General features: G+C 33.8%; 36 protein-coding genes, 1 long non-coding RNA gene, 4 other non-coding genes and 1 pseudogene across 69 annotated transcripts; 17 read left to right on the top strand and 25 right to left on the bottom strand.

Annotated features, from left to right (window-relative positions):
- Positions 1 to 2,373: 2,373 nt before the first annotated feature.
- Positions 2,374 to 4,022, top strand: LOC8287093 (translationally-controlled tumor protein homolog). The gene is made up of 5 exons (XM_048370255.1): positions 2,374 to 2,562; positions 3,019 to 3,092; positions 3,208 to 3,336; positions 3,430 to 3,587; positions 3,669 to 4,022. The coding sequence occupies exons 1-5, from the start codon at positions 2,535 to 2,537 to the stop codon at positions 3,784 to 3,786; spliced, it is 507 nt and encodes a 168-aa protein (XP_048226212.1). The 5' UTR covers positions 2,374 to 2,534; the 3' UTR covers positions 3,787 to 4,022.
- Positions 4,023 to 5,443: 1,421 nt separating this feature from the next.
- On the top strand, positions 5,444 to 11,647 carry LOC8287091 (pentatricopeptide repeat-containing protein At1g09820). Of its 3 annotated transcripts, XR_007217655.1 has the most exons (4): positions 5,444 to 5,726; positions 7,750 to 9,934; positions 11,272 to 11,360; positions 11,462 to 11,647. XR_007217655.1 is itself a non-coding variant. In XM_048380098.1 (3 exons), the coding sequence occupies exon 3, from the start codon at positions 7,894 to 7,896 to the stop codon at positions 9,697 to 9,699; it is 1,806 nt and encodes a 601-aa protein (XP_048236055.1). In that variant the 5' UTR covers positions 5,444 to 5,726; positions 5,993 to 6,066; positions 7,750 to 7,893; the 3' UTR covers positions 9,700 to 10,157. The 3 variants fall into 3 exon arrangements, 1 of the variants encoding a protein (XP_048236055.1); XR_001534764.3 differs by lacking the exon at positions 11,272 to 11,360 and having other exon boundaries at positions 11,462 to 11,643; XM_048380098.1 differs by lacking the exons at positions 11,272 to 11,360; positions 11,462 to 11,647 and adding an exon at positions 5,993 to 6,066 and having other exon boundaries at positions 7,750 to 10,157.
- A 708-nt stretch (positions 11,648 to 12,355) lies between these two features.
- Positions 12,356 to 15,998, bottom strand: LOC8280230 (26S proteasome regulatory subunit 6A homolog). Its single transcript, XM_015715173.3, has 10 exons — positions 15,724 to 15,998; positions 15,505 to 15,621; positions 15,028 to 15,135; positions 14,722 to 14,913; positions 14,443 to 14,634; positions 14,223 to 14,341; positions 13,991 to 14,078; positions 13,678 to 13,797; positions 13,454 to 13,594; positions 12,356 to 12,656 (listed from the first exon to the last, which is right to left on the bottom strand). Exons 1-10 carry the CDS (start codon positions 15,838 to 15,840, stop codon positions 12,579 to 12,581), a joined length of 1,272 nt encoding a protein of 423 aa, XP_015570659.1. The 5' UTR covers positions 15,841 to 15,998; the 3' UTR covers positions 12,356 to 12,578.
- A 925-nt stretch (positions 15,999 to 16,923) lies between these two features.
- Positions 16,924 to 20,596, bottom strand: LOC107260760 (heparan-alpha-glucosaminide N-acetyltransferase). Of its 2 annotated transcripts, none has more exons than XM_015714932.3 (13): positions 20,323 to 20,596; positions 19,710 to 19,847; positions 19,518 to 19,599; positions 19,187 to 19,263; positions 18,999 to 19,096; positions 18,783 to 18,900; positions 18,406 to 18,522; positions 18,197 to 18,288; positions 17,983 to 18,049; positions 17,823 to 17,904; positions 17,640 to 17,731; positions 17,380 to 17,523; positions 16,924 to 17,245 (listed from the first exon to the last, which is right to left on the bottom strand). In XM_015714932.3, the coding sequence occupies exons 1-13, from the start codon at positions 20,455 to 20,457 to the stop codon at positions 17,099 to 17,101; spliced, it is 1,389 nt and encodes a 462-aa protein (XP_015570418.1). In that variant the 5' UTR covers positions 20,458 to 20,596; the 3' UTR covers positions 16,924 to 17,098. The 2 variants fall into 2 exon arrangements, with proteins under 2 accessions (XP_015570418.1, XP_015570417.1); XM_015714931.3 differs by having other exon boundaries at positions 18,981 to 19,096; positions 20,323 to 20,594.
- Positions 20,107 to 20,178, bottom strand: TRNAC-GCA. Its single transcript has one exon. It is a non-coding gene; the product is annotated as a tRNA-Cys (tRNA).
- Positions 20,597 to 21,533: 937 nt separating the features above from the next.
- On the bottom strand, positions 21,534 to 24,314 carry LOC8280231 (probable U6 snRNA-associated Sm-like protein LSm4). The gene is given in 6 exon segments (XM_015714872.3): positions 21,534 to 21,945; positions 22,233 to 22,393; positions 22,396 to 22,467; positions 22,850 to 22,889; positions 24,101 to 24,178; positions 24,294 to 24,314. Coding segments are annotated over 6 exon segments (408 nt in total). The 3' UTR covers positions 21,534 to 21,909.
- On the bottom strand, positions 23,901 to 23,986 carry LOC112533772. Its single transcript, XR_003078135.1, has one exon. It is a non-coding gene; the product is annotated as a small nucleolar RNA snoR127 (small nucleolar RNA).
- Positions 24,315 to 25,231: 917 nt separating the features above from the next.
- TRNAE-UUC lies at positions 25,232 to 25,303 on the top strand. Its single transcript has one exon. It is a non-coding gene; the product is annotated as a tRNA-Glu (tRNA).
- A 425-nt stretch (positions 25,304 to 25,728) lies between these two features.
- LOC8287088 (F-actin-capping protein subunit alpha) lies at positions 25,729 to 29,286 on the bottom strand. Of its 3 annotated transcripts, XM_002512386.4 has the most exons (10): positions 29,034 to 29,284; positions 28,826 to 28,941; positions 28,622 to 28,711; positions 28,450 to 28,514; positions 27,897 to 28,058; positions 27,632 to 27,710; positions 27,436 to 27,513; positions 26,731 to 26,805; positions 26,620 to 26,655; positions 25,729 to 26,337 (listed from the first exon to the last, which is right to left on the bottom strand). In XM_002512386.4, the coding sequence occupies exons 1-10, from the start codon at positions 29,149 to 29,151 to the stop codon at positions 26,230 to 26,232; spliced, it is 927 nt and encodes a 308-aa protein (XP_002512432.1). In that variant the 5' UTR covers positions 29,152 to 29,284; the 3' UTR covers positions 25,729 to 26,229. The 3 variants fall into 3 exon arrangements, with proteins under 3 accessions (XP_002512432.1, XP_048236045.1, XP_015570673.1); XM_048380088.1 differs by lacking the exon at positions 26,731 to 26,805 and having other exon boundaries at positions 29,034 to 29,286; XM_015715187.3 differs by lacking the exons at positions 25,729 to 26,337; positions 26,620 to 26,655 and having other exon boundaries at positions 26,744 to 26,876; positions 29,034 to 29,286.
- Positions 29,287 to 29,429: 143 nt separating this feature from the next.
- On the top strand, positions 29,430 to 30,607 carry LOC112533761. 3 transcript variants are annotated; one of them, XR_003078124.2, is made up of 3 exons: positions 29,439 to 30,182; positions 30,293 to 30,351; positions 30,489 to 30,607. It is a non-coding gene; the product is annotated as an uncharacterized LOC112533761 (long non-coding RNA). The 3 variants fall into 3 exon arrangements; XR_007217653.1 differs by having other exon boundaries at positions 29,442 to 29,694; positions 29,817 to 30,182; positions 30,293 to 30,607; XR_007217652.1 differs by having other exon boundaries at positions 29,430 to 30,182; positions 30,293 to 30,607.
- A 511-nt stretch (positions 30,608 to 31,118) lies between these two features.
- Positions 31,119 to 34,504, bottom strand: LOC8287087. The gene is made up of 7 exons (XM_002512385.4): positions 34,089 to 34,504; positions 33,721 to 33,839; positions 33,572 to 33,637; positions 33,172 to 33,369; positions 32,408 to 32,526; positions 32,073 to 32,178; positions 31,119 to 31,741 (listed from the first exon to the last, which is right to left on the bottom strand). The coding sequence occupies exons 1-7, from the start codon at positions 34,462 to 34,464 to the stop codon at positions 31,193 to 31,195; spliced, it is 1,533 nt and encodes a 510-aa protein (XP_002512431.2). The 5' UTR covers positions 34,465 to 34,504; the 3' UTR covers positions 31,119 to 31,192.
- An 8,233-nt stretch (positions 34,505 to 42,737) lies between these two features.
- LOC8287086 lies at positions 42,738 to 47,258 on the bottom strand. Of its 6 annotated transcripts, XR_007217705.1 has the most exons (9): positions 46,226 to 47,258; positions 46,064 to 46,141; positions 45,832 to 45,974; positions 44,552 to 44,622; positions 44,312 to 44,407; positions 43,538 to 43,636; positions 43,355 to 43,455; positions 43,081 to 43,199; positions 42,738 to 42,915 (listed from the first exon to the last, which is right to left on the bottom strand). XR_007217705.1 is itself a non-coding variant. In XM_048380294.1 (8 exons), exons 1-7 carry the CDS (start codon positions 46,676 to 46,678, stop codon positions 43,373 to 43,375), a joined length of 1,023 nt encoding a protein of 340 aa, XP_048236251.1. In that variant the 5' UTR covers positions 46,679 to 47,258; the 3' UTR covers positions 42,738 to 43,237; positions 43,355 to 43,372. The 6 variants fall into 6 exon arrangements, 5 of the variants coding, with proteins under 5 accessions (XP_048236251.1, XP_048236253.1, XP_048236256.1 ...); XM_048380294.1 differs by having other exon boundaries at positions 42,738 to 43,237; XM_048380296.1 differs by having other exon boundaries at positions 42,738 to 43,199.
- Positions 47,259 to 48,096: 838 nt separating this feature from the next.
- On the bottom strand, positions 48,097 to 49,558 carry LOC8287085 (cytochrome c). Its single transcript, XM_002512383.4, has 3 exons — positions 49,285 to 49,558; positions 49,059 to 49,192; positions 48,097 to 48,449 (listed from the first exon to the last, which is right to left on the bottom strand). The coding sequence occupies exons 1-3, from the start codon at positions 49,394 to 49,396 to the stop codon at positions 48,357 to 48,359; spliced, it is 339 nt and encodes a 112-aa protein (XP_002512429.1). The 5' UTR covers positions 49,397 to 49,558; the 3' UTR covers positions 48,097 to 48,356.
- Positions 49,559 to 50,250: 692 nt separating this feature from the next.
- On the bottom strand, positions 50,251 to 54,111 carry LOC8287084 (ATP-dependent Clp protease proteolytic subunit-related protein 3, chloroplastic). The gene is made up of 9 exons (XM_002512382.4): positions 53,709 to 54,111; positions 53,536 to 53,637; positions 53,115 to 53,237; positions 51,958 to 52,017; positions 51,546 to 51,642; positions 51,375 to 51,448; positions 50,972 to 51,025; positions 50,804 to 50,887; positions 50,251 to 50,691 (listed from the first exon to the last, which is right to left on the bottom strand). Exons 1-9 carry the CDS (start codon positions 53,994 to 53,996, stop codon positions 50,596 to 50,598), a joined length of 978 nt encoding a protein of 325 aa, XP_002512428.1. The 5' UTR covers positions 53,997 to 54,111; the 3' UTR covers positions 50,251 to 50,595.
- A 344-nt stretch (positions 54,112 to 54,455) lies between these two features.
- LOC8287083 (REF/SRPP-like protein At3g05500) lies at positions 54,456 to 56,563 on the bottom strand. Its single transcript, XM_002512381.4, has 3 exons — positions 56,370 to 56,563; positions 55,762 to 55,986; positions 54,456 to 55,159 (listed from the first exon to the last, which is right to left on the bottom strand). The coding sequence occupies exons 1-3, from the start codon at positions 56,403 to 56,405 to the stop codon at positions 54,695 to 54,697; spliced, it is 726 nt and encodes a 241-aa protein (XP_002512427.1). The 5' UTR covers positions 56,406 to 56,563; the 3' UTR covers positions 54,456 to 54,694.
- A 3,705-nt stretch (positions 56,564 to 60,268) lies between these two features.
- On the bottom strand, positions 60,269 to 61,139 carry LOC8287082 (rapid alkalinization factor). Its single transcript, XM_002512380.4, has one exon. It carries the CDS (start codon positions 60,870 to 60,872, stop codon positions 60,507 to 60,509), a length of 366 nt encoding a protein of 121 aa, XP_002512426.1. The 5' UTR covers positions 60,873 to 61,139; the 3' UTR covers positions 60,269 to 60,506.
- Positions 61,140 to 62,035: 896 nt separating this feature from the next.
- Positions 62,036 to 71,068, bottom strand: LOC8287081 (cell cycle checkpoint control protein RAD9A). 3 transcript variants are annotated; one of them, XR_007217600.1, is made up of 11 exons: positions 70,824 to 71,068; positions 70,166 to 70,285; positions 69,982 to 70,090; positions 69,159 to 69,410; positions 68,974 to 69,086; positions 68,663 to 68,727; positions 67,943 to 68,190; positions 67,728 to 67,875; positions 66,683 to 66,750; positions 66,393 to 66,592; positions 62,036 to 62,415 (listed from the first exon to the last, which is right to left on the bottom strand). XR_007217600.1 is itself a non-coding variant. In XM_048379908.1 (10 exons), the coding sequence occupies exons 1-10, from the start codon at positions 70,926 to 70,928 to the stop codon at positions 66,453 to 66,455; spliced, it is 1,368 nt and encodes a 455-aa protein (XP_048235865.1). In that variant the 5' UTR covers positions 70,929 to 71,068; the 3' UTR covers positions 66,208 to 66,452. The 3 variants fall into 3 exon arrangements, 2 of the variants coding, with proteins under 2 accessions (XP_048235865.1, XP_015570356.1); XM_048379908.1 differs by lacking the exon at positions 62,036 to 62,415 and having other exon boundaries at positions 66,208 to 66,592; XM_015714870.3 differs by lacking the exon at positions 62,036 to 62,415 and having other exon boundaries at positions 66,208 to 66,592; positions 66,683 to 66,723; positions 70,824 to 71,066.
- Positions 71,069 to 73,871: 2,803 nt separating this feature from the next.
- LOC8287080 (40S ribosomal protein S21-2) lies at positions 73,872 to 75,216 on the top strand. Its single transcript, XM_002512378.3, has 3 exons — positions 73,872 to 74,035; positions 74,128 to 74,260; positions 74,915 to 75,216. Exons 1-3 carry the CDS (start codon positions 73,986 to 73,988, stop codon positions 74,978 to 74,980), a joined length of 249 nt encoding a protein of 82 aa, XP_002512424.1. The 5' UTR covers positions 73,872 to 73,985; the 3' UTR covers positions 74,981 to 75,216.
- A 4,928-nt stretch (positions 75,217 to 80,144) lies between these two features.
- Positions 80,145 to 82,300, bottom strand: LOC8287079 (heavy metal-associated isoprenylated plant protein 35). The gene is made up of 3 exons (XM_002512377.4): positions 82,018 to 82,300; positions 81,828 to 81,903; positions 80,145 to 81,457 (listed from the first exon to the last, which is right to left on the bottom strand). The coding sequence occupies exons 1-3, from the start codon at positions 82,123 to 82,125 to the stop codon at positions 80,487 to 80,489; spliced, it is 1,155 nt and encodes a 384-aa protein (XP_002512423.1). The 5' UTR covers positions 82,126 to 82,300; the 3' UTR covers positions 80,145 to 80,486.
- Positions 82,301 to 84,763: 2,463 nt separating this feature from the next.
- Positions 84,764 to 90,536, bottom strand: LOC8287078 (respiratory burst oxidase homolog protein B). Of its 2 annotated transcripts, none has more exons than XM_025156114.2 (13): positions 90,191 to 90,536; positions 89,105 to 89,687; positions 88,856 to 89,015; positions 88,076 to 88,124; positions 87,833 to 87,946; positions 87,229 to 87,657; positions 86,743 to 87,129; positions 86,566 to 86,661; positions 86,362 to 86,477; positions 86,148 to 86,250; positions 85,945 to 86,018; positions 85,279 to 85,792; positions 84,764 to 85,138 (listed from the first exon to the last, which is right to left on the bottom strand). In XM_025156114.2, exons 2-13 carry the CDS (start codon positions 89,613 to 89,615, stop codon positions 85,109 to 85,111), a joined length of 2,583 nt encoding a protein of 860 aa, XP_025011882.1. In that variant the 5' UTR covers positions 89,616 to 89,687; positions 90,191 to 90,536; the 3' UTR covers positions 84,764 to 85,108. The 2 variants fall into 2 exon arrangements, with proteins under 2 accessions (XP_025011882.1, XP_015570415.1); XM_015714929.3 differs by having other exon boundaries at positions 85,275 to 85,792; positions 90,191 to 90,533.
- A 4,346-nt stretch (positions 90,537 to 94,882) lies between these two features.
- On the top strand, positions 94,883 to 98,725 carry LOC8287077 (formin-like protein 11). The gene is made up of 4 exons (XM_002512375.4): positions 94,883 to 97,215; positions 97,298 to 97,488; positions 97,598 to 97,833; positions 97,930 to 98,725. The coding sequence occupies exons 1-4, from the start codon at positions 95,405 to 95,407 to the stop codon at positions 98,653 to 98,655; spliced, it is 2,964 nt and encodes a 987-aa protein (XP_002512421.2). The 5' UTR covers positions 94,883 to 95,404; the 3' UTR covers positions 98,656 to 98,725.
- Positions 98,726 to 100,345: 1,620 nt separating this feature from the next.
- Positions 100,346 to 106,563, top strand: LOC8280233 (ATP-dependent DNA helicase Q-like SIM). Of its 4 annotated transcripts, none has more exons than XM_048370225.1 (16): positions 100,346 to 100,489; positions 100,947 to 101,153; positions 101,233 to 101,452; positions 101,537 to 101,647; positions 101,838 to 102,027; positions 102,322 to 102,664; positions 102,861 to 103,087; positions 103,551 to 103,607; positions 104,022 to 104,102; positions 104,216 to 104,279; positions 104,554 to 104,653; positions 104,732 to 104,815; positions 105,068 to 105,155; positions 105,294 to 105,407; positions 105,488 to 105,619; positions 105,907 to 106,563. In XM_048370225.1, the coding sequence occupies exons 1-16, from the start codon at positions 100,453 to 100,455 to the stop codon at positions 106,225 to 106,227; spliced, it is 2,376 nt and encodes a 791-aa protein (XP_048226182.1). In that variant the 5' UTR covers positions 100,346 to 100,452; the 3' UTR covers positions 106,228 to 106,563. The 4 variants fall into 4 exon arrangements, with proteins under 4 accessions (XP_048226182.1, XP_048226181.1, XP_048226180.1 ...); XM_048370224.1 differs by having other exon boundaries at positions 100,887 to 101,153; XM_048370223.1 differs by having other exon boundaries at positions 100,665 to 101,153; positions 105,527 to 105,619.
- A 158-nt stretch (positions 106,564 to 106,721) lies between these two features.
- On the top strand, positions 106,722 to 106,792 carry TRNAG-CCC. Its single transcript has one exon. It is a non-coding gene; the product is annotated as a tRNA-Gly (tRNA).
- A 2,179-nt stretch (positions 106,793 to 108,971) lies between these two features.
- On the top strand, positions 108,972 to 109,765 carry LOC8287073 (histone H2A.1). Its single transcript, XM_002512371.4, has 2 exons — positions 108,972 to 109,284; positions 109,377 to 109,765. The coding sequence occupies exons 1-2, from the start codon at positions 109,081 to 109,083 to the stop codon at positions 109,611 to 109,613; spliced, it is 441 nt and encodes a 146-aa protein (XP_002512417.1). The 5' UTR covers positions 108,972 to 109,080; the 3' UTR covers positions 109,614 to 109,765.
- Positions 109,766 to 109,969: 204 nt separating this feature from the next.
- LOC8287072 (putative protease Do-like 14) lies at positions 109,970 to 113,320 on the top strand. Of its 2 annotated transcripts, none has more exons than XM_015715144.3 (11): positions 109,970 to 110,196; positions 110,277 to 110,370; positions 110,514 to 110,618; positions 110,708 to 110,887; positions 110,969 to 111,096; positions 111,366 to 111,577; positions 111,672 to 111,753; positions 111,931 to 112,073; positions 112,249 to 112,369; positions 112,577 to 112,669; positions 112,861 to 113,320. In XM_015715144.3, exons 1-11 carry the CDS (start codon positions 110,182 to 110,184, stop codon positions 112,975 to 112,977), a joined length of 1,290 nt encoding a protein of 429 aa, XP_015570630.1. In that variant the 5' UTR covers positions 109,970 to 110,181; the 3' UTR covers positions 112,978 to 113,320. The 2 variants fall into 2 exon arrangements, with proteins under 2 accessions (XP_015570630.1, XP_048225911.1); XM_048369954.1 differs by having other exon boundaries at positions 110,481 to 110,618.
- A 1,810-nt stretch (positions 113,321 to 115,130) lies between these two features.
- On the bottom strand, positions 115,131 to 117,215 carry LOC8287071 (autophagy-related protein 18a). Its single transcript, XM_015714868.3, has 4 exons — positions 116,503 to 117,215; positions 116,130 to 116,349; positions 115,732 to 115,858; positions 115,131 to 115,328 (listed from the first exon to the last, which is right to left on the bottom strand). The coding sequence occupies exons 1-4, from the start codon at positions 117,172 to 117,174 to the stop codon at positions 115,214 to 115,216; spliced, it is 1,134 nt and encodes a 377-aa protein (XP_015570354.2). The 5' UTR covers positions 117,175 to 117,215; the 3' UTR covers positions 115,131 to 115,213.
- A 3,544-nt stretch (positions 117,216 to 120,759) lies between these two features.
- LOC8287070 (protein SRC2) lies at positions 120,760 to 121,980 on the bottom strand. Its single transcript, XM_002512368.4, has one exon. The coding sequence runs from the start codon at positions 121,742 to 121,744 to the stop codon at positions 120,905 to 120,907; it is 840 nt and encodes a 279-aa protein (XP_002512414.1). The 5' UTR covers positions 121,745 to 121,980; the 3' UTR covers positions 120,760 to 120,904.
- Positions 121,981 to 123,246: 1,266 nt separating this feature from the next.
- Positions 123,247 to 127,832, bottom strand: LOC8287069 (PWWP domain-containing protein 1). The gene is made up of 2 exons (XM_048380192.1): positions 126,380 to 127,832; positions 123,247 to 126,145 (listed from the first exon to the last, which is right to left on the bottom strand). The coding sequence occupies exons 1-2, from the start codon at positions 127,503 to 127,505 to the stop codon at positions 123,786 to 123,788; spliced, it is 3,486 nt and encodes a 1,161-aa protein (XP_048236149.1). The 5' UTR covers positions 127,506 to 127,832; the 3' UTR covers positions 123,247 to 123,785.
- Positions 127,833 to 129,389: 1,557 nt separating this feature from the next.
- LOC8287068 (acyl-CoA-binding domain-containing protein 4) lies at positions 129,390 to 137,073 on the bottom strand. Its single transcript, XM_002512366.3, has 18 exons — positions 136,561 to 137,073; positions 135,994 to 136,064; positions 135,448 to 135,511; positions 135,292 to 135,363; positions 134,935 to 135,129; positions 134,751 to 134,828; positions 134,286 to 134,396; positions 134,077 to 134,143; positions 133,935 to 133,996; positions 133,354 to 133,493; positions 132,719 to 132,845; positions 132,529 to 132,643; positions 132,031 to 132,119; positions 131,375 to 131,458; positions 131,107 to 131,295; positions 130,830 to 130,985; positions 130,548 to 130,607; positions 129,390 to 129,970 (listed from the first exon to the last, which is right to left on the bottom strand). The coding sequence occupies exons 1-18, from the start codon at positions 136,720 to 136,722 to the stop codon at positions 129,785 to 129,787; spliced, it is 2,028 nt and encodes a 675-aa protein (XP_002512412.1). The 5' UTR covers positions 136,723 to 137,073; the 3' UTR covers positions 129,390 to 129,784.
- A 1,649-nt stretch (positions 137,074 to 138,722) lies between these two features.
- LOC8287067 (lysine-specific demethylase JMJ25) lies at positions 138,723 to 145,605 on the top strand. 3 transcript variants are annotated; one of them, XM_015715102.3, is made up of 14 exons: positions 138,723 to 138,998; positions 139,844 to 140,440; positions 140,577 to 140,719; positions 140,797 to 140,896; positions 141,021 to 141,153; positions 141,250 to 141,304; positions 141,605 to 142,283; positions 142,413 to 142,742; positions 143,176 to 143,610; positions 143,712 to 143,784; positions 144,002 to 144,087; positions 144,653 to 144,772; positions 144,924 to 144,994; positions 145,276 to 145,605. In XM_015715102.3, exons 2-14 carry the CDS (start codon positions 139,910 to 139,912, stop codon positions 145,373 to 145,375), a joined length of 2,856 nt encoding a protein of 951 aa, XP_015570588.2. In that variant the 5' UTR covers positions 138,723 to 138,998; positions 139,844 to 139,909; the 3' UTR covers positions 145,376 to 145,605. The 3 variants fall into 3 exon arrangements, with proteins under 3 accessions (XP_015570588.2, XP_025011911.2, XP_025011912.2); XM_025156143.2 differs by having other exon boundaries at positions 144,653 to 144,799; XM_025156144.2 differs by lacking the exon at positions 138,723 to 138,998 and adding an exon at positions 139,098 to 139,645 and having other exon boundaries at positions 144,653 to 144,799.
- A 197-nt stretch (positions 145,606 to 145,802) lies between these two features.
- LOC8287066 (psbP domain-containing protein 7, chloroplastic) lies at positions 145,803 to 147,178 on the bottom strand. Its single transcript, XM_002512364.4, has 3 exons — positions 146,682 to 147,178; positions 146,319 to 146,544; positions 145,803 to 146,238 (listed from the first exon to the last, which is right to left on the bottom strand). Exons 1-3 carry the CDS (start codon positions 146,986 to 146,988, stop codon positions 145,926 to 145,928), a joined length of 846 nt encoding a protein of 281 aa, XP_002512410.2. The 5' UTR covers positions 146,989 to 147,178; the 3' UTR covers positions 145,803 to 145,925.
- A 1,326-nt stretch (positions 147,179 to 148,504) lies between these two features.
- Positions 148,505 to 152,767, bottom strand: LOC8287065 (zinc finger protein GAI-ASSOCIATED FACTOR 1). The gene is made up of 3 exons (XM_002512363.4): positions 152,157 to 152,767; positions 150,654 to 151,050; positions 148,505 to 149,632 (listed from the first exon to the last, which is right to left on the bottom strand). The coding sequence occupies exons 1-3, from the start codon at positions 152,389 to 152,391 to the stop codon at positions 148,723 to 148,725; spliced, it is 1,542 nt and encodes a 513-aa protein (XP_002512409.1). The 5' UTR covers positions 152,392 to 152,767; the 3' UTR covers positions 148,505 to 148,722.
- A 10,130-nt stretch (positions 152,768 to 162,897) lies between these two features.
- LOC8287064 (potassium transporter 5) lies at positions 162,898 to 166,826 on the top strand. The gene is made up of 9 exons (XM_002512362.3): positions 162,898 to 163,114; positions 163,232 to 163,454; positions 163,542 to 163,790; positions 163,875 to 163,913; positions 163,995 to 164,255; positions 164,347 to 164,399; positions 164,557 to 164,671; positions 164,783 to 165,037; positions 165,310 to 166,826. Exons 1-9 carry the CDS (start codon positions 162,959 to 162,961, stop codon positions 166,227 to 166,229), a joined length of 2,271 nt encoding a protein of 756 aa, XP_002512408.1. The 5' UTR covers positions 162,898 to 162,958; the 3' UTR covers positions 166,230 to 166,826.
- Positions 166,827 to 169,726: 2,900 nt separating this feature from the next.
- On the bottom strand, positions 169,727 to 176,120 carry LOC8287063. 2 transcript variants are annotated; one of them, XM_015715169.3, is made up of 5 exons: positions 175,775 to 176,120; positions 175,609 to 175,656; positions 174,518 to 174,564; positions 173,191 to 174,012; positions 169,727 to 171,937 (listed from the first exon to the last, which is right to left on the bottom strand). In XM_015715169.3, the coding sequence occupies exons 3-5, from the start codon at positions 174,518 to 174,520 to the stop codon at positions 169,898 to 169,900; spliced, it is 2,865 nt and encodes a 954-aa protein (XP_015570655.2). In that variant the 5' UTR covers positions 174,521 to 174,564; positions 175,609 to 175,656; positions 175,775 to 176,120; the 3' UTR covers positions 169,727 to 169,897. The 2 variants fall into 2 exon arrangements, with proteins under 2 accessions (XP_015570655.2, XP_015570656.2); XM_015715170.3 differs by lacking the exon at positions 174,518 to 174,564 and having other exon boundaries at positions 175,775 to 176,119.
- A 1,197-nt stretch (positions 176,121 to 177,317) lies between these two features.
- LOC107260761 (probable methyltransferase At1g29790) lies at positions 177,318 to 179,543 on the top strand. The gene is made up of 2 exons (XM_015714968.3): positions 177,318 to 177,560; positions 177,929 to 179,543. The coding sequence occupies exon 2, from the start codon at positions 177,993 to 177,995 to the stop codon at positions 179,391 to 179,393; it is 1,401 nt and encodes a 466-aa protein (XP_015570454.2). The 5' UTR covers positions 177,318 to 177,560; positions 177,929 to 177,992; the 3' UTR covers positions 179,394 to 179,543.
- Positions 179,544 to 184,514: 4,971 nt separating this feature from the next.
- Positions 184,515 to 185,610, top strand: LOC8287061 (nuclear transcription factor Y subunit B-4). The gene has a single exon (XM_002512359.3). The coding sequence runs from the start codon at positions 184,664 to 184,666 to the stop codon at positions 185,138 to 185,140; it is 477 nt and encodes a 158-aa protein (XP_002512405.1). The 5' UTR covers positions 184,515 to 184,663; the 3' UTR covers positions 185,141 to 185,610.
- Positions 185,611 to 187,743: 2,133 nt separating this feature from the next.
- On the bottom strand, positions 187,744 to 189,189 carry LOC8287060. The gene is made up of 3 exons (XM_002512358.4): positions 188,736 to 189,189; positions 188,318 to 188,384; positions 187,744 to 188,008 (listed from the first exon to the last, which is right to left on the bottom strand). The coding sequence occupies exons 1-3, from the start codon at positions 188,796 to 188,798 to the stop codon at positions 187,782 to 187,784; spliced, it is 357 nt and encodes a 118-aa protein (XP_002512404.1). The 5' UTR covers positions 188,799 to 189,189; the 3' UTR covers positions 187,744 to 187,781.
- A 463-nt stretch (positions 189,190 to 189,652) lies between these two features.
- On the bottom strand, positions 189,653 to 193,283 carry LOC8287059 (cyclin-H1-1). Of its 6 annotated transcripts, XM_015714845.3 has the most exons (14): positions 193,091 to 193,281; positions 192,797 to 192,847; positions 192,609 to 192,687; positions 192,368 to 192,486; positions 192,180 to 192,253; positions 191,918 to 192,038; positions 191,768 to 191,836; positions 191,560 to 191,601; positions 191,220 to 191,297; positions 190,872 to 190,930; positions 190,606 to 190,690; positions 190,354 to 190,442; positions 190,175 to 190,252; positions 189,653 to 189,862 (listed from the first exon to the last, which is right to left on the bottom strand). In XM_015714845.3, exons 1-13 carry the CDS (start codon positions 193,148 to 193,150, stop codon positions 190,177 to 190,179), a joined length of 1,002 nt encoding a protein of 333 aa, XP_015570331.1. In that variant the 5' UTR covers positions 193,151 to 193,281; the 3' UTR covers positions 189,653 to 189,862; positions 190,175 to 190,176. The 6 variants fall into 6 exon arrangements, 4 of the variants coding, with proteins under 4 accessions (XP_015570331.1, XP_015570330.1, XP_015570329.1 ...); XM_015714844.3 differs by having other exon boundaries at positions 190,175 to 190,442; positions 191,289 to 191,297; positions 193,091 to 193,283; XM_015714843.3 differs by having other exon boundaries at positions 190,175 to 190,442; positions 193,091 to 193,282.
- A 1,127-nt stretch (positions 193,284 to 194,410) lies between these two features.
- Positions 194,411 to 197,737, top strand: LOC8285586 (annotated as a pseudogene).
- Positions 197,738 to 198,648: 911 nt separating this feature from the next.
- On the top strand, positions 198,649 to 202,758 carry LOC8285585 (non-functional pseudokinase ZED1). 2 transcript variants are annotated; one of them, XM_025156116.2, is made up of 3 exons: positions 198,649 to 198,854; positions 199,206 to 201,221; positions 201,336 to 202,758. In XM_025156116.2, exon 2 carries the CDS (start codon positions 199,212 to 199,214, stop codon positions 200,352 to 200,354), a length of 1,143 nt encoding a protein of 380 aa, XP_025011884.1. In that variant the 5' UTR covers positions 198,649 to 198,854; positions 199,206 to 199,211; the 3' UTR covers positions 200,355 to 201,221; positions 201,336 to 202,758. The 2 variants fall into 2 exon arrangements, with proteins under 2 accessions (XP_025011884.1, XP_025011883.1); XM_025156115.2 differs by having other exon boundaries at positions 199,201 to 201,221.
- LOC8285583 (non-functional pseudokinase ZRK2) lies at positions 201,659 to 202,519 on the top strand. The gene is made up of 2 exons (XM_015714866.1): positions 201,659 to 201,947; positions 202,035 to 202,519. Exons 1-2 carry the CDS (start codon positions 201,659 to 201,661, stop codon positions 202,517 to 202,519), a joined length of 774 nt encoding a protein of 257 aa, XP_015570352.1.
- Positions 202,759 to 211,549: 8,791 nt separating the features above from the next.
- Positions 211,550 to 211,984, bottom strand: LOC107260754 (uncharacterized mitochondrial protein AtMg00810-like). Its single transcript, XM_015714865.2, has one exon. The coding sequence runs from the start codon at positions 211,982 to 211,984 to the stop codon at positions 211,550 to 211,552; it is 435 nt and encodes a 144-aa protein (XP_015570351.2).
- Positions 211,985 to 213,686: the final 1,702 nt, after the last annotated feature.

The raw sequence follows: 213,686 nt of genomic DNA, 5'->3' as shown, positions 1-213,686 counted from the left end.
ATTTCTTATCCAGACTTTCAAAACCACAAAATCAACCTATAGTTCTTCTTACCTCGACAGTAAATCTTCCCATAATCTTTATGGCTTCTTCATCTTCAAGAACCACGCTACAACCTCCCTCACCACCAGATCTTCCCACCAACCTCACAACCAAATAAGTCACTAATTTTGCCCGAAACATGATGTTCCACTATCTGGCAACTTTTCAACAAACCTTCTCACTACCAATGCAACCCAACTTCTTCTTCCCAGACTACCCTTAGTGTCTGATTTATCACCTATCTCCTACTTATCCGCAGATTGAAAGTGAGTTATGGTTCCTATGGTGTCTTTCTACCATTTGTCATCATGCTATTGAAGTCCCCATCATGAATCTCTTATATTTTTTCAATAATGAGACAAACTCGGGATCATATCCATGGAGATGCCTTACTTGGTTCAAAACTCCATACCAATGGACACAAGAGCTCCTTAAGCTTATTCATGACAACAGATTATTCACAGTTAATAATCCTAGAGCTTCGGAGTACCATGCCATTTTCATCTTGTACAGGCCTTATCTCCAATTCTCGGAAAACACTTATGCAACTCAAAATATCTGCCATTATTAGAGAACACTTGATAGTCCTCTGCATCTGGCTTCTCCAACGATCACAGAAAATCTAAAGCGGGCCTTGCAACTAAGAAATGAATTAAGGACGACTGATGTCTCTGCACCATTAGTCTGCACCTTCAACGGACGTCTATGGACTGGACAACTCAATGAACATTTCACCTTTCCTATACTTCCGACCCCACTGGATGATCCAAGCCTGACCAATGAACAGAAAGAGGCCATCATGCAAGACTCTCAGCCTATGGATGATGATGACAATATTTTCTAACTACTGATGGACGTATCCTCCTCAATAATCCAAAAAAAAAATAGTGGTTGTGTATGCTAGACATCAAGACAAAGAAAGATGAGATATCAATTCCATCTTTCGGTGAATTATTCTCACATGGGTATAGTAGCAGCATTATTGAGTCTTTTGTCTTAAGGAGCATATGAAGCTGTCGGCCATTATTGTGAAGCGGTTGGCCATTATTGTTCTTTACTTTTACTTTATAAGTGGAGCATTATTAAGACTTTGTCTTAATATGCATGTGAAACTGTCGGTTCATGTATTATTAGCTATCAGTTAGTATTATGGGTCTTACTTTTGTAAGTGGAAAATCGAGATAAGATTCCCACGATCTCTCTTTGTCATTTTGCATGAACACTTCTCCCTATATAAGGAGAAGTCTATTGAATAAAAGGGCAAGTAAGTTTTCCTTTCATCGATGTCTATCATACTCTCTCTTATAGCTTTTTAAATCTCTTCTTTCTCTCCTTCTCGATCCATTGGCAATGAATTAATTGTTGCTACGATCTGTTTCTTTTATGATCCAAAAAGGCTAACTCGGCTATCGAGGTTGAAAAGAGCAGAAAGACCCCCATGGCGAGGTGCCTCTTTGTGGTCTTAGCTTGAGGATACTCATCTGCATTTAATTTACAGCATGATTATAGAATGAACAGCTCTCGGCCCCACTTGGTATATATATATATATATCATTATAGTTCTTACTACTTATAATTTATATAAAAACGGTTAGTCAAAGTGATTAATTTGAATGAAATTTGACTTTTTAGTTCTATATATATATATATATAAATATTTTAATAAAAAATAAATATATAATAAAAAGAAAGTACAACTTTTTAAATTAAACTAAAATTTTCTATTATTACACATTTAAATAAATATTCCAATGAGAATAAAGTAGTAAATTAAAGTTAGGAATATTATCATTATGGGCCCATAAATTATTACTTTCCTTATTTATTTTTCCTGTTGCTACTATTCTCTATTTATTTCCCAAACAAGTTAAAGAGGAAATAATTATATTGCTGTTTCCCTCCTTTAATTTCGTCCCTCTCTCGCACGCTTTCTGTTTCCCAAACAGAGGATAAATGATGCAAACAAACTGTGGGAACTCTGATACACCGAATCTAACAGAGATCAATCATCACGCCTATCTCTTTCTTTTTTGTGGTTCCCAATTTTTAATTTTACTGATAAAACCATCTGTTCTTTTCTTTTTTAATTATTCTTTTTACCTTAAATTAAAACCCACGTCATCATGCCATAAAAAAATTAACCCAGCCTTTTAGGCCATCTTACCTACGAAATTTACCTTAGATTTTTCTTTTACCACAGCCGTAAACTGTTTTCACCCATTGAGTCCGAATCATACCCAAATTAGGAAAAGGACAACATCGTAATTTTATTATTAGTTTCTCCGTTCACCGCCTGGAAATAGGATTTAAAGGCTTTTCTTTATTATTATTCTTCTATAAATACTCGGTGCCTCTAGCACCTCGACATTACCTCACGCTCTCTCAATTTCAGTTTCGTAAATTCAATTGCGGTTCTTGTTTCGTTGATTTAAAAGAAACAGAGAGTTAATTTTGGGATTCTTTTTTCTTTTTCCTCTCTGTATAAGCTGTAATCATGCTCGTTTATCAGGATCTTCTCACAGGTAAAGAAAACTTTTCTTTTTTAATGATTTTTTTTTATGTTTGATTTTGTTGTTTTTTTAACTTTTTGTTTTGATTGTTGGGTACTTGTTTTTTCAGACTTCAAAATTCGATTGAGAAGTTTCTTTTTTCTTTTATAAAAAAGAAATTGATAAATAGTGTTTCTTTTAGCTGATTTGGTTCATATTATAAATAATTTATTTATAGGATGATTAGTGTAATACTTTAATGTAATTGGTTTTAATATAATTTTGAATTTTGGTATGTTGATTCTTGGGATTTATTTTAATAAGTAAACGTTGTTGTTAGCTTAAACTATAATGTTCTCATAAGCGATTTATTTTTGAAACTCTGAGAAACTAATGGACATGAAGCCTATGCAATGATTTTTTTTTCTTTCTGTAGAATAAAGTCGTTAGATTTATGCTTGGAAACTTAATTTGATTGTTGAATTTCAGGCGATGAGCTTCTATCTGACTCATTCCCTTACAAGGAAATCCAGAATGGCATGTTGTGGGAAGTTGAGGGAAAGGTTGGTTGGTGCTTTCTTTTTCTTTCTTGATGCTATAATGTTTCTGACGCCTGACATATGCAATTTTTGAAAAGCAAAGTAACTTTTTTTTTTTTCTACCTCATGGTTTATGTAGTGGGTTGTTCAAGGTGCAATTGATGTAGACATTGGTGCCAACCCTTCTGCAGAAGGAGGAGGAGAAGACGAAGGTGTTGATGATCAGGCTGTCAAGGTTGTTGATATTGTTGACACATTCAGGCTTCAGGTTAGTGAGTTATGTTAGCTATTTGACAGTTTTGTTACTGTATTTTTTTCTCCAGCGGTGTTTGTAACAGTAGTTTTATGTTATTATTTACAGGAGCAACCTTCTTTTGACAAGAAGCAGTTTGTCACTTACATGAAGAGGTACATCAAGTTGCTGACAGCTAAACTGGAGCCAGAAAAGCAGGAATTGTTCAAGAAGAACATTGAAGCAGCTACCAAGTTCTTGCTTTCGAAACTCAGCGACCTCCAATTGTATGTGCACCTTTACAACTTAAATTTAATATAATATTTGATTAGTTAAGAAAACAGCTAGTCTGATAATGAACTATGCAGCTTTGTGGGTGAGAGCATGCATGATGATGGCAGCTTGGTATTTGCATACTACAAGGAAGGTGCTACTGATCCAACCTTTCTGTATTTTGCCTATGGGCTGAAGGAAGTCAAGTGTTAAAGGGGTCTCAGCATTGTGGCGGCCTGCTCCTCGCATGCAGCGGATACTCTTAATATCTGTACCATCAGCAGAGTTTTAGCATAAGTTATTTAGATATATGGTATTTCTTTTTGGTTAAGGAGTTAATAGTAATAGTTAGTGTGTTTTCTTTAAGGAAAGTTTTGGATGATTCTTATATTAGTGAGCTTAATATGCTCTGAGTCGATCTAGAAATAAAGTTATTGTCTTTGCATATATATATATATATATATATATAATATTTTCTTTTCAAATTTTAGTGATGGATTAACTGCTCAAAGTAGAAATAGGAGGATGATGAAGTAAACTAAAGTTGTTAGTATGCAAAGACTAATTTAAATCCTTGAAGATTGAGTTGCTATTAAGGAGATGTTGAACATACTATAAGTTTAAACCTAAAAAGTACAGTTCATGATAACTACACATGGAAATATAGAAGGGGAGAAAGTTGAATATTCAACTTTATTTGGATGAGTGGGAATTGAAGAGAATAATAAATTATATAACAAGGTTAAGACTATGTAATTAAACTTCTATGTTTAGATTTTTTGCATCACAGTTAGGATGGACAAGACTATTCGGTTAAATTTTTATTAATTAAAAGTTTTTATACCTCAAATCAATTTTTTCTGGATGTAATTAATTTTACCTTCTATAATAGGAATCAATCAATTTTACTTTCCACAGTAGAAACAATGGAGAATTTCTTTTCATTTCTTTTTCCGTCAAAATTTTAGTACCCAAAGGGCATAGCATTAAGCTAATCATAATCGTCATAAGTTGAAAATATATTATTAGCTTTCTAGGTTTCTGGCAATATTTTTATGTATTTGATTGGATCGAATTTTATTGAGATAGATTTAAATGGTAATTAAGATTTAATTTTATTATGAGTATCGAGTTCGGGTCTAAATATATAAATATTTATTATGTAAATAAATCTGATTATATAAGCGAATATAAATACAAGATATCCGAATCGAACATATTTATTTGAACAGGTTTTTTGTAGGATACCTTATTCTATTACACCCATTAAGATTAATCTTTTATCATTTTATTCTATGTGAATATTGAATCCTAAATCTTTTATAAAAAAGAAGGTTATTTTACCACTAAGCCATCTAATAATTTTTTATTAAATGACACATAAATGTATACATATATACATACACACATTATACAATACCAAGTATACAATATATATATATATATATGAAATAAAATAATAAAATATTAAAAAATTAAGATTATTTCTTTTATTAATTTTATTGTTAAGGAAAATTTAATTTATTGACAAAAGAACATATCATTCAAAAATATTATTATTAGTATCCGATATTACTCACTGAAAAAAAAAAAACTCTAAATCACGTTAAAAATTTATTATAATGCCCAAACTAATATATTAATATTATTAACTTCTAATTATATAATGCTAATACGATATTAATTATATTTACTAAATAATTTTATATTTTTAACTAATTATTATAAAATAAATAAATTAATACTGTATATTAATAATATAGTATAATTTAAATTTAAATTTTAAATTTTAGTTAATAAATCTCATTTTACTATTATAATAAAATATTAATAAATATATATATTGTGTTATTATATAGAAATATAAAATATATTTTTTAAATTTAAATCTATTATAATTTTATTTTTATTTTTATAATATCAAAATTTAATCTCACAGATCCTCATCTCATCGCCAACCTTGCTGTCGTTCCCGTCACTGATGCCTTCCCTTCGCTGATGCTACCTTTCCCGTTGTTGCCCTTACCGTCGCCCTTGCTGCAGCCGTCTTCGCCCTAGATGCAGTCGCCTCCACTCTTGCTGTCGTATTGTCGCTGCTGCCGTCTTCTCAGCCGTTGCTGCCGTCTTCTCAGCCGTTGCTGCCGTCTTCTCAGGTATTGCTGTTTTTTTCCTACATTCTATGATCTTTTCTACTATTTCGTACACTTCCATGGTGTTTTACTACACTTGCTAGACAGAAGAGCAGTTGTATTCCCTAACAACATTTTGGTTCCTTGCTTAACAATAGCCTGATAGTAGTTTTCTAGACTGTATAATTTTGAATTGAAATTTTGCTCAAAACTCTTTTGAATCGTTAATAAAAATTATCTGTGTAAATTTCAAATGGTTTGTTAAACAAGTTCTAAATTTACTTCTGCAGGCCACCATTGTTTAATAAAGAATCTTAATATTTCTGCTAGTCCTCTTATTTTCCTTTCGATATCCATATGGTAGGTGAGTGTTGATTTTGAGTATAGTTAAATTTAATGTTGTTGAATGTAACTCCTCTAGAAAAGAAAGCTAAAAAAACCGACCTTGAGAAAGTGTGTGGTTTTCCATGAACTTTCTGTAACTCCTCTGTTTCCTTAGTCTGAGGCAAGAGAAATGTGTCAATTATAATCCTCGCGTTATTTCTGGGAGTTTCTTTTGTGTAGTTTATTGTAAGTATTTGATGTTGTTGCATGTGATTTACTTTGGCATTCTTTTCATGCTATATGTCCTTTCTACCCTACAAATCTCGTTTTGTTTTTCTTTTCCCTACAATACTTATTTCTATGTCAATGCCTTTTAAATTCTGGCAAAGGGTGGGTTATCTATTGACTACTAGAGTATGTTTGTGCATCTCAGTTCTTGCAGATTTCTTATTCTATGTTATATCTAGAGAACACGATTGTTATTTACTTATTAATTAATCAGTTATAGCCAGAAAGTTGTAGCAAAAAGATGATAAAAGAATTATAGATCATTGAGAGAAAGGTAACAACGAATTGGATTCTTAAGAGACAGTGGACCAAAGAATTTTATGTATCTTGTGGGGATAAATAAACAGAAAGAGACAGTAGACCAAAGTGTCCGGAAAGAGAATAAACTTAGAGGAATTGCTGCTGTAGGAAAGAGGAAATGCAAGAGAGAGAGTGGAGGCAAAATGAGTGAGAAGTATGTTTCCCGAAAGAGGTCACTTTCTCTCAGGCCATCAGTCAGTCTTCTACTTCTAGTCGACTGCTCTATGGGGATAAGGCTTTCTGGTCGATAAGTCAACAGATGTTCCCCTGAGCTAGATTCAAGAAAGTTATGGACTGGAATCAGAGATTGGATGGACATCTGAAACAGAGAGGAAAAGAGGAAGGCGACAAGGCTAGCTCACCAAAGAAAGCTTTGCAACTACGCTTAAGATCAAGTTGGTGAGCCGTGTGATGGGAGACCTTAAATCCAATAGTAGGTAAAACCGGCCGAAACCCTCCCTTGAGCCGCTTCAGCAGTGGATAGCAGCCATCAATGACCAACTTCAAAGGTCCCTGAGCCTGAGGCCAGAGCAAACCACCACAAGATCTTCTTGGTATTGACCATTCCAAAGATTAAGAGACTACGCAAGTGTATTAGATTGAGAAGACAATATCCTCGAGAAATAAATATTACCCATGTCTGCTTGTATGGGTCGCCACTTGCTATCCACTTCCTTCCTTTTTTCTCTTTTGTTGTAGTAAATTTTAGTTCTTTTTAATTTCTTTTTTCATGGGGATCGGCCCAGCTGTTTAAGATTTTCTTGAATAGTGCTTTGAGGATGAATACAAGGACGTCTTGCTCTGTGTGCAGGTTCTGAAACAGGTTCAAACAACAATAAGGTTAATGCGGATAAGGAACACAGCATATATTGAAAGATGAACCAAGAAATATTTTTTTTCTCTTTCGTACTTTTAGGCTGCATTTAGAAATCTCATGCGATTGGCTTAGAATCATTTATTGTTTTTGAAATTCAAAAGTATAATGATATATATAGTTACATTGGTTGTGAATGCTATCTGTATAATTTACTTCTAGATAATAAATGATGTGTTTGTAATGTGCCTTTTTGAAAATATAATGCACTTTTTTAACTCATTTATAGCTCAAATAACTTGATGTTCTTCTGAGATACAGGTAAATCCAACCTGCCGCTACGTTTCAGAACAATGACTGCAGAACCAAAAACGAAGAGAGGGGAACAAAAATAATTGCAAATATAGAAGTCATCCTTTTTATGTGAAGAAACTAATACAAATTAAACATATTTGAGAGGAAACTATGCTTATGTATATGAAACTCCATAATTTCCAGGGTAAACTATTTTACACATTCATTTTCCCGAGAAACAAACAACCCTTTAGCAGATTCAGTTCATCATGTGTAAATATCCCAAACGTTGTAGACCTCATCGCGAAGCAACATTGGTCAGAGCTCAAAACCCATCTCAAGAGTACAAACCCCATTGCTCTCCTTCATCAATTACTCAACTCAGGAGCAAACTCAGATCTTACTCTCAGGTACTTTACTTGGTCCCAAAAGGAGCTTAAACTTTCACACTCTTTAGAACTTACTTTCAGAATGTTGCACTTGCTTGCATATGCTAAAAAGTATTCAAAGATCAGATCTTTTTTGGATAATTTTGTTCAGAATGATAAGAATTATCCAGTTTCTTCTATTTTTCATGCAATTTCAGTTAGTGGGGATTCCTTTTGTGCTAATTCTATTATTGTTGATATATTGGTATGGGCTTATGCAAAGAATTTAAGAACCCGTTTAGGATTTGAGGCATTTAAGAGAGCTAGTGATTATGGGCTTAAGTTGTCTGTTACTTCTTGTAATCCATTGATGAGTGGTTTGGTTAAGGTGGGTGAAATTGGGGATATGGAATTTGTGTATAAGGAGATGATTAGAAGAAGGATTGAACCTACTTTGATTAGTTTTAATATTGTGATTAATGGGTTGTGTAAAGTAGGGAAATTGAATAAGGCTGGTGATATTATTGAGGACATGAAAGTGCGAGGGGTATCAGCAAATGTGATTACTTATAATACTCTTATTGATGGCTATTGCAAAATGGGTAAAATTGGGAAGATGTATAAAGCTGATGCCATTTTGAAGGAGATGAGGGCAGATGGGATCTGCCCGAATGAGGTCACATTTAATATTTTGATTGATGGATTTTGTAAGGATAAAAATGTATCAGCTGCAATGAAGGTGTTTGCAGAAATGAATAGGCAAGGTGTAAAACCTAATGTGGTTACATACAATTCATTAATTAATGGGTTATGTAATAATGGGAAGGTTAACGAGGCTACTGCTTTGCGGGATCAAATGGTTAATTCGTGCTTGAAGCCAAATATCATTACTCATAATGCTCTTCTAAATGGGTTTTGCAAGAATAAGATGGTGAAGCAAGCGGGTGAATTATTTGATGATATGCCAAAACAAGGAATAACTCCTAATGTTACTACCTACAATATATTGATTGATGCTTACTGTAAGGATGAAAATATGGAGGATGCGTTTGCATTATATAGAATAATGTTAGGCAAGGGGGTATGCCCTGATGTTTCAACATACAACTGCTTAATTGCTGGTTTATGTAGAAAGGGAGATTTGGAAGCAGCTAGGAATCTTGTAAGTGAAATGGATACTAAGCATTTGAAAGCTGATCTCATTACATATAATATATTGATCGATTCATTATGCAACAAAGGGGAAATGAAAAAGGCCTTAAGACTCTTGGATGAGATGTGCAGAAAAGGATTGAAACCGAGTCAGTTGACATACAATACCATGATAGATGGCTATTGCAAGGAAGGAAATCTCAGGGCAGCGTTAAATTTAAGGTCACAAATGGAGAAAGTAGGGAGACTAGCAAATGTTGCCACATATAATGTGCTGATAAAGGGGTTCTGTAAGAAAGATAAACTTGAAGATGCAAATGGGCTTCTTAATGAGATGTTGGAGAAGGGCTTGATTCCAAACCGAATGACGTATGAGATCGTTACAGAGGAAATGATGGAGAAAGGCTTTGTTCCAGACATAGAAGGACATCTATATAAGGTTGCAGTCAGCTCTTAAACTTTGTAACTGAACAAGGGGCGGTTATCATTGTTAGATATTGAAATGATGGCACTGAAGAAGCTAAATGGGCTTTCACATGGAAACTTGTACCTGACTGCTTAACCCGTGCAGATATGGAACTGATGTGTGTGGATCATCTTGGATCCTGCTGACTGCTGTAGGATGGTACTTGTTAAAAGGAACTGCTGGTGCTTAGCAAGTTGTTGGATTTTGTCAACCTTTGCCTATACAGGTAGATATATCTAACTTTTGGTTGAGTATTCTGATTTTGTGAAGGTCACAATGCAGAATTGCATGTCAAATTCTTGATTATGGCAAACTATTGGTTCTCCCAAATGTAGCATTGTCAAATTGAAATCAAAGTATGTATTTGCACTTGCATTGCAAAGAAGTCGAATGATGTAATTACCTGAAGTTTCTTCTTTATTTCATTAGTAGTTACTTATTTGACTGAATATGAAATGCACTTGCATTGCAAAGAAGTCGAATGATGTGATTACCTGAAGTTTCTTCTTTATTTCATTAGTAGTTACTTATTTGACTGGATATGATTGACATTTGAAAAGGAAAAGGAATTATCCACCAAATTGCTGTGTTTTCTCTATAATTGTTTCTGTTTCAAACTTACAGTTAAGGTGTTATAATATTTGGAATTCTCTTTTAGAAAGAAAAATGGTTTACTACTAATCATCATGGCTATATATGACAACACATTTATGTTTACTTGTATATTAGCTATTGTTTTCTCTTTCCTAGTTTTTCAATCTCAATGCATAGGAAATAAAGTACATTTGCTGTTTCCTTGCCATTTTAAGTTGGGTTTCTCTTGTTATATTTTTTCTCAGGAGGCCATCTGTCAATATTGCTTTCATGAATGTGATGGTAGATGATGGCATAAAAGTGTGAACTTTAAATTTTCCAAGTGCGAACTCTAAAACTTACAATAATGATATTAAATGAATGTGGAATTAACAATGGATGGCATATATTTAATAGTTAAATTTATTATAAACAATTGTAAGATGAAAATATCATGATTAAATTTGAGGATATGAGAAAGAATAATTATGTAATCACATTAACAAAAATTATTAAATGGCCTACTGGTAGAATGAATTAGTGTTTTATGCTAGTCCTTTTATTTTCCTTTCAATATCCTTGCGGTGGGTGAATGTTGATTTGAGCCAGTTTTGAAATTACTATCCACAGTTCTTGAAGAGGAGTTGGATTATTATCTTGATGAGCCAGTTTTATCTTGGACTCAAGATTTTGACATTTTTAATTGGTGGAAAACAAATGGAATAAAGTATCTAGCATTGCAAATGGTTGCTAGAGATTTTTTAGCAATTCCAATAATTACTATGGCATCTGAGTCTGCATCTAGCACTGGTTGAAGAGTTGTTGGCATTCATTTCAGTAGGCTTCATTCAGATACTTTGAAAGCATTAATATGTTCACAAAATTGGCTATGGGCGTGTTGAAGATAATAAAAGAACTCATTTCATATTATTTCTTTAAACTAAGTTTTATAAAGTATTTTATATACTCATCTTTATTTTTTATTTTTAGGATCTTGTTTAACTAAAGAAGCATGTTGTTTATGTTCAATTGAAAAGGATGTCGAATTATGATGTGTATTTTCATGAAGTTGTTATTGAGTAAGTGTTATTTAAATATTTCTTATAATAATAGAATGATGCAGAGATATGTAATTTAATATTTAAAATATTAATTGTTTTTTTTTTTTTAAATTTGGTAGATAAGCACTCTTAAATATGGAGCTGGAAGATGTACAAATTGTAATAGATATTACATTATATTTAATTGTTATTATTTATAATATTATTTTAAATTTTATTGAATTAATGTTTAGATTGTATTAATATGAAATATTATTGTTGAATATGTAAATTTTTAATTAGTTTATATTTTATATTTTTTTTTACTTTTATTAATTCAAGTTGTTATAAATGAGTTCGGTAAATGGATATTCATTTGATTATTCAAATATTTATATAAACGGATTTTTAATGGATAAAATATTCGCTATTCATTTAAATAATTATAAAATTTATTTAATAATTATTTAATTTTAACGAATTTGGATAGTCTGTAAATATTTCCATTCGAATTTGGGACGAATTTAAATAATAAGAATAATTTCCATTCGAATTTGCCATCCCTAATTATTAGAGTAGCCATTTAAAAGTGACTTGAAATGGGATAAGCGAAATTGCCAAGTCAACAATAACCACTCTTAATTGCCGTCTGCTGCTATGTCGATAGCGAAAGCCTAACAGCAGCCACGAAGGACACCACCTTATTACGATATTATTGTCATCGCTTGCTGGCTTGGGTTTTAGACAAAGGTTGAACCGATTGTGGACCAGGCCGAAAAAAGCCTGCTTCGAGCCTAAGAATTAGCTCTAGACTCTAGTTGGGGTGTTCTTCTCCAATCATACAGCACCTAGCAGTTTTTGCACATCAAGTGTATTTGCAAAACTGAGCTACAAAACTGTCGCAGTAAATGGAGCATCTTGTCTTGTTATTGATGCAAGCAGTAAAAGATCCATACAAGGCATGCGAAGAGTACCAAAAACGTCAGGGCTTAGCAATTAGATTACCAAAATATTTGTTGCAAATACTGTGAAGATATCGATAATTCTTTGTTGGAAATCATTCATTTCAATAAAATTGTAGTAACAACGCAGGTACAGCATAACTTCTCACATCTTCAACTTTTACAACAAGTTCAGCAAAAGATCCATACAAGGCATACGAAGAGAACCAAAAGTCCAATTCTCACGTGAAAGATTCTGATTTGAAGTCTGCTTTATACTTGGCTTGAGATTGAATAGAAGAAGTGCCATTTGAATTTATGCATAATAGTTTAAGCTTGCTTTCTTCTTTGCTTGGACTTGAATTATACCCTCATTGAAATCCTCATGGTTCACCTGATTTTGGATCCATCCAGTGCATAGATTCAGTCTCATATTCTTTGCTAAGTTAAATAATCCACCTTAACGTGACACAAACTTATATACCAAAGTTCAACATAAGCCTATAATCTCAATGATAAATGATGCCAATGTCATCCACAAAAACTGAGGTTAATCATGCAGATATGTCATTAAGAAGATGAAGCAACTACCTAAAGCACCATAATCTTAATCCCTAGCGTGATTTCCGCAAAGAAGAAACAAATACAATCAGAATTTAGAGAATGTGTGTCTCATGGCTAGTCCCAATAGGTAATGGCAGCATTGCTGCTCCCAAAGGCGATGGAATATGAACCACCCATTGATGGAGGAACTTCCAACAGGAAGGACAATCAACATCAACGAGCATTTATATGTGACATTTACTTTGAGATTTACAGACATCAATACGTTTGCCCCCCCCAAAAAGTAAGAGATCTCAAAGAGATCACGTCACGTTAAACGACAAAGATAACATGCAAAGATGCATTTCTAATCTTCCACTGTATGCATAAACTTTCATGCAAGAGAAAAAAATGCTTCCAGAAGCTCTATATTAGTGCATCTCTAGAGGCTTGTTCCAATAGGTAAAGACAGCTTCGCTACTTCCAAAAAATAATGGAATACGACTTTTTAGGCATTTGATAACATCAATTAGATGGCCCAAACAAGAAAGAGAATCAAATGCATGCATGTGCATCTGTCTGTGGGTGTGGGTGGGTGGGTGTGTGTGTGTGTGTGTGTGTGTGAGAGAGAGAGAGAGAGAAGAGCACCTCAGTTGCATCTCGGCGAAGTGCAAGCATCCCAGCCTCTACACAAACAGCTTTTAATTGAGCCCCATTGAAATCATCAGTAGACCGAGCCAATTCTTCAAAATTGACATCAGGATGAACATTCATCTTCCTTGAGTGGATCTACAACATTTACACAAACAGATAACTAAGAAATACTGTATGTATATTGTGTCAGGGAAGAAAGCAATACTGATTTGGCAAACCTGCAAAATGCGAGCTCTTGCTTCTTCACTTGGATGAGGAAACTCAATTTTGCGATCCAATCGACCAGAACGCATGAGAGCAGGGTCCAAGATATCAGCACGATTTGTTGCTGCAATCACCTAAATTTTATACGACAGATTTATGAAATCATTCTAGAAAAACATGAGAGTAACGATTTTTGTTAAAAAACATAATAACCATCTCAAAGTCCAACAAGCAACCAGGCCAAATGTCTCCAAGGTGACACATTGATCCAAAGACATTGAGATCCCATTTATAAACATTGAGCACTTTAATGTAATAAATAATTACCTTTATCCTCTCATCACTACTAAAACCATCAAGCTGATTAAGCAACTCTAACATGGTCCTCTGTACTTCCCTATCTCCACTCACTTCACTATAACAAACAACAAATATTTAACTATTAGATAGAATATTTCAATTTGTCACTCAATAACATGAAAAACCTACCCAAATGTTGATCTGCTTTGCCAGAAAAAACCCACATCTAGGTATACTCAAGAGCAAAGATGCGCTATACCTGTCAAATCTCTTTGTACCAATGGCATCAATTTCATCTATGAATATGATGCAGGGTGATTTCTCTTTTGCAAGCTGAAACGCATCACGGACGAGTTTGGCACCATCTCCAATGAACATCTGCGTAATACACAAGTTTAGTTACTCTCTAATGGCCTGTAGCTAATTAGAATAACATTGCACAAAGTAACTGCTTTATGGCATTAAGACAAATATGTTACCTGGACAAGTTGTGGGCCTGCCAACTTTAGAAAAGTAGCATTGGTTTGTGCAGCACAAGCACGAGCCATTAATGTCTTCCCTGTCCCAGGAGGTCCATACAAAAGAACACCTTTAGGAGGACGAATACCTAACTTCTGAAATCGCTCCTTGTGGGTCATGGGCAACACAATTGCCTCTACTAGCTCTTGGATCTATTGCAGAAACAAGAAAATCAGATTTTTCATCTAACAATCCCAACAGAACTGGCACATAAAGCATCCTTAAGATTTAATAGCTACCTGTTTCTCCAAACCCCCAATATCATTATAGTCCTCCGTTGGTTTCTCATCAACCTCCATGGCTTTCACTCTTGAATCATACTCAGATGGAAGAGTATCCAAGATCAAGTAACTATCTTTGTTAACTCCAACCAAGTCACCAGGCTTCAACTTGTCAGGGTCAACAAGACCAACCACAGGAAGAAAAATAGTCTGCAATAAACATACAAATAGTACCAAATAAAAAGACGATCTCATAGTATCACAGAAGGTAGAACAGCATTACAGTTGCAAGAATTACTCGATTGTTTAGAATAGACGGCTCACCTGACGAGTAGATGTTTTCAGCACTACACATTTACCCTTCCTTTGAGAATCAAGGTCAATGTTTGCACCATCTTCCTCAGCTTCATCTTCAGGGTTCATTTCCAAAATCTACACATACAGACCAAATAATAAAAATGCTGCTATAACTGCTCGTGTTTAGAACACCAACTGTGTGAAACTGAGGCATAAATGAATTAAAAAAGTATGTACACTATCTATTGTACGATTCCTCGCATTTGATCAGCAAAGTAGCAGAACCATAACAAAGAGATCCATGACTATAAGTTGTACTCAACATTCAATTAATTTGAACTATTAAGTCCACGCCTTTCCATTTTCACCATTAGCAAGTTCAACTAAAACTATTTTCAAACACCACAATGCAAAAACAGAAGTTTAAGAACATAAATATCAATTAATTAACAGCTATCACATTAGAAACTCCATTCGAATACCAAAGCACTAAAAAAAAATTACCTCAACAATGTTGCCGACAAGGTATGGTAATTGCTTATTAAGCTTAATCTTCTCTTGATTTTCTTTTATCTTCTCCTTGTACGAATCCAACTCCAAATTCGTTCTTTGCAACTCTTCCTGAATTTTAAAAACAAAAACAATTACAAACCCTAAACCCTAAACACAAACATGTTCAGTGAAAAGACAAACAAGATAGGGATTTGCGGGGATCTGGGGGACCTTGAGGATGCGAATCTCATTATCGAGAAGACGAGATGCTCTAACTATGTCCTCTGTCGTCATTGAAGCCAGCTGATCATCCTCAAAGTTTGTGTCCTCCACCATCGGCGTTGCCATCGTGTTACTGATTTATTCTTGATTTACGATACAAAACAGAGAAAGAGAAGAGAGAATTGAAATGGAGACTTCACTGATTTATTATAATTTTTGAATTTTAGGAAATTTGTATAGAAAAAGGGTTTTTATTCGACCCGACTTGTTGGAGAAGACAGTCTAGCGTAGAGATAATCGTGAATTTTTATTTGTTTCTGGATCGGCCCATTTTTGAGCCCGATTGCTTCATCCAAATGGGCTCAACTCCTTTAGATTTTATAAAGGAAAAACAATAAAAGTACCTTTTTTTTTCATTTTTTATTAAACTTGCGTGTTAAAATTTGTTTTACTGGTATTAAAAATATCAAAATTATAATTTTTAATTTTTTAAGAATTATGATTTTAGTTGTTTTTGGATAAAAAAATTTAAAAATAATTACATATTCTTTAAAAGAAAAATCTAAAAAGTAGTATTTTTAAAAAAAATTTACACAATAAAAATGATATTTTTTGTTAGTTTTAAAATATTTTTAAGAAATTTCCTTTTATAAACCCGGTTTAGTCATATTAGTGGTGGAATATATTTGTATATTCGATAATTGCAAATTATTTTAAATACACATTTAGGGTTATAATTTTGTTGATAATGTTTGTAATTATTTTGGCTTTTGTTGATTTTTAATTATGTTACAACTCAGTGTTTTATTTATAGATTTAGACTTAATTTTGTAATGAATTCAAGGTGCTGGAAACAATTTTTATATTATAAAAGATAACTATAGATTAAAAATAACAAAGCATAGGAAGCTTAAATAGAGAATAAATATTATCAAAATTTTATAAAGGGGTTTACATTTATTTTTGTAAGAGCTTTTATGGAGTTCTAGTTTGTAATATGAGCAGTGGACTCATTTTATTTCCTTGATACAATATGTTAATTTTCGTTTAATTAATTAGTAAACCATTTAAAAAATTAAATAAAATTCAAGTTGTTTTATTTCTCTATTTTCTTTCTTCTTTTAGTTTGTAGCAGTAGAATCTCAAATGAAGTGCATAGATTATTAAATATCTTTTCACTATTCTCACTTGATCAAAAGTTGCTCAGTATTGAGAGGTTGAAGATGCTACAGAGCATAGCATTAGATTAGGATGGAATTTCTTTTTAACTTTTTGCCAGTAATACTGCAATGGAAGGTACATAATAGATGAACAGCTAGACCATACAAAGCTCACAGAAAGACGTTACAACTTTAGCAAAATACACATTTGATTGATGAGTGGTTTAAAGCTTCCAATAAATTCCTTGGCTATGCAAGATTCCAGCGACAATGCCCCAGAAGAGAATCTCCACAAAGATTACATAGAGAAGAATGCCTACTCTTTGAGAATGCCATACGCCAATGAAAATGTGCTTTTTTATCCAATATATCTGCCAATGGAATGGAGATTCAGGTTATCAGAGATCATTACATGCATTTGTGCATTAAGCAACATTTTGAAACTCCTTGTGGAGACAGGAAAATAGAGGTTAAAAAGGCATGTCGAGATTGTTCTGAAACTTACCAGTGAATTATGGGGATCATCATAGTACCAGCCGTTCATAAAACCAGCAAAAATGCCTTCAGCAGCCATAACATAAACCAGCATGGCATTCATCCCAATCCATTCCAACGGTAGAAACAGCCATTTCAAACCCCAAATATCAACCTGGAATTGCAACTAGTTGCATGAAATTCTATATATATATTAAAAAAAATCTGAATTACTGTGCTTGGAAGTGTCTGTACAATCAGGCCCATTATGGTTTCGCAGCAACAGCGTACCAGAATATAGATGGCAGAAAACACCAATGCTGCAGCACCAGATGTTACACAAACGTAACTAAAAGTGTAGAGCTGCTTATTTAAGGGAACAACTGCAAATCAAAAAATGACATCAGAATTCAAGAAAGATGTAATAGATATAATGCAACAGAACTTGGAAATGTTGCTCTCTTCAGTCCTGACCATGAGTGAAATGCAGAATGAATCCCAAAATAAGAAGGCCAAGTCCCATCAAAATCCAGTGCTTCAGCCTACTTGCATGATCCTGGAGTTCAGTAATTCATTAATTTGAAGCAAGACATGGATCTAAATGAAGTCTTATACATGTAATCACAATTCTAACCTTCAAGTGCACAAGCACATGTCCAAAATGAAGTCCAATGATAGTGGAGAGAATAGCAGATATCGAGCTGGGATGACACGGTATCACCTTTGGAGTTAGACATTATCTCAAGTTACATATACAATGCAAAAGGTCGAATGACCTGTAAAAGCTTTCCTATAACATGTTGCTGCTTCATCAGTATATGCTATGAATAATGGTTATGTTATCTTACCTCAGGATTCCCTCAGGTTCAAAAGGTGCATGGCACCATGATGGAGCATTGATTAGAAAAGGTCCATCATATGGGGAATTCTCTGTGCAAGCCTGCAGCACTTTGGAGAAACTTATTAAATTATCATCTGCTATTGATTATAACTCATCATCTCAAATTAAAAATATGAGAAGCAGAAGAGTAAAAGAGAGAAAAAAAAAATTATGCACCTTAGATCTCCTCCAAGCTGGATGCTGATACATATGGGCAAGTCCTAGAATTTTCCTGTCAATATAGCCAGCTGCATTACATGGAGGATCCATTTGTCCTCTGACATTGCAGTCTACCTGAAATCAGCAGTGCATATTACTGCGTGTATAGAAGAAAGCCTAAAATCTTAACCTTATAAGAGCCTGTTACTCTTCTATAAAGAACAATGACATGGAATCTAAAATAACAGTGAGAAAATAGGTAGGGGGTACGATTTCAGTTCTTGTGATGCTACCCATCACTCTTGTCACTATTAAACAAAATGAAAGATGTATATTTAACAAATTCTTTTCCTTCAATAAGGCCTAAATGATGTGGAATCAACAGGCAACCATACATTGAAAACTTTCCCATAATCAGGACTGTCTCTATCAAGGATGGTGAAGTGCCAATCAGGGACAAATGTGCCATGAATCGCAGCCAAGTAAGTAACTAGAACGCATGCTCCCACCAGCCTGCAAAATTTAAGATAGAAGAATCACTGTAGAACTGTAACGAGTTATCATTAAAATTCTTATTACAAACATAAACTTACCAATGCCAGCAATATAACCTGAATATGGAGAAGCGGCCAGGCGGGAGATCCTTAGGTTTTTCATCTTTTGTCAAGATTTCTACCAGTGCCACTACTATATAAGCAAAAGCAATTCTCTAGACAGAATAAAAGCATATTACCACATTAAGACTTTTTTCTACCAAACGAATATTGTGAACACTCCGAAATACCAAAAACGACATTACCTGGAGAATGCCACACCACCTTATCTCCTTCATATCAACACCATAAGTCAGTTCATCAGGGGCATGAGAGAAGCCTCCTACATAACACATTGAGATCAAATCACTGTCAAAGCATGACAGAAATATCCAGACCTTGTGCGCTCTCTTTCATTTTTTTTTTTTCTTAGTTAAATAAATAATCCGTCACTACCAAGATGTGTATTCCAGGTAGCTTAGCTAAAGAAACTCTCAAGTCTCTTGTGGATTTTATATATAGATACAAAATACTACATGACTTAACTGTAACAATTGTATGTTACTTCAAGAAGAGTAAAAGCAGAATAAAACTAACCTTGTAACAGGATACCCCAGAAGAGGAGTTTCAGAGTTCTGAAAATCACTCTCTTGACAGCTTGACCCCTGCTTATAAATCTCTACATTGAAAGAAGACTAATATTATCAGAAAAGATCGAGTTTAAGAGTTGGAAAAACCCTATTCTTCTTTTTTTCGAACTGAATCTACAAGGAATACAAATAAATACACCTTCAGTGAAAGAGGAATGGCCACCCCAACAATAAACAGAAAGAATGGCATAACAAAATCAGCTAGATTGCAACCGTTCCATGGTGCATGTCCAATCACTGGCCATTCTCCTCCAGCATCATCAACCAAAATCATTAACTGCAAGCAACCCACAAGACATACATCATTAACTATATATTCCGTATGAACTGAAATTGTTGTGCACAGTGATTAAAAGTTTAGAAATAATACCATTAGAAAAAAATAAGATTTTAAATACACCTTCATCCACTATATATTCCATATGAAATTGTTGTGCAAAATAATTGAAACTTTATAAATAAAATCACTTAAAAAAAAATTCAAGTATATGCAATATCTTTGGAAAAATAGTTCGCTTCCTCAGAGGTTAAAAAAAAGGGCCCAACCGGGTTCGAACCGGTGACCTCTTGATCTGCAGTCAAATGCTCTACCACTGAGCTATGGACCCATTTGCTGTAATTGATACCAATATCCATTTATAATCTAGCAAATTGTATTTTTGTTGATGATAATATTGAAATTATAGTAGCAGAGGCTATTAAACAGAAAAGGAGAGGGAGAGAGAGAGAGAGAGAGAGAGATGTATATATACCGCGACAGTGAGGCCCCTGAAAATATCAAGTGAAGCGAGACGGGCAGTCCTGAGGGGCTTTTGGTCCGAAATATCGGCTTCAGCTATAGTAAGATGGTGCTCATGAGTAGTAATATCGGCCTTAATTTCGGTCATCTTTAATAACCAAGTGCAAGAAGAAAAAGAAAGTCAGTTCACTTGTTTCGGACACTCGATTGTCTGATGATGATGATGATAATTCCATTTATATGAAGCTCAGAGGATAAGCATGGAATCTCTGCAATTATTTGAAATAATATAAATATTTTTTTGACCTTTGTGTCTCTTTCAACCATGACAAATATCATAGTGTAATGATATGCCAACTTAAAACAATAGTAGTCTAGTGACAAAACAGCACATTAGGATCAATGTCTCCCGCTCGGAATTACGGTTACGCTAGGTCGCACTGTTTGTATTATTGTTTTAATTACAAAATTAAATTAATATAAAATCTTTAATCTTTAATATTAATTTATAGTATTTTAAATAATAATAATAAATTAAATTTTTTTTATTAATATAATAATATAAAAATTATCTTACAAATATTTATTAATTAGTTTTAGTATTGTAAAAATTAATTTATAATTAAATATAATACTAAAGATATATTTTTAGAATTTAAATTATTATTTAATTAAAAATTTATTTATTAATAAATATAATATTAAAATATAATTAATACACTAATTTTAAAATTTATAAATAAATATCCTTATCTTGTTAGGAAAAAATTGATTAATTAATATAATATTATAAAATTACACATAAATAATAAATATACATGTCATATCAAAAAAAATTTAAATATATTGTAATTTCATTTTCTTAAAATTCTAATTATCAATTAAATCATCACATTTAATTGTTTTAAAATCTAAATATAAGTATTTATGTTTTTTAGAAAAATAAAATATATATAATATATTTTTAAAATTTTTTTAGTAATGATAACAATGTAAAAAAACTATGGAATAAGTCAAGAAGAAAAATTTACGAGTATATTCTTTTAAAAATATCTTCTTAAGAACTTGAAAGTATATTCTTTTAATTTTGAAATAATAAGATAAAAGTTGCTAAGAAAATGTAAAATACAAGATTTAATTGATGATTTTTTTTCTTCTCTAATTTAAATATGAAATTATAATAGTCGACGGCAACACATAAAACAGTACCATTTACACAGAATAGAAATCCAATTTTGCAAGTATTATTTATTTATACAAGAATTTTAAGCTGCGTGAACTCAATATTTTAACTTTTCTAATTAAATAATTACAAAAACTGTAACGCTTTATCTATTTGTCATTTGTTGGGTTACATCTTCAAATATGCAATGAATCTCTTAAATAATAATAAGGATTCAAGACTTCACCATATACTTGAAACTTGACATATAAATGTTTAGGTTGAAATTATGATCTTTGGAGCAAACCATTTCCTTCACAATCCTCGTCTATTGACTATGGTACAGGCGCGCAGCAAATATAAAATAGTCCCTCCAGCTTTGGTTCTTGATATTATTATGCACCTTGTGTACATCAAACAACAATTACCTCAAAACTGCTATAGATTTTGATTAACCACGACCACGTCCTGCACCTGTTAGACACAAACAAAAAGTATGAAACTTCCTACACAACTGATATTGCTAAAGGTGCATGTGCGCTTGCCCAGTTTGTTCAGAAGGGACAAAGGCTTATTACAATTGAAGATCTTTCTAGGAAACTGCAAAGGAAACAAAGAGCAGCATCCATTATATAAAGCCAGCAAGAAACCAGCTTTTTTGTCGGCACATGTATGAGGTGACGACTGTCTCTTGTGAAGTACGATTTAAGCAGTCTTGTGATTGAATTCACAAGGCAACCAAGATATTTCTAATGACATACCTCACATGCCAAGGAATGCAACTCTGTTGTGTTCCATTCCTCATCCACAATAGAAATGACAAGTAAGCATGCCGAGCAATGACCTCTATTGGCAACAGTCTTGCCCGCAGATACTCCTTTGCCCCGGCCACCACCTGTGCCCTTGGCAACTCCATCATCTATACCACACGCCCAATGCCTTTTGGCTGCCTTCCACCTCTTCCCCTTGCACAGCCCACTCCAGGTGGCTTTCTATCTGAAAAGCATAAGAGATATCAGTTTACAAGATAGGTCATCCAAAGGCATGCACCCAACTTGCCAATGAATCTGTACAAATTGTAGCTTAATATAAGCAGATTTTTTGAAGTGTTCTCACAGAACCAAAAGTTTTTGTGGTGAGTGTACTATTACACACATATCATGAGCAGCATTGTGGGTTTCCAGACAAATTAAATAAGAAATCAGGATAATTTAAATGAAGTGAAGATCAAAAGGCCACAAGACTTGTACTTCAATGCCATTTTCACCCCATACATTTTGAGCCCAGGTGGAGGGGGGCCATCAGTGTACTCAAAGCAAATATACCATTATATCACATCGACACATCTACCTCAAGCTGTAATGACTCAGTTCTATACCTGACCGGCTCTTGGTCTACCCCTGAACTTTATCGATTACCTGGAACACAAAACTTATATCACAATAGTGATTTCAAAAGTTCGAACGTAGGAAATTTTTTTTTTTTAAATAATTTATTAAATCAAAATGCTTGCATTTTGAAGTAAGATTTCGAGGTCAACACTTGTCAGAGAAGGAGGATCATCGAATTGTCAAGATGCAAATAAACTCCCTAGAAGATGTAACAGCAAACAAATTGTTAGAAAGACAGGAGCACTTAAACTTATATTTTTAATTACTTTCAACCAGAGCAGAAAAAAAGCAACGACTTGCTTGTTATTAAATACTAGTAGTTCTCAGCACAAGCTATACAGAAAGATTTAACAAGAAGTGAATCTGCAAAATGCCATTAAAATTGCCACTGGTAAACTACAAATGAACTTGCAAAGGCCCAATTAGATCCTCTTATATTTTCCTTTTCTACTCCATTTGCTTTTTCTCTTTCTTTTTCTTTTCCTTGGGATAAATAAGCCTAATAAGATGATTGATAACTATACAAATATCAAAGTACACAAAGAATATTAAATATCAAAGTACACAAAGAATATTTGTTAGCAATTTGAAAACAAGCTAAGGCAGCCAGACAAAGATGGAAGTAGAGCAAGATGACAAAATTGAAAATGAAGAAGCAACATTGTCTAGGAATACATGTTCCCATGTACTCTCTACTAAACCTCAATCCTAAAAGGCTAAGGTGAATACATGGGATAATTTTTCTCCATTTATCTCAGCTCAGGGCTATATACTTTTTTGTTAATACAAGTCCACAATAAACTCCCCCAAATGAGACTGCCAATCTACTTTTCAGCAACTGCTTCCCATTTCTTTTTGAACAAGTAGCTTTCAACTTTGTGGACCATAGCACTTTATGGAGGAAGCATACCTTGAGATAATTAATAGCTCTGGTCAGTCAGCACCCAATCTCTAAGTTATCAACAAAAGAATGCACTTCTACACAAGGCGCCAGTTCTAATGCTTGGTCTAGATTATACAAGAGGCAATCAATGTGCCTCTAGAAGAACAATCAACACAAGCATCGAAGACATTGCCTTATGGAGCATATCCATGTCTGATTTGGCTAAGCAACATCATTCCAGAGAGGGAGAGAAAGATTTCAACAATATGAAGATTAAAGTTCAAACAGATGCAACATGAGCAGGAGATTTAATACAGATATAATCTAATTACAAAGGAAAATAAATGAAAATGACCTCATCCGGTACATGAAGATACTTGATTGTGTTTCCACGGATGTAACATTCAGGCATTCTCCAAAATCTATCTCCATCCTACAATATGGCATTTTAACTCTTAGACAGGGACCATGAAGCCAAAGGATTACACTTCATCACAAAAGGAAATCTTTATAAACCCAGTAATATTACCTTGTGAGGTACAGATTACTTCACGAGGATGAATGTTCATCCTAGTATCACAGTTTACCAAATGCCCATAGTAAGTTTCTCCATTCTTAATCTCTACCAACTAAATAAATATTCAATAACAAAGGTTAGCGCTTCAATCAACTAAAAGGAAGAGCTTAGAAACTAATAATCAACGAACTTCCAAGCTTCAAAATTCCATTATTTGTTATGTTTAGGTTTCAGAACCATCAGTAACACCGGTTAATGGATAGGATAGCCTTTTCTTAGTTTATTGTTATTATTTTTTAAAATTCATAGGTTAATTACAAATTCTTTCCACATTTACTTTGAAATATTCCAAATATATATATATATATTTTAGAAAAATCTTCAAATGTAAAGTAAAGATAATCTACCTAAAGTGAAGTGGTTTATTTATTTATTTTCATTTTACCATGGATGCCCTGAGCAGTCTTTAGCAACGAAATAGGAAGCTGAAACATAAAAATAAAAAATAAAAAACATAACGCCAGAATCAAAAAATGCAAAACCCTAATTAGTAAAAAGAGTTTTGAGCGAGTAAAATGCACCATTTTTCTTAGAAATGCAAATAAAGCAATGACCTGAAATAATAAAAATAATAATAATAAAACAATCGTTTTCAGAAGAAGGAAAATAATAATAATAATAAGCACATAGTAAAATCAGTTGTTTGGACACTGAGAAAGTAGGAGAAAAGAATATAGACCATTGTACCTTAGAAGCTTTAGAAGAATGAAATAACCTATATAAAACAATTATTAAGCATTTCCTCAGATCGATTATTGACCAATCAGTTTTCAATTTTGACAAAATAAATCAGAAGCTCTATAGTTTTGTATGGGAGAGTGAAGGATAAGAGGCCCGACAGAACAATTTTATAAGAAAACGTATGGAATTTTTTTATAGGAATTATATTCACAGAAAATAACAATAAGTTCCGTTGTCGTCCAGCGGTTAGGATATCTGGCTTTCACCCAGGAGACCCGGGTTCGATTCCCGGCAACGGAATTTTTCTTTTTCTTTTGCTGTGATTGACCGGCCAAATTTAATTTCTTGTTTTGGTTAAATCCATAATAACCACATTTAGCTTGTATTAATTTAATACTATTAAAGCTTTGAGTAATCAAAGAGCTGGAGGGAAAAGATCTTCATCTTGCTGTCTTTATCTTAGGATTAGAACTTTTTTATATTTAAGTTGAACATTATAAATGATATTTATATAATTTTAACTTTTAATTCAAAATAAATTGTTGAGATTTATTATTTAATAAAAGAATAATCTATTATTTAAATTCTAAATTTAAATTTTTAATATAACCGTTTTATTTTAAAAAATATAGATGCCCTATCATATTTACGACGAGAAGATCCCAATCCTTGTTTTTACTGTTACTAATTTTTGCATGGAACAGTATTAAGAATGGAAGAAGATGTTCATAAATGATCATATCCATGCAGTTCGATAACAAACATAACTTAATCCAGGTAATTGTGTTCGATCTCCTCTTTCCATCACTTGTACAGTTTCAAAGCTCATATGATATTACAAATTTGAAAAGATTTCTCATATAACAAAAAGAAAATAATTATCATTAACAACACGGCTATACATAATGATAGTACAGAGCTACACGCCAAAACTGAGAGGAATTCTGACGGGAGAGAACAATTGGAAGAACAAACTGCAGAACCACTAAACACGAAAGGGAGAGAAGGAAAGCAAAGAACTCTGAAATCAGATCCAAAGACAGGATTGACCAGTATTTCCAGGTCTCACCACCTCTTTTTTTTTACACAATACTTCCAGCATGGCGTTACTCAGACACTCACTTTCCACTTCCAAGTTGCTTCTCAACGACCGAACAAAGTAATCTGTTGGAATCTCACCACAATTTTACAAGGTCACGAGGTGTATACATTTAGTGTGGCAGTCGTCATTTTCCAATTCCAAGTTCCTTCTGAATATCTCTTGTCAGGCTAAATTGTAAGGTGTTGTGCCACGGGAAAAGGGTACGAGTAACTGGAAGCTTCCTCCTCAGATCCTGCATCGTACCATAACCACTTAAGAGCTAGTAAAATAGCTTATCATCCAAACTAAACACTAATGTGATCAAGGATTTATGCCTCCTGCCAAAGATTTCTTCCATACTAAATGATTATGTTTCCTTCCTCAACATAATTATGTAACATAAAGCACAAAAACATAAGTTCGATCTTTGGGAAAATGGAAACAATGTAAGAGTAGGAGAAGGAGAATTTTCTCCACTGATACAAAATGATCTATTCACAAACTTTTAGAAAAATTATCACCTAACTAGACTTACCTTGAAAGTTGTATCTGGCAGATGTGAATAGGATGCCTGTCAAGCATAATTGTTAGTGTAAGAACCCTAAAGTTTGAAGTATTAGAATGTATAAGGAGACACATCGAGAACCTCAAGAGATGCTAAATATTCTGTTTCATGGTGGCGAATGATGTTGGCTATGGAAATTGCACAATCATCAGGGGCCTGAATACCAATATAACAAAATATCAACCAACTTTTCGATTTTGCCCTCCTTCACCAAAAAAAGCAATGATCTGAAAAAGAAGTAAAAAAGGAAAGAAAATACAACAATGAAGAGACATGGAAAAACTTCTCACCCTGATCCTGAAATTGATAGAGAGCATGCTTCTTAATGACAAAGTCACGGGTGTAAGAGAAGTAGCATATATTGACTGGTCAATGTATTTCATTTGGGAACTAATTGAAACACTACATATGAAACTTCAAAAATATAAGATGACACTGATATATACACTATGCATTAGACTCTGGACTTCTGAAACCAAATGTTGAACTCATGCAGTGCAATATTGGATTATGACAAGTGCTGCTTCAAAGTTGAAATCTAAGAATTAAATGAGTTGGATGAACTAGGACACACACATAAGTATGAACTTTCATCATTAGCAACTATAAAACTCCAACCATCTCTTAATAATAGCCATGGTGTCAAACCTTACAGGCCTTCTCATTAAAATAAAGTCACTGGCCTGACAAAAGATAAAGAGTAATGCACTCTATTTTTCAATACCTAATTAATGCATGATAAGGAAGAGAGAAGGGGAAGGACGTGGAGGCTCCATGAATACCAACCTGAAATATGGTTTCATCATTACAATCATATTTCGCATCCAACTGAACATTTCCCTCTTCAAAATAATGGGCACCCACCTAAAAGAAGCAGAGGAAAAACAAATAGACTCTAGTTATAAGGTAACTCAAAATTATAAAAGCCAAAGCAAAGAAGTCAAATTTTTTTGTCTTGCATAGTGATAGGTTTCTAAAGAACCTCTATTTTGCCTGTTATTCTCAGCATTTGTTCATCATCCTTGAACTCAATGTTCCAAACTGAGCGCCAACTTCCATTACTATTCAACATCCAACAGAATATTGTTAGAAGATGCATGCTCATGAACATACAAGTTTCTAAGCATAAAACGAGAAGTATGCAATGATACAGTATGAATATGTCCCAACTGAAAATAAAACGAACTGGAGTATACAAATAGAAAAAGCCGTTATTAATGAATGGATATTTGACTGATTCTACACACCAGAAATTCTGTGGGCTATTTCTAACAGCAGAAATCACCACAACAAGCTCAAAATTAGATCCCGGTCCCTCCACATCTTTTCCTTTAAGACAATACACAGAACAAAGTCCTTTTGGATAAGCTTCACCAACATATTTAAGTATTTCTGCATCTAGAGAACAACTGCCACATATAGAAATGGCATTAGTAACACAAGGATGAGTATGAAAATAAATAAATGTAACAGCTACAAAATCAATAGGTTTTTTGCAGAAACTATCATATTACTGCTGAATTCTCTTGACATAGCTATATGTTTAGACAAATTACAAATAATTATACAATTCCTAGTCCCAAACATGCACGGAGATAAAATGAATTACCAGAGACCTAACCACAATGTTTTTGTTTCATCTTTACAATCATGTTTTGGAATTATGAGAAAAGGGGGGAAATTTCTATAATTGCACCTCACAATTAAAAGCAACATTTAAATATCATAGTTGAGCAATTATGACTGAGTGAGTTAAAAAAGGGGAAAAAAAAAAAAAGAAGAAAAAGAAAGAGAGCATACCGGAATTCCTCGATATAAGGCGATGGAAGTTCCTCATCAGTTGCAGGTCTTACCACTGTACAAACCTGAATCAATTTAGCACATAAATTTACAAAAGATGTAAAACAATTAATTAAGTATCTAACTAAATGTAGTTAACCATATAGATTATAATCAATCTAGAATAACTTACTTGCTTAACATGGTTAACAATAGCCACCTGTGCAGTTCTAGGATCAAGATACTCATTCTTATTGAGCTCATTATAAGAAGTAACTAGCACCTACAATAGTAAAGGATTCAAACATAACAAAGCAAAAAAAATTAGTTATTACTCATATTAAGCCAGGATTTCAAAATCAACAGATCTATAATTCAAAAAGACAAGAGAGGTTACATCTCCGCTTCTATCGGGAAATTCAAGGCAAACCATGTGAGATTTATTGTAAAGAGGAAATGCATCTCCTGCGGCTTCATTATAAACTCTCTCGTCATTTAAAACCGATCTCAAATCTGAAACAAACGCCAAAAAAAATTAATAAAAAAATTGCAACAAGAAGAAGAAAAAAGAGAACGAAGAGTTAAAAGAATGGAAATAGGAACACCTTTAGCGACGAATTGGATTTCACCAGCGGGTGAGTTGAGAAGGAACCATTTAGCGATCTCTTTTTTCTGCTTGTCGCTTAGTTCCACGTCACCGTATTCTTCTTCTTCTTCTGCCATTGTTGTTTCCGCTCTATCTCTCAATGTTCAATACATTGAAATGCAGAGAATTGTTATTATATGGATTTATTTTTGAAAAGGAATTTGCAGAGAGGGAGGTGTCTCTCTGTGTGTGTGATCTGTAAAGGTATTTTTAAGGTGTGAGATTTCCAAGTGTTGGATAGGTGGGGTCGTTTCTTTAGGTGATCGTGACCGTTCAATTGTTAAACCGGATGGGACTATGACTCCTTTTTACGTTGTCGTTTTACGTAAAATGAAAGCAATGCAAGACTTGAGCTTTTTAAATGACGAAATCACCGCTTTAATACGGCGATTCTATAAGTTCGTTTATTCCTTTTGCAATTCCCTTTTGCCCCTTCAACGAAGTGAGACTATCACTAACCCATAAAACTTGTGTGTTTCTTTTATATGTTCTTTCTCGTTCAATCTGTATGTCTTTTTGTGTTTCTCTGCTCAGTGGCTTCTCATTTACTCCTTTGATCAGTAATTTTTTAAATTCTGCACCGTTGAGTTGTTTACAATTATCTAATATACAGTAACAAAGTATGTCTGATTCTTTTTTTTTTTTTTTTTTTTTTTTTGTGTTCTAGAACTTAGTTTTCTTGGTTCTCACTCTGCTACATTGTGGTTTTTCTTTTTCTGCCTTTGTTATTGCTTGTGATTAGAAACTAAGGCAGCAGCTATTATACCTGAATCTGTGTTAAAGAAAAGAAAGAGAAGTGAGGACTGGGCTTTATCAAAGAGCAATGCTGAAAATAGAAAGAGTTGAGCAATATGCTGCTGAAGAATACAGAGTACGGGTAAAGAACAAAACTCTGTTGCTTGATTGAAGTGATTTACTTTGTCTCTGTCTTTTGATTGAAAACTCATCCGTCGTCTTATTATCTTCAATTCATATATAATGTGTTTTGTAATTGCTTAATAATACAATGGGAAAATGAGTTGATATTATTGAGAAGGGAGGCCAAACTGAAAGGAGATTTTTATGTTGGACCAGAGGCCAAGTTGCTATTCATTGTCTGAATCCGTGGGTAAGCTTAGAAATCAAGCTATTACATCTGAAATGGATGCCTCTATTGTCATTTAATTCATTATCATATATATGCTGAGTTGGGTTTTTTTTCTATTTTATCCTTGACAGTATCAATGCAATGAACGTGATGACTAGGAAAGTTTCTGCAACATTTGCGTTTGAGACAGGTATTGTTCCCTTCATTGTGACATTACTAAATAAGAAGGTCCTTTACCCTGTCATTTTCCGATTGAGGAGTGGGCCTGATATTCTATTAAGTTAATTAATTTTTTCTGGCACATACTCAATGGTGTATTTCTCAAAGTGAACAAAGCCACAATGAACGATAGGGTTGAGCCATATGTGACTTACGGGTAAGGCAACTTGATCCATTACAATTTGTAATGTTAACTATCTGCAACATGAAAGACAAGTTTTGAATAATTCCCTTCTCAAGAACTAGTTGATATGGCTTGTGATCATGGAGCATGTATATATCACTCTAATTCATTTTGTAGATATCCTAATCTTAAAAGTTGATCCATAAAAGGGGTTGTGGGAAGCTGAGCAAGCGAAGAATTGCTCTGACTAATAATTCAGTTTCATTAGTTGATTCACATCTCCCTCTAATGTATTAATTCACATTAATGTACTTTTACTCAGGCTCTGTGGATCTACTATTTAGTACTTTTATGAACTATGACACTCTGGATTTGGCATACACGCCAAGGCCTTTCGGCCGTCACTTTAATTGAAAAATAATATATGAAGGGAGGGCAGCATTGAGCAGAGGAAACAGCTCAATTGGTTACAGGAAAACAGTAAATTATAAAACCATATGTGCTTCAGGTCCCGCTCACTTTGTCAAGCTGGATCAATTTAACAATGGCAGATTCAACCAATCTGGCTTAACAACAGAACTTGCCGGTGACAATAGAAATTCACTAAATTCGTCTCAGATCAAAAAATTTCTTTTATTTACGACATCAAAATTTTCAACTATAACAATCCCCTATCCAGGTACTTTGGTTAGCAGGTATTCTGTTGTAGCAAATTAGCTAACAAATAATGTCTCCATGCCCTCACTGGGCTTACATCCCCAAAGCTAGATCTATTTTCCTTTCTCCTAAGGTTCATAAATAAACCCTTGGCAGCGAAACTAAGTAGTTCAGTCGAGTCCATAAAACTATGCATCCTTGAAATGATTCCAACTTCAGGGGAGGATCTCGTTCTGAAATACCCATCAGAAGAAATGGGCTCCTGGTGAGAGGTAAAGTTTGGCTTTGGCAGGATTTCAGAGTCTGAAGTATCATCTTTACGAATTACATGGCTTCCCATACCAAATGAATCCCAATCAACCTGATGTAGGATATCAGCTGCTCTCTCTGTGGCACTAGGATGTTGATGCTTGATGGACTGTTGAAATGCTAAGTTTTCAACTTGAACTTTAAGTTCGAGTAGTTGACTACCAATTCTTGAAGCTACAGCATCATATAGTTTCCCTCTTGATACTTGTTCTCTTTCTTCAGCGTTAAACAAGTCATCGAAAATAATGGGATCGCCAACAAGCACTGTAACCTGCATGACTCATGCATAATGATTAATAAGTAACAGCAGCGTGAACAATGAAAAATAAATAAATTAATCACATTAATAAAAAATAAAATAAAAAGATCGGAAGGGACCCAGAAGTCATGCAATAGAGATTGTATGAGCATGTTACTTCCTGCAAGTAAACGTAATGCAAGCATGTCTGAAAATGAACAAGAAAGAAGAAAGTGAACAAATAGGGAGCTGCACTTTCACGGGATGTTCAGTTCAGATGATTGTAGACCCTTAACTGAACAAATGACTATATGTGCAAATAAATAACATTCTATATTGCAAGAACAGTAAAAAGACTACATACCGTCTTACCAATCCTTGGGAATTTGGCTCCTATAGGCATGATTTCCTGCATCCCCGTGTGTACAAATGGGATGACCATAGGGACAGTATCAGCATCAAGGATCAACCTATGAAAGTAAGAAATAAAACAGTCAAATTTACAGCATTTCGAAAACAGAAAATTGTTATTTCAAACAATATATAATCAGAAATCCATTCTCCAATCAAAGGACACATATGAGATTAGCTATTTCTCAAAATTTTCATGATAATCAAAGTATTGCATGTCAATATCCCCCTCTATCACCGTACAATTCCATTAACAATGATTTGAAATCCTTCAAACTAGATCCTTACCTTCCAACCCCTCTCTTTGAAGACCCCATAGTTTTTCCACCATCACGAGAACGACTGCCTTCTGGAAAGATATGAACCCATCCACCACTATTGAGCTTTGCAATAGCCATATCCATACCCTGCAGCAAGCCACGAGATGAAAATTGAATATCATTAAAATGAAAACGAATTAAAGATCAAGATGAAAAGTTACAAAAATAAACTATTGGGGTTGGTGATTGACGACTCAAAAAAGAGAGTAATGCAAACTGTTCAATTAATCATAATGACCATTTTAGGAGAAGAAAACTCACAATGTATCCAAAGCTGAATTCTAAGAAAAAATTAAATTTTGAATATATGCATAAACCTCGCTACAAGGATATGAGAGAGAAGTAAAAGAGCCAGCCAGAGGTTATGTTTGAAAACATAACCATGTGAATTTAACAGGTGATCAAGAATAGGGAGCGTTTCTGTGTCTATGTTTGTATTTGTGCTTGTATGTCTATAAAAGAGAGAGAGAGAAAGAGAGATGCAATAAATGAGATATTATTTTAACGACACCACTTTATAACCAGCAAATTTTACAATTTGTAAAATCTTCCAAATACCATTCATAACATCGTTACACAGATAACCTAATGCAGGTTAGCTAGCTCCAAGGAGTCAAAAAATACAATGTATAACGCTTTGTATCTCAAGCATACATAAAGTAGTTCAGAAACAATACAGCATTCAAGGATGCATGCACGTTAATAAATGGAAATACAAATTTGAGATGGTACCTTCTGATAAATTCCATCACCACGAGAAACAGGCAATACTTTAACAGATCGGAAAAATGCAGAAGTCACAGGATTGCGAAAACAACGGTCAGTAGCACAAAGTGTCCATCTTAAGTTCTGAGCATCCATAAGTACTCCTGGAGGAAGCAATGAAGCAATGACAAATGGATCGTCCACAGAAGCAACATGATTGCTCACCTAAGAAAGGGCAAAAATTAGCATCATAATTATCTTCAAAATAACCTTATCAATGATCTAATAATGAAAATATAAATAGATAAATGAAAAGAATGCGGAGATGTCAATTTCACTATCAGCTTGCGTGACCATAAAATGCAAAAAAATAGATAAAAACACTAGGTAAAAGAGCATGATAAGATAGTTTAAGAATGATTTATACCGTCAAAAGAGGCTTATTTCTTGGCCTATGAAGCAACGCGTCGTGTAATTTCTCTAGCCCATAGACCTGTGAATGTGATACCAGAGATCACATGTTGAAGTCATGAAAAATAAAAGACCAATTATTGTAGCAGCAGCGATTCCACATACCTGAACACGATTAAGGCCATTCATGAAAACATAACACATATTTCCAATGAGAGGAACTGCAACAGATTGAAGCATGCGAATAATAACTGATTCTTCTTCAGCATTGAATTCTCTACTGACTGCACACAAAAATTGTATCCAAACAATATCCAATAGTCAGAAATTTTAACATATATACAGCTCTTTGCACCATTCACAAATAGCGTCAATAGATAAAATCACATTCACTATTAAATCACCAAAAGTTATCAAATCCCAGCCAAAACAATGCAAAAAAAAAATCTCAAAGACTACGATTAAAGCCTCCCAGAAACTTATAAATGGATAATGAATAAATGATCAGACGACAAAATCACTTGCTGACTAACCTCTTTTGCGATAAAAAGCTGAACGAGAGTGGAGAGAGCCTTCGCGAAAGTCGCGGAAGCGAGTGATCCACCGTTGGACCTTCGACAAGAAATAATCATCATCCAAATATATCGGAGGTCGTCGGCGATGACGGTCAACCGCTACCCGGAACCGGTCTCTGAGGCGGAGCTGCAATATGCGGGCCTTACTCTTCCATAGATCCGCTCGTTCGATCCTGTGTACGGCCATAATGGTCTGTTTGGTTTTGTAATTAGAGGGGAAAGTGGGAAGCGAGTGTTGAGAAAGAGAAGGAGGTGGAAAGGTGAAGGCGGCGAGGTGTTGTCCTGTGCGAGGAAAGGAGGCCCAAATCCAATTCAATAATGCGCATGTAAGCATAAGCAACTGTGACACCTTCGGATAAAATGGAAAATATCGGATTGACCGAAAACGATAAAAATAGTTTAAGGTTCATACAGGTCCCACGTTACACGTGGCATTTAATGAAGGGTTTCCTGACAACTCGCAAATTTCTTCAAAACTTTTTACATTTGATATATTTAATGTATTGATTTAAATATCAATAGAAATAAATTGATATAATACTCATTAATTATTAGTAAAATTATAATAATTATTTAGTAATTTTAATTTTAATATTTGTAATTATCTGATAATACAAATAATCATAATTGTATAAATAATTGTATAGATGAAGCACCGTTACCATTTATGTTGCCATTTAACATTCCGCAACAAAATATAGAAATAGGCAAATAATAATATAAACAATATTTTTGTGAAGATACCATTGGGAGCCGAGAGCTGTTCATTCTATAATCCTCATGCTGTAAACTCAAGGCAGGAGAATGTCCTCAAGCTAAGACCATAAAGAGGCACCTCGCCATGGGAGGTCTTTCTGCTCTTTTGGACTTCGATAGCCGAGTTAGCCCTTTTGGATCATAGAAGAAACAGATCGTGCAACAATTAGTTCATTGTCAATGGATCGAGAAGAAGAGAAGGAAGAACATTTTAGAAAGTCATAAGAGAGAGTATGATAGTCATAGATGAAAGGGAAAACTTGCTTGATTTTATTCTCAATCGACCTCTCCTTATATAGAGAAGTGATAATACAAAATGACAGAGAGAGACAAGGTGGGAATCTTATCTTGATTTACCACTTACAAAAGTGAAAACCCATAATACCCTGACTGACAGCTCAAAGACTAATAATACACGGACCGACAGCTTCACATGCATCTTAAGACAAAAATCTTAATAATGCAGCTACTATACACATGTGGAAAATAATACACCGAAAGATGAAATTGACATCTCATCTTCTTTATTATATTATTATGGAAGAGAAAAACTTATCTTGATCTCCAGCACACACAACCACTATCTTTTGAATTATTGAGTAGAGTGCTTGTCTTGATGTCCAGCACACACCGCGTATTTAAAAAATACTGTCATAGTGATCATCATCCATTGGCTGAGAATCTTGCATGATGGCATCCTTCTGTTCATTGTTCAGGCTTGGATCATCCAGTAGGGTCGGAAGTATGGAAAAGTTGAAATGTCCAATGGGGTGTTCAGACCACAGATGTCCATTGAAAGTGCAGACTAATGGTGTAGAGACATCAGTCGTTCCTAATTCATTTCTTAGTTGGAGGGCCTGCTTCAGATCTTTTGTGATTGGTGGAGGAGCAAGATGCAAAGGTACATCAAGTGTTCTCCAATAATGGCAGATATTTTGAGTTGCATAAGTGTCTTCCGAGAACTGAAGGTAAGGCTTGTGGAAGATGAAAATGGCATGGTATTCTGAAGCTCTGGGATTATTGTCTGTAAATAATCTGTTCTCATGCATAAGTTTAAGGAGTTCCCTTGTCCATTGGTATGGAGTTTTGAACCAAGTGAGGTATCTCCATGGATATGATCCCGAATTTGTTTCATTATTGAAGAAATGTAAGAGATCCATGATGGAAATTTCAATAGCATGATGACAAACTGTAGAGAGACACCATAAGAACCATAATTCACTTTCAATCTGCGGATGGGTAGGAGACAGGTGATAAATCAGACACCAAGGGTAATCTGGGAAAAAGAAGTTGGGTTAGATGGATAGTGAGAAAGTTTGTTGAAAGGTTGCCAAATAATGGAACATCATATTTCTGGCAAAATCAGTGACCTGTTTGGTTGTGAGGTTGGTAGGAAGATCTGGTGGTGAGGGAGGTTGCAGAGTGGTTTTTGAAGATGAAAAAGCCATAAAAATTATAGAAAGATTTACTGTCGAGGTAAGGAGGACTATAGGTTGATTTTGTGGTTTTGAAAGTCTGGATAAGAAATCTAGAATTAGATTTCTCGCCCCTTTTATATGCTGAACTTCAAAATCATACCTACTGAACCATGATTTTAACCGCAATAATTGAGGTTCTGGTAAGGCTTTCTAGTTGGATTCAAGGATTTTTGGAAAAGATGAATTATCCATCCGAACTAGGAAGTGTTGTCCAATAAAAAAGAATTCGAATTTCTTTATCCCATATTTGACTGCCAAAATCTCCTTGTAGATTGTGTGGTAATGTCTTTCTGAGGAAGAAAACTGTCCAGATGCATAACCACACAGTTGTTCTTTGCCATTGAGGTTTTCAAGGAGGATGGCCCCCCATGCATAATCAGACGCATCTGTCTGGAGAATGAGCTTTCCTGTGGATGGGATAGTAAGAGGTGGAGGATTGCAGCTCTTTTAGTTTTCTTGACACCGTAGTCCGCCTCTGTTCCCAAGGAGGAGGGTCCTCTTTTAGCATCTTTGAGAGATGGCACGTGTAACTGGACAGGTGTGGTATGGCTTCTCTGACATAATTCAGAATCCCAAGGAACTGTTGAATTTGTTTTACTAAGAGATTTTCTTCTGGAAAGTGATCAAGTTCCTTTGTCAGATGGGGACCATACGTGTATTGCCATTTTTGAATTGCATGCCAAGGAATTCTATCTTTTGTCGGCCAATAAGACTCTTCTTTTCTGACAGCATGATGCCATATTTTTGAATAATGGCGAGGAATTGTTTTAGGAGTTGATGATGTTCCTCAGCTATTTCTGAGAATATGATAATGTCATCAATGTAGATCAAAGAGGAGTAAATGATAGGCCCAAAGATCCCAATCATGGTCTTTTGAAATTGTGAAGGGGCCGTTTTGAGCCCAAAAGGCATGACTGTCCATTGATACTGGGCATTAGGGATACAAAAGGCTGTTTTGTATCTCTCTGAGGGCTGGATACCCAGCTGCCAAAATCCCGCTTTCAGGTCAAATTTGGAATAGACTTGGGCCTTCTGGATATGGACCTTGAGGTTTGAGATTCGAGGGAGAGGGAATTTGTTGTCTTGTAAGAAATGGTTTAGGGGCTTGTAGTCTATGACAAGTCTCTTTTTCCCTCGTATCTTTTCAAACCGTTTTTCCACATAAAAGGCTTGACAAGCCCATTGTGAGGTTGTGGGCTCAATGAGACCTTGCTGTAACAGGGTTAGGCACTCTGATATGGCAAGGGCTAGATCTGTAGGAGACATTTCCAAATGTGTGGCCTTTGTGGGGTTGATATCCTCATTGAGCTTGAAAGGGAGACTGATATAGAACTGGGGATTTTTCCATAGTGGAAGAGGGTGTTGGAAGTGTGAATGAAATTCTGGACAAAAGAGAAGGAATTTTTCTGTGTCTTGCAAGAATGGTGGACCGGTATCTGCTATAGTGAACAGATTTGAGGTCTCTGTGTATTGCCGAAATTGTCTTTTGAATTTTATGCCAGTGGGAAGAATCTGGAGCTTCTGAGCTTGATGATAAACATCAAACCCTATTAGGATGTCCTTGCTTGGAAGATCCGAACCAATTATATGCGTCCATACTACGCAATCAGGGAAAAACTGTATCCCGATTTTCTGTTTTGTGATCAGAGTAGTTTTGAAGGTTTGACCATTGGCTACCCTGAAAAACTGATCATGGGGCTTCCAGTATTCAGATGGAAGGACCTCTGGATTCATCATGCTTCTTTGAGCTCCAGTAAAGAAAGCTATAACTGGAATAGGTTTTTCATATTTTGAGGGTAGGATTTGTATAGGAACATAGGGTACTGAAGGGATTTTGGTCACAGGCTAAGAGAATTCAGGAGTAGCGAACTGAGCTAACTGAGGGAGTGGATGTGGAGAGAACGGGTACTGCATTACATCTCTCAGAATGTCTTCTTCTTTTTCCTCTCTCAAAGAGAGACTGATCATCAAGATTGGGATCTCACTATCATCCGAGTCTGAAGAGGACCCTTCTGAGGATTCCGTGGAATCTGAATATTCCGCCTCAATCCCAAAAAGACTTTCTGGAGTAAGATTATCTTATTCTAAGAGGAGAGATTTTATATCCTCTTCAAATGAGTCTGGAATGGACATAGTCATACTGACTTATTGAATCATTTTTGCTGATTTCTCCGGATTCTGGGGACAGTTCTTAGCATAGTGTCCCTTTTTTCTGCAGATGTAGCATCTGTCAGATTTGTGACCTTAATTCCGTTTCTTCTGGAAATATCTGAACCCTTTTGAGCGCGTCTTTCTTTGTCTGAACTCCTTATTCCTGCGCGGGTATTTTTGGAAATGATACCCAGTCTTCTTTTTATGATTGGAACAGACGCAGGTTGAGGCCTTGCACTTGATCTTGAGATGATTTTTATTACAGGCTTTTTGAACTATTAAATCTCGTTGAGATAGCCCTCTGAACAAATCCTGTTGGTCACAGAGTCTCTTGATGGAAGAGAGAGTGAATTGCCAAATTTCTTCAAGAGTGATGGAGGTGACCGGTTTCTTTGTTGCTGCAATTATGTTGTTGACCTCTGGTTGTATTTCATCTGGTAATGAGGCGATGAAAGTATACTTCAGTGTATCATCACCATCATGTCCTCCGATGACATAATAAAGTTTAGACATAGCAGAATAATGTCTTTCCAAATCTTTCATTTTTAACGAACAACATTTTCGATCAAAGAATTCTTGTTTTTGTTGTCGTATGACAAGATCATAACTTCCAAGGAACTGGTTATGGAGGATCAGAATCACGATGGAGTTGGCAGTGTCACAAATTGAAGCCTGGTATACTCAGGCTGTGACTGAAACCAATCTCTCAAACTTCCTGTGAACCTTGTGACAAATTCGGCAATAACTTTTTTTAGTGTGGCCCCTTCAAGGGTCATTTGGAGATCGATCCATGCCAAGAATTCAGAAAGCTTGTCTTTCCATTTTGATGGAGGCAGGTCATCAAAGGAGAACCAAGGTCCCGTACCAGTTGTCGGTTTTGACCTTGGGTATGGAGCTCCAGTAGGGGCAAAGAATGATTGTGCATCCTCATCCTCAGGTTCCACTACTTCTGGGCTGAGATCAGTAGTAGAAGTATTCATCAGAATTTCAGTGATATCCGCCATTTCTGAGGTGTTTAAGGAGAAATCAGAATCATAGGAACTGATGAGAGATTGTTCTGGTAATTTTTCTTTAGAGGCTAAAGAATGGGAGATTTTCTTTGGCTGGGTTCTTGAGTCTCTTGGGTAAAGATGAGAGAAAGTGCCAAAGGGCTAGTAGAGAGTTTCTTGTTGTTGTTCTGGCTGTGGGAGAAAAGGAAATGAAAAATAGTATGAGGGAGCAATAGCAGAAGATGTAAAAGCTGCTGATGTAAAAGATGGGATCGTAGCAGTCTGATCTCTTCGAATATCATGTTCAATCTGGTCAATTTGCCTTTTTAGCCTGGTAATTTCCTTTTCCTTCTGGATGAAGGCTGGAGTGATTGGCTGAGGAACTCGAAGCTCTTTGTCTAGAGCTTGATATTTGGCAGTGAGTGTTGAATAGAGTTGGAGTACTTCCTGAGAGAATGTATCCAACTTGTGATCCAGTTTTCCATATATTTTCTTTAGATAGGAATTCTGGACAATGGAATTTGAAGTTTGCCAGTTCAGAACCTCTTCTGGTAGTGTAAGGGGTTCTATAGATCCGGATGGAGTAATCCTTGAAGGAAGGATTTCCGATCTCTTATTCTCAGTCTTCCCTAAAGGAGGGAAATCTTCTGGCTGGAACATATAACAACTTTGGATTGCATGGGGTGGTTGTACTGCTGGTAGATCAGCCTAGATTTCCTTTCTGCAAGTTGCAGAGGGATTTTTTTCAAATTCAACTCCCAATTGGGCCAAGAGTTCTTTCATTTCATCAAAAGAGATGTCAAGAACAGTCTTTCCTTCTTTTGCAAGAAGGTTTATAGCCTCATTGAACATTGGGAGCGGTGTTTTGCTCTGCTTTTATTTTTGGGGAATGCCCATCCAAGGACCATCTGGATCCCGGTCATCCGGCCTTGGTTCCATGGCTGAGCATGGAGAGTTTGGAATCTTAACTCGTGGATTTTTGTTAGAATGCTGAAAACAAGGTTCAGCAAAATCCAGATCACAGGTGCATCCTGGTTGGCACATTCCTGGGTCAACATCCCATATGAAGTGTCCTTTTACTTTAGCAGCATAGACTTGATGTCCAGAGGACTGGAATGAATGGATAGGGATCTTCTCCCTTGGTTTAGATACAGGCTGTATCATTGATGCCTGGAAGATAGAAGGTGCAGAAGAAGATTCTCCTGTTTTTGTGAAGATCGTTTTTACTGTTCCGTCCTTTTGATTGACAAAAAGAGTGTCAGTGGCTTGAATAGGCTTAGCTTGGGATGCCTGAAGCTTTTCATAGTTGGTTACCCATCCAGTTGGGATCAACTTTTGCAGATCTTCTTTGTCCAGCTGCCTTGGAGCCTGGACAATTGTAGGAATCTGGCCAGAGTCAGCCATAATGAACAAAGCCTCAGAGGAGGCTTGAAAGCCTGGGATTTGGAGATTAAAGGCATGATCCTGTAATCTGTAGACTATCTGATGATGTAGGGTGGCAGAGAGAGCATCAATTACTTGATTTGCTCCCGTGATCTGGACTTGTACTTTGAGTGCAGTAGATAGGTAGGGATCGTTGAGGGATAGATTGAAGTTGGGAAAGAAAGTCAAAACAACACTGCCTGTGTTAAGTGTTGTGACTATCGTGCCAATTATTGCATGTTCGTACTTAAGATATCTGGTGTCCAGCAGCGACATACGGGCTGTAACCGGTAGACCCATCCTTCCATGATAGGATAGGACTAGTCTGACAGCTCCGAGATGGAGATGTGTATAGCCTTGTTTCCTCCATTGTTCTATGAAGGATGTTGGGATCTCAAGGGTGACATACTGCTCCTGTGTTGTAGCAGTAAGAGAACATTGAGAAAGAGAAGAAAATTGTACATATTCTTTAATAGAAAAGGATTGTTTGTGGATAATTTGATTGAGGGTCTTTCTGACAAAATTTTATTTTTTAAAAATATTATGTGGGTTTATAATAGGTACAACGGTGTTTTCAACTTGAACGTTCTCAGGTATGTGAGAAATTTCTACAAGATGGTCTATTTTGTTGGATATGGTTTTTTTGCAAGAAGGGAAGAGTTGCAGGGTAGAAGTGTGAGTAGTAATTTCTGAAGACATAGTGGTTGGGTTTCTCTTTTCTGCCACTATGGCTCTGATACCATTGAGAGTCGAGAGCTGTTCATTCTATAATCCTCAACAAAATTCTATTTCTTTAAAAATTCTTTTTTTTTTCTTTCTAGCACAACTTCATAAATTATTTCAAATCAGTTAGAAATAGTTTGATTAATATTTAACTAAATTGTAAATTACATTTGAAATCTACTTCTATGTAATAAAAACATTTGCTTTTGAGTGAAAGATCTTACATTTATATTCTCTCACGTGCACTAGGGAACTTTCGCTTTTACAACCAATCTCATACTATGTTTGGTATAGCATAATAATGGAATCAAAAAAGTAATGAAATGCGATGTATTTATTATTCTATTTACATGTTTGGTTTTAAAAAAATAAATATAATTATAATTTTTATTTTAATATTTAATATTTAATTTATTTATAATAATTGGTATAGAAATAAAATAGTAAAATAAATTATTTAAAAAATAATAAAATTATTATTTTTTAAAATATTACTAGTTTTGAAATCTGATTGGTAATATTTAATCATCGGCCATCGGTATTTAGTTATCAGTTGCTTGAATCTAATCATACATTAATGAAATTTAATAGTAGGTTATCGGATAATATTAGTTAAAAATATTTAAATTATATTAATAAAAAATAAATTAAGTATAAATCAATTATAAATAATTAATGATATATAAATATATCATAGTCACATAATATTAATTCTCATTGTATTAAAAAATTTTATACAAAATAATAAAATATATAATATAATGGTGATTCCATTACATGCTTTATTACATCATACCAATCATACCAAACATAATCTTAAAGAAAAACTCCATGTTGTGTAATCCACAATCACTCCATAAATAAATAAAAGAGTTTCAAATTGAAATCTTGTTGTCCCGTCCATTGCTATTAGTAAATATTTATTATTTTCTCTATTTTAAAATAAATGTCACCCTAAATTCTAATTAAATTAGATCTCGCGTTGAAAAACTTTAAAAATATAATTATATGAAAAAGAAAAATATAATGGAATAAGAGAAAGAAATTATCTTAATTTTGTTTATAATAATTAAAATACGCATATCAACTTAATAAATTATAAGCGATATTTATTATTATGCAATGCTTATTTTCAAATGAATAAAATACTTTTACAAGGGCGCACCACCGCCTAGTATGAAAGAGCCCTACCGGGCATCTCGGGTGAAGGCCGACGAGCTTTGATCGCCAGGCGCCAGCTTCACTAACAAATACTCAGAGCGGTACCTACAGGACAGGAGATAAGATACTGACAAAAGATGAGATCTCAACCTAAAACAGACAATTTGAACATGGGACCGTCGTAATAGCCAATTTTGAAGTTACAGTGGTAATAGCCACTGATCTTTGATCAATCACCGACTATCTAAGGGCTATGACGATAAGAAGCACCTGATATATGAGGTGAGCTTCTTTCTCGTGCATTACAAGTGTCATCATCCGCATCCCTTCGGCGTGGATTCTGGGATTTTTTCTTATTCGCTCCATTCTTCGCCCCTGGCAGAATGCACCTATACAAATACGCAACTTCTGGAAAAGGAAAAAGAGTCTGCCAAGTTCCCGGCAATTAAAATCTTAATGTTTTTTTTACTAGATAAGCATTCAGCAAAGGGCGGGCGGGTTGTACTGGTAAAGCAAGATTACCGTCCCGCAATCCATTTTATACCTCGACAATGAGAAGGATTCAGCATATGAAGATTTGATAATTAGGAACGGTCTCTCCAACATTTAAGTAATTGACATCAACTGCAACCTCTCCAAAATCATCTGCCAGACCAATAATATCATGCATGTGAAGCCTGGTAAAGCAAATTTAAGCAACAGTAGCTTATGCAATTTGAATAGGAACCTGGACCTTCATATATTGTCCTCACAAATTTCACATACTCAGGTATGAGATCTTGGTATATGATTCCCCCTGGATGGGCATCCAGCACTACTAGGACTCCTGTGTGGGATCAATATCAAACCAAAGAATGGATAAAATGTGCCGGTTGTTCAGCAGTTAACATATATGAACTGTTTGATTTAAGAAATGAAAAGCGAAGGAAAGAAATTTATGGATCACCGACAATTAAAAATCATGCAACACATTCAAGTTCTTGTACGTTCTCCATACTAAAACTTCATACAACTGCAGCAAAGACCAACTTATGTCGGGTTCAGTCTACCATGACCTTTATGTAATTATATACCGTACAAGCACAGCTCAAAACCATAATCATGAACTACTTTTCTCTTGACACAAAGACACATTAAAAATGCGGCTACAACAGTATAAGAAAATCTACACCAAGCAGAAATTAGGCCAACTATTTGATCATTTATGGTAACATTTGTCATCCTTGAAGGATGTTAAGTTCAGGAAGATTTGAATCCTTCGGGATCCACCATCAAAAGATTAGTCAAAAAAGATACTTAAAATTAAAATGTCCTCTCAAAACAGAGAATTCAATTTTCAGGGGCTTCACACCTTTGGATGTGTATCCAAACACAAATTATGATGACGAGAAATAATTGAGACAGAGAGACATCTACAAACTAATCGGCATCTAGACAGAATCATTTTTTATTATCATGAAAAGAACTGCAACTTGATAGAATTCTGGCTTGGGAAGTGTACCTGGAGCCACCCAAGCTTTAGGTGAGTTGCCTGGAAAGGGAGCCAGCCAAAGAATGTTGCGGAAATTCATTGACCTATCATAAGTTACATTAGAACCTGAAGAGGGTATCAAGAGAAGAGTATTAGCACAGGAAAAATGAACAAATATATTATATGCTATAAGAGTAAGACAGAAAGAGATGAATATTAGTTGTACTGACCAAGTAACCGAGACCAAAGGTATTATCATTTGAATTTTACCTATTTGGCAATATCCCATGTTGTAAGGGAATACTTTTCTATCATATGCAGGGTATTCTTTGGCATGGAACCTGAAAAGATTAAAGAAAAATAAGAAACTACATAAATTCTCCCAGTGACCATAGGATTACAAACTACTAACATTGACTTAATGGAATGCTCAATACACACAAAATCTATATAATCAATGATTATTTATAATATATTTATACTTATTTTATTTTTTATTAATATAATTTAAACATTTTCAACCACCACTATCCGACAACCGGCGATCAAATTTCGCCGACTTGTGATCATATTCAGGCAACTGATAATTAAATTTCGATGGCCGACGGTCAAATTCCAGCAACCGGATTCTGGGAACTAGTAATATTTTTAAAAATTAATAATTTTAATATTGTTTTTAGATAATTTATTTTAACATTTTATTTATATACCAATTATTATAAGTAAATTAAATATTAAAATAAAATTATAATTATATTACATTTATTTTTTTGTTATCACCAAACATGGTAATAGAATAATGAAAACATTGCATTTGGTTTCTTAATAATGACACCATGCTTGGAAAATATTTGGAACCAAAATGTTAGTGGAAAAAATATTGAGCGTAAAATGCTAATGAAGAATATCTCTTCCCTTTAATGCACTTCTCACTTCCAAGTTCCAAGGAGATCCGAACCCACAAAAAACCCTTAATCCAAATAGGTCCCCATCTCCTCCTAATTGCTTCAGACAGATCCAACCCCAATCTGAATGCACGTCCATCTTTGCTAATAGATTGACCAACACTGTAGTATCTCAGTTTTGCTCAGCCTGTGTGGTAGCTCTAAACCTTTTATTGGGTTAAGGTTGGGACCAAAAGTGCAGAAATAGAAAGAAAGAGAACCCCATATCTAATTGTTTTAAAAAATTAAACAAATAAATAAATAAAGCTTTGATCTTATTTATTGGTGAAATGGTGTACAATCTTTCTTATTTGTTTTGGTTCAGAAGTCAGCAGTATCAACTTCATAAATGGCCACCAGAGAGGCATCTATATGTAGCAATTCCGAGTAAAAAGACTAAGAATACTATGGACATAGACACAAACATGCTTGTAATGCATTGGTATTCTAGAACATCTGGAGAAGAATGCAGTCCATACTACATGGGCATTAAGTGTAAATTGAGTCTTAGTAACCATTTCCCATAAAAATAAATGCAATGTCAACCGTCAAAACAATAATGCAATAGGAACATAACAAGAAAAGAAAACTTAGTGGTAAACTTACAGAATACCAAGACGTCCAGTTTCTGAGGCAATAAAGAGGTGACCATGAAAAAAATCATAGCGATTCAAAGAAACATGAAGCCCAACAGAGGGACCTCGAGCCACAATCACTTCAAATAAAAACTTGAGATACGAATTCAACTCCTACAATTTGATGCAAAAAGTTTTACCATCCATACATTAACAAACAAAAAGGAAAATAAATAAAAATAAAAGCCTCATCGCAAACAAACCTCATTTATGAAGCGTCTGCCATAGAGTGTTCTAGTAAGCTGACATCGCTCTTCGTTTGATCCTTCAACATCAGGTATCTATATAATCAAAAGTACTACAAGAAAATTTAGAACGTTAAAAAAAGAAAAAACGAGAGAAGAAAAATAGAAAAGAAAACGTACGGGCAAGACAGTAGGATCTAAAGCACGATGGATAGCGTCCGGATCACCGCCGGAGTCAACGGCGAGTCGAGCCAACTCAAGGATAGGTTCAGGAGGCCACCAGACGAGCTCATTCTCTATTTCTCTCTGGCTTCTGTTAAAATGGATAATAGGATGTGAAGAAGTGAGTCTGCGGCTTTTAAAGTAAGAGGGTTGGTGACATTGATATTGAGATTGGCTAGGAGTGAAAGGGACGAGGAATTTGAGGCAGGATTTGAGTTGTTTGGAGAGAAGAGGGTTGATTTTGGAAGATTGAGTGGTGGGACCAAGGACGGATAGCAAATCGGACGGTGTGGCTTTAGGGATTGCTGATGGTGATTGTGGTTTGAGGAAGAATTGAGAGGAGGAGGAGGAGGCTGTAAGAGAAACGGTGAGAAATACGGCGAATTTGAGGGAGAGAGAGGGATTCTCCATTTCCCTCTCTCTCTATCAACTGATTTTCCCTCCCGTTACTTCTCCACAATTTAGAGTATCAAGCTCAAATCAAATTGAAGTTCAAAATCATATGGCTTCATCACTTCAAATTACATTATTGGGAATTTATTTACACCCCTACAAAACATGCACCTTGCTTCCGACCCAAAAAAAACAAACATTGTTTAACTGACCTTAAATCATCCGTCTTCTTTATCCGAACTGGCATTTTCAGATATTATATTACTAGTCAGGATTGTTTTAGAGCAATCTTAAATTTTACATTTCTTGTGAACCAATTTGCAACTCGATCGGCCCTTCGGTGAATGTAAGGTGATGTCACCACAACAAAGTTATCTTTTCGCAGGGGGTTTAAGGATTAGCGTTTAGCAATAGGTCTCTTTAGGGTGCCTCAGGGGGTATTTATAGGTGTTATATCAGTTTCATACGTGTCTGGTAGTGGCCTTAGAAAATAGAAGACGTGGGTTCCAGGTTTCATCCATGACTAGTGTCGCACCGTGCAAATTTCCTCTTTTCGCACAAAGATTTAAAAGTCCATGAAGTCTTTCCTCCTTTTGCACGAAGATTTAGAAGTCCATGAAGTCTCCAAAAATCGCTAGAAAGCAATATTCTAAAATCATCTAGAAACATCTAGAATACGTAGATAAGTATAAAATTATGTAAAACATTATAAATACTTAATCTTAGCCATTATATTAAATGTATCATCACCGTACATTGAGAAAATAGAAGCCTATATATAACTTAAAAATTTCATTTGTAATCATCAAGTAGAATTAAGCAAATCGAACGTAATCAAATAACATAGTAAGAAAGCTCTCTTAACAAAAGCTCTCCAGGTTGTCTTTAACTCTCTTTTGTTCTTTTTGCCATCTTAGCTAGTATTTTGCCTAACATTCGAGAAATAAAGCTGACTAACTTACTTGTCTGCATGGAAAAAATAGCTAGTGTCACACGATTCGTTGGTAGAAAGACTAAACCCGTGACACTAGTGAGACGAGTTAATGGCCAATTACTTTGCGGCAAGTCCACGACTCGCTTGGGGATCTCCTTTAGGCGAGTCACCATCATAAGGAAAAACAGAATTGCTACAATCACAAACTTGAAATGACCTCCTCTACAATTGACAAAATCTCCCAGGGAGTATAGAGATATGGCCTGATACTGCATCAATGACCACAAATGCATCTGATATGGTCCATATGGAGGATATGCACCATAGAGCTTTGGAAGCAGATCCATTTTCTTCTTTCAATATTCTTTCATACGGAGGATAAAAGGCTTGCCTAAAATTTGGAATCTTGTTCCTCGTCATTTGAAGGTGCAGAAACTCCAATTCATTCTACTCTCCAGACTCTTAAACAAAATGTTAAAAATCTTCAATGAAGGACAGGGTATAACGACAAAAGCCACAATTACAAACAGATACTATACATGAGCTTAGCTCTTCGAAAGAAAAAATTATCATTGTTCATGAAATGCCTCATGAAAAAGGGCTCAATACACCAGAAACCAATTTTCCCTACACATCTAAACTCTCAAAATACAGAGCATTTCGAACCCTGACTGGTTTTATTGCAACAAGGCCAGATTCTTCCTTTAAGAGAAGTAACCCAATACTACTAACGAATACAAAAAAAGGGGACAAGGCAGTAGATTAAGCAGTTGCTTCCTTAAGATATGCAATGAGGTCTGCTCGCTCTTGTGGCTTCTTCAATCCAGGGAACACCATCTTCGTTCCAGGAATATACTGCGGAAACCATTTTTAAAGGGATTGTTTAGCTAACAGCACACTCAAATATTACATTCAGAAAACAGAAAACAGAGCATCAAAGTTGATAGTGCCTGGCATAGCAGAACATATCAAATAAGAAAAACTAAACACTATAATAAGGTCTACTAATTAAACATCCCACTAGGTTCATATCAAGAGGTCTAGTGCAGCGCAGCAATGAAAAGTTTAAAGACAAATGATCGCAGCGATTACACTAAAGAGAAAAGTAGCAATACGACCATGTAATTTAGCCACAACTCATACCATGGGATTCTGATCCACAAGCAAAGGTCGGTAAAATTGCACAGCAGGAGAATAATTACCACAGAGGAGACAAATTAGCAACACTTTCATATATTACTTATATACTTAATCAAGCAAATTTTCACTACGCTTGTGAGAAGCACCATAGCTTGAGTTCACAACTTCTAAAATACAAATCAAGTTAAAACATAATGATCATCACCATTTAAGACACAAACAGAGCTTGTAACAAAATAAACCCCATAAAATTTGATTGCAGTTCGATAAAATAATAGTAATCATCTTATAAACGTATAATAGATCTAAGAAGTTGGAAACTACCTTCTTAGGGTTGAGCAAGTAGTCATAAAGAGTATTCTCGCTCCAAATAACAGCCATGTTCTTGTTAGCTGAAGAATAAGAATATCCAGCGGTTGTACCAGATTGCCTTCCAAATAGCCCATTCAAATTAGGTCCTGTCACCTCCATACAAAACTTCAATCATTTTTTTATCAAAAAAAAAAATCAATGAATAAATAGATCAGAAATAAATGAATAAATTAAAAACCTTGTTTATGGCCAGCGCCTTTGTCGACGGTGTGGCATTGAGCGCACTTAGTCTTAAAGATCTTCTCTCCGGCTTTTGATTCGCCTGGTGGTGCTTGCTCAAATGTCGCCATTTTTCTGTTTAGGGTTTGAATTTTCCTCTCGATTAATTCACTATTGCCTAGCTAGGCGTGAAATATAGCTGAGACTTGAAGAGAGGGATCGCGAATTCGTGATTTCTAGAAACAAAGACGAGTGTGGTGTTAGGGTGTTTCTCTGACAGTAGCCACACGTCTTCACTAAAAGGACAGGAATACCCTTCACTTATATAGTAATTCTAAGTCAAAAGTAAGAATAAGCCAATCATCTTTCCGGCAGAGTTCAAGAAATCCAAATTTCAAGATGGCTTAATTACATTCTCAAAAATTTACATTAATAGAATAAATTGAATAATCACTGTTTTTACTTTTTAAAAATAATAATATAATAATTTTATTTTTTTATTATAATAAAGAAAAAATTATTATTTTATTTTACCACTATAATAAAATTAATATTATTATATGCAAAAATATAAACCGAAAAGAATTGAGATGGTATTTTTTAATATTGAAAATTAATTATAGATCTCATATCATTAGACAATGAAATAAATATGATTAGCTTTTACATAATTTTTTGGACCATAATTAAAATTTCTGTATCATATTAACCTTTAATATTTAAAGATTTTATTTTATAATTTTATATTGACTAAATTTAATTTTATATTAGTTGCCTATAATTAGATAGAACCAAACTTTGAATTAATTGAAAAGTCCAAAGAGTATAAGAAAATAATATTTCAAATGGAAATCATGAAGAAAATATAATTTTGTCAAAGAAAATTGTTCATGTTTAATAATACTAACTTACTACCTCTAAAATTTAATGTTCGAATCACAAGAAAAAAATAAAAGAAACAGATTAATGTTAGTACACTGAAACATAAAAGGACAAACTTGCTTGTAATTGGAAAGTAAGGTGACCAGTAAAATCGTACAGAAACTTGCAGTAAATATATATATTATCTTACTACACCATTTTCCAGCCCTCATGCATCACAACTTCCACAGATTCTTTAAGTCATCCACAGTATCTTCGTTTAACAAGATAACTCTCACTGCGCCACTTCCAGCATTGCAACCGGTTCTTCCAATTAAAACACTATACCATCACAGAAAAGGAACAACACTTAATGAGTAATTGTTTGTCCCCCAATGCCAGCCATCCTGTCCTCTATTGTCCTGGGGGCCGAAATCAAGCCTGTATTGCCACTAGTTCTAAATCCTCACTAAAATGGATCTGCAATTTTAATGCCGGCCATCTTGTCCCATTCTTCTGGAGTGACAACGTCTGCCATTATCTTTTCCTGGCCACGCCACAGAATCTGGTTGCAACATTTGCGCATGTTATTAGTAAACATCCACATCATCTTTCAAGATAAGGAGCACCCCAACCAGGATTTAGGAAACAAATATAAGCATTATATATAAACTTACTTTGTCAATGACTCCAAACTCTTTAGCTCTTCTAGAATCCATATAAAATGGTCTTTTCATTGCGTTGGCTACAGTCTCCACTGACTGATAAAAATCAAGTCATTTATTTTGTTTTGAAATCTAGCTCACTGTTTATTAAATAACCAAAGAATAATTAAGCATACTCACATTTTCAGTGTGCTTGGCTAGAAGTTCAACAAGGGTGTCCCTGTTAGTTACTGCCTGCAAACACAGTTATGGCAGTTGGAAATGTGCAGGAGTATAAATTTCGAATCTGCTTACAATTTTTGCAATGCTTCCAAATGAAGCTCCCAGAAAGCAAGGAATTTTTTATGTTGCTATTCACATAGCATATATGGAACAAAAGAAAGCAATTGAAACAAAACATGCTACGACTCTAACCCAGACCACAATTTAAGAAGCATTCATCTTTTGACTGCATTAATCATATGTAGAAGAAGCCTGACATGAATCACTGGGAAACTAAAGAGACAAAATTTGGAATATAATACGTGCAATAATGTGCAGTTTCTTCAAACATTAATCCAAGCCCCAAAATAACTTAGCTAACCTCTTTTGCACGGATAAGAACATCACTTGCAGCCATCAGTCCTGAAGATGGGACTTTCGGTTGCTGGATCATGGCTGAAACAGAATTTAAAGAAAGCTTAACATCAAATAATAAATAGGATGGAAGCATAAGATTCCATAACTGCAAATCTGACATGCAACTGCTTTGCACCTTTTGCGTGTGGCATCATAAACCGTTTGCCTTTTGTTCCTGCAGCTAGTAGTAGACAAGCCTGGCCAATAGCAGCTCCAACAGCAACTGTATGTATCTGTTTAAGAGGAACAACTCAATTACAAAGCAAAAACTAGGACAGAGAGCATACGAACACTTAGAGAAATGTGCAAAAACCACATGAGTCTAATGATACCATAATGCTAGCATTCCTCATCAAATACATTCTAAAGCATCTCCTTCAACAAAATCACAATCAGAACTGAAGCTGAAGAAAAGACATCATTAATAATGACCACAAAACTTAACACCATCACCAAGTCCCTCAATAACTTCAAATGTGATGACTTCACCTCCAATAAAACAATCAAATACAGGAGATTATAACCAATTAGCAAAAATGAAATCTCACCTCATTTTTTAACTGCATCATTGAATCATAGATAGCAAAACCTTCTGTTTCCATTCCCACCTGAAAAATAAATATTTTTTTCAAATTGTTAGTGAAAGCATTGGAATAGAAATTTTCAGATATAATTACATAAAGAATCAATCGATAAGTCAAAAGAGAATTGCAAATCTATATCAACGTATTATCCATATTATTAGGTTAGTTCTAATAGTTTCAAGACATCAAAATTTTCACAGAATCCCAAATCAACAACTATGTCAGAGAATTGAAGTCTCTAAACAAAATTGTATATTGATTTTGTGAGTGCATAAAGCATTTTCACAGTCCAATCAAATTAAAACGGAAAGTCAAGTTCGCGCCCCAGGTACGCAGTAGACCAATATTAACTGGGATACTCCGGTTTCCTGCTATGGTGGCTGAATTGAGGGCTCAACAAGGTACCACTATTCTCTAGTGCCACCATCCCACAAGAAAGTGGAAGGTAGATGTTCCATCTTATGAACGGGTTCCATCACATGCATTTTCCATATGGCATGCTTGAAGAATCACACTGTTCATCGACCTGGAGATACTAACTTCAGCGCTGGAATCAGCACATGCAGCTAGATAGCTGGATACATTTTAAGAGTAATACTCTGCTCCAGAATAAGCAGCAACCCCTACTGTAACCTCAGTATTCACCCAGCATTAGGATTTATCAAACCGAATTAGTCATAGCATGGAATCAAGTAATCCCTTCAAGACCACTCTTCTCAGCTATCTGATAATAGCATTCACAATCTAAATGTTTTCTCTTCCCATTAATGATTAAACTCTTCGTACAATTAACTGTAGATTACAACTTTAGTTTATAGTTAGAAGAACTTTATGGCTTTGAAACTCAAACTGAACCTATTATACTAAAATCTTAAAGTGGTGAAGCCAATACGGCCATGCCCCATAAATTTATACCGTAATGATCAATTAGAAGACTCCACTACTAGAGTCTATTTAAAAAAAAAAAAAAAAAAAACGTAAAGCACTGTTAATGCACCACAAGGCACCGCCACCATGGGTTTTGGGAAATGGGACCAATCTAAGCAAATTTACACCATTGGTGTGACTGTTATAAAACATCCTTCGACAAAATCTATTGCAATATAAAATGCAAATCTTACTGTTTCACCATCATCACGAGTGGTTCCTGTGGAATTAATGTACAAATAAATAGGTTCTTTGGGATCCATCCACTGCAGGTACATCAATTCAGCAACTACAAGCTCTGTGACAGCAGGCACCAACTGGAAGAGACAAATATTAAAATTAAAATTGTATATAGATTTGGCTTAGCATTGAAATTCTTGAAATCTTAAACTGAAAAGTGGAAACTGCATCAACTTGTAAGCAATTAAGTATATTGATTCCAAATTACATAAAGAACTAGATGATACAATTTAGCATAAATAATGCTAAACCTAAAATCCAAAGCCAAAATTAAATAGCTGCTTTCTTTAAGTAAACTTTTGCTTCAAATAAACCAACTTAAATAGTACCCAAAAGAAAATGATTAAAAGAAATGTAAGGATAAAGCGTGCTTACAGGCATGCCAATATAAACAATCCTGCCATGGAGAAGCAAAGAAGGCAAGTCCGGTGGTGGCTTCCTTGGCCTGTGCTCATTATACGATACTGATCTCTCAACCTAAATTGAACCAATAAAAACATTCATTTTCCTAATCAATACAATAAACAAACCAAATAATTTAGTCTTACCTGAGCGGGAGTGGCCATGAGTTTAGGAGAGTCAAACAGGTCAAGAAAGGGAGGCGTATCGGAAGTGATAGGGCGGTCCAGAAGTGAGTCGGGTGAATTGGCAGCTATAGAGGCTAGTTTCGATAGAAATGGGTCTTTAGGGTTGATTGGGGGCATTGGTATTTTGGATGAAGAGCAATTGATTCTTAGGTTTCTTCTTTTGAGTGATTGAGAATTAGAAGAAGCTGAAGATGATGACGATGGTATTGAGCAGGTAGTTATTGGTAGTGCTCGTAAACACGTAGCCATGGCTTCTTCTTCACTTGCGTTTCAGTTACTGCAGTGCTTGGAACTAAAAAAGAGGCCTCCCTCTTCGTGGAATGAAAGATATTTGGGAATACACACAACTGAAGAAACGCTGCCGTGTGACATGCATATGGATGCTAAAATAATTAAAAATTTACGTATTACGTTAAAAAATTTGCAAATTTGGATTGATTTTTCTCATAGATTTGATTTTTCAACGGCAATTTGGATCCGTTGATTTTATTGCAATTTCTCTAACTTTATTGATCTTTATCCCCATCTTATAAAACTAATATTTTATTTTTTATTTTTTTTTATAAAATGTGTTGCATCTTGCACCAATTCTCCCACACATTTGTTGCCAATCAAGTAACAGATACCAATTACCCAACACAGCTTCTCGACATCACTCAAGTGCATAAAACTGTAAATATATATAGTGTACCAAATATACATCTCAACTATAATACATACATGAAAAAATATTATTAATAATAATAATGAACTTGAATAGGATACGAAAATCACTACATTTAGAACTCACATTACAAACTTTAAACTTCAGACCATATCATTAACATGCTGTCCAAACATTTTTTTTTTTCTTTCTGTATATAGGAAGAAAGCCATAAATGAAAGAAAAAAAGCACTCTGCAATTAAACTTTGAACTTTAAAAACACATCATCAGCATGCGTGTCGATCAGCTGGAGGCTATGGGAGCAGATTCAGGCACCTCATTCCTGAACACTTGAGCAATTTTCTGAGTGGGTACCAAAGGCAAATACGAGGACACCCTGTACCCTTTCTCGGCAGTGCTAACTACTGTTTGGTTATACTTTTCAGAACAATAAGCTGCAGTTGGCACAAAAACCTGAGCAACTTGAGGAAAGAGCGGTAGCTGATTCAGCTTGCGCCAGGCTGACACAGCACATTGCTCTGCTTTTGGCTCATATTTAGAGTAGAGCTCCTTGGCCTTGGGTTCATACATAGCGTACAAAGTTTTTGCCAATCCAGACGCAGTTTCCTTCACACCAGTACGCTGCACTTCAGAAGCTACAGCTCGAGCAGCCACCGGGGCCTCTCTAGCTACTGAATATGCTTGGGCAGACACCTGCTTGACAACTGGAGGCACACGGCGATCCAGTTTTGTAACGGATTCGTCAACCTGCAACCAGGTAGAAACATTCAATTCAATTAGCTAGTGCATCATTAGTGAAAGAATGAACAATCCGAATAGAAGCAATCACAATAGTTAGGATCCCCAGTGTGATATAAACAGAAGATCAGATATAAAAACTAATCCTAGCACCTTAGGCCTTTGGTCGCACAAGATCCTTAACAATCTTCACAAGAAAGATTTAGTAATTGAAATATCAAACATGATTATGAAGTCAGACTCCATGTAGGTCCTAATCTCAAACAGTGAAATTTTTGAAAATTCCAAAACGGGAATAGAGCAACAATAATTAAAAAATAATCGAGTTATAAGCAACATGGCTGATGTACAAATTCAGAAAAATTATTCTACATGATCATATCCATTTCCATGACATTGCAATACATATACTGATATAAAACAGAACCCCGTATAATTCAATTGCATTGATTGAAATGAATCATGGAATTTCCAAATAAGAGGAGAATTGACTAAATAGAATTTAATTGCATTTATACACTTTCCAAACAAGGGGGAATGAGTTTGGTACCTAATCGATCTCATATAAATAGAATGTGACTCATAATTAACAAAAATTACAAAGGGCTCACCTTGCGATCAACAAACTTAAGGACCTCAATGGGAACATCATGGAACTTGTCATAAACAGGTCCAACAACACTCTTAACTGTACCCTCAACAGTCTCAACACCAGGCTTCAATGGACCAGCTTTGTCCTTAGCATAAACATAAAGGTTTGCGAAGGTCATCACCGCATGAAGTGCTGCGACTTGCACAAATTCCAAGTACTTTAGCCTCTCTTCATTTTCCTTAGCCTAATCAACGACAATACGTTAAGAAAACAAATCATATTTTAACATTCAATTCTTAACAGACTAACAATTTCATCAAAACAATCCTGAACTTTTGGTGTTCCGCTAATTTCCAAAAAAAATTGTATTGTAATTCAGTCAAGGCCTTGTTTGGAATTTTGATATTATTTCATTTCCTTCGAAATAAAATATCATTTTCAACTTGAAATAATTGATGATATTTCCAAACATGAAATTTGACTAAATAGAAACATTTTTAGATTTTATTAACATCATTTTAGAGTTTTCTACACAACCAAACAACGCCTTTTTATAATTAAAGAAATTAAAAAGATAAATTGAAAATTAATTTCTCAATCACAAAGAAAAATCAACAGAGCACGTACCATCTGTTGCTGCAAATTGACGTTTTGTTCTGCCATAATTCCAAATTTGAAGATACAAGTAATCAAGAAACGCAGTCGTTTGAGATTGGAATTTACAAAAATAGAGAACGAGCGATCGGTGATATGAGAACGATGAAGAAATTGGTTGGAGAAAAGTAAATAGGAAAATGTCTCTATTTATAGGAGCACAGCGAAGAACGGATCTTAAGTTATAATGGACGGCTGTGATGGAAAGGCGTGTGAAAACGTGTTGTTATCTTATTGGTTAATAGCATATGGCGCAACATTGACTCTTTGACTCTTATGGGCTAAGTTTATAGAAATAAATCGGAGGGCTAAGGAATCAGATAATTCTAGAAGACCCGTTTTGTCTAGGCCCTTTTTTTTGGGGAAATTGCGAATTGGTCCTAAATCTTAACATATTTATAATCAGGTTCACTTATTTTGCAACCGGTTTTGACGATAATGTAATTATTCTGGGCCGGCACTCCCTCATTTAAGTAAAATTAAGAAAGTATTTATATATTTAATTATTAAAAAAATAGAAGATTAATTAATTTTTTTATAAATATTTTTAAAATTTACTATATATTTATTTTAACATAGAAAAAAAAGTAAAAAAAGATTAGCATTGCGTCAGATATATAAAAAAATGACATATATATATGTGTATATATAAATAACTTCAGTTCGGATAGCAACTTTAAAATTTATTATTAAAAATAATTTTATATATCGTGTTATTATGTTGGAAAATATGTATTCATCTATTAAACATATACAACGGAATCTACATAAAATATGTTTATATAATAATTTAAAATTGTATAAAAAAAGAAAAGAGCATTGTTTTTGTTGTCGCGAGATAATGTAATCCAAATTAAATTAGCATTCTAAGTAATTACTACAATTTATGAACAACTTGTGTAACTATAATTGAAGGTCAACTTTTTGAGATATTAAACTGAAATGATGCTCTTAATGGAATGAATGGGAGAGCTGGTCTATTGTCTGCTTTTTTTATTTTTTTTGAAAAGACAAAGAAATAAATTTTATTTTTTTTTCTATTTACTACGGCGAGGTGAAATAGAAGAAACTCTTGAGAATATCAAAAAAAGAATCTGTTCTTCCTCCGTAAAAAAATTCTTCTAACAATTCCGAACCTGTGAAATAAACAGTATAAAAAAAAAAAAAGACTTGCTCTTGATTAGGCAGCTTCAACAATTTTGACTCTTTTAAGTTTGGCTGATGCTAATGGATAAAAGAAGAAAAGCAATTCACTATCTCCATTTTGGTTAAAAGAAAAAAAAAAGTCAGACATCCTGCTAAACAAAATTTCTGATAGTGTCTCTTGTAAAAGTGCCAGCATGAGCCCTTTTCTTAGCACCAGTGGCTGTTGTTGGGCCTCCAACGGTTAAATCTAGAGCAGATCTATTCAAGCCATAACCCAAAGAAGCATGTCTAAATAATTGCAATTCTTATAACATGCTTTAAGGCGTACTTTTTAAATATGTATTAATGGATTCAAACCTATTTTATTGGTGGATTTTATATTTCATCTATTCACTTAATTCTCGTTTTAATCAATTAATTCAAAATTTTATTTGTATTAAAGCAGATTTGCCCCAATTTTTTACATTTTTTTTAAACTTTTTAATTTAGATAGTGCAGTTCCAACAGTTTGATTCAATATTGTTGTTGTGTTCTAATTCAATTTAAAATATCAAAGGGAGAATTTTAAATTCAAATAACAACTCAAAATTTTGAATGACAAAATGGATGTCAAAATCAAATCCCAATTCCAATTGAGAAAGAATATTATAAATCTCACATCACTGTAGAATAAATAAATATAAATAATTTATAAAAATTAAAATCCGACCAATAAAATGGCTAATTTTAATTATTTTAATGCTAATTATATCAAAACCCAATTTTATTAATATGCTATACACTTCATTCTTTCCATTCAACTTATATTATAATCTATTAATTCAAATTGTAATAGTGAGTGCCAAAACTCCTATTTGTTTTTGAAGTACATAAAAAATATCTTTGATTATTCGATTCTGCTAGATATTTCAGTTTCATTTATTTATTTATTTATTGATGGGAGCCTGCACCAACCTATTAGATTGCATGATTTAGTTTCAAGAACTCATCACATGGCTGATGATACATAACTGGACCCCTTTGTGTTTCAACCTTTCTTCTTCACTTTTGTTTTCAAGCATATACATACTGAAATCGGTGGATTTTTCGCCCACTTCTATTGTATAATTTTATACCAAGCTACATTCTTTTGATATAATCTAATAAAATCTCAAAAATAGTCTGAGGTTTGTAAAGATAATTATAGGGGAAAATACATGTATGTCAAAATAAAATCAGTGGAAGTGTCGGATCAAGCAATATGTTATAAGCTTATGGGCCACGAAATTAAGCCTTTATAAAGGGAAATGGCCCATACTAGATTTTGGTTTCCCAACAAATGGGGTCCTTTTCAAGAGATGATTTTCATTTTCACAATACGGAATCTAAATTTGTACTTTAACAATGGGTTAGGAATTTAAAGTTTACTTTTTTTTTTTACCCTCTGGTTTCTCTTTCATTCAACTGGTGGCCCACATATTTTTGTCTGATATTAGGACAATAAAAGATGTTTTTGAATGAATTGCAAGTAATCACAAACCTTTTGTAAAAGAAGAAAAAGGTCTCCCATTAGGGATAAAGGAAGATCTTGAGGGGGTCCTCTTTATAAATTTGGTGCTTTTGGTAAAGATGGGGACCGAATTTTGGCTTTTAATTTGTCTTATAAGTTAAAATTTTAGGGTGGGATGGACCCATCATTAACAGCCCAACATGACTATCTAAGGAAATTATAAGAAAGGGAAGTTAATGTCATTGGTCATTGCTCTGAATTATTCAATCAATTCAGTTTCACGTGAAGGACTTCAATACATTCTTTGAATTGTATTCAAATGAATCTCAAAGCTCCTCTTAAATTTAGAGGATTTCCACTTTTGCACTTCCCAAAGTGTGAGAAATGGATCAATGTCCAAAAAAATTGGGGCAACTACTTATATTTGAGTCTCTCAAATTACTAAAGATTATTATGAGATTAACAGAATTAATCATGTTTATGATGAGAGATAATGAATAAAAGGAAATACCCTTTTCCTCAAAAATTCTAATGGTGAAATGACGAATAAAAAGAATAATTCCCCTTATTATCACACAACACAGTTGTTATTATATGTACTTTCCTGGTTTTAAACACCTATCTAGCTTTATGATATGCCATTACTTGCATCTCTTATTTCTTCTTCTGAACAATACTTGTATCTCTTTTTCTGTCACACTCTGTTTCCCCCAGCGATTACATATCACAGACCAAACCTAATTCAGAAAAAGCTACAAAGAATTGAGGAGCCTCCCCTATGGTAAACTCTGGCCTGTAAAAGTGCACTAAATTGCTTCATGTCAATATTGTGTTTGCACCTCATTATGCCCCAGCAATAATGTGTCTCCACCTCATTATGTCCGCTTCCTAATTCTCAATCATTTCATCTAATTTATATTTTGGTCTTCTTAAAATTGCTAAAGGTAATTGGAATTATAATATAAACCAACAAATCAATAATTTGTACCGCCTTTTCTTTTTGGCTTTCCTGTTACTGGTAGATACAAAACCCTTAACACCAGAATTCATAATGCATCACAAGACAGAAGAAACCAATAAGTTGAATTTGAAAGAAAGAGGAGAATTCTCGACAAGATTCACAAAATTGAATCCAATCTGACTAAGCAAGGAATTCTAAAAGAGATCAAACCAAACACCAAACAATCAAGACCTGATAACAAATCTTTCTTCCTAAATTACATTAATCAATGCAAAATATTAAAACAAAAATTCCCATTGCAGAAATTTAATAAAAGAACAGAGAGAAAGTGGGAGAGAAGAATATAACAATAATCTTTTACAAAGAAACTCAGATACAGTTAGGGTAACAGTATTTTCATCAATCACCAACACCCAATATCTATTTTCTCCTTCTGAAATCAACCCGATCTTTTCAATTGAAATAGGTAAAAACAAATAATTAAAAGCCAAAAACTTAAAAAATAAAAATAAAATTAACTCCTGCACCTTGTGATGGTACTACAGCCACGGCTATAAGGGTTGGCCTGGGCTCCAGGCTGGCAATTGTAGTAGGAAGCTCCACGTCTAGAGCAGGGCACGCTGTTCCTCTGCAGTGCACCATAGCTGATGTATTTGGTGGTTGCTAAAATGCGCCTGCTGGTCTCTGAGTCCATCTCAAACTCTTCCCCATTACTGGCCAAGCACTCTGCTATGGAACCTTTGCAGGTCGATGATGATCTGATGGTGGGTATCCATCCCAGGTGGTCCCCACTTGCCTGAACAGCGGGTGATGCAGCAATCAAGATCAAGATGAACGTGGTAGCACACATCAAGAAACAAGAGGTTAACAGGTTGGCCATTCTTTTATTTGACAAGAAACTGAAAAGCAGCAATGCAGCTCTCTCTCCTTCCCCTTGTTAACTTGGTTTCTTGAATGGAGAAGGGTTTTCTTTCTTTCTTGGTTATTCTCTCTCTTCTCTTGGTTTAGTAATAGTATCAGTAGCAGATAGATGGCAGTGGGTGTTTATGTTTGTGTGCTAGGTTTCTTTATTCTTCTCTTGTGCTGGGGACAACAGCTAAGGGCTTGGTTGGAGACTTATAAGTAGTAGCCAACCATGAATTATTGACTTTGACATAGATCTTAATTACCAAAATGCCATTCAGTTGTTAGAAGTTTGAGTTCATGGGCAACCACTAACTACAAGGATTAGGTACACATTACACGCTAAGGCAAAGGGAAAACGAAAGATCAAGGCTACATTTTTGACATATGGAATAAAAAAAAAAAAATATATATATATATATATATTTATCAATCATTTTCGAATCTGTCCTTTTTTACTTTTTCTAATTGATTAAAATTAATAAACCACCTCATCACAACAAAATACTTTATGCTTAAAACTAAAACACAATACTTTAGTAGAATGATTGGAATAAACTTTAATATATAGTAAATTGCTTGACCAAACAGATTTCAAGAGAAAATGAGCTAAAATAATACAATTCTAGAATAATGATTGAAAGATACACACCAGAAGATTGCTTGCAGTTCACCATGAAGATGAAAGTCGCTGTGTCAATATAAAGTATAAGATTGACAAATTTAGTTGTAGAACATAAAGTATCATGTTAAAAATTAATTAATATCAGTTAAGTTAAAACCTTGGGTGCTTAACTTGATGGTAATTTATATATATTAATATGAGTTAGATTTAAATATAAATTTATTAAAAATCCGTTAAAGTACGTACTTCCTCCACTCAGTTGTAAAATAAAAACAATGCTATAATTAATTACATTTATAAAATTTAAAGATATGCTAAGATCAACTAGATTAAATTTTAAAAATTAAAATTTATTAAAGCACCTATTAAATTAAAATTACATTATTTATCAAAAAAATTATGTTTAATTCAAGTATATAATAAAATATAAAATAGTGGAGGACGATTGAATACAATTAGCAAAACAGGATACCCAAATAAAGGACTGTGTTCAATGCATGAATGTTAATTCACTAAATAATGACTACTTTTAAAAAGAAATAAGCCGAAAGAATTCAGACAAATGCCAAACTCTAATAATAAGATGTCAACTTTGTGAATAAAATGAAGGCAAAACGTATATTTGAGTTTTTGAATTTTTAATTTTTATGAAAAACTCTAAAGTGAAAATAAAAATATAATGACTAAATAAGAGAAGTAAAAATATTATAAAAAATTTATAATAAAAATTCAAAAAATAACAAGATAAAATTAAAGAATTTATAAAATTAATAATAAATTTTACCTCAAAGGAAGGAGATGGATGCATACATTCGTTCATCATCAAGAAAGTCCACACCTAAGATCACAGATGCGTTGGTTGACCGCTTGTCTTTTTCCCCTCTCTCTATCTCTCCTGCAGTTTGAGAAAACACTGAATAGATAAATAAATTATAATAAAAAAAATAAAAAATGTGAAAGGACGGCATCTAGAGTTTATTTTGCAGCTATTCCCAAGCAAGAAAGAATCCATTAACCGAAACACGTTTCCTCTTTCCTACATCGCCAAATTCCATTCCTGCTTACCCATCAACAACCGTTACCGTTTATTAATTTCCCCGTTTGTCTTTTTATCTCTCTTCTCCCGAGATATAACTATTATTTTTTATATATTAATAACGGAAACAGGCACTTACTATTATTATTATTATTTTTTTTATTAATAACATGAATGCACAAAGAGTAAGAACAAAACACACTTCTTCATAAAATTATAACTTTTTTATTTATAAATACACGCTTTAATTATATAATTTATTTGCATATACTTTTCCCATTTAATAAAAATCCAATGCTCCTTCATATGTTAATTTATATAAACTACTCACATATGATTTTCACAATAGACATTATGAATTTCACAAATAGGAGGCACTATGCTTCACAGGCTCATATAAATATATATTATTAAATATATATATAATATATATGGATTAGGGATAAAAGACATTCTTTCACAAAATCATTATGCTGACCTATATAATTCATTTACACACTTCCCACAATCCAAATAAAATCCCAAATGACCAGTATAAATACTAGTTTAGTTTAGATGATATCACAGAAATCACCTCAATTAGTGGCAACGTTGAATAATACGAAAATGACAACTTTCAATAGAAGTTTACAGTGTACAAATTATTATTATTGTAATGAAATATATTGTACACCATCTTTAACTCCCTAATAATACGTTTAACCCATTTATAATATGCATATATTAAAATTTATATATTAACATTTGTTTCAATATTAGTACATCCAAAGCTTTTCATATAAGATAGTTACTTTTCATTTTTTATATAAATAGTATATATAAATATATTTTATTTCATATATTTTTATCATTTCATTAAATAATATCAAATATGTTATTATATTGCATTATTCATTTGATAATAATTTATAATTAAAATTATTAACATAATTAATTTATCACATTATATTTAAATTAATTTAAATTATATAAAATATGACCGAACACGATTTTATTAATACAAAATATCGACTCTGAACCCTTTCATATCACACAACTTCAAATCTTTTGAAAGAAATTTCATAAAATGGAACAATTTTACAAATTATTTGGATTTTTTAATAGCAAAGGTGCATCTCCATTTAAAAAATCGCTAGAGTTGCTGTATCACTTTGCTCTCAATAAGGCAAGACACAATTCACTGAGCACCCGCCAGAACATTTGAAATCACAACGGCTAGAACTATTTTCTATCTTTGGAAAACTAACAAGGTATAAACGGCGTTAATTAGAAGAGTCAGAGCCGACGTCAGTTATACGAAGCCGTTAAAGCATGGATGGGACCCATTACAGATCACCGGGACGGTGTTTGCGCGTCCCGGAACTAACCCCGCCAAACACCAGCTGTCTCTTAGCAAATTGTTCCTACAAAATTCTTTTATTTTCACATTTCTTTTTCTTTTTTTCTTCAAAAAATTAATTTTAATTATTAATAAGGTTCACAATTTATCAATTTGGCTAAGGACAGAAATACCCTATTTCCACATTTGGACAACGACTCCATTTGTGTCAAATTTGGATTCACCTTTGCTTAATTCGCAGGATAAAAATAGTCCAAATTGTCAAATGGATAGCAAAGATTCTCGTCTCAGCTCAAAAAGCATGCCAGAAACTACCAAGAATCAGTAAGAAATGATAAAATAGAGGCCCCAAACAACTCTTCAATAGATCCTACAAATAACAAATAAACTAGAGCACGAAAAGGTTCAATAACAACCTGGCATGTAAAGTATCATCCTCAACATGAATACCAGAGTTTTCTACAGAAATCCTCAAAATGGTCAATTCAGATTTTTTTTAAGACACGATTCAACAATATCCAACTATTTAAGGTCCAAACGTATTCAGACTTATCACCAACATTTTTATGCTTTTTTTATCTATCATTACATTCCAACTACTTGCACTTAAGAATAAGCAATCATAGTTAGAAAATCTTCACCTAATTAAATTCTAATGTCTAAATTAAGAAATCTATCAATCACAGCATTTATACATCTTATTTGCAGTAACTCTGAGATTTGCTTAATACATATTACGAACAATATGGCCCTGTAATTAAAATGTAAGAAATTCTTAATTAGTTTAAGCTACTACTGTTTTATATTATGAAAATGAACAGAATAAACATAGTTTAAGGAAATGTGGAGAAGTCCAATCTATGAAATTATGTGTAATGGAGACCATTAAATTCTCTATAAATATGTTAGGTCCCCTCTCCATTCTCTAAAAGAATTTAAGAAAAAGTCTAATCATAATTTTTGATCTATCCCATCAATAGCTGTTTACCTGTATGTAAAAGGAGGATTGGAGTGAAAAAGCTAGCCTTCTTCTTTCATTATTCTAACTTCTTTTCTTATTCAAATTTAAGGTTATAATCATGAATTAGGACATGAGTAAGATTTTTAACTAAAAAATAGGTACGCATTTCACTTCCATAAATATTATCTATTATTTGGTGTATTATATTCTAGATTTATCTTACAATAAATGTATAATTTTGAGAAATCATGAGCCATATGAATTGGTAAACTATCCAATCCGATAACCTAACCTGGGGAAGCTGGCATGTTCCCATCCAAACATCTTTCACATACCATGCCCACTCAAAGTATCATTTAAACCCACCTAAAAAAGAGCAAGACATCATTAATTGAAGCCGACACACTCAAATTCAGGTTGGCTTCCTTAATCATGTTAAGAATAAAGATAAAGTGCAAAAGGAGGGTTGGAAAGATCCCCATTAACTGAAATTCTGAAAAGTTGCACCAACCTTTCAACCTTCTTTATATAGAAGATATGGGAAATTCCTTTTACCTTCTACCAACATGACAAGTAGGAAGATGCCCAAGAGAAATAGTCAACATCAATGGAAGTGGTATAATATATATTTGGTGTACTTAATGAAGGACGACTTTGGATATTTTGCCATATGCCCTGCATAAGTTTGTGCAGTGAATGCTCTAAACAGCTCCGGGCAATGCAAATCAACTGTTAGAGAAACAAGTAACAGCAGTTTGACACCAATAAGGTATTTCCTCCTTAGACTGCAAATTCCTTGTGGAGAACCGCAATTTAAACTCAAGCCCCTTTCAAATAATCCATCAAATCGAGACTTGACTTAAATTCATTTGTTTGAATAAAATGACTTTGGGATTCACTTCTCTAGAGGAACTTATACAGGGTGATTACTCGTAATTAATTTCTTCTAAGTAATGAAGTAAATCATTCTGCTGGATTTGAATGCATCAAATACAGTGACCTTTAACCAATGGAACTTGTATGACCAACATAAGTGGCAAATCGAATTATATTCAAGATGCATCTAACATTACTATATTTGTGGATAATATATTGAGTATTATAATGAAGTTCAAAGAGATAAAGAGAGGAGAGATAAACATGATGATACAAAGGATTAAAGAAGTATTGAAACTGGATTAAGGTCCTAAATCTTTCCGAAATATGGCCCTAAACTAGTGCAATGAAGCAAAAGGATCCATTCCATACAGCCGTTCCCAACTAATTTAAATTAAGATTTGTTTGAACTCATTATATAGTGTGACCCTTTCTTTATCAAATTTAATTCTGTTGAAATGGATACATGATCACCTACAAGTAAATGTATGATATCTTTTTAAAGTTGGTTATAGCTCCATCTAGCAACTACTCACTTAAAAAACATTAATCAAAAAGATTTACTCATTTAATAAGAGGGCAATGGTAAGTAAAGATTACTGAAGCAGAAGAGAAACTATGAAGATCAGGCATGTAATTCGAAGAAAAACATGCACTTACTACAGAAGACATGCAGGAAGCAGCCTCCGCCAACCACTGAGAATAAGAGATCACCCATTGCTACTGTTCTTCATAGTATGGCGGTGTTGACTGAATACACATTTCACTTTCATCAGCATCATCATCGTCATCCTCATTTGCATCTACCCAGTTGCTAGGATGTCGTTGTGAAAAACCATGACCATTAGTTTCTGGCCTCTCTGAGAGCGAAAGATGCAAAACTTTTAGCTTACTGGAAAAGAGAAATATTTGTACCATTAACTTGACCTACTAGCAAGCCCATAACTAACCTCGGGTTTCCTCCTCAGGATGCTTTTCTGTAAAATTGCACCTGATATAAACAGCCAAGAAAATGGGGCTAAATTCAAAGATTATATATCAGAACTAATCCAACAAATGATAATACAAATACTGAAGAATTTGCAATTTGCATATTATGTGCTCATAGTGGCCACGGTTGTGTAGTTGCAATTATAAAGCTGGTAAAGAGTAAGCAAATTTATGCTAATATTTAAATGAGACATGCAACATCCAATACCTCTTTTATTGCATAAAACCATTTTCCATAGGACTGACATGAGTTGTGTTAATGCTATTCTATAACTACTATCGCAAACTCTCAAAAGGATCCGCATGAAATTGTTTCATCGGATTAATCATTCTATTTTCTGGCTCTTTATATGCAAATTTATCCTGCTGATGTCGATAGCTCGTATTTGCTACTGTAAGCCTCTAAGTTTTGACAGTTACATACAGATCCACCTCATAATTGCTTGGTAGCAGAAAGCCAGAAGCAGGTTATGGACTTCTATCTTGTCATTTGCATGTACTTTCTTTTTCCCCCTGGTTTGAGGGAGAACACTGCAAACACTGCCTAGAAACACAAGCATCAAATTCATAACTCAAGCTAGGCTAGAGATAAACTGGGCATAGATTATTTCTATTTCTCTCTTTCCTTCCCACTCTACACCTTCGTCCACCCAGAAATGAGGTCCCTCTTTTCCTTCCTCTTGTTTTCTAATTCTCTCTTTTCCTTCCTACTCTACACCGTGGTCTGCTTAGCTACAGCCACTCAGAACTACAACTGCTCTATCTGAATTACTCACTTAAGAAAACAGCACAAATTCCTACTGAGTCAAAAGTTATAGGCTTAATCCTAAATGTGCATATCTATCAAGTTTTCATACTACTCTGATAATCTGGAGACTATTCCCAAACTCGGGGAACAAACACAAATGCACACATTCAGGCATACCTAGAGAGAGAGAGAGAGAGAGATATCAGTGGAACTATAAGGTTTACTTAAGATTTCTAATGTTTAAAAGGAGATTCGACCTTGGACCTCCAGGAACATTTTCTACAGCAGATGTGTCCTTTGATATTTGTATTGTGCTAATTCTTTGTATTTCCCTTTGTTCAGTAGCATTCAAGTTTCTTTCCCCTTGAGCCTGTCTTTCTTCGGTACCACTTCTTGCTGCACTTCCTGCCAAATCAAAGAATATAAGATTTTCGAGTCATATTATTAAATTCAAGAAACTATGAACAATTACCTGAAAGTTCAGACCAGATTCTGGTGTGATCAGAAGGATGCTCAGAAACATTTGCTCTAGACCTGCATTGTGGTTGCGATCCAGTCACTGGAACAGGCTGACCATGTATTGCGGTAGCCACTTGTGGAGGTTCTGTGGGATTGCCTTCGTGAAGCTGTGATATCAGCATGGTCGCAAGGACAAGTGTAGCATCAAAATTTGAACTGGATCCATCATCTAAACCAAATTTTGGTGCCATTAATATCGGCCTGTTTCAGTTTATGTGTTTTCAAACATCAAATTCATGGTTTAGATAGCGTAATGCTTGAAACCTAAAAGGCAAAAGGAAAACAGATGTTTTATCATGAAAAGTGTAATCAATATACCTTTTTCCATTTAAAATTCAAAATTACCTTTATCTTCAATTAAAAATGTTCTTAAAATATTTTAAGCATAGAAAGATCCTAGTCCCAGTTGTAGACTTTCAACTAAAAAAGGAGGAATATGAAGGCATCATTACAACAGAGACCTCAGTAGCCAGCTTCTGTCAACACCGGGTATCATATTAAGAAGGAAGTCATCAATATGTCATGATTTGATACAAATGTATGAGTTCAGAGACTAAAAACTGAAAGCCAATGACTAACAAGAACGAATGACCAACTCATCAGGGAGAAGAAAAATTGGAACAAGAGTATAATAGAACAGGATATCATAAAATGGGACCAAAAAAAATCATACTCTCCAGTCTTGTCAAAATACAAATGAATGTCCACTTCACAGCCCTCGCAAAAAGCAAGGAATGCCTGCAAATTAAGAAGCATTGTCATAATTTGAAATGGAAAATACATTGACTAGTTGTCTAAAGTACAAATTAAAGCATACAGAAAAAGAAAACTTGTAAAAATGATAACAATGCTTTGATAGATATATTCTCCAGTTAGAAGGAAGCGAGGCTTATGGGTTCAGACAAGGATCTCTACAGATGAGTTTAAAACCAGATTTAATAGAAACCAAAGAAGCTCTTGTTCTAGGGCCTGAATCACTGTTACCTTCAATTCCTTCACACCAAATGTCACATCCACAGGGTCTCCAGTGTGAGTATACTGAACAAATTCTTCTGCAGGATCTATCCACAATTGAGTATGTAGTGAAGAGTCATTATCTGCAGTTAAGAATTGGCGCATGAATATGGCATTTACAATAGATTAGTAACTCTAATTACATGCTTACTAACCTTTGGTTGGGTCTATATAACTTCTAAGTTCAACAGCTTTTCCGCCTATTTCGCTTGCACCATCAGAAGGTAAGGAAGCAGGTTCTGTTGCAATGACAGTAATCTCCTGGAGTGATGATTGAAAATTAGCTAGTAGTCTGTTGAGATCGCGAGGTCTCACCACTAAGCTGCTTGGGAATCTTCTCCTATCAAGGGATAAATTCTGTATTTCGGGCTCAACATTGCAATTAATCCAATAGGCTTTTCTCATGCCTGTATTGTGAATGTATTTAGAACGTCAGAGGAATCAAACAAATGATATAAGCAGAAAGAATAGTGGAACTGGCAACTGAATGATGTAATTACAACTAGCAAAGTGCCCAGTTAGCCATTCACAGTGGCAAATTAATTGTTTAACATACTATGTAATCATAATTGTACAACTGTATTATAATTAATGATTTATTATAACCAAGTCATTCAAGAGAAGTACTCCAAGCAAACAATCAAGGATGACAAAGTAAAAACAATTTATGCAATCATTTTCTCCCTGACATCAATATGTCCCGCAACTATAGGGCATAGAGACCATACTTGTGAAACTTGTCTTTAGAACTTGACCATTAAGGCATCATATTAAATAAATACATATGATTTCAGTACATGCCACCATCTAATTAGCGTTCTCTAACTTTCTTTTTTATAAGTGATAAAGGTACTCACTATCAAACTCTACTTTCTATCCCCACTTAAAGGATCTGCAATCCTACTGATTAGCAAAAGTCAGTGCGCACCTTAAGAAAAATATGGAAAAGTGAAGCATGCAAGCACAAACACATTTTACCACTATAGCATTCCAAAGTCCATTGCACTTTTGAGGCATCCGGATCAGGCAATCGGACAGTCAGGTTATCGATACTTGGAATAGGTGTCCTGAGAACAGAACAGATTGCCTGAATGCAGCAACTCATGAATTAGAAAATCCTGTTAATTCTGTTAATAAATGACAAATAAAACGATGAACTTACCTTTAAAAGCACACTGCACTGGACTTGTGTACCAGAAACTGTATACACATCAAAGAAGCCAGACTTCAATGTAATCGATTGATAGGCAGATCTTGACGAATTAAGCGTGTGAAATACGAGCTGCGGAATTGATAAAATATAACAATGGTTAAAATTTAGTCCAACACTTCTAGACAATAATGTATATTTCTCCTCCAATTTATCAATAATTAAATAAAACCTGATACTTATATTCCCACTTACTGAACTTGACATGGAGAAAATTTAGTTTGAAAATGCAGAATTAGCATTTCTCACTGAAAACCATTTATCTATAAAACCCTAACTGAGAGCAGCTTTGAAGTAATTATACTCTTTGCTGAAATTTTACAAAAAATATATGAAGAATCACAAAGAAATTGATGTACTCAGCCAAAGATAGTTCTCATAGACGAACTATCAACCCCATACGCACTAATCAGAATCAGTTAAATGAAGCCAAAATCAGAGAAGTACATACGTAACGATCGAGTGTATGTGTATGCTAATAAATGATTAGTTTCTTCCATTTGAATACTCATAATGGATATATATGTAAATGCGAAAAACGATAGGCATGTGTTTGGATTGCGAGTAAGTGAGAAAGAAAATTTGAAAGAAAGTAACAAAGAAAGTGTACCTGAGAAGGAGAGGCTTGGATGGCTAGTTCGTTTCCCACGCGTGCAAGGCATGTGATAGACCGGGAGAAGGTCTTGAGAGCGTTTCCGCTGAGACTGAACTCCATTTTTTACTGTTTGTTGCTTTTTACCTCTCTTTGGTGGAACTGGAGACGCAAAGAAAGCGGATGATTTCGATCGGGTTGGCGGGAAAGCTAATAATAGTTTTTTCTCAGGTATTTTACCTCTCGCGCCTTTTCTTTTCTCTTGTTTTATTATTTATGTTTTCAGTCACATTTTTGTGTTATTGGAAACCGGTGCACTTTCCACTTTTGATTTTATTCAAATTAAAACATGCGCTCCGCCTAAATCTGTGGCTATCTTTTTCTAATAACATTTAGGATATTATAAAATTTTAATAAATTTAAGTAATAACAATGAGTGAAATTAGAAAAAAGCTTGGATCTAATGAAAAGGTTCGAAAATAAACGTGACAAATAAAAATTTTAGAGACTTGTTTTCTTTTTTTTAATAATAAAATAATAAAATAATAAAAATAATTTTTTGAATTAAAATTAAACATTCAAGTTTTAGTTAAAAGCTTATAGAAAACTGTAAAACAACATGAGAGTTTTAGTTTTAATTTGTTTCTTTTCATATATATTAGATATGATGATATATAAGTTGATAGTTCCTTTTTTGTACTTTCTTTAGTATATTAAAAGAAAATTAATTATTTGGATATATTAAAAAAATTAAATAAATTTAAAATTATACTAGTCGTTTATGAGTTATATGACTATTATTATTATTTTAATTATAAAATCAAGTTTATAAATACAACTTAATAAATTTTTTGATATTTAATAGTAATTTATAATATTTTATAAAAATAACAACAAATTAACTATTTTAAAATGTCTTTAATTTTTCTTAAATTTAAGATTTTATTAATATAATAATATAAAATTCTAAAAATATTTATTAATTTAGTTATAATATTGTATAAATTAATACTATCAACATAATTGATATTACTATTTTTTAAAATTATAAATTATTATACAACTAAAATATTATTTTATTAGTGAATATAATATTTAAAGATATTATTTTTATAATTAGAATCATTATCTAATTAAAAAACTAATTATTAGTTAATATATTATTAAAATATAATTTAATATATTTTTTAGAATAATTATTATCTAATTAGAAAAATAATCATTATCTAATTAATTACTAATATATTATTTTTATGATTAAAATCAATGTTTAATTATAAATGTAACTTCAATTAATAAAAAAAAAAACTATCAAATTGCACATAAGCTTGAATTTCATATGTCAAAATAAGTATACATGTCAAAATAAAAATTTTATGTATCAAAAATTAAACATACATATAAAAAAAATTAAATTTTTAAAAATTTTATATAAATATTATATTTATTTATTTATTTACCGGAGAAAGGAAAGGTAACATTAAGAATACCCTGATTATAGTGAACAAAACAATATTAAGCAATTTCTAATAATTGATACAACAAACAATTATACTAAAATACATACTATTCAATTTTTTTATCAATATTCAGACTGAAATAACTAAAAGTTTATTAAAGATGCCAAGTGCTATCAAATAAGTATTATCATGTATGATTAAGTTAAAATAGGAGTACTAATTATAACAAAGTCAATTTGTGGAACAAAAATAAATGTCAGTTTAAAAAACTAAATGCTTAAACATCATAACCAAGCAAAAATAAAATAAAATAAGTGTATATATAAATAAAAACATCCATTCACTCAAAATAAACAAATAATAATAATTATTAAAATTTTAAATTTACATGCTATTTTGCTAAATTATTGTTTGAGAAAGAAAAATAGATAGATAAGTGATGACTGCGGAACTACAATTTTTGAGCATGTTAAATTTGGACTAATTAATTAGATTTAACCTTATTCATTATAAATTTGTGATTATAGATTAAGTAATATAGGCCCAATTGGTTATGTAATATTTGTAAATGTCTAAAATTAAATAAAAAATAAAAAATTTATTATATTTTACTTTTTTTTTTATATTGAATATTATGTGAGACAATTTGGTATATGGATAATTTGTAAAATCCATATCTATACTAACAAAATATGTTATATAAATTGATATGTCATTCGATCGTTTAGCTGCTTTTTATAAGAGATAGAAATATAAATAGAAATAACTTATATTAATTTATTTCAATCTTTAAGGAGTGTGGTATTATGTTATTGTAAGTTTTCTCTTCCAAACATTTTTTGAAAGTAGACGATAAATTTCAAATTTTAATGCTGGCAAGGTATATCTCATTTAATTAAATATTTCAATTTCAAATATTTTTAATTCAGTTTAAATATTAGCCCCTAGTTAAAAGAAAAAGAAAACATAAGCTTATTTGTAAGCCATATAAATTGTGTAATGAAATTTAATAGGACAAAAAATTAAATAAGTTTAATTTCAACTGTTTTAATAAATATACTCATTATTTATATTTAAGAACTAACTAAATCTAAATTTTGACTAATACTAATAAAATTAATAATAATAGTGTTAATAATTTACCAAAGTCGACAATAATAGTAAAATATAGACAATAATTATTAATTATTAATTTTTTTGATAAAACATAGAAAAATTAATATATATAATTTTAAATTTAAATTTTATTTTAAATATTAAAAATTAATAATTATTTAATCTTATTTTATTTAACTAATTTAAATTATAAATATAATAGATATGTTCATAATTTTTTAAAATTTAAATTTATTAAAATTTTTAAATAAAAATTATAAATTTATTTTTAAAATAATTAAAATTAAACTTATTTAAAATAAAGTACAAATTGGGAGCTATACGGCCCTTTATCAAAATTTAATACCACGTTTTTGTGATTGTAAAAAGTAATTGGAAAAGATGAATATCACTCTTTACAAAATAAGGGATGTTTTAATAATTTATGACGAAGAGGACATAGAAGTAATTTAAGATTATACAATTAGGGTTTGAGTAGCATATAAAGCTGCAAAGAGAAGTTCCTAATTCTTTTCAGCTCAGCCTCTTGTATTTTGCCGTCGCCACTGTCTTCCGGTTTTGATAAACAAAGTTTTTGGGAAGCGAATCAAACCAAAAATTCAAGATGCAGAACGAAGAGGGACAGAACATGGATCTTTACATCCCAAGAAAATGGTAACAATCCAGTATCTATTGTCTATAATTATGCATCGTTTAGCTCTTATTTAGCTGGAAATCTTATCTATTTTGTTGTTTACATGTTGCAGCTCTGCTACAAACAGGCTTATCACTTCCAAAGATCATGCATCTGTTCAGATTAACATTGGACATTTGGATGCTAATGGTCACTACACTGGTCAATTCACCACTTTTGCTCTCTGTGGCTTCGTCCGTGCTCAGGTTTTTGTTTGATTATTTATGTCGTTCCAACAAATTTAATTTTGGCTGATTTAGGGCTTGGACTTGTCATGGATTAATTGTAATCATTATTTGCAAATATAAACACCATTTTATGTTTTGCCTTGTTTAATCTTTTAGGATTAAATTCTTTGACATTTCATTCTGGTCTGGTACTTATTGATATATGAAAGTGGGTTGTAGTTCTATTGCGAATTATATCTGAAGTATAGAATTGCAAGTGGTTAGTGGTCTTATACGAGAAGTAAAGAAAGAAATGACTTATGTCATTGAAATATGGTGTTGCTGTGTTGGTGTCGTAAAATTGATTGTGTTTGCTTCATATATTTTATATGCTTTTTGGAAGCTGCATTGTAGATTAAGTTTGAGAAGTCATGTTGTATGGGCATTAGCGCTATTGTATATGTCTCCATTTAGTTATAACTGTTTGATTTTTTGTTCTTGAAGCATTACTATCCTTTGAATATTACATTGGCGATACAGATTCCAGTTTTATTTCATATAAGCTTAGTGTGTTTCTTGATTAATTGAGTCACTGCCTCTATTAACTAACTTTTGAATGTGGTCCTCTGAACTTGTTTTTTTAATAGTTTACACTTGCTACATCTGCTGATCATGATGATTTTAATGATGCAGGGCGATGCTGACAGTGCTCTCGACAGGCTTTGGCAAAAGAAGAAGGTCGAACTCCGTCAACAATAAGCGGGGTTGGAGTATGTTCTTCGTTTTAGTTTAATCTTAGTTGAAGAAGACAGTGGGACAGCAGTGACTGCGCTCTTCCATTTTATCACTGTGACTGTTTTTAGCGATTTGTCAACCAAGACAAGATAATTTCTAGTACTTATTTGTTTCATGATCTTTAATTTGGTATTTTAAACTTCGGAAGTTTTGTCTCTTTACTCTCGAGTTGCAATATATTGAAGTGATTTTTGTTTTTACACCAAAGCGGATACCTTTTCCAGCTGCAACTAATTATTTGCCCGGCTTGGCTGGAAGCTGCTTGTCCAAGTAATAGCGAGATGCTTGCTGCAAAAATAAATGGGCATATAATATCCTTTTCTTCTCCCAGGTCTTTATTGCTCTATTCAGTTTTATGGCATGCAGGAGCTGTCTGAGGAGGCAATGCTCATGCCAAAACATCCCACCAGTATTCACATTTCACAAGGACATGCTTCTTCGCATTAAAAAGGATATGCTGATATACGAATTAAGGAGATGAAGTACTCAGTAAATGAGTATTAGTAAACATGACGAGTTGCCTGCCTCTGGTACTCAACTACAATATAACTGGAAAGATATCGTAGAGCCGTTGTCCCAAGCTCTAGTCAGTTTTCTTGGTGTCGAACTACCTGTATTTTATCACTAATGGTCCTTCTGGATTTAAGGGCGCCGGTCCATTGGCGTCCATAGTCCATAATGCAAGAATTGTTGAAAAAACCCATCATTCATGATCCTTCCAAATTTTTGATCTAATGGGCCCATAGTCCATAGCTCTTGAATGTATGAAACAAGCCCATAACTGATGGTCCTGCCAAATTTAAGGGTATCGGTTAATCCTTCCAAATATAGGATCTTATGGGTCCATGCTCCATAGTTCTTGCATGTGTGAAACAAACCCACAATTGATGGTCCTGCCAAATTTAAGGGTAACGGTCCATTGTGCTGCTTATATAAACTGTTTAAATAAAATCTGCATATTATTTAATTAAATAGTTCGAAAAAATTGCAGCTTATACCAATTTAATATGTTTTGCAGCATTTTCTAATATTATTCTTGCTTCTTTGATTATAAGAGATCCCAGCATTTTCTTTATAATTCTTTCTTATACCAACTTTTAGACTCATTTCTTCTTTTTAATATGTGTAGTTCCACTTATAATCTCTCATGATAAATATAATAGATGACCATAATAGATTCAAGATATTTTAATTTTCATAATTAGAAAGAATACTTAAACACAATCAAAGGAGATTACATTTAGACGTTTATTTTTTTTATTAAAAAGAAATAATGAAGAAAAGAAAGGAGTTATGGAAACCTAGTCTTGCAGTGCCCAAAATATCAGTGAGGTGGTCTTAGATTTAGATATCCTTTTGAAAACCTATATTTTCTAATGAATAATTAGCTAAAATCTCCTTTTTCATGTCTTAGATTTAGAAACATATTATAAATGTTACATTCAAACAAGGTTAATAATTTTGTAAGAAAATTTCAAATTTATAGCCGATGTCTAGTTTAAATGGTAAAAAGTATTTACTTTTAGAGTGAAGTTTTAAGTTCAATACTCTCTCCGTATTAGATCAACTTTTGCTTTTATGATGAATATAAAATAATGACTAATTTTATTATATAGTTCACAATTTGTCGGATCCTCTATAAATTAAAAAAAAAAAATCATAAATTGGAAAACCTTGATGTCTTATAGTGCAATTCAATGCAAAATGCAAAACATATGCTATTTGTAGCGACCTGATTAACATCCACACTTGTTAGTTATCACCTTAATTTTTTTTTTTTTAAATCCAGGCCTCTCTTGATGTTTCTGCTTAAATCAAAAACATTCAAATGGGTCCAACTTTCCATGATATCATTTTTAGATTCATACATCAACAGAAACCAAAGCTGTTGTGTTAGCAAGGTGCATCTTTTTGGACAGTAATCAGTGTCGATATTTAACAAGCAATTTTCTTTTTGGATGTGGGCATGTGGCTCAAAACAATTTGCTTTGCAAATTCTAAGTGGGTCTAGAGCTTCCTGTTAGTAAGACATCTTAACTTGTATTGCCTGGACTTTAGTGTAGCAGCTCTTGTTTTCTTTTTCTTTTTTGCTGTACTGTAGCAAGTCTTTTAGGCATAATCTTTTACTTACAACCATAGAAAGATAAAGTTAGGTAGCTATTGCTATTAAGCCAATGGTGAATAAAATCTTTTGTTATTCAAGAATCAAGATGGCTATGTGCTTGCATCATTGTACATGTTATGATTACAGTCATTATCTTCTAAAAATTAATTATAGGACCACCATTCTTAATCATTGCTGTACTAACTGATTCTTATTTCATTTATTTAAAACACCATTGCCTCCTTTTGACAGAAAAAGTTGAAATCTTTATTTTCATTTAAGCTGGTTTTGTAAATAACCCCAAGCTATAGTTCAAAGTTAATACATATATATAATTTCTCTTATTCACAAGTTTTTCTTATTCTGATGTGCATGATTAGCTCTATATCATGGATCATGTAAGAGTATAACAATTATAAACAAGACTTGCCATTGCAGGCCTTGGAAACATCCTTCAAGGCCATTCAATAGTATAAGGCAATAGAATGTTGCTTGGAGAAGAAGATGGATTGGACTTGAGGAATCGGATTCCTCACTGATACAAGGGAAATTTCTCAGGAAATGATGGTCAGGATATAGGAACCCAAGTCTTGGGTGATTGACTAAACAAAACACTAACATGATATTTACTATTTTTGAGTTTTGGATTAAGATTCTCTCCACAGCCATTTTCACATCTATGCCATATCCCAATAGTCCAACAAATTTGTGACTCTGTTTTTCTCCCTCCCCTTCCAAGACTCTTCATCAATCACCAGAATCTATCCAATTTAAAGAAAATAAATTTGCTTTTCAATATATTTATTTGCACAATGACTTGGCCACAACTTTGAACCCATCAAAGAGAGCATTTTAATCATGCAGTACTAATTTTCTTGCTATGATTGTCCTTAAAGAAAAAATCTTTTAATTTGTTCAGAAGGACACCTCCTCAACGAAGAATAAGAATAAAAACAATGGTGATTCTTTTTTGATATATTGCCAAGCTTGGAATGTCAAATGACCTTCTAGTGGCCAAGGAATAAAACCCAAAGAGAGCTTTCTAGATATTGAAAGAGATTATAAAGGAAGGTGTTGGTAGTTTTTGAGTTTTTCTTTTTCCTTTTTTTTTTTTTTTTTAAAGGTTCTTCCCCTTGTGGAGAAAGATGACTCCACAAAAATCGACATTTAAATATTATTGGAATAACACCCCATAAATAATTGAAAGAACCCATTGAATGATAATCCTTGGTTAATAAAAAGCATTGGTTCAGCATCCATTACCCCATTGAAATAGCTCACCTAATGAAATCATGAGCAAGGAAGATGGTCATTTAAGGGTATCATTTAAATGGATTTGGACAAGTGCACAGGCTAGAAACCAAATAGTCCCTTCTTTTTAAAAAAAAAATCTTAGTTATCTATCATTTTTACCTATCCAATGCAGCATTATTTTTTTTATTTTTTATTGCATTATTGTATTGAAATAAATATAATAAATTTTAAAATAATTACATAAAAAAATAGCCTAATTTAGTTATTTTTTTATAATTAATTTTATTAAATATTTTTTTAATTCGGTTAAATTATTAAAAAGCCACAATTAATATGAAATAGAAGGATCCCCAACAGTCTAATTCAAGTAATACAGAAGTGCAAGAAGAAATGCATAAGGTTTGTGACTTCCATAGTGAAATGCAACATGCATGATTTTCTCACCATATAATACAAAGATAAGGAAAGAGAGGTACACAGTAAAGAAATGACCATATGCAACAGACTATTCCCATCACTACAAACTTGTTTAATTTTCTTAAACATCAGGGAAACAAATAAAAGAAAAAGAATAAGAAAAGGTGAAAAGAATAAAAAGAAAAAAAGAAAACAATTAAATAAAGCAACCTCTTTAAAGAAGACACAAACTTCAAAGGTGGTCTTAATGAAAGAAAGAGACAAGCTTTCTAAAAGAAAGAACTTGCCTCACACACACATTTCCCAGAGTGTAGGTTTTTTTTTTTTATTTTCTTTTTATTTTAACAGCTACATAGAGATTTGATGACTTTGACTGGAATATGCATTAAGCAAAACAAAAAATAAATAAATAAATCCATAAAAGCAAAAAAAAAAAAGTCATTTTTTTTATTTTTATCCAATCTTTAATTTAATAATTGATTGTCAAAAATATATTTAATTATCTGATATAAATATTATCACATACAATTAATTTTCACATATTTTAAAATTGTAGTTTTTATACAAGTATTTTAAATAATAATAATAATAATAATAATAGTTAATGACATACAGTTAAAAAATTTGTATTTTTTAATTTGCATGTAAATTAAAAATAGATTATTTCTTAGGACAGATAGAACAACATTCATATTGACTCACATTTTATTAATTGATATGGTATTTTTTTTATTACAATTTTCTGAAAAGCATATTATTTAAACAGTGTTCAAATCTTACCAGGAAAACCAGGAGCTTCCCCACTTTGGCATTCTATTTTCTAGCTTAAATACCATCTCACAAATCATAATTCCCTTCAGTAGTTAGTGTCCCCAATTAATTATCAATCAAGATCTCCTTTACACATAAGAAAGACAGTGTTAGAAAGATTTCAAGGGTCCTACAATCCAACTAAGCATCAACACAAAAATCAGCAAAGCATTATGAACTTAGAAGTGGAGCTTACCTAAAGTCTTCAGGCCTCAACAAGTGTCAAATTAGGTTTGAGTTTGCACTACTTTCTTTTATCACATCTTCCAGCTTCAGCCACCAAAGAAATGCCTTTTCTTTTCTTCTTTTCTTTATCATCCAAGTCCTAAGCACCCAAGCTGCAAACTCTACCAATATGTTTTTTTTTTTTTTTTTTATCAATAGGTATAATTGGCATATTAATTTATTAGATTAGAAGGAGGAAAGGGATTATTTTTATAAAATAGAAAATATATTATTATATTTAAAAAGAAAAAACTCAAAATCCAGTGGTTATCTACCAAAATGCTAATGTCACTAATCACTAATCTAAATAAGCCAAAATCCCAAATCCCAAGATATACTTTACACATAAGAGAAATTAAAAAGAGACAAGAAGGATGGACCTCCTGCTAACAGCTAAGCTATGGCATTACAAAGCTTTTTTCTGAACCAGCCTTAATACAGTAAAAAAGGAAAAAGGAAAGCTAAAACACATAACTCCACTAAAGGGAAAAAGACCCAACACCCAAAACCCTATTGCCTCTTTTATTTTCCCTGCCTATTACAATTTTCTTACCATTCATATAATATCTACATACATTACAAAAATTGTACCATCCAGACTTGCTTATACAAGTAGTACAAGTCCCATTTTGCCAGTGCCATACTTTGGTTACCAAATTTTCACATAATTGAGCATGCATTAGGATTTTCATCACTGAATATCTCGAATGAATCTGACGGTTGTGATGGATACGAGTCCGAATCAGATGGTGGAGGTTCGCTTGCTGCCATCCCCGGATGCATATACACGTACGAAGACGATGGAGGATAAACGGATGCACCGTAGCTTGCACTGGACTGCATTGCATTGTAACTGACTGTGTATACAGGAGGAGGTGCATAGTAATGTGGTGGGTACTGGTACATAGGGTGTGGTGGAGGGCTGTGATTGGCAGGATATGGAGCAGGACCTTGACCATGACCTTGACCAGGACCATGACCATGACTAGGTGATCCGATGCCTGCTGGTGCATCACAAGAATGTTCACCCTCATCGCCATTGTTATTATTATTATTATTATTTCCTTTATGCCCCTTCTTTTTCTTCTTTTTACCTCCACTGGCACTGCCACTGCTACCGCCGCTTCCATTTTTCTCAGGATTACCCTCGCTTTCGCTGCAGCCTTTCTTGTCAGCCACCGGCGACTGGCTACCCGCTGGTGGGTTAACAGGTTGCTTAACCTCAAGCTTCACCTCCTTGAATTGAACACCTGGTTTAGGGGTGGCACCGCCTCCATCTGTTGGCTTGCAAACATGAACGAACTCGGTGTTGTTTTTACTGGTGTTTGCATTCTCACTTGCTACTCTAGATGGGTCTTGAATAATTACTACCTCAGTTTTGACAGTTTCTTTCTCTTTTTTATCACCACCTTCTTCACCGCTTTCTTGGTCGCTTTGTTTATCTTTTTCTTTTTTATCTTTATTTTTGTTCTTTGATTTTCCTTTCTTTTTCTCTTTGCTGTCAGCTTTTTCAGGCCATAGCTCTGCATGTTTCCCTGCCTTTACTAGCTTCTTGATCAAAGTTCCTCCGTCTACATTTCCAATTACTGTCACCTTTTGTTGTCTTAAATCAATTTCTGTAGCGTAAACACCTGAAATCACAATGGAAAAATAACTTAGAATAATAAATAAAAGTATTGTAAAATCAAGAAATGCATTAACAGAGGCAAATAAAGAATTTTTTGCCTGAAAATTAAAGAACCGCAAATGGCAGAGGGAGCGTGAGATTAAAGAAAATGAATAAAACCAAGCTGAGAAACAAGCATGAGAACCGTTTCTTGAGCTAAAACAGTCAACAGAGAATTAGTGTTCCTTTTCAAGTAAGCATGCAAGTTTTTTTTTTTTTTTTTTCTTTGAGAGAGGGAGAGACAGAAACCAGAAATGAATTGTGGCAACTGGCAATAACATAACTGAAGACAAATCAAGAAACAATCAAACGAAGAAAGGTTTAGGTAAGTATACCATCAATGTTTGTTAAGATTTTCTTCACTTTCCTTTTGCAGCCTTCACAATGGATTGACACTTTCAAGACCCATGTCTGAGGAACAGTGAAAAACATGAGATAAAAGAAAACATGTGAAAGATCAAAACTTTTGCCTAGAAAGACGATTCTTTTTTCATTTTTGTGGGTGCTACTATATAAATTCTTTACCTTGTACTTGAGAGGTGGTTCTTGATTTTCTTCTGCTGCTACTGTTTCTTTATTAGTTTCTGTTGGTTTTGGTTCAGTTTTTGCTTCTGGCTTTCCTTCTGTAGCCATTGAATTCAACCTAGAGAGAGAAGAGGATGAGAAGGAATGCTTCAGAGAGAGAGAATTGAGAAGGGCTTGAAAGAGAAGAGAGAGAGAGAGAGAGAGAGAGAGAAAGGAAAGCAAAGATATGCAAGTAGTAGGGTAGGGCCTAAAGTTTGGTGCTTGATAGGATGGCAAACTGGCAATAGTAAAACCTGATACTGGTGCTGGCTAATGATATTTAATTAAATATTTATATGGAGGATTTAAAATTTGAAGGTTTTTAAGGAAAATAATAGTGGGTGCTTATCAATTTGGCATTTGATTCCTTTTTTCCTTTTCTTTTAAAAGAGAAATAATTTTGCTGTAAATTTTATACTATATAAATCTAAAGTTCAAAAAGAGATTGTAAAGACTGGTTATCAACAGGTAGGAATGAAGACTTCAAAGCATTTGATGCCTTTTGCTTAATGCTTTTTAGCTAAGCAAGGTGAAATTACAACAATTTTGCTATTTCTTTTAATAGGTTCATAATATTAAGGATTTAAAAAGGAATGGATTTTAAAATTGGGGGACGGAAATTCTTTTATTTATAAATTCAGTTTACCATAAAAATTAGGAACAGAAAAGAAAATTAAATGAAGAAGAATATCACAATGCATAATGTAGATATGATGTGCTTTACTCATGTATATTTTAATTAAAAATCTACACTATATGTAGACTTTTTTTAATTTATTATCTTTTTGTATTCAAATTTTTCTAATCAAATAAGAATTATTAAGTTGAAAATAATTGTATGATTCAACTTAATAAAGATTTAATTTCGAGCTTTTTTTCTCTTTAATCAATTGTACTTAAAGAAAATTATTAGCAGAATTTTTTTTCTGTCACGACTCGCTCTGTGAGTCTATAACCGGTTAAATAATGAGTAAACTTAAGGCCATCGAACCCGTAGCAAACCTCACATATCACTAATTTAATTAAATTATAATTCCATTTAATAATACCAAATACTATACCTATTAATACTCACTCACGAATATAATAAAATTTCTATTAATTCATCAACAATAATAAAATTAATACATTATCATGTTGATCATCATGCTGGATAAAATATTAAGTTTGAATGTAAATATTGCAGAGTGTAGAAATTTAAATAGTTAAAAATATAAAAAAAGTAATTACGTAAAGCCTGAGAAAGAGGAGAGTCGGACTGCTCAAAGAAAGAAACTGCAGAAAACCTAACTGTCATTTGAAAAATAATTAAATTGAGACTGCCAATCTTGACAGTGAGTTAAAGTCATATAGTATGAATTAAAGCAACTATGTATATAAAATAATTATTTAAATAATATAGAATGTAATAAAATAATAAATATATGTCATTATAATTTAGAAAAATTCAATTTTAATATACACGGAACGAGTACCTTAGAAGAATTCTAATCTCCCAATTCTATCAACTTTTTGACTATCTTATTCCAATAAAATTGGCGTCTAATGAACAAAGGTTGACCAGCATCCTTAAATCCAGTATGATCACTTAATAACGACAATTATACGAAATAAGGAAATAATTAATAATTGATGTAGATTAAATTCAAATTAAATAGAAAACAAGCATTTTAAGTAAAGTTAATATAAATAAAATTGATTCACTCATTTAAAAACACAACACTAAATTAAAATTCACCAAAATCAATATATTATAATCATTAGATAATGTTAAATTAATAGTACTCATGTTATTTGGTAATTAAAATAAATTTTAAATGCTCATTTACTTACAAATAATATTAATTTATCAAATTATTTTTAAAAATAATAAAATATAAATTTTAAAATTAGGAGTGTTACACTTTCTTTCTTTCTTTTCTTTTTTCCTTTATTTTTCTACCCTGCTGAAGAATGTTATTAACGAGAATGGTCAAGGCCTCGTTTGAACTTAGACTTAAAATCTATAAAATTAAGAAATCTAAGTTTCTAATCAGTTCTTAAATATTATAATTAAAAATTGTAACTATGCATATAAAATTTAAAAGCAGTTATGAAAAGGAAATTTAGGTAAAAAGAAAGCAAATCCTATTATCTTAATAGATTTTAATAAATGATGATTTTTTAAAATTTTTAATGGATTTTGTCAAGTTTTCTGACTAAATTGTTGAATTTTGTCTAAATTAACGAATTTTAAAAAATCTCTAAGTAAATTGCTTACCGCTAACAGTTCCTAAATAAAATAGATTGAAACTCTAATTAGGCAAAAAAATAAAAATAAATCAATAAAGCGTTTTGGGCTTTGAAATGTCAAACCGTATCGAACACTGAACCTAAGGCCATAAGAGGCAGGCCTCTGCCCCAATCTCTAAACCTGAAAATAGGATCAGTTTTAAAGCTAATTGCAGCTAAAAACTAGTGGTGTTGATTATTGAAGTCAATTTTGAGGACATTTTCTTTCTGGCTTTCAATTATTTCAAAATTTTGGTTATGATGAAATGATTATTGGCCTAATTCCATCCTTGTTTGTGTTAATTATGATGTTCAAACAATGTTATGTTTGTTTAGGAAAAGGAAAATTGAATTTAGTAGGGGCTACTCTCAAGTATATAGAAGTGATTTCATATAGTTTCCATTAACATCTGTTTTCTTATAATCCAACCAACCATATCAAAATAATTATTCTTATTATACTATAAACAAGATTGATGCTTCCTTTCTTTTTATTATTGTTTACACTGTCCGTTGCACCAAAAAAAAAAATTAAAAATTAAAAAAAAAAAAAACTAGGAAGAAGAAAGAAAATTACTAATCTCACTAGTGATAACCCAAACATGATTTTAAGAAACTACCAGCACGAACTATGTTACATGTTTTTTCAATGAAAACAAAACAAACAAAATTCTGGAGTATAATTTTTAACAAGAGGAAAATCAGAAATTCTCTTTATGAAAATCAAACTTGGTAGAAGTTTTCCGGGAAAAGTCTTGAGCTAGTCTTCTCAATTCTCCGGTCAATCCAGGAGCCCCACAATAAAACACACCTGAAAAATAAAAAGCATATCGTGATTAGGTTAAACCAATAGAAGAGGCACTATCAAGTATCTTCAAGGCAGGTAAGTTATAAGAAAAACTAAAGCTTAGATTTAAGGAAGGAAGAAAAACATAAATAAAACTCACCAACCCTTTGATCAGGGTAGTTAATGGCTACATGCTTGAAAACTTTACGCCAATTAGGTCTAGCAAAATGGGTCCTAACACGCGTTTCAGAGACTATGTCAACCCCATTTTTGGCATGCTGAATGGATTGAAGCATGGTGATCAAAGCCGATCGAGCGTCTCCTTCTTCATAAACACTCGTGCAGTAATTATGAAGCTCGATGACTTTGTCCTGATCATATTCAGCCACTTCGTTCATCACACCTTTGAACCACTCAAATGAGCCCTGCTCCCGAGTCACCCAGTAAAAATAAGCTCGTCTGGTGGCAAAGGGCTTCCTCTTGCTACCCTTATTAATGCCATTCTCTACTATCCCTTCTTCTTTCTCTTTCTGCTGCTTAATGTTGTTAAGCACATCCTTAACTATGCTGATTAGAGGGGTGGCACCGATTCCAAGTCCGACCAGGAGGAGAACATCATATTTCTTGTAGTCCTGTGCTGGTGCGCCATAAGGGCCGTCGATTAAGAGCTTTGGCAACCTGTTTGGAGGGGAAGTCAGAATTTTTGTAACCAAAGGAGACAATTTTAAATATTACTTTTTTCCCTATATTAAGGTACTGTGATATAAGCTTTTACAAGATAAAAGATGGCAATTTGATAATTTCAAAATAATAATAATAATAAAAACTACCTTGGTTTGTTTCCGCTCTTTTCTACATCCGCTCTTAAAAGACCACTTTGATTGCTCGATGCAGGCTGACACACCTACAAATAATATATGTATATAAATTAAGTACCTTTAAATGGAAATATTTTTTAATTTCTAAATACTCTGTAAGGTTTCAAAAATTGAAAAAACAAACATGGGAGAGTTTTATGCTAAGGACCCCGTACCTTAGAGAAAACAGATTTGAGCTGTGATGTCCAATCACCTAATGTCCGAATGTGGATGCTCAAATAATCATCTCCAGGAGCAGAAGTAATCGAGAATGGATGCCTGGTATCATTATTTTTTTTATCATTAATCAACACGCTGATCATCAATTTATGAACTATGAATTTTGATATTTTTCCTATTAATTAGAACATCAAGAAATATTTAACTTACCATTGAAATGGGGAAACAGCTGAACAGTTCACGAATATATATTGGCCACTAGTGTACCTAAATCCTTGTGGTTTTGACATGTGCAATGCCAGTACATTTCCAGGGTAGACTGCCACCTGAATTATAGAGATTTGCAACTTTATTAGTCTCCGTGTTTAAAACAAGAAAATATATTTAAGTTAAAATTTTATAAACTATACGGACCTTCAAAATTTTCACTGATTTATAACCTGATCTAAACGCACGAATCAGTCGTTCAATGGCATATAATCCCATTGGAACAGCAAGATACATCCATGTCTAACAACATTGCAAAATCAAATATTAAACACTTTATAATGCAATTATATATTCAGTAGGTAGAAGTAAAAAGGAACTTACTGTTTTCTTGTACCAGTCCTTGGAGAGGTAAAGATAGTAGCCATGGACGATAAAGAGGGCATAGACAATAACAAATAAGTGATGTGAATACCAAAACGCGTTGAACCCGGTGAGCTTCTTTAGGGTTTTAGGGAGGTTTAGCCTGTTCCTGCGGAACCAAGGTTGGGCTAATATGTAGGCTATAATCATCAGCACCACCATCACCACTCCGGTCCAACCCTCGGTTCCTTTAACGAACCACCAGTAGTTATCCGGTCGCTCCTCGCCAAAGAACGGCTCCATTGGCTCGTATTCTTCATCGGTGGCATGCAGTAGCCTAGGGAAGTCGCATGTTAAATGTGCTCCAGCATGCAACCCAACTCCAATAGCTATCCCAAATGCAATTACCTACATATTGTTTGTAAATAAAAAAGAAAATGAATTGTTTGCAGAAAGAACCCCAAATGGGCTCTTTGTATTTATGCAGGAATAAGCAAGTAATCATACCTTATGGAAGTTGATATTATCATCAAAAGGAACAACCATCCCTAACTTGGTTTTGCTTCTAAGCCAAGTAATGGTATTTCTACACACAGGCAAAAGAATTAGTGCCATGTTGAACTTAGTAGTCTCAGCTGCACCCTTAGCAGTTGTAACACAGTAGCCCATGACATCGAAAACGGCTCGGTGCTTATATTGAATGAACTTCCAGGTAAAGAGGCCTGCACATATTCCTAGCCATAGCGCCATCACCCAAATTCTCTTCCAATTGTCCTCAACAAAGTAAGCTAGCTTTTTGTACCATCTCTTGATTGGGTTATGTTCCTTGGTTGGCACAAGCTTCTGGCTAAGTATTTGGCTTAAAATTCGACTATCTGTTGCTAGGTTTGTTGACTGGTTTGGAGCTTGGAGAAGTAGCATTTCTAAGTTGTACAGCTGCATCAATGAACACAACGAGTATATGCATTAAGTTGTTAGCTTGAATATAATTTGAACAATCCTTGGCAACAGGCCAGGCCGTATAGAGAATGTAATTGGGCCCAATTTGGCTCATTACTTGAACTGGGATTAAGATAGTTCGAGTTGTAGAAAGAAGTGTTTGGACACAAACCTCAACAAATCCAAGATTGTCTGGATCTAATTCTTCCATAATCAAAGCAGCATACTCCTCTGCCCTTTCTTGAATCTTTGATAATTTATTAGCAGAAGCACTTAAAGCTATAATCTGAAATTATACATATTAAAAAAAAAAATGAGCTTTGGAAAAATGAAAATCATATAGAAGATGTAATTTATTTCTATGACATTGTTCTGGAATACAAAAAGGAAAATGTTTCCTCCTTCAATTACTCACCTCTTTCACTTCCTCTTCTGTTATTCTACCATCTGCATTTTTGTCCACCCTGCATTTGAAACAATTCTTTTAGCAACTATTTACACTTAATTTTCAAGACCTTCACAAGTGAAAATATCAACTGTACTACTTCTTAATTAATATATATATATATATATATATATATATATATATTCTGTTTCATAGCTTTATTTTTATTTTACAAGGATATTATATCTAATTTTGAAATTCATACTTTTGATTGACATTTTTTTTGTCCCACAATAAATTAATTTGACTATTATATACTTTGCATTATGTTACGTTTTTTCAACAAAGGGTCTAAGGTTTTCAATTATGGAGCCTAAAATATGATTAGGTTAGGTGGAACAGCGCTGTGCCTCTTGCAAATGACTATGTTAAGGAAAATGATTAGATAAATAATGTGAATGGTTTCGTAGTTCATATGGGCCATGTGAACAACAAATTCTTTTCTGATTCGTTGAACGAAACCTTTTAGAGCTAATAAAAGAAATATTTCATTATCGTAAATGGAGGAAATGGAATGTTCAGATTTCCACCTTTTCATATAAAATAATATATTATAATATTCTTTATACTCTTTCTTTCTTTCTTTTTTTCCTTTAGTATTGCAACAAACACTTATTCAAAAGAAAGAAAAATAAAAAAAGATCAAAGCCTAATTTAGCTATTAATTTTCATAATTCTATTTCCGAAAATATATCGAACGCATATATAATATGATAAAATCAAAGAAGTGGTAATGGGGGCGGCCCTTACATGTCAAAGAAGGTCTGAAGCCTAGCATCAAAACTGTGGTCTGTAATTTGTTCCCAGAATTCATGCAATTGAGCTTTGCTTATTGAAGCTGATGTTATACCTCTCCTCCTTGCCAATGCATCAAACAGTTCGTTCGCAAATTCGCTTGATTCGTTCATCCCTGATCATATTTACATCAATTCTCATGATTTATTCTAAATATTTACAAGCTACACTGTGAAACTTCGAACATATTAAAAATATATATACCTATGCATTGGCCAAACTTTGTTTTAGGAAGGGCTCCATCAACAGACAGCTTGTCAAACCTTGCTTCGACTTCAGACCAACCTTCAGTTCCGACATTTTTGGACATGAACTTGAGTCCTTTCAAAGCACGAGCAGCTCCGGACTTGGTTCTGTCAACCCTGTCGAACTTATTATTAGACGTCATTCTCTTCAGTTCTTGGGAGACTTGCCTTAGTCGGAACGACAGCTGAGATCCGAGCGAAGGATGATTCTTTTTCTTCTCTAGTTGACTAGCAAGATATGCTGTTTCAGAATCACCCCCTCTTATGTTCTGTACTGAAACGGAGTCGTCCCGGACGTCCAGTGTGATTTCCACGTACTCATCTTTGAATCTTGCGCTTTTCTTGCTGCTATTTTTTGCATTCGTTACTAATGGACCGCTCATGGGTCCGCTGTAGCCAAATCTTCTGCTGCTGCTATTGCTTTCTGTCTCCGACCATGTCTCCTGTTGATGCTTCTCTTGAATCTCCATTTCCTATTTTTCCTTCTTCTTCTTGCTATAGAGTCTTGAGAAATCAACTGGTCTTGATTTGCTCTCCTGCAACTGAAGATTAAAGGGATTGTTGCTATTGTGCTGCTTAACAGAATAGAATAGATAATTCTACAATTTATGTATAATAGGATTGATTTATTTCTAGAAACACATAGCTTTGTTAGCTAAATAAGATAGCATGCTTGAGACTAGAGAATAATATTTTGTATGAGTTATGTCCTACACATGGGGCATCTTTGACTTCTTTAATGCCATTTTTGCAGCTGCTTGTGTCTAAGAAAATCTGAGTTGCCACAATAATAATGCCTTCCCTAGAATACCATTTGCTTAATTCAAATAAAATTAAATAGCATTAGAGTATCATACAAATCACCCCAATTTCGAATAATTTTCATTTTATATTTTAAAATATGCAATTAAATGGAGTTTGTCAAATTCTCAGTACATAAGAAAGTTTTTGAAAAATACAAACATGAGTATTTCTTTCAACCCCATGATTAGAAAGAAAAGAAGAAAGGATATGGTAAAGTTGATGGAGAATAAGAGTAACATACCAGAGAAAGTTTATTTAGTTTGCAAGAGACTAAAAAAGGTGTGATGAAATGTAACTTAGAAGAAAGGAAGTTAGCTTTGAGGAAGGGCTTAGGAAAGAGTTTATATTCATGGGTTGGGAGGGTGAGGGGTGATGGTGGGCTAATTAATGGATTAGGGAAAGTGAAGTCAAAAAGAGAAACATGAAAATCTAGGGGCAAATTCGCGTTGTTTCAATTCAAGATTAGTTATGTGTAGTGGTTGGGTCTTTTTTTTTTAGATCGTTTCTTTTTGTCTTCAAAACTATATCACCTGCCAACTTTGTTTCGTCAAACATGAAATAGTGCATTCTACCACAACTCCAAACATTGAATAATAGTCGGATTTGTGTTGGTCAGCCGTTATTATAATTATTCTATAGTATATAGAAATGATTAAAATTCATATCAATAAATTACATTAGACTTTATGAAAATATAAATTAATTAAAATGCACACTCGAAGATATATAATTAAATATTTAATATAAAATATATAAATAAATTTAATTTCAAACACGATCCGTTGCTTAATTCGATATAATTTATTAAAAAACTGAAAGAAGAAAAAGGAGATAAAAATACAAGTGATAATTGAATTTTATATTCAGTTTCATTTTGATCATAAAAATTTAATTTAATTTGTTTCAATCATTTAATTTTATTCGTGTTTTAAATTAATTACTTTACAAATAAAAAAAAAATCGAACATACAATAAAATAAAGTCATTAAATAGTAACTTAATTATAAATAAAATTAAAAGTAAATGATTAAGACGAAACAATTTAAAAATTAATAATTATATTTTGGATAAATTTTTTAATTTATAAAAGAAAAATAAAAAAGAAAACAGTGTCATGTATTTTTACCCACCATTAATAGAATTCTATTTCTTACTCCTCAACTGTGATAATCATATTTAGGTATCATTTGAAGGAAGGAATTCCCTTTAGCATTGCCTATCTATTGGGAAGAGGCCTAATTTGCTGAAGATGCAAGAAGCAAAAGAAAGTTAAAAATATAAATTATTTTTATCTGTTAATTATTAATTTAGTAAGTAGTTATCAAACTAATGACATAATATCTAATTAACTTATTTTATTTTTATGTATGAAAATTAAATAAGAATATTTTAGAAAAATAGTGATAATATCGACTAAAATAGTCCATATAGCTTTTGGTAATGCGTTTGTGGTAATTCCATTTTCCCAATGTAATGATGAGAGATTGTTTGTGTTCACATGTTATTATCATTGGGTTAGTGCTGTGTTAGTTTAATTAATATGCTAATTACGGCAAATGCCGACCCATAGTCCGGCTATTTATCTCACTTCCCCAAAATTATTATTTTCATTATGCAAACGAATAATTGGTGAATATATTTTTATGTTATGTTTTGTTGAAATTTATTATGAATTTAATATAAAAAAATAAAAAAGTTGAAAAATATATTTTAGTATTATATAATATATTAATTTAATGATGTAGATTTTATTTATTTTGTTAGAATTTTATTTTAGCTATAATTAATTTTACATAAAATTTGATTAGGGTAGAGTTCGATAAATTACTCTATGGTTTGGTGTTTTTTCATTTGAGGGACAAATATATTTTTTATATCAAAAATACCATAAACTTTATTTTGTTAATATTTTTAGATACTTATTTATGTTTTTATTATTTTTATATAATTTTGTATGTATTTAACATGAATTATTACTAAAATATGATTTTATAAGCAATATATCATCTAACAATGTATGGTAAATTTTATAAATATATTAAGATTTTATTTAAGAAATTATTTTTTAAATTTTATTAAAATTTTAGAAAATATTTGTTTTAACAATTTGTTATAATAACAAAATATCTAATTAGATGCTAAATTGCTTAAAAATATTTATGTTATTAAAAAAATTATATTTTTATTAATATTTACAATTTAAAAAATAAAAGTATTTAAAAAAATGCTTAAAAAATAAAACACATGTTACTCATTTGATAAAAAAATACATCTATCCATCAAGTGTAAAAACGCTAAATCACAAAATAATTTTTAAAACTTTATCCATTTAATTATGGAGAATTATAAATTAACATTCACTTTATTCAAAGCAAATAGACTTAGATTTACAAATAAATCTTATAAATTTTATAAATACTATGTTAGAATTAATTTAGAATACGTCAGACAGAATTTTATAAATTATAAAATATTATTTAAAAAAATTTAATATAAATAAATATTCAAAATTCAAAATTTTTGTTAAATTAGAAAAAACTCTTACCGTCTACGCTACAAGATGGTTAATTTTGATAATGGTGAATAAAGTTATAAACAAAAATTCAGAGTTACAATAATTTTTGTTGACTTCAATTAAATGTAAAAAAGATAGAGAGAGACACAAGCAATAGGCAAGTGAAAATAGCACCACAGTCAATTTAGATTTTGGCTTTGAAAAACACTGATGGAGAAAGAAATTTATCTGCTTTCCTGAAATCAGCCATTTGCAGCCTCTTGATTTAAACCAAAAAACCAGTCAAATTTGAAGGCATGAACACCACACTCTTGTTTACATCTTTTTGACCTTAGGAATGTTCGTTTCTCTATTTTCTTCTTTATAAAGTTGCAATTGGAAAGTCATATTTCCTTTGCAAGTTGCAGAATCAAGAAAACAGAAGAAAGTGTCAAAAGCAAGTGAAATCTTTCTTCTTTTGCTGTTTGGGAATTGCAAGAAATAGGCTATTAAAACGTTTCTTGAGAAACAAACACAGAATCTTCAGGTAGGTCAAAGGGTGTGGCTTTGATCATTTTTCCTGTTGAAGTTTAAATTATATTGGACAATCCATCCTTATGTCTGAATAACAATGGTAGCAGAGAATTGTATCAACAAATAACTGCACTGTACTTTCCAAATTAATAAAAATGAAAAGCAATGTTTCTAATGCCCTCTCTTTAATTGAATATATTCAACATTTTGAGATGATGGAAGTCAAAATTGAAACTAGATTGAGCATACAGCATTGCCCCTCTCTCTGCCATATCCTCAATTATTTATTATACGATCATACTGTGTGACTTCCAATGACAAATTCATTTGCTGTCTTTTTCTCCATTGATGATCGCAGTGAAAAGTGGAATGTGTGTTATATTATATGGGTTTGGGGCCCTTCACATTTATGTATGTCTTATGGCAACACTGCCCTGGCAGACACAACACCTTCCTCTTGTTTTGGCATCGTATGCTTCCCTCTTAAATCATTACACCAAACCTAAAAATGGGAATCAATTAATGTTTATAAGCAACCAATTTTTTTTTTATAACCCAAATTCTATTTGTCGATTGTAGATCTTTTAATTGATCTCTTATTATTTTTATACCGTTAACAGATGTCAAGACTTTAAAAAAATTAGACGGACGACAAAAACAATTTTTCTAGTACTAGTTACTAGTCGATAATTTTTTTTTTACAGATCGGTAAAAGTAAATTAGAATTGATAAAAAACATTTTGATTCGTAGGTAAAAAGTTTTTGAATTGAAATTTTAAATCATTTTCTCTGTGTGTTTTTTTTTTTCTAATAAATACAGCCTATTAAGCCTTTAAAGAATTTTAAAAAGAAAATAGAGGGTGTTGTTAAGAATAATACATCCTAGAAATTTAGAAAAGAAAATAGATTCCCTGTTTTAGTAAATAGCATCTTATTTCAGGGATTAGTTAGAAAAATCCTGGATTAGGTTGTAAGCAGTAAGTAAAAGAACAAATTGTACTTCTTAATTAGGGAAAAGGCCCTCAGTCTGGCATTGGAGGTTTGGGCCATTATTAGAATTCAGTTTGAGGCCCAAAATCCTAATGAATTAAAATAGCTGATAACCCCAGGTAAGGGCACCTTAATTTGATATTAATTGCTGTGCATGTTCACTGCACTGATCAATATGAGGTGGGAAGATGAAAGTATTTCAATACAATCCAAAGGAAATTCAAAGGTTTTCATTTATCTTTTTGCATAATACAATTACAATCTGCTTTGAACTGCATTAGTTCTATAAACAGCCCTTATTAATCAAGTTTCTTATAAAGGGCAAAACCTTTAGTCCAACTTTGAAATAGAGGATGCAAAATGGGGTCCCTCCCTCACTATACAGTGAATAGCAATGGCATGCAATTAACAGCTAAGCACATAGCCCCTAAGATGTCCCTGATCTAGTTGGTAAATTTGGTCCTCCCTTTATCTCCTGTGATTTGGTTAGGTAACAAACAATCCAAAGCTAATTCCTGAACTTTGGTTCTACCAAGCCAATAAAGATACCACATATTATGAACCTGAAAGCAACAATAAACAGGAAACCATTAAAGAATCTTAGTAAGTAGCAACAACTTCTTGAACCCTCCCTATAATTCAAGAATCTAAGTTTGTTTTTCTATCTTAGTCTTGATATATTGTTTTTTAGCTTCTTAATAGAAGTTCACATACTTACACATGAGAAAGTGATGGACCATTTTTTCTCTTTCTCTCCATCCAATAATGGGGGTTGGAGGACACTTCCACCAACACCCCCTCTTGATGGGTAGGCAAGGTCCAACCAAAATGGGTCCCTTTAGAAACTTTTCCATTGTCTGATTCATGGGCATTTAGCAACTAAAGATAACATTCAGCTCCAAATCCCATGACTCAAAATTTTTAGTCATGCAAGATTTGTTATCTCTAAAGACTCAGGAAAATGTGAAGTTTCATAAAGAGTGAACAGCTAAAAAACAAGAATCAACTAGTCAGCTTTCCTCTAACAAAGAGTATAAACAAGGAAGTAAGACAGATGAAAAGGGACTCTAAAGTAAATAAAGAAAATAAAATAAAAGGACAGCCTTCTAAAGACAAAAGGTGGTGCAAATTAACAGTGTTTTGCAGAGAATTTATGGAGGAGAGAAAGGAGATAAAAGAGTACACGAATAGAGAAGTAAAGAAGGACCAGTACAACTCCAACTGCCATGGTCAGGGGTTCCTTGGAGTAGCATTAAAGACTCTGAAATACATGTTCTTCACTACAGATATACATTAGCTACACCATCCAAAAAATAAATGTTCCTTTTTTACTTTCTTGAAAAGAAAAATCATGTAACGAGAAAAGAAAAAAAAATGAGCCAGATTTATAAGCAGAAAGTCAGATATTGATGCTCTGATGATTTCCAGTTGAAGAACATGGGATCTCCATCTCAGATTCTCCACATGATTTTCGTCATTATTGTAACCACTTTCATGTTCTTATCATTGCAGAGAACCCCCATTTTGATGGCCGATGCTTCTTTGGCTGCAGCAGAGTACTCTGAAGGTCATCACAGCTTACAAACATTGGATCTCATAGAGGAAAGTGAAGATGAGATTGAGAAAGTCTCAGGAGATGATGAAAATGAAGAAAAGGAAACATTGATAGTGCAAAAGTTTAGAGCTTTACTTGGACTGAAGAGTTTCAAAACAAAAAGCAGAGACAGTGAGTTCCTCTCACCAGCCCCTTCTCCTTCACTTGCCATAGAAGCTGAAGCTCCATCTCCTGCTCCTGCTCCTATTTCATTTCTGCCAATCCAAGTACATTCCCATCCGCCATTGCATCATTCAAATTCAATTCCACCAGCTCACCAGATTCTAAAGAAGCACAGAGATAAAAGTAGATTTAGAAGAACTCTTGCAGCAGTTCTTGTTTCAGCAGGAGCTGCATTCATAGTTTCTATTCTTGGCCTTATCTGGGCATCAAGAAAATTCGGAAAGAACAAAAGATTTTCTGTAAGAACAATGTCGGTGTACAGGAAAAAGGGAAGGAGCAGAGGTAAATCAGCAAGCAAGGTGAGCTTGAATCCTGGTCTTGATCTTTTGTATCTTAATTCATTAGAAAGAGATTTAGAGCAGCATAGCAGCACTTGTTTCAAACAACCTCCCGAAGCATTAACTATAACATCAAATCATAGCACACCAATATATATTTTTCATGATGAGAGGGAGGAATCTAACCAAGAACTGATAATAAAACCAGAGTCTGATAGTGCTAGTAGTTCTTCTTCCACAAGGGAAATTATGTCTGTTCATGAGGATATTATAGAATCTGTGAAATATGAATCTGATGGTGGAAATACTTCCCCTGCTGTTGAAGTTATTCCAATTGAAGTTCATTCATCTGATGATGAATCTTTTCATTCTTTTGTTGATTCACATTCTTCCAATATTAGGCTTTCTAATGCTTCAGCTGGTACTCTTACTGACCTATCAGAAATTTCACCCTCAAATGTGCCTAAGACATCTCCATCTCCTACAACTTCTATAAATTTAGACATTAAATTTCCCCGATCTCCTCAGAAGCTCAACCTGATAATTTCATCTCCTTCAGATTCTGATGAGAATCTTCCACCTCCGCCTCCGCCTCCGCCCCCACCACCTCCGCCGGCTTTGGCGTCTAACATAACATCTTCCTGGTCGGCAAGAATTACATCCAAAGCTTCATGTTCTTCTCCATTCCCAAGTTTATCATCTCCTAGGAAGTCAGACACTTCTTCAGGACCAGACCAGACATCACCTCATATGTCTCCCAAGACTTCAGAAGCTCCATCAAGCATACCTTCTCCGTCATACCCATCTCAAATTCCGAAAGGAGATAGTAGCCCTGTAAAAGGTCCATCTCCTCCACTATGTCCACCTCCTCCACCTTGCCCACCTCCATTTATACCAAGAAATAGTAGCTCTGCCAAAGGCCCACCTCCTCCACCATGCCCACCTCCATGTATGCCAAGAAATAGTAGCTCTGCCAAAGGCCCACCTCCACCACCATGTCCACCACCATTTATAAAAGGAAATAGTAGCTCTACTAAAGGACCGCCTCCTCCGCCGTCTTTACTTCCTCAATATGCACCACTAGGAAAAGATGGAGCTCCATTGCCAAAATTGAAGCCTCTTCATTGGGACAAAGTTAGAGCAGCACCTGATCGCAGTATGGTGTGGGACAAGATTAGATCAAGCTCATTCGAGTAAGTCTTGCCTTGTTACTTGCAATACAATATACTTCCTGTCTTCTGCTTGGAATTTCCAAATCTGAGATTTTCTCAACAGGTTAGATGAGGAGATGATTGAATCACTTTTTGGATACAACTTGCATACTCCAGTGAAGAATGATGAAGCAAAGAGCAAAAGCCCCTCTCCGAGCAAGCATGTCCTGGAGCCCAAGAGATTACAAAACTTAACTATACTCTCTAAAGCCCTGAATTTAACTCCTGAGCAATTATGTGAAGCACTGATAAGAGGTATAGCTTATAACACTTCACATAGTACTGCAGGCATGTATTGAAGGAGCAGCAAACTGAAAGTAAAAAGTTAATATTATTATATTTTTGTCTGAATTGTGAAAAACAGGTAACGGGTTGTCTTTGCAACAATTAGAGGCACTAGCAAAGATGGTACCAACAAAAGAAGAAGAGACTAAGCTTGCTGAGTATAAAGGAAATGTCAATGAATTGGGTTCAGCAGAGAAATTTGTTAAAGTAGCCCTTACTTTACCATTTGCCTTCGTACGAGTTGAAGCAATGCTTTACAGAGAAACTTTTGAAGATGAGGTAGTTCATCTGAGAAATTCTTTCTCAATGCTAGAGGTAAACATCAAGCCACCATAACGCACTAGATTCTTATGCAAACTGGAATTTCAGTACAACTAACGTTTGACTCTTTCCTTTTCTTTTCCCGTATAGGAAGCTTGCAAAGAACTCAGGTCCAACAGGCTTTTCTTGAAGTTGCTCGAAGCAGTACTCAAAACAGGAAATCGCATGAATGTTGGAACAATTAGAGGGGGTGCTAGAGCATTCAAGCTTGATGCACTCCTTAAGCTTGCTGATGTAAAGGGAACAGATGGGAGAACTACATTACTCCATTTTGTAGTACAAGAGATTATTCGTTCAGAAGGTATTCGAGTATCGGATAGCATAATGGGAAGGATCAATCAGAAGAACAAAAACAAAACAATCGAAGAGCGCGAAGAATGTTACAGAAGAATGGGACTAGACCTTGTGTCTGGACTAAGCACAGAGCTCTTTAATGTCAAGAAAACGGCTACAATTGACCTGGATGTTCTTGCAAGTTCAGTTTCTAACTTGTCAGATGGAATGGCTAAGCTGCAACATCTAGTAAAAGACTTGTCCACAGATGAAAAGAGTGGAAATTTTGTGCATTCAATGAAAACATTCTTAAACTATGCACAAAGGAACCTAAAATTGTTGAAGGAGGACGAAGATAGAGTCCTATTACATGTTAGAGGAATTACAGAGTACTTCCATGGAGATGTGAGCAAAGAAGAAGCTAACCCACTTCGCATTTTTGTGATTGTAAGAGATTTTTTGGGGATGTTAGACCATGTATGTAAGGAGCTTAGAAGCCTGAAAGTCACCAACGCTCCAAATCCTCTTGCTCCATTTAGATAGATTGGATTGCATTTGTGTTTTTTCCATAGGAGGATATCAATATCATCGTCCAGATCCCAATTATTAACTATCCTGTAACTTTAATTTTTTGATTTTCATGTAGAGTTTTTGGCTTGTTTTTAGTTAAATTCAATTGCTTAGAAATCCCAAGTAGCTGGGATTAAGGATTTGTAATAACCATTAATGACATTATTGGTCAGACAAACAAACTAAAAGTTTTCCGATGTAAAGGAAGCGCCTGCTATTTAATTACCAAAATATTACATATTACTGTAATTATATATTAAATCTGATATATTAATTTTAAATAATAAAATATGTATTAATTAATTAATATTAAAATATAAATATTATATATATATATATCACTATTTTATTTATTATAGTATACGCATTAAATTTAGATAAAATTTTTTCTTAATTATTCATAATTCAACGGAATTAAGTAAATAACAAATTCTTTGTATGTCTTCGTATGTACCTCAAGCTAATAACTAACCGATATACAATAAACCAGATTATATTGAGTCAATTAATATATTAAATGATGATTCTTTTTTTTTTTTTTTATTCCAACTTACTTAAATATAACAAGGGTGAAAATCACCTGCTAGATAATTAAGAAACAAATCTTTTTCTCCCTCTTGCCCCTATCCAAAACTTCTTATGTAATTATTTATATCGAATTTAGGTAAAAAAGATGCACAAACAAATCTCTAGTTTGTTTTACCATAATGATTTTATTTGATGAAAGCAATACATTCTCAAAATTAGAAAAAGAAAAATATGATCCAAAACCAACGTTTATCATAAAGGCGTTTAATATGTTCAATTCTTGACTATACTTTGCAGGGGTAACATTCGAGGTTGATGTGGATGGCATCCTACATGTGAAAGCTGAAGACAAAGCAGCGAGGAAGTCGCGATCTGTCACCATCACCAACGAAAAAGGGCGGCTGAGCCAGGAAGAGATTGACAGAATGGTAAAGGAGGCTGAAGAAATGGCAGAAGAGGATAGGAAGGTGAAGGAGAAGATTGATGCTAGGAACAACTCGGAGACTTACATTTGCAACATGAGGAACACTATCAGCGAGAATGACAAGCTTGCTGACCAGATTGATTCAGATAGCTTCCTATTGAATGGTTAGATGACAACCAAAATGCTGAAAAGCATGAGTATGAAGAGAAGATGAAGGAGGTGCAAGATGTTTGTAGTCGAGTCATTAAGCAATGATATGAAAAGAGTGGTGCTGCTGGAACTTCTGCTGATTCTGAAGACGAAGAGCCTAATGATGAACTGTAAATCATAGTTTAGACTTTAGTCTTATGTAGAGATATAGGAATTACAATTTCTTATTTTTTTTTTTAAAAAAATTTATTATTTAATCAATCTCTTTTCCTGGAATTTGTTCTTCTTTAGGCTTTGATTTCATAAAATGACAATGAAATCTGTACATAAATTTATTTTGCTCTTATAGATTCCTAATTACAAAATAATTATTTTAGTCCAGATATTAGAAACCTATTTATAACAAAAATTTAATCAACAAAGCCTTTTATCTTTTATTTTTAACATGTACTGGAAAAAAGAAAAAGAAGTATGATACGGCGTCGTTTAACTCTGAAATAACACGATGAAATTTCTTTACTGACTACTTTTTTATTCTTTTTTTTCTAACAACAGAAAAGAACCGTCCATCAAAGTCTCCCGATTCAAAGTTTTGGCGGGGATCAAAATCAATTCGCTTAGAGGTGGCAAAAAGGGAAAAAAGAATAAGAAAAATCTCTGGTTCTCTTATGGGTTTCTTTCCTTCTCTCGAACTGGAAAAGTCTGGTTAGAGTTCACTACAATCCTTTTTCCTATTCCTTATCTCATCTTGTGAAGTTGTGCATATTGAATTTTGTATTTACGGCATTTTTACGCAATTTAGCTCTTCATTATTTTCTTTTTTCCGGTGGGAGGGGGTTTCGGTAATACATGGCTAATATCAATTTATCTTCTGATGAAGTAATTGCAAAATTGATGGAAATGGGATTCGATAATTCTTCTGCGATTCAAGCTGTTAATAAAGTGGGTCCTCTATTGAATGATGCTGTTGATTTAATCTTGAATAGTTCTTGTAGAGATAATTCAATTACATCCACTAGTTCTGCATGTTCAACAAGCAATAGAAAGGCTTTGGCTAAAAGAACTTCACAGTCTAGCATATTAGATCATTTCCAATCTGCAGGTAGACCTAAAAGAATCAGGAGTGATAATAATGTACCTGAGGTACCAATTTCTAAATCAGGGGTCTCGCCCAATCATGTAGATGAGGTTAATGAATATTCAACTGTACCCAAAGAAGAGTTGGACGTTGGATTAGATTGGGAAAGTAGAGCTAATGGTCTCCTGCATAAACATTTCGGTTATCTTTCTTTGAAGAGTTTCCAAAAGGAAGCATTAGCTGCTTGGGTAGCTCACCAAGACTGCCTTGTTCTCGCTGCTACAGGATCTGGTACTTGTCCATTGCTTCATTTTGTGAGATTGTTATGCACATGACTTTCAGGTAGTCATACTAGTTACTTTTGTTGCAGGAAAATCTCTGTGTTTCCAGATTCCAGCATTGTTAACAGGGAAGGTTGTCGTTGTGATTTCACCATTAATAAGCTTGATGCATGATCAATGCTTAAAGCTATCAAGACACGGGATCTCTGCATGCTTTCTTGGGTCTGGCCAACCTGACAGCGCAGTGGAAAAGAAAGCAATGAGAGGCATGTATGACATAATATATGTTTGTCCTGAGACAGTTTTCAGGTGACAAACATAACTATTTTTTCGCTTGCATTTGGAAGAGTTTCAACTTCTTTTGCTTGAAAAAGTGCAAATTTTTTCCTGCAGACTGATAAAACCACTTCAAGGGCTTGCAGAAAGTCGTGGAATTGCTTTGTTTGCAATTGATGAAGTCCATTGTGTCTCTAAGTGGGGCCATGACTTTCGACCTGACTACAGGTGTCAATCCCTATTCTGGTTCACATGGTTACGTTGGTCCTTGTTTGTCACATTTCTTGAGATCATCTAATTTCAGCCTTTATCTGTATGTCATAATTATGACCTCAATTATGTACTCTGTCCTTTTCTAATTGCCCGTGTCTCTTGAGTTAAATGTGCATCCCCTGATGCCTATTCTTTGATTTTTCAGGCGTCTATCAGTATTGCGGAAGAACTTTAGTATTGGCAATCTGCCATTTTTAAAATTTGATATACCATTGATGGCATTGACTGCAACTGCCACAATTCAGGTTCAAGAAGACATTATTAAATCATTGAGCATGTCAAAGGAAAGAAAGACTGTGCTTACTTCCTTTTTCCGACCAAATCTACAGTTCTCAGTAAACTTCTTCCACCCTTCATTTTAGGAATTCATGACGTTGACTCTTTATATTATACACTATGAATTGCCATATTAATGCAGTTCCAAGCTGTTTCCTTGAATTATCAGTTTTACCCATTTTGGTTTTTTAAGTTGCTGAGAAAATTAGTAATTTCTGATGGATCAGATTTAGTTTACTCTGATGAAGCTCTATGGCTCTTGCATTTAGTATTATGATTACCACCTTAATGTTACAGTTGCATCTGTATCTACTACTGTAGCAAGTTAAAATCTTGGTTGCTGCAATTTACAGGTAAAACATAGCAGAACCTCATCTCCTTCTTCTTATGAGAAGGATTTTCGCAAGTTGATAGATATATATGTCAGAAAGAGAAATGCAGGAACCAAGACACAGAGGATGTTCTCAAAAGTAGTAAATGATTGTTCTGGAAATGCTGCTGATCAAAGCCTATCAGAGGAAGATGTATTTTCTTCAAGTGGCATGATCAGCACGGAGGATGAATGCAGTGATGTAGATGATGATGAAGTAACTTTAACAAAGGAAAATGGATCAACTGCATCAGAGGGAAAAAGACTGTCAATTGATTATTTGGAAAATGACGTTGATATCTTTCAGAATGTGGATGATTGGGATGGTATCCATTCTTCTTTTTTTCTAAAATTTTGTTGCTTTGTTGTGTTTTGCTGGTCAATTATTACTATTAGTATGCATTCTAATGTGCAAGTTAGAAATTATAACAATTGGAAATGGGTAACAGAAGTTGCATTTTGTATCTAATCTTCACTTTTTTAATGTATTCATAATATTCTATTCTATATTCTATTTTGAAGTTGCATTTGGCGAGTTCTGCGGACAATCTCCTTGCAATGACTGGGATGTACATAAACTGCCCAAGACAGTTGATCCCCCTTGTGCAGCAGAAGAAAGATTAAAACTTTTGCAAGAGCCTTTACGAGAAGGACCAACAATCATATATGTTCCTACAAGAAAAGAAACATTGAGAATTGCAAATTATCTTTGTGATTTTGGTCTGAAGGCTGCTGCTTATAATGCATCGGTATAAATTCCATGACTATTACTCCATATTGTATTTAGATGACCCCTGCATCAAGTTTGTTTGTGTAAGCTGGTATTCTATTCCATGTTCAATCTACAAAAACAGCTCTACAGCCAAATTAAACTTATTTTGTGTCAGTTGCAATCCCCCATGGCAAACTCTAATTTCCTTACAAGACAGAAAGCTGAAATCTACAACTGTCAGCACTGCAGTATGCTGCAAGATAGCAAATTGAAAAGACAACCATTGATACAGAACCGTGATAGTGCAGTCATTAATGGTTTAAGTATGCTAGTTGATTAGAAACTTGTGTGGACATCTACAACTATAAGAGAAGCATTTACCTTTTGTTTGCCACTTCATCTGCACTGCGTCTCTTTCGCTAAGATATGTTATTCCATGATTCATACAAAATTCTACCTTTTGTTTAATATTGCAACTGATATGCATGCATTTTTCCCAGTTGCCAAAATCACATCTGCGGCGGGTTCACAAGGAGTTTCATGAAAATATGCTAGAGGTATGGATTGCAGCAATTAATAATGTTAAATGTTATTATATTTCCATTATCTGAAATTCTCCATGGATGCTAAGAATAGAAGGTCTTTTGAACCTAGGCATCTTGTTTACCGGTTCTTCTGAAGAATCCTCCCTGGCCATTTTTAGTCCCCTATTTTGCATTTTTCTTATGACAAGATGGGTATATTTCTGCTTTTGACACATACTTCATATTGGTCTCAAGAGAGGACTTTGATAATATTTGAAATGTGCTTCCTAAATGGAAGCTAAACTTCTTATGATCATCCTTCATTATCTAAAAAAGGATGATTTTGCACTATGATTGTACATATTGACCTTTCTTTCTTTTCCTAGTATAATTGTGGTGACAGAATATCTGTCTTGGGAGTTTACCCTTTCTCCCTCCTCGCTGTAGGTTGTTGTTGCAACAATTGCTTTTGGAATGGGGATTGATAAGTCAAATGTTCGAAGAATCATCCATTATGGATGGCCACAGGTTTACATTTTATATCGCTGCCATTTATATGAACTTGTCATAGTATTACTCCACAGAATCTTGAGTCACATCTGATCTTATGAAGCACTTTTTAATCTTAAGTTTAATTACAGAGTTTGGAAGCATACTATCAAGAAGCAGGTCGTGCCGGAAGGGATGGGAAACCAGCAGAATGCAGTAAGTTCACTTAAGATGTTAGATTAGATATTCTAATGAAGCAACAACTTTTAAGTGCTTTCTAATCGATTACACAGCATTATATGCTTCTTAGGATATTTTTAATAATTCCTCATACATGTCATTATTAATAGTTGTTCTAGGAGGAAGATTTTCAAATATAAAGTATAGATTGTTGGGTGAATGCACTATTGATTTGATGGAAGCAACTGGCATCCATTTTGATATTTAAAACCATAAACTAATTACTTTTTCCCCTTTTTTCGCCAAGCAGTTTTATATGCAAACCTGTCAAGAGCGCCGTCTCTTTTGCCAAGTAAAAGAAGTGAAGTTCAGGCCAAACAAGCATACAAGATGTTGTCCGACTGTTTCAGGTCAATCCTGAAAACATTTTTATTTTGCAGCCATTTTTGTTCATTTTCATTTTAACATTTTGGTATATTTACTTGCAGATATGGAATGAATACCTCAAATTGTCGAGCTAAAACACTTGTCCAGTATTTTGGTGAAGATTTCACTTCTGAGAAGTGTCTCTTGTATGTACTGATGTTACTTTAGGATCTGTTTCAATTTCTGTCACAATGAAGTTATATTTTAAATAATTAATTATTTTTAAAGGTAAAACCAATATCTATTTCTTCTATGGCAATGGATTCTCTGTCCAGCTATGTTATATATTAGCTGTAATTGACTCATTCGTTCAATTGCACTATTTTGATTGTCACATATGACAAATGACCTGTTTATCATGCTGCTTAAGCATTTTCTACAAAACCCATTCTGCGCAGGTGTGACGTGTGTGTTAGAGGGCCTCCTAAAATGCATAATTGGAAAGAGGAGGCTGACATTCTGATGCAGATTATTGCTGCCCATCATGTAAGTGTAATGATGACTTCCATTTTTCGTTCTATTTATCTGTGGCAGGATTTTATGTTTCCATTGTCTTGTTATAATATTGATTTTTCAAAAAAAGAACTCATCTTTTTAGGGATAACTGTAAATTTCTCGTTTCAGGGACAAAGCAGTTCTCTTGATGGTGCATATGATGATACATTTGGTGACCTGAAATCACATAGATCAGTGCAGAGGCCAAACCTCAGGATGTTTGTCAGCAAATTAAGAGAGCAGGTAATACTCTCTGCAGTTGCTTTTTGTTTTCCCATTTTTATACTTGTTTATACTGAGATCTTTAGATACATGTCATTTAGATGTTGCTTCTGATGGTTTTGCCGTGGTGGTTGGTTCAGTCTCAAAAGTTTTGGGGAAAAGACTTTCTATGGTGGCGAGGTCTTGTGCGGATTATGGAAGGTAAAGGGTACATCAGAGAAGGTGATGACAAGGTACACGCTCAAAAACTATTTTCCTTTTCTGCCTTGAGTTTGTTGAACAGTTGTTTAAAGCAAGTTTTGTGAGGTTTAATGGCTAAAATCCTTGCAGAGTTGCTATTTATTAAGAATTGAAACATGGTTTCCATAGTAAGAATTTTGCATTATTATGAATATATATTAAGGAAGTCAGTTTCTTAAACTGTTGCCTTTAATTGGGAGTAAATTTGGAACTGACTGTATGTTTATTTAAATGTTTGGTTTCTCGGCTTCATGTATGTTTTTTTACCATTTTTACGCAGATTCATGTTCAAATAAAATTCCCAGAGCCAACGAAACTGGGAATGGAGTTTCTGGAATATGAAAGAGATCAACCTTTCTACATTTATCCTGAAGCAGACATGCTACTCGCAATGAACCAACGCAAATCTTATTCTACTTTTGCAGACTGGGGAAAAGGCTGGGCTGATCCTGAGATCCGCCGTCAGCGCTTAGAAAGAAAGCGAAAAGAAAGAAAGCCACGAAAGCAAAGACAGTCGCGAAGCAGAAAGTCCAGTAAACCGAAAGCAGATATGAAAACTGCTAGAGGCAGAATAACAGCAAAACTGTTCAAACAGAAGTGATACATAACGTTCTTTCTTTTTCTTTTTTGACCTTCAAAGAAGATTGCATTACTGGTGGGTTTGACAAGGACATGAGTTCAATTTTTAGGAAGAGGGTTTTCTTTCTGAGGCTATTGTCTCAAGAGCGAATGGGGAGCATGCATGAGTATGAAATAGTGTCGTAGGTGATGTAGTTTGTACAGTGAGAGAGCCAAGATTATTATTTCATTTTGGCACGGGGTGGATCTCACCATCTAAAAGTAAGATCCATTACTGTCGTGCGCATGTGTCTTCCTATAGCAATAACATACATTAATAAACAATTATGATCAAGTCTCACCACTTTGGAACATTAAATTGAGAATTTTTATTATGAAGCGGTAATTTATAGTCGCACATTGAGTTCGAATAATACCCCAATAATAAATGAGACGTGTAAAGTCATAAGATTTTGTATTGTAAAATTTGAAGCGTCTCGCCTCCTTAATTATGTATTGGAAATCCTTCCGCAAATAGCGCATCTGGTGTAGTGGTATCATAGTACCCTCCCACGGTACTGACCGGGGTTCGATTCCCCGGATGCGCATTTCATATTTCGAAGTAGTATCTTTTTGTTCTTGTTTTGGCCACAAGCCAAAAGCCAATTATATAAATATATATATATATTATCCCTTGTTGAAAGCAAGGTATCATTCAACAACACTATGCTGTCTGTCTACACATAAATTTTTAATTTTCTCAATTCCATCGATCTTTCATCATCAATCCTTAATTTTGTCCTTGTACAGCCATTAGCAAGCTATAGAGCCTCATGGGTTATGGCTGTATCATTTTCACCATAATTGGCTTGTCTTCATCAATCTTCCTCTTCTTACAAAATTTAAACAAATGGCAGAAGCAACGAACTGCAAGGAATAAACTAAGGATTGTAAATGAGGCATTGGAGCAGGCTGAAGCCATGGCAGTGAGTCTTCAAGAAAGGCATGGTCATATCTTAAGTCAGATATGCTCACATTATTTGACCCATCAAGACCTTGAGGAAGCACTTGCAGATGCTAGGATTGCCATGAATCAGGCATTGGAGTTTGCTGTTAAATTGAGAGAGATGCAGATCAAGATATTGATCAGTTTCCCAGATGAAGCTAATCTTTCTCTTTCGGATAGGTAACTAGCAATTCTTTGACATGATCGAGGCTATCCGTTGTATCATTTTCCCTTCATTTTTTTTTCTTTTTAAATGTAAATAACAGTTTATAAACTCAGTAAGCATGCTTGCATTTGTTTTTTTCTAAACCACTTTTTTTGTGTATTTAAATATTTTAGCTTTATAAATTGCTGACCATTATTATTATTATTACTACTTTATTCTTTTCAATTCTCTATCCTAAAATCGGAATATAAAAAGAAATTCGATGTGAGAAATTGGAACATAAAAGAAATGCATAAGTATGAAAAATTACTATATATAATTTTACTTGTTTCTTTTTTCAGACTATAAATATATATTGATTACAAATCATGATAAAAAATATATTCCACTATTAAAAAGTTTTGACTTGCAAAAATTTAATATTTATACTTTGATTGCCTCATAATTTCGTTATTTCACCATCAGATCGATCTCATCAAATCAATAATTTTTTAAGCCGTTATCAAATATGGCCAATATGGTAATGATGATTAATCATATTAAAGATTACTAAATACATGCAAATAGAGACTTTTTAATGATAATATACTTTAATTTATCACGACTTGTAACTACATATATCTCTTTTTCGGAAAAAAATACATACTAAAAATTATAAAATATTAATACTTTTTTTTTCACTTATTCCTAAAAAAAATCATTTGCGAGTCGACATATAACATATATATATATTCTTCTTGCTATGTTTGGTTTCATTTCATTTTTAAAAGAAAAAGCATGGGGAAGAAAGAAAAATAAAAATGATTAAATTGAAAGAGATATTTTGGAGCTGCTGAATATCTTAACTTACTAATATGAAATTCATTTAAATTTTTTATCTATTTTATTAGAATTTAGTTTAGTTATCACCAATTCCATATAAATTTGTATGTAGAATTTTAAATAATTAAAGTAATTAAAATTCTTAATAGGGTTGGAGCTGTTAAATAATTAAATTTGTATTTTCAATTAGTTAATTTGTTTATTTTCATTGGGGTTATGATAATATATAAAATATAATAAAATCTATACTATTTAATTTAACATAATTTGTGAGTTGCTAAAGAAAAAGATAATAGGTATACAAAAATAGTTGTATTATATTTACTTATAATTTTTTAAAATACTTTAAAAAATATCATATCTTAGAATGAAAAGAGTAAAATCCTCCTATAATAGAGTGACAAATATCATAATCATCTCAAATATTGAAATTTAGTGGTGTCAAATTATTGAGTTTAAATTTTCAAGGGGCCAAACTTAAATTTTAAGTTGAGTCATCACTAACACTGAAGGGGGCACATAGTAATTACACCCGAAAGAAAAAAGAGTTCGGTTGCCAAAATTCAGAAGTTCAAAAATCAGTTTCTATGGATTGCCAGAATGGCAAATCCAACGGTTATTATCCACAAAGTCGCCACTATGGGCAGAACAAAACAAGGGATCGCCAACCTGTCACAATCGTAAACCGTCAGATGATAAACAGAAGAAAACAATCTCATTGCTTCAAACTCAAAACGCCACGGATCGCCAACGTAATAAAAGAGTCCCATAAATGCGCCCAACTGAAGCAATAACGATCACAATTTCCAATTCGAAATTCAAGCAAACTCATTCACTTTGCCTCTAAACATTCTCTCTGCTTTCAATTTACCTCCAAAATCCACTCTCTTTCTATCTCCCAAATGGACGCTCCTAAGGAAAAGAAAGGCGCAGGAGGCAGAAGAGGAGGTGAAAGAAAGAAGTCAGTTTCTAAATCTGTTAAAGCTGGTCTTCAATTTCCCGTCGGTCGTATCGCTCGGTTTCTCAAAAAAGGCCGATATGCTCAACGTTTCGGTTCCGGAGCTCCAGTCTATCTCGCAGCCGTTCTTGAATATCTCGCTGCCGAGGTGTGTGTTTGTGTGTCAGATCTGATTTGCTTTTTGTTTCTTGATTTGTTTGTGTTATGTTTATTGATCTTAAAATATTTGTGGATTATCAGGTGCTGGAATTGGCTGGAAATGCGGCACGTGACAACAAGAAAAACAGGATAAATCCAAGGCACGTGCTGTTAGCTGTCAGGAATGATGAGGAGTTGGGGAAATTGCTACATGGTGTGACGATTGCAAGTGGTGGAGTGTTGCCAAATATTAATCCTGTGCTTTTGCCTAAGAAATCTGCTGCTGGTCCTGCTGATAAACCTTCTGAAAAATCCCCTAAATCTCCCAAAAAGGCCTGAAATCATATTGTTCTAATTATGTATTGATTCCAAATAATGGAGTGTAGGATTTAGTAGTTAGGTCTTTTTTTTTTCTTTTTTTTTTCCTTCTTTTCAAAATGCATGATGTAGCTGATTACAACTTTATAATGGAAAATTGCTTTAATCTGCAATGGTTCTGTGGATTGTATATCATTCGATCATATACTGTTATTACAGTGTAGAACTATCTTATGTGTGACTTCATGAATTCAAATTTCTCAGCTATTTCAAGCACCAAAACTACATATATGGTTTATCATAGATGCAATGATTAAAGAAGAAGTTTGACTCTTAATTTTTAAAATGGTATTGAAGAACAAGTTGCTCTGACGATGACTGAATCTCATGAAAAGATGGACCTTATGGTGTAATGCTTTTAAGTGATATTTAATTTTGGGTTCGCTGGCTTGTGAAGGTTTGTGAAGAAAAAAGAAAAAGGCGGGATTTGGGCCATGATGTGGTAGCTTAGCTTGGCCCAGGCAGTTGCAGTTTTCTTTTATAATTTGTCAAAGTGGGGGTTTAGGTTAGGGTTTTGGATCAACTAGATATGAAACAATTTCTGGTAATCTCAGGCAACCTTCGGTTTCGATATTTTTCAATTGGACTTCATTTGTACGTAAGTCTCACTTTTTAATTTGGCAGAGGAAGGCTCCTTTGCGAAACTCAATAATTCGGACCCTAGCTTATGCTGCTTCCGGGTCGGGGATTCTCTATGCAAACATCAATTCTGATTCTGGTGAGCTCATTACTTTGTCTTTCGTTGTTTTGTTTTTCCGTTGCTTCTTTTATTCCCTGATCTAAAAGGTTTGGGTTTTCTTGTTAAACTTTGTTTTCGCAAATTTGTAGAAATCAAGAATTATTACTGTTTATGTGTTACAGACGCGGCAGTATCGCTGTCCTTTCCTGCGCATTTGCGTGAATCTCTATCAGAGGCTTTGATCTCTTTGAATCCTTCATTTATTTGTGCAGATAACTGGCACTTTGGTTTGTACCTTTTCCTTTAATTGTATAAATTGGTCTGCCTTTTTTTATTATTAGTATTTTGGGTTATCAGATCGAGTTTGAAATTGTAGGAAATCTACCATTATTTTCTTCTAGAGCTAGTCCTGTTCCAGCAGCGGACATAGACAGAGAGAGTTCCGGTTTTGCTGGAGAGGATAAAAAACCAAGTTGTGGATGTCTAGGTAGAGACACTATAGCCGACGCTGCTGCTAAGGTTGCGCCTGCTGTTGTCAATCTATCTGTCCCACTAGGTGTGTTTTTGGAAATCTTTCGAGTTATCTTGTAGGTGTATTTCTTGGTAACATTTCTGTGCTGAGTTTTGCATCTTGTAGGATTCTATGGGATTAGTACTGGAGAAAGTATTGGCTCTGGGACTATTATTGATTCAGATGGCACTATCTTAACTTGTGCTCATGTTGTGGTGGATTCTCAAGGCAGGAGGGCTTTATCCAAAGGCAAGGTTTGTGATTGCTCATCCATGGTTAAACTCTACTTAAATATATATAAAGATTATTATAATGCTGTGCCATAGTCATTGACAACTGCAATCACTGATTCACTCATTAATAGTTCTTGTAACTATATTTATTCAAATTCAAATTCTCTAATCTACATGGATCATTTGTATATCTCAATTTTCCAACATTATCAAAAATTAGGGATTCCTATTTCATGACAGCAATTCTGTATTCCTATTGCAACAACTAAGTCTATTATGAACATTTGCAGGTACATGTGACTTTGCAAGATGGTCGGACATTTGAGGGTACTGTAGTGAATGCTGATCTACATTCTGATATTGCTATGGTGAAGATAAAATCTAAAACACCACTGCCTACGGCAAAGCTTGGATCTTCAAGTAAGCTTCGCCCTGGGGACTGGGTAATAGCTATGGGCTGCCCACTTTCACTTCAAAATACTGTCACAGCTGGTATTGTAAGGTATTGAGAATAGTTAAAGTATAGAATATTTTTGTTTTTAGCATAATTGGTTGTCATAGGTAAAATATAAATGGTTTTGTGTATTTTGGAATAGTTGTGTTGACCGTAAAAGCAGTGACTTGGGTCTTGGAGGCATGCGAAGAGAGTATTTACAGACAGATTGTGCAACCAATGGAGTAAGTCCCTCTCATCCTACAATAACATTTCTTATATATCAATTACCAGTTTATAAAGGATCCACTGGCTTGCCCGAGTTACACTAGAAAGCATATGTATGTGCGCCCATTCGCCTTTATGCAACTAGGTCACCTATGTACTAAGCTTTCTTTGTTCTGTCTGCATTTGTGCAATAGGGAAATTCTGGTGGGCCACTTGTTAATGTTGATGGAGAAGTTGTTGGTGTTAATATCATGAAAGTAGTGGCTGCAGATGGATTAAGTTTTTCTGTACCAATTGACTCGGTGACCAAAATCATAGAGCATTTGAAGAAGAGTGGGTATGTGATAAGGTTTTGCATGCAAAGAAATATCCACAAGTGATTGTGGCATAATTGGGTCTACTTCTCTATATTAGTTCCATCTAAGAATTAAACGTTTGTTTATAAATTCTGAACATGTTTTTATGAGCACCATTATTTTGAAGCATTTTTGTAAATAGGTAGTATTTTGCAGGAGAGTGATTAGGCCTTGGCTTGGCTTGAAAATGATTGATCTCAACGAGATGATCATTGCTCAACTTAAAGAGAGAGATTCCAGATTTCCTAATGTCAATAGAGGCATTCTTGTACCCATGGTATGTCTTAATGTTTATTCCCGTTTTATTTGCATATGACTGAATGTTATGTAGCAGTGTTTGTGTGCACTTCGATTTCTTTTTTTTGTGGTGTTGGCATGCAAGTTAAGTTGTGTTGGGTCAATGAAAATGAAGTGTTGCTCTCAAAATGTCTCAGACTAGTGCGACTCACCTTTTCCATATTGATATTTGCTTATCTTGTTCCAGGTAACACCGGGGTCGCCTGCCGATCGTGCAGGATTTCGACCTGGGGATGTTGTAATTGAATTTGACAGGAAGCCTGTTGAAAGCATCAAGGAGGTATTTTCATTTTCTTGAAACAATTGGTTCATGGTATGACTTGGAAAGACAGGGTGTATATACTGCGATATTTGCTTATTATTAGACTTGGAAGTTATTTGGTCTACAATACCTAGTAATTCTGACAATTTGGCACATAATGAAGTAGCATTATGTGATCTTGTGTACTGATGCTTTGCGTGAATGTACAGATTATTGAAATTATGGGGGACAGGGTCAGGATTCCGTTGAAGGTAGTTGTGAAAAGATCAAATGATATTTTGGCTACTCTGACTGTTATTCCAGAGGAGGCAAATCCAGATATGTGAATCACACAATGACTCTCTTACTGAGACATGCTAACCTCCGATCCGCTTTATGAAAGTGAAGTGAGGTGGCCCCCCGAGTTGAGAATTTTTAGTAAAATTGGTTATTTCATTTATACGTATGAGGAAGAACTTGCAGTGGAAGATACAACAAAAAACATTTTTGTGGAGGATCAATTTTAATACTTATTCTGTTTGTCCTTTGGTTGGGTTTACTTAAGCAATGGGGTATTGAAGAATCATTCATCTTGGGAAATAATGGAAAGCTGAAACCTTGGACTTATCATGCCTTGTCTCCCTCTCTTCAATTTTAATCAACGGTTTCTCTTTTTGGTCCCTGTGAAAATATTGGTTTTTTTTTTTAATTGTTACTTTACTAATTAAAAGTCTAAAATATTTCTTATTAGTTAACATAAATATTAATGTCTATAATTAATATTTTACTCATTTAATTTTAAATTTATAGTTTACTATATAAATTTCTTTATTTAAATTTTAAAAGTTATATATAAGAGGTAAGTCCATCAATATTTAAACTATAATGATTTGCAATAAAACAATCTATTAATGGTATCTTAGTAAGAAGATGGTAAAAATAATTATATTAATTAAAAATATCAAATCTTATAATTCTTGTGCAAATTAAAAATAGCTTATCAAAATTGGATGGAAGAAACACAATTCAGATGGAGTTGTAAATCATTAAAAGAATAGAATTGAAGAAAACTTATTTGAATTTATTATTGAGATTTGTTTAAATAAATAAATTAAATTTAAATTACATAAATTTTAGATTCATTAACTCATGAATTAGTTGATTAATATGCTTGTTTATTTAGCTACTTTATAAAATATAGCATTAATAGTTTAATGTTTTATTTATAATTTTCATGTTTTTACTTATAACATATATAAAAACTATTTATTTATACTTGTTTATTGGAATAAAATTATGAAAATTGATAACTACTATGTCATTATTATACTAAATATTTTATTATTTTGATAAATTAATAAGAATTTAATTTATAATTTGTATTTGTTAAACTCAATTAAATTTGTTTATACTTTGATTAAACTTAAATAAAGTAGTCATTTATCCGCATATTGCATGATTGTTATTATTATTTCGATTATAAAATTAAGTTGATAGATATAATTTAAAAAAATTAATTTTTAAAATTAATTGATAATATGTTAAAAAATAATAACTTAATTATTTTTAAATGTCCTTAACTTTTTATTAGTGCAATAATATAAATTATTTTAAAAATATTTATTTATTAATTTTAATATTATATAACTTAATATTAAATTGATATTACTATTTTTAAAATTAAAATTATTATATAATTAAAAAATTAATTTATTATTGACTATAACATTAAAAATATAATTTAAGATGTAATTTTTTGGAATTAGAATTATTATCTAATTAAGAAACCAATTTATTATTTAATATAATATTAAAATATAATTAATATACTATTTTTTAGAATAAAATTAGTATCATTATCTGATAAGAAAACTATTTAGTAGTTAATATAATATTTAAATATAATAAATATATTATTTTTTAGAATTAGAGTCCATGTTTAATTAGATTTGTAATTTATTAATCAATAAATTAATAAAAAAATTATATAATTACACATAAATTTAAATTTTATGTGTCAAAAATATTATATATGTCAAAATAAAAATTTTACATACCAAAAATTAAATAAATGTGTTAAAATAAATTTAACTCTCGGAAATTAATATATATATATTCAATAAATTTAGTTGGTTGCTAATGAGAGGATTGGAAACCCTTTTATAGTAAATAAGCCATAAATTGCTGGTCAGATTAAAATTCTTTAAAATCATTTACAAGCCTAGGCTGTATACTTGGAAACTCCAAGCTCTAACTCATTTAGTTATTTATCTTCATTTAACTTAAAAATCCACATAACAAATGCTGACAATAAATTAACACCAACATATAAGAACGTAAACTTTTGGCAAAATGTTTTTTAACCTTCAAAAAGTTCCAGTTTTGTTTTATTAAGTTTTTTATTTTTTTTTATTTCATTGAGTTTTTATTTTTAATTTTTGTGAAAAACCTAATAGTCCTTAATCAAAGATATGAAGACTTAATAGAATAAAGAAAATCTCATAAATATATGTGTAAGAAATCTTCAATAAAACTAAAAGTAAAAATACAATATATTGACTCAATAGAATAAAATTAAAAAATTTAAGAGCTAAATAGTGCATTTCGTCTAAGATTTTCTTCCGGATTCAAGAAATTGAGAAATTCGAGCTGATTCATCTCTCCGCCAAATAATGGGTCAAACTCACAGCGGTAGAAGCTGCGCAATGCAATATGACAAATCCATTAACACTCTTACATATACGATCAAAGAAATTAATTGAGTTTATGAGATATTCAGAGCATCATTGATTGACCTTACAAAGCATAATATTCACATCATATAACCCATTAGTGTGTTACCATATTTATAGGTACTGAAACAAATCCACAGCCAAACATCAACAAATAAACCGACGAAAAGATTCCCTAATGGTTCGCTAAAATCGCCAACTCAACTCCAATTATGATGGATTATGCTATATATATACCCAACAATCACATATAGAAAAGTAACATTGGCAGATAGCACATATTCTAGCTCATGCAGTGTAATCCGTTAATGCAGCAAAAGAATTCAGTTAGAAAGCATGATAACTGTGTCCTTATATGTATTTCATTACCTTCCATTCATGCCAATAATTACAATTGTGTTCTTCTGATGGCCAAAGCCAACCAAACACTTTGATCCTTGAGGTAATCGAAACTGAGCTACAGACCGCTCTGAGCTGAAATACTTTGGCAAGACACCTGCAAAAGTCAAAGCTTCAGATGAGCTCCACTTTCAAAACCTTGATATCATAGGATGTAATCAAAGTTATCTACAAAATGTTCACTGAGGTGGGATTCATATATATAGCATTTCATTGAATTCATCCCATGGGTGAACTATATAATCAGATTAAACCACCCGATTGCTCAGTTAAGCCTTGGCAGGCTCATCCCTGCACTTTAAAGTTAAGGGATTGGCAGCTCAACTTAAAACTGGTACAGCATAAGTGACAGACTGAAATTAAATTACCTTTCAGAAAGGAAAAAGACGAGATGGCTGAACCATTAGAACGATTAGGTTCAGACGCAACATGTGATCTGTCGTTTCCAGAAGTCGGCGCCGACAATCCTGAAACAACCTTAATACCAAAAACATGGACAGTTCCCTTATCACTCGAGACAGCCAACCATTGTGCATTGGAAGAAAATGCAAGATTATATATTTCAGCTTTTTCCGCTCCTCTTCTAACCTTAAATTTCCCAGACATTCGCAACATTATCGTTAGCAAACAGAAGATAATTTCACAACCTACAAAGTATCAAACTTCAAGTTTAAACCTTTCCATGATAATTGCTACAAAAAATAAAATTCACATAAAAATTGAATAATTTATTGGATATACCTCCTGCAGTAACGATCCATCCAAGGTATTGAACACCCTAATCAAAGTACCCTTAGTACTAGCAGTAGCCAAGAACCTACCATCTTGAGTCAAAGTCATACAAGCAATGCAGGATTCATGTGCCGTGATAAATTTAGTTCTTTTCGATCCAAAGGTCTCAACTCTAATTTGCCCATTTTGAAGTCCAGGGCAAACAAGCACCATTAGTGAGCTAGTCTGAGAAATTTCACACAATCCTTTTGTATTTAAAGCCGTCTCAATTTGATGCAATAATTTAAGATCCGAACAATTATACACTTGAACTTTTTGGAGAAAAACAACAATTAACCTATCCCGTCTAAATTTAACGTTTTTAACCTCAGAACGTAGCCATAGCTCGCCGAGACATCGAGAGCTATAGTCTCTCCGAGTCTCCCAAATCTTAACCATCTTTGGTGACAATTTTGGTTCGGTCCCACTGCCTACTAAACAGAAGTGATTAGAACGAAAAAGCATTGCTACAATCCCGACACGGCCACGGAAATTAGGTTCACGGTAAGTGGGTCTGAAAGGGTCCGTAGTAAAGACCCGGAAACCATAATTGAGCCCGGCAGCGAAGCAGGTGTAGTCCTGGTTGAAAGAAAGGTGGTGGATTGTCTCGGGAAGAGGAGGAAGAGAGGACTGAGCAGCCATTGAAGAGAAGGGGAAGGGGGATTTAGGGTTTAGGGTATATGGAGGAAAGAGTGGTTACTTTGGGGTTTTGGGTTTGGGTTTTTATAGGTTATGGACACTTGGCAGTTGAGCAATGGGTGGATATTGAATTTTGAGTTTTGACCACATATATGTTTATATAGTTTCTTTTTAGTCCTCGATTACCTTGTTAAGTTATAATAGAATTATAATTTTCTTAATCCTAGTCCGATTTGAACTTCATCTAGCAATTTCTCTTAATCCTCGTAGGATTTCAATTTCATCTGGCCAATTAAAATTTAGATTTTTTCTAGATTATTCGGGACAAAATACATTTTTAATAATTAGTATAAATTAATAAATATGAAAAAGAAAATGAACTATATATTGAAAAAAATTACATATTGTATATCAAATTAAAATTTTGAAGCTAACCTCTAAGAATTATAGGAGAGCAGTTTATGAATGGCTATATGGTGAATTTGATTTACTAAAGATTATGGAAATGTGAAATATGTAGGTATACATGCAAAGAAATCATCAAAATATTACAATAATATTGGCCAAGAGAATTACAAATTTCTATTATAATAAAATTGGGGCAGAAGGAATAATATATATCTGCCGGACCAAAAGTATTTGTTAAATTTATTTTTGATAAAATAAAATTTTAAAATTAAAAAAAGATAGATTACTCAATTGAAAGACTTGAAATATAAAGTTATTTCACAATAGATGATATATGCCTAGCAAAATGGGAATCTCGTCTTTACCATTTCGAACACCGAAACACTGTAGTGCTGAACTCCTATTAAGATCGTCTAACTAGTTAATGAATAAGCTCCCATGATAACTGAGAAAATAAGACATTTTGTCCTATTATGCCTATTTCGGAACCCACTCCTCATGCCCAGCTTCACCTGCAAGACAATACTATAAATATTTTACTACCCTTCAATTATGAGGTAACGCCATTATAATCTTTTATGCACTTTATCTCAACCTTCACTCACATATTAACTTAAGCATCATAGTGGTTTTCCGAGTACCACACCTACAATTTCTTAACTTGTTCCATTGCAAATATCTAAGAGGTCTCCAAGTCAAGTTCATATAGTTATCGATGTATCAGAGCCTGTATCAATGAGAATGTTTGTTTGTTGGCCAAAGGTACAAATTGGACCTTGAACTATGCCTTGAGTAGAACATTTGCGCTTGATGTTTCTTTTGTTTCCAGTTGGAACTTTAACTTTTAAAGTTGACACAAATCAACTATTCTCTTTAACAGAATCTCAAACTTTTGTTAGTTTTTTGTGACATGGATGTGTGAGACTTTTTTATAGTTGAGAAATAATAAAGACATATGTTATGGATAGATCAAGCTTAAAGCATGAATATAATGAGCTTGATGAAGAAGACCAACAAACAAAGAATGCTAGAATTGTCGATGATGGGCTGAACTTGTCACAAGGTTCAATAACAAGATCTAGAACCAAGAAGCTACAACAAGCCTAAATGGCTTCTTCCAAGCATGGACCAACAAAAAAAATCCATTTGTCCAAGGTCCACAACCATTGGAGGGCATCAAGATTGAACCTTATATAATCTTATTAAGGTCCAAATCCAAAGAGGATAAAATAAGGCCGAAATCCTTAAAAATAGAATGAACTATGTTTAGTTAAAAGATATTTTAGTCTTTTCATGTTTAAGTTATCTTTTAAGATTTTATTTTAGTCTACAAAAATAAATCCTAGCTGAATTAATTTTAAAATTTTTGAATGATAATTAAATTTATATTTATTTATTCAACCTTACTTGAATTCTTGTATTCTTGTTGAATGCATTTAACACTTGTCAAAAATTTGATCCATTTTTGTGACGTCCTAAGGTTTAAAGACTTGATTTCTTTTAAGTTCTAATTCCTAATTGATCATTCATAATCTGATTTAGAGTTGTTCATAAGGTTGAATTATAATTAAAAAAAGGTTCGTATAATCTATTTATATAGTTTTATAACAAAATATGGCACATGGATCCACTTTCTCGTTGATTTGAATGATAATGAAAGAATAACTAAATGTATAAAAAAATATGAAATATATATAAAAGGAAAAAACTCAACCTGATTTAATCTTTTTTTAACTTAACCTAATAATTCAATCAAATTCTCTTATGTATCTTTTATCAATTTTCTCACTAACCAAGCAAGCAAAAACTAATAAACTATCCAATTCAAAAAATTGAAAGGTAAGAAGATGATTCAAAATAAAATAATTTTTTTATTGCTGCTTTAAAAAGAATTATTATGATTTAACTAGTTGATTTAAAAATGAATTAGAAGTCAAAGAATTATATGCTCATTTCATCAAACATCTTTCATGCATAAAAGAAATCAGCATATCCATCAGAGGCCTGAAGTTTATTTCCTTGATTCATGGACACTAAGCAAATAAATTTCTCCAATTTACATTATTTCAATTTCTAATTCGATAATCCATTTCAAATCACACTAATTCTTTCTCAACATTGACTGCCCAATTGCCTATAATTTCTTTTTAGAAATAAAGAATTCAAAAACATGAGGAATTAAGATTTTTAATCCAATTTAGAACAATCAAAATGGGACATAGCAAACAAAATTTTGAGATTAATGGCAAGTTTGCAACAACAAGAAGAACGCTATCTCTCGCTAGATCATTGACAATACCCTTGAAGCTGCAGGGCACGAGTGGAAGTGGGAATAAGCGAGAAATTTTTAAAAAGTTAGTCTTTTAAGTGTGCGTGGATCAAAGATTAGGAGAACAAAATAAAGAAAGGAAGAAAGGAAAATAAAAAGGCAAAACAATTAATGGGAAATGATGAAGATGAGAAGAAACGAGCTTATTTTCTGTGTTCTTCCTTCAATTTGAAATCTTTTTCTGAGAACACATTTTCTATTTACTTTACATTGAATGAAAATTTTATCTTTTTTTCTTAATAAAATAAGTGGTCTATTAACATCCATTTGGCTATCAATGAGCAAAAAGGGTGGAGCCCATTTGTCCATGTCAGATAAAGTTAACAGATATCACAAGTGTCATTTTTAAAACAAAAAGTTCCAATTGGGAACAAAAAATTTAAAAATCAAGTGCCAATATGCTACACGAGGTAAGGAAAATGCAAAGAAGTTTCATAATCTTTTAGTCTTCTGGCAAAAAGCTAACTGTGGTGCACTATTGCTAATCATTCCATCCATCTCAAAGTAAGTGTTAGTTTGAGGAAAGATGTGATGTGTGAAAAATCTCCGACATAAAAGCTTGTGCTCCGGCCAATTCCCATTTCCCGGCAGCCCTTGCTCTTGTTTTCGGCTGTTACTCTGCCTGGGCCTATAACTCGTAGTCTTTCTTGGATTCTGTGCCCTACCTGTTATGTGCTTAGGTAGTGCTGAGAGAAACCTCGTACTTGAACTTATCTAATAAGTTGCAAATTACGAGATTATCTTGCCGATCAGGAAAAGACAAGGTGTTTTGTTAGGTAAGATGTTATTGTCACAGATCATACGACGACAGACAGATGATCAGAAAAAATTCTGAGACATGATGCCAAGTCTTTAAACATAAAGAAACAGAAAATTATACTTTAAAACCACCTTCATCATCATATACATGATCATTTGTAAACCTTTCTGCATCTTCTTCGTAAAAAGAAAAAAAAAAAAAACTTATAGATATACTAAAAACAGAAAACAAAAAACTTAAAAATCAAATCCATCGTCAAAGCCTGCATCGTAACCAGCATCATAGGCAGCCATGTCACCGACATCAGATATCATATCTCCAACTAACAACCCGCCAAGCAACCCAGCTCCCAATCCCAACGCCATCTTTCCACCGCCATTCTTCTTTGGCTTTTGGGGCTGCTGCATCATTGCAGGATATCCACCGTACCCGGGGGCAGGTGGGTAATTATATCCACCGCCGTATTGTGGTGGCGGTGGTGGATATCCACCTGGAGGCGGATAAGAATAAGCACCGTAACCCATATTAGGAGGCGGCGGAGGATATGCACCTGGAGGTGGATAAGCAGAGCTAGCACCCGCACCAGGATAGCCAGCCGGCGCTGGATAAGCCACAACAGGCTCGTGCACGTTTTTAGCCTTCTCCGTAGGCAAAGGAGCTTCGAATTTTTCACCGAATTTAAAAGAAAAGTTGAGACTACCTTTGGCTTTCCCACTCGGTGTCCTGACACCATAGCTGACATTTGCATCTCCAGCTTTGTGATCTATCAATTCTTTAATGGGCACATGGACTTCGCCGATCTCTTTATCGCCGAAACTACGATCAGATATTAGCTTGATTTGGACAGTAAGGCGGTTTTCCTGTGCAGAAGCCTCATGAATGTTGAATTTCATCGAATGATTCCATGTGGGATTGGTTCCGCAGTCTTTATCGACAGGAGTTTTCTGCTTCTGCTTCGAATTAAAGTGATCCCCTTTGATTGAAACCTCTGCATAAACATCCATCTTGGAGAACATGTTGACATCTTTAATGTCTTTGGCTGATATAAGCGTTATCTCCAAGTTCCTGCACTCCATGTTTATTTGCTTTGATCGATAATATAAAATCAAGAAACGGGTTCTTTTTCTTTTGTGGCTTTGATCAAGGAATGAAAATCGAGAATCGGGTATCAAGAAAACCTGAGAATGAAAGATGGATTGGTGAGTTAGGATTTGATGAGATCAAGAGAGAAGGGGAAAGGGTTATATAAAGAAAGGAGTGGGTTGCTGTAGAGAGGAAAGTGAAAGGAAGATTCCAGGGAATAGGAACCGTCAAAAGAGGAGAGAATATGGTGGAATAAATAAGATATTTACTTTTCTTGGATTTTTTCAAATTAAAGCCAACGCATATTATTATTATTATTATGATCCTTCCTTTAAATCATCCAGCAACGCCTATCTAACAATATAAAATTAAAAATATATATATTACTGTATGGTCTTCCTCGTATTAGAAATATAAAATATGTTATTTATAGAAATGTAAAAAAATAAAGATATATATATATATTATTAAATCAAATCTTAGAATGTATTATTATTTTATTTGTTTGTTATATCTTAAAAAAAAAATTCTTTCTTTTTTCTTTTCTTAAAAAGAGCAGAGTATATTATTACGATTTTATGGACAATAATATTCTGTAATGGGTTGACAAATAAATGGTCAAAAATGAAAATGAGGAAAAGATTAGATCGAGAAATAATGAAGTCAAAATAAAGAGCATTTTGGAGGGTTAAGATAGCATATATCTTTTCCAACGAAATGCCTAAATTAGAGAAAACGTGTGTACAGCGCGTATCTAGAAGGATTTCTTTTCCTTCCCCACAAAGGTTAAGAATAAGATTAGATAGCTAAGCTTCCAATGCTTGCCTTGCCTGCTTAAATAATATCTGTATTTATATATTTATTAATATTTGATTTTAAATGGAATGATCGAAATTTTTTAAAAAATAGCTAGTTATTTATTTGATAAGGATAATATATCTAGTTATTTGAAAAATAATTCACACTTTTTAAATTTTATTAAATTTAGATTTCTAATAAAATTTCAAGTATTTAATTTAAAGCTAAAATAATGATTACATGTGGACTTGAACAATAAGAGAGATTATACTAATCTTACTATTTGGTGCACATTAACATGGTGATGAGATAGTAACTTGAACACTGAAGATGGAGGATTGGAATACTGGATTCTGCCGAGTACTTCTCAGCTGCTTTATTAATAAGAGATCTTCAGCTGCCTCCATTTCTTATACAACTAAATTCACCTCTTCTCTTTGAACCAATAGATCAAGTTTACCGCCGAGGACAGGACATCGACACATGAGAATCTCTCGCGATCCTTAGTAAAGCGCCAAAACCTTCTCTTGTTCGGAACTTTTTCATATCAAAATGAAAAACCCACAGCGTTTTCTTTCAAGTGGCATACGTTAAACATAAGAAAGTACAAATTTGATCAGTAGGCTGCTAGTGGGTTTCTTTGGATGGGTTGTCAAGAAATTGTAACCTACCCTAAAAGTGTAACCGAACCCATTAATGGAGATTGAAGATAAAGCACTTCTAATTCACGGCGCAGGTTTGTTATCCAAAACTAAGAAGCATAATAAGTAAAATCTGCGAGCAACTTTCGAGCACTTGCAGTTGCAGTTCAAGCACAAAAAGCAGTACATAAATGCTACTTTCAAGGCCAAAAGTTGGCCCAGAGTATTACATGGTAAAGAAACACCATCATCATCATCAGACAAAAATATATGGATGCCACACTCTGTGTAGATACATTTGGGAGGATGCACCAAGGGTTAAATAATTCTAAGACCAAATTGAATCCCTTGGATGGATTTCCATAATTAGCTTCTCAATTAACACCTCGTGATGCCCAAACAAAATACTTCACTCCACAACTTCGTCTTCCCCTTGTTTTGTTTCCCATGACAAAAAAAGAATTATTTATGCAGCTCATCCTTTGTATTCCGAATCCGCTGCACCCACAAGCAACTAAGCAGCTTTGGACATGAATTTGCTGGCCTTTTCATGTGATCGCCTCTTTAGCTTTTAGTGATTATACCATACGTGTCATCAAAGAGGATGGTAAGGCACATAGCCCAACAAGCCCGTAACAGTGGTAACAACATCGTTGCACCTTGTCAAAAGGCTTAGCATCTGCTGTGAAATGTCAATGCTGGGAGGATTGAGATTGTGCATATTTCTGATTGGTGCTTCAGTGTGATGCAAATTATTAAGTGGCGGTTTTGCAAATTGAGTAGGAAGGGGGAGAATAGGTGATGGAGATGGAGGAATAACCTTTTGAAAGTTCTTACTATTAAAATCCATAGCAACAGAAGTAGGTGCACCACCATCAACAAAACTAGCATTGTTGTTGAAGTTCCTATTACCAACCATCAATTGCTCACCCCTATTAGTACTTTGTTCCCCACCCAACATGAATTTTACACGTGCTGTCCCTCTACCACCAGTTACCTGCCCTGCCTCATCGCCTGTTGGTTTCTTCAAAATGGACTTTAGCTGAACGGTAGTCTGAGGAATAGGCTGGTGTGCAAGAGATGGTCTTTCAATTGCTGGATCCTTAGCCCGTGGAACCTCAAGTGAAGTGTCATCTCCTCGACCCCTGTCAGAATCCGGTGCTTCCGATGCAGGAGCTCCTACTTCTCGAAGACTATACCTAACATTCACATTATTGCCGAATAAGGAATTATTCCCAACAGCATACTTATAAGCTGCCTGTGCATCAAGCTTGTGACGGAACACAACACGGCATGTTGAAGACTGCCAAAATACACGGATAGCAGACTGATCTATCGAGCCAAACCGGGCAAACTTTGCCTTCAACTGATTAGCAGATGGAAGAGATGTCTCTGGAGGGAATTTCATGACCAGCATAGTGGGCTGAACTGCTCTAGGCTGAGGCTCCATTTTTCTGAAAGAATCTGATTTGACTGATTTTGGTAGAGCAGCAGTCACTGGTTCTTTCCCTTCTGTGCGATGAGTTTCCAGACTTCTTTGTCCTGCCTTCTTTTCCGCAGCTAATGATTTCAACTGATTAATTTTTTTCAACCTCCTTGCCGCAATTTCTTCTTGACGGTCAGATGGCAACCGTTTCCGTCCTTTTGTTGGATCATCAGGTCTGACAACTGATTTTATAGGTTTTGGAGGTGGCAAATCTCTGATGTTCTCACCAGCGGAATGGTCTGAAACCCCAACAGATGGTGGAGATTTAGTGCCACGAACATCAATGGGCTCAGTCTCAGGTAGTGGCGATGCTTTCTGGAAAACATGGGACCGAAATAGCAAAAAGAACTGCATTGTCGTTGAAGGACTACTCCTTTCTGCACCATGAAAATGATCAACAGCAAGAGCATGCAAATCACTTAATAAATGTGGTTTATCAAGCTCAATACTCCCCATGCCAACCATTGGCAATGTTCCAACACCACTGAATAAGACATTACTGGTGCTGGCATCTGTCTTCTGGTTGTGTACCCAAGAATCCTCTCTTGGAGCCACACTGACCATAGTAGAATTTCCCATTGAATTTCCCACCAATAACCCACCTGTTCCTGTAGCCAAACGCTTCTTCTTTGGAAGATCAGAACTTGTTTCTGAACTTGGATCTCTCTTCTTTTTCTTCTTTTTTCCTTTTATAACAGAGTTCTCAGAGCTCAAGTCCCCCAATGGCCGCTTAAGAACTTTGACCTTCTTCACTCTAATATCAGCAGTAGTTCCAATGCAACGCTTTGCATCAAGTGGTGAAAGATGTGAAGCAGTCTGAGTATCCTGAGGCTTATCCAAAGCAGTGTCTCCCGTTGTTCTCGCAGAAATGCTCTCGGTTTGAAGAGAACCTTCATTCAATCTGAACACTTTTTCAGTCTCTTCATATCTGATGTCAACCATGGCCTCACCTTCTTGCTGAAGAGAAGGTGATAGAGCTTCCGTAACACCCAAAGGCAACCCCTTGAGAACAATATCTGACTGACCTGTACGGGTTTCCAAAACGGTATCTGATCCCAATTTGTCATGTGTTTCTTGCAGAGCATCCTTCTCCACAATATGAGATAAATTCGCATCTAAAAGACTACCCTGATCTAAGATAACTGCTTTGCCAACAGAATCTTGACTCAGTCCCCCAACTTCATTGCTGATAATCCCAGGATGTATATTTTTTGCTGAAATAGGCGTTGGAGCCCTTTTCTGAAAAACATAATCACCAGTTGCTACTGAAGAACCTTCCTCATATGCTGCTGGGGCAGAGGAGCTTGCTTGTGTTGCACCAATCTCGATGGTTCTTGAATCAACTGGTTCATCTCTTCGTTTGATGAGGTATCTATCTTTCTTTGATGGGTCCTTGACTTTCACAGCCTTTTTGGAGCTCTTCACACCACCTAGGGCTTCTGCTATTACCAGGGGACCACTCAAAGGAGCTGGAAAAGGAAACATAATGTGGCAAAATCATCAATTATGTAGGAACTAAGAGCAAATAAAATCTAACTCGAGCTTTGGATAATAAACACAAGGATACAACATTTGCAAATCACAAAGCACAAAATCCTCAATACTTTAGTAGAACACCCACAAGAAAAGCAGAATAAAATACAATCAAAATTAAGCATCAGAAAATATTAAACTCAGCAGGATAAAGGAAAAATCAACAATACCCCGAGTTGGAAATTTAACAGGTTGATTTGAAGCATTAGCTGGATCATTAGGAGACCGCTTTGTCTGTACTCCAAATGCCTGTGCATAAGTCTCATCAAACTCCTCAAACACTGCCTTACGAAAAGCAAAAACTGTAGCCTTATTCTTAAAAAAATCAATAGTACTCCAATGACAATCATTTGGTGCAGAAGCTAACTGCCTTACAAAAGCAAGAGTCTCACCGGGCTGAAACTTCTCCTGCGCCTTCTTAATCTGATTTCCCGAATAAACCCCTCTTGCTTCATAATCTGGCACATCAACCTCAAAATACCCTTGCACATTAGTTGGCCTAAAATTATACTTGTTTCTGCACCTGCAAGCCAAACCAAGCCCACACCTTCTACTTGCCTCATCAACAGCTTCCTCAACTGCTTTAACAAAAGTCCTTGAGCTTGTTTGCTGAGATTTATCAGCAAAATTAAGATCAAAAGGAATAAGCTCAGCCGGGTCAAACCACCCATAACTACTATCTCCAAAGAATGCAACTAACACATAACCTTCCCTCCTAGTACGCCGCACAGAAGATGATGCAAAGACTTCATTAAAAATATGCCCTGGCCACCAAGGGTGCGATTTCACTTTTCCCCACACCATGTCACCAACTTCAAATCCATAACTCAATGCCCTACATGCTCCTTCCATTGCTCCATGCTTCTCGTTAGCAACAAAATCATCAAACTCGGACAATAACGAACTATAAACCTCTACCTTATTATCACCTCCTCCAGAATGTTCCATCTGATCATCATTTTTAGCATCATCTAATTCATCATCTTGAGGGGCAAATCGGTCATTTTTTAGGTCGAATTGAACAAAGCTCGGAGGCGTTCTCTCATTTTTCACTTCAAAGACCCTAGATGATTCTTCCTCTTCTTCTTCTTCTTCTTCTTCTTCTTCTTCTTTTTTATCTACATGACCAACCATTATTGCTTCATTAACCTCTCCAGTAGATCCATTATTCTCTAAAACCCTAGAAATAGCCTCACTCTCCATCCCATCACCTGAAACCCTAGTTTTTGATTGGTTCTCTTCATTTGTCTCAGTTTTTGTATCTAATTCACCATCGCTTTTTACAATAGAGATCATTTCAATAGCTAATATAGCTAATCTGGAAACCCTAGAAAATCTATCTAAGTGTTTTTAAAGGCTCGAAACAACAGATTAAGCATACCTTTTTTTGTTTTCTTTTTCCTGTGGTATCGTGATAGCAATCGAGGTCTGTTTATTTTCTAAGAAACTGCAGACAAAATTGAGAGGTGGTTCAAAAAATACGAAAGGAATTTTTAGAGAGATGCGAATGAGAGAAGTGTTTGGATGGAAAGAAAATCTGGGTAGTGTGATTTTCTCTCGGTTTCGGGATTAGTAAAAGAGCTGCATATTTTCTCGTGAAGGGTTTTATTTGATAGGGGACGGTGTATATCAAATAAAAGAAGAAAACCATAAATATGCTGCCGCGTCATCGAATTGTTGATTTTGTTTTTTTAAAAAGAAAATAATTGAATCCTTCTAGAAATCTTTTAATTTAAATAATAATATCGAGGTAAATTCGAGAAATTTATATCTGTAAATTGTATATTATTTTATTTTTATATAGAATATTATTATGCCTTAACTATTTGAAAGCAATTTAGAGAGCACAATCACTTGGACAATCAAATTTGAAGCTCTATTTTGGAAGGTACATTATGCTCAGTTGAGCGAGTCTGGCGTAAAAGAACATAAGCAAAAAGGAAAGTAGGAAATTTAGACGGAAAATTGTGTTTTAGCAAAATACAATGTAATTTATTCCCAATAATTAAGGGAAACCCACTTAGCCTTTTCTTAAGTACATAGGTGTAACTTAACTATTATTTTATTTTTTAAATAGATACTTGATTGATTTGAATTGTGATTAAAATAAGTTACAAGATTTTCTTTTATATGTAACCCTAATTCTTTAGTAATAATAATTAATCAGTTTATTGCAATTTAATTTAAAAATACTTCAATAATAATGAAATGAATATTTATACTAACGAGTGTTTAATCAAACTAAAAACCCAATCAATCTGAAAAATCCAACAAAAACTGAAAAAAATAAATTGAGTTGAAACTGTCTTATGTCGGAGATGGTTTAAAAATGTCTAAAATCGAGTAAGAAAGGGTTGGATCCGGTTTTAAATTTAAAAAATATAGTAAAACATGGTCCAACCCAATATAAAATTAAAAAGTTTAAATAAATATATAGGACATGACTTTTTATTTACGAAATTGTTCTTTTTGCTAACTCATAACTTTTTCTATTATATTGATGGTTGAATATTGTAAAATATTATATCTTTTTTACTCAAAAAAATTTTCATCAACTTGGATGGTTTAATTAAAATGAATATATAAATATAGTATTAGTTTTTAACTATTTAGAATTGATATTGTCTCATATAGTATAAAATTGCTAGCTATATTAGTGATTGTATATTATAATTTTGTGCTTACTATTTTACATTGTTAACGGGGTTTATTTTTATATTATATTTTTTAAAATCGGATTTGATTAAAAATTGATAAATTCAAATTTATTAATTTTTCAATTTCAAATATTAAGTTTGGCTTTAAATAAGTACAACCCGATCAACACAATTTGAATTAACATATAACTTGATAAATCCGATTTACAAACACCACTAATTTTACTAGGTTGGCTATTTACGATTCTTCATTTTAAGTTTATCATCTTGACGAGGATACTCTTTTTTGGGTTACTATTCTAAAAAATAAATTTAAGTAAGCATGAAGCATGCTAATAGTGCATCACAGAAGTAAGGCTTCATCACGCATTATACATGATGACAATGTTTGTTATGGGAGCGCATCTTCTTTTTATTAATCCTTGAGATCATTGAGTATAAAATCTTATAATCAGGTTTTACCAATAACATACAGTAAAAAATGATGGGCAATAAGCACTATTGCAGCCAAGGAAAATAAAAGTAACAACCAAAAACAGCTCCATTATAAGACACAAAATCTGTATTCGCACAAAAGTTAAATGTCCAGAAATCAAGCTAAATCATTAATAAATATCTAATTGAATAATGATAATCATAACCTATACTTCATTCCAATTCTATTCACTTCAAATACAAGACTCTGTAAAAATTGGAGGCACAAAAAATATTGCAGCAACAGCCGATAGTAAACTACATGACTTAAACTACAGTATGTAAATATTCCTGCAAAACCCCCCCATCCCGGCTCCTTCTGGCCAACAAGAACTTGATATCTTTTATTTTCCATCATGGAAAGAACTGCGCTGAGTAATACAAAAATTGATCAATAAGAAACAATCTAATGACAACCACTTCAAAAATACGCTTCAACCAAGTTTAGGCTTCGTCTTCTTTCTGGCCTGGGGTTCCAGCAAGCCAACCCCACACCCCGCTGGAGCCTTGCCTCTGTCTTGCATTCAAGGCAGCTTGTTCAGAAGCAGCCTTTTGCCGCTGCAAGAGTTCTAGTTCTTTTTGTAGTGTCTCCATTGTTTGAAGCTTTTGTCTCAGTTCTGCCACATCAACCTGTTGGTTCAAGGAGCAATTAGCATGTACAGATTCCATCTCACATGCAGGAAAAAGATTGATTCTTTCTGAAGCTCATCCTATTTTAAACGACACTAAGTTGAAGCAATGAAAGCCAACATGGAATACCATCAGGCAGCCTAAGATACTTGAGGAGGCCGCTGGAGGCTTTCAATTAACACAGGATGGTCAGGAGCTTGTCTGATTTTACTTCTCATATCAGGGGAAAGGAAAAAAGAATACCTTCCATTCATTACCAATCACATTAATAATTTCATTGGAGTATCCTTTCTCCACTATCCAACAGCCAGTAACTCATTATTTATACATTTATTTGATACTGAAGAGTGCTTCTTCCTAGTTGATCTCCTTAATTGGGAGACATACAGGATTGGGTAACACTAGAACACTTTAACGAACATATATCCATATAATTAGTAATTCTTCATGTAAGTGATGAAATTAGTGATATTAAATAACAATCTTTCTAATGTTGCCAGCGTTCCATATAACTGCCCACAATCAAAGTGCAGCAAGGAAGAAAAGAGAATACGCACATAAAATAGCTAGAACATACCTCTAATTTAAAACATCTAGACTGCTCTGCAGCAAGTTGGCTACGCACAGATTGGAGCTCCTGAAATGCCAAGAAACAGATTTTAGTTATTGAAAAGAAAATAAAAGAATTTATGGCATTTGATGCGAGAAGGGGAAAAATCATATTTCCCCCAATGTGCATATGATAAATTAGTGAAAAGCAGATAGTTGATGAAAAGCAGATAGTTGATGATTGGAGATGGCATACAAGAATGGAAGAGCTTTAAGATTTATAAGAAGTCAAAATATATCTGAAGGTTACCTTATAAAGGTCAGTATTACGAGTCTCAGCTTCAGCTAATTCCTGCTTTAATTGTAGAGTTTGAAATTTTTCCTTGCTAAGCGATGATTCCAATTCTTCTTTTTCTGCCTTCAAAGTTGCTAAGAGATGTTCACTGGAGACTTCACCTTTAGATTTCTGAACAAAACTCAAAATATAAAGTACAGAGGTACTATTAATATAAATAATTACACATGAACGGAGTGTGAAATTCTATATCTGCAGTCAAATAAAATGACATTTCTGCAGTTCGGCGTACCATGGGCTCTGGATCAACATTGTCCATAACAATTTCCCTTATTTTGCCTTCTTGGCCTGCTTCAGACTCTGATTCCAAATCTCTAGTAGCATTTGTAGCATTATGTACGGCAGAAACACTATCAGGCACTGGAGTCTCTATAATCTTTGATTGCAGGGTAGACTTGTGGCTTGGTTTAAGAACATTTACCTATCAGTAACATCAAAATCAGAAAGAGGGAAAAGTGCGAAGAAGAAGCTAGACTAAAAGAAGTTAAATGACAACTAACATCATTGCTGTAACGCCCATTGTATCCCCCAAATGATACAAGAATATCTTCACCATTATAGGAGCTCACCATCAAACTTAAGCCCTGCAATAAAAACAGTCATATTAATCCCACCACTGCACTGCCTCATAGTGAAAAACAATTTAATAGGTAGAAAAGGCCAGCTGCATTCTATTTAAAAGGCTTATCTATTTTCTACAGTCCACCTCAAGACAATGAGAAATTTGGTAGGACAAATTTCCAAAAATACAGAACTTTCAGAGGAAAAATAGCACAAAATAGTAATACTGACAACAACAATTGTTCTATGATGATTTTAGACATACATCATCATAGACAACTGTAACTGAAGAATTTAGCTTTTAGATGCATTTAGATCATAATCCTTCCCAGACCCCTTATTACACTGCACCATTTTCATTTATGTTAAACTCGAGTACATATTAGTTGCTATTTCCAATTATCGAATAGCTAACGATTTACAGGGACATATATAAAGCTTTAATCAGGTTCAATATCCTTGACACAAAATTTAGATCCTCACTATGCAAGTCAATGAACTATCCTACTTTCAGGTTTCCAACAATTTACATGACAGTACAAATTTCAAGTATCACTGCATACAGCTTTAACAACAAAACATTCTCGCAAACTACCTCACTGGCAAGAGGAACACGGCCTTCAACGGAAGTTACAACAGACCAGACGAGTGTAGACATGTTGAGGACAATAGTCTCAGAGACCCCTGTGCAAATTTAACAAAAAAATTGTAGACATTTATATTATATCATATGAAGTATTAGATGGTTACAATGCACCTTAAGTAACTCAGGACTACCACCCATTTTTTTTAATTGATTACTATCAAATCATCCCTAAATCTCAAACTGAACAGAAATATGAAGCTTCTTCTAATAAATCATTCAGGCATCATTAATTAGAGCTGTGGAACTGAAAATATCTCCATCAAACACATAACCAGAACAAATAAAGTGATTTATGAGCAGATAGGAACAGAACAACTTCTCAGTGTCTTCTATCAAACCTATCACATCCATATCAAACCTATTGATGCAGAAACCATTTCAATTCCTATCGCTGACTACTGGAGCATAAAGGATTTCTATTAAATGCATGAGCTGAAAAATTCATACCACTCTTGTTGTCACCACCACCAGCAATAAACCAATTCTCTCCGACTGTCACACCTGCATGGCCAGCCCGTGGACTTGGTAATTTTCCTTGTTGAGTGGGTCTTGTCCATTCCATCTGAAAATCCATTGCAAGACATCAATAACATTTCAACTGCACAAGATCAAAAATTGTTGAGATGATTTATCTTACATTTTTCGAATCAAGCACATGCAGATCATTGAAACAAGTAGCATGAGAACCACCGCCAAAAATAAGAATGTAGCGCTCTGCATGAACTGCAGCAGCATGATCAGACCTTGGAGAAGGAGGTACGCCACTACAAAATAACAAGGATAAATTAACCAACAAACTAGTTCTCCCCAAAACATATTGAATACCACTTAGTTTCAAGTTTCAACTCAAATCATGTACTTATAAATTAAATCTTAAGATTCAAGTTTGAAATTTGAAACATGAGATGCGGTGCAGTATAGTAGTGAATACATAATTGGTTCACTTCTGAAATTCAAATCCTACTAATATGGAAAAAAAAAAAAAGAACTAGAAAAACCATTGCAAAAACTAAAAAGAAATTTCTTTACAGGACCACCACTCAGCAGAAGAACCCAAACACCTCATATCATCAATAGTTGATCTTTCTCAAGCTCTAAGACTCCATCTATTTTTCTCTAATTTGCATTACTGCCTAATTGTCCATTAACAGCCTCCGTACAACCTTCATTATTCCTCGTCCATGACAATTGACAAATGAAAAAGATGATATGCAACAGGCTATACAAAAGAGGTTAGCATCTTAAATTGCCAGAGTCCCAGAGTCATCTTACACAGCATCAATTTCATCCCAGGTCATGCTTTCTAGGTCAAGAATGTGTAAATCATTCAAGAGAGATCTCTTTGCATCTTGTCCACCAAAAATCACTAAGCTTGTCCCAACAAGTGTAACAGATTGCCCACCGCGTGAGACCTACAACGCAATAAATGTAATGATTGCCATATTTTGCTAAATAATTGAGTAATTAAGAAATCTTTGAAGGGAAAGCTACCTTGTGTGTAAATTATTCCTATGTGGTTCACAACCATGTTTCTAAAATCCCACATCCCACTTAATTTCAAGTTTCACCACTTCAAAAAATTTTAAACATTTTTTACTCAAAGTCCTGCATGGTAAATTAAGGAGTATAGAATTTGGTCTTTCACTTTCTTGAGTGCTACAAGAATCTCCAAAACCAAGAGCAGCTCCTCCAGACTCCAAAGTAGAAGAGTAGAGGGTAAAGACATCAATTTCTTTATTTCCGTTCGTAGATGTTTCAGTTAAAATATAAGACAAAAGATCAACTATAGAAAGAAAAAATGTTTCTGTTCATTTCATACAGTGTGGTCTATAGAAGATGTATCAATTACTTACCGGTGGTTTCCCATATGTCTTTAAGGTTGACCATGTACGAGTTTGCAGATCAAATACCTTCACTGTCATGGACAAGGAATAAAACATAAAAGCAAGTACTTTGACAATCACAGTGTAGAACATTTATAATAATTCATTGTACCCTGCATATATTCAGATGGATCCTTGGTGTGTCCAGCAATTGATAGAAGCTTATTCTCCCAAGATATCTATGAAAACACAGAAACGCACTTTTATCCGTTACATCACTAGATTAGTTAAGTTAGTAACCAAGGTTATCCAATATCAAGCACACTTGTTGTGAGACTCATGCTTTCACAACACATAAAAAGAAATAAGTTGAATACTAACCAAGGAATGACCAGCACAAGGGGTTAATGTAGGTGAAGATTTTGATTCATTTGACTCAGCCTCAACCTTAGCATCAACCTTTGACCAACTCCAACTTCTCAAATCTAGAACCTGCATTGTGCTCCAAACTTTGGAATAAGTTCCTTAAAATTAATGTTGATAGAGGAAGAAACAAAGAGTTTGCTATTTTTTTTCAATGGTAAAGAACTAAGTCTAAAAAATAATAAAAAATAGAGCCTGTAAAATAAGTAATGTATAAGAGGGCAAAAGTGCTTGTAAGATAGGAGCATGAATTCAAATGCTCAGAATATTCCAGCATTTACTGAATAAACAGACAATGCATTTCACAAGCAGTCAAATTACAAGAAATTCCATTGCTAGCATTTGATACTTAATTCCTTATGCAACAATAGCACTGGAGTCTATGAGGCAGCCTGCAAGCATAAGTGGAGATAATCTTCTTACATGTAGATCATTAAGATAACGGCCATTGTGGTTTCCCCCATATATATACATCTTATCTTGAACAACTGCTGCTCCATGCTGACAAATATCAAGATATGCTGTTCAGAGGAAAGGAGTTCCTACAAAAATGATAATAACAAGAAGAATTCACATAATTTAAAAATAGTGAAAGTCATGCAAAAACCTCATAACGGGCTTTTGGGCGTTGACCAGATATTGGAGGGGTAATCCATTGATCATAGACAGCAACCGAACCAAGGCCTTCTGAGACAACATCTTTATCCTGGGTTTCTATGACATTTCCATTCTCACTGGAAATGGTCTTCGTCTCTGGATAAGAGTTTCCATTCTCGACGATAGATTCAACTTTGGGGTTATGCTACGGCATGCAAAATATATCCATGAATATGTCATTGAGATTCTTTACATATTTCAATATGCTTCACATTCTACTAAGTAGCAAATGGCAGTTAAAGAGACATTAAAAGTTTGAAATAATGCATCACCAACAGAAATGAAAATTAACTCCATGTGCACTTACATTCAGTTGCATGTCTACAACAGGCTCGGGAACAGAATTAGATGCTCTAGAATACCAACCTGGATCTTCTTCCTACAGAATAATTACAGAAAAAGATTCAACCTGTACTTTAAACAAGCTACAGAAATATAACCTGAAAATTCCACTGCTATAAACCTCCAATATCTTCACAAAGAGGCGCATTGCTTCTGTGGAAGCCATGTTGCCAAGCCCTTGCCAGCTGCATGCACTAACACTTTCAGAACAACTTTCAACAGTGTAGACAAAGAATACTCTACTTTAAAAAAATAACTGAGATACAAACATGTTGCATATCAGACTTGTAAAATGCTTTTAGCGCGTTAACTTTATATAAGAAAATTATAAAGTTGGGCAGTTATAAGAACATACACAACAATCCGTTTGAGTTTCTTAATTGTACACTGTTACAATTGCTATTTTCCATACTCCAATGGATTGCCCAAATTTCTGCTAAAAAACATTTATTTTATATTTTGTGCAGATCATTTTATCCTACCAAGTTTGTTTCCATTTTCCTCAGTATATTGCTCCTAAGTCCATAACATACATATTTACAAAATCTAATGGGCTACGAAGAGTTGCAGATCTCTCATTGAAGTAGTTGCCAATCATAGATATGTATGCAGAATTCATTGGGAATGCACGCATGAACTGTGACTCATTAAGCATGAGCAAACGGACCTTTTCCATTTGCTTAGCTCTACAGCTTTCCAAGTGCTGGGTTTTGGTGCACTACACGGTCCAATAGTAGCCTGCAATCACATAGTAACCAGCAAATCCCCGTTAAGCCCCGTAATCTCGTTCAGAAACTGAAATACCACCTCAATACGGGCGTGCACATGCACAGATCAGAAAGCAAACACCAACATAGCAATCCGAAATTATCAACTTAAACTATCAAATATGCAATCTTAAACCAACCAGCGGTTGTTTGCTGGAGAAAAAAAAAAAAAAGGTGACTTTGAATACAAAAACCATATAACTCATTTAATTTGGCTGCAATTAAATCACGTGTCCTGCCTATACCGCATATCCCATTAAGACTCCTCTAAAACTAGATCCACCAATAGTCTGCACTCAAACAGCTCTAACAGAAGCAGCATTTTAATTATAATTAACACTTAATATATATATATGTAAAGAAAAAGATAACGTCAATGCTGTTAATGCCGATAAAAGATCGCGCTAAATCACGAAATGCGGAAAGTAATTGGATCGGGAATAAGAAAACTGAGAATTGAGAGCTACCTGCTGATACAAAGCGTACAGGAGTAAAGCGGTGTCGCTTTGGAATTTAGAAGAAACGGTACTGCTAGCAGAATCAGGAGATCCATCGAATCCAGCATATGTAGCCGCTGCATAGAATCGCTCCGGGTATGCGAGGCCAGAGCTTGCCCTCGCCATAGCCATTTCACTCGCTTTTATTTCTCTGTTTGATTGTTTCAGATTTGATTTGAGGACTCAGAAATGAGTACGTTTGTCAGGCGTGTGTTTTAAGGTTCGAAAGTGAAAATCAATAATAATGTTATTGAAAATGGTTTCTGTTTGGGATTTGCTTATTATATAAACTGTAATTTAATTCCATGGCGTAATTGGGTATTCTAATAATTCTGTTTCTTTTTCTGAAGCTCGTGATTAGATCTTGTTCTTAATTTTCATGATTCAAAAGGGTGAAAATGCAATTTCGGGGAGTTATGTTTGCCTCCCTGGGGGTATAAGATTATTGCATTTACCTCCTTTTTTCATCGCAATATGAGAAATTGATTTGCGTCACCGTAATAAGTTCACCGACAGCCCCACATGAAATATTATTGCTTTTTTCAGCGAGTGTCGAAAGGTTTTAGACGCATGAATTTTTGTAAATGTGGCATTTAGTATACAAATTAATATATTAGTATTTTAATCGAGCTTAGACTTAGATCTAAGATCATCAAGTCTAGTTGATATTTGTTAGGCTTTTGAACATGTGTATTAGAATAAAATATATTATTATAATGTTTAAACATGAGAAAAAATGAATTCAGTTAGCAACCATTTGATTTGTAGTGAGCAAAAGAAAAAAAAAATAAAACTTTGAATGTAGGATAGGCTTTAGAGAATATACTAGTTATTAAAATCTACTACTTTAAACTGACTAAAATATCATTAAAATTAATCAATAATTTTATATATAATTAATTTAATTTAATATATTTTTAATTTTAAAATAATTAAGTAGTAATTAGTATAATTTAATCCTATTATGATTTTATGTACATTCATAATGTTATAAGAAATTGATAAATTATAACATCATACTATATATAAATTTATAAGAGAGTTCGAATAGTTTAATTTAAATTTTTATAAAAATTGAAGATAAAAAATCATTAGGAAAATAAAAAAAAATTATGTTATATTTGGTTAAAATCTATAAAATAATTTATTTTATTTTAGTTAGAAAATAAAACACGAGAGATAAACTAAAATAGAAATAATAAAATTAAGTGAGATTTTTGTATCATATAATATATTGACTTACTATAATGTGGAATTCATTTGAAAATCTTATCTATCTTATTAGAATTTAGTTTAGTTATAACAAAATTCATATAAATTTAATTATATAAAAAATTAAATTAATTTTTACATCATTTAAAGTATATAAATCTTAAATTCACAAATGTACGTGGATTGCAACCAAACACTATATTAATTTTATTTTATTGATAGATTGTGTTTATTATTATAGTACTTCATTATATATAATTGCAAGTAAATTATTTCAAGTGGTCAGTATTGTTATCATATTTTAAACTAATTATATATTAAATTATTATAAAACACACACACATAAAATTGAGTATTTTTATTATATTTTTAAGTTATATATTTTATCGATAAAATTTTTAAAATATTTTGAGTTCAAACAGTTCATTATTTTTTCTTGTTAGTGAATTTAAAATACTATATCAAGCAACATAAAAAAATATTATCTAAATATTTATTTATTATTTAATATTTTATATTAATATTTTACTACTGACCCACAGAAAATAGTTAATAAATATATTATATACTAACTTATAAGATATTTTTATATTATAATTTAATAATAATAATAATATATATATGTATAAAAAAAGAAAAAGGCTGTCTAAGCCCATGAAATATCCGGATGGAGCCGGTGCCCGGGCCGGGAAGAGGTCTACTACGTTTCCCAATGTTTGACATGTGTACTTGCTTGCTTTTAGGACAATACTACCATCAGATTTCGCCGATAATTAGGTCTCAATAGAGTTTCAGACTTTCTCAAATTGCCCCCGAATACTTTAATTTATTTTAATTTCCGCCTCTAATAAGTTTGACAGTTCACACTAACATCCTTCTCCTTAAAAAAAAAGAAAAGAAAAGTACTTGCAGAGGTAAGTTTAACAGCACAGCAGGCTTGAGTTCATGAGAAACACAGTTGTCTGAAACTTAAAAAATAGGGAGAAACAGAAAATTTAGAATAAAATAAAATAAATAAAATAAAAACAGGCCAAGGCCAGACCAGACTAGACCAACCCGAGTCCGTCCATTGAATTCTGCGAACTCCTAAATCCTAAGCAGATTACAATATCCCGCACGCTTCTCCTTCAGTTGTTTTACTTTCTTTGCCACTACTTGCACTTCCAATTCTCTATGTGAAACCCTAGACTCCTCAGGTTTTAGACCTTTTTTTTTGTTTGCTTCTTCTGTCTCGAGATTTTGTGTAATTGTTGAATTTGTTTTTCTAATTTCTGATCTGAAGCTATCTATTGATTTAGAGAAAGCACTTCTTTTTTTTTTTTTTATCTAATTGCGATATTTTATGGTTAATTAATTCGTTATCTTAAGTTAGGTGCTTATATCGTTTGAGGTGTGTAACTGTAATGAATTGATCGTCTAAGGTCTCCGCTTTCTTGCATGTGTTGATAAATTGCTTACCTTCATCAATTGTATTAATTGTCTCTTCGTACACGTGTACATGCATATATGCGTGTTGCTTGTCTCTCTCATGTGTTTGTTGCTGAGTTTTTATGCATAAAGCAATCTGGTGCTTTTTAAGCTGTGATTTTAGCGTTATAGTTGTTTACATATAGTGCCTTATATATATATGAGTGAGAGAGAGAGAGAGAGAGAGAGAGAGACAGTAAAAAAAAAAAGAATAACTTTATGCTCTTTGACATATGTAGAGAACTCAGAAATTGAATTGTTAGTGCACTTCTGCCGTTGCTTCTGTTATTGTTATTAACAGAACGTATGCAACTCTTATCTTGTGGTTGATGTGACACCACGGTCTACAATATGTACGAGTCTTGGGAAAATTCAAGTTAAGATTCAAGAATGATATGTTTTCTGGTTGTCCAATTTCATGGAATGTTGCATGATGGCTTAATTTTGGGGTGCTCAGCATTTTGGCATTCTTAAACATTAGTCATCTATTAGAAATTTTCTGTATGTTGTTTTATTTTTGTGTCTAACAACACCTGGATTATGATTTGTAATGGGGTTCAATGTGCTTTTTCAGATTGGTCTTATGAGCACAAACCTGGAGTGTTTTATCTCTGTTGTATTTAATTCCACGTGATATATAATGGATAACCCACGATCAGCTTCCGGGAATGGCGAGGATAATGTTGGTATTCCAGATGATTTACGTTGCAAGAGGTCTGATGGGAAACAGTGGAGATGCACTGCCATGTCTATGCCAGATAAAACAGTTTGTGAGAAGCATTACATCCAAGCAAAGAGGAGGGCAGCCAATTCTGCTTTGAGAGCTAGTTTAAAAAAAGCTAAAAGGAAATCATTGGGTGAAACTGATATATACTTGGAGAGTAAGAATGATGATTTCGATACGCCACTCGCGAGCATGAAGGTGGAGGATCATCCCCTTTCAATTTCAACAAAGAAGTATAAAGAGAAGACATCAAAAAGTCAGGTTCAGTATTCGCCTGAAACACCTGTAAGGAGTCTGTCTATGCGCAATTCTCTAAAGCCAAATGATGATTTGCAAAGAGATCCAGAGTTTGAAGAGAATTGGAGGTCGTATAAAACACCAACCCTTTCTGCAATGGATTCATCCAGGAGTAGATCACAGAGGAGCTTTGATGCCAGTGCTATGACGGTTAGCAAATTGCAATCACGTTTTGATGTTTTATTGTTATCATATTTGTTCAGTAATACAATGACCTTTATGTCCTGTTTGGTTCCTTATCTCCTGCTTTAGTATGTCAATGCTGAGATGAACAAGTTACTTTCAGGAATACTCTGATGGGAATACAAATTCCTCTGAAGATGCTGGAGGGCAAACTTGCCATCAGTGTCAAAGAAATGATAGAAACAGGGTAATTTGGTGTCGCAGATGTGATAGGAGAGGCTTTTGTGATAGCTGTATTTCTGCATGGTGAGGTTAACTTCTTAGGCAGATGTACTTACAATTCCAAGTCACAAGCATAACGAAATAAAGTGCTTTACTTCTAGGTACTTGGACATTTCACTGGAAGAAATTGAGAAGGTTTGTCCTGCATGTCGTGGTATTTGTAATTGCAAGGTGTGCTTACGAGGGGATAACATGGTAAAGGTATTTCTTTCCCAGAATTAAAGGGGCCCTTCACACTTCTACAGCATTTTGCTATATATATTTAGTGATAAACTTTTATTATCATTTTTTGTAGAGGAATAATGTTGTCTTCCATGAGTTGTAGGTAAGAATACGAGAGATACCTGTTCTAGACAAGTTGCAATATCTCTACTGCCTACTGTCTTCAGTGCTTCCTGTAGTTAAGCAGATCCATCATGAGCAATGTTCTGAAGTAGAATTGGAGAAAAAGCTTCATGGTAGAATGATTCTGATATTCCTATGGCATCTAGATTTAAGCTTTTCTACTTAGGACATTTTTGTATCATTTCATCAATTGGGGTTTATGCTTTCAGGAACTGATATAGATCTTGTCCGGGCCAAATTGAATGCAGATGAGCAAATGTGCTGGTAAGGGCACTTATAGCTGCTTAGTTAAGTTGCAGTAGAAATAGTTAATTTTCTAGTTTTACAATGTGTTTGTGATATTAGTTACAATGCAGCCAGGGGGTTGGTCTTTCTTTGTTGTAAACAATCTTAATATTTGAATCTGGAATTCATGAATCTCATTCTGCTGGAAATTTCTGTCTATTAGTTCATAAGGCTGTTTATGCATCTGATTTCTATGTGGGTTTTACTGCATGGTGTATAAGTATCATGGTGCTTCTTTTTTTCAAGAAATGCAGTTCATAGCGGTGTGTTTCCTTGCAGCAATATATGTAGGATACCCATCATTGATTATCACCGGCACTGTGCAAATTGCTCCTATGATCTGTGTCTTCATTGCTGCCAAGATCTCCGGGAAGCATCAGCATGTGGTGCAGTAGATAATCAAATGGGTGGGGGAAGTCAAGACAAGGAGGCTGTGCTGAAGCAAGTGAAGAAATCCAGACAAAGACTTAGTTTATCAGATAAATACCCTGAATGGAAGGCAAACCATGATGGCAGCATTCCTTGCCCGCCAAAGGAGTATGGTGGCTGTAATTATTCATCATTGAATTTAAGTCGCATTTTTAAGATGAATTGGGTCGCAAAATTGGTGAAAAATGTGGAGGAAATGGTCAGTGGCTGTAAGGTCTGTGATGCTAGCACTCTGCCAACATCCGGGTTAAAGGATTCTGCACTCTATCTGTGTGCTCACAGGGATGATAGTGATGATAATTTCTTATATTGTCCATCATCTGAAGATATTAAAGCCGAAGGGATAAATAATTTCAGGAAGCATTGGGTCAAGGGTGAGCCTGTGATTGTGAAGCAGGTATTTGATAGCTCATCCATCTCAAGCTGGGATCCAATGGTTATATGGAGAGGAATTCGGGAAACATCAGATGAGAAATTGAAAGATGAGAACCGAATAGTGAAGGCAATAGATTTTTTGAACTGGTCTGAGGTGCGTTCTGCTATGTCTATTTAGGTTTATGGTCCATTGCTATTTATGTACGTCAGTAATTTAATTGGCGTTGTCTGTTAACTGATGTCACTCTGATCTCTTTCATATGTGATTTGATGTGATCCGCAGGTTGATATTGAACTTGGTCAGTTTATAAAAGGATACTCGGAGGGGCGAATATGTGAAGATGGTTCGCTACAGATGTTGAAGTTGAAGGATTGGCCTTCCCCCAGTGCTTCTGAAGAGTTTTTATTATATCAGAGACCCGAATTTATCAGTAAACTGCCCTTACTTGAGTATATCCATTCAAGGTTGGGTCTTCTAAATGTTGCTGCGAAGTTGCCTCATTATTCCTTGCAGAATGATGCTGGACCGAAGATTTATATATCTTATGGGACCAATGAGGAACTTGGCAGAGGTGATTCTGTGACCAATCTCCATATCAAAATGCGTGACATGGTGAGCACTCATTTATTTGCTAAATTGTATACTTCTCCTTTTCCTTGAAGTTTGATTGTACCTGAGCACCAGAACTTAGACTCCTAGCATGAGATTTATAATTATTTGATACTTGGTCGTCTACAAGATATGACTCTGTTATGAACTAAAATCTTATACACACTAGAGGTGTGGAACTTTACTCTATCAAATTCAGTTTTATATGATTCAGTTTTATATCGTTTTCTGCATAACTTAGACTCTGGATTGTGAAAAGCACTTGGAACTTGCTTGGTTTCCTGTGGAAATCATCCCTGGTTACATTATGCCCAGTGCCCACAGAGCCTAACGGATTTTTTGATTTTTATCCTTATCCTTTTTCACCCTCTTTTAGTCTAGGACCCGAAAGTAGTAATATAATAATGCGGATTGGAATTTGGTGACTTCTGTGCAGGTATATCTATTGGTGCATACACATGAAGTGAAGCAAAAAGGTTTCGAGGGGAATGAGTCACCCGATGAAGATACGAGCTCGGGTGAGGGAATGTTGCCTGACTTATCACTTAGTGGGCACAGTGTACAAACTGAAACAGAGGCACCTGCAGATGAGGTTGAGAGAATGGAGGAAGATCAAGGAGTTGAAACTCCAACTAGAGTTGGTAAGGTGGAGAGAATTGATGATCAAAGGGCTGAAACTAATACTAGAATTGAAGATGTTGAGAGAATAGAGGATCGAAAATCAGTGGAAGGAAGTGAAGATATCTCTGCGGTGACTCGTCCAGGAGTCCATTGGGATGTCTTTCGCCGGCTGGATGTTCCAAAATTAATTAGTTATTTGCAAAAACACTCTAAGGATTTCGGGAAGCCTGACAATGTAGGAAGTCCATTGGTAAGTTTATCTACCTGGTCTTACAAGATTGCTTTTGTCTTTAGGTTAACAATGATGGCTTCATTAAATGCATGCTACTGACTATTTCATATGGATTCCAGGCGATACATTCTCTTTGTGATGGAGCAGCTTTCCTGAATGGGCATCATATAAGTAAATTAAAGGAAGAATTTGGTGAGAAATGTTGTCACCATTTCCTTATAAAACAGCTTGCATTTTTATGGGGGAGCAAATTATATGACCTTATTACTTGAGTAGCATATCTTTAATTTGAAACTTTTACTTGCTGCATTGGAAATCTACAGCCTAGTTGTTGATGTGCTTTATAACAAACCCTTTATACACAATATATTTTTTGTCTAAATGGAAATTGTGATTCTTCCTCTATTAGGAGTTGAGCCATGGTCATTTGAACAGAAATTGGGGCAAGCTGTCTTTGTCCCTGCTGGATGCCCTTTTCAAGTGAGGAATCTTCAGGTGAGCATTTTGATTGACAGCCTTCCATTTTTTGCACCTATCTATGCTTCTAATATGTTATCATATCTTAAAATCTTGACTTTTAAATAATGTAAACATATATTAATCTCTAGTATTTTTTTTTAACTTCCAAATGATTGGGTTCAAATGGTATCACTCTTTCTATGGTCTATGATTTACTTATTTTTATATCATGCATCATGCCTGTAGTGTGGAAATTGAACTTATGCTTTCTCCATGGAATCTATCAGTCTTTTCTATTAACATATTAAAGACCTCAGGGAGTGGTAATCGACAGGGAAAAGCGTGATTACTAGAGAGAGCTTGGGCAGTAGAAAAGGTTTTTGTCATCAGAGAACAAGCTTCATTTACTAGACAGAAAAAGTACATTTCAAAAATTAAGAAAAAGAAAGAACAAAAAATGAAATAATTGTGATTCATTATAAAGTTTCTTGAATTAATGGATGGGATTTAATCTGAGCTGTTTGTGTACTTAATTTAGAAGTCCAGGTGAAACTCCATAGCTGTTTATTTAATAGTTTTATTTTCTTCCATACATTTGCAGTCCACCGTTCAGTTGGGTCTTGATTTCTTGTCACCTGAAAGTGTGAGCGAGGCTGCTAGGTTGGCTGAGGAAATACGCTGTCTTCCAAATGACAACGAAGCAAAACTTCAAGTTTTGGAGGTTAGGCAAAGGGAATTTTCCTTAAATGTATTAAATACTTCCTTTTTCTTCAAACTATTCTGTTTGTCTGTGACTTTTCTTCCAATTGCTTATTCCTTATCCTATTTTGTCACGGTAGATTTTCTTAAATTTCTATGGGGTTTTGATACAGGTGGGAAAGATTTCTCTGTATACTGCCAGTTCAGCCATTAAGGAAGTCCAGAAATTGGTACTCGACCCTAAGTAAGCAAATTATTCCTAAAATTTGCCTGCACTCCTTTTAGCAAAGGAAAGAAATACAAAAATTTGTAATTACATTGTTCCATTGGCTGGGTGGTTGCTGTCCTGGGCCATTAGCTTAGAAAAATTGGGTTGGAAGTCTAGACAAGTGGGATTTGCTTAGGATTACTTTATACTATGCCCAAAACATTTTGCCAACACTTCTGTCGATTCTGTAACATCCATTTTATCCTTTTGTGTATCTTATGTTGTGGAATGCTAAAAGATTTCTATTTCTGTTGCAGACTGGGAACAGAGATTGGATTTGAGGATCCTAATCTAACTGCAGCAGTTTCCAGTCACTTGGAGAAGGTTTCTAAGCAAAGAGAGATAGGCTGTGCTTGAATTAGACCGCAGTAACTGTAATTTAGATGTAGGAAAATTAATTTCCAAAGTATCTGCTGTGGTGCTTGACGGAATTTATAAAATGTATAAATATGTTAATATGTAATATTGTATCATTAGCGCCTCTCGAGTTATAGCTGTATGATATTCAAAATCAGTGCCATGCATTTGAGACATTTTGGCACTTGTAATGTCATTCGAGATAAATGAAATAGAATAGTTTCAGGTCATTTTTGCTCAAGAGTGATATGGACATTTGATGATGTATATTATCTTTTCTCAATAGGGTTATGGGTACTGTAAAATTCAATCCCTGTCAGGGGTTCCATCTTAATCTAGTTGTACCTGGGGGGTTTGAAGCTAATCAAAATGCAGCAATACATTCAGAAATCTGTACTGATTACTAGGTTATTTGACAGGTTTACCGTTTACTTGCATCGATTTCTTTTTTTCATTAATGTTGTGAAACAAAACCGTTAGGACTAGCTGCCTCAGGACATGAGACTGCTGGAATTAGACAGCCTGCGTACTGCATCTTTTAGTGTTTGTATCAAGATAAGAGTGTGAATGATTCAGCAATTCTGCTGAAGTCTGGTGAAACCTTTTGCCACGCTGATTCTGGTGCTTGAGCATTTAGAGTATACAACCTGCCATCCCTAGTACAGCAAACTGCTACGTTATGCCTTTGAAATGAAGGGCTTTCAACTCTGAATTCCAGCTCGTAGTAGTTTACATTCCTCAAGGAATCCTCCCTCAATCTTGATTGTACCAAGCTTCCTTTTACGTCCGGCCGTCTTCCAGATGCTGTGATTGTCTTCACCACGGCTTCTCCCACTTCCTCCGGTCCTCCAAACGCTTCAATCCTGCAATGGAAAGCAAAAACAGACTTGAGGACACAGCAGTTCTAACATTTCAAAAAGTAAAAGAATTGAGCAATACTCACGAGAAATCAGGAGGAACTGGTGACACAATTACACTAACGTTGAGCTCACCACTAGAACCAGGTGGACCAAACGCAACCACAGGTTCGTTTATATTCTTGCGCCGCCTATCACTGGACTTGGCATTATTCAAGGGAGGTGGATCAAGTGATCGCTCAAATTCTTTCTTCTCTGCTGCTCGATACAGTAGAGTTTGGTCACCAGCCCAACTTGCTGGATATATAAATTCTGTTCCCAAAGCACACGAAGAAAGAACATTCAGAAACACACAAGTAGGGAAATGTTTGCTCTAAATCTCTCTTTTGCGACCGATCGGAAACAAAACATGTAATTTACGTAACGGTGACTTACTATACTATACTAACCAAATCCTTCATTTGTTTGAATACAACGGCTATACCCTTGAATCGGATAAAGCACATCCAGCTTAAGGTTCCTGCCACTTTCCGGTGATAACCCGAGAAGGGAACTTGTAATACCACCAAAATTTGCACCGACAGCCACTAAGGAAGCTGACCCAACACCCACGAATAGCCGCCTCCTAAATGTCGATGCCAAAGGTGCAAATTGCTCTGCCGGAGGCCTTGGCAGTTCCTGGAAACTGTTTTTATTTTCGCCTGATGATTGTGTCATGTAAATCCTTTTGCATGCATGAAAATAATGCAATGCCATGGTCTATGTTGCTTCAATAGTACTTTTACTTGTTTCTGAGATTAACACATATACTTTCTTTCTTTCTTTCTTCTTTCCCTTTTTGGTTATTTTGATGAGCATGAAAAATTCTAGCGTGGAGTAAGAAAAGTATTATCTAATTTTCGGGTGGTTCTCAATTTTCTGCTTAGAAGAAAGAAAATGCTCAAGAGCCACACAATTTCCTCCGCGAGTCATGTCTCCATATATTGGGCCATGAAAGAGAGAATTCCTTTTAGGCTACAACTAGACGAACCTTGATTAAGATGGGCTGAGATTAGCTCGAATTAGTGGCTGAATTTTCTTGGAAATTTTCCCCATTGCTAGACATCTTGGAAATGTATGGATCCTAACCACGAGATGATAAAATTATTTTGGAAAAATTACAAAAATATCTATATTTTTTTATTTTTTTATTTTTTTATAAAAATACAGTGCAATTTTTTTATTTTTACTGTGTAAAAATATAAAAATTATGGTTTTTTATTTTTTTAGTTTTTTTTGATAAAACAACCAAAAAAGATAAAAAAAAAAAAAAGGAAAAGGCTCAAATTTGCCTCTAACGTATAACCACTGGTGCAGATTGGCCATTCAAGTTTTCTTTTAGCCAGTTGCATACAATATCTCGCCAAACGGAGTTTTTAAGCCCCTCTTTAGAACGGAGCTGAAGAACGGAAGAAACTTCCGTTAAATGCAACTGAGGTGGCAAATGGTGAACTCTCCATCATCATCTCTCCTTCTCCTTCAGTTACCATTTGCCACCTCAATTGCATTTAACGGAAGTTTATGTGCTAAAAACGAAGGGCCAATCTACACCAGTGGTTATACATTAGGGGCAAATTTGAGCATTTTCCCAAAAAATAATTATACCTTATTTTTAGAAAGAAAGTTAAAAAAACAGTTTTTTTGAAAAGAAATTACAAAATAAAAATGATTTTTTTAATTAATTTTAGGATATTTTTTAAAAATATTTAAATTATTTTAAATAATATTTTATCACCGGCAAAAATCATAAATTTATTAACTTTCAATATTCATTGAAAAATCTTAAAAGATAGAATTAGTATAATTAACTTGGAATGATTTTATCAAAGATGGACGGCAGTTATCTTTTTTTCTTCTTTGTGTTAATTAAATTTTAACAAATATATTTGACTTTAAAATCTGGATAACATTTACTTTTACATTACTAAAGCATTTTACGTTTACACAAGAGAAATTGGATTTAAATCTTGGTCCAAATTAAGCATATTATTTAATTTTGAAAATGAAGGTAAGAGCTTACCTCATTTTCATAAGATTTTTCAATTCAAAAAACTTTCCTAATCTTGCAACGAATATAAAAATATCGAGATGTCTTTGTCTGGATTAATTTATATTCTTATATTAGTTAGGCAGATAACTTATTAGGCTGCCGTCTGAAGAGGATGTTGATACAAATATGAGCCTATAATTAATCATTTAGGTCTCCAACAACCCTTTACAATTTGATAACAAGTTTCCAGAATATCTATATTTTTATTAAGACTTCTACATACTCATACTGAATTGCTATTCTTTTTTTATGCCAAAAATCCTCATCATCTTGCTCTTTAGCAAGAGAAGTACACTTGGAGAGGTTATCAATGGCTACTAATAATATCTAGGGGAAGAAGAAGTAAGAAATTACAAAGAAAAAGCTCAACTTATTACAAGGATTATTTTCTTTTTCTTATTTCATATATCCCATACCGGTTTCTCCAATGCTGCTTGTTGCTCGAAGTGAACCAGTGGATGATGGCCGATTCCTATAAATTCCATTTCTGGTTTCTGCTGTACTTCATGGATACTCCTTTTTCTTGATCCTCCTACACCTAAGAAATCAACAGTCATCACATCTCCACTAAATCTTGATAACCCACTTTGATTATTTCCTCCATTACCGAAGAAGCTCTTGTTATTGCTGCTTTCTTGCCCTTGAATCTTGAACAATGCACTGTCTTGGTGATCTAAAACTCCATTAAACATGCCCTCGTTCGCATTGAAAAACTGACTGACATAGCCATCACTGCTTCCTATCTGGTCATTTTGCGTCTGAACCGAAGCAAATGTTGAGGGTGCCATGCTAGTAATAACAAAGCTCTTGTGCGTCATAGGATAGTTCAGGTTATTACTACTTGCAGTTGCACCCATTTGAGCTGCTTTTTGTAGCAACGCAGTAGCTGACATTGATGCCGAGCTAGCCAAATTCCCCTTTCTTTCAAAGATTGATGCTGAACTTGCATTTAACTGAAGGGAAGAAGAAGAAGAAGAAGAATTTGAGACAGCTGTTCTTGCACCGCCAAGAAGGCTAGCAGTGCTGCTTGCAGACAAGGTTCCTGATGGGAGTTTGGCAGGCGTTGGCATGAGTTCATGAGGTAAAGATAATGGGATTTTGATGTCTACATGATTAAAGTTGGACATTATAGAAGATTGATCTTCGCTACTGTTCTGGTTGTTGCTGTTGTTTATAGGCATGGACATGAGGTTGGTCACTTGGACTTGTAAGCTTTGTCCAATGTTGTTGGGTGCTAATCCTTGGTTTCCTTTGTTATTTTCTTCAGTTAGGGCATCACAAAAAGCCCTATGAGTAATGAAGCTATCCCTCCTGCATGATAAACCCAACTCTAACCTAATTAATTAATAAGTTAATTAAGCAACAACATATAACTTTAATTAAAAATGTAATTAAGAACAATTACTACCCAAGTATTGCTGTTTTATACTCTAAATCTATACTAACTTACTGCATGGATTATTCTGGGTTATATAATCTAATTTATGGACCCTTAAGTGTAGCCAGTTAGATAATAAAATATAGTTAATTGTGAAAAAGGAATAAGAATCCACAATCAACCTTAATTTAATGAACCGCACAAAGACTTTGATGCTTGAACTAGTCGTGTTGAAGATTTGTTTTTATTGAGTAAAAAATGTAAATTTAAAAGAAAGAATGATCAAAGACTTTAAGTAAAATAATGATTTCATAATTGCACATTAGTCAAACATAGACTCCAAAATAAGTAAATTAAAAAAAGGAAAAGGAATTCCAAAATAAACACTTTCAACAATTAGGAGAGACAAATAAGGAACAGAAAAAAAAAATAAATTCAAGAGATATATATCTGTTATTTTTCATTCGCAAGTTTAATGAGTGGAAAAAGAAAGAACAATAATAAATATTTATTATCCACTAACATTTAAAAAAAAAATTAAAATATTACTATTATATTCTCTAACCCTTTTTTATCCTAATTTTATATCTCTTAAGAACTTTCAAACATAAGAAAAGATTAAAATTTCTTTTTATTTTTTTTTTGTTTGTGTTCCATTTATTAACTAATATCCTTTCTTTTTCTATCTATTTAAACTTTTTAAACTATGGAGCCATAGAGGGACCCCCATAATTTTAAAAAATTTAATTCTATTTTTTGTATATGATTTTTAATTTTTTTAGTTTATTCCTTCTTGATTTTTTTTTTAAATTTTTAATTTTATTATCATTTTCATTGTTTTTAAAGAAATTTCAATTTAAATATCATTTAACAAGAGATTAGCTGAAGCAACTAGAAAGCATCTTATAAAAGAAATAAATAAATAAATTAGGTTGGTTGGTTATGTAAATAAACCTGGAGAAAATGGTGCCACAGTCACATTTATACTCCTTGGTGCCGCAGGTCTTTGCGTGAGCTTTCCAATCAGATTGCACTGCATATTTCTTTGAGCATTTATCACATTTCCATTTCTTTTCACCATGTTTTCGACTAAAATGCTTCTTGATACCTGTAAGATCTCCTAATGCTCGACCCGGGTTATGATGAACACACGAAGGTTCTGGGCAAACATAAACCCTTTTCCGGATCTCAGTGCTTGTTCTCTGCTTAAGCTTCCATGGCAGATTGTGCCCTCGCCGATGCAACTGAAGATTCTGGTCTCTTTGGAAACCTTTGTTGCAGATTTCACATACAAATCTGTTTGTAGCCAGAAGTGTATTTGGTGATAGAGCAATAACTTCTGCATTAGGGTCTGCATAAACATAAATCAGACAAGTGGGTGCAAATTTATCGAAATATAATTTGTATAAAAATTTATTATCCGCATAATTTCGTAATAACTAATTAAATATTAATAAAATAGGAACAAAACTGACTGGAGTAACGATTAATTATTACACGACCATACTCTTAATTTATAGTTATACATAAAAGTTCATGCAATTTACAACGGAAATTATTTGATTAGTTAAGTTTTTAAATCTTAGGCACATTAAATAGTGTTACAGATAAGGAAAAAAAAGAAAGAAAAAACCATGTGAGTGAGAGAGATAGTCCATGAAGGAATATATGTTTACCGTTAAAGACAAAACCAAGGAAAAAGGAAGGAGGGGTCAAGCCAAGCAAACAGTGATCAATGCAATTATTGAGATCCTAGCCAATAATTGAACCCCCTTCAACCACTTATATATATATATATATACATACACACACACCACTTATTCACTATTTTTCTAACCTTACAGTCTTTCATATTATGTATACATACATTGTATAAAATAAATAGCGATGCGTGAGGGAAAAAAAGAAAAGAAAAGAAACGAAAAGACATACCGACAAAGAAAAGAGAAAAAGGGATTCAGACAACTGCAAGTTATTTTATTGCTATCTCGATTTGAACTGAATCTGTAACCACATATATATGCTTCTTCTTTTTGTTATAATCCAAAAAGATTAAGAGAAAATTTATATATTACAATATCATGAAAGAAGCTTCATTCATTAACTTTACTGTATCCAGAAATGTATTAGATCAAGCAACATAATACATGACTAAAAAGAGATTAATTTAAATAGAAGTACAATAAGGGGCATGGAATCTTCTGCTTATATGATTACTTTTTCTTTAAAGGATCTTCCATATATATACTAAGAATCTTCAAGAACTAAATAGAACATAATAATCTGATGAAATTACAGAAGACATTTATGCTTACGAAGGTATGATTAATAGAAAAGAAAAACACCACAATGTTAAAGAAAGACAAGACAAGTCTGAAAATGAAAACAAATTGAAGAAGTATTAAAAGAATTTAAGTTGAAGAAATAATTTGAAGATATATATATATATATATATACCTGGATTCCCAGGTAAGTTTCTTTTCTTCTTAACTGGTGGGGGTTGCAGTTGTTGAGTGGCGGTGGAGCCATTGCTGTTAGCAGCAGTATTAGTAGTAGTAGTAGTAGTTGAATTGGCTATGGAGTTTAAGTGATGATTTAGAATAAGTTCTTGTTGTTGTCCTTGAACTTCTTCTCCAACACCAGCAGTATTCCCAGAAGAGAAACTCCTACCTTCGCCTGTGATATTTGACATTGAAAGAAGAAGAACCAGAAAGAAAAGAGCAGAAAAAAAAAAGTGATATCTATTGAAATAAAACCCTTTTGTCTTTCTTGATTTCTTTCTTGTTCTGTTTTTTGGTTGATCTTCTTCTCCACCAACCTCTCTTGTTTGCTTTTGATTTAATTGATGCTCCCTAAAGGAAGATATATTGTCTACTAACAAAACAAAAACAAAAAAAAAAAAAAAAAAAAGAAGAAAGAGAGATAGAGAGAGAAGTTATGGGGGAGATTGGTGTGGCTAGAGGAGGACAAAAACCAGGAAAATCTGCTTCATTTCTGGTGGAGAACTAGAAGATAGTGAAGTTCTTCTTGCTGTCCTAAACAAACATAATAACAACAGATCTTGTTTTTGTATGTGTATTCTAAATAAATAATATTACTATATCTTTCATAATCCTACTGTTTTCAAATGCCCCTAGCTTTCTTCGATATTACTGAGTTGCCCTTCCTCAGTTTTCATATTCTTTTTTTTTTTTTTTAAGAAAAATAAAAAACAAAGGGAATTTTTATTTATTCACTTTACTTTTGGAAAGAAAAGAAAAAACTATAATCTAAAAAGGCAATGTGCTAAAAAAGAAAAGACCTTTTGCTTCCCTCCCTAAGCCACAGAAAGAAGAAGAAAAATAAAATAATAAGAAGCAAATAAGGAAAAAGTAGATGTGGACAAATTAATTTCCTAAATGTCCTTTTGGACGTGTTGTCTATTTAATATAATTACTTTAGGAATCTTTATGTGTTTTAATTTGGGTTAAAATCGAATCCACTATCATATATTATATATTTTTTGATAAATAAATTAATCAATTCCCGTTTAACAAGTTTAAATGGGTACTCGGAATTTATTTAATATTAAAAATTCATAAATTAAAAAAAAAACAAATAATATGAAAAAATACGAATTTAAAGGCCCAAAGAATTAAAAGTTAGTCCAAAAGTGACTGATGTTACATCAAATTTGTTCATTTCGATCCTTAACCCGCTTTCTATATAATTAGGCTAAAAAAGATAAATTATGAATAAAATCTTGTAAATGTAAAAATTGCCGGTGAAAGAATTTGGTCGATAAAGTCTTTAAGTTTAAATGAGATATGGCAATAGCTAGAGTATCATTTAAGTTGACTTTAAATTAAATTAAAATAAATGTATCTAAATTTATATTAAAACTTATTATTTTAATTTATTTTAAATTTGAATAGAAATACTTGTATATTTTATTAATTCAATAAAAATCTATTTTTTATATATATATAGCTATTAAATGGATTTTATAAATATCTAAATGAATAATCATTAAAGATCTATTTATATATGTATTGTAGGTATTTATTTATTTAATCTATTTATAATTACTAAAAAATAAAAATATATAAAATCAAAACAATATAATTTTAGTTTTTTTATAATTTTATATGTATATATATTAATTAAACAAATATTGAATATCAAATTTAGTTTATATCGATTTAAAATTTCAAATTGAAGAAATAAATATTTAAAATTTTAAATTCAAACTTAACATAAATATTAAAGTATAATTTCAAACATATTTTATGTCTATTTTATAATTATCCAATCTTATTTTACTAAAATTTAATTGAGTTAAATATTCAAAATATTCAAAAGCTTAAGTATACTATTGGAGATGTATATAACTTAATTAACAGTTTTATAAATGAAAATTGTATATTTCTATTTATACTTACTTCTCTAATTAAAAAAAGAAAAGAAAAAGAGTTTCTAATTTCTTAAAATGAATTTATAGAAATGCAAACATTGTACACGTGTAATAAATAAAAATTCTCAAATTGGGAAATTAGGAGAGAGAGGAGCGTATGCTATGACCATTGCAGAAAGATATTTTATTTACATGAAAAGTAAAATATCTCCGAATTAGAAAAGAAAAACAATTGGAAATTACAGAATTAACCCACATTGGAAAAATAGCCGGCAAAGAGCAGTGAAATGACGAAAAGAGCCTCAAATAAAATGTCACGGGTGGGCATCCATCAAAATCCTTCTCGAAAAGAACCCAACAATAATACAATACATTAAGAAAAGCCTCCTCTCATAATTTCATGCTACATTTCACTTTTCTTCCATTTCTATGCTTTTCCCTCGTTTTCTTTTTCTCTCTGCACTCCACAAAATAAATAACATTAATAAACCCAACAAGATTACTATCTGATTCATTGATATGACATGATAATACTGTAGTCGCCCTGCAAAGGACTCTGCTTTAGTTCCCACGAAATTAGCATAAAATATAATTACTCAAACTCACAATGACAATTTGATGGAATTTAATTTATTTTCTATGCAATATTAATTCTAAAAGCATATAAATGGAATAGGAAGAGTTTGATTTAGACCAAATTCTAAATATATAATTATGTTAAAATTTTTAAAATAATATTATTTTAAGTATCTAAATATTATATAAAATAGTATAATATATTTAATGGGTAGTCACATATGTATATTGAGCAGATATATGCAAAATCGAACAGTAGCAATTCTATTCTCTTTAATGGCTTTATTTGTTTTACTGGTGAAGGCAGAAAGTTGTCATGAGAAGGGGTTAATTTTTCTTTTTCAGATGAGAGTGTGTGTACGTAACTTATGTAATCTGCATGGTGATGGGACTTTTGCATGGGTTAATATATTTGAACTGCAATCATGTGATGTCCTTTTGTTGTTCCTTTTTCATTTTTTATTTATTTTTTTTATTAGGGATGAGAATAAAACATCTGAGAAGAAAAAAGAATTTAAAAAGTTTGATTAAGTAATACATTTATATAAAACTAATTACTATCTTAAATTAGTTAATACGAATCTGGGCTTAAAGAAATATATATATATATATATATATAATATTTATTTTCCTGGTATATTATCTAATAATCAATAAATTAGAAAGTTTAATAAAGATGGAGAATCCCCATTCAAATTTTAAATCTGAAATTTTGATTCATAAACCTTAAATTCTGACCAAAACATATACTTTGATGATAAAAATTACCCAAAAGTGGGAAATACATAATGAGTATATAGGAAAATACATTAATCCCCAATTTGATCGAGCAAATAGCATTTTCCTTTAAAAAAGAAGAAGAAGAAGGATTAGGGTTAAAACCATGAACCCTAAATTAATGATAAGGTGGGTGTTTGGAGGAATATCTTAGGGTTCCATAATAACCTAGTTACATACGCAAACAGACAACAAGAATGGACAGAAAGCTTAGCTGTATTATAGGACCTACCCCAAAATGTATATTAGCAATTAGTCTTTTTTTTTTTTTTTTGGTTTGATATATATTAATTTTAATTTTTATAAAAAATAATATTCAAACTCCAGATTAACATCCGAATAAATTACTATTTTTATGAAAATTGACTATCTTTTTTATGATAATTTATTTTATAACTTTTATAATTTTTTGAATATTTTTTTTTTCATTTGAAAGAATTATTTATTTTTATTTTATACTTAGTCATTTTAAGGTTCTGTGTTTGTTATATAAGTAAATTTATGTGTTTTGTAACATGACATCTCTCCTATCACTAAATAACAAATTTTTCTTTATATTTTTATTTATCAAACCTTTATAACTATTTAATACCGGTGATTGAAATTAAAGGCTCTTGCTTGGATTCAATTCTCCAGAATGACAGGTTCAAGATCTTAGAATTTGATTTTTCTATTAACTCCGCGTTAATAGAGAATTATTTTTCTTTTTTTTTTTTGAAAAATACTGTTATATTCTTGTTTTCTTATAGATGAGCCGCACGAATTTACTTTTATTAAAATCAAGTTCGACTTCCATTTTTCAGCTATGTAATTGTATTTTTTAGGCAAACAATGAGCATCAAATTATTAAATTTTAAAAAATTGTGACAGAATAACCTTTCTAATTTGATTCCTATGCTTGGACGAATTCGTTTTGAACAAAATCATACTATATATAACCGATGCATGTTTATGGCTGTTTATCTGAATATTTTATTTAAATTTTTTTTCCTTAAGGTGATAGTATGAAAGAATACAATTATCTTTTTAGAATAAAAAATTATAAAGAAACGAAAAAAAAAAAATACCCATTATTCCATAGATGAGTAATTCTTTTAATACTGAATCATGAATACTATATAATAAGAGTATAAATTGATTAATGAAGAAAATAAAATTAAGTATAAAAGAAATATCTATTTTTCTCTACGTTAATTTCTATTAGAATCATGACAACAACAAATCTTTATTTGTTTTTTGTTTTTGTTTTTTTATAGGTAAAATCAAACTTATCATTAAGCAATATCAGCAGCTAATCTGTATTTTGATTGGTTATATTTAATATGAATTTGCTTTCAATAAATTCTGGTAATTTGTGGTGTTAAATCATTCTATTTGAGCCAACACATTTTATTTTAATTTCCAATTGGAGATGTATGGTAGGTCATGATTACTCAGGATGAAATATTATATTATTATTCTTTTTCGTAATATTCAATCTCTATGTAATATTTAATATTGACATTGAAAGTAAGCTGAGATAATAATAAGCTAAAAATATGAATATGTTTCTTTAAATTATGCATGTTAATTATAATATATCGGCCGGCTAATTTTTCCTGCAACTTAATTGTTAATTTAGTTATATCTTTTATTTCATTTGTTGATTTCTTTGACCAACTCAAAGGTTCAATTCCATTGGTTACTGAGTTGACTCATATTTTGCACATTAGAATTTAGATTTTGAGAGCAGAATACAATTAGAATTTTTTTTGTGTATCTTCTTACACAAAATTTTAATTTTTTTTTAAATATTATAGTATAACTCGATTAATGATAAAAATAAAAATAAATACAGTAAAAAAATATAAGAAAAATCTTGTTTAAATAATAAAAAATTGTGTTCATAATTTTCATTGATTTGACAATGAACTTTTCTAATTTAAAACGCGACTCATGATCGATTTTTAATTCAATTGAAAAAATATTAATAAAGGGTTTTCATTGCTAATATTTCAGATTTAATAAATTAGAATTTATAATTTATAATATACACATAATGTGATCTCTAATAAAATATTATAATTATATGATTAGACATCTTAATCATCGTCGGGATCACTCAAGTAAAAGTTTTAAACATGTATTACCAGGAGAGAAAAATAAAAAGTATTTTAAAAGCAAAGACTCATCATTAATCATGAGAAAGCTTGGGAGTAGGGGCTATATGCAATGATTAATAAGGAGAAAACAAAAGCCTTATATATAGATATTGCCATTTCCAAATATTTATATATAACATGGCAGTAATATGCATCCAGTGAATCAAGACAATTAATTCAAAAGCATGCTTATATTTGGATCAAAAATCAAACATGGATTCCAATTATCTCACCAAGGAAGTCAATTTTTTCTCCTATAATCATAATATTGTGAAATTTTCGCAATTAATGAATTTTTCTATTTCTAAATATCTGAAAGAAAAAAAAAAAAAGTAATTTTCTTTTGACCCATTAGGATGAAGATTATGAGGTTAAATAATTACTCCTAATAAATAGGATTAACTGGCAACTTCTCAGAAGTTCAAAGAACTTTGGCTTTTGAAGTGAGCTCTTTTGGGCTCTAATAATTGTCTCCAATCTATAGTGAAAAAAAAGTGACTGTAAAGCCAAATCCTAGATTCTGATGTTTCACCAAATTAAAGGATGTTGGGATGATGGGTGGTATCCATATGAAAAAAAGTTTCAACAAATAATGGTTTAAAACTAAAGCTAATTTTGCTCCAAAACACATTACAATAATCAACTATCATCATTATTTTAAACAATTATATCAAAGTGGTAGGTTCATTTTTAAAGAATTTATTAATACCTTTTCTTTTATAATTAATGTTTTTTTAAAAAAAAAAAAATTATTAGAGAATTACCGAACTATGAACTACATAAATTCTAATTATTTCTTACCATTTATTAATATGGTAAAAATTCTCATAGTATAACAAAAGATAAAATTTTAAAACTCCGTCGACTAAGCTATTTATTGATTGCTCTTTCCCCATCTTTTTTAAATTGTTACATTAGTTATGGATTAATCTGGACCTCTTGGTTACGGTTTATAGGTTATTAGTTGGATCTTGAGCAATTAAAGGATGAGTCAATTGATATTTATAATCTCACAGAAGTCAAGAAAGATAAAATGTAGGATTTAACCAAGTAAAGTATAATGTGAGATTAAGAGTACAAATCAACATGAACATGGCACTAATGACTTCATTAGAGAATTAAAAGGTATGGACCCCAGATGCATGGAGCCAGTGACAGTTGTAAGATCACTTAAGTAAAAAGAAAGTTCAGAAACTTTTTTCCTGAATGAAATTTCGTCGAAATGTAGACAATTTTTGTCACTATAGGAAAAAAAAGAAAAGAAAAGAAAAAGTTAGATTTGTTATGGATTTTGATATGAAACGACCCATGAAAAAGAAATCTCAAAATTTATCCAAGAAATCGGTTTGGGTTTTAATTCGCTGGAAAGAACAAACATTTTTCCTCAATATCCGAATCTGTGGGGGCCATGCATTTCCTTTCTTTTTTCCTCAGGTCTCAAAAACCAGAAAGCAGGGAACACAATGGTAGCAGGAGCACCATATCAAGATCATCATCTTCTGAATTATAGTCATGTAATTTCATTACAGAAATTATAAATAAAAATAGGATTATATATTACAGTTTTTTGATGTCATTTGTTATCAGTAATTGAAGGGGACAAAAGGAGAAGCCAATAATAATAATAGAGGAAAAAGAATTCAAGAAAAGAGTTCATAATTAATTCTTTTTACCCACATGGTGCAGTAGCTTTAAGTACACATTGCAAGATCGTTGGTTCCCTCCTTTTCAAATGTGAGGGAATCTCAAGTCGTTAGTCAATACTAAATATGATTAATTTGTACACTTAATTAAACCCATCGACCTATCTACTGCCTGTCTTCATCCATCCTACACGAGAATTCGTCCCTTATCTTTAGAAAAAAGAAAAAAGAAAACATATAAAGCATTTAGCGACGCTTGATTTTTCATTTAGCGAAGCTTTAGTTGCGCCACTGAAAGATTACCCGGGCGCATAGGCTGGCGTTACCACCTGTGCTGTGTTGCTAAATCCTCCATGGAGACTAAAAAGGAAAACGTAGATGAACATGCGCTGGCGGAAAGAAAAAAAAAAGAAATGGCAATGTTCCTGACTCGTTGCTAAATGTGCTGCTTGTTAGACAAATTTGTTTGTAGGTAAACCATCGATTGCTAATACATAAATGCGCGGCGGCTGTTTGACTCTTTCCATCGCCATTAGCGGCGCAGAACACTTGATGCTGCCGCGAATTCTCCCGTTTCATTTTCTTTTGGTTTTGCTTTTGTCCTTTTGAGATTTCGAATTACAATCTGTGAATGTTTGCGTAAAACAATCTGTTGTCTGTTCACATGTAATCCACGTTTCTCAATGATTACAAAAGTAAGTTCCGTTCCATTTATCAAAAGATTCATGACTTTTTTCTCAAGTATCCAACGTGTTTATTACCAGGCAGGGTAATAGAAATGAAAGTCCGGACTCTATTTTCAAAAGGGAAAGGAAAATAACAAGATTCCATAACCATGTGCAGCCCATGGTGAAATAACCAGGCGATATGCATAAATTACCCATGCAAATTGCAGAGCCTATGGCCGTAATAGTGCTACAGATACAACATATCACTGTCTAATTTATATGACTAATGGACTCTGATCTCATACATTCTACTATGAAACAACTAGCAATATGGAACTCGCATTATCATTTTGTATTTTCAATTATAAGTTTCAATTTTATTAAAAATAATTAGAGGGGAAAAACCACCTGGGGCAATGATCTCCGGGTGATAAAATCCCACCTAGAATTAATACATCCATGCAAGGGCATGAAAATGACTCAGTCTCAAGCGTTTAGAAACTGATCAAAGTTAACAGAAAATAACAGAAGAAGAAAAAGAAAAACCCGAGACTATAGATAGAAAAAAGACAGAAAAAAAGAGCGTATCTGCTGAATTTAAACCAGCAATGCTGGATAATAATTCATGTACTCGCCATCCTGATAAAACAGCAGGATTTTGACTAATATATACACACAGCATTGCTCCTAACAGTCCATGATATCATTTGCTCAAAGGCACACGAAAAAGCATGCCAATAATCGTACCTGGACACAAAGTATAGGCAATATTTGCTCAAAACCAAATCTGCACATCACAAATAATACCGCAACTTAAGATCAGAGCCAAGCGATCCACTCCTACTTTCTTGGAACTCCATATGGTAACTGTCCATTATGATCAATGCACCCAGTCATGTTCATGCCCTTGCTTAGATGTATTAGTTCTAAGTGGGGTCTTTTCATTACCTGGAGATCATTGCTCTAGGTGGGTTTAATTATTTAATAAAATTGAATTTTATTATAAAAGAAATGATAAACGGTGTTCCTTTCCTTTGCATCCACAATATCAGAGCCAACTTTACCACGATTTGATGTTAATTTAACTTTGATGTGAGGCCGAAGGGAAGAACTGGAAAATGGGAGCTCGTGTACGAACTTGCGTGCTCATTTGCCTTTTCACACTACCCAAGAATCCACATTTAACAGATTTCGATGCTCTAGTGGTCAAGGTCTGTTCTTATGCTTTGTCTTTTTGGGTTCATACCAGGCTTCTGTGATGCAGTACTAGCATCAGTAGTGGTACTCAATGCCTCAGAATCAGGCTTATCGTGAATTGGATGGCAAGCATGTAATATTTACATTTCTTCCCTGGCTGCTTTCGACAGCCGCTAATGCTTCAGAATAGAATGGCACTTGAGGCAGGTCCGAGTCAATCAAAGATGGGTTTGTGTTGTTTCACATTTGTCCCATGGGATGCATGCTTTCTAATTAGGGTACTCATAGACATGCTCGCAACGCTCTCTTCCAGACAGCTTTCAACTAAGGAAGTAGTAGTTAATGATAGCTTTCAACTCTGGGATATGCTATGCAGGAAGAATGTCTGGACCCTTATCCAAATTCATGAATCCTGACTAGCACCAAGCTCTTAATAGCCATGAAAGGAAGATTAGAAGTTTAAGAGATGAGAAGAGAAACAGAAGCAAAAGAAAGAAGAAAAGAGAGATTGTTTTTATTTGTTAAATTTATTTCTGTTATTGCTTGAATAAATATTTCAGGACAGCTCAATAGATTCTTATGTATATAATTCTTTCTAACTTTCCTCTTTTAAAGACACATAGTGATGCTTATTTAAACATAACAGAATCGTTAACTATCTTGCTTATCTTACAATTACAAGTTGACAACTATACTAACAGTTAACACACTCAGCAATTCCAAATCAGCAATCCTTCATCTTCTTAGTCTTGCATCCTCGTTTATTGATTTGTGAAGCTCAGCAGTAAAAACCTTCCAACTTAAACTCCAGGTATTACCACAGCAGTTGCACACCATCAGCTATCTGCTATTCATGAATGCTGAAAGTTAGGAGGGTTTAGCTAAAAGTTAGGGAATGTTCGTATGATACAGAAATGCACAACTGTCATTGATTCATTCAATCAATAACAGAAACATTGGCTCTCTCCTATCTCTATCTCTGAAATCTCATGTACTCCTTCTCTTTCTGTCTCTATCTTCTGCCCTGTTTCACTTTCAGCTTCTGCTTCTGTAAGCAACTCCGATTCAAAGGAACGCTTCGGTAGCAAAAGGAGGTCAGGTCCATGACTAGTCCCAGACACAATCAAACTGATTCTTGCTTATATTAATTGTAAGAATATACTATTTTTAGGCTTTAAAGGAAAATTACTTGACGTTTAGTAAGATGGACGGCGACCATCTAATTGTATCCCGAATCCTGCATAAACGTGCATAAGAGAATGCATCGAAGAACAGTATACCATCAGTTAGTGTAGGTCCTAGTTGACGTTATCCAATTCCTAATTGTCTAATCGCTTCAATTTTACAGCTTAAATTTGTAATTTTCCTCTTAGCTTAAACTTGTGACTATGAATAAATGAAGAAAATAGCAACACAGGACTTTACGTGGAGAACCCGAAATCCGGAGAAAAACGACGGCTGTCGAAGACAAAGTTCACTTAGTGAAAAATGATGACAATCACATAGAATTTTACCAGGCAACCCAAGTTGACCCAAGAGTTTCTTTTACACCAAGTGTTTCCCTCACCCACTTCTACACACCACAAGGGAACTTATGAAGTCTCTATATGCTCTTGGACAGCGTTTGCTTAAGAATTGAATGCCTAATTATAGGCCTAAAACAGTGAGATTTAGTTTTACATGTGGAAAGTTTTTCATTTTCTACTTTCATATGTATTTAACAATCTCTTACTATACTTAGCATATGTTCCAGTAATTTTCTGACTTCAGTGCCTATATATAAATCGGAAACTGCAATGGCGGTGCCATATTCGTTAACTCTAACAGAATCCAGGCAAAGAAGATTGCAGAAAAAGAAGTGGAAATGGAAGAAAATACATCATGGGAAGAAAAAAATACCACAGAAACTGAAAATAACTTCAAAGAAGGAAAGACATCATGGGAAAATCTGCGTCGTGTGGACTCCATGAATTTGGAGGCTGGAAGATTGACTATGTCTCACGCTCACCATTCTGATAAGGTCTTAAATATATTGAATGCTTTCCTGATTATCTCTTAATCCATCCATCCATCTTGTTCATGCATGTCTGATTTCAATTATTCATCACAGAAACATATTAATATAAAATGTCCGCAGGTTGATTGGAGGATTACCCTGAGTTTGGCATTTCAGAGCATTGGAGTGGTATATGGAGATATAGGAACCTCGCCACTTTATGTATATGGAAGCACTTTCACCAATGGTATCGGTGTAAAAGAGGACATTCTGGGGGTATTATCCCTTATCATTTACACAATAATACTACTGCCCTTGCTTAAGTACGTCTTCATTGTGTTGCGGGCCAATGACAATGGCGACGGTGAGTTATCACTAATTAGTTGCCTCGTTTTAATAAAAATTCTGTGTCAAAAAGATTTCCTGCTAAATCTAGTGGATTGGAACGTAGGGGGAACATTTGCACTCTATTCATTGCTAGCACGATATGCAAAAGTGAGCTTAATTCCAAATGATCAGCCAGAGGACAGGCAACTTTCCAATTACAGTCTTCAAATCCCGTCCAAGCAGTTGAGCCGTGCTGAAAATATTAAAAATAAACTCGAGAATAGTAAAACTATTCAACTCGTACTTTTCCTGATTACCATCCTGGGAACTTCCATGGTCATAGGAGACGGTATTCTCACACCATGCATTTCAGGTTTGTTTGTTCATACTCAGACTTGAACCAGCAAATCAATGACTTTGGACCAACAACATGGTTTAACAAAACAGTTTTTCACAGTTCTTTCAGCAGTGGGCGGCATCAAGTCACTTGGCCAAGGTATTTGTTTACTTCGGTTCTCATATCTAATGAAATTTGATATGCATTTACAGTCTATTTTTATAATGGTTATTTGATCAGATGCTGTTGTGGGGATTTCAATAGCAATCTTGGTTATCCTCTTCTCTGTTCAACGATTTGGAACCGACAAAGTAGGCTTGTCATTCGCTCCAATTATTGTCTTGTGGTTTTTGTTCATCAGCGTCATAGGTCTCTACAATTTGTTCAAATATGATTTGAGTGTATTAGGTGCTTTAAATCCAAAATATATGTTTGATTACTTCAAAAGAAATGGGAAGCAGGGATGGATTTCACTTGGTGGAGTTGTTCTATGCGTTACTGGTAAGTTCAGGACATTCGATACGCATTTGGCATTTATGCCTGCTGCGTTTCTCTTTTATTTGGCTCATGAAATCTACTATATATGTTACAGGCGCTGAAGCTATGTTCGCTGATCTAGGCCACTTTAATGTTAAAGCAATCCAAGTAAGTAGATATATAATCATCTATGAGTTACCTTAGCTTGCTGAAACAGTTGTCATCAGCATCGTTAACGGGGTTATAAATAGTACATCAAATGTTAGACCCCATTATTTTTTGACAATTCAGGTTTACTATATTTAAGTTTGACTACGAATGACAGATTAGTTTTTCTGGCGTCGTGTTTCCTGCTTTACTATGTGCTTATGCTGGGCAAGCAGCATATCTTACCAAATTCCCTGAGGATGTGTCTGATACGTTCTACAAATCAATACCAGGTAAGCCCCCCAGTCAGCTTAAAAGAAAAGGTGCAGCCAACACAAGTTGTCTTTTGTCACTGTACACTCATTGCATGTTTCTTCACTAACCACCTTGATTGTTTACTGTAGGTCCACTATATTGGCCAACATTTGTTGTTGCTGTAGCTGCTGCAATTATTGCCAGCCAAGCCATGATATCAGGAGCATTCACAATCATCTCTCAATCATTAATTCTCGGTTGCTTTCCCAGGGTTAAGGTTGTTCACACTTCTGCTAAATATGAGGGTCAGGTTTACATTCCTGAGGTCAACTACCTGCTCATGATTGCTTGTGTTCTTGTCTGCTGGGGATTCAGGACTACAGAGAAGATTGGAAATGCATATGGTGAGTACAAATTTCCATCACTATTTATTCACAGAGTACATAGCAGTGAAGCCCAAGAAGTTAAAAATGTAATTGGCAGCGCTAAAATATAATAGCAAACATTTTCAAGTAGAATTCTGAAAAATGATTTCCATCATAGCTAAATTACAAAGACAACTGCTCTCTATCTCTCTTTTTGTGGGAGTCATAGCTAACTTTAACACTCCTTAAACATAAGCTACATATACCAATTCCCCTCTCAAGGATGACAAAAAAAACTTCTTTGGTTGCAGGAATTGCTGTGGTTGCTGTTATGGTGATCACAACTTTTATGGTTACGCTTATAATGCTTGTTGTATGGAAGACAAGGGTATGGTGGATCGCTCTCTTCTTCGCCGGATTTTTCTTTGTTGAGTGCACATACCTGTCATCTGTGTTGTACAAATTCAAAGACGGGGGGTACCTTCCACTGGCATTATCATTTTTCCTTATGATAGTTATGGGAATATGGCATTATGTACACAAAGAAAGGTACATGTATGATCTTAAGAACAAGGTTTCCAGTGAATACATTAGACAAATGGCTGCAAACCCGGCTATAAACAGGATTCCAGGGATGGGACTTCTGTACTCCGAACTCGTACAAGGCATTCCTCCAATTTTCCCCCACTTCATTGCCAACGTACCATCCATACATTCAGTTCTAGTGTTTGTTTCAATTAAGTCGATTCCAATTAGTAAAGTAGCATTGGAGGAGCGGTTCCTGTTCCGACAAGTTGAGCCAAGAGAGTACAGAATGTTCAGGTGTGTTGTCAGGTATGGATATAAAGACGCAATCGAAGAGCCCCAAGTTTTTGAGCGCCAGTTGGTTGAAGGCTTGAAGGAATTCATCCGCCATGAACACTTCATTCGCGAAGGAGGGGACACTGAATCAGTGGCTGAACAAGGAAACACCACGGGTTCCGCTCAACTAGCGAAAGACGGGAAACCAGGAGAAGCAGAAATGCAATTTGTGCATAAGGCAATGGAGAAAGGCGTAGTTTATCTGCTGGGAGAAGCAGAAGTGGTGGCAGAACCCAGTTCATCCTTGCTGAAAAAGTTTGTTGTCAATCATGCGTATGCTTTCCTAAGGAATAACTCTAGACAAGGACAAAAAGTTTTAGAAATCCCAAAAACTAGAATTCTCAAGGTTGGAATGACATATGAGATATGATATCAAAGGCTGTAAATTATGTGTGATTTACTTCTGTTACAGCTGAAAACAAATTGTGGGATTTGCTTTATCATATGATGAAAATTTATATTAATTAGTTGCATTAAAATCATATTATCAAGTAATCAATTTGTTCTTTCAAAAAAGAAAGTACTAAATTTGTTCCTACAAGGTGATGTTCCTTTCCTGAACTAAACTTTAATAGGTAATTTTGGGATATGCTACTCTATTTCATGCAAGATAAAGATAAAAGATGGTTGCAAATATATGCAATTTATAGATTGGAAAGTTTGGCATTTGCCGTAAAGGGTTGGAACTGTTAATGCAAAGAAGGAAGAGTGCAGAAGATGTGTAGCAAGATACAAGAATTCTAGTGTCTGAACCCTTGCTCAAGTTCATAAAACCTGACGAGCACCAAGCTGTTAATGGCCAAGATTCAAGATAGAACGAGAAGATAAAAAGATGAGAAGAGATTCAGAAGAAGCAGAAGAAATTATCTAGAGAGAGCGAAAGAGAATTATATATAGTTAACAAAAGAATTGTACTTCTGTTATTGCTTCAATGAATATTCTACATCTAACTGATTCCTTTTGTGCACATTGCTTATCTATTAATCACACTTAGACTGATGCCTATCTAAACATAATATAATTGTTGAACTATCATATCAATCTCCAATAACAATTTGACAGCTCCACTAACAGTTACATAACTAACTGCAACAACTAACTCAAACTAGCTGATACAAAACTTTTCCAGCAATGCCATTCAGCAGTCTTGGCAATCCACATTCTTGCATCCCATTTGTTAGCTGCTGAAATAGCTTCAACTGTGGTCGGCTACAGCCATATTGCACGTTATACAGCAGCTACACTTCAACGACTAACATTTAGTCTTAGTTCAACTATCCATGACTGTTTTTGTTCAAATTAGTTTGCCAAATGTACTTATACAGTCATTCTTGATACAACAACGTGATAGACCCTCTACGATCAAAAGGTTTAGAGTTCGATCCTAGACCACATTATATTATTAATTAAATATTTAAATATAAGATTAAAAAAGGTATGTGCTTGTTCACGCAACAAATTCAACAGTTTACAGAGAATCCAAGCATGTCGTGTTATATACTGTTTGTGAGTGAACCGTGTGCATAAGTTGAGAGTTGCTTGTCTTTAAAACTAAAATGTATTGTCCTGAAATTGGAATGTCTATGAAAAAGGAGCTGAGCATTAAACTGAAAATTTGATACACATATTTGGAGCAAAACTATAATTCTCTCCAATCAATGCTGGAAAAATAAATAATTTAATAATAGAGCTAATTTTGCTCTGAAACATGATCAAGATCACACTAATTAGCTATATATTATCAGTTTAACCAAACTACAGCAAAGTTGTACGTCCAATCTTAAGGAATTAGTAGTATGTTTTCTTTTATAATCATTCTTAAGCTATTAGATTAGTTACATTTGAAAATTAATCCGGAGCTCTGGTTTACTGTTTTACCATGCTACTTACATTAGGATCATATATAGATTAATCCGATCTTGAACAAAGAAGTTTAGTATGTGGAAAAGAAAGAAGGAAAAAGAACTCAATTGATACACATTCCGTTGTATATGATCTCGTAGCAGCCAGAGAATTTGAACTTCCAGCTTTCATGTTCAATCAGAAAAAAGAAAGATAAATATAAGATTTAAGCAACTAAACTAAAGGCAAAGTAAGATTAAGAGTATAAATCAACATGAACATGACACTAATGACTGATTTCTAGACTCTAATAAGTTCTGCAATGCTCTCATTACTGTACTGCCAATGACTATTGCAAGATCACTTGATAAAAAAAAAAAAAGTTCAGAATGAATGAAATTTTATCACCAAAGGAAAAGAAAATAACAAAAGTTAGAACTTTTATGGATTTTGATATGAAAATTTTCCATTACATAAGATAAGTTGTTCAAAGTTTTGGGTTTTAATTTGCCAAACAAAGAATAAAACATTTTTTTCCAAATACCAAATCACAGAAAAGAAAAATATGAATTAATGTATTTTTTATTAGATTATTGGATTTGGATCCGTCGGGACTGACGGGGCTCGAACCCGCAGCTTCCGCCTTGACAGGTGCTAAGAACATCCCCCGAGAGCAGGGGATTTGATGATATTTCTGATTGGCTGATGTAGGATTGTTTGCCTGCTTGGATAGTCAAACGCGAACTGCCTTAATTTATGGATTCCAATCCAAGAGCACTACCAAAGTGTTTCAAAAAAGAGTATCCTGACGTAAGTTTGCTTTTGGCTTAGATTAACCTAAGTTAAATGGAATATGTCGTCAAATATTCAATATGATTCCATAAGATCTAGTTTCATTTAAGGAAGGAATTCTAGCCAATTGAATGGATCTTCTGATCTTTAAGTATTTGAGTTTTTTACTTTTTTTGACCCTTTATAAAAGGAAAAATATTTGAATTTTTCAAATGTGATTCGTTAAAAATAAAGAAATAAAGAAATTAGGTTTTTATCCATAAAAAGTTCAGGGACCAGAACATGATTTTTCCTTTCCTAAATATCCAAACATATTTGCATTTGGTTCAAATTTAAGAAGACTGGTAACAAAATAAAAAGAAAATAAAAGAAATAAAAGAAATAAAGAAGCAAGGAACACCATGCCGGGATTAAATAATGCTTTTTCTTTTTTAATTTACAGAAAGAAATATAAATTTATATAAGAATAGATAATTGTTTTATATAATAATAGTGATACTATCCTATTTAATTACAAAGTTTTGTATTATGTTTCAGTTTTAATTCTTCAATATTTTTAATTCTTTTTAGTCCATGTCTTACTCCATGACTTTTAGAGAATAGGAAAACAATAGCCTTATACAAAGGGTTCGGTCCAGTTTAAGCATCTTTGCAAACACCCAATAGAATTCATCATTGATTTAAGACCTTAATAAGGTGAATACTTAGTCTATTCAATACTAGGCATAATGAGTATAGGAACCTCAAAAAATTTTCTTTTCATCCTAGCCTATGAACTTTAAGGTGTACGAAGTTCTATTTTGATTTTTTAAACAGAAACGGGGCGATGAAGACTCCATTTAACTTAAGCTAATCAAAGTCAAAAGCATATCTATGTCAGGATAATCCTTTTTTGGAACACTTTGATAGTGCTCTCGGATCGAAATTCATAAATTAGAGTATGTGGAGCCATCCTCTTATTTTTCTACCAAGAGAATTGTGGTAGACTAACCGATTATTTATATCAGTTAATTAACGAGCCCAATGCAAAAAAAAATATATGTTGAGTCTTTGAAAAAGTTTGAATCATTTTGATAATTATCAGTTTGATCAATTTTACCGAAAATGTCTACAGTCTGTATAGCTCTAAATAAAAATAAAAAAAATTATGAATATTGTCGAAACCAAAATTATATAATTTAATAGAGGTATTATTCGACTTAATTATTTTTAATGCAAGTGGTACAAAGGTAATTATATACTATTTTAATATAATTAATTAATAAAGGATGTCAAAACCAAAGTATATACATTGTCAAGCAATTTTTTCTTTATATAGTTATTAAGGATCTAACTTGCAAGTCAAAGTACAGCAAAAGCAATCTCAGTAGCTGTAGACAGCTTCTGGATATTGCCACTAATTGGTCAGCAACTTTTCTTCTGTTCAGTCGGGAGTTTTGTCGACAAATTTTTCCTGTTTAGAGTTCCAGTGGTCTCCCCTTCCTTTGCATCCACAATTCCAGAGTCAATTTTACCACGACTTGCTGTAAATTTAACTTTGATGTGAGACCAACGGGAAGAACTGGGAAGTGGAAGTTCTTGTGTCTGAACTTGCATGCTCTTTTGCCTCTTCACACTACCCATAAATCCACATTCAAGAGCTTCCAATGCTCTAGTGGTCAAAGGTCTGTTTCTTGTGCTTTGTCTTCTGGGGTTCATACCAGGCTTCTCTGCTGCAGTACAAGCATCAACACTGGCACTCAATGCCTCAGAATCAGGCTTATCTAAATTGGATGGAAAGCATGTAAGTTTAACATTTGATCCCTGGCTGCTTTCAGCATCCATCAGTGCTTCAGAGTAGAATGGAACTTCAGGCAGGTTAAAGTCAATCAAAGATGGGCTTTGATGTTTCGCATTTGTCCCATGAGATGCTTCCCCATCTAAAGTTTTATCCAACATGCTTCCAGCGCTCTCTTCCAGACAGCCTTCAACTAAGGAAGTAGTTAATGATAACTTTTGAGGAGTAATACCTTGAAGCCTGCTGCTGCCTTCCTTTATTGAGTTCAAAGGACAGCAAGACTCTTCTTGTTTTGACCCCAGGCCGACAGAGAAATTCTCAATGACATGGCTTATCTCTGTATTAGCACAAGCAGTTAATCTCCGTCGTTTGACAACAGGAACTAAATTATTTGAATTGCCAGATTTTGGTCTTCGACTGAATTTGTGCTTTATAGACCTTGTTGATTGATTTTTGGCTGACTCATGGTTATTATCCTGAAGGCTTTCCACCAATTTGTTCCTGAAATCTCGGTTGACTTCCTTCTTTTCTGAGCTACTGCTACCAATCACATCCTCACTATGGTCGGACTTACATGCATCCTTTTCCCCATTAAGCAGCTTATTTGTTGCCACTGGCACATTCCAGTCCAATGACTCCATAGAGGAATTCCCTTCATTTTTCTTTGATGATTTGGACATTTCAGAAGCAACTTTGACACCAACTGGAGCATATCTCAGTTCTCTCACCATTGATGATTTTCCTAAATCAATCAAACTGGTATCCACAATGGTGAACTTTGTATGGTTGGAGCCACAACCATTAAATATTCTTTTACAACATTCAACTTTATTGATATTCTTTGGACCATCCACTGAGTTATCAGTAACCTGTAACTCATTGTCATTCTGCAAGTTCTCCAAAAGAATCACCTCAATGTTACTCGAAAGAGTAGTAAACATGGATTTAACTTTCAAATCATCCGGTGCATATCTCATTTCTCTCATTTTGGATAATTTTCCTCCATCAACCAAACCAGAATCAACAATAGTGAATCTCACAAGGTTCAGGTTGCAACTAGAAACACGAGGTTTGAGGTAGCGATGGGATTGTCGAATGGATGGGTCATCCTGGTCCGAGGATACTTCTGCAACCCACCTGTCCTCCTCATTGTAGATGCTGCCTCTAACTTCTTCAGTTTCAAGCTCAATAAGTTTTGGTTCAGATGCCACTTTGCTCAGAACATCACTAACTGAATCAAAGTAGTGATTACCTTTCACAAGTTTCCTTTTCGAGAACTTCTTAACACCAGGAATGAGAAATACCAGACAATGACTGGAACCCATGTATATCTGATTCTTTGGTTGCTCAGAGTGCCATCCTCTTGCCAGCAAACGGGGCCAGACAGCTTCCCAGAAGATATCATTACAACGAGCTTTGCTCAGACGGAAGCCCCCAGTCAATAATTTGATTATGTCACTGGAAGTTAGGGAAGAGCAAGCTTTGCCAATTGGGCAACCAGCAAACAATGGATTGTTTTTTCCAGTTTCCATGGCAAGACTTGTCAGATCTTCTCTCCCCTTACCAATTCCAATAGCATCTACAAGAGCTTGAATGCCAACACTAGCCTTTAAGTTAAATACATAATCTTCTAGAGATAATTTTCCCTCTGAAAATGCTGTAGAGACCTGATAACAGATTGCAAATAATATGAGGTGAGACATAAAATTTTTCTGTCGAAACACTGACAAGAAAATTTAGCAGCATGCCCAGAAGGCCATATGTTTAGTAACCAAAACAAAATCTATCTTTTTTCTTTTTTTTGGACAGATAATGATGATTTTCATTAATCAAAGTGAAAGAGATACATCCTGGAACAAAATATCAGCTAATTGAGGGTGGGGACTATACCACCATCCAGGACTTCTGCAAAAATCAAAGTTCTTGGCAATCCAGTCTGCTGCAGAATTTGCAGACCTAGGAACAAAATTAAATTCACATGATTCAAAACGAACTCTATCCATTACAAAGATTTCAATAGTGCCTCAATCTGATATTGATATTTGTGTTTCTCTGGTATAGACTTTTTTAGAAGTTAAGGGAAGTGAACCATAGAAATAGAAGTTATACAAGAGAGTTGTTAATCCTGAATTTAGTAATGCTGCACTTTCTATGAACTTCTGATTTACAAGAAGAACCTATTTAAGAGGAAAAGCCTGAAACTGACAATGAGTGGATGGTAAACAACATAAATTCTAGGTTCTTCCTTGTACATGTCCTGGAATCCTTCCTGGATGAGCGGAAATCCTCTGTGCCTAAATATGGACTTTTAACAATCTTGAAGAAGTTAAGACTTGGTCAAGTTACTGCTATCCTAAACCAACTGTAAGATTTGGCCCCTCAATCAACAGACCGTAAAGCAGGCACCTATCTTGAAACTAATTTTCAACCATTATGCAATTAAGCAAAAGCACATCAAAGGATCCTTAGTAATCTTCTTTTCTACTGAATAACCCATCAGCCTTAGAGCCCCAAGTATATACCATAATATACTGAAAAGATTTTAGCACTCCTATTTCCAATCGAAGAAGAGGAGATACAGGAAAAGCAAGCCACCTGAAAATACTTTGTACGAGATACAAACAATAGACATACAAAGAGTGGAGGTAAATATATATTCAAGGTAGAATGGTGAAACTCTGAGTGAGATTACAGCAGAATGGTGGCACTCTAGGAGAAACAAATATATGATGCATGCAGCAGTAAATGAAAATACATTTTACCATGTCGGATGAAGAAAATGCAAGTTTCTCTTTGCAGTCATTGCAAAAGACACAGTCATGCTTTCCATTCCAATGACAGATACCCATGTGCATATGTAATGTATGAAAGTACTTTAATACTGGAAACAAATGACATGTAACATTGAATTTTGGAGCACCTCTAGCAAAGTACTTTGAGAATGCTCAGGGACATGGCAATGCAAACGAGAGAGAAGTTCCTGTTGCCTCCACCCTGTAAAAAGTTTCTGCCCATAGATGCATTTCTTTCGTTTTTTCTTCTGGCAATCTGACCATCTGTGGTATACATCAGATGCATAAAAGTTCCCATAGTAAAAACACAATATATCCCCCATCTCTTTGTTGTCCATGAATCTCTTTATCTGGAGAAAACTTTTTCCAAATATATATAAACCAAGAATAAAACTATTTACTTCAGCATCACTCCATGAATGATTGAAAGAACCAGGAACAAGGTCACAGTTTTCATTTTTATGCAGCTGAGGTAAATTAGCTTTCACTGCCACCTTCGATCCAAGATTGGCTGGCTTTGATTCCTGTCCATCACCCAAGCCAAGATCCAGTGGATCAGCATTTTGTTTTGAACCTTTCTTCTTCATAGAAGTTCTAGATTTTCTAGACGCATTTGCATTGAATGAATTCTCAGGGATGTTCATTCCGCATCCTTTATCCTCTTCATCATTTGTTTTGTTATGGACCCAAGCAACAGGGAAGGGTAAACCCATTAGAAAGGAATGGGAACTATCAACCATGCCTTCTGAATCATAAGGATTTACTAAAAGCCGAGAACGTTCAGATTCTGAAATCATGGTAGGAATTTCTGCCTGGTATTCATCCCCAACTCGAGGATTCACTTGGGGATCTCCAGCTATGCCACTAATCTCAGAGCTTGGATGAATTAACTGCTCAAAAATTGGTTCTTCAATAGAAGTGCCATAATTGTTCAAGTGAATTGGCTCCATCTGAAAAACCAATATTCAGTGAGGGTCAGAGAGCAATGACCTCAGGAACAAAGTTATACCATATATTGGACAGACAATGCAGCCATGTTTACATTCACTACAGGTTCTGTTACTTTGTGTACACAAGTACAAAGTATAACCAATAACCAAACAGACAAACTATATAAATGGGATCTTCAATGCATTCTATTGGAGATGAGCCGATATGTTATTATGAATCCACCATCCATCAGCCTCGTTTTTTACCAAAAGTATTATGGTTTCCCTAATTGGGGAATTTATTTAAGCTAAAAATACTGCACCCAACACTTGAGTCTATATGAATTCTTTGCAGGGTTTAAACTTTATGAAATTTTCTTTGTTCTGAAAGGACATAGTTTATCACATTTTTAGAGCATTTATTGAGGGCTGGCAGTTGGCATTTTACAGGATACCATCAATAAATTGATCCTGCCTATAAGGAAAAAGTTTATTTATTCAAAGGTGTTTGATTTGCTCAACTTACCATGAATGGTGTAAGAAATAAGCCACTGCCTTACGACATAACTGGACCTGAATTATGTACACTTATATAAATGCCTTGAAAATGAAAGAGAGAAATAGAACACCAGATTTCTTGAAAGAATTAGAAGATGGATATACAATGCCGATGCTATAATAAACAAATAAACCGAGATACATCTATAAATCTGTAAACAAAGAAAATAAGATTGGGCTGCAAATTCTTTAAAGCAGAAGAAACCAGCAAAAACATATAAGTATTATTTAAAGATCTTTAAGTAGAGAAACAAGAAGAAAGTTGTTATTTTCAGATTATATGTTTGAATTAGAGCAAAACTGAGAAATAAAAGGGAAGTAACAAGCATAAGTAAAAATATGAGAAGATGAATTTTTTATCAACCAGAATGTCCAAAATCTCTAATGAAAACTTGACAAGAAACTACTATTTTCCAGTAGAATTAGAGGACCTCTCAATCATTTGTTACACAGTGTGTGAAAAAATTAGCAGCATTGTCTTCACTCAATGAAACCCACAAGATTGATTGAAAGAAGCACAATGATCAAGGTTTTCAAAAACATAAATCAGGGTCGCTCCTCTCACAAGGCCAGCATTTTACACAAGTACCCAAAATACAGAGTCACATACTTGATCAACTAATAAAAATCCATTATCCAGATATACATTATAGAGGTCACAGAGACCAACCCAGATCAAATAAACCAGCTGCAGACCCATTTTCATCAAAGATTCAACAATAAAAGTTGATAAACATGCAAAAATAAAAAATATTAAGCAAAAGCATTAAGCAGCTAGAAACTAAGGATTGGATGAAACCAAGAAAGCTTATACCAATGTAAAGAACAAAAAGCTGCACGCAAGCTGCCAAACTGAGAACGTCAAAGCTAAACATTGATATGTTAAAGTCTATACAGAGAATTAAAATGATCCCACAACACAAGCAAATTAACTCGTTGCAATACAAAGAGACAGTAAAGAGAACAAAAACAACAGATACAAAAACTACATCAGAAAAATAAAACTCAAAAAGAAATGCAAGGAAGCAAACACTAAATATAGATTGATTATAAGCTTACCTCCACGGAAGAGCCTGGAATATTAAACCCAACGTGAAATCTTACAACCTGGACAAAAGGGTTTTCATGTTAAGTTCTAATTCACATCTTGAAAGTGAAAAACAGCAAAACAAATAAACAAATATAACAAGCAAGAAAAGATAAAGAAAGGAAAAAACGAAAGTACCTTGGCTAAGTCAGTTTAAGTTTCGTGGGTGGTGGTTAAGGGACAATACAAGGGGCTAAAAACAGAGCAGCATAATTAAAGAGAAGCAAAAGATGTTTCTTTGTTACAGTTGAAGTGAGAGATAGAGAGAGGTGGAGTCGAGAATGGGAGAGAAATAAAATGAAAGATTGTAATGTCCTTTCCAAATTTTATGTGCAAGGGGAAAGAAACGTATGAAATATATAGTTTGACACATGTATTATTTATTTTTAGAGGCAACAAAAACCTTACTATTAGCTTCATATGGATCACAATAGATTTCTTTATGTTTATGGATCAATTTGGAGCTTAATTTATAAACTTCTCAATGATTGTTGTGTGAATTTGATAGGTATGATCATGTGTAATGCATTTTAATTTATAATTATTTTAGAAATATTTGAATTAATTTTTTAAGTGCGATAGTAAAACAGTTTATTTAAATTTTACATTATATATATATAATAAAATTTACATTATTCATATCGGTTTTTATAATTTCATATTCATAGTTATCATGCTACATTTTATTTATGTACTATTTATAAATTAAATTTGCATATTAAGCTTATAAATTCAATTGATGCCACATTACCATGTTGGTGTATGATTTTTCTTCATCTAAAACAAATGTTCCTTTTATCCACAAAGATGTTTATGACCATTTTATGTATATCACTTTTGTGTTCCACATTTTCTTTTTTTAATTTTAATTTAAATATTATTTATATTATATTTTCAGCACCAATAAATTAAAAACTATTCAGTTTATTGTATTAAGATTCCATTAAAGCATATAATAATTCATTTGAATACAGTGGCACATACTGAGTTCTAAGCATTATTTGGTGATATGAAATTTTTCTTTTTTTCTTTTTTATTTTTTATTTTTGGGTTTTGGGGTGAATTATTTATTCATATAAGATGAAAGTATGGTTGGTTCTTATAGTTTGGGGCCAACACATGTTAAGACTGCCACAAGATTGAACCATTTTTTTTATATTTTCTCATAATCTCAACGGCCATAAATTTTTTGTAAGAAAAAGAATTCCCTTAAAATTTGTGAAATTCATATTTTTGTATGATTTGTTGAGAACACGTACTTTAAGACATATCTTTATATACTGCCGCAATTAAAATAAAATCTATAAATGCCACCTAAGCTGATGAACTGTCACTAAGACTGTGAAATGGCAGCTGAGTCAGCAGACAGACGGCGCTTAACCCACATGGCACCGTCATTGTACTCTCCAAGTCAACGCTTTAATTCCATATATAATCACAAGATAATTTACGCTAATTATTGTTTAAGTTTTTTAAAATCATATTCAAATTTAGTTTTGGCACCTAATAAAAATTAATGGTTGCTTTTTCTTTTTCTTTAACAAATAATTCTATAGTATAACTATGCGTATTAAATATTATCGAATGATGATTATTTCAAGCTAATGAATTACTTAACATATAATTATATATATATAAATATGCGCTGATCAGTGCAACTTGGCATATGTTGATCTTCCCCAGGGTTTCATAACGAGATTCGTGCATGCATTTTTATTTTCTTTTAATTATTATTTGAAGCTTAAGGTTCAAGATTTTCCAGCTCTAAAGTTCCTCACAGATCTCTTTACATCCTCAACTTACAAATGCTTGTCAAGGTTTTCTTGTTGAAATAGAAAGTGTGCATGTCTGAACTATACAGAAATCGCAGAGGAAGAGAGACTCGGGCTCGTTTTTCACCTTCATTTTGCAAGTTGTTATCTGGGTATGTTTTGTATTTGATTATAATCTTCTGCTTCTGTTTCAGTTCTTTTAGAAGTAGTATAGTCACTAGTGAAATCTTAACTTCTTACAGGTATGTTTGTTTACCTAGAAAATGGAAGTATAATCAATGAACATAAAATCCCAGTTTTATGATGCTATTTATGTTATTTCTGAATCTGTTTAGATAAATCACAGGCTGTTTTCTGCAAGTTAAAACACTAGTAGAAGACTAAGATGATGAAGAAAATAAACTTTGTTCTATTTATACTTCTTGCATTGTATAACAACCCAATGTATTCTAATTGTAATACTGTGCTGACTTTTAATTACAAAACTAGAATCTTTATGAACTCTCAATTTTTTGATTAGGTTGAAAATCCAAGGAGAACAGAGGAAGAGCTAGGTACTAAAAAAAAAAGGGACTTGATTAAGGATGGCAAAGAGATTATGCTTTCCAAAATGTAGACTGGCAAGAATAATGGCTTGGCTTCAAATAATTTTGGGCGGGCTAGTTATTATCGTAAGCATAGGAAGTCTATATAAATTCTACAAGGCAGGATTTTTCCTTCGTAATGAAGAGATATGCAATCATTTTTATGGTGTAAATGATGTTTATGAGAGGTTTGATGTGAGAGCATTGACAGATCGAATTGGCGAAGTACTCGATAGAATGGAAAAGTTACAAGAGAAGCTGGAACTCTCTGTGCAAGAAATGGAGAAGCACAAAGATGTTTTGGACAAAACTAACATTACAAGATTAGAGCATAAAAGGTATTTGGAGCAGGAAGTAATTAGACCTCTCTATAGTGCTCACCTTGCGCTTAGGCAGATTCGGCTACCTAGGATTACAAACTCAACAACAGAGGAGGATCCTTTGATTAACACTTTTATTATCGAGGAGATTCGGAAGTACATTACCCCAAAAGAAAACAGAATTGGAAAGATTAATATTTATGGAACGGAGAAGGTATATAATACTATAGGGCATGCTTGTGTTTTGATGAAGAGAGAATTTGAAGAATACATGGAATATGACATTGGATCTTACTGTAAAGATGACTGGAACCTGGCTCAGAAGCTTATGGTTAGTGGATGTGATCCCTTGCCACGGAGACGGTGCTTGACAAGGGCTTCCAAGGTGTATCAGAGGCCTTATGCAATCAATGAGTCCTTGTGGAAATTGCCAGACGATAGAAATGTAAGGTGGAGCAATTATCAGTGCAGGAATTTTCAGTGCTTATCCAGCAAGAATCCCAAGAGGGGTTATTCAAAGTGCACTGGCTGTTTCGAGATGGAGAAGGAAAAACTGAAATGGGTTACTAATAGTTCACCTCCCGTGGACTTTCTGATCAATGATGTTCTTGCAATCAAGCCTGGAGAGATACGGATTGGCCTCGACTTCGGCATGGGGACAGGGACTTTTGCTGCTAGGATGAGAGAAAGGAATGTTACTATTATCTCCACTGCATTAAACCTTGGAGCTCCATTCAATGAGATGATTGCCCTTAGAGGTCTGATTCCTTTGTATGTGACACTGAATCAACGCCTTCCATTCTTCGACAACACAATGGATTTGATTCATACCACTGGATTTCTGGATGGTTGGATTGACCTGCTGTTGATGGATTTCATTCTGTTTGACTGGGATAGGATATTAAGGCCAGGAGGATTGCTATGGATCGATCGGTTCTTTTGCAATAGGAAGGATTTGGATGATTACATGTATATGTTTCTTCAGTTCAGGTACAAGAAACACAAGTGGGTTATTTCTCCTAAATCAAAAGATGAAGTCTACTTTTCTGCATTGCTAGAGAAACCTCCAAGAGCTATCTGATAAATATAATGTCTTGCCTTATTCTTTTCTTTTGTACTTTTATTTATCTGAAGTTGTTGATATTCATTCTAGGAAGTCAGACATATATACAGCTCTGATGATACTGAAAAAGAAAATATCACTCAAATGTGACTATTCTTTGTTGCTTCATTCATAGCAAAATATATCAAAGTTTTTATTATGTGATCTGTACATTTACAAAAAGGGTTTCATATGTATTTTACTTATGGGGGAAGCTTGTAACGAATTCATAAATGCATAACTAAGATCTTAATTTCATTTCAAAGTTAAAACATGCATGTCAGAGAATATAAACTATCTGAACTGGTGGCTAGAAGATTAAGCAGAAGTGAAATGCTTGCCTAAAAATGGGTATAGTTACTATAATTCAACAAATGAATGGCAAACACTTTTGTTGAATTACACTGATTCAGAAACTATATGCCACGTTTACTAAATACACCTGCTAGGCTGATATGGGCAAGTTTTTTTTTTTTTTTTTTTTTCCTTTGCCAGAAACCTTCTAGCAAATATGACAAGAAGAATACAGATTTTAGACCCATACATAAGAACCCAGATTTCAGACCCATACATGCACCAACAGTTGATCAACTTTGATGGGCTACTGAGGTTTAACACTTGATTTCTGTCCAAGACAAAGAAAAGCCTGAGTTGGCAGTGGCAGAAGCCTTGACCCACTATATACTAAACCATGTATAGCCCATGAAACATACCTATTTTGAACTGAAGGCCTGCAATGAACTAAGTTAGTTTTTGAAACCATTAATTCAAGTTTAATACAGTGTAAACTTTTTATTTTTATTTTTATTGTGTGAAAATATAAAAAATATGGTATTTTAACTTTTTTTTTTAAAAATACGGTTGTTTTTTATTTTTTCTTTGGTTGCTTTTTGATAAAACAACTAAAATAACTACATTGTAATTTTAAAATAATTAAAAAAATATATTTTTAAAAGAAAATTTTACACATTAAAAAAAGATATTTTTTTATTGACTTTAAGATATTTATGAAAAATTTCAATTTAGCCATTTCCAGATTCTAGTGGATTTGGAAGGATATCATCCATGGTAACCTTTTCTAATTGTACATATGGCAATAAATAGTGGAGTAAAAATAGTTTGAATATTTTTGCATTTGAACTTTTAGATAATTGACACAATAAGTGATTGCCAAGAAATTCTTTATATTGGTAATTTATTTACCATCAATCATAAGCATTAAATTAAATAAACATTAAGAAAACTAATATAATATAGACATTTAGCTTTTTTATAAATATATTTTTTATAATAAGTAACAATTAAAAATAATATTTTTCAAAACTTATTAATTAATGACTAATAGGATTATTAATTATCCAATAAAAAAATGAAGTTGGTTCATTGAGAATTTACTAATTAATAAAATTATGAAATATTAAATATAACAAAACCGACTATATCTATTATTGAGTGTTCGCCTGTTATCAAAGATAGTTGCAACTTTTTGTATATGTTCTTCTCGTAATTAAAAAAGAGAATATTATATATGTTTTTTAACTGCACAATTTAATTAGTGTGGCCAATAGGAATAGGGTTTAGGTCTTAATAGTAACTCTTTTTATATACTTGATAAGAAAATAGATAGGCGGATAGGCCACATTCACCAATGATTATAACGATAAGAAAGCTATATAAAGATGTTCCCCATTTTTTTCTTAAAACTCAACAACATTAATCTAATTCTTTGTTAATTAAAAGATACACTAATCTATTCTAATTAGACAAGAAGAATAATTCTTGTCCAAAGTGTAAGTAAATTTCTTTACTAGGACATTTGTTGGAACAGGATGTCTTGGGCCATGGGGTCGGATGCACATTTTATAATTAGGGTTAAAGAAAAAAGGAATCCTGACAAAGTTGGTGGCCAATTAATTAAACAAGAGATTAATGCAAATATGTCTTCTACAAGTCCTTAAAAAAGACTTCCAAGTATCTAGGGTTTCTTTTTATTTTTAGGATTTATACTTTATACGGATATTATGCCCATAACCATTTGTTCTAAAGGTTTATGCATTTCTTTAGTGAATAACTATGGGAAAAACCCTAGTAAAGTTTTCAAACCCTAGATGCTCACTGAAAGAAGCTCTGTAAAGCTCTTTACTGATATTTTAAAATTAATGTACTAATCAACTTGTATCAATAATCAAAACCCCTCAAGCTTTACATATTAAAAGGTGTTTCTTTTTAGTCAAGAGTTTAATTAATGTTTGTTTCACAAGAAATGAAACTTGTTTGGCCATCATTTCGATCTGCAAAATCTAAGTTAAAACTTTCTATAAGTGTTCAAACAGTTACTGTTAGAGGTTGGTCAGTGACAATCCTGAGCCAATCATTGTTACAAAAAAGGAAGTGTATGTGTTGATATCAACAATATTAGTTCAGTTTGATTTCTCTTTGACTGTTGCAGAAGAATATAATTGAGTTTATATATCCAACTAATTAACAGCTTATGAATATGGCTCTCCTTTCAACTGCCTTGACAATCTGCACTGTAGACTCTCACTAATGGTTTATTGCAAGGATTTCTTGGATAAAATTCCTGATATATTGCGCCAACCATTGAATGAATACAAGTAATTTGAGTGGCTTACACTTCGAATTCAGAAAAAAGAAAAAAAAAAGATACATATTTTACATTTTACAATTATTTTATACGTGCAGTTTATCTTGTGATGAAGAGTAACATATTTGGAAGAGCCATTCAGAAGTTCACATTTAAGTTAAAGTACTATAAAAGCAGCTTTTGCCTGAATGACCAAACAAATGGAAAAGTTGTTTCTGGCTGATCCCTTCAACTGTATACTTTTGGCAAGGCATTAGTGATAATGGCAATAAAAAATAAAAGTTGTCAAAAGCTAGCCCAGATGGACGGTTGTTGGCCATCCGTACTAGATGCTTGTACCAAAATTTTGGACTACGACCCCCACCACCTTCTCTAATTCGTATAAGCACACTCCCTAATTAAATCAGAACAAGTACAGTGCAATGTGTAATATACAGATCATTGGTCATTATTCTTGTTAAGTGGACTAGGAAAAGAAATTTGGTCTGATTCGATTAGTGTAGACCTAAAATTCTTTACCCTTTATCATTGACATGTTAAATTCTAAAGAAAAGAACCCAGGAACATAAATTATTAGGGCATCAGAATTTATGAATTCATCCTCACTGTAAACACATATTTCGATTGTGATAAAACTTCATGTTTGAGTTATCTTATTCCTTCCATTAACTTATAGTGCTTGAAACTCTGACTCCTGCAGTATTATTACAAGTCTCTATAAGAATAAACATATATACGGTCTTTGATTACAAGGATTTAGCCTTTAAAAAATACGAACCGAATCCAACCTAACATTGTATGTCTTCAAGTTTTGATGCTGTAGGTAGAACCTTTGCAAATTACAGCTTAGGGTTTCACAGACTTCACCAACCAAAAATAGATTTAAATTGATAATTAATGCAAATTCTTTGCCCTCAGATGGAGAGACAAACCTAAAATTAACCTAAGTTTTTTGAGGTAATCACACTAGTGTCTAATATCACTTATTTTATTTAGTATATTGCTTTAGATTAATCCCAAGATGGAAACGTGTTTGAATGTAGTCCACTCACTTTGAGCATTATAGAAAGATGAAGTCATATTTTAATTGTTAGGACCAGAAAAGCTTACAGATTATTTGGGTTTTAAGACAAAATAAAATTAGTGAGGTTGGGGGGGACCATAGTAAACTCCTTTGAGCTTGGGAACTTGATGATTTGCTAGCTAAGCCTGGCTCTCAATTGCTAGCATCCCTCAATTTCAGCAAGTGAACATGCAAAGTAAGGTTACTTTTGCTTTGAAACTTGATTCAATTGCTTGGCCTTTACAGTCTCAGTTAATTCAAATCCTTATTACTATATTCTTGTTGGTATTATTGGACATTCTTGCCCTAGCAACCAAACTAATGCCAAATTTGGTTTTATTAACATATTTGAAAACCTGTTGTTCTTGTCTGAAGATTATCCATTGATGCAAAGTCATACTTAGAAATATTAGTTTCTTTTTTATGAACTTCACACATTGTTATTATATTATAAACTCATTACAAATCTCATAATACATGTATGTAGTATTTATTAAGATTTAGCAAATAAAAATATAATTATAAAGTTAGTATCACAAATTAAAAGTAGTAAAGAAAAATTATATACTTTATCAAGATACATGTTATCATGCACTATGTTCGTTATTATTAATCTTTCAGAAAAATAAATATAAAATCAAAATATCTTATGTAGCAGAGGGAAAATATATATTAGTTTTAATATTTTAATTTTCTCTTAATCTAGTTATAGTATATATCAAATATGCTTAATCTAATCTTGCAAATATTCCTAATCCAGTTGTACTTGTACACTTAAATAACTTAAACATTCAACTACAATTGACTCTCTAATAATTTATATTTTTAGTGAATTAAAAAATTATATGAAATTAGAACTATTAACTTATTAAATTTATGAAGCATGAATATAAGACCAATATATTTAAATCAAAATTATATATATCAACTTAAAATCAATTAGACTATTATAGAGAAAAAATCATACTTTAAAAGAATACAAGTTAAATACTTAGTTTTCAATTTGATAGGTAATTTCCAAAAAAGATATTCTAAAAGAATTATTTTTAGCATCTATAGCAATAATGATTGAACTTTAGTAATTAATAACTAAATTTATCAATTATTGAGCAATACAATCAATAATTATTAATGCCAAATACGTTAATTGTAAAACAATATATTAATTTTTAGAATTACTAATATATTAAACATTAAAAGATACGAAGATCGGGCGGATAATGAATTTATTTTTTTATAAATATAATAAATTAGGATAAAAATAATATGATTAATTTATTAATATATTATATTTTTTTAAAAGTTGTGACGGGCCAGTGATTCAATTAAATATTAACATGTGATATATGCACAGTATACACGCACATTTATTTATGCATATAAATATTAACATATAGTATTATCACTATTATGTCACATGGCATGCAACGCACACATAGACATATCTGCGCATTGTATGCATTGACATACTTGCTTAAACATACATACTTACTAAATTGTACCTATTTAGAAGGGGGTTTGGACAGGGGGGGTGAAGAGAAACATGTTGAGAAGGTCAAGGTCATCTGCTGGAAGTAGAAAATGGTAGATGAACAAGATCGATTGTTGCCAATTGCAAATGTGTGTAGAGTCATGAAGCAAATCCTGCCACCAACAGCCAAGATTTCAAAAGAAGCAAAAGAAACAATGCAAGAATGTGCGACTGAATTTATAAGTTTTGTGACAGGTGAGGCATCTGACAAGTGTCACAAGGAGAATCGAAAGACAGTGAATGGAGATGACATCTGTTGGGCTTTGAGTTCTTTAGGGTTTGATAATTATGCTGAGGCTATAGTAAGGTATTTACATAAATTTCGAGAAGCTGAAAGAGAGAAAGTTATTAATAACCAAAGCAAAGCTGCTGCTGCTGCTGCTACTCATCAAGATAAAGACTTTGGAGACTTCAACTGCAAAGGTTGCCAAAAAGAAAAGCAGCAGAAAACGGAGACATCTAACCCTTTAGAGTTTAGGGTTCTTGAGAAGGGTAACAGCAGTAGCTCTTTTACAAAACCATCCTGACCAACATCGATCGCATACTCCGCCTTTCTTAGAAGATGAAAAAAGAAGAAATTAAGAGAAGAACAAGACGATGAGGAGCAGGAACAAACAAGAGTATACAACTTAAAGGTTTAAGCATTTTATTGAAGACCAGATCTATTGATCACAAAGTGTAATGACTAGCAAAAAGATTGGACTTTCTTGCTTCAATTAGGTTTGCTTCTTTGAGGTAGTTAGTTAACTTTCATCTTTCTTCTGAAACTGGTTTTTTTCCTGCCTTTTTCTTTTTGACCCTTTTCTTTGTCTGATTCTACTATGAAGAAGGAGAAAAACTTGTTATTTCTTAGCTTGTGATACTTGTAAGGTAGCACTCCCTGTGAGTTTGAGTTAGCTATTTTTCTTTTTTATTCTTAATTTTGATTTTGTGCATCTTTCAGTCTATTCGGGGATTTATAAAGGAATTATACAATTGCATTAGAATTTGCAGCCTACTGCACGGGTCGCTTGAATATATTTTTTCTGGGTGCTTTTGCAGCCATTAACTTACAGTTAACAAGAAACTAATCAACAAGCAAATTAACAAAAGAATGTTTCTAGCTTGTTTCTTTTCTCGTTAGCAGCTCTCTCCCTCTCTCTCTCTCTCTCTCTCTCTCTCTCTCTCTCTCTCAAATCTGGTCTAGATTTGGTGAAAACCAGCACCAGAAACATAGGATTCCTAATAACAGTAGATTGATTATATGCAACTTATACCTGTAAAGTGGTAATTAAGTCATCAAGTGAATAAGACTTAATTATCTACAAAGTGGAAATCATATAATGGTCAACAAACTATATATTGTTCACGAATATTGAATCATTGGTGAGTTATTCAGGTATGATCTTTCACTGTTCTTCCCGGCCAGCTCTTTCCCCCTCTCTCTCTCTTTTACATGGTTTTGCTCTGAATTGATCTAATACTGTTGGACTACATCTGATACTAAAGGGTTAAGAACCTTGCTTCCTCAAAGAAAAGGGGAAATGGAGATTGCAGAAGTGTTTCCCTCAATGTAATACGAACAATTTACTGCCTTCTCTCAGTCATTTCGTCAATGCATTTTTCTGAATTTATTATTCAGAGATCAGGTTAAACTTATCATGCAGTTCTTGTTTTCACCCAACTACATGTGAATTTCCATGGTAAATTAGTCAAAACTAGGCTAAAGATTGTAAACGTACAAGGTTTTAGCTAGGGTTTTTGCATAACCCTAGAATAGGGGACCACAATTTTTGAGGCTTTATATAACATGATTTGTCGTGAAAAATCCAATTAAAATCTCAGGCATGCATTATTTTAATTAATAAGCAAATGGTTTGGGTAATCCCCCAATAAAGGCTGATTGCTAAAACCCTAGCAAATAAGTTTAGGGTTCAACACAGTACAAGCAAGGGCTTCTATCAGCATAGCTCTCTTTTGGGACCACTTCTCAACTATATAAACAGTTTCTCAGAAGATGGAATCTGAGGTATGCCTGTAATAGAAAAGGCAGAAGTGAGGAAATTCCCACTCAGTATTGTTCCCCAATAAAATGAGTTCAGTTTTACAAAGTAACAAACACTATGACAGACAAAAGCTGAAACCCTCAAAACATTCAAATCAGTACCAAACCAATGAGGCATAACATGATGGTTCTCTTTATAAAATGAAAGTGAGAACCTCAAAATTCTATGACCAACTATATCAATGCAGTACTAGGTGATGGTTCCTTGATATTGAAGGATTTAAATAAGCACTGCTTCCATGAGCTCCAACCATGGAATTACGGCATCGATCTTCATAATCTGCTTGCACCACATTGTTTGTCGGTGATCATCTGCTCAGACATCGACAACAGTGATTCGATTTAATTAAAGCAAGCCTACATTGGACCACAATAGGTGCACCAATTTTACAAGGCAAAGGGGAGGAGGATCATGGGTTGTCTGTTGCAGTGCAGCAGCTTGGGCAAAGTGTAGCATCAGAAACATTTTAAGTGTCTGATGAATTGATCTTCTTAAAGCACCTTATAACCTTAAGCCCCTAATGGTCCCAAGAACTTAGTTGAACCAAAAAAGTAATTTTCATGCAGATATGACGAAGGATACAGGCATTCTATAGTTCTTGCAACAATGCATGAACGCTAAAAACCACTGTTACTTTGAGTCATGTCTAAAACAGATGGCTATCCCAATAATTCTGGCTCTTGATAGCTATCCTGCTGCTGAAACACCAACATTACAAGTTGTTTGCCAAGGTTGTGAAACGGAATGATATGGGAAGGGTGGGTTTTTAAGTGGTTTGGCAAAACTCACATGCCCCATGGAAGTTTCAAGAGTCGAATCATCTTAAATACCCCTCCAGGAATTTAGTGGCATTCATATGCCTTGTGGTAACTGTGTAAATAATTAGTGAACATTGTTACAGATATGATAAAATAAGCCAAGTCATCCAGGATAGAGAAATGCTCTAAGACTTCCTTAGCAAGGCAGTCTATGGCATCAAGAGACAGTTCTTTTGAATTTGAGGACCTTATATATCAACAAATTCTCATCATTCCTTATGATTTATATTCAACATGATCTCCACAAAGCAAAGCATGTACGGCAGATGATGCAAACCATTCAGAAGAAAATTCATAAAAAGAAATCAAGTAATTTGATTAACAAAAGCCTCCACGAATCCCCAACCATCATCAATATCAGGTCCTACCCAATAACCACTTATAACTTTGTGATTATACAAACTTACATTCATACAACAAGAAACAAGTTCACCAAAATGGTCTGTGGGAGTTAAATATCCATGACAGCGCCCCACAGAAGAAAAATCTCTATACGAGCCAAAGGATGCAAGAAGAAGGACGTGGTTGGTTGCTGCAGACAAAAATCCAAATAAATCATTAAGAATAATAGCCTTATACAATCCAATGCGGGAGTGGAGAAAAATAGTCTTGCTTTGCAGCCTAATTAACTTCAATTTGAGATTGAAATTGGTATGTCTCAAACTCGTAATAACTTCAATTGACCAATCTACATATTCCTTACTAAAATGCAGCAGCATTATGAACATAATCAAAGGTACTTTTAACCCATCAAACTTAATATGTAATCAATACGATGAGCATGCTTCAAGATCTTTGACAAGAAACATAAAATCTAAAATGCAAAAGCGAGTAAACATACCGGTTCCAGCTGTAGGTTTGCTTGAAAGTCTAGCAAGAGCTACTTGAACTTTCCTTAATTGAAATTCCTGCAACAAATTAAGTACAGGCAAAAATTAATTTTTATATATAGTATTAACTACTAAATAGATAAAATTGATTGATCATACAGCAAAGAAATAATCTCGTAGGTGCAAAACTTTATAAGATGATACTGAATTTTGAAATTACACAGAAACGCATTATATGAATCAGAGAAAGCTTAAAGAATTTCAAAATGCGGCCGATTGTGCACAGTGAGAATTTAATCAGACCTCGGATTTATGCTGAAAAAAAATCTAACCAATGAGTATTCAAATAGTAAGACTATCAAGATAATTTTAAAGAAAAAAGCACATACAATTGTTTCTTATTGAATAATAAGCTGAAAGGAGTGTTACCTTGACCGAGGATTTCGGGGCACTGAGAGGCATACTTGAGCTAATGGAGAATACAGACGCCATCAAAGTGGAAGCTTTTCTCAAAATTTTCTCTGGGTTTTGTATGTAGGGGACTAGGGGTTAAGGAAAATGATATTCCAAGGAAGAAACTAGAGTACGACGCCGTTTTCAGTCTGCTCCCGTGAACCTATTTTTCTTAAGACGCGCCCAATAGCCAGGCCTGAAGGCCATAATAATCTCAGGCCTTAGGATTTTTAACTGGCCGCTACTGGGCTTGCAAGAAAACGACAAGAAGAAAATGAAATTCAATTTGTTAAACAGTCCCATAATACAGGTTTACTCTAGCACTTGCGCCGAAATGTTTGAACCCCTGTATATTAAACCTGTTCCTACAGTTGGATTATTTCTTAATCAATGTGTAAAGGAATATGATCGGATAGAAATGGCAACGCAGTGGGAATTCCCTATTGGCAGAGAATTCCTACTTGCTTCTCGCGCAGAACAGAAATGGAAAATATAGAATCTATCTACTTAGTAAATAGAAAACTATGTCCAGTTTTCAACTTTTCAAATTTATTTATTTTTAGTATTTCTCTAAAATAAAAATAGAAAACAGTTTTTGCATTTTCGAAATTGTAACTAAAAAGTTTTACCATGTTTATTATATTTTTATTTATTCCAAATCTCCCATTTACACTTAAAATATTACTTAAAATAGAAAATTTTTAACAAAATCTAGAAAGTAAATATGTTTTACAAATTTTATAATTTTCTATAAAAATAAAATAAAAATTCATTTTTCTTAAAAACAGAATAAAATCCTCTACAAATAAACATGCCGATAATATTCATCTGGCGATTAATGGGGATCTGCAAAATTAGATCCCACAGGGATCCAATAGAAAAAAAGAAAAAGATGAACAAATTACTCCATTCCGACAGCAATATTTTCCTTACAATTTGAAAATGCATCTCAATGATTAGTGTGATTCCGCATCTCGTACTCTATGGTGGCAAAATACAGGTTTTTTTCCCTCTACTATCCAAAGATCCATGGATACATAATATTTCTTTTTGGCCAAGAAGATTCCTATTTTAACCAGCAAAAGAATGAAGGTTCCATTTACCTGAAATCACATTGAAACCGAAGTTAGTACAATCAAGATGAAAAGAAAAAGGTTCAGCCCCATTAAGATGGTCCAACCACCAGTTTTTGATGTAGCAAATTATGGTTTCAAGAACCCTGCTATACTCCTATGATAAACTCCTTAAGGAGAGACTCAATAGGCAAATTGCCCGATGAGAGGGATTGAAGGGTCCTCGTATCACAATTTTAAAGACAATATGGTACCCAAACCAAACAAAATATAAGGAGCCAAAACCAACTCAATAATCCCCATTTTAAAAGTGGGAACTTCAATTTACAAGGCAGAACATACAACTACATGGACGGGCCATTTTGCATTTCATTTGAACTCTTATGGGACTTGTGTTTTGATTTCTTCTCCCGATTCTTTCTGTTGCCAAGCAATAAAAACTGGTGTTAGTTAGGACAAACAATGCAAAGACTCTATAGGGCCAATAATTGTTTGAAAATAAGCAAGCATATAAAAAGTACTCGTCGTGCGAGCTATGACCCCAACAAGACTTCAGCTTCCTATTAATGTGCTTCATATCCTTTTCTGTAGGGAATTTGTACTTCTTTACCTGTATGTGGAACCAGCAAAATTACAATAGAGGATAAATTAAAAAATGCAACAGGAAAAGAATCAGATCTCTCTACAATTGAATTGGATGCACCAAATTTCCATCGGAGGGGTGACATAGAATAATTTTGCATCAAATTAAAACTGAGAGAAGAAATTGATACCCAAGAATCTATTGCATCTAGAGATTCAGTGAGATTTGAAATTGTATGCACCAAATTCTGACGAGAGAGAATGTCCCTTAGGTATCTGCAAACAAGTACTGTATAAATTTCACTTTTTGACCAGAAACAAGTTGAGCTCCAGACCAATCTCAATCCAACCAATGATTCCGTAGTTGCTAGTCAAAGTGTAGTCAACATACAAAGAGGAGGAGAGGGAGAGAAAGGGAGGGGAAGGAGAAGGGGAAGTTGCATAGCACAACCCTAACCTTTCAAAATCAAGCACACGATGCATCCCATTTGCACTTCGTAAAGCAGCCAATGCTAACTGCACCAAATTGATGAATGAGGAAGTAAAATGAAATTAGTTAATTACATGAAAGGACAAGCTAGAATTAGCCAAGCTAAATTTAATCAACCATTCGATTCTGTATTGAGACACTCTCTTTTCTTTCTGCATTGATCTCTGGCAAATTCCCCAGCATTCAAGTGAAACAGTAAAAGTAATGCAAAAGGGACGCAAATATAAATTCAATCATACACACATTTGCACCTGGGAAGAAAAAAAGCATCATATTCCAAAACAATGAAGTAAGCCAAGTTTCCGCAAAGGATACCTGCCCCGGAGGAAAAAGCAATGGTGCATCAGTAAACATGATTTTGTCAACTTCTGCTACTGCACTTACTTGCAAATCCTACAAAATATTAATCCACCAGATTAATGTCAAATATCAATGACAGTAAGAAAAAGCTAGTTGGACCATTACATGCAACCATTTATTGGATTAAAAATGCATTGCTGGTTTCAGACATTCTCAGAAAATATTTCCAATATTTAATTAAGGGGAAGATGACAGATAATGTATCCATTAGAAACTAATGATCAAAGGAAATAGTATCAAACAGGTTATCCAGTCATAACAGTCATAATAATCCAAGGTAAAAGTCAGTGATTACCTTCAACATTTGAGTCTGATCATCCGTTGCATGGCAGAAGTCCTATCAGGCCAAAACTAAATGTCAAGATTGCAACACAGAATTTGAAGAGAAATTGAAGTAAGCTTCAAGAAATACAAATTAACCACATGATTAAAACAAGGTCAAATGTAGAACACTTTTGCCAGAGGTAGAGGAACCACAACAACAAATTTTTAGCTGAACTTACCTCCATATCATTGATAAAACCTTCAACTGAACGGTATGGAGCATATACAATAAGATCAAAGTCCAAACTCTGCATAAAAAGAGATTTATGTTTAATACAAAAAAGAGTACTAGCAAGATGGGGAACAGTAAACAAGATCCATATCCATGCCTGAAGAACAATCATCTCGTAATTGAGAATCATTTGATGATCCTGAGAAATCCCCTTACCAAGCTCCTCTGCAGATACATGATTTTCTTCAATCTTACATGCTGCATATATACAGGTTAACCTGTGTGTGCAAAATGGTGATTGCAAGATATTAATCAAGGCAGACCAAAAACTAAAGAATATTATACAAGGGTGATTTATGATGATAATAATCGCACTTAATAAATTAGCATATATAGGAAAGGGATCTAATAAATCATACATTATGTGTTTTGGATCATGCTCCATGACCGACCATTGAAGGTAAAATCTTTTAAAGTATATGAGTGCCGTAGCCTGCAATACATGATATCTCAGTATGGCATCAGTAAAACCTAAACAGCCATGAATTTATTATCCTTTTGTGGCAATAATCATCATCCTGATTATTTAGGAAAGAATGCTACTTGCCTGAATTTTATGGGGAAAATAGAATGCGCTGCAAACTTCTCGAAGTTTAAATTCATAGTATACTCGCATAAATTGTTCTTCGTCAACACTCAATGACTTTGGACGAGAATGTTTATCAGCTGACATGAAAAAACAGGAATCATAAGAGCATTTCTAGAAACTGAAGATGAAAAGAACCTACGGCAGTGAACCAATCATCATAGGTTAAAATTCAGCGAAGAATGAAACCGAAAGTGTCTACCATTGTCTCCAGTGTTCACTTGAGGTTCAGGATATGATATTGACCCATCAACATCTACCTCCATTCTTGTTGTGCCATACTTCAAAATAGGAATAGCAAAGCTTAAAAGAATTATTATAACTGCAGCAAAATAGAAAAAAAAAAGAAAAAGAAAAAAAAAAGATAGCTGTGCCTGTAGCATAGCATACTTTCTCCAACATTTGTTTGGCTCTTTGATTAGTAGCTTTGTGCTTCTCTACCTGTTTAGAAGCTAAACATGGTTACTATGATAACTTATGGAAATCATAAAAATATTACATTCTTCTAATGAAGAATTCATTAAAATTTAGCTAAATTTTTTAATTACCGTAGCAAGATATCACAAGAAAGACGATAAAAGTAACACAAAAGCAAGATTCTGGGAGGAAATTACGGACAACCTGCTCTCATTCAATTTCGAGGGAACCAAACAGCAGAAATACAAAAGATAATGAGCGAGTTACCAGCTGTTGAGGAGTGAAGATCCACTTGACTCTGTGAGTCGAGGTTTGAAAATCGGCCATTGCTTGACTCAGTAACCCTAACTCAACTGTTCTGAGAATTGGCGATTCAGCTTGCTGAAATTTATTCCAGTTATTAGGCAGAACGGCGAGCGTGAAACTGGAGAAGCTTTTTCCTTTTTCTTCTATAATATGCTTTTGCCTTTTGGGAAACAAATTACAAATAACCTCCTGAGAATTAGTATCTAAAGCATTTGAATCCTTGCAGTTTCAAAAATAATATTTTGATTTCTTAATATTGTGTTTGATATAGAGAAATCCCATTACTTATTATACAATTCATTTATAAATTTATATTTTATATAATATAATATAAAGAAATTTTTAATTAAAGTTTTAGTTTATTAAATTCTTAGAATGACCAGGCTATATCAAATTTCACAGAATTGCAAAAATGATTCTAAACTTATGACTGTGATTTTTATTTTTATTTTTTTATCCCTTATTTTTAAAAAATTTAGATTAATTTTAAAATATATTTTACATTTATTTGTATTGCACCAATTAATGGGCAGCTCTGGTTCTGCTAATATGGCAGCAGACCAATAATTAATATCTTCAATTATGAGGTTTTAACTATAGTGCACCATTTCAACTATAGGACATTTGGTATTTATTCATACAATTTGGTACACTTCAATTTTTGGAATGAATATGAAATATGATTTATTTTACTTTTTGTATACATTTTCTACAAAATTCCTTCCATTCTCATTTCAATTTAAGAGCATTCCTCGTCCATCAACCAACATTTTTTTAAATTATTTTCTAATCCTATGCCATGTTGATTTTCTAATGTTATCATGAATTAATTGAAATCATATATTATTTTAAATCTTTCCAGTAATCCTCATAAACAAAAAAAAAAAAAAAAAGAAATCTTTCTATTAAGAATTTAATATTTATAAATTTAGTATTTTTAAGGTAAATGTATAAATCCAAATTTGTACTGATTATGATACATCTATATTTGTATTTATAAATAGGATTATAACCCACAACCTCACAGCTGGTTACATTGACATCTTCTGGATATATTTATATCTAATATGATTCTTAGGGAAAATGAGGGACGTTATTAGATTACATGAATTCTATTTATGCAGAATCATATTTTTACTTAACACTCGATTAAACTTAATTAGATCACTAAAAAAAGCTTAATTAAATCATAATTCCAAATAGAACTTTATCAGTTAATCCAACCGTTGGGCCACAAGAAGGCTCGTTCATAAACCCATAAAGCCCTTTATGGAGGGAAAACGAAATCATCAATCAAAAACGAAAAAATCCTTTATTTTGACTTAATTGCAATAATACCCTCCTGTTTTCCTCTTCTCAATAATCTATCTAAACACAAGACGTTGGTTCAATCTTGACGACGAACTCTTACTTAAAAACCTTCTCTTCTACGGCATAGTGGCATGCACAAGCTCTCTTCCTCACTGCGCCTTTTGAGGTTTTATTAATTATTACAATTTTCATTTCATGGCTTGATTACTGATGTCATATGTGTTCATGTTATGTGAGCAATTTTTAATAAATGCATGCTTGCTTGCATTTTTCTGGGAGATTTGAATTTAGTTCAATGCCTGTTTATCTTTACTTTTTTGAAAAGTCTGAAAACTGCAAGAATTCAGTTCAATTGAATTGTATTTAGTAAATTCTACTAGCTGATGTGGAACTAAATTCTTCCACCTTAAGAAAAAACCAAGGGATTTTCAAAGAAATGAAATCATGCCAAAATTCACATGATCTTTCAACACATTACTTAATACTTATTTATTCCAAACAAGCCATTAGTAATTGCTACTTATTTTGGTTTAGATATATATTTGGACAAATATGGTGAGGAAAATGACAGAAGAAGAGGAAAATTATAGGAAGATGATATGTGAAGAAGCAATAATGAAGGCGAAGAAGATCATGCTGCAAGGAAATATTGAAACAAAGTTTAGTATGGAAGAATGTTTCATGTTTCATTAGTATCCTTTTATAAAATTGCAGATGATTAAAATATGTTTATTTATTGGTCAATCATATTGTTTAATTGTTATGAGATAATCCTTCACTTGATTGATATGTGATAGCTCTGCTTATGAACTTGTTTCTGCTGGATCGTATGACAATTCAATATGGCTTTATGAAAGATTTAAGGAGACAATGGAACAAACTGTTATCTCAATAGTTAGTTTTCTCTATCACACTATTATTACTCGTGCTATTCTGGTTTGAAGTAGAGTTTCTCTTTTTAATATAGTTTTTAAAATATGAAATGCATGAATATAATTGTTACTAATATTGGTATATTATGCTAGATAGCAGCTTTTGAACCTTGAACTAGTAGCAGAAACGGTTCAGGGTGGTAACAAAAACAGTACTGATCCATTTATTCCTCTTACTCTCAGGTGTTGCCATCTTTGATAAACAAATGTAATGCCCCATTGTTGAGAGATTTTACCCTAATGTTGTCAAATTATAGGTTGATGGCAACTTGGCTTTGCAGATTTTTTGAGTATCTTGGCCGCAATTTTATCTGTCACTACGATCCAATGCTTCCACTTAATGAGATCTCCCATAATTGCTTCCAGGATATGGTAAGCAGAAGTTGTTATCCATCCATAATTGCTTACCATTTCTAACTGTTTATAATTATCAATCTGGCTATCCTAAATCTCAGGTTATCAGAGAGTTATATTCTGAATTCCAGGCGGCTGCAATATCGTTGGTTTGTATCTATGGTTTTGATTTCTGTCTCTGAAACCAATATTTAATTTGTATTTTCTTTTTCAGATCAATCAAGAGCGCATGGGATTGCACATTGATCACGACCTGCTGAAGAAAGTTGTTCTTTCGTTCATGGAATTCCATAAGGATGAAGGAGTAAGCTATTATGAAGATTTTGAGATGGCAATGCTTGAAGAAACAGCTACTTACTACTCTCAATTGACTCGACAGTGGCTTCTGTGCGATTCATCTGAAGAGTACATTCAAAAGGTTTTTTTTTTTTTTTTTCTGTTGTAAAGATTTCTGTCTAATATGTATAGTATGGTAGAAATTTCTGTACCTTGCTGTATGGTTGGTTGGGAGGGAAAGTGGAAAGAGGGAGGGAAAAGGGTAGAGCAAAATCCAGTTTCCTTTGTTATTGATATGAATGAAAGTGAACATTCCTTTTTTATTTTCAGGTTTCCTGGTGCTTGGATCAAGAGAAAGGAAGAGCTAGTTGCTACTGGCCTCTGGCACAGAAGTTAAGTTAATAAAGGTACTTCTATTTCTTTTCAGATCTTCTTCATGCAGTAGAAATGAATTAACTTCCCAAATGGCTTCTACATTTAGCCACAAGTTTCATTGAAATTTTAAGCTTTTCCAATTTTCAATGGAGTTATTCTTTGATCCCTGTGTCTCAAATTCCATTTTATCCTCTCTTTCTCAGATCAGTCTATATAGTACTGCAGGACAAAATATGCCTTGTGATATTGAGTTGGTCTGCTTTGAGAGCTTTAATGAGTACTTTATCTAGAGCTTTATTTGGATCTACTATTATGTTTTTGAAACTTGGGAGGCTGCAATTGTTATGGTAGGTGTCATAATGGGATAGACAGTATAAATGCAGCATTCATGGAGAGATTTGGTGTGGTATTAGAACTTCACAGATCATTTAGGCTACAATGTTACGCTCTTCTTGGTTTCTTCTGCAGATTGTCAGATGCCAGTTGCTGGATCAAACAGTGGACAAACTAATCGAAAAGCAGAAGGCTGAGAACTGTGGCCTACTAACAGATTATCAGGTGATATAAACTTTCTAACGTTATTGTAATTTTGCTACTTGCGAGTGAAACCAAAGTGTCATCCATATCTTTATCACTGGTAGCATAAGATGGTAAAAATTAATGGTGGATCCAGAGAACACATAAAACAGGAGGTTGACAGTGGATTCTGCTTACTTAAAACACCTTTCCTTTTGCAATGACAGCTTCTCTTTTGATAATTCAGACCCGAAGACATTTCTTCCAGAAAATTGAAAATTTTTAAAGATCCAACTTTAATGGAATTCCAGTCAATCGCTTCCCGAGCCTTTTTGCTTGTGCGTCGAGAACTTTTGGCTGATATGTGGCTATAAATGGGTCATTTGCAGGAAATGTTGTCGCAATATGCTGGCATGACTCTTAAAGAGGGAAGCTCTGCATCAACACTAGGTGATTGGCTGGCTGCGTTACTGGCAAAATCAACTCAAATATTCTGAGTTTGAAATAGTGTCGATGGAAAATTTTTTGCCGAGATATCTCCTTATTAAGGTAGTTATTTACAGGAAACTGACACGGATTTCTCTCCTAAAAGAGATGAGATGGTTATGATGTTTTCACATAAGTGCTTCTTTTTGTTTCTCATACCCAGCTAGGTTTATTCATGGGCATATTCTCATAGGTCTCGAAGTATTGTATTATGCCGTTCTTATTCTCTTCTAAACGGTGGTATCTGATAACTTGATTGATCATTTGTTAACACTTGTAAAAACATTATTTTGACTACTCGATGTCAAAAATCACCCACTCAAAAGTTACTTTTTGTGCCGGATGATATTTTCATCAACTTTTCTGTATGGTATATGCAATCTGTATTACAAAGTGTAGCAATGGCATGCAGCATGCCGATAAAATTAGCACAAGAAACGAAGGTGGTGTAAAACTACCTCAAAAAGAACCGAGGCATAAACAATGCAATAAACATATCCACACGACAGGTTGCTCTGTGTCAACATCCTTTCACTGGTTTTCCTGTCCTGGCAATGGGAAGCCCATAGCTTCTTCTGGGCCTTCTGCATTTTCCAGTTTCAGAAGGTGTTTATCTGGTCTAAGCCCATTTCACCATGGAACAATGAAGTTTCTGTCCAATGATTTTTTTCTATTGACCTCAAATTTCCATACGAGTCTGACATATATATGTTGACCCCAATTTCATCCTACTAGGGTAACCAATAGGGAAATTTAAAATTTTGCTTTGTTTTCTTACCTCTTTCTTATCCAATTTCACATCAATAAGCAATGGAAATGACATGTTTACAAGAAAAGCTTTCTTAATTAAGTACATATAATTGGTAAATGTCCTCATAACACATAGAATTTACCATGAAAGCTAAAACAGTATAAAGCTTTGAAGACTATTTAAGACAATTGACTAGTTCATAACAGAAATTTATGCGAAACTCCCTCCACTTTTTATCTTCTAGTGTGAACCACAAGTAGATGTGCAGCCAATTCAACTCTCTAACATCAAAGAAACCTTTTTTTCTTTTAACAAATAAAATAATGATCCTTTAATTATTTTAAATTTTATTCAATAAATTGGGAACTAATTGTTTTCTTTTTATAGTATGTGTGTGTTTTTACTTTTAACTAAAACTCTTAATCATGAATCATAAATGAGTTTATGATCAATTACCCTATCGTGCTTGGACCTTATAAATACGGTCTTCATCAACTATAATCATATGAAAATGTAATTAGAGATAGTTGACTAGTAGTTGACTAGGAAAATATCTGGGGTCATTTATTCAATGTGCAGCGTGACTCGTCCTTCGATATGAAACTTCGAAGAAGCTGATGCTGCCTACACTAAGAGAGATTCTTGTTAGCTACAGCTTTTTGAGCATCAACAAAACTGCATATCATTTATCTCTGGTGCGATCAGATAACTGGGCTACAAACAGGTACATCATCTTATCTTTAATTAATTCATCCTCAGCTATGTCTGTATCTTCTAGTTTTAGTTTTAGTATGCGTATATATGTTTGTCTAATTGAAAACGCGAACCTTTTCGTCATAAGTCTGGTAAGACTTGTAGAACATTAAGATTTCTCTTTAGTTCTTATGAAATTTTAAAACTAGATTGATCAGTAGGAGAGCATGGAAACGCAAGAAAGATTGGAAAAAGAAAAGAGTAGAAGAATGGATGAATTTATAATCTGATATTTCGTGTTTTGATAAGCTAGCTCACACGGTAGTCTCAGAGTCGGTATGTTTTTATAGTGTGCGAATTTGTGGTTTGGTGGACAGGATAGGCAAATATGTTTTCATGCTTTAGAGACAACATGGATGAGAATGAGAAAGCGCTAATGAGGAATGGAGGAATACTATTAGAAAAGTCGATTGCCTTTAATAATGGCAGAGGTAATCCTATCCGTTGCTTCTCCGTTGAAGAGCTCCAAACTGCAACAAATAGTTACTCCCAAAATAATGTTATTTATGAAGGAGGATGGCATACACATTATAAGGGTTTTCTGCGAGAGCGTCCTGTGATTGTGAAAAGATACCGTACTAATATTCATGAAAGAGTTTGTCCTATCAATGATATTGTGTTTGCGTCAGAGATGAGCAGGCATAAAAATGTTCTGAAATTGCTAGGATGCTGTTTAGAGTCCGAAATTCCCATTCTAGTTTTTGAATATGCTGAGAAAGGAAATCTACATGATTACATCTACAAAACAGATAGTGCAAGTTTTCGACGTAGGTTGAAGATTGCTGTTGATGCAGCTAATGTGATTGCTTATCTCCATACTGCATTTCCCAGACCCGTTGTTCATAGACATATTACACTCTCAAATGTCTGGCTAGACGAAGACTCTGTAGCAAAAGTGACGGATTTTTCACTATCCATGTCAATTCCTGAAGGTGAAACCCACATAGAGGATTTTGTTATGGGAACCTGCGGGTATGCTGCTCCTGAGTACGCCCGTTCAGGAATATTCAATGAGAAGATTGATGTTTTTAGTTTTGGAGTACTTCTTCTAGTTCTTCTGACCGGCCAAAAACCATTCCAAGGTAATTGGGAAAATATACTAAAGGATGCAAGGTTTGATGAGATCATAGGCAGCTTAATTGTTGAAAAGGTGTCATGGTCTGAGAAAAAACGACAGGAAACTTTTTTAACCCGCACTCGGCAGAAGCTTGACTTAACCATAGACCCCATAATCGTTGAAGAGGGGCCATGGCCTGAAAAGGAGCAACAATTGAAAGCTGTTTTAATGCTTGGCGTTCAGTGCATTGACCCGGATGAAGAGAATAGACAGAAATTACTGATGTGGCAAAACAACTCAGGCATTTTTATCTCTCTCTTATTTCTAATTGTTAGTGCTTCCCTCTTACAACAACATTTTTCCCCATTCCTTCATCTTTATCACTTTCTGATTTGGTTACCATGTCTATGTTAGCAAGCTTTTCGAATTTTCTCTGCTCTTCCTGAATAAACAAATCCAGCTTCATATTTTTTTCTGAGAAAATCCAGCTTCCTATTATATGGCCATTAATTGTTTTTCTTTTGAAACAATGGTCATTAGTTGTTAATTCATGAGATTATTTGACCGTAAAAGTATTAATTGTTAATTAATACAATTTGGTCATTTCTCACAAACATATTTCTTACTTTTGGTCCTTGCAATTTATAATCTATTTTTTTAATTATTAATTTAATAAGTAATTCCTTTCATTAATTACCATAAATATTATCATATACAATTAATTTTACATTTTATAATTTGAAACTATATCTTTTATGGAAATTTTAATAAAAAATAGTGATAAAATTTAAAGATATTATCCAAAATAACTTTTCCTTAATTGATGTGTAAATTGAAAGTGAATTATTTTATAGGATGGAAGGAGTAATTATTAATATTTCAATAGCATGTATGAAAATTGTTCCTTATTTCTCTCTTCTTCGTTTTGGAAGCGATATTTAGAGATTGATGGACTGTCTTCTATTTTCTTCTTTCTTTGAAGACTTCCCCTTATGACTTCAGTTTTAGATAACTCTTCTGATTACGATGTTACATCAGTACTTAATGGAGTCCCTGTTGCAAATTAACAAGTCCTGAAGAGAAATTTATGGGAAACTTCCTCCTGTTATCCTGTAGTATAGACCCTAAAGTAGACGTGCAACCAAGTCAACCCTGCAACATCAAAGAAACCAATTTCTTCCAATTTTTTCTATACCCCACTAGACGATTGTGTCCCTGTTTTTGTTTTGCTTTTTTCTTACAGAGGATTCTTGGGAATTGAAGATTTCTTAATTGGGACAGGTACTTTTTTTTTTTCTACCTCTTTTTCACCTTTATTTAGTTTTTGAAGTCACTGAACTGCATACATGCTAGCACAATTTCATAGAACCTGAACTCTGTTTCTCTATACCACAGCAAGTGAACAGTGAACAGTCTATAGGCAAGAAAGATGATCGCATGCTTCAGAGCCAAGCAAGATAGGGAAGCAGAAGCAGAGACAGCATTCGTGAAAAATGGGAGGATGCTAGTAGAGGCTTCAATCTCTTTCAATAATGGTGGAGGTAATCCAATCCGTTGGTTCTCTGTCAAAGATCTCAACAATGCTACTAAAAACTATGATCATAGTCAAGTTTTCTGGGATGATGGGTTCTATATGTTGTCCACGGGATCGCCCAATAATCTTGAAAAAGTATGCAGTAAATCAAAATTATATCAGTGAGATTGTGTTCACATCGCAAATGAGCTCTCCTATCAGTGAGATTGTGTTCGCATCGCAAATGAGCTCTCCTATCAGTGAGATTGTGTTCGCATCGCAAATGAGCTCTCCTATCAGTGAGATTGTGTTCGCATCGCAAATGAACTCTCATAAAGATGCTCTAAAACTGCTAGGATGCTGCTTAGAGACTGAACTTCCAATTCTAGTTTTTGAATCTGCTGAAAATGGAACACTTCATGATCGCATTTATAATCCCCATCTAGCTGGTTTTCAACCTTTATCATGGACAAATAGGCTAAGGATTGCAATTGGTGCAGCTACTGCCATTGCGTATCTTCACACTGCATTTCCAAGGCCTATTATTCATAGAGATATCAAACCTTGAAATATCCTGCTAGATCAAGATTATGTTCCCAAGCTCACTGATTTTTCTTTGTCCGCACCCATTCCTGAAGGTGAATACCATATAGAACATGGAGTACGTACTGAGAAAGTCCCAAAGGAGACACTAGGATTTCTTGCTGCGGAGTTCTTCTCAAAAAGTACTATAAATGAGAAGGTGGATGTTTATAGTTTCGGTGTAGTTCTCCTTTCGCTTTTGACTGGAAAGAGGATGCAACATCCTCTTCCTTTTGCAACTCCTGAGAATTATTTGGTGGACGGTCTGAAGGCATATGCGGAGACAAAAAGGTTTAACTATGAAATTGTAGTAGACCCCTTTATTTTACAAGAGGGTCCCTGGCCTGGGAAAGAGCAGCAACTACAAAAGTTTTCTCTGCTTGCCCTTCAGTGCTCCTGTGATCTTGAAGAAAATAGGCCAGCAATTACTGAAGTGGCAAAACAACTAAGGCAAATCTATCAGTCTGCAAGTAGTAATTGTTGAGATCAATTCTGTTGTTGGAGTTAATTTGATGGGCTTAGATGCATGGTATAATATTATTAATAATACATCTATGGAAATTCCTGGTTGTTTATTTCTCTTCTTTAGTACTGGAGTATTACTTTTTGTAATAATATCAGATACAAAATTAAGCCCGTGTACTACAATGTATCACAGGTTCTCGACACATTGTAGCATTGAAAAGATATTTGAAAAAAGTACAAAAATATACTTTGTGGTTAGGCGCTTTTGCACTCAGAGGACTAATTTTTTTCGTGATAAAGAAGTACTATGTGATTTATTTTACTATATTATAAATTAATATCTTTAGATTTCTATAATTTAATATTAGTAATAATATTCTTTTAATAATAAAATTATTTTATAGATGATTTACCATCAAATCAGCTATCGGGATACTCCTAAAATATTATAATTTTATTTTCATCTTTTCTTGTTCTGTAAAACATATATAAGTGAGGTAATATTGATTCACACTTAAAAAAACTATGGCAGTTGCTTATCTACACACTGCTCTTTCAAGGCCCGTTGTTCTTAGAGATTTTAGACTATCTACCATAATATTGCGTAAAGACTATGTTCCCAAGATTACAGATTTTTCTCTTCTAATATCTATTCCTGATGGTGAGTCGCATGTCATAGTAGATGCCGTGCATGGAAGAATAGGAAACTTGGCACCTAAATATGCTTGTTCAGGTTATGTAACTGAGAAGCTTAATGTTTTCTGTTTTGGTGTGTCTGTGAAAAAGATGAAATAATTATTGGTATTGATCTGTGATGATTTACAAATTGTTATTCTGAGATCTAATGAATGAGTATGACCCTATATACATTTGAGATTAACGGTTTTATTGCTATGATGTTTAGACCCTAAATTCTATGTCAACGATCTTATTTCTATTCTGGGATTAGTAGAAGTGATCTTTCTTCCTTAGGGAAGAAAGGTTGCTCCTAATGTCAGCTTTCTGGCCTGTGATGATAAGACTTGAGGCCTTGACCCTTAGTCTTTAACTGTTGGTTTAGACTTGTTGTGTTTTGCTTTTGTTCTTCAACACTCCCCCTCAAGATGGGTTCGAATAGGTTGACCGATCTCATCTTGCTAAGAAGATTTTGATGATTAGCTTTGTTCTAGGCTTTTGTGAGAATGTCTGCCAACTATTCGTGGCTTCTGATGAATGGAGTTTCAATTTCGCTCCTTTATGAAGTGGCAGTCTACTTCAATGTGCTTAGTGCGTTCGTGGAAGATAGGGTTTGAAGCAATGTGCCTTGCTGCTTGATTGTCACAGTACATCTTTATTGGGCCTTTGCATTCAATTTCCATGTCTGTAAGTACTTGTTTGATCCATATTAGCTCGCTGGCTGTTGATACTATTGCTCTGTATTCTGCTTATACGCTGGATCTTACACTTACAGTTTATTTTTTGCTTTTCCACGTTACTAGGTTGCCACCCACAAAGGTACAAAAACCAGAAGTTGATTTTCTGTCACAGCTTCCGGCCCAATCTGCATCGAAAAAACCAACAATATCATTTGTACTATTATTTTTCATCCAAATACCTTGACCAGGGGTGCCCTTGAGATACCTAAGAATCCTATCGATGGCATCCAAATGACTAGTACGTGGTGCATGCATGAACTGGCTTACCATACTCACTGCATAGGTGATATCTGGTCTGGTGACAGTGAGGTAGATTAGTTTTCCTATTAGGCGTTGATAATGCCCTATATTATCTAAAGGATCGCCATCTTCTAGGTTAAGTTTGACTTTAGTCTCCATTGGTGTATCTATAGGTTTCACCCCTATTTTTTCTGTTTCTTTTAACAGATCAAGGACGTACTTCCTTTGGGATAGAAACAGGCCTTTATGAGATTTGGCTATTTCTTTCCAAGAAAGTATGACAGTTGACCGAGGTCTTTGATGTCAAATTCTCTTTTTAGTTTTTGTTTAACTTTTTCAATTTCTTTATTATTGTTACCTGTTATGATGATGTCATCAACATAAACAAGGACAACGACGGTGCATGTGTGAGTGTGTTTGACAAACATAGAGGAATTAGATGCACATTTAATGAAATTAATTCTTAAGAGAAAGTGGCTTAGCTTGGCATACTATGCACTTGGCGACTGTTTCAATCCATAGATAGCCTTTTTTAGCTTACATACCAGGGATTAATCGGTTGTAGGCTTGTAACCTGGAGGTAGGGTCATGTAGACTTCTTCGAGAGAGACCCTTGGAGGAACGCATTTTTCACATCCATTTGAAATAAGCTCCATCCTGAGTTAATAGCAATAGATAATAAAATGCGAACGGTGCTCATTTTAGCTACTGGAGCAAAGGTTTTCTGATAGTCTACCCCATATATTTGAGTGAACCCTTTTGTTACCAGTCTAGCCTTATATCGCTCAATCGTCCCATCATGTTTATATTTGATTTTGTACACCCATTTTCACCCCACAGGTTTTTTATTCTATGGCAGAGATATTAATTCCCATGTGTCATTTTTTTTCAAGAGCCTGAAGCTCTTCCTTCATAGCCTTGCACCAGTTAGGGTTGGTGTTAGCTTCATAGAAGGAAGAGGGCTCAGTGTGAGCAGTGAGATTACTTAGATAGGTCTTATATGAATTGGACACAGTGTGATAACTAATAAAGTGTTGGATGGGATACGACACCTGGTGGGACACATAGTCCCTTAGTCTGACAGGAGGGCGGATAGGCCGAGATGATCTTCGCGGGGCAATTTCTTCAACTTGTGACTCATTGTCTCCCCTTGAAGAAGTTGCCTCGGGAATGGTATTGGCTCCCCCTGAAGAGGTGGCATCGGGAATTGCCTCGGGAAGCGGCTCCCTGGTGGATGGAGTAGTGAAGACTAAACTGTAAAAAAAGGAAAGGTTATCTGGAAATAACAAAGTAGAGGGCACATATGGAGAGAGAGAGTCATTTATGAAATAAGGGGTACATTCATTAAATGACACATCCCGAGAGAGATAGGTCTTGTGTGTGGAAGGGTCGTAACATTTATACCCCTTTTTTTTAGAAGAGTATCCTAGGAACACTGTTTTCACATAACTCGGGGCAAGTTTATGAGAACATCGAACATGGACAAAGGCTGTGCACCCAAAGACTCGAATGTGACCTAATTCTATTTTCCGACCCTTGAGAATTTTGAGGGGACTGAGATTTTTGAGCTTGGGACTAGGTAGGCGATTGATGAGGTAGGCAGCAGTCAGGAGGGCATCCGACCAAAAAATATGGGGAACATTATTTTTAAAGAGAATTGATCTGGTGACTTCAAGAAGATGACGATTTTTTCTTTCAGAAACACCATTTTGTTCGGGAGTATAAATGCAGGTGGTTTGATGTAAAATTCCTTTGTTAGAGAGAAAATTAGAAAAGTATTTATTGATATATTCAGTGCCATTATCTGACCGAAAAATTTTAATTTTGACATTATACTGATTTTGAATAAAATGGAAAAAAATTCTGGAAGCAAAACTTCATTTTTGCCTTTAATAAGTAAACCCAAGTGGTGCGAGAATGGTCGTCAATAAAGGTGACAAAATAGCGAAAGTGATTATAAGAAGTAACGGGACAGGTCCCCAAACATCGGAATGAATTAAATCAAACATATGGTCTGATGTAGTAGAAGATACAGGAAAAGGTAATCTAGTATGTTTGGCAAATTTGCAAATGTCACAGTAACTAGTGTTCATATTAAGACAAAAAAGCTGATTTAAAACACGATCAGACGGATGCCCAAACCGCCAGTGGATCAAAATGTCTTGACTAATAGGGTTGGAGGAGACTAGACACTGATTGGGAGGATTAATGAGATAATAGAGGCCATTCTCAAAGCGGCCTTCACCAATCGTCTTCTCTGTGATTCAATCCTGAAATAAGACTGTAGATGATGAGAAATTAACATTGCAATTTAAATTTCTGGTGATATGACCAACGGATAATAAATTGGATTTGAAATCCAGTAAAAGAAGAACATTGTGAATATCATTATACAATAATTTCAAGGAGGCAAAATCAGTGATTTTAGCTTGGTGTCCATTGGCAACGGTCACATGACTGAATTAGTAGGAACAAAATTTCACAATTTTGTGGCATCCCATATCATGTGATCTGTTGCCTCGGAGTCAAGTATCCAATTTGAAGAGTTAATTAAAGAATTTATATAATTTTGCGATACCAAACCTGACCCACGAGATTGCAGAGGCTGAATAATTGACTAAAGCTGGGAGATAAGTTGAGAAATTTGGGATTTCTCTGTTGGATTTGGGTCGGACCATCTGATGGAGTCGAATCGGGTCGGATCGGGTCGGGTCACTCCACATGGGCCGGGTCGGGTGTGTCGAGTCAGGTCAGGATATGAGAGCCGGGTCGGATTAAGTTAAAAACACCCGACCCGTTCTTCTCATCCCGACCCGCATCATATCCCTCATAACCACTAGGGTTATTTGTACTTGACACTTCCACGCCACCAAAGCCATTTCTTCCTTCCTTCTCCCGTCTCCTATTTCTCCCTCTTTTGTTCCTGTTGATGTTCGGCCGAAGGTGCAGATGGAGGTGCCAACAGCGCTCCTGAGTGTGCCCCTTCTTTCGGCAGTGGCTGCACCTCTCGGCGCTGGCGGGCACTCCTCACACTCGAGCCATGTCGCGGGGGTGCGAGAGGCTGGAGTTATATGCTTACTCTGTGTTGTCTAAGCTGCTTGCAATCCCCATCATTGCCCGTCATGTTTCCTCATGTTGGATTGTTGCTATAATGGCATCGATGTGAAGCAGATTGCTTGACAGTAAGATCTGAGATCTTAGGGCTTCGTAGCTAGAATCGAGTCCCCCCAGGTAAGTATACACTAAATTTGTTCCTCTCTTCTTCTCGCCTCCTCTTGATCTGTGGTTGGTGGGAGGTAACTCTGAAGTTCTTCCCACCGAGTCAAAACTTCTGTGGCATAACTCGTGCTTGTCCGAGTCCCCTACCTTATCTGAGCTAGTTCCTGTTTCAAATGAAAAATATGTGCATAATTTTGCTCATGCCCATACAAATTTTTTACTTTGTCCCAAATTGCCTGTGATGAAGCCAGTAGCATACATAGCCTGGCTATCTGAGGCTTCATTGTATTGGTGAGTAGTGACATGACCATGTGGTCAGTCGTCTGCCACTCTTCTGCTGCTTCAATTTCTTCTTTTGTTGGTTCATTAGAGTTAATTGGCTGTGGCTTGTTTCGGGTTCCTATGATGAACTCTAATTTCTTTCTGCCACTTAGGCTAATGTACACTGTCCTTGACCATTCGAAGTAGTTCTAGTTACCTTTTAATGTGATGTTGGTTAATTTGGTAATGTCACTGTGAGACATGATGATGAAGTGTTTTGTGTGATTAAGGCTGGGTAGATGATGACAAGATCAAAACTGCTCTGATACCATGTGAAAAAGATGAAATAATTGTTGGTATTAATCTGTGATGATTTACAAATTGTTATTCTGAGATCTAATGAATGAGTATAATCCTGAGATTAATGGTCTTATTGTTATGACGTTTAGACCCTAAACTCTATGTCAACGATTTTATTTCTGTTCTGGGATTAGTAGAAGTGACCTTTCTTCCTTAGGGAAGAAAGGTTGCTCCTAATGTCAGCTTTCTGGCCTGTGATGATAAGACCTGAGGCCTTGACCCTCAGTCTTTAACTGCTGGTTTAAACCTGTTGTGTTTTGCTTTTGTTCTTCAATAGTGACCATACTTCAGCTATTGAACGGAAAAAGTTCTTTTCCTATGTGGTAACGAGCACGGTTGCGTACTAGATTATGCGGTCCACTATATAGAGAATCAAAAATTAATTTGAGGTTGTAGATCACACAATTCTGAATGATGATATAGGGCAGCAAGAACTACTAGCTTTTGGAAAACTTGCTCTCAGTTGCGTGTGCAGTGAAGCAGAAAAGAAATACCAACAGTGACTGATGTTGTAAGAGAACCCAAGCGAATTCATCAGTCTATTCCTCCTCTGCAGTAGCTACCGACATCCAAATTTTGATTAGGGAATAAAATCATATGTCTCAAACAGGCCCTTATGGTAAACAGGGTCTTCCACGATGCTGTTTAACATTTGTTACCTTTGAACTGATGTCATTTTTATCAAAAGAGTCTTTAAAATTACCAAAGTACCCTTTCCAACTTAATTAATTACAAAATTATCAAAAATTATTTTTGCATAATAACCCCTCAATTATCAGTATATTTTAAATATTAATTTAATATACTAATTGTTTTAATTTGATAACTTCTAATATATTAATTACACAAATTATTATCATAATTTAATACTAACTATACTTAAAATAATTTTTTTTCTATTTTCATTAATATTACTGAACTCTATATTAATTGCTTAATTTAATTTAATTGTATATTAACTGTTGATGTTTAATTTATATTAAAACGGGGATAGTTTATATTTGGTTTTTTCATTGTCTAATCTATATTTATTTAGATTTTAATTTTATTTGCTAATCTTTAATTTTTTATTTAATATTTTTAATTTTATATAATTTTATTGATTTTTATTTTTTCTTTTCATGAATGAATATTTAGTTGATATGTGATTATTTTGATGATTGACATGGTTGATGTTTATGATATTTTAGTTTGAGCATATAGTTGTAAACTTTTTCTTTGAAGTAAAAATGTAATTATTGCTATAAAAGGAATATTTCTGCAAATAACTCTTTATTCAAATTCAGTTTACTTACTGCTTATTTAGTTCAGTTCAATCCTATTACTAGCAAGTTTGACTAATTTGATTTAACTCTATTTTAAATTTAATCAAATTAAATCGTTGAAACGTTAATTATAAAAATACCTTTAAAAAGAGTTCAGCTGAAATGGAATACCTCCAAAAGGAGTTAAGCCAAAAATATTATCTATTAGATTAAGGTGAGCATGGTCTGAAGAAATTTAGATATTGAAAGATCTTTGAGATCGAACTAAATTTTAGAAATTTTTAAAGTTAGATTTTCAAAATTGTGTGATCATTATATATAAATTTTGATTTTAAATTATATTAATTTTTCAAATAATTCAGTTCGGAGATTCAAACCTAATTGTTGAAGAGGGGGCGTGGCCTGAAAAAGAGCAACAATTGAAAACGTTTGTCGTACTTGGCATTCAGTGCACTCGCATTGATGAAGAAGATAGGTCAAAAATTACTGATGTGGCAAAACAACTCAGGCATATTTATCACTCCTTTGTTTCTAATTGTTAGTGCTTGCCTACATCAATATTATTTCAAATGTCTATATATTTATCACTCTCTGAATTGGTTATTGTGTCAATGGTAGCAAGCAATTTGAATTATCTTAATTGTTCCTACCATCTTCACTAGATTTGAGAATATATTAATTGAATGGCCACTCAACTTAATTGATTTTGATCGAGTGAACAAAAATCCTCAATCTTTGTTGAAATTGTAGCAGACACAACTAATATGTGGTGGTGTATATGCATGTTGCATTTCCCAGGCATATAGTTGATAGAAATATTACAATCTCAGATATCTTACTGGAGGAAAATGTGTCTCCGAAGTGTCCTATTTTTCCATCTTTGTCTATTCCTGAAGGTAAAGTCACATGCCAAGGATACTGTGGAAGGGACAATAGGACTCGCTGCACTACCCGAGTCCATTTCTATAAGTTATTTTAATGAGAAGATCGAATCAGAAGAATGATGTTTATAGCTTTGGCATGGTGCTACTCGGTGCTTTTGGCCAGATAGATCATTGGATTTCTCTTATCCTTAAACTCGAGATGGATTTCTTCTAGTGAATTGGGTAAAGCAGTAGAATCTAATGAACAGTTTTAAGAGACAACAGGACGTTATGGTAGAGACAACAGGGCATGGGTAGGAGCAGGAATTGGAAGCTTTTAGAGCTCTTGAACCTGAATGCATTCGTTATTTAGAAAAAAAGGGCTAAAAATAATTGAAGTGGTGAAAGAACTTGAGAATAGTTATCTATCTTCTTATTGTTGCAATGAGACTCCTAGATTATCTTTCTAAGATCTTTTCAAAGCCTTCAATTACTTGGTCATTTTGCTCGTAAGCAAACAAATTCCTTCTTCACTAATGTCGGTATCAAATTTGAATTATGATTAAAAGAGATTTAATTAATTACAAATGGAAGTCACTGAATATTGTTGAAAATGGAAACCAAACTCAATTAGGCTTGGAATTTAAATACTTCACATTCATATTTTTGTGTCTATATGAAGACAGATTATGTAGTTGATTTATATAATTGAGAAAATAGTATAGCTATTTGTAAAGCTGCAAGCATTGCCGCCAAACTCCAGATCACAGGTTCAGAATGATGATCAGGAGACCCAAAGCAATTGTGAAAAAGATGAAAGTGATTGTTGTATTGAACTGTGATGATTTACAGGCTAAGATTTTGAATTCTATTGAATGAATATGGCCCTCATATATACAATTGATGCTAACGGTCTTATAACTATGTACTTAGATCCTAAACTCTATGATAACGTTCTTATTCCTTGATCTAGCATTAGTAGAAGTGACCTTTCTTACTTAGGGAAGAAAGGTTGCTCCTAATGTCAGCTTGGAGGCCTGTGATGATAGCAGGATCTGAGGCCATGACCCTCGGTCTTTATCTACTGGTTTATACATGATGTGTTATGCTTTTGTTCTTCAACACTTCCCCTCAAGATGGGTCCGAATAGATTGATTGATCCCATGTTGCTAAGAAGATATTGATGATCAGCTCTATTCAAGGCTTTTGTGAGAATGTTTGCCAACTGTTCGTGGCTTCTGATGAATGGAGTTTCAATTTCACCAGATTGAACTTTTTCCCTTATGAAGTGGCAGTTTACTTCGATATATTTGGTGCATTCATGGAAGACAGGGTTTGAAGCAATGTGCCTTGCTGCTTGATTATCATAGTACATTTTCATTGGGCTGTTGCAATTAATTCCCATGTCTGCAAGAACTTGTTTGATCTATATTAGCTCACTGGCAGTTGATGCCATTGCTCTGTATTCTGCTTCTGCGCTGGATCTAGCAGTTACAGTTTGTTTCTTGCTTTTCCAAGTTACTAGGTTGCCACCCACAAATGTACAGAAACCAGAAGTTGACTTTCTGTCACAGCTTCCGGCCCAATCTACATCAGAAAAACCAATAATATCATTTGAACTGTTATTTTTCATCAAAATCCCTTGACCAGGGGTGCCTTTAAGATACCTAAGAATCTTATCGATGGCATCCAAATGACTAGTGCGAGGAGCATGGATGAATTGACTTACCATACTTACAGCATAGTTGATGTCAGGTCTAGTTATAGTGAGATAGATTAGTTTCCCTACTAGTCGTTGGTAATGCCCTATGTTGTCTAAAGGATTGCCATCTTCAAGATTAAGTTTGACTTTAGTTTCCATTGGTGTATCTATAGGTTTTACTCCTAGTTTTTCTGTTTCTTTTAACAGATAAAGGACGTACTTTCTTTAGGACAGAAATAAGCCTTTATGAGATTTGGCTATTTCTATTCCAAGAAAGTAGGACAATTGCCCGAGATCTTTGATGTCAAATTCCTCTTTTAACTTTTGTTTAACTTTCTCAATTTCTTTGTTATTATTACCTGTTATGATGATGTCATCAACATAAATAAGAACAATGATGGTGCATGCATGAGTATGTTTGACAAACATAGAAGAGTCAGATGCACATTTAATGAAATTGATTTTTAAAAGGAAATGGCTTAGCTTAGCATACCATGCTCTTGGAGACTGTTTCAATCCATAGATGACCTTTTTTAGCTTACATACCAGGGATTGATCGTTTGTAGGCTCATAACCTGGAGGTAGAGTCATGTATACTTCTTCTTCGAAAGACCCTTGGAGGAATGCATTTTTCACATCCATTTGACATAGGCTCCATCCTGAGTTAGTAGCAACAGACAATAGAATGCGGATGGTGCTCATTTTTGCTACAGGTGCAAAGGTTTCCTGATAGTCTACCCCATATGTTTGAGTGAACCTTTTTGCTACTCGTCTAGTCTTATATCGCTCAATCGTCCCATCATGTTTATATTTGATTTTATACACCCATTTGCACCCCACAGGTTTTTTTTATTTTTTGGCAGAGATGTTAGGTCCCAAGTGTCATTTTTTTCAAGAGCTTGAAGTTCTTCCTTCATAGCCTTACACCGGTTAAGATTGGTGTTAGCTTCATAGAAGGAAGAAGGCTCAATGTGAGTAGTGAGGTTACTTAAATAGGTCTTATATGAACTAGTCACAGAATGATAGCTAATAAATTGTTGAATGGGATACGATACCTGATGGGACACATAGTCCCTTAGTCTGATGGAAGGGCAAATAGGCCGAGATGATCGTCTCGGGGCAAGTTCTTCAATTTAGTCAGCTCGTGACTCATTGTCTCCCCCTGAAAAGGTTGCCTCGGGAATGGTACTGGCTCCCCCTGAAGGAGAGACGTCCGGACCGGCCTCGGGAGGAGGCTCCCTGTTGACTAGAGCAGTGAAGTCTGACCTGTCAGAAAGAAAAAGATTATCGGGAAACAACAAAGTAGGAGTGACATCAGGAGATTCCTTTGTGAAGTAGGGGGTACATTCGTCAAATGATACATCCTGAGAGATATAGGTTTTATGGGTAGAAGGGTCATAACATTTATACCCCTTCTTTTCAAAAGAGTACCCTAGGAACACTGTTTTTACAGAACTGGGGGCAAGTTTATGAGAATGTCTAATATGGACAAAGGCTGTACACCCAAAGACTCGAATGTGGCCTAATTCTATTTTTCTCTTTTTCAGAATTTTCAAGGGGCTGAGATTTTTGAGCTTAGGACTGGGTAGACGATTAATGAGGTAGGCAGCAGTTAAGAGAGCATCCGACCAGAAATTATAGGGAACATTATTTTGAAAAAGAATGGATCTGGTGACTTCAAGAAGATGATGATTTTTTCTTTCGGAAACACCATTTTGTTCAGGAGTGTAAATGCAAGTGGTTTGGTGTAAAATTCCTTGGTTGGAGAAAAAATCAGAGAAATTTTTATTTACATATTCAGTGCCATTATCTGAGCGGAAAATTTTAATTTTGGCGTTGTACTGAGTTTGAATGAAAAGAA

This window comes from Ricinus communis, chromosome 10, assembly GCF_019578655.1.
Source record: "Ricinus communis isolate WT05 ecotype wild-type chromosome 10, ASM1957865v1, whole genome shotgun sequence".
In the NCBI taxonomy this organism is placed as follows: domain Eukaryota; kingdom Viridiplantae; phylum Streptophyta; class Magnoliopsida; order Malpighiales; family Euphorbiaceae; genus Ricinus; species Ricinus communis.
The sequence above is the reverse complement of the archived record's forward strand: the minus strand, read 5'-3'. Positions and strand labels throughout refer to the sequence as shown.

Bases quoted from the DNA above. Each gene is read 5' to 3' on its own strand.
- LOC8287093 (XM_048370255.1), top strand. From the start codon at position 2,535: ATGCTCGTTTATCAGGATCTTCTCACAG. The intron at 2,563-3,018 runs GTAAAGAAAACT...GTTGAATTTCAG, and splicing joins TTATCAGGATCTTCTCACAG to GCGATGAGCTTCTATCTGAC. The intron at 3,093-3,207 runs GTTGGTTGGTGC...TGGTTTATGTAG, and splicing joins TGTGGGAAGTTGAGGGAAAG to TGGGTTGTTCAAGGTGCAAT.
- LOC8287091 (XM_048380098.1), top strand. From the start codon at position 7,894: ATGCTTATGTATATGAAACTCCATAATTTCCAGGGTAAACTATTTTAC.
- LOC8280230 (XM_015715173.3), bottom strand. From the start codon at position 15,840: ATGGCAACGCCGATGGTGGAGGACACAAACTTTGAGGATGATCAGCTG. The intron at 14,914-15,027 runs GTGAGCCGTCTA...TGTTTATTGCAG, and splicing joins TGAAAACATCTACTCGTCAG to ACTATTTTTCTTCCTGTGGT. The intron at 14,635-14,721 runs GTAGCTATTAAA...TTTCTGCAATAG, and splicing joins TTGGGGGTTTGGAGAAACAG to ATCCAAGAGCTAGTAGAGGC.
- LOC107260760 (XM_015714931.3), bottom strand. From the start codon at position 20,457: ATGACCGAAATTAAGGCCGATATTACTACTCATGAGCACCATCTTACT. The intron at 18,050-18,196 runs GTAAGATAACAT...GTGTCATCCCAG, and splicing joins GAACCTGAGGGAATCCTGAG to CTCGATATCTGCTATTCTCT. The intron at 17,905-17,982 runs GTTAGAATTGTG...ACTGAACTCCAG, and splicing joins ATGTGCTTGTGCACTTGAAG to GATCATGCAAGTAGGCTGAA.
- LOC8287088 (XM_002512386.4), bottom strand. From the start codon at position 29,151: ATGGCAGAAGAAGAAGAAGAATACGGTGACGTGGAACTAAGCGACAAG. The intron at 27,514-27,631 runs GTTCTTTAGAAA...TGCTTCTTTTAG, and splicing joins GAATAACAGGCAAAATAGAG to GTGGGTGCCCATTATTTTGA. The intron at 26,338-26,619 runs GTAAGTCTAGTT...GGTACGATGCAG, and splicing joins TGCCAGATACAACTTTCAAG to GATCTGAGGAGGAAGCTTCC.
- LOC8287087 (XM_002512385.4), bottom strand. From the start codon at position 34,464: ATGCTTACATGCGCATTATTGAATTGGATTTGGGCCTCCTTTCCTCGC. The intron at 32,527-33,171 runs GTACCATCTCAA...GGCTTGCTGCAG, and splicing joins GTGATGGAATTTATCAGAAG to GGTATGGATATGGCTATTGC. The intron at 31,742-32,072 runs GTATGTAGTCTT...TGAGTCATGCAG, and splicing joins TCCCAAGGATTGGTAAGACG to GTTACAGTGCTTGTTGGCGA.
- LOC8287086 (XM_048380294.1), bottom strand. From the start codon at position 46,678: ATGGAGAATCCCTCTCTCTCCCTCAAATTCGCCGTATTTCTCACCGTT. The intron at 45,975-46,063 runs GTTTGTTTGCGA...ATCAAATTGTAG, and splicing joins GCAGACGCTTCATAAATGAG to GAGTTGAATTCGTATCTCAA. The intron at 43,637-44,311 runs GTACACTTCCCA...GATCCCACACAG, and splicing joins TAAAGCTTGGGTGGCTCCAG to GAGTCCTAGTAGTGCTGGAT.
- LOC8287085 (XM_002512383.4), bottom strand. From the start codon at position 49,396: ATGGCGACATTTGAGCAAGCACCACCAGGCGAATCAAAAGCCGGAGAG. The intron at 49,193-49,284 runs GTTTTTAATTTA...TGGAGGTGACAG, and splicing joins AGGCGCTGGCCATAAACAAG to GACCTAATTTGAATGGGCTA. The intron at 48,450-49,058 runs GTAGTTTCCAAC...TGGTTTCCGCAG, and splicing joins ACTTGCTCAACCCTAAGAAG to TATATTCCTGGAACGAAGAT.
- LOC8287084 (XM_002512382.4), bottom strand. From the start codon at position 53,996: ATGGCTACGTGTTTACGAGCACTACCAATAACTACCTGCTCAATACCA. The intron at 51,449-51,545 runs GTGCAAAGCAGT...ATTCTGTTTCAG, and splicing joins TATGATGCCACACGCAAAAG to CCATGATCCAGCAACCGAAA. The intron at 50,888-50,971 runs GTGAGTATGCTT...GATTTTTATCAG, and splicing joins TAGCCAAGCACACTGAAAAT to TCAGTGGAGACTGTAGCCAA.
- LOC8287083 (XM_002512381.4), bottom strand. From the start codon at position 56,405: ATGGCAGAACAAAACGTCAATTTGCAGCAACAGATG. The intron at 55,987-56,369 runs GTACGTGCTCTG...GTCGTTGATTAG, and splicing joins TCAATTTGCAGCAACAGATG to GCTAAGGAAAATGAAGAGAG. The intron at 55,160-55,761 runs GTGAGCCCTTTG...ACCTGGTTGCAG, and splicing joins TTAAGTTTGTTGATCGCAAG to GTTGACGAATCCGTTACAAA.
- LOC8287082 (XM_002512380.4), bottom strand. From the start codon at position 60,872: ATGGCCAACCTGTTAACCTCTTGTTTCTTGATGTGTGCTACCACGTTC.
- LOC8287081 (XM_048379908.1), bottom strand. From the start codon at position 70,928: ATGGAGTTCAGTCTCAGCGGAAACGCTCTCAAGACCTTCTCCCGGTCT. The intron at 68,191-68,662 runs GTATGATTTTTT...AAACTGAAACAG, and splicing joins TATTTTGACAAGACTGGAGA to GCCGATATTAATGGCACCAA. The intron at 66,593-66,682 runs GTTAGTTATGGG...TTTCGCTCTCAG, and splicing joins TCCTGAGGAGGAAACCCGAG to AGAGGCCAGAAACTAATGGT.
- LOC8287080 (XM_002512378.3), top strand. From the start codon at position 73,986: ATGCAGAACGAAGAGGGACAGAACATGGATCTTTACATCCCAAGAAAA. The intron at 74,036-74,127 runs GTAACAATCCAG...TACATGTTGCAG, and splicing joins CTTTACATCCCAAGAAAATG to CTCTGCTACAAACAGGCTTA. The intron at 74,261-74,914 runs GTTTTTGTTTGA...TTAATGATGCAG, and splicing joins GTGGCTTCGTCCGTGCTCAG to GGCGATGCTGACAGTGCTCT.
- LOC8287079 (XM_002512377.4), bottom strand. From the start codon at position 82,125: ATGGCTACAGAAGGAAAGCCAGAAGCAAAAACTGAACCAAAACCAACA. The intron at 81,904-82,017 runs GTAAAGAATTTA...ACTGTTCCTCAG, and splicing joins AACCACCTCTCAAGTACAAG to ACATGGGTCTTGAAAGTGTC. The intron at 81,458-81,827 runs GTATACTTACCT...TTGTGATTTCAG, and splicing joins AATCTTAACAAACATTGATG to GTGTTTACGCTACAGAAATT.
- LOC8287078 (XM_015714929.3), bottom strand. From the start codon at position 89,615: ATGGAGATTCAAGAGAAGCATCAACAGGAGACATGGTCGGAGACAGAA. The intron at 89,016-89,104 runs GTATATATATTT...AAATATGATCAG, and splicing joins AAAGTTTGGCCAATGCATAG to GGATGAACGAATCAAGCGAA. The intron at 86,019-86,147 runs GTACGGGGTCCT...TATTATTTGTAG, and splicing joins TCAAATCTGTTTTCTCTAAG to GTGTGTCAGCCTGCATCGAG.
- LOC8287077 (XM_002512375.4), top strand. From the start codon at position 95,405: ATGGGATCTCCATCTCAGATTCTCCACATGATTTTCGTCATTATTGTA. The intron at 97,489-97,597 runs GTATAGCTTATA...TGTGAAAAACAG, and splicing joins ATGTGAAGCACTGATAAGAG to GTAACGGGTTGTCTTTGCAA. The intron at 97,834-97,929 runs GTAAACATCAAG...TTTCCCGTATAG, and splicing joins ATTCTTTCTCAATGCTAGAG to GAAGCTTGCAAAGAACTCAG.
- LOC8280233 (XM_048370222.1), top strand. From the start codon at position 100,453: ATGGGTTTCTTTCCTTCTCTCGAACTGGAAAAGTCTG. The intron at 102,665-102,860 runs GTATCCATTCTT...TCTATTTTGAAG, and splicing joins GAATGTGGATGATTGGGATG to TTGCATTTGGCGAGTTCTGC. The intron at 104,816-105,067 runs GTATGTACTGAT...CATTCTGCGCAG, and splicing joins ACTTCTGAGAAGTGTCTCTT to GTGTGACGTGTGTGTTAGAG.
- LOC8287073 (XM_002512371.4), top strand. From the start codon at position 109,081: ATGGACGCTCCTAAGGAAAAGAAAGGCGCAGGAGGCAGAAGAGGAGGT. The intron at 109,285-109,376 runs GTGTGTGTTTGT...GTGGATTATCAG, and splicing joins TTGAATATCTCGCTGCCGAG to GTGCTGGAATTGGCTGGAAA.
- LOC8287072 (XM_048369954.1), top strand. The intron at 111,754-111,930 runs GTAAGTCCCTCT...TTTGTGCAATAG, and splicing joins CAGATTGTGCAACCAATGGA to GGAAATTCTGGTGGGCCACT. The intron at 112,370-112,576 runs GTATGTCTTAAT...ATCTTGTTCCAG, and splicing joins GAGGCATTCTTGTACCCATG to GTAACACCGGGGTCGCCTGC.
- LOC8287071 (XM_015714868.3), bottom strand. From the start codon at position 117,174: ATGGCTGCTCAGTCCTCTCTTCCTCCTCTTCCCGAGACAATCCACCAC. The intron at 115,859-116,129 runs GTAATTTAATTT...TGACTTTTGCAG, and splicing joins GTCTTTTTCCTTTCTGAAAG to GTGTCTTGCCAAAGTATTTC. The intron at 115,329-115,731 runs GTAATGAAATAC...TGCATTGCGCAG, and splicing joins ATTATTGGCATGAATGGAAG to CTTCTACCGCTGTGAGTTTG.
- LOC8287070 (XM_002512368.4), bottom strand. From the start codon at position 121,744: ATGGAGTGCAGGAACTTGGAGATAACGCTTATATCAGCCAAAGACATT.
- LOC8287069 (XM_048380192.1), bottom strand. From the start codon at position 127,505: ATGATCTCTATTGTAAAAAGCGATGGTGAATTAGATACAAAAACTGAG. The intron at 126,146-126,379 runs GTATTGTTGATT...TTCCTTTTCCAG, and splicing joins TGTTAAATTTCCAACTCGGG to CTCCTTTGAGTGGTCCCCTG.
- LOC8287068 (XM_002512366.3), bottom strand. From the start codon at position 136,722: ATGGCTATGGCGAGGGCAAGCTCTGGCCTCGCATACCCGGAGCGATTC. The intron at 133,997-134,076 runs GTACAATGAATT...TGTCCATGACAG, and splicing joins TCCATCTGAATATATGCAGG to TGAAGGTATTTGATCTGCAA. The intron at 132,644-132,718 runs GTAAGATAAATC...ATGGATTTTCAG, and splicing joins ATGTGCTTGATTCGAAAAAT to ATGGAATGGACAAGACCCAC.
- LOC8287067 (XM_025156143.2), top strand. From the start codon at position 139,910: ATGGATAACCCACGATCAGCTTCCGGGAATGGCGAGGATAATGTTGGT. The intron at 141,154-141,249 runs GTAGAATGATTC...TTATGCTTTCAG, and splicing joins ATTGGAGAAAAAGCTTCATG to GAACTGATATAGATCTTGTC. The intron at 142,284-142,412 runs GTGCGTTCTGCT...TGTGATCCGCAG, and splicing joins ATTTTTTGAACTGGTCTGAG to GTTGATATTGAACTTGGTCA.
- LOC8287066 (XM_002512364.4), bottom strand. From the start codon at position 146,988: ATGGCATTGCATTATTTTCATGCATGCAAAAGGATTTACATGACACAA. The intron at 146,545-146,681 runs GTTAGTATAGTA...CTTTGGGAACAG, and splicing joins TCAAACAAATGAAGGATTTG to AATTTATATATCCAGCAAGT. The intron at 146,239-146,318 runs GTGAGTATTGCT...TTTCCATTGCAG, and splicing joins CCAGTTCCTCCTGATTTCTC to GATTGAAGCGTTTGGAGGAC.
- LOC8287065 (XM_002512363.4), bottom strand. From the start codon at position 152,391: ATGTCAAATATCACAGGCGAAGGTAGGAGTTTCTCTTCTGGGAATACT. The intron at 151,051-152,156 runs GTATATATATAT...ATGTTTATGCAG, and splicing joins AAACTTACCTGGGAATCCAG to ACCCTAATGCAGAAGTTATT. The intron at 149,633-150,653 runs GTTTATTTACAT...TTTATCATGCAG, and splicing joins TGTGGCACCATTTTCTCCAG to GAGGGATAGCTTCATTACTC.
- LOC8287064 (XM_002512362.3), top strand. From the start codon at position 162,959: ATGGAAGAAAATACATCATGGGAAGAAAAAAATACCACAGAAACTGAA. The intron at 163,115-163,231 runs GTCTTAAATATA...AAATGTCCGCAG, and splicing joins ACGCTCACCATTCTGATAAG to GTTGATTGGAGGATTACCCT. The intron at 164,672-164,782 runs GTAAGCCCCCCA...TGTTTACTGTAG, and splicing joins GTTCTACAAATCAATACCAG to GTCCACTATATTGGCCAACA.
- LOC8287063 (XM_015715169.3), bottom strand. The intron at 171,938-173,190 runs GTGCTCCAAAAT...ATCTGTTATCAG, and splicing joins CTCAAAGTACTTTGCTAGAG to GTCTCTACAGCATTTTCAGA.
- LOC107260761 (XM_015714968.3), top strand. From the start codon at position 177,993: ATGGCAAAGAGATTATGCTTTCCAAAATGTAGACTGGCAAGAATAATG.
- LOC8287061 (XM_002512359.3), top strand. From the start codon at position 184,664: ATGGTAGATGAACAAGATCGATTGTTGCCAATTGCAAATGTGTGTAGA.
- LOC8287060 (XM_002512358.4), bottom strand. From the start codon at position 188,798: ATGGCGTCTGTATTCTCCATTAGCTCAAGTATGCCTCTCAGTGCCCCG. The intron at 188,385-188,735 runs GTAACACTCCTT...AATTTGTTGCAG, and splicing joins CCCCGAAATCCTCGGTCAAG to GAATTTCAATTAAGGAAAGT. The intron at 188,009-188,317 runs GTATGTTTACTC...TTTTGTCTGCAG, and splicing joins CAAACCTACAGCTGGAACCG to CAACCAACCACGTCCTTCTT.
- LOC8287059 (XM_015714843.3), bottom strand. From the start codon at position 193,150: ATGGCCGATTTTCAAACCTCGACTCACAGAGTCAAGTGGATCTTCACT. The intron at 191,837-191,917 runs GCATGGATATGG...CTTTTTATGCAG, and splicing joins ACGAGATGATTGTTCTTCAG to AGTTTGGACTTTGATCTTAT. The intron at 190,691-190,871 runs GTTAGGGTTGTG...ACTTGTTTGCAG, and splicing joins CGTGTGCTTGATTTTGAAAG to ATACCTAAGGGACATTCTCT.
- LOC8285585 (XM_025156116.2), top strand. From the start codon at position 199,212: ATGTTTTCATGCTTTAGAGACAACATGGATGAGAATGAGAAAGCGCTA.
- LOC8285583 (XM_015714866.1), top strand. From the start codon at position 201,659: ATGAGCTCTCCTATCAGTGAGATTGTGTTCGCATCGCAAATGAGCTCT. The intron at 201,948-202,034 runs GTGCAGCTACTG...ATATCCTGCTAG, and splicing joins TAGGCTAAGGATTGCAATTG to ATCAAGATTATGTTCCCAAG.
- LOC107260754 (XM_015714865.2), bottom strand. From the start codon at position 211,984: ATGGAAACTAAAGTCAAACTTAATCTTGAAGATGGCAATCCTTTAGAC.